The 288,358-nt window shown below is 46.7% G+C and overlaps 1 protein-coding gene, 1 non-coding gene and 1 pseudogene across 2 annotated transcripts; 2 read left to right on the forward strand and 1 right to left on the reverse strand.

Moving 5' to 3' along the window:
- Nucleotides 1–367: 367 nt before the first annotated feature.
- LOC147748237 (zygote arrest protein 1-like) lies at nt 368–55,906 on the forward strand (annotated as a pseudogene).
- A 21,826-nt stretch (nt 55,907–77,732) lies between these two features.
- On the reverse strand, nt 77,733–77,865 carry LOC147748238 (small nucleolar RNA SNORA9). Its single transcript, XR_015300180.1, has one exon. It is a non-coding gene; the product is annotated as a small nucleolar RNA SNORA9 (small nucleolar RNA).
- A 16,555-nt stretch (nt 77,866–94,420) lies between these two features.
- On the forward strand, nt 94,421–209,066 carry LOC147748239 (keratin, type II cytoskeletal 80-like). The gene is made up of 9 exons (XM_086959159.1): nt 94,421–94,929; nt 116,351–116,571; nt 177,571–177,631; nt 178,709–178,804; nt 193,868–194,032; nt 194,671–194,796; nt 195,795–196,015; nt 205,256–205,302; nt 205,415–209,066. The coding sequence occupies exons 1-9, from the start codon at nt 94,576–94,578 to the stop codon at nt 205,519–205,521; spliced, it is 1,398 nt and encodes a 465-aa protein (XP_086815285.1). The 5' UTR covers nt 94,421–94,575; the 3' UTR covers nt 205,522–209,066.
- Nucleotides 209,067–288,358: the final 79,292 nt, after the last annotated feature.

Here is a 288,358-nt window from a genome sequence, read left to right on the forward strand (position 1 = left end):
GTAGCCCTATCAATTAGGTGCATTGCTGAGCCACTAGAAACCTTAAGGCAAAATGTGTTTAGAGAGATAAATTTCATGAGACAAAGTTGCCTCCCGTGTAAAGTTAAAATAAGCACTGCACTACTTCAATTAAGGCGCGCAGGTTCAGCTAAGGGAGACATTTTGCAGACTTTAAATATAGATTTGGGCTAAAACAAGTTTGTATTATCCACTATAAGCTCTGCTATGCGCTTATGGCGAGTCTGGGGTCTGTCTCTGCAGGTGGGGTTGCCAAACTCCAATTCCATGTCTTAATTGAGCCGTTTGCAGACTTCACCTGCCGCCCTTATTTAATTAGGCCTCAGGGGCGGGCTCGGGGCCAGACACTATGGCTACGATATCGGACGAGGCAATGGACAGCTACATGTACTCGGCCTACACGCCGTACAACTACAGGTATCTGAACCCCAAAGGCAAGGGCGGCGGCTGGAGGCAGCGGGGTTACCTCACCTCCTACGCGGACACCGGAGAGTACTTCGACAACTACCAGCGCGCGCAGCTCAAGGCCATCCTGTCCCAGGTGAACCCCAACCTGACCCCGCGCCTGCGCAAGGCCAACACCCGCGATGTGGGGGTGCAGGTGAACCCCCGGCAGGACGCCTCGGTGCAGTGCTCGCTGGGGCCCCGTACCCTGTCCCGCCGGAGGCGGGGCGTGTGGTGACAGGCTCCGCAGGAGCCCGACGGGACCCCGGCCTCCTCGCCCCCCAAGACCGTACGCTTCCCCCGGACCGCCGCGGTGTACTCGCCCGTCGCTTCCCGCAGGCTCCCCACCTTCACGGAGGAAGAGGACGCGGAGGCCAAGGGCGGCGGAGAGGGGAAACCTGAGAGCGGGGAGAGCTCGGGGGCGCGGCCCGCAGAGGAGAAGGGTAGCCCCGCGGAGGGAGGCCGCGCAGACCGGCAGGAGGAGGCTAGCTTGGAGGAAGAGAAGAAGCCAGAACAGAAAGCCGAAGGGGACGCAGCAGCAGAGCCCGGGCAGCAGGAAACCACCGCCTCCCCCGACAAGGGCAGACTGCGTTTCCAGGTGAGGAGCAGGCAAGGGTCCATGGCTTTTTTGGGGGGTGAGGGGGGATTGTACGTCTCACTACCATATGGCCTACTACCCGCATGTAGTATACACTCCGTGACAGCCCTCGCCCCTTCCCTCTCACCCCGCCACCTTTGGGGGCACCCATTCGTTGCTGACTCCCCTCGCCAGTCCATCTCTCCCAATAACCGGCCGTTGCTTGTCTACCAGCTGCCGCTCAGTTTGAGGCCCATGCTGGAAAAACTTTCACAACGTTTTTTTTTTCTTTGGCGTTCTGATACTTGGTCTTTTTTTGTTGATTACTTTAGGGACTTGAGACTTAAAGTATCTCGCATAGACCTGGGAAATTTGAGACTTGTAGCCACGAGAGGAAATCCACTGGAATCGAATTGCGAGAACTGCAGGCAGTGCCAGATCTAAGAGTTTGAAAGCAGTGTGGGTATTTTTTTTATCTGGATTTAACCAATTAGTTGTCAAAACGGGGTGCTTATTCACGTAATACCAATGAATTCTTAGTGGGGGTCAGTTGTTCGCTTTGTTGCTGATTGTAAGCTGGGGTACCTGCAGAAATCCACTGCAAAGGTCAAGGTCATGTCTGAGGTTCTCTTAACAGCAGAACCATTCCCTCAACAAGCAGACAATGTAAAAGCAATTGTGAAATCGTTCTTGAGCTGGAAAAAAGGAGGTTATCAGTGAAAAGCACCCTCAGATTTCTGTCCTTTGTAACGCGTGCGCGAGGCACTGTCTCTGATGGCTGCAGACAAAGAGACTGCAATGTGTTTGGGCCGGTGAGGAGTGCCCTCTTCCTGCCCCCCACTCTCAATCATGCGAAACCTTGTGCCTGGGAGTGCGTCTTAAAGCTGAGAGCCTCGCCGGCTAGCTTTGCGTCTCGCTGGCAGGACGGAGAGTGGACGGCTACAGCTGCAATGTAATGTGTCGGAGCAGGGGAGAGCTACAGTTTGTTCTCTTCTGGAGTTCCTCGCCCAGGGTCCTAGCAGTTTTTACTCCTTACTGGAGGGCCCTCTGCGTGCAGTTTCACGGGAGTCCGCCCCAGCAATGCCTTCTTGGGTGCAAAGGGCAGCAAGGCCGGTAAAATTAAAAACATGCATTTTAGCAGCTGTGTAAGTCGCGCGCTGACAGCACTGTAAAGGCTGGTCAGCAGCACACGCAGAGTGGAGTGCACGGACACTGAGCCCCCCCCCCCCCCCGCCCCCTGGACTACAGGACGCCGGCCCCCACTCTCTCTTCCAGCACCGTGATAAGAAAAGAGGTCCTGAAGAGCTCTGTGCCCCCCGCGTCTGCACGCCCCCTCACCAGACCCGAGCGGTGCCCATCAGCCCCTGTACCCATCCTCCCCTGCTGGTGTTCGAGCCGGGCCCCAACCCCCGCCCCGAGGAAACTAACTGCTGACGGGGTCCCCCTCTCTCTTCAAACACCCCATCTCGTTCCACACGCCTTCTATCCTGAGGGGCTTCGGTCCCTCTCACCCGACAACTCTCACTCCCCACCCTCTAATGTCTCTCTTTGCCCTGCAGGTGTCTCCGGCCCTGAGGTAAGAGAGAGTTTGTTGGGGGGTCCGAGGGTGGGGCCATGGGTGGTGGTGGCATCTGTCCGTGATGTACACCGGGGCACTTGACTGGGGGTGGTTGCAGGGGATGTGCGCAGGGAGTGATGCGCAGGGTTGTGGATGCATGGGTGTGAGGAAGGATGCATGGGCTCTAACTTTGTCAAAGGCGAAACCGTTGCATTGTAAATGCTTGTTTAAAATCTGAAATCACTTAATTAAAGTTAAAAGCTAAAATAACACAGGGAACTATTGACAAGTTATAATAAACTAGCTTCTAAACGCTTTGAATACGTTTATATACAAAACGGCTCCACTCCAAGATGGCGCCTATTTTCCTTTGGGATTTCACTAAACACTTCACATCCGAAAGAGAGCGGAAATCTCGCCAATCTAAATTAATTAATTGGATACACCTTCAATTAGCAACAGTATTTAAAGAGTATGGTTTTTAGCCACTGCACATGCACCTTGGTGTACCATGTGAGGCGGACACGATCGAGGACCTCCACTGCGGGACCGAAATTACTGCATCCGGGTGAGTTGATACTAAAAAACCCCTTGATACTTGTTGCTAGCATGTGGGATTTTCTCACTCGGCCATAACGGCTTTATAATTATAATACTGATATGCCAAAATTATATATTTTTTTAAAACTTATAACCCTAACTTAGTTTGTGTTTAGCTGTACCCTCATTATATTTATTATATATGGGCTACTTTTTGTATAGCTCTAAATTCGGTAGGAGATTGCACATTTTAACACCTTCTCATAAATGACAAGCTTTCTATGGCACCAATACATCTGGGCATCTATGACTTACAAATAGGTTTTTCACTTATATTTGAAACTAATATCACTAGTGGTCCATCTATAATTGTGACTACTAGAGTGCCTATTTTTCATAATTTGGATGTTGTCAATTGATAATCCAGATAACATCTCCCCGGTTTCTGAGTTTGGATTCATATAAAATGTTCCATCCTTTAGAATCGATTTGCATCTTTCTGGAACATGGTGTTTATAAACTTAAATGTTATTTTCTTCACTGAGTAGGACAGTTAATCTTGGTTTAGCTGGTATACTTACCAATCATATCTGAGAACAAAATACATCTGAATCGATGATGTCCATGACCAATGTTTATAATATTAATTTGGCCGATATGGCTTTGCCCAATATAGTAATATGCATCAAATGTTATCCCTTCTAGGACACTGCTCCCTATCAAAGACCCTCTCTTGCCTAAATACTATGTTCAATACATGAGGAAGTGCATTAAACTAAGATTCTAAGTAAGTAAATCATAAGCTAGATGTGTAGGTGTAAACATCGAGAACAACGACCCACCAACACCAGCAACACACCGCCCGCAGAAGCTGGAACAAGATCACAGCAGACCAGCTCGCCACCTCCCTGAGCCAACACCCTCCTGCCAGCTCAGCGAACCCCAGCCAGGCCGCCGATAACATCACGAAGTGGATCAGCAACTGCGCAGACGAACTCGCCCCGCTGAGGACCCCGCCCAGCAGACCCGGCAGCAAGAAGGCCCCATGGTTCACCGACGAACTCAAGAGCTCCAAGAAGAACTGCCGAGCCCTCGAGAAAGTCTGGAAAAGGGACCCGACACCGGACAACAGGACCTCCTACAAACTGGCCACCCGGAAACACCACCAGCTGATCCGCGCCGCCAAGAGAACAGCATTCAAGGACCGGTTGGACAACAACGCACACAACAGCAAGGAACTCTTCAACATCGTGAAAGAGCTTTCCAACCCCAGCGCAGGAAACAACGACATCACCCCATCGCAAGACCTCTGCAACTCCCTCGCCTCATACTTCCACAACAAGATCACGGACATACACAGCAGTTTCAACAACCAACCAACGCACACCACGACCGACCTGCCACCCCCCCCCACCATCACCCTCCACGCCTGGACCCCGATCAGCACAGAAGACACCATCCGCACGATGAACTCCATCCACTCCGGATCACCAACCGACCCCTGCCCTCACCACGTCTTCAACAAGGCCGACGCTGTCATCGCACCCCACCTGCGAGACATCATCAACACATCCTTCGACACCGCCATCTTCCCCGAAAGCTGGAAACACGCCGAACTCAGCGCTCTTCTCAAGAAACCAACAGCAGACCCCACCGACCTCAAGAATTACCGCCCCATCTCGCTTCTCCCGTTTCCAGCCAAAGTCATCGAGAAGACCGTCAACAAGCAGATGGCCGCCTTCCTCGAGACGAACGGATCCCTCGACCCCTCACAGTCCGGCTTCCGAGCCAAACACAGCACCGAGACCGCCCTCAGCGCCGCCACCGATGACATCCGAGCCCTGATGGACAATGGAGAAACAGCGGCCCTCATCCTCCTAGACCTCTCCGCGGCATTCGACACGGTCTGCCACCGCACCCTAACACGGCGCCTCAGCAACATCGGTATCCAGGACAAGGCGCTGGAATGGATCATCTCCTTCCTCGACGGAAGAACACAGCGAGTCCGCCTACCACCGTACAAGTCAGAGGCCTCGGAAGTCATCTGCGGCGTCCCCCAAGGATCATCACTGAGCCCCACCCTCTTCAACGTCTACATGAGCCCCCTCGCGGCCATCGTACGCAAACACCACCTCAGCATCATCTCCTACGCCGACGACACCCAGCTGATCCTCTCCCTGACCAACGACCCCGCCGCCGCCAGAGCCAACCTGCACGAAGGGATGAAAGAGGTAGCCGAGTGGATGACGACCAGCCGCCTGAAACTGAACTCGGACAAGACGGAGGTCCTCATCCTGGGCTCTTCACCCTCCGCCTGGGACGACTCCTGGTGGCCTCCCGCCCTGGGCACCGCACCCAAACCGACAGACCATGCACGAAACCTGGGCTTCATCCTGGACTCCTCCCTCTCCATGACCAGGCAAGTCAACAGCGTCTCCTCGGCGTGCTTCAACATCCTACGCATGCTACGGAAGATCTTCTGGTGGATCCCCTCAGAGACCAGGAAGACCGTCACCCAGGCCCTCGTCACCAGCCGACTGGACTACGGCAACGCCCTCTACGCCGGGACCACCGCCAAGCTCCAGAAGAGACTCCAGCGGATCCAAAACGCCTCAGCCAGACTCATCCTCGACATCCCACGATCCAGCCACATCTCCGGACATCTGAGAGACCTTCACTGGCTCCCCATCAACAAGAGAATAACCTTCCGCCTCCTCACCCACGCACACAAAGCCCTACACGACCAAGGCCCGAGCTACCTCAACAGCCGAGTCAACTTCTACGCTCCCAAACGCCACCTCCGATCAGCCAACCACGCCCTCGCCGCCGTCCCCCGCATCCGAAGAGCGACTACAGGAGGAAGGTCCTTCTCCTACCTGGCCGCCAAGACCTGGAACTCCCTCCCGTCCGACCTGCGCCTGACCCAAGACCACCTCTCCTTCAGGAAGAAGCTGAAGACCTGGCTGTTCGAGCAGTAGCGGCACCCCCCCTCCCCAGCGCCTTGAGACCCTACGGGTATGTAGCGCGCTTTATAAGTGTCACTGATTGATTGATTGATTGATCTCTAATAAGTCTTAGCTTAACTTAATTGGCTGTATATATATTTTTTCTTCATCTTACAGAATTACCTGTTGTGAACATATGAATCATTGACACATTGAACACTTTGTATTAACTTTTCGAGGTATGTGTTTTATTTAACCGCTTTGATGGACTTATTATGTTGTAATAGTTGAAATTGTTTCTCCCCTCTCTCCGCTTTTCCTTTGGAATATCTGTGTTGGGTATGGGTCCAACACCTAGGTTACAATAAATGTAAATGAAATGGGATGTGATTGTAAAAAGCCTGTCCCATTAAGAAAGAAAACTCTTAACATTAGAAACCTACTGGATATTTCTGAAAAAGTCGATGTGTGTGTTTTGTTTTGATATTGTTATGGATGAATTGTAAATAGTCTTTTTATATGTACTTTTGTAGCCCTGAAGAAGTCCCTGGAAGGGACAAAACCCGTTGGCGGTTTCAAAAGTAGTGCTTTCAAAAGTTTTTAAAGAATGAAAAATAAAGAATAAACTAAAATCGAACATCAATCAATCAATCAATCAATCAATCATGGCATTTGTAAAGCGCGCTACTCACCCGGGAGGGTCTCAAGGCGCTGGGGGAGAGGGGTATGTTACTGCTCGAATAGACAGGTCTTGAGCTGCTTCCTGAAGGAGAGATGGTCTTGGGTTCGCCGAAGGTGGGTGGGGAGGGAGTTCCAAGTCTTGGCTGCCAGGTAGGAGAAGGATCTTCCTCCGGCGGTGGCTCTGCGGATGCGTGGTACGGTGGCAAGGGCGTGGCTGGTCGATCGTAGCTGGCGGGTGGGCATGTAGAAGGTCATGCGGTCGTTGAGGTACTTGGGGCCCAGGTCGTGGAGAGCCTTGTGTGCGTGGGTGAGGAGTCTGAACGTGATTCTCTTGCTGACGGGGAGCCAGTGCAGGTCTCTCAGGTGTCCGGTGATGTGGCTTTGTCGGGGATGTCCAGGATGAGTCGTGCGGAGGCGTTCTGGAAGCGTTGGAGTCTTTTTTGAAGTTTGGCTGTGGTTCCGGCATAGAGGGTGTTCCCGTAGTCCAGTCGGCTGGTGACAAGTGCCTGGGTAACGGTCTTCCTGGTTTCTGTGGGGATCCATCTGAAGATCTTGCGGAGCATGCGCAGGGTGTTGAAGCATGATGAGGAAACGGCATTGACTTGTCTAGTCATCAAGAGGGAGGAGTCCAGGATGAAGCCCAGGTTGCGTGCGTGGTTAGTTGGCTTGGGAGCGGTGCCCAGGGCAGGGGGCCACCAGGAGTCGTCCCAGGCGGAGGGTGATGATCCCAGGATGAGGACTTCCGTCTTGTCTGAGTTCAGTTTCAGGCGGCTGTTCTTCATCCAGTCGGCGACGTCTTTCATCCCTTCGTGTAGGCTGGCTCTGGCGGTGGCGGGGTCTTTAGTGAAGGAGAGGATCAGTTGGGTGTCGTCGGCGTAGGAGATGATGTTGAGGTTGTGTTGGCGTGCGATGGCTGTGAGGGGGCTCATGTAGACGTTGAAGAGGGTTGCGTTGAGTGAAGATCCTTGTGGTACGCCGCAGATGACTTCGGTGGCCTCGGATCTGAACGGGGGGGAGGTGGACTCTCTGGGTTCTTCCGGCGAGGAACGAGATGATCTACTCCAGTGCTTTCTCTTGGATTCCGATGTTGCTGAGGCGCTGCACTAGGGTGCGGTGGCAGACAGTGTCGAATGCTGCAGAGAGGTCCAGGAGGATGAGGGCCGCTGTTTCCCCGTTGTCGATCAGGGCTCTGATGTCGTCGGTGGCTGCGATCAGGGCGGTCTCGGTGCTGTGGTTGGCCCGAAACCCGGACTGCGAGGGGTCGAGGGATCCGTTCGTCTCGAGGAAGGCGGCGAGCTGACTGTTGACGGTCTTCTCGAGGACTTTGGCAGGAAAAGGAAGGAGTGAGATGGGACGGTAGTTCTTGAGGTCGGTGGGGTCCGCCGTTGGATTCTTCAGGAGGGCGGTAAGCTCGGCGTGCTTCCAGCTCTCTGGGAAGGTGGCGGTGTGGAAGGAGGTGTTGATGATGTCTCGGAGATGGGGTGCGATGATGGCGTCGGCTTTGTTGAAGACATGGTGTGGGCAGGGGTCGGTTGGTGATCCGGAGTGGATGGAGTTCATCGTGCGGGTGGTGTCTTCGGTGCTGATCGGGGTCCAGTTGCAGAGGGTGGTGGTGGCGGGCGTTGGTTCGGGGGTAGGGTGCGTGGTCTGTGCGTCGAAGCTGTTGTGTATGTCGGCGATCTTGCGGTGGAAGAACGAGGCGAGTGAGTTGCAGAGGTCTTGCGAGGGAGTGGTGTCGTTGTTTCCGGCGCTGGGGTTGGAGAACTCTTTGACGATGCTGAAGAGTTCCTTGCTGTCGTGGGTGTTGTTGTCCAGTCGTTCTTTGAGTGCCGTCTTCTTGGTGGCGCGGATCAGCTGATGGTGTTTGCATGTGGCGTGCTTGAGGGCGGTCCTGTTGTCTGTGGTCTGGTCGAGCCGCCAGGCTTTCTCAAGGGTGCGGCAGTTCTTCTTGGAGTCCTTGAGTTCGTCGGTAAACCAGGGGGTTTTCTTGCTGCCGGGTCTGCTGGGAGGGTTCTTTAGTGGTGCGAGGTCATCGGCTCAGGCGGTTAGCCACTTGGTGAGGTTGCTGGCTGCTTCGTTGGGGTCCGTTGTGCTGGTGGGAGTGTTCTGGCTGAGGGAGGCGGTGAGCTGCTCGGCGGTGATCTTGCTCCAGCTCCGGCGGGGAACCTGTTGTGGGTGGTGGTGAGTCGTAGTTCTTCTGAAGCTGAAGTGGACGCAGCTGTGGTCGGTCCAGTGGAGTCCGGTGGAGTGGCTGAAGGAGATGTGCTTGCTAGATGAGAAGACGGGGTCAATCGTGTGGCCGGCGTAGTGGGTGGGGGTGTTCACCAGTTGCTTGAGTCCGAGGATGGCGAGGTTGTCCAGCAGGGTGGTGGTGTTTCTGTCATTGTTGTTCTCCAGGTGGAAGTTGAGGTCCCCTAGGAGGATGTAGTCGACGGAGGGAAGGGCGTGCGGGCTGATGAAGTCTGCGATGTCTTCGCTGAATTGTGTGCGTGGTCCCGGGGGTCTGTAGATGAGGGTGCCTCGGAGGGTGGTCTTGGGGTCGGTGTGTATCTGGAAGTGGAGGTGTTCGGCGGTGGTGAAGGTTTCGTCGGAGTTGGTCGAGATGCGGATGGTGTTCTTGTGTACGATGGCGATGCCTCCTTCCGTCTGGTTGATGCGGTCCCTCCGGGTGATCTTGTATCCGTCCGGGATGGCTATGGCGATGTCGGGCGCTGAGGAGGCGTTCATCCAGGTTTCGGTGAGGAAGGCGACGTCGGGTGCAGTCTCGTCGAGCAGGTTCCAGAGTTCCACGGCGTGCCTGTGGACGGAGCGGGTGTTGAGCAGGATGCACTTGAGGTGGTTGTTGCGGGTGTCTGGATTGGCGGGGGTGGAGCAGGTCCGGAGGCAGGTGAATCGGCAGGCTTGGCAGGCAAAGGGTCCGTGGGTGCGTCTCGGGGTGGCTCGGTAGCAGGCGGAGTTCCGGCCAGCGTTGAGTGCGTTGAGGGTGGTGGGGTCGTAAGTCCGTTGTGTGGGCTGGCGTTCTCGGGGGCCAGGGGTCCTGGCGCAGGGCGCGGTCCAGGCGCGGACGGGCGCAGACGGGCTTGCCTTTGGCGCACAATCGGCGCGCCCGCTGCGCGTCAACGCTGCGCGTACGCGTGGGCATCATAAGTAAGGAGCCGGGTGGGCGGATCAGCTGGTTGGCGGGAGCGGGGCGGCGAATGGGCTGGCGGGGGCGGGGCCGCAGGGAGGCAGCGGCGGGAAGAGTCTGGTGCGGGCGGGCGGGTCAGCGGCAGCTAGGTCGCCTGAGACAGGAACCAGGAAGCGGCAGCAGTAGGCAAAAGCAGCAGAGGAGCGTGGGGGCGACCAGGCCTGAACACAGGCTCAGCGGTCGCTCCCAAACAGGTGGACGCGGTCCCCTTAAGTAAGGAGCCGGGTGGGCGGATCAGCTGGTTGGCGGGAGCGGGGCGGCGAATAGGCTGGCGGGGGGCGGGGCCGCAGGGAGGCAGCGGCGGGAAGAGGCTGGTGTGGGCGGGCGGCTCAGCGGCGGCTGGGTCGCCCGAGACAGGAACCAGGAAGCGGCAGCAGGAGGCATAAGCAGCAGAGGAGCGTGGGGGCGACCAGGCCTGAACACAGGCTCAGCGGTCGCTCCCGAACAGGTGGACACGGTCCCCTTAAGTAAGGAGCCGGGTGGGCGGATCAGCTGGTTGGCGGGAGCGGGGCGGCGAATGGGCTGGCGGGGGGCGGGGCCGCAGGGAGGCAGCAGCGGGAAGAGGCTGGTGCGGGCGGGCGGCTCAGCGGCGGCTGGGTCGCTCGAGACAGGAACCAGGAAGCGGCAGCAGGAGGAAAAAGCAGCAGAGGAGCGTGGGGGCGACCAGGCCTGAACACAGGCTCAGCGGTCGCTCCCGAACAGGTGGACGCGGTCCCCTTAAGTAAGGAGCCGGGTGGGCGGATCAGCTGGTTGGCGGGAGCGGGGCTGGTGGGGGGCGGGGCCGCAGGGAGGCAGCGGCGGGAAGAGGCTGGTGCGGGCGGGCGGCTCAGCGGCGGCTGGGTCGCCCGAGACAGGAACCAGGAAGCGGCAGCAGGAGGCAAAAGCAGCAGAGGAGCATGGGGGCGACCAGGCCTGAACACAGGCTCAGCGGTCGCTCCCGAACAGGTGGACGCGGTCCCCTTAAGTAAGAAGCCGGGTGGGCGGATCAGCTGGTTGGCGGGAGCGGGGCGGCGAATGGGCTGGCGGGGGGCGGGGCCGCAGGGAGGCAGCGGCGGGAAGAGGCTGGTGTGGGCGGGCGGCTCAGTGGCGGCTGGGTCGCCCGAGACAGGAACCAGGAAGCGGCAGCAGGAGGCAAAAGCAGCAGAGGAGCGTGGGGGCGACCAGGCCTGAACACAGGCTCAGCGGTCGCTCCCGAACAGGTGGACGCGGTCCCCTTAAGTAAGGAGCCGGGTGGGCGGATCAGCTGGTAGGCGGGAGCGGGGCGGCGAATGGGCTGGCGGGGGGCGGGGCCGCAGGGAGGCAGCAGCGGGAAGAGGCTGGTGCGGGCGGGCGGCTCAGCGGCGGCTGGGTCGCCCGAGACAGGAACTAGGAAGCGGCAGCAGGAGGCAAAAGCAGCAGAGGAGCATGGGGGCGACCAGGCCTGAACACAGGCTCAGCGGTCGCTCACGAACAGGTGGACGCGGTCCCCTTAAGTAAGGAGCCGGGTGGGCGGATCAACTGGTTGGCGGGAGCGGGGCGGCGAATGGGCTGGCGGGGGGCGGGCCCGCAGGGAGGCAGCGGCGTGAAAAGGCCGGTCTCGACTCGTCTATGGAACAAAATCCTTTGAATTGTTTCCTGAATCTGTTACAAGTTGTGTATAAAGTGTGTGGGCTATCATGTATTTGTTTAGTGGGGATGCTTGACGGCGTATCAAAGTACTCACCCAGACCGATCTGGATTAACATATCCTTCACAAACTGAAGCCAAGGGATCCTCAAAGCCATGTTCATGTTAATACTGTCTTTGATGATCTCCCTTGAAAATTGTAACTCTTCTGAGGCCCAGATTTTGGCCCACAGAAGCAAGGGGGCAGCGCCGATGGGATCTTCTATATATTCCATCCCCACTTCTCGATGAGAAAATGAGATGGCAGCACTGCTAGGAAACATCAACAGGCGTTTTATAAACGTGTTCTCCACCATTTGCAACTGGGAGCTTCTTTGGTAACCCCACACCCCTGTCCCATACAATGCAACCAACATGCATTTTGCCTTGTATAAGGTAACAAGCTCAGGCACTGGCTTCTGGCCTAACTTACAAACAACCCTAAAAAGCACCTCTACTACTCTGCTTGTTTGCTGTGCTCTAGCCGTGATCAGCGAATTCCATTTTATATCCTTACTAAACGTGTTACTCAGATATGTAAACTGTTCCACCTTTTCAATGGGCTTGCCTCTTACGTTAAGCCTTCTAGTTTTAGTCTTTTTTGGGCCGCAAATCATTATGTAAGATTTTGAGAAATTAATCATCAAGTTTAGTGCTGCCATGAAGTTTGTAAAGGCGTCCAGAGCAGATTGGAGGCTGTTAGCCATCAAGGCCATGAGTACAGTGTCGTTCACATACGAAAGTAACGGAACTGGCTGTCCTTTAATGCGTGGGAAATCAATTTTCTTACCTAATAAAAAGGCTTCCAGTCTGTTCGTATACATTAAAAAAAGAAAAGGGGCTAAAATGCACCCCTGCCACACTCCTTCTGTTGAGACAATGGGCCTTGTCTTTTCCCCCTGCGAACCAAATCTTATGGAAACAGATGTGTTGGTATGTAACCTTTTGAGGAGCAGGATTAGAGCGCTTTCAAAGCCCATGTCTGTCATTAGTGCCCATAATTTACCCCTGTTCACAGTATCAAATGCAGAGGACAAGTCCATAAAGGCAAGGTGGATAAAACCACTCTTTGTCCTTGTATACTTGCCCATGATCAAGGATAAATGTAGGCACTGCTCTGTAGTTCCAAGTCCCCTCCGGAACCCATACTGCATTTTTTAAATGATCCCCCTACTAGTCGTCCAGGTCTCCAGTCGGGCAAGGATTACCCTACCTAATACTTTGGCGGTGGAATCGATTAGGGAAATGGGCCTATAGCACGCAGGATCATTTCTGTTCCCTTTTTTGAACACGGGTACAAAGATGGCCTATTTCCAGGATACTGGAATTGGGCCAGTCAATACCGATTTAAAAACCTGAGTAAGCAGGGGGGCCCAAATATTTATGTTTAACTTAAAAAGGTCTACTGGCACTCCATCTGGACCTAGAGCTTTCCTACTTATCCCCTTCGCAAGTGCATCCTCCACCTCAGTCACCGTGAGTGAGACACTAAGCTCTACTGCCTGTGTCATGTCTGCCGGGAGATCCTCGTATACATCAACAACTCTCTGGCATTTGGATTAAAAATGGGCGCAAAGTGTGATTCCCAGGTATCACCTAGGATAATAGTCTCCATTTTTCCCACTTCTTCAGTGAATTGGGGATGGTTGATAATGGCCCAGAAACTTTTGCTATCTCTAAGAGCACTTGCTCTTTCCAAATCATCCCACGCTATGCGCCTCAACTCCTCTTTCCTTGCGCTGATGGTGGTTTATATAGACGTCTCACATGTTTTATTTGTTCTATATTTCAGGGGTTTGATTGTAAGGCAATTTTCAAGATTTTGTGGGCTCTAGAGCATTCGTCATTAAACCAACGTGCATCATGGTGCTGCTTAGGCCTAGCTGGACAGGTTAATCTTTCAGCTACATTAGCACAGAGCCGTTCGTAGCTCTGAACAATTATGGATGAGGAAGAATCCTGTTCCAAGCAAGCCATAATCAGGTCTAAATTAGAATGGACTGTTTCGTCCTCAAAGAGTTTTGGATTTATTTTTCCCCAGTTTACTCTTACGCCTTTATTACGATAGTAATCAATCAAGCGACTATCACCCCCTAAGGTTTTTGCTATTACTTTAAGCGAGACAATTAATGGGTTATGGTCACATGCTATTTCCAGAGCCACATGGAAATCGCTTACCAGAGAGGAGCATTCCATTGAAATAAGCATAAAATCAATCTAACCTTCCGTTCCCCGCCAACAAAAGTAGGGCACTGGACTGAAAAACTATTATTCAGGCGGACTAGGTTATTCTTGATGATGATAGTATTCAGCGCCTCTCCCAGCGGGGTGTGAATGAAATGCGCTAAGGGCTGGTCGTCAGTGTCCAAGAAACGACAAACTCTTTCGGTACTAAATTCACAAGATGTACAATTAAAATCTCCCACCCATAAAACACATAACGTTTGCCACTTCCCAGAAACATTAGCAATTTCCATTTGCAGGGCTTCTATAACATCACAATTCCTTGGGTCAAAAATGCTATAATACCAGTTTATAAGAAGGACTCTCATTTGCAGCATATTAGTGATCATAATCAAATGGAACCACTGAGAGGATCCTACACAAGAGACTTATAGAGAGAAGAATCTAACTGAGATTAGGGTTACCAACCCACCATTAGCCCTCCCCGACAATGATGCTGTAGCGGGCATCTCAAAGGCCTGGTAACCAACCATCTCAATACTTTCCTTGGCCCACGTCTCCTGTAAGCAGATGACATCAAAACCCCTGATATATTCCATCCAAATCTCGTCTTTTAATTTAGAATGAATACCTGCAATGATCCAGGAGATTAACATAACTGGGTGTATAGGGTGGCCCAGATCCATATCTGGTAGTAACGGTGAAGGAACCAGGAGACTAACCAAGTGTGTCTGGGACGACCCCTACCCTGGTCCCAGTTCCGTATCTGGTGGTAACACTGAAGGAACCAGGGGACTAACCACGTGTGTCTGGGACGACTCCTCTCTAAAGCACCTATTTTCAGGGGTTATATTTATGTCCACACTGCAAGGTGTAGGGTTATTCTTATTCACCTTTCCCACGAGGCCCACAAAATGTATGCTAATATTTTTAAGAGGCTTTGCTTTACCAGGTACCACTTTAACCCCAGCTCCCCCTTGCGTCAGCGTCAGCATATGGGTAGCGCTTTGACTCATTGTCCATCTGCCCTCCTGATTGCCGAGTTAGTCAATCAACCTCCGTTAGGTCTGAGAGAACCTCATACCTATTTGGATGGAAGGAGCAAGGGCACATAGGGGCGTCAATGATACACCTGGGCTGAGTGGGCTGTAGGCCAAGGGACATCATCTGACTAGGAGGGTAAAAGAAACCCAAGGGTCTACCCTTTATCTGATCGGTAGGCGAGTCTTTCAATTGGTTAGATGAGAGCTTGCCCTGCGAGGAAATTAATTTGATATCATTCAGATATGCATAATCTGGGGGTGATCAATATACAAACAGGCAGCCTCAGCAGGAATATGTCCTCATCAATAGATTTCCATCTCAGTTTTCAGACATTGCAGCTGGTGACAAATCGCTCTGTGTATCCTATGCTTGATCTTTTTCCAACCCCATTGAATGCCCCTATTATTTGCTTTTTTACAGAGATAGAGGTGATTCCATGGCCTCGGGAATTGCTGTATGCCTTCTGTCAAATTCCTCTCCTCTCAAATGTGCTTCAGAGGGTTTGGCGAGAAGAAGTGACAGTGATTCGCATGCCACCGTTCTCACTGAGGATATCATTGTTTCCATTGTTGACACTTCTAGCTCCAGAACCTCACCTCCCGCTACCTTTCAATGCTAGTCCAATTAAATTTCGAGATTTTACTTTCAGGCAGATCACCCAATTGCTGTTGACGACCTGGAAGTTGAGAGGGTTTGGTTGCAACAGTTAGGATGTTCGTGGGAGGTTGCCTGTGTTCTCAAACAGACAAGAAAGATTCAATTTTCAAAATATGCTCTAAATGTTAGAAACATTGTTGTGCGTCTTGTGCTAAAATTCCCTATGATCCAAATGATTTAAAGTTTTGGATTTCTTAAGGGGTGACTTTACTAAAGGGTTAGCTCCCCTGAGCTTATGTTCCCGGTGAGCAGTCATTACATCTTGTAGAAAATCCAGAAGGGATCTAGCTGTTATTTTTCCTTTAGCAACGTAACTTATCAAATGTTTTCAGTAAAAGAAACAGTGGTTCCTTTCCCAATTCCTTCCTAGGATTTGTCAGTGGTTCTTGTGGGCTTGCAGACGTACTCTTTGAGTCTTTACATCAAGTTAGCTTGGCTTTCTTCCAACGTGACATTATTAGTCACCATTACTTCGGTGAGGAGGATAGCGGAAAACAAAAAAACCATGAATTTTGATGCTGCCCTAGATTTACAAGATTATGCAGACCTGGGGGAAGCACCAAATCAATATGCCTCCTGAGGTGAGGCATAACAAGTGTACATTTATTTTTTTCTCCTCGTTATTTCCTCTATGTGTGCCGTAGCCTTCAGCACACATAGAAAGAGGAAATCACCTCTTCGGATAGTTTCTGTGTAGGAAGGTGTCCCTTCCTGCATAAAAAAATCTTTCCAACAACACAGGCACTTTAGCGCCAAAATGGCACCAGCGTAGGGAAAAAGGACAGGAATGCATCGTATTGCTTAAATGAATTGCTGTGCTGCCCTATGTCAAATCCCCGTAAATAAGGGCCTAAATATCTATCCAAACTTAGGCCCCCTTTAATGGGATTTTGGTGTAGTGCAGCGAAGCAAGGCACCCTGCTACGTTGCCCTACGCCAGAGTGAAAGTGCGGGAATACACCATATCTATGCAATACAGTGCGTTCCTGTACTTTCTTCAATCAATCAATCAATCAATCATAACACTTGTATAGCGCACTACTCACCCGGAAGGGTCTCAAGGTGCTTGGGGGAAGGGGTCCGCTACTGCTCGAACAGCCAGGTCTTGAGTTGTCTCCTGAAGGCGAGATGGTCCTGGGTCAGCCGAAGGTGGATGGGGAGGGTGTTCCATGTCTTGGCCGCCAGGTAGGAGAAGGATCTGCCTCCGGCGGTGGCTCTTTGGATGCGTGGTACGGCGGCGAGGGCGAGGCTAGTAGACCGTAGCTGGCGGGTGGGCGTGTAGAAGGTCAGGCGGTCGTTGAGGTACATGGGGCCCAGGTCGTGGAGAGACTTGTGTGCGTGGGTGAGGAGCCTGAACGTGATCCTCTTGTTGATGGGGAGCCAGTGCAGGTCCCTCAGGTGGCCGGAGATGTGGCTGCGTCGGGGGATGTCCAGTATGAGTCGGGCGGAGGCGTTCTGGATGCGTTGGAGTCTTTTCTGTAGCTTGGCTGTGGTTCCGGCGTAGAGGGTGTTTCCGTAGTCCAGTTGGCTGGTGATGAGGGTCTGGGTTACCGTCTTCCTGGTTTCGGTCGGGATCCATCGGAAGATCTTGCGAAGCATGCGTAGGGTGTGAAAGCATGATGAGGAGACGGCGTTGACTTGTCTGGTCATCGAGAAGGAGGAGTCCAGGATGAAGCCCAGGTTGCGTGCGTGGTCTGTTGGCTTGGGAGTGGTGCCCAGGGCTGGGGGCCACCAGGAGTCGTCCCAGGTGGAGGGCGATGGTCCCAGGATGAGGACTTCCGTCTTGTCTGAGTTCAGTTTCAGGCGGCTGTTCTTCATCCACTCGGCGACGTCTTTCATCCCTTCATGTAGGCTGGTTCTGGCGATGTCGGGGTCTCTGGTGAGGGAGAGGATCAGCTGGGTGTCATCGGCGTAGGAGATGATGTTGAGGTTGTGTTGGCGTGCGATGGCTGCAAGAGGTCTCATGTAGACGTTGAAGAGGGTGGGGCTGAGTGATGATCCTTGCGGTACGCCGCAGATGACTTCGGTGGCCTCGGATCGAAACGGGGGAGGCGGACTCTCTGTGTTCTTCTGACGAGGAACGAGATGATCCACTTCTGTGCCTTCTCTTGGATGCCGATGTTGCTGAGGCGTTGAATTAGGGTGCGGTGGCAGACAGTGTCGAACGCTGCAGAGAGGTCCAGCAGGATGAGTGCCGCTGTTTCCCCGTTGTCGAGCAGGGCGCGGATGTCGTCGGTGGCTGCGATGAGGGCGGTCTCGGTGCTGTGGTTGGCTCTGAAACTGGACTACGAGGGGTCGAGGGATCCGTTCGTCTCGAGGAAGGCGGCAAGCTGTCTGTTGACGATCTTCTCGATGACTTTGGCAGGAAAAGGGAGGAGCGAGATGGGGCGGAAGTTTTTGAGGTTGGTGGGGTCCGCTGTTGGTTTCTTCAGTAGGGCGCTGAGCTCGGCATGCTTCCAGCTCTCCGGGAAGGTGGCGGTGTTGAAGGAGGTGATGATGATGTTCCGGAGTTGGGGTGCGATGATGGAGTCGGCCTTGTTGAAGACGTGGTGGGGGCAGGGGTCATTTGGAGATCCAGAGTGGATGGTGTTCATCGTGCGGGCTGTGTCTTCGGTGGTCACCGTGGTCCAGGTGCGGAGGGTGGCGGTGGGGGGCGTTGGTTCGACGGTTGGGTGCATGGATGGTGCGCCGAAGCTGTTGTGGATGTCGGCGATCTTGCGGTGGAAGAACGAGGCGAGAGAATCGCAGAGATCTTGTGAGGGAGTGATGTCGTTGTTGCCAGTGCTGGGGTTGGAGAACTCCTTGACGATGCTGAAGAGTTCCTTGCTGTCATGGGCGTTGTTGTCCAGTCGTTCCTTCAGTGATTTCTTCTTGGTGGTGCGGATGAGCTTGTGGTGCTTGCGGGTGGCGTGTTTGAGGGCGGTCATGTTGTCAGTGGTCTGGTCGAGGAGCCAGGCTTTCTCGAGGGTGCGGCAGGTCTTCTTGGAGTCCTTGAGTTTGTCGGTGAACCAGGAGGCCTTCTTGCTTCTGGGTCTGCTGGGAGGGTTTTTCAGTGGTTCGAGGTCGTCGGCGCAGGTGGTCAGCCACTGCGTGAAGTTGCGGGCTACTTCGTTGGGGTCCATTGTGCTGGCGGGTGGGTTCTGGCTGAGGGAGGTGGTGAGCTGGTCGGCTGTGATTTTGCTCCCGCTCCTGTGAGGAACCTGTTGCGGGTGGTGGTGGGTTGTGGTTCTTCTGAAGCTGAAGTGGATGCAGCTGTGGTCGGTCCAGTGGAGTCTGGTGGAGTGGCTGAAGGTGATGTACTTGCTGGATGAGAAGACGGGTTCAAGTGTGTGGCCGGCGTAGTGGGTGGGGGTGTTGACCAGTTGCTTGAGTCCGGTTCGGTGCACAGGGCAGAGGGCGAGGACAGACTTCGGGACAGCAGAAGCAACAACAGCAACAGTTCCGGAGACCCTTCCAGAAGCGCCAGAAGGGTAGAGGGGGCCAGCAGTCCTCTACAGCGAACAAAGGCCCGGCTGGGTCTCGACCCTGAGCAGTTACTTCCCCTACATCTGCCGAGGTTTCTTCCTATGCTGGTGCCGCTTTGGACTGCTTAGTGTCAATGTAGGCACACTTACACCATTGTGCCAGGGTGCCTCCATTGCATGCAGGATTGTTTTTGTGCAGGAAAGAGACCTTCCTACACAAAAACGATCCTAAGAGGCGTTTTCTGTAGCACTCATGGAAAGATGAATAAACAAGGAAAAAGAACGATATTTCTCCTTGTAACACCTCATCTCGGGAGACGTAAGGATATGGCACTTTCCTAGATTGACATGATTTTTTTTATCCGGGGCTGCTTCAAAATCCATGGGTGTTGCTTGGGGAAACACTCTGCAATGCTCATGGAACACCTCCCAGGTGCTGCATTGCCTTACTCAAGCTTTATGAGGCCACTCCAAGCCCCTCAAAGTGGCTTTATAAATCTGATTGAGAGCCCTGCTTGATGCACTTTACTTGGTGGAAAGGTGATGCAGGGCTCTCACAAAAAAGCCATTCAGTTTGTTATGTTTCATATAGGTACCCCAATATAGGCTCAGGTCACCTAACCTTTCACCTATATTCTCCCCTACCATTACACTACATAATGTTTCTTGGGACTGACCTTTTACCTAGTTACGATACTGCTTACAAAAGTAGGGGTTTCCCTGAAAACTGGCCTTATCCATTATGCATGAGGATTCTTGGAAACCCAGCAGGACTACCATCCTGCATAATAACTATGTATAAGGGTCAATCCTTCCATCATCCTAAGTCCGACATGACACAGCGAGGTAAAACCCCTGAAGGTACCACTTTGGGTACATAAAACCATATCTTGCTGAGGTAGTCGGAGGATAAAAGGACTTCTATGCCGAGACACTGACGCGAGATGCTGAGGTTCCTGCTTGCAGACACTCCAGCTCGCAGTGGTCGGACATCCCTTTGCGGGTTGTCCATCTCAAGACCAAGACGGTGTCCCATAGTCTCTCACTTCAGGTACGGGGTTGACTTTATCCTAGAGGGATTCTTGGCTTTACACCCACATACATGCTAGGTACACTTAGGTACATCTAGTTAGGGTTGCATCGTAGGAGTATGCATTTATTACTGTCATGTATTTTATGTACTTGCCTGTATTAATTGTTTTAGCACAATGGTAGAAATCTACCATCCCTTTACTCTGTTAGTGCTTCTAATAATTTATATCTGTTTCTGTCAAATGGTGGTTTCAGTACACCTAATATACACTAGAATGACGCTGGTTCAATAAATGCTTATTGAAAAACGTCCCCACCATTTATTCTGTCTATCTCTCCGAGACAAAGTGAGCACGAGTGACTGAGAGAAAAATATTGCACTGTTGCCACGATCCTGAGGGATCATGGTTGTCATGTTCTATAGTTGCAAAGAACTATTCTGTCCTTGGTAAGAGGGGTTTCTAGTGGGACTGTGAGCTAGCTGGTACAACAGGCTAACATACCCGGTGAGAGTGTCTGGAATCAGTCCAGACACCAATACTACAGTGTATGCTGTATAAATGCGCAGATCCTATATAGGTTTATAGGAACTACACTACAAGTTCACACCCAAAGTTCACTCTTAGAAGTATATGTCCCTTGAATGTATTTGAGTGTGCAGGAAATTCAGCTACAAGCCAATAGTTTATATGGTTCGAGTCAAAGTTTCTGAATCTGTACATTTTCCAATTATTAATATACTGACTTTATTGAAAGTGTTGAGCTAAGCTATTTGCCAGCATAATTGTTTTTGTCTTAGCACATCTATGTAATGGTAAACAAACATACATAAATATACAAATGTGAGTAAAACTTTAAAATGAGCTATATAAACGTCTCTTCAATGTGCAAACATTTTTGTAACATCTAATGACAACACTCTTCTATCTCCCGGACAACACTCTTCTAACTGCCTGACAATATCCTAACTGGAAGATGTGCAGTTCTATGAACAGGTTATCTCAGATTTAGTACAGAAAGACAGTTGTAATCCAGGGTTAGAGAAGATTATCAAAAAATATTCATTGTGTTCTTTAAAACTCAGTGGCGTGCTAGCCATTTGTCCTGCGGCCACATTGAAGAACAGGGAGTAGGGTGGGGGGAGGGGGGACATGAGGACATGCTGAAACTTCCCTTGGAATGCATTCTGCCAATTGCTACCCATTGGCTTTGTGTTTTGTGAGACTCATTTGAATGCTTTCTATTTGATGACCTTATTCGTTTTAGTTTGTCCAGCATGTCTTTATGTGGAGCATAGCCTGGTCACCACCTCTGTGATTGGCTCCTTGCATTCCTCCCTGAGTGCTTACTTTCTGTGAACTCTTTTTTTTGTTTTTGGCAATGCATACCATGGAAGAAAGTTCCTGCCTCCTATCTTTCTGCCTGACTGATTCAGCTTATCTCTGCCACTAATCTTGCATGTCTGTGAGGAACAATGCTCAGTCTACAAGCTTGTTTATTTTGGGCATTGCTCCATACTAATAGCATAAATTAAACAATCCTTTTCGTCAAACCCATACCCATGCCATAGGAACGGGAAGTAGGGGGGTGGGGGATTCTGAAGCACCCCCAAAATAACCATGTTGAAGTTCAGAAGTGAATGAGCAATAATCAAGCCTTTAAATTTTGTTTTTAGATTGTCAAATTTACTGTGCACAGACAGAGGCAAAATGCGAGGCTCCGTCTTCCAAGGGAGATTAGTGTTTACTTTTCTTTCTCTGACTGCAAAGTGAGAGGATTTATGTGACAATGTTGCTGGGAAAGTCTGTAGGATGTTAATTTTTTGTTAGCACAAAACAAAATTTAAATGCAAGTAAATTAACTGCACAAATCTTTCAGAATATATCGGAATTAGGAAAGCACAAATGGAGCAAACTTTTTTAATCTAATTCCAAAGTGTGGTGCATGCAAATATTTTAATATGATCAAAACAAATCAATACACTATGTAATGTCGATTTCTACACACTCTTTGTGTGCTATTTAGTTTTACCAGTAAAACTGTATGTCTGTGCAAATATAAAGGTAACTTCAATGATCCCTCTCCACTCTATGCCAATGCATGCCACTCCACAACACTCTATGCCTCTCCACTCTATGACATTCCATTATATGACACTCCACTCTTCTCCCCTCTACAACACTCTACTCCTCTCCACTCCACTCCACTCTAGGAACACTCCACTCAATGACACTCTATTCCATTTTAAACCACTCCTCTCTATGACACTCCATGCCACTTCACTCGACTCTACTCCACTCTGGGCCACTCCACTGTAAACCACTACTCCATGCTATGTCACTCCACTCTAGGATACTCTATGCCACTCCACTCTACAATACTCTAGTCCACTCTATGCTGATTTACTCCACCATGCTTCTCTATAAGCAACTCTACGGCCCTCCACTTGACAATACTCCACTGCAATTCAGACTACACAACTCTAAGCCACTCCACTCTACACCACTTCACACAACTACACAGCACTCCTCTCCAAGCCACTGCACTCCACTCTACGACACTCTATGCCACTCCACTCTGTGGCATTTCACTATATGACACTCAACTCTTCTCCAATCTATGACACTCTATTCTACACTACTCCACTCCATGCAACTCTACAACACTCTAATACATTTTAAAACACTCTACTCTACGACACACCACACCACTTTACTCTACTCTTGGCCACTTCACTGTACAACACTACTCCAGTCTATGCCACTCTACGCCACTCCTCTCTACTTCACTCTAAGAAACTCCATGGCACTCTATGCCACTCCAATGTAAAACACCCTACTCCACTCTCCACCACTCTATAACATTCCAATCTATGACACGTCACTCTATGCCACTCGACTTTACGACTCTCTACTCCACTCTATACCACACCAGTTCATGACACTCAACTTCACTCTATGCCATTCCAGTCCACTCTTTGCTTGCCACTCTTTGATACATTACTCCAAGCTACGCCACTCCGCTCAATGCCACTCCACTATATGCCACTCCACGCTGCTCCACTTCACATTCTATTATACTCTAATCTACAACACTTTACTCCATTCTATGCCACTCTACTTTGCCACTCCAGTCTATGCCACTCCATTCAACACTCTACTTCACTCTATGCTATGCTACTTCACTCTATAACACTCCACGGCACTCTATGACACTCTGTTCTGACACTCTATGCTACTCCCCTATACACCACTCTACTCCACTCTACGTCAATCAACCCCACTCCACACCACTCCATGCCACGTTACTACCCTTTACGGCATTCCACTGCACCACACTATTCTATTCTACATCACTCCATTCTACCCCACTCTACTCCACTTTATGCCACTCCTCTCCACTTCATTCTATGATACTTCATGCCACTCATTCTATGACACACTACTCTACTGCACTCTACTCTGTAACACTTTACTTTGCTCTACACCACTCCACTCTCTGACACTCCACTCTACACCACTCCACTCTTCTCCTCTCTACTACGCCACTCTTATCTATGACACTCCACTCTATTACAATCTATTCCACTCTATGCCACTCCTTGCTACTTCATTCTACTCAACTCCATGACACTCTACTCCACTCCACTCAATGACACTCACTGCTACTCCACTCTACGCCACTCCACTTTACGATACTCTACTCTACCCTATGCCGCTCCACACCACTTTACTCCACTCTAAGCCACTTTACTCTACAACACTCCGCTCTAGGACACTCTACATCACTCCACTCTATGCCAATACATTCTACACCCCTCCACTCTACTCCGCAACACTACTCCACTCCACCATATAACACTCCACTCTACCACACCCCAAGCCACTCCACTCTATGCCAATCCATGCCACTTTACTCCATTCTATGCCGCTCCACTGTATGTCAATCCACTCTACGCCACTCTACTCTATGGCACTTCACTCTACGAAACTCTGTGCCACTCCACTATACGACATTCCACTCTGTAACACTCCTGCACTCTTCTCAACTCTATGACACTGTACTCTATACTATTCCACACCAGTCCACTCTTTGATTCTCAACTCAATGAGACTCTGCCCCCTTTTACACCATTTCATTCCGTGACAGCCGATGCTACTTAACTCCACTCTACTGTACGCCACTCCTCCATTCTATGCCACACCACCCTACTCCAATCCTCTCAACGTCACTCCATGTCCCCACTCTATGTCATTCTATACCACTCTTGGCCCCTCCACTCTAAAACACTCTACTCCACTTTGCACTACTCTATGCCACTCCACGTCACATCACTCTATGACACACAACTGTATGACACTTTGCTCCACTCTGTGCCACACCACAACCCTCCACTCCATTCTCTGCCACGCCATGCCACTATTCAACACATTACTCCACGCTGTGCCTCTCCACGCCACTCCATGCCACTCCACACTCTAAGATCCTCCACTCTATTCCACTCTATGCTCCTTCACTCTGCCACTCCACTCTACACCCATTCTATGACAATCACATCATTCTAAGCCACACCACTCCACTCTATACCATTGTACAACACTTTATTCCACTGTACACCACTCCACTCTATGCTACTCTGCTCTATGCCACTCCACTCTACGACACTCTAAGCCACTCTGTCACTTTACTACACTCCACTGTCCCACACTACTCCATTCTATGCCTCTCTACTCTACGGCATTCTACCCCACTCTATGCCACTCCATGCCACTTCACTCTACCACATTCAACTCCAGTCTCCACCACTCTACTACACTCCACAACACTCCACAACACTTCATTCCATTCCACTCAACTCTACGCCACTCTATTTCACTCTACTCCACCTGACGACACTCCACTCTACAAACCTCAATGCCTCTCTCGTCTTGCCACTAACTTTTAGCCAAGCTGAACAGCAGCCACTTTGGTGTGCAACATGGCTAAAACACATTGGCAAAGCCAATAGGTTTCACATAGGAGAGATCTATTAGCTTTGACAATGCTTGTTTGAAATGGGCCTCATCTTGCCTTCAACTGACCATGACTCTCTTTTCTCTGACACTCGAAGGATCATTGCAAGCAATGCAAATCACTAGAGTTTTTCACCACGAGGAACAGATCCAGCGTGAGCATTCAGGTGAGACCCCAAACAACTGCCCAGAGGAAGAGAGGGTGTTATTTAACTATGTGCTCGACCCACAAGTGTGTTTGTCTTGGATATCTCACAGATATATAGAAGCCAACACTGACTGATATGGCTAGTCCACCTGCAACCTGGCTGCTCATGTTGCCATGTGCTGTGTGTGTTAAAAAAGCTCAGTATAATCTTATCAATACCAATGTGTATTTGTCTTGAGCAACCTTGCATTGGCAAAGACAATCGTATTTGCTTTTGTATATTGATAACGCTATATTAAGCTTTACTACACCCCGTAGTACAGGCACTGACGTAGAGCAGCCAGGCAAGTTATCTCTAACAGTACAAATTTATCAAATAAGCACAGGCAGCAGAGCAAGCTTCTCCCGTGCGCAGAGAGTACGCACATCACGTGCAGCAGAAGTGCTGGCTTCCCTTGCATGCGCAGTGGTAGTCACAAGGGGGCAGATTTACAATAACTGGTGCATCCCTACATTTCAGCAGGGATGCACCAGTCATTGTGCGTCACGGCAGACACCTCTTGCTCCACCATGGATGCGCCGAATTTACAATGCGGCACACCATGGGGCAAGTTGAGACAGATGCGTGAAGCATCTGCTGCCGTAAAGGTGACGCATTGCTGGAGTATCGTCACAAGCGCGATGCAGCCCCAGCAAGGCTCGGGTGCCCCTATGCCTAACATGCTGCATCAAACCTTACGCCTGCTTCAAGCAGGTGCAGGGTTTTGACGCAGCATGGCTGTAAAAGTGACTGAGTGAAAACTTGTAGATTTCACTCAGCCACTTTTAGGAGGCGTTCCTTCGCCAGAACGCCCCCCCAGCGCCGGAACGCCCACATGTGGCGCAGGGCTTTACAATGTGATGCATCTCCCTAGATGCGACACGTTGTAAATACCCCCCAGCATGGCGCTGGATTTGCGCCACCGCTGCATCACAAAAGTGACGCACCGGTGGCGCAAATGCGGCGTACGGGTCTTGTAATTATGCCCCTTGATATCCGACGCACCCACACGCAGGGACACGCACTATGCATCTGTAGTAGGTCTCATCAGAAAACTGCAGTTAATCAATAACAAGATGTTGTTGCTGTAATCTGGAAATGTGGGTTTTTAGCAACGCAATGTGTGGGTACTGCATGACTGCAATTCACTAGACAGTAGGCTTGCATCAACCTCTGGCACTGCAGACTGCAGTTTTTATCATCAAACATCAGAACTGAGGCCTGTTTTATTCCCACGGCTGGGTTCTGACAGGTCCTTGGCCAGTGAGCATGCACTGTAGCAATACTACATCCTGCCTGGAACAGATTGTATCGTATTGTATTGTTTTGTAATTGCATTTAAATAGTGCTTACCACCCTTGAGAAGGCATCAAAGCGCTTTTTCGGCGAGTAGAACGCTACTCCAGAACCCCTAAAGGATTCATGTTGAATTAGTATAGTGAAATATGAAAGTAATTTGAGTGGTGGATAGGTTAGTCAGTTATTTGGATTCAGAAGGATAGCGGAGGGATAGAAGAGGGAAAAAGGTTTGCATTTATATAGCGCTTGCTATCTCTGATGGGGTGTTGAAACGCTTTTTTCAGCAAGTAGCATTCTACTCCGAAACCCATAAAGGATTACTGCTGAATTAGTATAGTGAAAATAGAAGTAATTTGAGTGGTGGATATTAGTCAGTTATTGGGATTGAGAAGGTTAGCAGAGGGATAGAAGAGGGAAAAAATGTTTGCATTTATATAGTGCTTGTAACCCCTAATGAGGTGTTGAAGCACTTACTTGGCGAGTAGCACGCTACTGGATGACACACTCGCAGAAATTAACGCAAAGCGGAAGTGACTATCGAGATGACAACATAACGAGGAGCATTGCAATGAATATTAACAAGCATACGGTAGGAAAGAAATGTAGTATCTCCTGGGATAAAGCCGGAAACAATATACGGCCAGAAAGTCAGGAGGAGGCATTTAAATGGTGACTGAATAGGACAGTGGCCCTACTGCCCTGCTGACATAAAGGGTTCTAGCAGCTGCTATATTGACTTCAGTTTTAAAGCAAGAAGACATGGCAGATAACGCGTGGTTCTATAGTCCGGCTAAATACTGAGCATGCCCTGCTCTAGACAACAAACATTAAGGCGTGAGAGCTGCCTCAGGATATTATGAGACACATTGAGAGCCACTCAATAGCAATGCAAATAGGATAGGGATCGAAAAAATGGTTGAATAAATAAATAGATGGGGTGCATCACTGAATAAACAAATGCATCAATCAATTGACATAGTTGCCAACTCACCCGTCTCTGGGAGTCTCCATGGAATGCCATGCCTCCCTTCCTGAACTCACCGGATACTGCTGGGTGAATGTTTGATATAGTCAGCATTCCCTCCATCATTTATTGCTACAGTGTTTTCCCTAGTGGCATGAAAATCCTCAGCGTGCTACTTTCATGCTTTTCTTTCATGTTCTGAAATGCACATTTTCACTGGGTAATGCCCCCTTTTTGGATTTCGGAAATCAAGCAAAGGGTCAAAGAATATTATAATCTGAATCATGTATTAGTTTATATGTAGCTTTGCCAGCTATTTCTCATAAATGTTTAAAAATGGCATTTGGTGTAGTTTGAGGCTCACTAGGTTGACGATGTGACTTTAAAATAATGATGATAAAGCCTTTCACTCTGAAGCTAAAACTTTCCCAGTGATAATCCGCATTTGTGCAATAACTACACTCCACGCTGTTATAGTAGCGTAAAAGGCCATATATTAGGACAAGGTTGCAAACATACTAATGAACTTTATTAACCTTAACAATAATTCAAACTATACATCCCAACATAACCAGTACAGTTTCATTCTCCCCGCACTATTCACAACTCACTATCTCATTTGCTTCACTCCTCCTCCTTTCCCTCGCTGACCTCATTCCATATACCCAATCTCTCCTTCACTTGCCCTCCAAACATCCTCCCTTGATGATCCATTTGTTGCTCATTGCATACCGCACAATACCATCAGTCACCTGTGCACCCTTCCCCCTTCTGAATGGTGAATCTGCCCGTATAGGACTCGCCATCCCGCTAAAGTAAAGCCTATGCCCTGCGACCTGCCCTAAACTGGCAATGCTGTAACCAAACCTTTTCCACCCATCCTCCTACCACATGTAGGGTGGGAGGGAGGACAAACTTCTTGTGAACCCCTCTCGGTGGTGCTTGGTGTCAGGAAGAGACCGGCAAATTTATAGCCCTACCTAAAACTCTCCCCTTCCCCTAACTTGGCCTATCCCCACCCTGTCCTTCAGGCCCCGCACAAAGCAACCCGGAGAGAGACTGGTCTTCTACCTTCACTTCCCCCGGGGGCTACATTATCCAGAAGTGCTGTGATTCTAGGGTAAAATATCTTCGTAAAGGTTACGGGGCAGAGATGGGGTTTTTTTCTACTGCATATTGTTATGAAACTTTTCCCTCATTCTTTTTCTCCTGACCCAAGTCACCCATCACAGAGGTTCTTTGGTGCCAATAGCAGCAGGAGGGTCATTTGCACCCATAGAAAAAAGGGAAGCTGGGGATGGGGAGGTACTGTACACAGCTTGTTGTACAGGTTGCTGCATTGGATGAGTTTTCACGTTTTACGTACACACCATACTGGTGAAGTTTGGCCCATATGAAAGAGTGACAGAGGTCACCTGGTAATGCATCATAAACATTTACAAGCATGACAATTCCAGAAAGCCCTAACAAATATATATACGGTTAATGTGAATTTATAATTAGGTAAATATGTCAGTGACAACATTAATGGTTTGAACTAAAAAAAAACAGAGAAATTCACTAGTTATAGTTAGCAGAGTTCATTATAATTTGCAGCGCATGGCAGGGGCACAAGTCATATATAACTCTTCTAATTATAACTGGTGAATTTCTATGTTTTTTTAGTTCAAAACGTTAATGTTGTCACTGACATAGTCACCTGACTATAACATCACTTTAACCTGTGTGTTTTTTTGGGTGAATTTCTAGATATTTTTTTGAAAAACATCTTTTTTACCGCACTTAACTATGATGTTACTTTAACCTTTGTTTTTTTATAATATAATCTCTACACTACAGCTACACAAAAGAGCACGAGGTAGTGTCTTCAGTGACCTTGTGTAATGTAATTTTGACAATGTGACTGTTCCTCTGGTGTTTCATACAGAAATCAGTGACAAAATGAATCCTCGTATAGAGAAAGAAACAAGACTACAGACAAAGAGTTGACTCTCCATCAAACAAACATAATTCCTCTTATTAATATGAAGTGAGTGGTTATTTGTGTGGTGGAAATTTCCTCATATTCCTCTGCATCAAGAACACGGCATCGAAAGCGGCTGAACGTGCGCTTGGATCACTTTGGTAAGTTGAGCTGTCCATCAGCCTGGATAATTGTGGGAACACCATTGCATACTACTAAGTTTGAAGGTGGGGGGGGGGGCAAACGGGTTGGGCTTGTTGGTGATTTTGCCCATTTTCATACTCAACAGTAACTAAAGAGGAGAATCGTAGACTCTGCTCTCAGACCAGGAGATTATAAGAAAGAACCCACTCGTCTTGGACAGTCACTACAGAAGAGATTAGGCTTCAATAAATCAAAGATTCATACACCTCCATCAAGGAGTACAGATTGTTTTTAAATGTGAAATTGTAGAGAAAACACACTTGCCTTGCCTTGGCCAGGAGCAAAAATTTAGGATGATTTGTCCTTTACCGAAGTGGAGTTTCAACTAGGGCACCTGCTGTGAGAAGTTGGCCTGATATGTGATCTCCACTATTCTAGTGGGCACCCTGTATCAGTCCAAACAACCCTTATGGTGATGGTTCTAAAGTCAACCTTATAGACCAGCTATCCTAGTGGTAGCATGGACAAAGCAGTCTTAGGCTAAACTCAAGAGGGCATGTGAAGCCAGCTGTTTTACCATATGTAACCCCTTTAATACCAAACGAAAGGACACCACACAGGTTATATATAAAATATATATGTATTTATTACTAACACAACCCCTCTGAACTCTTTATGAGGTCAGAGGCACAAGCACATAACAAGATACTCAATTATCTTACAATAAGTTGCACAATATACAGTAGAGCCCTAGGGGCAGATAAAACCATATACTAAAAAAGTGGTATAAGAACCACGTCATGGACAAAGGATAGGCCTATGGCCTAGGGAATCGCTGGGGCTACGCCGTACTACCAAAGGATAGGAAGAAGGAGGCCCACGGGAGGCGTGTGCAGCGTCTTAACACACACACGAGTTACCATAGAGTTATAATGGGAACAAAAGAAATGGAAACTAGTTCTTTTTGGACTCTTCCGGATGGACTAGGAGAAAGCTACTGAAAACTAGGACACTAGGATAGTAAATACCCACAGGAGCACCGGAGTATTCGCGTTACCTCACCCACAGGAAGCGTGTGCATAGGTGTCAAAGTGTGTCGGGTTTCGTCGCTGCATCCTATGGAGCCTTGGAGAAAGATGCTGCAGGCAACCAGGAGAGAAGTGTCCGGTTCGATACAAGGGCGGATCGAGGATGAAGAGTACCTGAAAGCAGAGGGGACAGAGTTTGGGTCAAATCTCGCTGTCGGTGGTGTTGGCTTCTGGATTGGAGTCAACAAGCCTTGGCAAAGGCAACCTACGCAGGAATGAAAGATGGCTTCTTGATCAGACCAGCAAGGTCTGATGGGCTTCTCCTTTTCAGGGAAGCAAGGGCTAGCCTGGAACAACCAGGCCAGCAATGTAAATTTGTAGGTTAGTTGTCACAGAGGCCACTAGCCAATGGGCAAGTGACCGGACAGACGCGTCAAGCACAAAAACACAAGCAGGCCCCACGCGGTACTTGTGGAGTGTGGAGGGCTGCGCGTCTGTGCCGAAGGTGCGCAGGGCTGGGGCTTCTCAATCCCCAATGCACAGCTTTGAGGGTGCCTCGGGAGTTGCACAGGTAGCAAAGTGCAGGTTTTCCAAGATGGCTGGTCCCACGTCTCTCGCCACCTCCATAGGTCTCAGCTTTGCTGTGGCTGTGGATCGGGCTCAGGGAAGTCTGGAAGTCTGGTTCTTGTCAGGCTCTGTGGTGGGACTCCGGCGGGAGCATCAACAAAGCAAACCGCAGATTGCTGGATGGTGCCTGTTTGCACATGGTGGTCATTCCTTGACCATAAGGGAGATTCTTCAGTCTTCTATCTTCAGTAGAATGTCGAAGGTCCAGAGTTTCGTTTCAAGTTTCAGTTCAGGATAAATCTAAAGTCTCTTGACTCAGCTCCTACCTATATACCAATCTGAGGGGCTGGATTACCTGCTAGGTCCCTCCTATGGGTGGGACCAGGGAAGGGGTGGTTACACCCCTTTCCCTTTGTCCAGTTTCGTGTCAGAGCTGGGGCTGGAGTGCCCCAGCAACTGATTTCAACCGGACTATGCATGGGACACCTTGTGTGCCTCAGGCAGTCTCTCATTTCATTCAGCCCTCCCTGCCCCAACACACTATGGCCTGTCTGGGGTGGTGCTAGCACCTCCCAGGACAGGAAACCTATTGTCCAAGCCTCCTTCGCTGGAAGGACTCCCAGCAGCAGGAGGTTAGACTTGTGTCTGTGGCAGCAGCATCCATTTTGTGATGCTGAGGCTCTGGTTAACTTTAACTGGGATTACTAGGAACAACATGTCTTCCCCCTCTAGAAGGGAGGAATGCTACCCCCGTCACCAGAACTGACAAGGGGGTAGTATTCCAAAGCATATGACACCTTACACGACATGTTTTGATAAAGCCAAACCAAAGTTAGCATTCAACCGCGAGGATGATAATGCAATTAAGAGTATATGGTATGGCTATATCATAGAACAGCTACAGGGACAAGGTTCTGAAATCTGCAGACAAGCTCAGCTCATGCTAGAGCCTCATCTCACATAAAACCAATCCCTCTGCCTCCAGGATTGTTAAGGCCTGCCATAGGAGTGACTTATAGGTATATATGTGTCTATATGTAAAGGTAGGTATAGGGATACTACACCTAAGCAAAGGGTGATTACACGACCTTGCCCCAGCTGAGTGATCAGCCAGTTGTGTCAATGTGAATGACCAGTCAGGGGTGGCATAATACATGCTGCAGCCCTGGTAGGCCTTGGGTTCACCTATGCCCTGGGTACCTAAGGTACACTATACAACTTTCGGACACATTCAAATGGGAAATTAGGCAACATACTAACTGCAACACATCCCACTGCATATACTTGCTTATATGCCCATGTAACTTACAGTATATAGGGATGACCACACGCCCTATCAAGACTCGGATCATAGAACATCGCAGCAACTTCCGCTGCAAAAAAACCCACACTAAAATGTGTAAACATTATGTGGAAACAAACCATGATGAGAATGCAATAAAGTGGATAGTTCTTGAATCCAGCCCCAACTGCCCCACGAAAGCACTCTTCAGGAAGGAACAGAGATGGGTGCACCGGTTGTCTTCTGACCAATATGGGCTCAACGAAGACATCCCCTGGCACTCTCTGTGAACCCCCATATTCATAGTGCCGATCCATGTATGATAGTGATCTGATACATTCCCCTACAATGCAAACTGGTTTTGAACTCACTGACGACCTTGGGACCTCTTCCATCATGGCCGCCACCGTCCCATAGGCTGTAGCACCGGTTTTCCACAACCCGTGCACCCAACCTTTGTAATGAGCCATTATAGAACTAGTAGGAGTTCAGGATGTTACCGAGGCGCATTTTTCACCTACAAAGTATAACTGATGCTACTTTCTTAACGGGGCAAATGCACTCAACAAAAGCTCCCCTCGGTATTTCGAACCCATTACAAGATTGGGTTTCAGGTTGTTACCGAGGCGCATTTTTCACCTACAAAGTATAGCTGATGCTACTTTCTTAACGGGGCAAATGCACTCAACTAAAGCTCCCCTCGGTATTTCGAACCCATTACAAGATGGCCGACACGCTCCGGGGACCTTACACCCTTTCGAGGTCAGTGGGCGGGTACCCATCGCGTCACGCTGCTCTCCCGGTGGTGGTTAAATGATCCACCCCGCCGAGCTCACACATCTACTCGAGCTCGGCGGGGAAGGGTAGGTCACTACACCCGGACGCAGCGGACGACAGGTGAGTGTGGTCAGCGCCTAGCTGGCAAAGGAACTTTTAACGCGCATTGCATACTTTGAGCCCTTTATGGCTGGAACGCATTTTTTTCAATTGCTGGATACCGCGTTCTTAATTACCCCTCCTTTAGCCACATCTTGGGCTCAGCGCTGCAGTTCAGCCCTGCCGAACACTCAGGGGGCCTCTAGGTCGTGATCTTTAGGTGAGTTGAGCATTCTCAACATGCTTTTTTGAATGGTTTGATTGATCACAGTGATAGCGTGCTGTTATGCTTAACAACTTACACAGTGGTGTCTACATTTTTACAAACCCTGCCTTACACCTGATATACTACAGACAGGTACTAAGATTCGTGCAGCTGCATTTTTTAACCTTGTATATTTACACTTCTTGTTTTTAACTCTCACCTTCACTAGTCACAACATGAATCACAGCCCTAATCATAGCGTGTGTTTCACAGTTGTGCTTCACAGTTGTACAGTGCACACTCAGTACACTTAGCATGCGGTGGATGAGAACACCACCACCCTGGCAATATATGTTTTTTCTGGCAAAACAATGACTGGCAATTTAACCTTTTCCTTATCCTCCCTCCAGACATAGACATAGGAGGACCCACTAAGGTAAATTTTAATAACATATGATACAAGCATGTTGTTATCCTCACTTCTTGGTCCTGAAGAATCGCGGTAAATGCACCATGAGCGAGAAACATGTTGACCACATGCACCACTAGCCCCTTCTAGGGTTACACAACGTAATTGGTTAACACCTAGAGGACTAGTTTCACCTTTTAAGCGTAGCTAGGGGACCCCCAGAATAAAAGTCAATTCAGGTACCCCTTTCTACATTTTAACCACCTCACTATAGGTATACACCGACCCGCCCACATACCCCCACTTCACCTACAGGCAGTTGGTAAAAAGATCTCCGCCAAAGAGCCCCTCTCTGAGGTGTGCCCGTCGGGGGTTGCACCGCCTCCCCGACGAGGAGCAACCGCCGATGATGAAGCATGACACTCCTCGGGGTGTGTGAGGCAAATAAATCCAACATAATGGATTCCCCAGGGTATTAATAACCTCCCCTCTCCCTCTTCCTGTCACGCCAGCAAGAACTTTCCCAACTCTACCTTCTCGAGGAACAGTACAGCAACCCCCATTTTTGGTGTAACTCTCTAGTACTTCGTACAGGACACTAAGCTGTTACTGGACCTTCCACCAATACTGTGTGGTAAATAGTGTCCTTTCTGTCTCCCCCTTTTTTGAAATCTACACTATACAGGGGCTCATAAGTTGACCCAATTCCCAATTGGTAATGTACCTAAAGTACATGGTATGAATTTAGAGAGAGCACAGCTGGGCTGTGGGTCTGATTAGCAGGCTCACAGCCACATTAAGTCGAAAACCAGTAAAGAAAAATGCAAAAAGTGGGGTAGGAAAGCAGACCCTACTCTCCTACACAAACCCCCCCCCCCCCCCCCCCCAAACGCAGGGACATTAGACTAACCTTGACCAGTTGAGACTTCATGTTCTAAGTGGAAATATCTGGAGAGACCATTTGCATTCAGTTGTTAAAGTACAGCGCTCACCGCCAACTCAGAAGCATATGTTTAGACAGTGAACTCTTTGGAGTAATCTGGACTCTTCAGAATAGGTGCAGAGCACATGGCCTTCTTCAGGTCATCAAATGCCTTTTGACAGCTTACTGTCCACTGAACTTTCCTTGCCATTTTCTTTGAGGTCCAGTCATTAAGTGGTGTAACAATGGACCCATAATTCTTAACAAACTTTCTGTAATAACCAGTCAGGCCCAAGAAAGCTCCGACCTGTGTCTGGGTGGTCGGAGGAGCCAGGTCCTTCTTGATCTGGATCTTACTCTCCAGTGGTTGAACCTGACCCCCACCTACAAGGTGGCCCAGGTACACAACCTTACTCTGCCCTATCTGGCACTTAGTGGTGTTGATAGTAAGGCCTGCCTTCTGCAGGGCCTCCAAAACTTTCTTTAGGTGGATCAGGTGATCCTCCCAGGTGGAGCTGAAGACAGCAATATCATCAAGGTAAGCTGCACAAAAGTCATCCAAACCAGAGAGAACTTGGTTCATCAACCTTTGGAAAGTGGCTGGTGCATTCTTCAAACCAAAGGGCATCAACACAAATTGGTAATGACCTCCTGGGGTTGAGTAAGCAGTTTTGGCTTTTGCATCATCAGCTAGCCTGAACTACCAGTAGCCTGCTGTCAGGTCAAATGTGCTCAAAAACTTGGAAGAAGCCAATCTTTCTATGAGCTCATCTGCCCTAGGAATTGGATGGGCATCTGTCCTAGTGACAGCATTGAGACCTCTATAGTCCACACAAAACCTCATCTCTCTCTTGCCATCTTGGGTGTGAGGTTTTGGCACAAGGACAACAGGACTGGCCCAATGGCTCGCTGAGCGCTCAATAACTCCCAGTTCCAACATTTTCTGTACCTCTGTCTTTATGCATTCTCTAACATGGTCAGGTTGCCTGCAGATTTTACTCTTCACAGGCAGACTGTCACCAGTGTCCACCTCATGGATGCACAAGTTTGTCTGACTAGGTGCCAAGGAAAACATATGTCTGAAGGACTGGAGAACTTGTCTGCAGTCCTGATGCTGCTGGCCAGTGAGGCTGCCAGCTAAGGCCACACCATCAACTGAACCATCATCAGGGTTCTGAGTCAGCAGGTCTGGGAGAGAGTCACTCTCTTCCTCCTGCCCCTCATCTGTAGCCATGAGCAAGCCCATGTCTGCCCTGTCAACATATGCTTTGTGTCTGTTGACATGGAGCACCCTGTGGGGGCTCCTGGGAGTTCCAAGGTCCACCAGGTAGGTAACCTCTCCCTTTTGCTCAACAATTGTGTGGGGTCCAGACCATTTGTCTTGGAGTGCTGCTGGGGCTACTGGCTCCAGCACCCACACCTTCTGTCCTGGCTGGTACACAGCCAGCACAGCCTTTTGGTCATGCCAAGCTGTTTGGAGTTCTTGGCTAGCCTCAAGATTTGTGGAAGCCTTCTTCATATACTCAGCCACCCTGGAGCGGAGACCAAGTACATAGTCCACTATGTCTTGTTTAGGCTTTTTGAGAGGTAACTCCCATCCTTCCTTCACCAGACATAGGTGTCCCCTTACAGGATGCCCAAACAAAAGTTCAAAAGGGCTGTAGCCAACCCCCTTTTATGGGACCTCTCTGTAAGCAAACAGAAGGCAGGGTAGAAGGATGTCCCATCTTCGCCTAAGCTTTTCAGGTAAACCCTTAATCATACCCTTTAAGGTCTTGTTAAATCTTTCAACAAGTCCATTGAACTGTATATGGTAGGATGTGGTGAATTTGTAATTTACACCACACTCCTTCCACATTGCAGTCAAGTACCCAGGCTTAAAGTTTGCACCTCTACATGAGACAACCTCCTTCGGAAAGCCCACTCTTGAGAAAACTCCCAGGGGGGGCCCTTGCCACAACAGGTGCTGTTGTGGTCCTTAGGGGAATAGCTTCTGGATACCTGGTGGCATGATCCACTACCACCAGTATAAATCTGTGACCAGAGGCTATTTGGGGATCCATTGGTCCAACAATGTCAATCCCTACTCTTTCAAAGGGTACCCCAACCACAGGTAGTGGTATGAGGGGGCCTTTGTTGTGCACCTGATTTGCCACTGGTTTGGCAGGTCACACAGGAGCGACAAAACTCCTTGGTATCTTCTGACATATGGGGCCAGTGAAAGTGAGGGACAAGCCTGTCCCAAATCTTGTTCTGACCCAAGTGTCCTGCTAAGGGAATATCATGGGCTAAGGTAAGAAGGAAACCCCTGAATGCCAGAGGTATGACCAACCTCCTGGAAGCACCAGGCTTGGGGTCTCTAGCATCTGAATAATGGAGTCCTTCATCCCAGTAAACTCTGTGGGTACCTGCAGCCTCAGAAGCAGCTTGCTGTCTGAGGGGTTCAAGAGAGGAACAGTCTAACTGTGCCTGCCTCAAGTCTGCCCTTGAAGGTCCCCCTGTCCCAAGAAACTTAACCTGGTCAGGTTCAAGTTCTTCTAGGACAGTTCCTTCAGGGGTCTCACAATCAGCTTCCTGTGAAGGCTGGTCTGTACTTGGAGGCAGGGGGGGAGGCACTGCCTTAACCCTACTGCTCTTTCTCTTGGGTGGCACTTGGTCCATAGTTTCAGGATACAAGGCCTATTCAGTTTGGCATTTTTTGGCCTGTGACCTGGTCATGAGCTGATATGCCTAACATCTCTGCATGAGTCCTATACTCCACTTCTGACCATACTGAGGATTCAAGATCATTGCCCAACAGACACTCAACAGGGAGGTCTGCACTTACCATAACTCGTTTGAGGCCAGCTACCCCTCCCCAGGAGAAGTTAACAACAGCCACACTATGGGTGGTAGTGACCTTGCTAGCATTGGTCACCAAGTAATTATCACCCAGTACAATCTGTCCAGGGTCCACAAAGTCATGTGTCACCATAGTGACACTGGCACTTGTCCCTGTAGGCTTGAACCACTTTATCATTGATCAAAGGCGTTTGTCTGTATTTGCCCAGAGTACTGGGACTCACAGTAGAGGACATAACCATGTCCCCATTACAGACAAGAACAGCCTGAGTTGGAATCCTGACTAGGCCAGAATCCATCTCAGTACCCAGGGTTAACCCTATTGTAGCCTTGGGTTGAGTACTACCACTGCCAGCTGAACTAGGGGTGCAGATGCCTTAGGGGCAACAGTGGTAGGGGCTGTTCCTTTCTTGGTGCACTCACTGAACCAGTGAGAGGCAGATTTACAATAATTACACCAAGGTTTCTTTGGACCTTCTTTCTTCTTCTTAGAGTTTTGGGACCCCCCTTCATTAGCTTTTTGGGGGCCTGTTGAAGACTTCTGGTCTTTTGGTTTCGGATCCCCACCTTTTTGGTCTGCCTTTTTCTAATCACCACCTTGGTTCTGGGGTTTCTGCTTAACCCTGGTTCTTACCCACCTGTCTGCCTTCTTTCCCAATTCTTGGGGAGAGGTCAGTTCTGATTCAACCAGGTGTTGGTGCAATAACTGGTTCTGACAATTGTTAAGTATTTGCTCTCTCATGATCAAACTATACAATCCTGTATGGTCCTTAACTTTACTTCCCAATAACCAGCATTCCAGAGCCTTAGTGGCACAATCAACAAAATCAGTCCAGTCCTGAGTCTGTGCCTTCTGGGTATCTCTGAATATCAACCTGTACTGTTCAGTGGTTAGGCCAAACCCATCAATCAGGGCACTCTTCAGGACAGTGTAATTGTTAGCATCATCATCACTAACAGTGAGGAGCTCGTCTCTTCCTTTTTCTGAAAAGGAGAGCCACAAGATTGCTGTCCACTGACTTTGGGGTACCTGCTGTACTTTGCAGGCCCTCTCCAAAGCAGTTATCCATTTGTGGATGTCATCCCCAACTTTGTAGGGGGGCACAATCTTACTCAGGTGTCTATTGTCATAGGACCTGTCTTTATCCTTAGGGATATTGTTGCCACCAGTGGAATCTAATCCACTTAACTTTTTCTCTCTTGCAAGAGCAAGTCTCTCTTTGGCTAGGGCAAGTTCTTCTCTCTCAATTCTGAGATTGACTTCTCTCATCCTGTGGACTTTCCCACAAACGATCTCGCTGTCGGCGGTGTCGGCTTCCGGATTGAAGTCAACAAGCCTTGGCAAAGTCAACCAATCCAGGAATCAAAGATGGCTTCTTGATCAGACCAGCAAGGTCTGATGCGCTTCTCCTTTTCAGGGAAGCAAGGGCCAGCCTGGAGCAACCAGGCCAGTGGTGTAAATTTGTAGGTTTGTCGTCACAGAGGCTACTAGCCAATGGACAAGTGACCGGACAGATGCGTCAAGCACAAAAACACTAGCAGGCCCCATGCGGCACTCGTAGAGTGTGAAGGGCTGTGCATCGGTGCCGAAGGTGCTCAGGGCTGGGGCTTTTCAATCCCCAATGCACAGCTTCAAGGGTGCCTCGGGAGCTGCACAGGTAGCAAAGTGCAGGTTTTCCAAGATGGCTGGTCCCACATCTCTTGTCGCCTCCACAGATCTCAGCTTTGCTGTGGCTGTGGATCGGGCTCAGGGAAATCTGGAAGTCTGGTTCTTGTCAGGCTCTGTGGTCGGGCTCCGTTGGGAGCGTCGACATCCTGCTCAACACCCGCTCAGTCCACAGACATTCCATCGAACTCTGGAACCTACTCGACACTACATCGCCGGACGTCGCCTTCCTTACAGAAACATGGATGAACGCCTCATCAGCCCCTGACATCGCCATAGCCATCCTGGACACCTACAAGATCATCCGAAAGGACCGCATCAGCCAAATAGGAGGAGGCATCGCCATCGTCCATAAGAACACCATCCGCATCACGACCAGCTCCGACGATAACCTCACTACCGCCGAACACCTTCACTTCCAGATTCACACCGACCCCAAAACCACACTCAGAGGCACCCTTATCTACAGACCCCCAGGACCCCGCTCACAATTCAGTGAAGACATAGCTGACTTCATCAGCCCACATGCCATCCCATCCGAGAACTACATGCTACTGGGAGACCTCAACTTCCACCTGGACAAGAAAAACGACAACAACACCACCACCCTTCTGGACAACACGGCCAATCTCGGACTCAAACAACTCGTTGACACCCCCACCCACTCCGCCGGACACACGCTCGACCCTATCTTCACCTCCAGCAAGCACATCTCCTTCGATCACACCACAGCTCTCCATTGGACGGACCACAGCTGCGTTCACTTCCACTACAAAAAGTCCACGCCCCATAACCCCCCACAACCTATTCCCCGAAGAAACTGGAACAAAATCACCACCGACCAGCTCTTCTCGTCGCTTCAACAAAACACTCCTGCCAATTCATCGGACCCAAACCAAGCAGCCACCAACCTCACACAATGGATCACCCACAGCGCAGACGAACTAGCACCCTTGAAAAACCATCTAATCAAGCAAGGGAACAAAAAAGCCCCCTGGTTCAACGATGACCTTAAGAAATCCAAGAAGTTCTGTTAGACACTCGAGAAAACCTGGAGAAAAAACCCTACCACTGACAACCTGGCCTCCTTCAAGAACGCCACCCGCAAACACCACCAACTCATCCGATCCACCAAGAAATCAGCATTTAAGGATCGACTTGACAACAATGCCCAAAACAGCAAGGAACTCTTCAACAACGTCAAAGAATTCCCTAACCCCTCCGCAGGCACTAACGACATCACCCCCTCCCAAGACCTCTGCGACTCTCTATCATCATTCTTCCACAACAAAATCGCCGAAATACATAACAGCTTTCAAAACCAGTCCGAAGACCAGCCCACTCCATCCACCCCCGAACCAAAACCCCCCTCTAACAACCTTCGCGCCTGGAACCCAATCACCACTGGAGACACCATCCGCCTGATGAATCCCATCCACTCAGGATCGCCAACCGACCCTTGTCCCCACCACATCTGCAACAAAGCAGACTCCATCATCGCACCCCATCTCCGAGACATCATTAACTGCTCCCTCAACTCCGCCACTTTCCCAGAAAACTGGAAACATGCCGAACTCAGCGCCCTTCTGAAGAAACCCACGGCTGACCCAACCGAACTTAAGAACTACCGCCCCATCTCGCTCCTCCCATTCCCCGCCAAAGTCATCGAGAAAGCCGTCAACAGTCAGCTCGCCGCCTTCCTCGAATCCAACAAATCCCTCGACTCCTCTCAATCAGGCTTCCGAGCCAAACACAGCACCGAAACCGCCCTCATCGCAGCAACAGATGACATCCGAACACTACTGGACAACAGAGAAACAGTTGCTTTCATCTTACTTGACCTCTCCGCAGCCTTCGACACAGTCTGTCATAGCACCCTCATACAACGCCTCAGCAACATCGGAGTACAAGGAAAGGCATTGGACTGGATCATATCGTTCCTCACCGGAAGAACCCAGAGAGTCTGCCTCCCCCCTTTCAAATCAGAGGCCACTGAAGTCATCTGCGGCGTACCACAAGGAACATCGCTCAGCCCCACCCTCTTCAACGTATACATGAGTCCCCTCGCATCCATCGTGCGCCAACACAACCTCAACATCATCTCCTACGCAGACAACACCCAGCTGATCCTCTCCCTCACAAAAGACCCAAACACCGCCAAAACCAACCTACACGAAGGAATGAAAGAAGTAGCCGAGTGGATGAAGAACAGCCGTTTAAAACTAAACTCGGACAAAACAGAAGTCCTCATCTTAGGAACATCCCCCTCTGCCTGGGACAACTCATGGTGGCCACCGGCCCTCGGAACCGCACCCATACCTACGGACCACGCACGTAACCTGGGCTTCATCCTAGACTCCTCCCTCTCGATGACCAGACAAGTCAACGCCGTCTCATCATCTTGCTTCAACATCCTACGAATGCTCAAAAAAATCTTCTGTTGGATCCCCACCGAAACAAGAAAGACAGTCACCCACGCACTAATTACAAGCGTATTGGATTACGGCAACACCCTTTACGCCGGAACCTCAGCCAAACTACAGAAAAAACTCCAACGCATCCAAAACGCCTCAGCCAGGCTCATTTTGGACATCCCTTGGCAAGCTCACATTTCCGACCACCTGAAAGACCTCCATTGGCTCCCTGTCAACAAGAGAATAACGTTCCGTCTCCTCACCCACGCACACAAAGCCCTCTACGACCTAGGACCCGAATGCCTCAACACGTGTCTATCCTTCTACACCCCCTCCCGCCAACTACGATCGTCCAATCAAGCCCTCGCCGCAATCCCGCGCATCCACAGATCCACCATGGGGGGAAGATCCTTCTCCTACTTAGCGGCTAAAACCTGGAATTCTCTCCCCACCCACTCCACCTCACTCAGAACCACCTCTCTTTCAGAAAGCAACTAAAAACCTGGATATTCGATAAGTAAATTCACCTCCCTCCCTCAAGCGCCTTGAGACCCTCTCGGTGAGTAGTGCACTATACACATTTTTGAACTTGAACTTGAACTTTAGGATAAATCTAAAGTCTCTTGACTCAGCTCCTACCTATATACCAATCTGAGGGGCTGGATTACCTGCTAAGTCCCTAATATGGGTGGGACCAGGGAAGGGGGGTTACACCCCTTTCTCTTTGTCCAGTTTCACACCAGAGCTGGGGCTAGAGTGCCCCGGCAACTGGTTTCAACCGGACTATGCATGGGACACCTTGTGTGCCCCAGGCAGTGTCTCATTTCATTCAGCCCTCCCTTTCCCAATACACTATGGCCAGTCTGGGGTGGTGTTAGCACCTCCCAAGATAGGAAACCAATTGTCCAAGCCTCCCTCGCTGGAAGGACTCCCAGCAGCAGGATGTCAGACTTGTGTCTGTGGCAGCAGCATCCCTTTTGTGATGATGAGGCTCTGGTTAATTTTAACCGGGTTTACTAGGAACAACATGTCTTCTCCCTCTAGAAGGGTGGAATGCTACCCCCGTCGCCAGAACTGGGGAGGGGGTAGTATTCCAAAGCATATGACACCTTACACGACATGTTTTGATAAAGCCAAAGCAAAGTTAGCATTCAACCGTGAGGTTGATAATGCACTTAAGAGTATATGGTATGGATATATCATAGAACAGCTAGAAGGACATGGTTCCGAAAGCTGCAGACAGGCTCAGCTCATGCTAGAGCCTCATCCCACATAAAACCAAGCACTCTGCCTCCAGGATTGTTAAGGCCTGCCATATGAGTGACTTATAGGTATATATGTGTCTATATGTAAAGGTAGGTATAGGGATACTACACCTAAGCAAGGGGTGTTTACCCGACCTTGCCCCAGCTGAGTGATCAGCCAGTTGTGTCAATGTGAATGGCCAGCCAGGGGTGGCATAATACATGCTGCAGCCCCTGGTAGGCCTTGGATGCACCTATGCCCTGGGTAACTAAGGTACACTATACAGGGGCTCTAAGGTGACCCAATTCCCAATTGGTAATGTACCTAAAGTACATGGTATGAATTTAGAGGGAGAACAGCTGGGCTGTGGGTCTGATTAGCAGGCCCACAGCCACATTAAGTCGAAAACCAGTAAATCAAAAAGCAAAAAGTGGGGTGACCATAGGAAAGCAGACCCTACTCTCCTACACAATTCCCCCTCCCCCCCAACGCAGGGACATTAGACTAACCTTGACCAGTTGAGTCTTCATGTTCTAAGTGGAATTATCTGGAGAGACCATCTGCATTACCATGGTCAGTCCCAGGTAAGCATGGGCGAATTTTGCGAATTCGCGATCCGCAAATTTGCGGATTTGAGAATTCACGATCCTCAAAATTCGCGAATTTGCAGATTTTTGGTTTTTGCGTGTTCGCTGGGTTTTTTGTGTGTTCGTAGGGTTTTTTGCGTGTTCGCGGGGATTTTTGCGTCTTCGCGAGCCGCTTGCATAGCGAAGTTACCCATGCAGTCATTTATGGGAGAGGGAGAGAGAGATAGATAGATAGATAGATAGATAGATAGATAGATAGATAGATAGAAAGATAGATAGATAGATAGAAAGAGAGAGAAAGAGAGGGAAAGAGAGATGGAGAGAGAGAACGAGAGAAAGAAAGAGAGGCCGGATCTCTGAAGGGCCAGATTCCTGAGTTGCCCCTACAGAACATACAGCTTTTTATTTTTAGCAAAATGCATATGTAAATTGTGCTGTAAAGGTCTCTTTTAGTTTAACCCCTCCTGACAACTCAAAATGTGTGTATTTGCCATCCTCTCCCTTCTTCCTGTTTTTATATCTGTAAGTGCTTCCTGATGAGGTTTAATTCCTTGGACAGGTGCCTCGTTGCCTACTTGTAACTATTCTCTGACCCTGCTTCAAGGGTCAGAGCAGGGTCAAATAGTATAGTTGCAAGAAGGCAACGAGGCGCCAGGAAGCAATTAGCAGCAGGTGTCCAAGTTGAAGTTAATTTGTTTGTAACCCTTTTGTAAAAGGTTACAAAGAAATTAGGTTCAACTTTTGCACCTGCTGCTGTAACCCTTGCTTGGCTGAAAATTCGTCCCCGCTGATTCGCGGATTTTACCACGATTTCGCGAGATTCTCCGATCGCGAAATCGCAGAAAATCCGCAAATTCGCCCGCAAAACGGATTTTACGCCCACCCTTAGTCCCAGGCCTATGTTCCACTATAAAGTCTATCCCCTGTAGGGAAATGGACCACCTGAGCAGTTTGGGATTTTCACCCTTCGTCTGATTTAGCCACAAGAGGGGCTTATGGTCTGTCTGAATCTTGAAGTGAGTGCCAAACAAGTATGGCCTCAGATTCTTCAGGGCACAAACCACAGCAAAGGCCTCCCTCTCAATGGCTGACCAACGGGTCAGCCTTCTGCCAATAAAAGGAATGGGCTGGTCTTGACCAACTACATTCAGTTGTGAAAGTACAGCTCCCACCCCCAAATCAGAAGCATCTGTTTGGACAATGAACTCTTTGGAGTAATCTGGACTCTTCAGAATAGGTGCAGAGCACATGGCCTCCTCAGGTCATCAAATGCCTTTTGACAGCTTACTGTCCACTGAACTTTCTTTGGCATTTTCTTTGAGGTCAAGTCATTAAGTGATGTCACAATGGACCCATAATTCTTAACAAACTTTCTATAATAACCAGACAGGACCAAGAAAGCTCTGACCTGTGTCTGGGTGGTTGGGGGAGCCCTGTCCTTGATGGCCTGACCTTACTCTCCAGTGGTTGAACCTGACCCCCACCTACAAGGAGGCCCAGGTACAAAACCTTACTCTGCCCTATCTGGCACTTAGTGGCCTTGATAGTGAGGCCTGCCTTCTACAGGGCCTCCAAAACGTTCTTCAGGTGGATCAGGTGATCCTCCCAGGTGGAGCTGAAGACAGCAATATCATCAAGATAAGCTGCACAAAAGTCATCCAAACCAGAGAGAACTTGGTTCACCAACCTTTGGAAAGTGGCAGGTGCATTCTTCAAACCAAAGGGCATCCCCACAAATTGGTAATGACCTCCTGGGGTTGAGAAAGCAGTTTTGGCTTTTGCATCATCAGCTAGCCTGATCTGCCAGTAGCCTGCTGTCAGGTCAAATGTGCTCAAAAACTTGGCAGAAGCCAATCTGTCTATGAGCTCATCTGCCCTGGGATTTGGATGGGCATCTGTCCTAGTGACAGCATTAAGATCTCTATAGTCCACACAAAACCTCATCTCTCTCTTACTATCTTGGGTGTGAGGTTTTAGCACAAGGACTACAGGACTGGCCCAAGGGCTCTCTGAGGGCTCAATAACTCCCAGTTCCAACATTTTCTGTATCTCAGTATTTATGCAGTCTCTGACATGGTCAGGTTGCCTGTAGATGTTACTCTTCACAGGCAGACTGTCACCAGTGTCAACCTCATGGGTGCACTAGTTTGTCTGACTAGGTGTCAAGGAAAACATATGTCTGAAGGACTGGAGACCTTGTCTACAGTCCTGTTGCTGCTGGCCAGTGAGGCTGCCAGCTAAGGCCACACCATCAACTGAACCATCATCAGGGTTCTGAGTCAGCGGGTCTGGGAGAAGGTCACTCTCTTCCTCCTGCCCCTCATCTGTAGCCATGAGCAAGCCCATGTCTGCCCTGTCAACATATGCTTTGAGTCTGTTGACATGGAGCACCGTGTGGGGGCTCCTGGGAGTTCCAAGGTCCACCTGGTAGGTAACCTCTCCCTTTTGCTCAACAATTGTGTGGGGTCCAGACCATTTGTCTTGGAGTGCTGCTGGGGCCACTGGCTCCAGCATCCACACCTTCTGTCCTGGCTGGTACACAGTCAGCACAGCCTTTTGGTCATGCCAAGCTTTTTGGAGTTCTTGGCTAGCCTCAAGGTTTTTGGAAGCCTTCTTCATATACTCAGCCATCCTGGAGCGGAGACCAAGTACATAGTCCACTATGTCTTGTTTAGGCTTTTCGAGAGGTAACTCCCATCCTTCCTTCACCAGACATAGGTGTCCCCTTACAGGATGCCCAAACAAAAGTTCAAAAGGGCTGTAGCCAACCCCCTTTTGTGGGACCTCTCTGTAAGCAAACAGAAGGCAGGGTAGAAGGATGTCCCATCTTCGCCTAAGCTTTTCAGGTAATCCCTTAATCATACCCTTTAATGTCTTGTTAAATCTTTCAACAAGTCCATTGCACTGTGGATGGTAGGGTGTAGTAAATGTGTAATTTACACCACACTCCTTCCACATTGCAGTCAAGTACCCAAGCTTAAAGTTTGCACCTCTATATGAGACAACCTCCTTCGGAAAGCCCACTCTTGAGAAAACTCCCAGGAGGGCCCTTGCCACAACAGGTGCTGTTGTGGTCCTTAGGGGAATAGCTTCTGGATACCTGGTGGCATGATCCACTACCACCAGTATGAATATGTGCCCAGAGGCTGTTTGGGGATCCATTGGTCCAACAATGTCAATCCCTACTCTTTCAAAGGGTACCCCCACCAACAGGTAGTGGTATGAGGGGGGCCTTTGTTGTGCCACCCGATTTGCCACTGGCTTGACAGGTCACACAAGAGCGACAAAACTCCTTGGTATCTTCTGACATATGGGGCCAGTAAAAGTGAGGGACAAGCCTGTCCCAAGTCTTGTTCTGACCTAAGTGTCCTGCTAAGGGAATATCATGGGCTAAGGTAAGAAGGAAACCCCTGAATGCCAGAGGTGTGACCAACCTCCTGGAAGCACCAGGCTTGGGGTCTCTAGCCTCTGAATAAAGGAGCCCTTCATCCCAGTAAACTCTGTGGGTACCTATAGCATTCCCAGAAGCCTCAGAAGCAGCTTGCTTTCTGAGGGGTTCAAGAGAGGAATAGTCTAACTGTGCCTGCCTCAAGCCTGCCCTTGAAGGTCCCCCTGTCCCAAGAAACTCAACCTGGTCAGGTTCAAGTTCGTCTAGGACAGTTCCTTCAGGGGTCTCACTATCAGCTTTCTGTGAAGGCTGGTCTGTACTTGGAGGCAGGGGGGAGACACTGCCTTAACCCTACTGCTCTTTCTCTTGGATGGCACTTGGTCCATAGTTTCAGGATCCAAGGCCTGTTCAGTTTGGCACTTTTTGGCCTGTCACCTGGTCACAGCAAGGACATGAGCTTATATGCCTAACATCTCTGCATGAGTCCTATACTCCACTTCTGACCATACTGAGAATTCAAGATCATTGCCCAACAGACATTCAACAGGGAGGTCTGCACTTACCACAACTCTTTTGAGGCCTGTTACCCCTCCCTAGGAGAAGTTAACAACTGCCACACTATGGGTAGTAGTGACATTGCTAGCATTGGTCACCAGGTAATTATCACCCAGTACAATCTGTCCAGGGTCCACAAAGTCAGGTGTCACCATAGTGACACTGGCACATGTGTCCCTGTAGGCTTGAGCCACTTTATCATTGATCAAAGGCGTTTGTCTGTATTTGCCCAGAGTACTGGGTCTCACAGTAGAGGACATAACCATGGACTCCTAATGCCTTCTGTGAATACCAAAAGTCTTAAAGTTAGGATTTCTCTCAGTTTAGGAGTAGTAAAGTTAGGACTCCTAGGTAAGTTTCAACTAGAAGATGTTCTATAAGAACAGCAGCAAACAGCGAACACTCCCTAGCTGACCAGAAGACAACTGACATAACCGAGAACGTTTGCTTTCAAAAACACACATGAAATCTGACATATGTCATATTCCATGTCTAGAGATTGCACGAGTCCAGCACGAGACATAGGATCATTACAACACATCTTCTTCCCTTCCATATAGCATAAACTACAAAAATAGAGATACAGCATAGCATAACATTGATAAAAGAACATCGTACAGAAATAAGAATAAAGTTGCAAGATTATCACGAAATTACAAAATGAAAGTATGCTATCTCATTTTTCTCTACAACAGTACAGTGAAAATGTTACATATAAAATAGAATGTAGAAAATTGTAGAATGACACATCAATACTAACAGAGAAAAGGCTACTGAACAAAATCCTACAAATACTCCAGAGGTCTGCGAACCATTGTACTCCTGCTCACCCTTGGGCTCACACACTCACTCAGAGAAGCATTTTCACTCACTCTCTGAGAATCACAAGAAACATTTCCACTCATTGTCTGAGAATTGCAGGCCTTCCTGTCTACTACAACATCAAGGTTCCGTATAAACATATAGCCTCTGCATCCTTCACTCTTTGCTACAGGACACTCACCTGCCTTCAGGTATAAAGCTACTCTGTGTCGATTCCGCCTCTCACCCTTTCTCTAAAAGAACATAGAACTGAAATACCTGCTTGACCCTGTACAGCCCTCTAATTTTAGACAAACCCCTCATTATTCTACCTACCGTGATCTTAACCCAATCGCCATTTTAAGGATATCATCGGAGCATCTCTCCCTCCTTCAACACCACAGCTCAGTCCATTTGACACTCACACCTACATCCACAAAGGTACCAATATGGTTCTCGGAACTCTCCGCCTCATAAGCTCAAAGTGTGATTTCCGGCTAATCCCTTGAACTATTGTGCGATAGGCCCACGTCATTTCATCTATCATTTTACTCACATCTTGTCTGTTTACACTCACCATTTGTATGACTCCTTTTACAAGCCTATTGGCCCTTTCAACTAAACCATTTCCTTGAGGGTTATACAGCGAGGCATGATGGTGGGCAATGCCACACCCTGACAAGAACTTCTCAAAAGAGATCAACTGAGTGATCTCAGTCCGTTATGAGCACAGATGGAAAACCTTCTTCTAAAAATATTTAGTTCAAACTGCGTACAGTAGCCTCTTGTCAATTGCTTTCAAGAATTTCAAACACAACCACTTGGTAAAACAAGCCTAAACTTTTGTAAATAACTTTTGTGAAGATTATGTTCAGTGTTTTTTATTGTGATGAAAATCCAAGAACAGAAGTGAAATATTAACATCTTTTTGTGACATTTGTAATAAAGCTTGAAACATTGAGAGAACATATTTAAACCAGTTGTTGTTGAATGGTTGCACAGATTGATGCTGTGGTGGCGCTGAGTGATGTTGTGTTGGCGACGAGTGATGTTGTGGCGTTCAGTGATGCTGTGGTAGCACATAGTAATGTTGTGGTGCCCCTGAGTGATGCAGTGGTGGTGCTGAGTGATGCTGTAGTGATGTGATAGATAGATAGATAGAGTGAGGATGATAGATAGATAGAGGGAGGGCGATAGATAGATAGAGGGAGGGCGACAGATAGATAGAGTGAGGGCGTTAGAGTGAGTGCGATAGACAGAGTGAGGTCGATAGATAGACAGATAGAGTGAGGGCGATAGATAGAAGGCGATAGAGAGTGAGGGCGATAGATAGATAGATAGATAGATAGATAGATAGATAGATAGATAGATAGATAGATAGATAGATAGATAGATAGATAGATAGATAGATAGATAGATAGATAGATAGAGTGAGGGCGATAGATAGACAGATAGAGTGAGGGAGATAGAGTGAGGCTGATAGATAGATAGAGTGAGGGCGATAGATAGATAGATAGATAGAGTGAGGGCGATAGATAGATTGAGAGCGATAGAGTAATTATGTGGTGTGTAATTATGTGGCATTGAGTGGTTATTGTAGTGTATGTTGCTTTGAGCGCAGTGCAATTATGTAGCATATAATTATGTGGCACTGAGTGGTATTGTGTGGAGTGTATGTTGTATTCAGTAGAGTGTAATTGTAAAGTGTAATTCAGTAGAGTGTAATTGTGTGGCGTGTAATTATGTGGTATTGTTTGGAGTGTATGTTGCATTGAGTGCAGTGTAATTATGTGGCATGTAATTATGTGGCACTGAGTGGTATTTGGAGTGTATGTTGCGTTGGGCGCAGTGTAATTATGTAGCATATAATTAAGTGACACTGAGTGGTATTGTGTGGAGTGTATGTTGTATTCAGTAGAGTGTAGTTGTGTAGCATGTAATTATGTGGCACTGAGTGCTATTGTTTGGAGTGTATGTTGCATTGTAATTATGTAGCATATCATTATGTGGCACTGAGTGGTATTGTGTGTAGTGTGTTTTGCATTCAGTAGAGGGTAATTATGTGGTGTTTAATTATGTGGAACTGAGTGGTATTTGGAGTGTATGTTGCGTAGAGCGCAGTGTAATTATGTAGCAGTGCCACATTATTACATGCCACACAATTACACTCTACTGAATACAACATACACTCCACACAATACCACTCAGTGCCAAATAATTATATGCTACACAATTACACTCTACTGAATACAACATACACTCCACACAATACCACTCAGTGCCAAATAATTATATGATACATAATTACACTGCGCTCGACGCAACATACACTCCAAATACCACTCAGTGCCACATAATTAAACACCGGGCAGTCCCGTTGTCTAGATGGTAATGTTCTGCACACTTTTACTGGAACCACATTGGTTCTCTTCAGGTATACTCATAAACAATAATAATCCATTCAATGAAATGATCCTTATTTCAAACTTTCGTGTTTATTTCATCTTTTTAGTTAATGTGAATCCTTTTGTTTCCAGGACATTTCATATTAACATCTCCCATTTACCCAATGCATTTCGGGTCTATGGTGACCCTTCCTCGGGGGTCTCTTTTAGCTCTGCCTGCCTTTCGTTTTGTGCTTGGAGTATCTATGAAATGGGAAATCTCGGCCTGTTTGAAGAATTTCTGTTGATGCTTCCAGCTCGTGCATGTGTACACCATTAAGGTTCTTGCTTGTTGAGTTTCATTGGTCTCTACCTGCGGTTCATGGAGAATGGTGCTGCTGCATCCACTTGTGACCGGGGTCACAAGTGGATGCAGCAGCACCATTCTCCATGAACCGCAGGTAGAGACCAGTGAAACTCAACAAGCAAGAACCTTAATGGTGTACACATGCACGAGCTGGAAGCATCAACAGAAATTCTTCAAACAGGCCGAGATTTCCCATTTCATAGATACTCCAAGCACAAAACGAAAGGCAGGCAGAGCTAAAAGAGACCCCCGAGGAAGGGTCACCATAGACCCGAAATGCATTGGGTAAATGGGAGATGTTAATATGAAATGTCCTGGAAACAAAAGGATTCACATTAACTAAAAAGATGAAATAAACACGAAAGTTTGAAATAAGGATCATTTCATTGAATGGATTATTATTGTTTATGAGTATACCTGAAGAGAACCAATGTGGTTCCAGTAAAAGTGTGCAGAACATTACCATCTAGACAACGGGACTGCCCGGTGTCTCCCAATTTTTCATATGTTATAAAGTGTTTTCAGACTAAAACACTGGGTTAATGTTGCACAACAACGAAAGGATTAAACAGAAAAGAATATTAAAAACTTGAGTGCTGGATGGACTCTATTAAAACATAATTAAACACCACATAATTACCCTCTACTGAATGCAAAACACACTACACACAATACCACTCAGTGCCACATAATGATATGCTACATAATTACAATGCAACATACACTCGAAACAATAGCACTCAGTGCCACATAATTACATGCCACACAATTACACTCTACTGAATACAACATACACTCAACACAATACCACTCAGTGCCAAATAATTATGTAGCATATAATTATTTGGCACTGAGTGGTATTGTGTGAAGTGTATGTTGTATTCAGTAGAGTGTAATTGTGTGGCATGTAATTATGTGGCACTGAGTGGTATTGTTTGGAGTGTATGTTGCATTGAGTAAAGTGTAATTATGTAGCAAATAATTATGTGGCACTAAGTGGTATTTTGTGGAGTGTGTGTTGCATTCAGTAGAGTGTAATTATGTGGTGTGTAATTATGTGCCACTGAGTGGTATTTGGAGTGTATGTTGCATTGAGTGCAGTGTAATTATGTGGCGTGTAATTATGTGGCACTGAGTGGTGTTTGGAGTGTATGTTGCATTGAGTGCAGTGTAATTATGTGGCGTGTAATTATGTGGCACTGAGTGGTATTTGGAGTGTATGTTGCGTTGAGTGCAGTGTAATTATGTGGCGTGTAATTATGTGGCACTGAGTGGTATTTGGAGTGCATGTTGAATTGATCGCAGTGTAAATATGTGGCATGTAATTATGTGGCACTGACTGGTATTTGGAGTGTATGTTGCATTGCGTGCAGTGTAATTATGTGGCGGGTAATTATGTGGCACTGAGTGGTATTTGGATTGTATGTTGCGTTGAGCGCAGTGTAATTATGTACCATATAATTATGTGGCACTGAGTCGTATTATGAGGAGTGTATGTTGTATACAGTATAGTGTAATTGTGTGGCGTGTAATTATGTGGCACTGAGTGGTATTTGGATTGTATGTTGTGTTGAGAGCAGTGTAATTATATGGCACTGAGTGGTATTATGAGGAGTGTATGTTGTATATAGTATAGTGTAATTGTGTGGCATGTAATTATGTGGCACTGAGTGGCATTGTTTGGAGTGTGTGTTGCATTGTAATTATGTAGCATATAATTATGTGGCATAGAGTGTTATTGTGCGGAGTGTGTGTTGCATTCAGTAGATTGTAATTATGTGGCACTGAGTGGTATTTGGAGAGTGGAAAAGAAAATAGCAGTTCTCCAGGAGAAGACAAAGCACAAGAAGAGGAAGAAAAGTCATAGAATGAGAAGCAAGATAATGAGATTGAAAATACAGTCAACCTATGATATCCAATGGCCTGATTCTAAGTCCACTGTAAGTTTCTGGTATGCTCCACAAGTCCTCTTCTGAAAACAGGAAGCAAAAAGATGTTTGTAGGCAAGACCCAAACGATGTCTGTAGGCGAAATATAAAAAGAGACAGAACATTTGCATAATCCTTACAGATCGACATGTGCATGCAGACCTCTCACGATTTCCAGTTTCATGTGCAGCCGATCCTGTTCAGGGTTTTGCTTTATATTCTTGAAATTGTCGTCCTGTTTATCTGTTTTACAGTCAGGACCACAAGACCCAGAATGCAAAGCAAAAAAACCTGGACTAGATGAGCTAATCACGAAAGGAACTGGCAAACTTGAGAACTTTGCTCATTGGGGAATTTCCCCGATTTTTAATCGGGCTTTGACAGACAGGCTGGTAAGAGAGAGTAAATGGTATGTCAGATAACTGACATGCAGCTGGCCTTGCTCAGTTCAGCAAGGCCTTACAGACTGCCAACTTTTGTGGGTCTTGCAGAAATCTATGAGCCCTTAAGCTCAACAGACAGTCTCTCCAAGTATCTGCTTGTTCAATGCAGCAAAAGTTTTGACTGTCATACTGTGAGGAAGCCAGAAATAAAGAAGAGCATGAGAGATGGGGTAGGTGCAGTGAGGGTATGAGGGAAAGGCGAGATAAAGTGAAAGGCAAAGTGAGAGGGAAAAAAGAAACGCAGAAAGAAAGATGGAAAAGAATATGTTCAGGGGAAGGAAAAGAATGAGGAAAGGTGGAAGAAACAAAGGAGGAAAAAAAAGACAAGGAAAAAATAAGAAAATGGTGCATGGAAAAAATAAGAAAGAACACAAGGAAAAGTACAAGAAAAAAATCAAGAAAATGGCAAGGAAACATGCAAGGAAGGAAAGTAGAACGAAAGAATGAGGAACGGTGAGCATTTCGCGGCTGCTTTGATGTTCTCAGTGGCCGCGCGGCTCACTGAGAACATCAAAGCGGCCACGAAATTGCTCTCAAAGCCTACAATGTTATGTAATGCACAACACCCAAACGTGCACTACTGCTAATGACAGTTGGAAAAGAGAATGCCATTGTTCAAATGTGCATTGCTGGTAACAAACAGTAGCTGTAATGTCACAAAATGAGCAGAGTATACAGACATGGCCACAGTTACAGCGGTTCAAGGACTTGCAGCCAAAGCGTCCACCCTGGGTACTAAGAGAAACTGACTAGGTGAGTGCAAAGGTTCCCTGTTGTCACAGCTGGCCAACACATCAGTGCCGAGGAAAAACTCAAGCAACTCCTGGTGGGTGACTAGGAACCAACTGGCTACAAAAGGCCCGAAAGAAGACATGGCAGAGGTACACATGACTGGATAAAAAGGTCAGAGACTAGCAGTTTCACAGCCTGTTTGACATTGCATCGTACGAAGATTTAAAATAAATATATATTTTTCAAAAAATGCACAGCATCACTGAATGAAAGGTATGAAAGGTTCCTGCAATGGAGCAATACATCACCAAACAAGCTCTCGGCATTGCTGTGGCGGGGGTGGGGGAGCGCATTCCTTTCAAGTCTGATGTGGGGTGGGGGTGGGGGAGATAAAAGGAAAGGCGTGAGAGCCAGCATATGGAGAGTGAGGGGGTGTGCAGGCTGCCTCTCCATGAAGTGACGGCGGAGCACGGCTATCTTAGAAGCCACCGAACTGCTAATAATACTGCTAATAATAGGTGTATGGGCACCATTTTAAAGTTAACATGAGGCCAAACTGATAACTAAACTATGTGACATGTCTCGTATCTACACTTTAGCCAGGTTAGCAATTACTGTGCATCACTAAAAACGCAGTACTCTTGTCCCTTTATTCTAAAGCAATGCATGCTGGTACTTGTAGTCTTGCTTCTCGGCAATGGATTGTAGTACATTCTACAAAAGCCACCGGAATTCACGTTATCCTTAATTACGTATTTAAATTCAGCAGGTGAAGATTTTAGTCTACAGCAAACTGGTTTATTGTTGCGATCTACTAAAGATGTATACATCCATGTTCATGGTGTAATTAATTAAGCCTGGTGAATACGTACACAGACTAGTCTGCCTTTAATTTTGCATAAACATAACTCACGCTATTGGATGAGATCTCTACTACATTGTCAATGTTCTTTGCATTAACTATGTAACACTCAAACACACTGCTACAAAGACATGTCGAAGTTTGCTGCTCACTTTCCGCCCACTCCTTAACCCACGGCAGCTACTTCAAACATTGCTTATATTCAGAATACGAAAGCATTTAAAAATAATGATATGGCGTAGTACATGTTCTTTTTACAGAAGGTGTGAACCATGCCAGGGAGGGCGATCACCGAAGCCTCTGATTTCCAATGATTCTAAGTCTGCCACGCTCCATCGGAGCACTGGTTCCACCGTGCATAGCTTAATGAGGGGAAAGAGGAGGATGTAAGCGTGAGCCTTTGAAGTCTGATGCGAGGCAAATGGTGGTTTGTGATGTGGCTGGTGGGGCGGGGGAGCGGGGGGCATTCCTTTGAAGTCTGATGCTGAGGCTCGGGGAGCAAATGGAAAGCGCGTGCACGGGCAAATGCACTGTCCAGAATCCGCATTGAAAAGCCCCTTGGTAAGCTTTCCTGGAGCAGCTCTCTATATCTCTCGCATAGCGATTGCTTACGCAATGCGCTAGGCGAGACCTAAACATTTATGACCACAACCGCAGATATGTTTCCTGTTTATAACTCATCCATAGGCCCAATACAATCTAAACGAATACTATGCAGTCTTCGCCAGGGTCTGCAATATACCCATGTTAGATTTGGATCCCACTTTCAATCTCTTCTCCCCTTATTTACAAATAGGGCACCTTTCAATCCACGTTATCACCTGATCATCAAGACCTGGCCACCAAAACTGAAACTTAAGACGAAGCTGGGTCAGACTCTGCCATAAATGACCCTCATTGGCAAGTACCACACGCTTATTTCTCTAACTTAAGGGTGTTAGGAACCTGTCACCTCTCATCAGTACGTTGTCACAGCACAATGACAACTCATCCCTGACATAACCAAGAATTTTCGCTTTCAAACACACATGGACTCTGACATACATCAGGTTCCATGTCTAGAGAGTGCACAAGTCCAGCATGAGACATATGAGTATTACAACAGTGTCCTGGGGCCACAATACTGTTGCAGTTTGATTGAATGACCAGCACTTATCTTCTTCAGGGTAGAAGGGATGAATGGTCAAGGCTCACTCCAGACGGTACTGTGGGGCATAGAACCTCAGAAACACTGTTACACATTAAATAACAATTATTTTATTTTTATATATTTTATTTCAATAGTTTTTTATAATGCAAACATGACCCTTGCTGGTATCAGATAGCTTTATTGAATTACAGCGTGCTGATTAGTAAAAGCAGTAATATCACATTCACTACAAATTCACTAACAGTCGAATAACATGGTTCAGTCATTAACAACAGCATAATGTCATAGTTCATCCAATGCAAATACCAGGCAGTGTTAAGAAGCAGGGGGTAAAGTCGGTATTGTGCGGAAGAGTGTATTAGGAAGTCAGAGATAATTAGTCATTAATCATTTTTAGCTTGAATGTCCATTCAGCACTTTGCGTTGAAAAAGAAAGTGACTTCATTACATGTGTGTATTATGTTCTGGCTGAACAATTAGGATATGTATAAAAAAACAGCAGTCGTGAAAAATAGAGAAGGACCCCTTGAAATGGACAAGGGAACTGAGGTACTTAAACCAACAGAAACAAAGATTCCCTTGACCCACTATTTATACAATGCTGGCATGCAATGATCCACCTTCCATCAACATAGACTGTACTATATTCGAATTAAAACCATACACTTTATTCTCAAAAGATTATTAAAAAAACATTCCATTATACACAAGTTAAAAATTATTACAAATGAAAAAGAATTTCTGTCTCAAGGATAAAATTCCACACAAGAAATGCATACAGTTCATATCATTCTCAAAATGATTTCCCACTATAAATTATACATTATAATTATGACCAGCATGATCAAGACAACACAACATGTAAGACACTCTTATTGTCGTATACAGGTGCACATCAAATCTCACTAATAGACACGTCTATCAATACGTTGCCTACATCCGTATTTAACTATTTGCGTGTCTGTTCATAGATTGGGCTTTGAATTGGCGTAAATTCAAAGCACAATCGATAAACAGACACACAAATAGTTAAATGAAGGGTTGGCCTGTTGTCCTGTCACTGGTGTGCAGCTGAAGGGGACAGGTCCAGATGACTGGAGCCCAGGGTCCTGGACTCTACGTTATGGACATTGGCTGGCTTCTGCAACAGTTTACGCTAGTGTCATTGGGTGGTAGTTTATGTGCAGGGGCCTGTATCTCAGGAACCTCCACATGTGGTTGAGCTTTTCATGTGGAGAGGGGCCCATAGGTCGGGGCACCCACAACAGACAACAAGAAGGGTGTCAGCCCTCTGGCTACTGGTGACTGTGGCTTCAATCTGAGATATCCTCAAGGCCGGGGCAGCTATGAAGCGGATTCCAATGGTTCAGGAGACCTCCTCTAGCCAATGACATGCAACCTCAGGCCACGGTTGAATCCAGATCCCTCCAGACCTCCAAGGATGGTCGAGGAGTACAGTGTCTCATGCTTACAGGCAGGGTTGGTGATGGAGCAGGCTCATCCTGCATGTTCCTTCAAAGTGAGGGAGCAGCTCTTCAACCCAGGTGTTGGCTTGGTGGTCCCTGGGCAGCCACAAGGGGCTCAGGTTGCCCTGTCCTGGCAGGCGCAGTCCAGCTGTTCGTTGCTTACCATAGGTCTTCCTTCTGTCCATACGTTCAGCAGTAAGGTGGCTGTGCAGACTTCCCCAAGGTGAGCACGCTCTCAAGTGAGACCGACAGCCACGAAGAGGCAGAAGAGGATCAGCATTTGTGTAATGCTGGTGACCAGGCCAAGCAACTTAGGGAAGAACCTATCAACGGCCAGATGCTGTTCCAGTTCTGGTGGCGCTTGCTTCCTGCTCTAGGACACCCCAGCCTCCCTGCACTGATGTCCTTGCTGAACCAGGTTTAAAATGGGTTATATGGATGTAGAATGGATATTTTGAGAAGCATTTCACAGCGGGTGTTGGTCACTGGAAGGAAGGAGGGAGGGGCAATTATAGAGTGCAGTAGCCACTTTCAGGAAAAGAAGGTGCGCTTTGTGCACCCTGATTATCAGAGCCTATCTCTAATGTCTCATAGTTGAACCCTCGATGGCCTCACATGATTATTGACCTTCCGGGGTGGGGTGGGAGGCGGGGGAGGGGCAGGGAGTTTGCAGGGCTTCACAAAGAAGAGCGGAGGACTTTTGTCCCAATTTAAGACTCTTTGCATTCCTATGTCAATCTCATGAACAAATACTGTGTTAGGCTCAGAGGCCCTTTAATCCCCGTGCCACTCCCCTGCGCCGAAAGCCCTGCTGAGGTGAGAGTGTGTATCCCAGTGCCAAGCATGCACATTCCATAACGTGGAAGGGCTACTAGGCCTTCGCCATGGTGCTGAGAATATACATATGTCCAGTCCTATAGGAGGAAGACCTCGTATCCCTGTGCCACCCTGCTAAACCCATACAGACAGGCGACCAGGTGCCACTTACCTGCGCCCAGACAGCCCCTATCCAATGACAGCGTGCTGATTCTTAACAGTACCACAGATAGAATATATTTTATTGCTGCATCACTGCACTAGAAGAGATGGCTGTTATTATTTTATTACTTCATTGCATTTTTACCAATATTGTATTTATTGGGGAGAGGATGATGCGTAATGGCTAGAGTGGCCGACTTTGAAGCTGGGAAACCAGGTTCGAGTCTGGGGAGAAGCTCAAATAGCTGTGATTCGGGGCAAGTCACTTAATCTCCCCATGACTAAAATAATGGACGTGTCTGTCTGAACGTAACTGGTGCTCATGTAAAGCGCTCTAATTATATATATATATAAATAAGCTGTACAACACTCCCAGTATTCCTGCGGCACACTTTACCCTTCACTAATAACTGGCACAAACGAAGGAATATGTAGTGGCACACAACTAGAGCTCCGGCTCTGGGCATCTCGGTGGCAGTCTTCGACGCACCTGGAGTGGGTGAAGCCTCCCCTGCCAGCACGGGATGCCAGAGTCGTGAGTCCGGGGTTGAGTCTGTGGCCTGGGGCTTTCAGCGACGCATTCCTTCCCAGCAGCAGCGCTCGTACGTGAGACGGATTTGTCAAAGGGGGCATTGTTCGTCGCAGGGTTATTGTCACTCGCCCTGCTCGGGATCGGGTTTTGCAGGCGAGGAGCTTTCGGTGGGAGCTTGACGTGAAGGCTGAAGGGCGCAGCTGCCTCTGAGGGCAGGGTGAAAGAAAGGATATGAAGGCGGGAAGCAGGCTATCAGATGTTAGGGAATGAAACCCGCTCACGAAAAGACACCGCGAGGACAGCAATGCCAGCTTCTCTGGGCAGCTAAAGGCCCCTTATGAGTGGCTCCAAGACACGAGGGCGGTTAGTGTTCCAAATATGCACCCTGCTGCGAAGACAGAGCAACGCGTGAACGTGTCTTACTGCACGTACTTATGCGCAGCACGTAGGTCACAGCATTTGGAAGCAGGTCTCACTTGAACTGCTGCGGTTACAGAGCTCGGACGATCCAGTAGCCTGGATAAAATACAATCGGTACAAAAGGGGTGGTGATGGACGGATCATCTGAATCAATCAAACACTCACACCCAGTCAAAAGATCTGGGTTTAATTCATCACCGTTCTTTAGCCCACTCTGCCACCCCAGTTCAGACATGGCTATATGCAAATCAGTCTGACCCTGTGCCTCATGGGAGCAGTCCAGCCCGAACTGCCAAGCCATGTCTTCCCTGGACCGGAAACAAGCTTCCGAGGACCGGTTTCTGGCATTCCAGCCGTCTTCAGCTCGGCTTGCTTGAATCCAGCACGTAGGTCACAGCATTTGGAAGCAGGTCTCACTTGAACTGCTGCGGTTACAGAGCTCGGACGATCCGGTAGCCTGGATAAAATACAATCGGTACAAAAGGGGTCATGATGGACGGATCATCTGAATCAATCAAATACTCACACCCAGTCAAAAGATCTGGGTTTAATCCATCACCGTTCTTTAGCCCACTCTGCCACCCCAGTTCAGACATGGCTATATGCACATCAGTCTGACCTTGTGCCTCATGGGAACAGTTCAGCCCGAACTGCCAAGCCAGGTCTTCACTGGACCGGAAACAAGCTTCCGAGGACCGGTTTCTGGCATTTCAGCCGTCTTCAGCCCGGCTTGCTTGAATCCAGTGGCAAAGTGAGCAAGGGAATGCTCAGACGTGAGTCCCATGCTCTCCACACCACTGGATTCAAGCAAGCCGGGCTGAAGACGGCTGGAATGCCAGAAACCGGTCCTCGGAAGCTTGTTTCCGGTCCAGGGAAGGCATGGCTTGGCAGTTCGAGCTGGACTGTTCCCATGAGGCACACGGTCAGCCTGATTTGCATATGGCCATGTCTGAACTGGGGTGGTGTGGAGTGCAAAAAAACGATGGATTTAGGCCCAGATCTCTGTACTGGGGTGAATGTATGACATTGTTCTGCATTCTGTCCATCAACTGTGGTTTTTGCATTTGTCACCCCGAGTGGGATGGTTATGCTCAGACGTGAGTCCCATGCTCTTCACACCACTGGATTCAAGCAAGCTGGGCTGAAGACGGCTGGAATGCCAGAAACCGGTCCTCGGAAGCTCGTTTCCGGTCCAGGGAAGGCATGGCTTGGCAGTTTGGGCTGGACTGTTCCCATGAGGCACAGGGTCAGACTGATTTGCATATGGCCATGTCTGAACTGGGGTGGTGTGGAGTGCAAAAAAACGATGGATTTTGGCCCAGATCTCTGTACTGGGGTGAATGTATGACATTGTTCTGCATTCTGTCCATCAACTGTGTTTTTTGCATTTGGATAAAATACAAGTCATTATGTTTTTCTCTCCAACAGTGGTAGTGCCCATTCGTTCTAGTGTCGGTTCATAACAAGGCTCAAGGCCTCTGGCACTAGAGCAGAACATTGCACCTACAACAACCCAAAAATATTGGTTCAGTTCTGAAACGATGAGACTGTGAAAGAACTTTAACGAATCTCTGTGAAGTTACATTAAAGGCAGTGAAGGGTGGAACTGCTGCAGAGCTGAGTTTATTTTTCTCACCCTGAGGGTGAGAGCAAAAATGGAGAGCCCGCTAGGGACCCGTCTCAGCACCTGCTTTATAGAACTGACGGTGCTGATCACCCGGTGAGGACCAGGCCCACTTAAAGCACGGGGTTTAGTTATTACCTCCACCTCGAGGACAGTGGACGCTCTGGAGGCACCTAGGAACTTGCATTGGCCTTGAACTCGAGGTGCCTCGAGGCTTACTTCTGAGGGGCGCATTGAGCGTGTATGGGGCTCTGTGCCTGCTGAGGTGTCAACCTGATTTGTCCGCGCTGTACACCTGTGGAGGCAGGTATCTCACTTCTGGGATGGTCACCAGCGCTCCCCATGAAGGGCTTGGATCACTGAGATGTGTGACAAATTCTAACGTAACGTTTGCAGAAGCCGAACCTTAAGGATTGACTAGAACAACAGACAGCTCAAGTCTCCCGTCATGGCTGTGAGCGGGCCTCCTTGGAAGCAGCCACCCTCATTGGCCTCACCTGCAAACGTTCTATTCAATTTTATACAAGCTTGAAGTTGGGACTCAATTTGTTTCTGTTAAACCATTTTGTATTGGTCTAGGGAAGCGTTTTCTAAACTGTTGTCTTGTGTAGACCCCCACTCAGTCATACGGGAAGCCGGGAACCCCTTCTAAGACTGATTTGGACATTACATACAAGTTCAGGAACAAAGATATATCAAGCTAACACATAAATTATAACATATTTAATTTTCAAACATAAACATATGGAAACAACTACATTTTAATTGGAAGGTTGGAGCGTTTCAAATGTAGCTTTATTTCTGAAAGACGAAGCAATATGTGGACGCTAGTATATCATGTTGTCCTTTTTTTGTTCCAAGTGCATGCTATATTTCTGCTGGCGTATACTAGTGCTTCAGTTGAGGCTAATTGCCCTCTGTGGTTCTAGCCCTCAGTTGTTCTTTTTGCTGAAATAGTGCTGCTCCCTGGAATCAAAGCTAGTGATACTACCTATATTATTATTAGCTTCGCATTTCAAATAACTTCACATTTACAGAGTGCTTTACAATGTTCAGTTTTGCTTCTTTATGGACCTATTGTATATGAATATGCTAAAAGTATTTATTTTTCGAAATGGTCGCAGACCTCATTATTCGACCCCTCCCCCAGCGCCTTGAGACCCTCACGGGTGAGTAGTGCGCTTCACAAATCCCTGATTGATTAATGTTGGGAACTTCAAGGGTTCACTGGTCTAGAGCGCTCTACCCTCATTCCTGTAATCTTATGATTTCACCTTTTGAATCTCGTACCACACCCACTTAATCATATATATGTACACCCTCCCATCTAAGAACAAAAAAAAAGCAGCACCTGCAAAGCCATAGGACGTGTTCTGTGCACGGCCTCGTGCATTCAGTCCCCTGTCCAGCACCCCTGACATCTTGAGGCAGCCACGGCCGCTGAAGGTAAGATCAGTGGGGCCGGCTGGGGGGGAATTTCGGGAGACGACCACAAGGAAAAATTAAATATTTATTTCATTTTCCCTTGTGGTCTTCTCTCGAAATCCCCCCAGCCGGCCCCACCGCCCCACTGATCGTACCTGCAGCGGCTGTTTTGAGGTTATGGCCTCTGACAATTCTCCTTACAGTGAGTAGTGCTAACAGAGTCACATGAGGAGTGTGGACAGGTGGTGGTGCCAGCTGCGGCCGGCAGTGGGAGTACCTGCAGGGCGGTGACGTGGGGAGGGGGAGGGGCAGGGTGGGGGGTAGTAATGTATGGAGTAAGGAGCTTCCCACGTAAGTAAACATTTAAATAAATAAAACGAATTTTGTTGAGTGCACTGCATCCCCAAATGCGATGTAGTGCGCGCAACGAAATTCGTTTTATTTATTTAAATGTTTACTTACCTGTAAAACTCCGTACTACATACATTACTACCCCCCACCCAGCCCCTCCCCCTCCCCACGTCACCGCCCTGCAGGTACCCCCACTGCCGGCCGTGGCTGGGCGGTGCCAAATTTTTGAAACAAATTTTATAGGTTATGTGAAATCTGAACGGGGCAGGGCTGCAATTTAGCAGCAAATGTTCCCAAAAGTGCACAGAAAACACTTAGGGCCAGATGTAGGTAAGTATATTTTACCGATTCATAAATATCGAATTTTACCGATTCGGTATTTATGAATCGGTAAAATAGAAGGGGGGAGATGTAGGTGAAATCGGTAATTGAATTACCGATTCTGTAACAATCGGTATTTATCGAATCGGTAAATACCGATTCGGTAATGCCCATTGATTCCTATGGGCATTGAAGCCCATAGGAATCAATGGGCATTACCGAATTGGTATTTACCGATTCGGTAAATACCGAATGTTGCAAGGGTGCAGTGGGTGTCACTTTGACACCCTCTAGCACCCCGAATTCAGGCACGTGTGACATGTGGCACACAGACATGCCCTAAGGGCATGTCTGTCTGTCACATGGCACAGGTGTGCATGCACACATGTGCATGCACACCTGGATTCGGTATTTTACCACCCAATTAGATTGGGTGGTAAAATACCGATTCTGTAAGACCAGTGGGACTCAGAAGAGTCCCACCTACATCTGCAAGTTACCGAATCGGTAAAAATTCCGATTCGGTATTTTACCGATTCGGTAAATTTACAGATTCGGTAAAATAGGGCCCCTACATCACAAATGACCATTTACCGGTCGGTAACGGCCGAAATCGGCCGTTACCGGTCGGTAAATGGCCACCTACATCTGGCCCTTAAACCTTTATGGTGGAAGAGTGCAGATCTCCTCTTCAGGAAATTTGAGTCTACTGAGCAGCCACTTCCTACTCTGCAGCCTCTCATGGGACATCAACCGTTTCATACCACGCTGGGCTGTACGCCTCTCTGTGCAGGTGTCAGCATGAGCGTCTGCAGGGGGTGGAGATGGGCAAGGGGGACGTTGCCCTCCCCCCTTGACTATGCCCATGCCCCATGACATTGTCAAAAAGGGTCAGAACTTGGATGATGTTAACATTATGATCCCCCCCCGTGTAAAAAATGTCTGTGGACGCCAATGGACACCAGATGGTAATAAAACAGGAGTGGCCTAACTTCTGGGCAATAACCTATGGTGTGAACATCATTTTCTCCCATGCTACTAATCCCTACACTTGTGACCCCTGAGCCAAACCTGCCTTCTGTTGATACACACAAAGGTGCACAGAAAAGCCAGCTCCTACCCAGCGCCCAAAATGTGCTTGTTCCCCGCCAAAATCCTCCCAAAGCCACTCTGGCATGAAAGGACTAGTCCTGTCCTAATTTCTAACTTGCTACCAACTCTATGGGTGCAGAAGTACGCATAAACACTAACCACCAAATACAAACACTGCATGCACAACAGCTTGGTGTTGCGCTCATAGCCTCACACTGGGTTACGAATGCTAGAGTATGGAACAATGACAAAGTGTTTTTATTACATTTAAAAGGTCACGCTGCAGTGTGAAGCATGCACAGCACAGGCTTGGAAGGCACATATGCTGTCTAGATTCAAAATACTCATTACCCAAGTTTCACTGCCGTTAGGCCTTGTAATGCTACAGGGATGCGTCACATTGTTGCCATTAAAATTGACCCATTTTGCCAATCTAGAAATCTGCAATACTTGGCCCGGAGCTTGACCATCACCATGGGAAACATACCAAACCCAAACATTTCTGAAAAGGATACTCCTGGGAGAGTCCAGCATGGTGTATCTTGTGTGGATCCTGCAATGGTTTAATACCCAGAATGCCAGACTTACTATGGGTCCTAAGCAACTAGGCCATATACCCCTTCAGCACTAGAGTCTTAAAGGTAGCATGAGTGGAGCAGTCCAAAGTTTCTTCGGTGGGGGGGGTTAGATATAGGGGGGTGAACACAGGCTCTCAACTCAAAGTACATTCAATAGCAGCAACACATCTTTGCTGGGTCAAATGCTTTCTTGTATGACAAAATTAGTATTGATATATAAACACAAACTGATATACGGCATACACAAACAAAATGTACAGCCTCCTGGGGTCAGGGCCCTAGTGTTCAATAGGTAGGTCCCTGAGTCCCACTTCCCTCTCACTAGCTGTAGTGCTTATTTCCAATTCAGTATACGCAACATTCAGGTTAGGCCAAAATAGTAATCTGAGTTTCAATAGTCTCACTCCGACTCTGATGAAAGTGGAAAGTGTTCCAGCGCCCGAGGCTCTATGTAGCAGAAAAAGGCACAACGGGTCGGCGACTTCACTCTGTACATGAGGTTCGGCCAAATCAACACCAGAGAAAACTTCCTGGCAGTCCCACCCGGCATAAGTGGTCGCCAATTTTCCTCCACATACAGTCTATGGCCCGAGCAGCACACCAGTAATCTTCACAGCAGCCCCTCCTGGTATACAGGATCGTCAACTTCACTCCACATATTGGCTACACCCAATCAGCACGGCAATTATGCTGACCATGACTATCTTTGAAGCAGCATGCTCTGTAATAAGGGGTCACTGACTTTAACCTTGACATGAGCGATGACCTGATGTGTGCAGCAGCCATCTCCTCACACCTCGGTATAGGGATCCACTCACCAGTATATCACACTTGACACTGCTCCCTCCAGCATTTTCCTCTTTCACACTGTGCACATTGGTCTTTGCATGCAGGCAGGCATTAGTGCTTCAGGCTCCAGGTGCAGGTGGCCTTAGATATCCATGGGTGATAACTCCTCACCCAGCTAGGATACTGGCAGCACTATCCTCCAACCCTGGTCACAGGCAGAAGTCTTGCTGAGCATCACTTCCTCGCACAGCTTAATTGGCTGCTTGACAGTTGATCATTGTTGGGGCCTTGAGCTCTCCCTTCTTATTGTCCATTTCCAGGCACCAAATGTGATTTAGGGTCTAAGTGTTTGACGTTTGTGTTGGTGGTCTGCTTCCTTTTAAAGTGAAAACTCCTATGCCGTGCTCTTCTTCCAGAAAGCAGTCTGACACTGCAGGAGCAACTCCAAATCTAATATCCCCACAGCACAGGCCATGGGAGTGACTAAAGTTTCACATCTAGTTGTCGGTCACTTTGTTATGTGCGTCAAAGATTACCCCAAGAACTTCAGATCTATTCTTTATAATTCTCCCATCGGCCCCTTCTCCTTCCTGAGATGTGCCCAGGCCCCTGTCCAGTGAAATCTCCCTGAATCAAAGATTACCTTTTGAAGTGTACTGAATAGCGTGGCTCTTCGGCCTCCAGTGTATGTTCCACCCAGCTCAAGGGAATAAAGCAATGCACATATCAGTCTGGGGGGATTACTCTACCCCCTCATGCTCCTCCAGTGACCCATGGATCTCCCAAACTGGATCTCAGAATCTTCCATGTATTGCACCATTCACAGGCACACATACAACCAGCACATGCATACAACACACACATGCTGTATACATCACACACACGTTGTAAAGCACTACACACTAAATTGATGTAGGCCACAGGTGAGTTAAGCGCATAGCAGTGGAACATTACATGAGTTTGTCTGTAGACCTCACCCCAGTGACACAGGCAAAAGGCCTGTTCACTTCTACTGATCTCTACGCGGAATGCTGCTACAGTTGCTCTTGTTCTGCTTAACTCCTGGCAAAGGCAGAAGCTTTTCACCACCATGAGGGTAGCACTTTAGGCGTACCTCCCAGTCTAATAAAACCTCAATCTGTGGTCTATATCATGGCATGCATGCATGATTCATGTTCACCCATGACAAGAAAAATCAGCTCCAGGGCCCAGACATCATTGCAGCTGAGGCACTCAGGTCAGGGGTACACTTTCATCACCAAGCGAGGCACTTTTCCGCCCCCAACAGCCAAAAAGACTTTTAGAGCTAGTATGTGGCGGGTACACAGCCCATTGCTTGGTTGGGATGCCATCTTTTCTTTTTGACAATTTCCCCACAATTTCTAGTGGGCTTATTGCCCCTCCCCAGAGGGCAGATTGTGGTTAAACCTCCCAATCTAGCCCCCGAGGGGCACACAAACTGTTAGGCCATTATGGGGCTGGTGCGAGGCCAGATACCTGTGTAGAGCATCCCCACACCTTCTTTTTTTAAAAACATAACAGCCCTGGGTCTAGTGGGCTTTCTACCGGAAGACAGAAAGACTGCTGGGGTCATTACGCTGAGGGGACATGATTCGATGCCTGTGCTGGCAACCTCCAGCCCTTCTATTTTATTACTAGTTTTCCCTGGTGTCTATTGGGCTTTCACAGTCCTGGGGTGATCCCAAACAGGGATCTGCGTTGGAGCAGTACCCCTAGAAAGTGAGCAATGTGCCCATTCCAGCAGCCCTTCTCCCACACAGACTGGCACCTGTGGGGCAGGGTTCTGCCTCTGAAAACTGATCACAGTGAAAGCACCGTGACATTAGCGTGCTGCATGTGGTGTGTATCACAAAAACAAAAATTCTAAAAGGGAAGGAACCCCCTCCTTTGTGTGCTGAATTTCTGTTTTTTTAAAAATAAAAGATTGTGTTTAGAAGTGCGCTAGACAAACCATTCATGTCTAGCACACGACAGAGGTGGTGCATTTGAGGAGAATGGTTCACCAAGCACACTGTATGAGTTAAAGTGGAGTAATGCATCGACTACTGGGGCCTGTGTTCAACCTCATGGTCACAGGTTCAAGTCCCAGTGAATCCACTCAGTCTTTCATCCACCTAAGGTCGATAAAACGAGTACCATTGAGTCGGATAACAATAAACATCTGTTATTCAGCATCAAGATACCCCATATAGGGTGAACGTGTGATTTACAAATACACATGTTAAGTGAAAGGCTGTAGAGAGGTACTTTGTGACATTGAATCTCACAGATTACTGTAATAGGAAAAGGTTTTAGTGTTGTTACACGTTCTGACAAACCTTGGGGATAGTATATTTTTCACTCTGGTAATCATTGTTAGACCCTTTTAGAAGGACCTGTATTTTGTTTTGCCTCCTATAATTTTGCATATATTTGTAATTTTATGACTTATGCCTGATGGTTTACTCTTGGGATATCCTATGCTCAGTACAGAGGCTTGAGTTGGTAATGGTCACAAGCCAATGATAATGGGTATGGTCTGTTACTGGTTCAATGCTAAAAGATACATCTGATGCCTCAGGTCTCATTTTTTTACTATGAAAATTTACTACAAAGGCAGTATGAACAATTTATTTATTGTGAAAAGCACTGCCTGCTTCTTATAGGCTCAATGTGCAGCTTTCACTCAAAAGGCCCATCATGTAGACCTCTGCAAATAGATTATCCACAAGAACTGCATTTTAAAGTCCTCCGTATAAAGATGAACAGCTGTACTAGTTACCTGCGCATCTCATGTACATATTCTTTGAGCTAAAAAATACAAGGGTTTCCCACCTCTGTTGGCCCGCTGTCCATGGCACAAACAAGGAAGATTAGTTAACTCTGTGGATAATTCTTATTTGGCTAAGTATGCAAAAGATAACACAAGCCCATATTCTTATTAAACGTTTCACAAGATCGTTTATACAATAATTCTTCAAACTATACAGATATAATCAACGTGTTTTATTGCTAAATACCTGGAGCTTCATCAAGACAGTTAAACAAAAAACAACAAACATAAATATAAACAAACTATTGTGTACCATGTTGATTGAAAACAATTAATATTTACAATTAAAAACCAAGACCTTATTTTATTGTAAATAACTAATCAAATTTCAAAAGCATGCTACATATGCTGAGCCAAAGCTATCTACTGGACCTTATGTATATCCCATCTGCCCTTGTCCGTATTGTGTATTGGTATGGACAACAGTCTAAACGTGAGTCCTTGAGTATCGAACACGGCGTTTGTTCCCTAGTCAATCAAACTAAAAGTTCAATCTGTACATTGCTTTTAGTCTGGAATGCCATCTATTGGTAAATCTATCTCCTCTTCCCCCCATGAAGAACATCATCACAGTCACTTCTTAGGTTGAAAACTTGCTTACCATTAAAGCGGTACAATGTATCTAGTTTTGTTCCATCATGTACAATTTGTATCATTAACAGCAGATTGAGCTGTGAACCCCAAAAAATGGCAATTCTATTTTTTCTAATGTTTTATTTATTTTGGTAGTACCACTTATACATTAGAAAAAAGAGAAGATCACATCTCAAGAATCATTTCAGAAAAGTAATATACATCAAATTTAAATATAGACTTGAAGTACAGTAGTGATGCACATTAAAACAAAGGTGTGGATTATTATCATTATGCTCCCTATAATAGTTCCCAGTGAACAAAGCATTCGTATACAGTGCAAAAAAACACAAAATATCAAAGTGCAAAAACCACTAACTTACTTCGAGGTGCCTGAGACAAATTAATCACGATATAGTACATCGAAACACCTGAGAAACCGATCATGATTGTACACTCCAACACTTACCCGAAGGTAAAACAATCACTAAAGATCAACCATGTAAAACGTAAAGTGCAATAGCCATCGACTTCCCCCTAGAATGCTGAGCCCAAGCAATATTGAGCATTACAATATAATAGGAAAAAGTCAAAAATACAAACCAAAGTGCTTGCACTTGTGGAAATCACTTAAATAAAGCAATATCTCAACCCGTCATTTATCAGGTAAAAGACACCATCGCTGTGTGAATCTGCTCGAGTGATTATTATGTTTAGCCTACTCTGTAGTTTCGGTGCAGTGCCGAGATTCCTGCTTCCCGTCAGTTTTTCTTCGTGAGGAGAGCAACTGCACAGCACCAGAGCCTTACCGGTGGAGAATAGAGGAGTGAAGCGCTGAGAAGAGCGCACAGACAGCGGACCAACGCCAGGTTTCCAGAACACCGCTTCCATCAGTCGCGCCGCCGCTCCGGGACTCCAGATCCCGGCAGCCTTTGCGGCGGCGCGTTCCCTGACGCGGAACATGCGCCAGGAGGGGCTACATAACCACCAAGCCCTCAGCGTCGCGGGACGCCCGGGGCTAAGCTCGGGCAAAGGGTGGGCCCTCTGTGGCCCTCAGAGGCCTGAGGAGGCTGGGCTGGGCCACCCCTCTAAAGTCATCTAAGGCACTGCGCACATTTTGACATATCCATCCTAGTCAAATCCATCGCCCGTTGGCACACCCCCTCAATCACTAGACTATGAGGAAGACTGTCAAGAAGCCCAAGATGCCCACACTAAGATCTAGCACAAAATCTAAAGTGGACCCTCCCCCACCATTACCAACTCTAACTGCAATCGATAAGATGTTCAAACAAACTATAGGGGCGGTATCCAATGCCATCGCAAACACGGAGAGAAGGATGTCTCTACCACCCGTGACTATCGTCCAAGACAGCCAGGAAGCTCTTATCAACCTAACCGCAGTTTCCGTAGACTCGGTAGATGACCCGGACACTAGCCTAGCCATCACCCCCTCCTCTTTTGCCGATCTCCCATGTGCCCAGGCACCCGCCGAAATCAGCAGGGAGCAAACGGACCCACAAACAAACAAAACCATCAGGAAACTAAACAATACGGAAAAAACTTTGCCCAAGGATGGCTCCAAATGTGGAGGCAAAAAAGGCCCAACCAAAACTAGAAATCACAATTTGGTGACGCCCATAAATCCATCTACGCCAGGAATACCCTGTTGGATTACCAACATGGTGACGGACCTTAAAACGGACCTCGAACATTCCATCACCGTGCTACTAAAACCTTTAATAGCCAAGATTGATAGACTAACATCGCTTGTAAACAACAAGGGAGTGGGCCTCAAAGGCCATCCAGCCCAAGAGGGTGCCCTAACAAAACAAAACGAGGCCATACCCAAAAGAACATCCAAAGATAATGCCAGCCTAGGACCTGACAAGGCTGTAAACAACCCCACCAGAGTTACACAAAAAAGCACTAAAGATACACAAAAGGTTGTCACCCCTTCGAACACGGGCAAAATTAACAAACAAACAATTACCGAAATTAACAAACCATCTCCTGGACCCCCTCAAACATCTCAAGGAAATAACGCTCAAACTCCCAAAGCGCCCTCTAAGACTAATTCGATCCCAACTGCAACGAAAGAAAATAAATCAGCAACTCGCTTCAGGACAATTAATCTCCCGCCTGAAGCCTTACCTTTTGTAGTTGTCTTAACAGGAGTACCACCTTTAAGAGAGGGCAAAAGGGAAACACAAGTAGAGTGTAAAAACAAATGTGCACAGTGGCTACAAATTCACAGACCACTACCCCCCAATATTCACGGGGAGATCCTCTCAGTACGAAGGGGGGAGTGGATCGGTAATGGCACGAAGACCATAGCAGGGGACATTATCACGGTAAACTTCAGAGACATTGCAGCAGTTAATTTTATCTGCAATGCCCCCCCTAGCTATACCCATTCACAAATCCACCCGGTACATTTATCCTACTTTTACCCATTTGCATCTCATAGACCTCCGCAGAGCAGGAGACCACCACCGATCAGAATGCCCCCAATGGACCCCCAATATAGACTACCCCAGTGGCAAAGGCCATATCATGTGATCCCAAATTACAATCCTTTCCCAATGCAGCATGCACACTGGAACAGGTTTAGCGTACTTGAAGAGGTTGACTGACAGGGACGGGAAGCACAACCCCCCAACCACACAAGGCCGAAAGAGATAAATCCACTCTTAACAGGAAGGAGCACGGGGCGGGAAATAGATTAGAACCCACGCCCAGCAAAGGAGGTAGCAATAATAGAAGTAGGGGAAAAGGCGACCCATTAAACGCCCCAAAACATAGGTCAACTAGCATACTGAGCAGATCAGCCATCCTTTGTCATTCACTACCCAACCCCGACACATTATACAAAGTGAAAAAACAGGTAGTGCTCCCATTAAGAGACCTAACAGGCACCTTAAAGGAAAACAATCCCGGAAACCTACAAGTCATATCCTGGAATATAGCAGGACTAGCGGCCAAATTTGAATCCCAAGAATGGCTCAGCTATATAAACAAATTCCAAATCATATGTCTGCAAGAAACATGGGTCACTGAACTAAACGACTATAGCCTTGAGGGCTACAAAAGTTTCTCTGTTCCGGCAAAAAAGGCATCTTCGGGGAGAGCTAGTGGGGGACTTGTAATATACGTCAACTTAGACATCCAGGTCACCTGGTCAAACACTAACTGGGTTTCACATAACCTCCAAGTACTAAGGTTTGACTCCACAAGACTAAACTTTTTTCTAGTCAACTGGTATAACGCCCCTGGCACGATAGAAAAGGGAACAGCCATAAACGAGCTTGATGCCTGCCTAGAATATTTGCATTCCCCAAATAAGACACCAAACCGCCAAAGTTTAATACTTACGGGGGATTTTAATTGCCATCTTTGTGATAAACTCAAACCTTTTAACAAAGACTGGTCGAGATGCACAATAACGAAAGGCCCACACTTCACTCACTCAAAAGAGGGATGGGACCTGGAGAGGCTAACGAAAAGGCATAACCTGACTCAAACACTAGACCTTGTTGTGCTGGGTGAAAAAGGAGAACTAACCCCAACATACAAAGGAAGAGGCTGCCACTCTTATATTGACTTTATTTTAGTCTCCCCGCTATTAAAAAGAAACATCAGTAAAACTATGATAGACACAAGCATCTTTAGTGACCATAATCCGGTTATCACCACAATAGAAGGCATCGATTTTAATCTGGTTCCAAAGAGAACTGACACCATAGAAAAAGCAGTGGACCAGGGAAGAAGAATTAAATGGGCCAGGATCGATGGGGATAGATTCTACAAAAGACTGATAGCAGAGGGCTCAGAAGCAATAAACATATGCCTTGACCCAAGCGTGGATGGAGCTTTGGTGGTTAGGGCATTTGAAGAAATTGCATCCCACGTAAACAATCTCTTAAAGTCTACTGGGGTTAACAAAGTGCCCTCAAATCCACGTTGGTTTGACCCATCCTGTACCAAGGCGTTAAAAAAACTGAAAGTCAGCCTCCATGCAAAACTAAGGGACAAGATCCTGATAGCACAGAATAGGGCTAAATACAAAAAAGCACTGAAGAAGCGTAAACTAAGCTTACAAAGTCAAGCCTGGGAGGATCTAAGGGACGCCGCTGAAAGGAAAGACTCTGCAAGTTTCTGGAAAGTTATTAACTCCCCATGTTTCCAGGATCAAGGGACACCAAAAATAACAAACATCATCTTGCCGGAACAATGGCAGAACCACTTTCAGAGTCTATACAACCACTCAAGCAATTTAACCCAGGGGGATGCACCAAGGAGCTTTCAGCCGGCTAAAATGGACTTCTCCCTGAAAGAAGTCGAAATGGGAATTACAGGGCTCAGTAAAAATAAAGCACCCGGCCCGGATGGAATTCCACCTGACTTATTTTTGAGTAAACCCGAGCTGTGGGCCCCGCTGCTCACCAGGGTCTTGAACGAGGCAGTGGTGGCAGGACTGCCTCGTTCCTGGTCAACAGCGACCATAGTCCCTATTTACAAAAAAGGGAATCGCGACGACCCTCAATGCTACCGACCCATATCGCTCATTGATGTGACCGCAAAAGTATTGGGGCGAGTTATTCTCCAGCGGTTACAAGACTGGGCCGAGGAGCACCAGGTCCTCTCGGAAATCCAATATGGTTTCAGGGAGGGCAGATCAACCACCGACCAATGCTTGAACTTATATCTCCTGACAGCTAAATATACCATCGCTGGGAAGGGTTCCATTTACATGGGGTTTATGGACCTTTCAGCGGCTTTCGACCGCGTAAACAGAAGTAAGCTTTGGTCCATGCTGTTGGATTTGGGAGTGGACCAACCGTTAGTCGACACCCTGCAAAACCTCCATTGGAACACAACTGCAAGTGTGAGGTACACACAAGAGGGAAAAAAGACCGATCCCTTTGCTTGCACCAGTGGGGTAAGGCAGGGATGTATCCTCGCGCCCTTCCTTTTTTCCATATACATCAATTTGCTGGAAAAAGATCTTCTCAAACTAAAGGTGGACTCTCCCCAAATTGGTCATCGTGCAGTGCCCGTATTACTATACGCCGACGACGCGGTATTGCTCGCTAGAACCCCTGTAGGACTACAAAAGCTGATCGACGGCTTTGTCAGGTTCATGGACAAACTGGACCTATCAACAAATTTGGAAAAATCTTACATTATGTCATCAGGGCAACCGACAAAAGGGAACTTCACTTATCATATTGGGTCACACAGGATAGACCAGGTCAAGACCTTTTCATACCTGGGGATTTTGTTCGACAACCATCTTAATTTCAAACCTCTGGTAGAGAAACATTCAATGAAACTGGCAGCATCAGTAGGAGCCATTATGGGGTATGGTCAAAGACTAGGAAGATGGTCCCCAGAGCAAATACTGAACCTGTATAGGTCAATTTGCTGTGCAAAGGTATCCTATGGGGCAGAAGTGTGGGGCTTCATGGATAACAAAGCACAGCAAATACAGACTGAAGAAAATAAATTCTTGAGAAGAATTCTGAAAGTGCCCCAGAGCGTACCGGCCTATATAATCCATGAAGAAGAGGGAGAACCCTTCATAGAAGACCGGATCAAAATTAAGCCTCTACTGGCATGGGTTAAAGTATGGACCAACCCTGAGGCGGCCCTCACAAGACAAATTATACAGGATTGCCTCAAACAAGATAAAGGTCATGCCATACCCTGGTTGAAGTACGTCAAGAACTCATTAGCAGAGATTGATTGTACAAGCTTTTTCACATTTCCAGACTCCCTAACCAGCGAGAGCAAAGCTCTGGTGAAAAAACTTTTTCCTGCACGGCTGCAGACATTAAGGGCTGAGAAAGAAAGACACAAATCCACTATCATATCTTACAGTGAACTCACGGCGAAGCAAGGAATGGAACCTTATTTAAGGGTCATGTACAATGCTCAGGATAGCTATGTCATGACCCGATTTAGGCTGAACATGCTCCACCATCTTTTTGCGGTTCCGGCTGGGTTCACTCTCACAGTGGCAGAGAAGGGTACCTGCGGCTGCGACCACAGGTCTCCGCAGGATACCCTTCACTTTGTTTTATTGTGCCCGCTTTATACTGCACCAAGACGTAAGTTCCTGGTGGGGATTTTGAAAGACTTAAAGTTTAAACAAGCAAAATTGGCCCTGAAGTTCCTACAGGAAGCAGAGGATGCTTACACACTTTTCTGCACTATAAATTTTATCCGGATGGCATTACGGCTGAGGAACACCAGAGAATCTTAACTCTAACACTACCCGACCCCTTTTGATAATTGATCGCTGTTCCCCTGGCTCAATGACTTATGGTGTGAGACAATTTTAACTTTTATAACTCTTTTTAAAAGGAAAATTACCTTTTTATAAAAAAACATTTTTTGTGTGTGTATATTGTGTATGTGCTTTTATGGTGTCTTTTTAAGAACCGAATAAAGATTATAAATTGAAATTGATACAGTGCAAAAAAACACAAAATATCAAAGTGCAAAAACCACTAACTTACTTCGAGGTGCCTGAGACAAATTAATCACGATATAGTACATCGAAACACCTGAGAAACCGATCATGATTGTACACTCCAACACTTACCAGAAGGTAAAACAATCACTAAAGATCAACCATGTAAAACGTAAAGTGCAATAGCCATCGACTTCCCTCTAGAATGCTGAGCCCAAGCAATATTGAGCATTACAATATAATAGGAAAAAGTCAAAAATACAAACCAAAGTGCTTGCACTTGTGGAAATCACTTAAATAAAGCAATATCTCAACCCGTCATTTATCAGGTAAAAGACACCATCGCTGTGTGAATCTGCTCGAGTGATTATTATGTTTAGCATATATAAATTCGAATAGCCTCAACCTAGCCATTTTAGCTTGCCTTTGATTATACAAAGGGCATCACGCAGATTTCCAAAGTTGTCAATACAACTATCATGCATTTGAGAAAGATAAAAATATAAATCTTTGTTCACTCTCCAATAGTGCCCCAATATTACCTGAAAGACCAAATAACATTATCAGTAGGTCTGGCACCACTCTTCCCCCAAGCTGCTAGATAATTAACTAAATATTTGGCCCCAAAACATTTGTAAAGCTGGTTAAGCATACAAAATGTGGAACCAATCTCCTTGTGCCAATGTGTTACATCGGAAACATTGATTAGCGACATTAAGAAATTATTTATGTAAAAGCTGATACATAGGGTACAACATCCATATAGCAAAAAATTCAATTATTTTGAAATTTGCTGCTTTAGAAAGTTAAATGGCCAAAAGAAGAAATATCTGGCCAAGATTTTGGGGAAATAACACACCCAGTTGCAAGACATATTTTACAGAAAAAATGGAATCATTTGTTCCTGTAGACTTTGATGCAGCACGTATTACAGAGTACCAAATCCTAACAGTAATATCGATAATTGATGAGTAAAATCCTCTAGGCTTGAATCATAGTACCTCATAATTCTTTAAATTTGTGCAAAGCTAAGCCACAATACAGACCTGGTCTCATTCCCTTGCAGAGCGAACCGGTCCTAGGTCTTACATGTTTTATTCATTTTAAAATCCACTAATATGTTAAATATCTGATTTCCATAGCTTGACTAAAGGGCCTGACAAATGCAGCCTCAAACCTCTACAGTCCTGTAATGAGAAGAAAGGTTGGCAATCCAGTATCCATTACTTTAAGCCAATTTAATTCTTTCTGACTATCATTTCTATTAAAGTTCTGTTTCTAGTTTTTTTAGGCATTTCAAAGTTTAAAAACAAATGAAAGTTGAAGCTCCAACTCTTTTAATATTGCTATTAAAAAACAATTATCGGAAGACAGTGGGTCAAAACACAAACCAGAAAAAGAATCTAAATAGGCGGCTTGATAGCATAAATGGAAGTCCAGTAATGCCAATCCCCCATGGTCTTTGCTTAATTGAATATTAATCAGATGAATACAAGGACACTGATTCTTCAATAAAAACATTATGATTACAATATCAGTCTCATTAAAGTAATACTAGTTTACCTTAATTAAGATATCAGCAAACAAAAATAAAAACAAGCATTTACAATGCAATGGTCTCGGCATTGTTAAAGTTAGAGCTATTGGCATTGCTCATGACATTTTTATTTATATTTTTGTTTTTAAAACATAAACAAATGGCATTGTCATTTACAATGTCAATAGCTTAATCTCTCGCAAATGCGAGACCCATTGCATTTGCACCCACACACAGAGCCACACATACAGAGCCACCCACACAGTCATTCACATAGAGCCACCCACACACAGAGCCACCCACACACACATACAGAGCCACCCACACAGAGCCACCCACACAGTAATTCACATAGAGCCACCCACACAGAGCCCCCCCCCCCACACACACACACAGAGCCCCCCCCCCCCCCCCCGCCCCCCACACACACACAGAGCCAGGTGACAGGAGAGTTTCTGTGTAGGAAAAGAGAACAAAGAATACAGATTGTTCTATTTACGCCAATGTCAAAAAATTACACCCCACCAGTCTAGTAGAAAAATGTCCAAGAAATCTATAACCTCCTTCTGATAGGACAGGAGGAGGCCTCAAACCATCTCGGAGTTAATCTTGCAAGGTCTCTAGGAATGCACCAAGCTGTGGAAGAGCCAGGCAAGCTGGAAGCCCGGCATATTTTGGCGAGGGTAAGAAGGGGTTGGCTTGGGTGAAAGAAGTTGGAGAACTCATTCAAAACCTTGTTACCTTTATTAGTTGTAGGCATTGATTTGACATCTTCAATATCTAGAAAACGTTATACTCTATACATAAACAAGCATACAAGATGAGGAATAGTAAATTGTGCTGCTGAGAAATGCAAAGCGTCCTTAAAAGGAACACTATGATCGACCATTAAAGCATCTCAATCTTGCAAGCTCTGTAGGAATGGAGAAAGCTATAAGGGAGTCCGGTGTAGCTGGAATCCTTCAGCATAGCATACAGGTTCAGGGAAAGTTATCAGAGACCATTAGCATGTTATGTGGTTTATCAAACTGCAGGGGTTGTGTTTCTGCAACAAGGGGCCCAGACAGTCATGGAATAGGAGATGAAAAGAAAAAGTATGCATTGGCTCCATAAGCACAACATCCTATATACATGAACATCAAGGAAACTGTCTAACATTTAGCACCATCTCCAATATCCTTTTGCAAGCTGCAGGAATGTCCCAGACTAGAGAGAAGGCCTGTGTATGTTGCACACATCTTGAGAAAGTTTTCAGACCATTCATTTACACATACCTGGTTGCATTGTAGGGACCCAGTTTCTATAGCCGGGGGACAGGTTTACTATGGGTACTAGGAGTTTAGAGCTGGATTTAAGTGACATTTATTTGTTAACATAATTGTTAAGAGGATCTTTGTGTACACGTTAGGGAGAGTATGTATTGGTAATAAGCAATTGAGGGGTGGATTGTGTCGGGTACTATCGCACACCCCACTGACACAAATATGACAAGAAGAGGGGGGGGCGACACTGTCCCAGTTATGAAGGCATATCGCACTATTTTACGTAGCGAGATTTGTCTTTTCAGCTCATTGTAAGATTATCGAACCATTGCCATAAACACCGGTGTCAGTCAGTCAGTCAGTCAAACAAAACTTTATTTGATTTGTTAAAACCTTAAAAGTACATTCCACATTCCGTGATAAGAGAAAGGACAACAGCAAAACATGGTAATCTTCAACAAGAAAAAGAGCAGCAGCATAACAAGATAATATTAAAACCACAATTACACCTCAAGATACTTAAAAATTAACTTCTCTTGTTCCTTTTAAAACGGAGTATTATAACATTTATTTGTTAAAATCGCTAAAATTTCCTATATATACCTTCTTCAAAATGCAGTTTTTACTACTATTATCCCTTAGTATCTCTACCTTTATTCAGGGATAAGGGCTACACTATACATGTTCTTCTGCGCATTTGAGGAACCACCTAACTTTGTTCATATATTTCCCCAACGCGCAGGCTATATCTAAAGTCTCAATTTCCACCAAAAGAGTGGCAGCTTGCATTCTGTGCGTAATCTTATATTTTTTAAAAATCGGACATAAAAACTCCTTTCGAAAGTCTAAAAATCTCGTACAATCTAATAAAATATGTAACATATCACAGGTGGTTCCTAAAGTGCAAGTGCATTTCCCATTACTTCCTATCATTAAATTTCGAACCCCGTTATTTGCATAGCATGGGTTTATGCCAATTCGCATTTTCAGGACTTCTCGCCTCAGACTATGGCTAGGTAACCGGTCCACGTAAGGGAAGTGCTGACTGCTCTCCCAAGCCACTTTCATGTGTGCTACCGAGGTCTTTTGAGCAAGGTATTCCCGGTCATAACTACGGGACATATTGACCCCCTGAGTCTTTAATTCTTTTTTCCCAAATATTATGGGGTCTTGCGGCAAACATACCTTCAAATCTAGCACCCCATAAGCCTTGCTTATTGAGGCTCTTACCTCTTTTGCCCAGGGGAGCTCACTATTGATAATTTCCTCCTTAGCCCATTGGGAGATTTTAGCAATTTCCCCTACTCCCAACCGCTGCCAGAAGCGTACAAGGCTCATACAAACTGTAATAGCCCAGGAGGTTATTCCCAGCTCCAGTCGTGCTGCCTGCACCATAGAGGATTTTGGCAGAGCGAATAAGCTTTTTAATATATTTCCCTCTTCACTATCCCAGGAGGTCTTACCACTGAGATAAATAACCTCGGCTCCATACAGAAATTGTGGGGGAACCATTGCTTGATAAGCTTTTAAGACCGGTCTATCTGACCTTTCACCATAGGTGTTATTAAAGCTTTTTAGGCCTTTGACCGACGCCAGTGCCCTTATTTTTAATGCTTGCAGGTGTGTATGCCATTTCAGGTTACCTGAGACCCACATTCCCAAATATCTATAGTTGGTCACCCTCTCAAGCAAGGTTGTGCCAAGATACCACGAGGACTTCACTTTCCTTCTCCCAAAACATACTATTTTGGTTTTATCCATATTTACCACTAGTTTTTTACTCGTACAGTAATCTTTAAACCTATTGAGTTTTCTCTGGAGGCCTATCTCCGTTTGATCCATTATTACTAGGTCATCGGCATAAAGGAGGCACGATATGTGCCTTCCTCCCAACTTCGGGTTCGCCCCTCTGACATCTCTTAATACTTGGGGTAGGTCAGCTAAAAACAGGGCGAACAGCAGGGGGGCTAGAACGCACCCCTGTCTTAAGCCGTTTCCAATAGGGATTCTCCTGGTCAGTCCTCCATCCGTGTCCAATATTATCTGTGCCCAATTTTCTGTATGTAATGCTTGGACAAGGGCCAGCAGGTCATCCTGTAATTCATACCCTATTAGTGTTGACGACAGCTGATCCCTGTCCACAAGATCAAAGGCTGCACGGAAGTCAACGAAACAGCAGAATAGATTACTCCTCTGATCAATTGACTTCCGTGCGATGGACCACAGAGCAAAGCAATGGTCAATCGTTGAGTGGCCTTCTTTGAACCCCCCCTGCTCTGGGGGTATTATCTGTTTGTCTTCCACCCACTCCTTTAGAATCCCTAGGATTACCTTAGAAAAGACCTTTTCGCCTATATCCAAGAGGTTTATTAAGCAGTCATTTTTAGGGGTGTTTACATCACCTTTTTTATGGATTGGCCTAACAATAGCCCCTTTCCAGTTTGCAGGGAATTCACCTGAATTTAGGATCCATAAAAACATATTTGAAAGGAACTCTGCCCACCATTCTATGTTTGTTTTTATTATGACAGCTGGCAGGTTGTCAGGGCCGGCTGCCCGTGTTAGGTTTAGTCTAGATATTATGGTTCTAATTTGATCTGGGAGAAAATGGGTTTTTAATTCTTCACTTATTCCTGGCCAGGCATTTACCATTATTCCCTCCTTATTCGGTGCCTTCAGGTAAGGTGCTCTTGCAAATTTCAACGGGAATTCCACCCCCTTAGAATGACAGGTACAGTGGCACCATTATCAACCCTTTAGGCTCCACCACGGAAATTGTTTCAGGGCTTAGGCCTGCCTTTTTCATCTACCACTTCCTGTCCTATCCACAGCAAATGTAAGCAACCTCCTATGTATGGCCCCTGCACACACACAGAAAGCACCATGAGAACCCAACGAGTCTTGGCAGAGCACAGCAAATACTGAGTGGATACGCCCCCTGCCCACCACCGCCCCCATGGAAAACCCAGATGTTTTCTCCTTGAAGGAGTCCGCGTGGCACGTGCTCGCCTAGACACGTAGAAGAGGTGCTTCTTTATAAATATGCATTAAATAAAATAAAATTAAATAAAGAGAAGCACGGCAACCCCCAAGCCGCCATCAGACTACATGGCCACGGAACCTCGTCGCCCAGCCCTTTACCTCACGATCCCCACACCTCCTGCTGGCTCCTCCATTTCTCTTCCGGGAACCTCCAGTTGCTTCTTTCCAACGATTGAAACGGCGACTCCCCGGGGGACGAGCGGGAGTCCAAAAGAGCGCGTCACAGTAATGGGCGCGTGTTCACTGTTGCAGGCAGCCCCGCCCATTACCGCACTTGCCATCCAATGTGAGACGCTTGTGGGGAGGTAGAGGCGGAGCGCCATCCCAAGTTGTCCTGTTAACTGGATATAACTGTGTAAAAGTTGTACACTCGTTAAAAGCCGGTCATAAACACGTTCTACTGGAATAGGCAGAGTACTTTTCGCCATGAGCCTCACAATAAAGGCTCCAATGAAAGCAGGTACGCACACATAGCTGCGCTTACGGGCTGATTTTTGACATTTTAGACTGATTTCGGGTTGCACCGCACCCCCCTTTTGTAATACAAGCCCCGGGGAGCATAGCTGCCAAGGTTTCAGATGGCCAAGTGTGACATTTTCATAAATTCAGTGAAATTATGAGTGACATTTCAACGACTAGGAGTGACACTCGCAAACAAAACCAGGCAATGAAGACAAGTAAATGTATAGGCATTTATATAGCGCACTACTTACCCGTAGGGTCCCAAGGTGCTTCGACCGCTGCGAAACCCTTCCTGGCTTCCCTGAGAGATGGTCCCTTAATGGGTATCTCCAGGGTGAGACCAGGCATCCCCGGCGGTCTGGTGGGGCCGTTAGTGAAGATGAGGCAAGCTAATGCCCAGAGTTGCCGAGTGTGATCGCTGATCAGAGTGGGCACCGAGGCGAGAGAATTATCGAGTCCGCTGACCCTGGTCCAGAAACCTGCCGCGCCGGGAATCGAACCCTGGTCCCGGGCAGTCCTCTGCTCTCGGGTCTGCCGCCTCTAACCAGTGAGCCACACTACTTCACCAAGTTTACCTAGACTGAATAAATGCTACAAATAACCAAGTGTTAACTGCATACAATCCCGGTGAGAGCTCATTTCCATACATTAATCTCTCCTGTTGCGTTAGTTTGTACTGTGCACAACATGAAAATAGCATTGTGTTTAGTTTGTCTGCCTCATGCCTGTACTCCACAATGCTACAAAGTGTGCTGTGTATGAGGCTGTGTGTGTGCCTTAACTCAGCTCAAGGCACGAATAGTGAAGTGGAGGTCGCAGTGTGCGTGTCTGGCTATCTTAGGTAAGTAATAAGGCACATAGTGTATATGTCTGGGCCTCCATGCTCCTCCCTAGCAACTAATCAAGTATCCTCACTCTACTCCATGGCTTCTCTGTCCCACATGCACCCGGGCCGAGTCTCCCGGGATTTGAGAGGCCTCATCCCGTCAGCTGCCTAATAAATAATCAACAACACTCAGCTGACTCGAGTCGCCAGAGCCACCACACACGGGCATTGGGCAAGCCTCAGGAGAGGGAGGCTGAGGCATGGTACACGTAGTATAGTTAGTTTGAAACAGATTAAAAGAGAGGTGTGTTGTCATTGCGCGTTATGATTTGGAGTTTAAAAAAGCCGCACTCTGTGTAGACATGTATCGTAGCTTTGTCAACACAGTAAATAAGCTGGTTTCGTTTGATACTCACCAAAATGGACATTGTTGGCAGGCAGAGGCTCTAAATTCTGGCAAGCACAACAAAAGGAACTTTAAATCAACATGCTACATCAATGAATTATTGTAAGCATCCAGGGCTTGCCTTGTAAACACACTTACTTTATGCAGCCAGGAGTGCTGCTGCATTTCCGTCGGCCGCCAGCGCCTCTGCTTGTCTGGTGACCGGCAGCCCGAAGCTTGCTCTGGCCTGCTCAGTGTGAGGTGAGCTGAGCTGCAGTCAGGGGTCTCGGACCGGCTTGCTCGGGTGGCGTCGCGGGGGCGGGCACTTGAGTCAGCCGCCGCCCAGACCACCCCGTGTTCCTATGAACGTTTAGGAGTACCCCATAGAAGACTCCTCACAGTACAATATCATTATCAGTTGTCATAAGAGATGTAACACCTAGTCCAGGCTGTCCAGTCGTTGCGGGCCGGGGGCCCGTCCAGTAACACACTGTCTGGCAGCCGCTGTAACCCGGGTCACTGACTCCTCCGAGAGAGCTGTGGCGCGGGGGGTGGGGGGGGGGGGGGAGAGAGCTGCGGCGGGGGGGAGGGGGGAGGTGAGAGCGTGACGGAGGAGGGCAGAGGGAAGGGGGGGAGGTGAGCGGAGCCGAGCAGCTCCTGAAAGCAGAAAGGAAGGGGCGATATTGACATGCTCTTCCTCACAGAGACCTGATTCAAAGATACCTCGCACTCTAATCTTGATCTCCTATTACCTTCAGGCTATTCTATACTTAGGAATGACAGAACTGACAGCACGGGGGAGGTTTTGCAGTCATCTTTAGAAACTCCCTTCAACTTAAGGCCTTTCCTATCAGCTCCTCCCACACCTTTGAAAATGCCTTTCTCTTGAGTTACAAGTGCACCACCGTTCACCCCTCAGATTCCATGTCATTTACCGCCCGCCTCGTAGTGGCCCTTCGTTTTAGGAGGAACTCACTGACTTCATCAGTGACCAATACTCGCGAAGTGACAATCAGACTTTCGTGGGTGACTTCAATCTCCACTGGGGCTTACCGTAAGACTTTTCCACAAACTCCCTGGCCACCTTCCTCTCTGCAAATGATCTCATCCAACACTGCACAGAATCAACTCACTCTAAGGGCTCAATCTTGGACCTTGTTATTTCTAAAGCAGGCTTGCTTTCTATCAGTACCCCCATTAATGTAGATTGGTCTGACCACCTCCTCATCCCATTCTCTATTCAACTATCACACTCTATAACTCTTGGCCAACCCAAGAGGGCTATCTCCTGGTTCCGTGATGCTAAAAATATTGATGTCGGTCCCCTCTGTGAATCAGCTTTGTTATCACTTCCAAGGCTAGACCCGAACCTAGATGTTGACGAACTCACCTCCCAATGCCTCACAGTTCTTGCAGCTGAAATCAATAACGTCTCTCCACTCAAAAGCAAAAGGTTAAGGCCCACCCCTTCAGCACCTTGGTTCAACAAATCCCTCTATGAAGAAAGGAAGCAGCTAAGATTCCTGGAGAAACAATGGAGGCAAGTGCCCTCCACCGATTAATTGTCCACGCTTCGCTCCGCAAGATCCAAGTACCAAGTACCACAAGCACATCTACCTTGGGAAAGCGGAGCACTTCAAAACCCTCCTGGACTCAGCCAAAAATAGACCCAAAAAACTATTCGATCTCATCAAGATTCCTGACTGCTCTCCCCCATCCTCCAAGTTGGAGGATTCTGCAAAGAGAGCAGCGGATTTCGCTATATTCTTCGATGAAAAAGTGAAATCACTTGTGGATCAGGCCGCTCATCCTACTCCTCCAGAGGTGTGCAAATCCTTAGCCATTTGGCAGAACTCTGACCCCATATCTGAAGATGCCCTTCTCAAGTGCATCCGCGAAACAAAGCCCTCCAACCATCATCCGGACCCCATCCCCAGTGCCATTGCCGTTAACTTTTATACCCTTTCCCTCTCCTACTGGACCACTGTGGTCAACCTCTCCCTCTATCAAGGCTCCCTTCCTGTCTCCTTCTAAACTGGGCAGGTCACCCCGCTGCTTAAAAACCAACTGCTGATGCATCTGAACTTAACAACTTCCGCCCCATCACTAACTTACCCTTTCTTGCGAAGATTACAGAAAGATGTGTAGCGAAACAACTCTCTCATCATATCAAGGACAATAATCTTGACAATTTCCAGTCTGGCTTCATTCAAAACTGCAGCACTGAAACAGCCCTACTGCAAGTGGTTGATGACGCTCTGAGGATCCTCGACTCGGGGGGGGGGGTCCTGTCTTCTAATTCTCCTTGACCTTTCTGCAGCCTTTGACACTGTCAATCACAACACCCTCCTCAACATTCTTCAACAGAGAATGGGCATGGAGGGCACTGTGCTTAAATGGTTTGCCTCCTTCCTCTCTGATAGATCCCAAATGATCAAAATAGCGAACAGTCTTTCATCTCCTGGGGCGGTTGGTCAGGGTGTTCCTCAAGGCTCTACACTTGCACCCACATTGTTCAATCTCTATTTAGAACCACTAGGAAATCTCCTAAGTAAATCCGGGACCCACTATCATCTCTATACAGACGACACTCAAATCTACCTCAAGGTTGTCTCCACTCACGATCTCTCTATCCTAAGCTCTAATCTCGACTCCATTCAAAACTGGATGTTTACTCATCAACTGATTCTGAATCCCTCCAAAACTGAATTCCTCCTCTTCTCCTCCTCAAGTTTCATTTATGGGGCCAAAAGAAGCAACCACATCACGCCGATGTTATCCACCCTCTGCTGGCTTCAGGCTAGAGCTATCTACAAGACCGCTTGTATCACCCACAAAGCCTTGCACTCCTCCTCTCCTAGCTACCTGGCGAATAAACTGAAACTTTCCGGAGGATCTAGACCATCACGTAATGCGGAAAATCTTCTGCTTGAACCTCCCACTTTCAAGAAGGAAAGAATGATGGCCCAATCCTTTTCAGGCAACACGGTGAGAATCTGGAACTCCCTTCTGCCGCAGCTCCGGACCACCGCCTCCTCCCAGGCCTTCAAAACGGACCTCAAAGTTCTCCTCCTCCAAAGACACCTCCAAAAGTAATCCACGTCCACTCTATTATCTGAAGGGAGACCTCCCTTTACTGAAAATTCTATTCTCCTTGACTATGGAAGTGCCTTCCCAGTGTGCTCTTGTGGTTGGAGTGTTTAACATTCACTGCTGTTTTATCCTTGTACTTGTGTTTGGTACTTTTTTGTAACTTGCAGAAACCACTTTTCCCTTGTAACACACAGTATGCTACTGCTCACATTTTGTTTGCCTTTGACACTTGCACAAGTGCCACCATTGCCTACGTTGCGTTTAATCTTGTGCCTGAGTGTCTAGCATATTTTGCAGTATTACACCTCTAATTGTACTTTGTTTTCTCTTGTAACCTGCACACTTGTCACTTTTTCCTCCTGTGCACTTTTTGCTACCTCATGTATTTTGTTTGCTCACAATTGTCACTTTTACCTCATGTAACTTAACGTCTGCTTTTGTAATCTGTTCACGTGTAATGTTCTCCTCATGTATCAGTTCTGTTCCTTTTGTGAAGCGCTCCGACGCCTTCGGGTAAGGTCCGCGCTATATAAAAACGCATAAATAAATAAAATAAAATAAAATAACCACGTTTCTCCGAGGCGAGGCGGAAATGCCTCGGAGAAACACGCGGTCATTTTGGGATTCGGGGGCGTGTTTTTGCAGTTGAGTGACAGATTATGTCACTGATTAAAAAATGCAAAAAAACACGCCCCCGAATCTGCTAAAGCCGGGGCTAGAACAGAGTGACGCCCCTCTCCTCCAATGGCTGACCAGCATTTACGAGGCCAGCCAATGGAGAAGAGGGGCGGGTTCAAGCACCACTGTAGAAGACATAAAATCTTCGGCTGAGCATAAAAAGTAGGCAAAGTGATGGACGGGCCTATAGGGTCCACCTTCAGCAAGAAGTTTGTTTGGAAAGAAAGAGACATATGGAGCCTGGGATGACAGGGCCTGCAGTTCACTGACCCTCTGGGCAGATGTAATTACCACCAGAAAGACTATCTTGAAAGTGAGAAACCTAAGAGGGCAGGTATAAAGTAGCTGAAAGAGAGATTACATTAAAAAAGTAACAACCAAGTTAAAATCCCATTGAGGCACAACAAAGTTATCTGGATGAAATAACTGTTGCAAACGTTTGGGGAACCTATTTATAATTGGAGACTTGAAGAGAGAAGGCTGATCTGGCAGCCGCAGGAAGGGGGAGATAGCTGATAAATAACCCTTCAATGTACATAATGCAGAGCCTTGCTGGGCCAGGGTAAGGATAAACAAAAGAACGTGGGAAAGGGGTGCAGATAAAGGCTTAACCTGCTTGGTTGTACGCCATGCCACAAACTTGCTCCAATGGCCGGCATTTACCGTCTTAGTGGAGGTTACAGAATTCGGGTGGAAGGCCGAAAGCTGCCAATTGTTGCTGCTCAATCTTCACGCATGAAAGTGAAGCGTTGACTGGTTCAGGTGGAGAACCCTCCCCTGCTTCTATGTGAGAAGATTCTTCAAAAGGGGCAGCCTGATCATTGGACCGATGGCCATGCTCAACAGCTCAGGAAACCAGACTCTCCGAGCCCAGTCAGGAGCCACACGGACGACTGGGCCCCGGTCGTTCCTGAAGTTCTTGAGAACTCTGGGTAGGAGTGGTATGAGCAAAAAGGCGTACAGGAGATTGGAGCTCCACTTGAGACATAAAGCGTCTCCAAGCAACAGCCACCTTGGAATCTACAGCACACAGAACTTCTGACATTGCGCGTTCTCAGCGGTGGTGAACAGATCTAACCACGGCTCTCGTCACTGCTGAAAGAGACCATACACCAGCTCTGAATGAAGATAACATTCGTGATCCGCTAGGCATCTTCAGCTGAGTTCATAAACTCCTACGTTCAGAGATCCAGCTAAGTGTTGAACTACTAGGGAAATGCTCTATCGTTTCAGTCATGCCCAGAGAAGTAGGGCCTCTTGTAACACAAGAAACGGTACAGAGTTCCCCGGGAAGAGTGGAAAAAGTAGAGTGTGTGTACTAGAAGAAGGGGGGAATCCCCTTGTTGGAACTAAAACCCTCACACACCCAGGTAACTAGGTGTCATGCTTCATCATATGGGTTTTGCTCATCGTCAGACTGGCGCTGCAATGTCTGATGGGCTCCCGAAACCGGGGCTCTTTATCGGAGATCTTTTGTTCCGGCCATATGGTGCATGCGTGTGAGAGGGCGGGGAAGTGTAGTCGTGGCGTGAAAAGGTAAATTAAAAAAGGTGGGTCAGTCCACAATGTAATTTATTCGGGTGGTTGACTCCCTTGATTAAAAAGGTGAGAGGGGAGATAAATGCCCTGAATTTATCTGAGCATATTAACTACTACCCTCTGGTCAGGTCGACATGTTTCTTGCCAAAGTGGCAATTCCTCAGGACCTCGGTAAACAGTACTACACAAAAGAAAGAAAAATTACAGTGTGGTATACAACCTTCTTTAGTAGGTTTTACCGGTACGCAGGCCGATTGGTCCTGCTGAAATATTGCGACCTGTAAGAATAAAGACATATCACAGGACAGCAGGGTGAGTGCATTATTCCATCGTAGGTGGTCCGCAAAAGTTTATTTCAAGTACACACACAAGAGTGAAGGGTTAAAATCAGTGAAAAAGGTTACAGGCATAGTGAAACGGTAATTGTATGCAACAACTACCTCACTTATGCAGAGTCATGCTCATTTGAGTTTAGAGGAAGCAAAAATTACTGCCAGGGGAAGAAAACCGGGCTGTTATGCTTACTCCAGAGAATTCCCTAAGGTGCCCCGCAGACTGCTCCCGTGGGACCGGCTGTCAAGGTATGGTACCTAGTAAGGAGGAGATGTCATGGGCGATGTATATTACCAGCGGGGTTCAGTGGTGGTTAATACAAGGGAAAATGGGATTAGTAAAGCCCAATATGGACAACACGTGAAGGCTGCCAGTCAGACTCGGACCCGGAGTGGGGGTTGCTTCGAGCGAACAAGTGCCCTGTAATGCAGTAAGGGTCAGCAGCAGTTGTCTGCCGCCCAAGGGGCGTGGGAGATCCAAGGACCACACGCCACTCACGCCACGCCTCCGCTGGAGAACCAACGGAAAACCGAGGCTGCGGCAGTGCGCGGTGACCCGACCCGCCGCGGACACCCAGGCAGCCGACTAACCCCACATACAATACTGTGCCTCGGAAGCAATTGGCTTCCTAAACAACTAACCTCGAGGGTTGTATCGAGCGAGAGCTGAGCAACTTATCCGGTGTTGCGGTACCAGCTCATAGGCGATCATGAGTCGAAGGGCAAAGTGAGAGGCTTACCACCGGCGGCGCACGGTCCTGGCCGTTGGAACCTACCCCCATGTACAGCGTCCGAACAGGGCGCAGAGCAGCTGGTGGCGAGAGCGGGGGAGGATCCCGGTATATAAAGCATCCCTGTTCCGCCGAGTCGGTGCTGCAGCGGAAGCCGCGTCCCCGTCACCAGCCGCGAATGCGCGGTTGCAGCAAAGTCTAGGTGGAGGATAGACCGCATAGAAGGTGAAGGACTAGGCGATACAGGCAGCGGCCATCTAAGCAAGGGCAGGGAACCCCGGACGATGGAAGTGAAAGGGGCACATGCAGTGTACAGGCTGGGTTATGAGCCGTGAATAGAGAGTGATAGGTTAAACACGGTCAGTCAAGGATGGGTACATGTGGCGCCTGACTGCCAGCCCTTGTTCAGGAAGGGAATGAGGGATGTAAATGACCAATGGGACATTAGATATAATAGAAGGTTCTAGCCTAGGAGTTGGCAGGTGCACCGAACCGTCAGGGAAAATACAGAAAAGTGGTACGATGCGCGGCTGGTGACGGGGACGCGGCTTCCGCTGCAGCACCGGAGGTAAGCCTCTCACTTTGCCCTTCGACTCATGATCGCCTATCAGCTGGTACCGCGACACCGGATAAGTTGCTCAGCTCTCGCTCAATACAACCCTCGAGGTTAGCTGTTTAGGAAGCCAATTGCTTCCGTGGCACAGTATTGTATGTGGGGTTAGTCGGCTGCCTGGGTGTCCGCGGCGGGTCGGGTCACCGCGCGCTGCCGCAGCCTCGGTTTTCCGTTGGTTCTCCAGCGGAGGCGTGGCGCGAGCGGCGTGTGGTCCTTGGATCTCCTGCGCCCCTTGGGCGGCAGACAACCGCTGCTGACCGTTACTGCATTACAGGGCACTTGTTCGCTCGAAGCAACCCCCACTCCGGGTCCGAGTCTGACTGGCAGCCTTCACGTGTTGTCCATATTGGGCTTTACCAATCCCATTTTCCCTTGTATTAACCACCACTGAGCCCCGCTGGTAATATACATCGCCCATGACATCTCCTCCTTACTAGGTACCATACCTTGACAGCCGGTCCCACGGGAGCAGTCTGCGGGGCACCTTAGGGAATTCTCTGGAGTAAGCATAACAGCCCGGTTTTCTTCACCTTGCAGTAATTTTTGCTTCCTCTGAACTCAAATGAGCATGACTCTGCATAAGTGAGGTAGTTGTTGGATACAATTACCGTTTCACTATGCCTGTAACCTTTTTCACCGATTTTAACCCTTCACTCTTGTGTGTGTACTTGAAATAAACTTTTGCGGACCACCTACGATGGAATAATGCACTCATCCTACTGTCCTGTGATATGTCTTTATTCTTACAGGTCGCAATACTTCAGCAGGACCAATCGGCCTGCGTACCGGTAAAACCTACTAAAGAAGGTTGTATACCACACTGTAATTTTTCTTTCTTTTGTGTAGTACTGTTTACCGAGGTCCTGAGGAATTGCCACTTTGGCAAGAAACATGTCGACCTGACCAGAGGGTAGTAGTTATTATGCTCGGATAAATTCAGGGCATTTATCTCCCCTCTCACCTTTTTAATCAAGGGAGTCAACCACGCGAATAAATTACATTGTGGACTGACCCACCTTTTTAATTCACCTTTTCACGCCACGACTACACTTCCCTGCCCTCTCACACGCATGCACCATATGGCCGGAACAAAAGATCTCCGATAAAGAGCCCCAGTTTCGGGAGCCTGTCAGACATTGCAGCGCCAGTCTGACGAGGAGCAGAACCCATATGATGAAGCACGACACCTAGTTACCTGGGTGTGTGAGGGTTTTAGTTCCAACAAGGGGATTCCCCCCTTCTTCTAGTACACGCACTCTACTTTTTCCACTCTTCCCGGGACACTCTGTACCCTTTCTTGTGTTACTAGTTGTTGGACTTGTACACTGGACCCCGTTAAATATTGTCCTTCTCTAGTCACTCCTTTGTTCAAATGTAGGGCCTCTTGACAAACGGTCCCCGAACCCACACTACCCTGTTTGTTGCAGTTACACATGGCTTTGGTCTTGTCCATGAACATCTGCACTGGCCTTCCCTTGATGGAGGGTAGAAAGGCTTTCAATGCCAGTCGGATCACTCGAAATTCCAAAAGGTTGATGTAGAGTGTGCAGCCCATATTCTTCCGGAGGCCTCTGATCTCCACCTCTCCCAGATGGCCGCCCCAGCCTACGAGTGATGCATCTACCACTACTATCAGATCTGGTTGGGGAAGGGAGAGGGGTCTGCTGCTGAACCAATCACGGTTTGTTAACCACCAATGCAAACTTTTGCAGTGCCCTCAGCGACCTAGACCATGTCAGAGATATTCCACTGATGCTGCGCCCAATGGAAAATTAGGTCCCACTGCAGAGCCTGCATATGCCATTGGGCATGTGTCTCACTCAGGATGCAGGAGGCCATGATGCCCAGCAGGCTCAGAGTCAGTCTAGCCGAAATCTAGGATAGAGGATGAACCATCGCTATCATAGCCTGAATATCTGGATTTTTCGATCGGGAGGATAAGCTCGAAACTTCACTGTGCCCAGAACAGCTTGAAAGACAGGATGCATCTAAAAAGGGGTTGGTGTGACATTGGCACGTCCATAGTAAGCCCCAGTGAGTGCAGGCATTCTGCCGTAGTCTAGAGGTGGGAAACGACCACCTGGGGTGAGTCTACATTCAACAGCCAATTGCGGATATAACGGAAGTCTGGCACCCCTGATCGATGCAGATAAGCTGAAACCACAGCCATCATCTTGGTGAACAGCCATGGGGCACTGGGAAGGATCTGCGCTGACTGGCATGGGAAGAAAAGAACAGACATCAGTACGCTGGGGTGGCACCTATATAGGCTGCGCGCAATTCACTTTCAGCAGGAGCAATGGTGACGATGTCACATACCGGCATGCAGGGGTACTGCTTACCAGTCTGATGCTTGGGGATAATTCTAAGGTAAGGAACCTGCAGCTAGAGGTCTCTGTCAGATTCTGCGGCACACTAGTTAACCCGAAATCACAGGGAACAATTTTATTGGAACATTTGGTTTAACAGTAAGATGAGCATGTGATTCACTGCATATTGATCTGTGGACATATGTACGCATTGCTGGATGGAGCACTGGATGTATATTTGGGTAGACACTACAGAGCTCTATAGGTTGCTTAGGTTGCTCTGTGACCCGGATGGCCCCATAGAGCCTTTAGGCAGAGAGAATGGGACACTGAGAATTAATCCAGATAAAGCTTCTGTTCATTTTGCCCTGCTCTGAAGGTCACATGTGCATTGATGTGTAGCCAGTAAGGTGAATTCTTGTTCGGTTGATGTTGCCTGAGAGCTCCTTTGTAGATTTCAGTTTGGCTGCAGTATTCTGGGCACTGAAAGGCGTATCGGCAGGTAGGTAAAGATTGAGGATGTTGGCTTTGTCCAGGTGAGGGAAGACACCATTGTTGCCACTATTACAAATGAGGAGGTAGTAACAGTTCAGATCAAGCATGGTTAACAGTGTGACATGTGACCTACTAGAATCGCCTGAGTACTCAGATTCACTAGCCGCAGCAGGATCAGTTGTAGTTTGTTTTTAACTTTGGCCTCGTCTGTGACTTACTGACTAAAAACATGTGATGGATGTGTGCCTGTAAATGGTCATGCATTGGGGGATGTGAGCGTTTATTTGGAATTTTCAGCAAGTTTGTATCAATCTGAAAGCGTGTGTGATTCTGTGTTGCTGTACCTGATTGTGTATGTTTATCTATACGTTCTGGGCAGATTTGTGTGTTTAATTATCTGTGAGTTTCAGCCCCTTCTCTGCAGTGGCGGCTGGCACGGATTGGGGGTGGCAGGGCGGGTGAGGGAGTGAAAATAAAATCGAGACTTACCTCTTCACAGCCACCATCCCTCCTCTGTTGCCGTTTCTCTTCCTGACAAGTCCCAGAAGCAGGAAGCACATAGTCTCCCCTAAGCCAATCACATCGCTGATGTCAGCAGCATCGTGATTGCTCTGAGCACCGTGGTTCGGCGCTCAGACAGGGACTAGCATCCTGTGCATGTTCTCCACCCAGGCTGTGCAATACAAGATGGCCGGCCAACCGGTCATGCACACTTAGAGAGTTCCCACCGCTCCTTCCCCTGCTGTTGACAGCCCAGCCCTATCCCACACCCACAACTGAGCCACTATGGAAAAATAAAATGAAAATAACATTGCGTTATCATTTTATTTTTCCTTTTTTGCACTGCTGGAAAGCCACCCCTGACTGCCTAAATGTGTCTGGGTGTTTATCTTTCTGTGACAGTGTGTGTGTGTCATCGCCTGAGTTCAGTGGCAGGGTCTACCTGTCTGTGGATTAGTGTGTATCTTTCAGTATGTTTATTTGAAGCTTGCTTCTGTGCGTTTTCTGTAAATGTGTGTATGTGATTATGTGTTACTTTGCTGGATTACATGTGAGCAGGGGGGTGGGGTGCCCTAAACATTTTTTTTTTTGTTAATCCGTGCCATGTCTGTGCGTTTCTCTTTAAGTGGCAGTGCGAGTAAGTCTGTATGCTTCCTTGTGCATTCCTCTGCCCGTCGGGCTCTGATAGTTTGCCTCCGCCTTTGTAGGAATCTGGTACAGTACCTGTATTGTTTAACCAGGTCTGCTTTTCTGCTTTCTGTCACTACAAGTGTTATCGTTCGGTGTATGCCTTTATACCCGTTTTATGTGTATGTATCTGTGCTGTTTTTCTCACAATTATCTGCTTCGAGATTTAATGTGTATATTTCTCTACTCAAACAAAGTGCTTGAGAAATTAGAAAAAGACAACAGGTCGGTCTGGAAAGTTTGCAATAACAGTCACACCCTTAAAGCAATTACTGGTGCCAGGGTGTTAGGGATGTTACGCTGAAACACTGCTGTGAGCGGGCGGATTGCAATCTGTACTCTCTCCCAAGGAAAACATTCATCTTCCCAGCAAGCTGCTTCGTCCTTCCCTGAAACTTTGCCCCAGATCCCGTACAGGTTGCTGCCATGGCGAGCGGTCTTCAGCCATTCTGGCTCCATCAGAGCAAAGGTACGTCCACCAGCGAAACTGTCGTCCAGAAGGTAAAGGTGCGCTCAGCCGTGAGTGACTCTTCCGGTGGGGGTGTCGTCGGAGACTACCATTCCATGTTCAACGGAGCCACAGATTGTAACAGCAACGACTACGCAGCTACGTCCTCTTTCACCCACGTGACGACCAATGGCGGCCATTCCGCGCAGTCGACCGACAGCGATTCTGATAGCGCCCCGCGAACGTCATCCAGGAAAAGGGTGACGTTCCAGGAGAACGGAGCCAATCTCAACACGACCCAGGACGACGAGTGTGCGTCATTCAAAGACAAGGTGAGAAGGAGACTGTTTAGTTGGCCAGGGGACATGCCCGTGTGGGCTCGGTGAGTCGGAGGTAGGGGAAAGGAGTGGTAGCAATGAGTTAGAGACGGAGAGTCGCTGGGGGAGAAAGGAGAGATGCTTCTTCGAACCCTATATGTAATATTAAGAAGAAACCATTGCCTGAGACGTTCACGGGCACAATCAGACAGACTTGTAGATTGTATAGGACCGATAATCTCCAATCTTTACTGTCAATCAGTGTAACCAAATGGCACTAAATTCAGCTTTCAGCTGACAAGGGTGATTAGGCTCTCAGGTACTGCACCACGTGACTGTCAGGTGACTTTCTTGGTCCCGCCTCTGCACTGTAGTGCAATAAAAAAATATTGTATGCCACGGGAGAGTCTTGTGAGCTCCTACTTTTATTCACTCACTGCCTTGTTCCTTGGCCTCACTTCCTTCCTGGCTCCTATTTGTACAGTCCTGCTCTCCAGGCTTCTTTTACTCTGCCCATCACTTTACTCTGCCCATCACTTCCAGTGTCCCTCTCCCTGTTTTGCTTCCTATTACCAAGTCTCTGTCCCTGCCCCACTAGTCATACATCTCTATGTCCAGCCCTCATTGTCTCTGGTTTCCTGATCCCCTTCCTACTCCCATCTCTGTCCCTGGCTCTCCGTGCTGCCCGTTCCGCACTCAGCATTTCCCAATAAAGATAAGATAGTATTTATAGAGCGCACTATACCCGTAGGTGTCAAGGCACTAAGCAGACGCAGAAAGGAGGAGGGAACACAGTCACCAGTTAAATGGGAAATTACCAGGTTTTCAGGAGTTTTCTAAAGATAGAGAGATAACTAGCATTGACAATGGCAGAGGCGAGAAGATTCCAAAGCTTGACAGCGGCCACCGGAAAAGCATGACCTCACCATCTGGATTTTCTAAATCTAGGTAGCGCAAGTTTAAGCTGAGTGTATGATCTCAAGGTCCTCCCGGGGATATATCGGTGGAACAAAGATTTAAGTTGGATAGGACCAGTGGCGGCTGGAGACATTTGAAAGTGGGGGGGGGCGTAACATTATTGTCGTACTGCATCGCTCGCAAAGTACCGCATGTAGAAAAGGCCTCACTGCGCAGGCACAGTTGCAATTGGCACATATGACCATTGGTTTGTGTGAGACACAGAGAGACCAAGGATTGGATGAGCAGGTATTCAAAAATGTTTATGACACACTGACAGTGTGAGAAACTCGCACTGCCTCCCTTCAGCCTCAACTCCAGGTCTCAGTTTTGGGTCGTTATAAACATCCTCCAGCAACCTGCTCTCATTCAGACACCTAGAGGCGACTCAGATCACAATTTCAAGAATAAAACGGTGCACGGAAAAAAAAGAAAACGACACAAACACAACATCCTGGAAAAAGCCATTATCTATACACACACACAATCAGTATATTTGCACTTGGGTATCCATATAATTTGCAATAATGAGAGATCTCATGACACAAATTTTTGCCATTGCACCGGCCAGTCAACTTGGATGAATACAGTACAAAAAATCAACATACATTTCAGAGACAATTACTTTTTTCATCTATTCATTCAATTATATAAAGTTGGCAGGTGTCTTGTTAACCCTGTTCTCTATTGAAGGCTTGATACAACTTAGGATATGCCAAATAAGCATTTCTCTGACAAAATAAAGTATGTACTATAGTCTCCGACTCATGTGAGCTTAAACATGCCCTCTGAAACACAAATTCAGAGTATGCTTTTTATTACAGTTTTCAAGTAAACAGTTTTACATAAATATACAAGTGAAAGGCAGGTGTGTGCGGTTGGGGTAATAGTTGCCATGCAAAGGTGTTATTTAGGATATCATCCTTATTCTCGCACATGAGACTGGCTGTTACCAAAACTGAGGGGGCAGTCACACGACCCAGAATGTGCACCCAGAAGGACACAGGAAACAACAGAACACAGGTGCGGAAATTCAGAGGTATTTCAGCTGACACGAGGGAAATACGCATGAAATGCCGGCAGGACAAAATCATTCAGGGGTGCACGGAACCTAGGTAGACCGCAAAATTCATTATGTACATTTATTTCAAGTGGCGTTTAAACCACACGGACACAACTCAGCGGATGGTTGTCCACTTACCTACTGTGAGTACAGGGCCGAGGCCTGAAGGGTAAACACGGGAAAACACTAGAGAAGAGTGCGACACTACAGCCCACACTCACAGACAAGCTGATTTAACACACCCAACAAGACCAACCTGCAAACCACTCAACTTCGGACAAACACCACAGGTGTTAGTGTCTGGCAAGCTGCGAATACACAGCCCGTCAAACTTCCCATGGAGGGCCGCCCTGCATACCACACAACGTAAGGCACACACATACGGAGTTGAGTCTAGCAACAAGGGTAGTGTACAGCAGCACACGCAGGCACATGCACCAATCGCGCCACACTATGTAGGAAACAAAGCTACACGTAAAACACATACTGACACGTGCCGGGAAATGGGCCTCTGGAAATCCGCAGCCATACACACAAAAGCATGCACAACTCACACTCGTCAGTAAGGGGGAGTGGATCTTTCGGGATACCTCGGTCAACGCACACAAAGTATGTTACTAGAGTCGAATTAAAGGCCAGCCCAGGGCTGCTTAAAAATCAAGAAAACCCAGAATATTACACACCCCACTGTTCACCGTCTCCCCACCCCATGTGCCAGAAGGACATACATTTTAGAACAAACAGGCCACAAATATATCAGATAAAAACAAATAAACTTACCGTCCGGAGACTCGTCCCGACTCCCGCCTTCCTCATTTTCAACTTCTTCAACGTCCTGCAGCACGTCACCAGGAAGGCGGCGCGGCAGGCAGCCTCCCTCCCCTCCACTCCACCGCTGCGTTTTTCATTGGTGCGCCCGGCTGCCCCAGGCTACGTAATTTTTTTCTCTGTATGCTGCTGCTGCAGCATACAGAGAAGATGGAGAGTGAGTGGGTGCGTTACTCGAGGGCAGGGGGGAGTGGCTTTGCCACTGTTGTTAATACTGTGTGTTTGGGCGGCCTCAGGCTGCCCAAACAGTCAGTATTAACAACAGTGGGCAAGCCACTCCCCCAAGCCACTCCCCCCTGCCCTCGAGTAAAGCACCCACTCACTCTTAACCAGGAAGTGTTCTGCTTTCTCGCCGTGCGAGAAGGCAGAAACAAATCTGGTAGTTATATAACTACCATTTGTTTCTGCCGTCTCGCACGGCGAGAAAGCAGGGGGGGCGGCGCCCAAAAGCCCCCATGGAGGAACCGCCACTGGATTGGGCCCTTGCAATGTACTGCTTTATAAACTGTAGTAAGGGTCTTGGATGAGATGCTTTCCTTTATCAGTAGCCAATGTGAAGACCGAATACCTTTTCAAGCAGATTGGTATTCATAGATGTTTAAGATCAGTCTTGCAGATACATTCTGAACCATTAAGGTAGAGGACATTACAATAATCTAGCCGGGAAGTAATCAGGGCGATAATAGTGGAACAATGCAGTTCCACTATTGCAGTAAAAGTCCCATAGTGACTACAATTATATTTTCTCTTTCTCCCTCTTACTCCCCAACCAGGAGGAGCAAAGATGCATAAGCAGGTTGACTATTCAAGGAATTATCACAGACTCTACCCTTCGGAAGCGTTCCCCTGGAAAGAACCTGAGGAGAGTCCACAGTGCAGGTCCATGAAGGGAAAAGTCCCCTTCTTCCAATTGGTTCCTTTCTAGGCTATCTTGATGGTAGATTCATTGACAGAGGTGTTTCAACATTGTTTGTCGTAGCTCATCCTGTGACAGACTCTATGTTCATGTTGGGTGCAGTAAAAGGTTTCTTAGGTTCAGTCAAGCTGGTTTGCACCTCAACTAGAGAAGGCCTCTGAGAGGTAATTGTGTGAGACAGCAGATGACCGTTCAGATAGTCCTGCTAGCAGAGGCGAGTAGATGTCAGTTGAGATAGTGACGACCTGGTACAAACAGTAATGCTAGCACTCAATATTAGCCTGTTCGTGAGATGTAGAGGGTTTCGGAGTGACAGTCATGCTAGCAATCTGCGGTACACCACAGCTAAAATGGGAAAGGCCTTTCACAGACAGTGATTATAACTGCAGACAGGAGACATCACCTGCGTCTTGCTGCTAATATTGACATCAGAAGATGCGTACACCTTCCAGTATGGCTTCTAAGACTCTCCTGTTGCCCTATTCTCCCTAAGTGTGTCGTTCCTTAGGGCACCCTGACCCTAAGCTTTCTTGTTAGACATCTGTAGATGTTTCAGGGATTGATCCTATGCTAAGACCTTCACGGAGGAAGGATTTTCCTACAGTAATTGGCACAGGTAAGAAGAGGAACAAAGGAAATGGAGCACTGCTGAGTGAACTTGGCAGTGGCGGCTCCTCCGATATGGTGGAGGAGTGTTGCCTCCCCTTACAGAAGCCTCAAAATGTGAAAAATCAAAAAGATAATAAAAAGTGTTTATTATCGTTTTATCTTTCCTTCCCTGCCGCATCTTGCTGGCGGTGTCATCGCGGGGGAGGGGGTGGCACTGCACTCAGCGCGCATGACGGTTTGGCCTGCTGTCTCAGGACGGCCAAACCGTCATGCGCACTGACATCTCCCCAACCCGAAGCTGCATTGCTGCATTACCGGGTGGAGAGAATACCAGGCGTAGGCTCCCAGTCCCCTTAGGAGTGGAAAAAAAGCCAACTCAGGCGAATCCCAGCACTTCTCGTATGAATGAGAGAAGCCCTGGGATTGACCGCAGGGAAGTCTGGTAGCCTCCGCAGAAAGAAAAAGTGCGGCGATTGGCGAGGGGAAGGTAAGTTCTTTTTTTCCTTTATTTTTGTTGTCCGCCCGCCCCCCACTTCACACCCGTCCCCCGCCCACCATTCTGCCGTAAGAGCAGTCGCTACTAAAACTTGGACAGCTGTGTAGTAAGTGTAAGGATTGCCAGGTGTGATGACATGGTATTACTATTATTTTGCCTTCAGTAGCAATCTTAGGGCAGCACTTCGGTTAATGCAAAATTACCACTTTTTTAACCTATTTTTTTCAGCTTGGTGAATATTACTGTTGGACCCGGCCTATTAGGCAGGTTCACCCCTAGACTTTTTGCGTTTTCCTAGCCTATTTATGGAACCTGGTGTTGGTGATTTTAGGCCTCTGCGCACTTTTTCACTGTGGTACAGTGTAAAGTGCTTGAGCTCTCTGTGGATGAATGGTGAGTGACCTGCCCTCCCATAGGAATGAATGGGGAATATGTATGCCCATGGTAGTTCCTGATGCGTGGGGAGTGCAGGGGCGAGTTTGGTATGAGAGAACTCGTGAGAATGAATGCCGCAAAATGATGTATGCGACATGGCTGTGTCTAGTCTAGAAGTCCTACTTTTGGAAGTTGGCATATTTGTGCAAGTTGGTGCTAGCGTGTGATTGGCTGGTGAGCCTGGCCCAGAGTGCATGGGCCTGCTTGTGGATTGACTGTCTGGTTTGAGGATGACAGGGGCTGGAGAGCCCAGGAGGTTGTCTGAAGTCAGCCCATGGATGAAAGGCAGCATCTGCTGCCAGGGAAGTGGGAGGAGATGGCACCTGATAGTGAAGGGCTGTTCCTGTGTAACTACAAAGCTGGCTCCACCTCCCGCTGGGCGACTGACACCTCTGTCCCTGATACTGAAGGGGACTTCCCTCTAAACCAGTCCAGCTGGTTCTCACACTGCCTGCTTCAAAGGACTTCAAAGGTTTTGCACTGTATAAAAAGGGGTTGTATCTCCTTCCAAAATGTTCTTGTTTTCAACTTGAATCTGCCAGGGGCTGCTGCTGCTTGAGCTAAGGGGAATCCCTGGCTCTGCCCAGCCCCTGGGCACCTGATGGACTTTCCTGGACTTCTGGGGGACCCCTCTGCCTTGCCTGGGCTGAGGGGGGGACTTTACTTTGCCCCCTTGGAATCTCTGGATCTTTAGCAGCATGGAGAAGCTGCATTTTCCTGCAGAAAGCGCTTGATTTACCTTCTAGCGCTTGGGAGCGCTGCTTTTCCTGTCCTAAGCACCTGGGAGTGCTTTCTGCTGTTATAGCGCGTGGGAGCGCTTTATTTTTGACTTTCTGGCAGAGCGCTGTGATTATCCCGTGTGGGAAGCGCTCCTGCCCTTTGTGTGGCCTCGAGTGCTTCGTGGGCACTTTATTTTATAATCACGGGCATTCTCCGGTTCAGGGGCCCTTTGCGAGTGCCTACCTCGCTTAACTAATTTATATTACTTTTGAGGGTGCCCAGCCCTCGATTTGCCCCCGTAATCACCGCCGCGGCCCGAGCTGCGCACAGGAAGTCAGGCAGCGTTTCGCCTGACCATAGGCGGGACTTCCGGGTTGCAGAGGAAGTCCCGCCCCATTGCCGCGCTGGGATTGGCTGCCGGCAGCGAGAGGAGAGAGGCGGCGATTGCGAAGCCCCGGTCCCGAGATGGGGGACCGGGTGAAGCAGCGAGGCGGGCGCCTGCCTGTGCTGGGCTCCCATGCGAAGGGAGAGCCCTGCAGGCGCCAGCGGTGATGTCCTAGAGCGCTCCGAGGTTTGGGCGCTCTTCCGCTGCACGGCCAGGATCCCCGGTGGACTGGAGAGGATCCCGGCGCCCGTCCTGCATCAGAAGCGGCCCGGTGAGTCTAGGCTGGGGCCGGGTGAGACGGGGGCAGTGCTGTTGCTGCTCCGGGAGGGAGCAGATGGAGTTTTGTGTGCCGGTGAGGCAGTGTTGGTGCTCGGGCGGCCCCGGTTGGCAGTGGGTCGCCCCAACGTTACGCCAGAGCCTTGAGGCTCCAACGAAGGGGGCATTGTTGATGTTGAGCCCTGAGAGAGGCTCTGGGGGACATTCGATGAAGTAAATGGAGAGTCAGGGCGGCCCCGTTTGGCAGTGGGTCGCCCCAACGCTGAGAGAGCCTGTGTGGCTCAGAGGGGCCATATATGTTTTTAAGAGCCTGTGTGGCTCCAACGTTTGACCAGTGTTGGCCAGAGCCTGTGTGGCTCCAACGTGCGCAGTGTTGGCTTCAGAGCCTGTGTGGCTTAGCTGGCGCCGTTTTGTTGATTCTTCAGGTGCCCAGCACTTTGTGGGCACCTGCCACGTTTAGGCCTTTCTGTGATGTACACAGTTGCCCAGCACTTTGTGGGCAACTGCCACGTTTAGGCTTTTGTACTTTGGACTGGCGCTGCATGGCAGCGCGCCCTGACTTTGGACCCAGGGCATCCTTGCCCCAACAAGGCCAGTTGGCCTAGGGACTGCCACAGGTAGTGGCTTATGTAGTGTTGGCGCAATGTGATTTCTATGTTTTTAAATAGTAATTGCCTACTGTGTGTTTTTGCGCTATTGATTTATTAGGCACCTCTGAATGTTTATGCATTATGTGTCTTCCTTTCCATGCGCTGCACCTCTGAATGTTTAGTCATCATGTGTCTTCTTGCGCTGCACCCCTGAATGTATTTTATTGCATCATGTGCCCTATTCTTAACACCTCTGAATGTGTTACTGCATCATGTGTCTTCCTTTCCATGCGCTGCACCTCTGAATGGTTAGTCATCATGTGTCTTCTTGCGCTGCACCCCTGAATGTAGTTTATTGCATCATGTGCTCTATTCTTACTCCTCTGAATGTAGGTTTATTACATCATGGGTAATGTATCCTTTCTTAGACCCCTAATGCTGTGTGATACTTAGGTGGTTCTTCTTTCTTAGTACAGGTGGTCCTAGTAAGGTCCTGGTCCCTGTTACCAGTGGTTACTGGTTGTTATCTTTGTGATTACCATTTTATGTTTTATTATTTCTTATTCTAGAAGTGATTTGATATTCTACATATTATCTAGGAGTTCTATATCTGACTATGACAGTGGCCCTTGTGGCCCTGTCTTGTGTACATAATCCCTGTGAATATTGCCCGTGCCAGTTGGCACAATGTATATGTGTGATTTTATCTGATGTGTTTTTACAATACAAAAGTTATTTTTATAATAACCTTGTGTGGAGTCTCTTTTGTGGTGTGCCTAGTATGTTGTTGCTGTTGTGCGCTGGCGCAAATGCTTTACACATTGCCTCCGAGTTTAGCCTTACTGCTTGTGCCAAGCTACCAAGGGGGTGAGCAGAGGTTATCTTGGCGTGTGACTTCCTTGCCCTGACTAGAATGGTGGTTTCTGCCTGGCTTTGGCGTCAGCCTTAGCCTACCAGAAATAGCCAGTTCTAACATTGTTGGTCAGCGGTGCGGATTTGGAACTTGTGTTTGCGCAGTGCCATAGCGACAACTGGCTACATTACAAAACTCTGCAATTGTTTTTTTCAGATAGTCACATGTTTGGGATTATTGTTTTTGATTTTTTTCCTCAAGAGTGTCATTTTCAAATGTGTTTCTGCGCTTTATGTTTAGTGGCAGATGAGAGAAAGTGACAGGGCGGGACGCCATTAGAGGGGGGAGGTTCCCATAGATTAGGAATCCCTTGCTGGGTCCCGTGTCCAATCCCAAATCCTGTCCCTGTGTGGGTAGATGGAAGAGAGGGAGTGTGAGGAGAAATGACTAGCTCAGGAGGGTGGTTGTTCCCTGAGTGTAGTGTGTGTGTCTGGATTCCCCAGTGTGGTAGGATCCAGTGGTGGCAGCTTTAATGTGTCCAGTGTGTTAATTCCCATTCCCCGCTCCCAGAGTTTGGTACCTGTGTCACGTGTGGTCAGGTTGAGTGATCAGGGGTGGTAGTAACTGCCTTACCAGTCCGAGGGGGGGGAGTGTGCGATTGAGTGATGTGCTGAACTGGAGGAGTTGGTGTGAGTTTTCTTTTTGTTAAAGAGCTTGCATGAGAGGTGTACCTCTGGTGGTGTGCAGGAGGTCCTGCAGAGGCACTGGACAAGAAGGTGGATGTCTGGCGGTGTGCTAGATGTCTTGCAGAGGCATTAGGGAGTGGTTCCAAAAGGAGTGGCTTGTGTATCTGATGATCCTGTAAAGGGGAAGAGGTTCATGTGTAACCCAGCTTGGTCCCAGTAGTATGGTAGGGGTGTAGGGGCTCACGCCCTGTCTCAGTGGAGGCGGAGTGAGTGTGGGACGGTGTGTCCCACGTTGGCCTGAAACCCTATCTCAGGGCCTGGAGGGTTCCTTAAGGGAGCGCCAGGTCAGGGGCCTAAGCTGTACATAGGTCATTTGAGGAGGATCTTCCTGTGTCTAGCGGACGGGGAGTGTCTGTAACCAGAACTCCGGCGGTCCTAGTGTTGGGCAGTACCGCTCCTAAGTGGAGGGTGCAGAAGTCCTGGCTCGCTGAGCATTTGACCGTCTAGAGTGCTTGACCATTTGTGGGGCCTCTGGAGGTCGTTCCCCGAGGAGGGGGGAAAGCCAGGTTGGGGTGTGGCCTGACCTGGAAGGAGTAATGGAGGATAATGTGTCGCTGATACGCCGCTGGCGTGTGCTCTGTCTAGCCTGAGACATACTGGAACTGGAAGGGGGTGCAGAGGGACGGTGTCCTTACTTCTGACCCCGGTGTAACCTGAGGGTTTAGATCTTAGGTTGGGAGATTAGGAAACTTCTAGGTCAAGAGGAATCTCTACCAAAGTGGATCAGCTGAAGAGACTGAGGGGGCTGCCCTTGCTGTGTGTTCTGGGGCTCACCTGCAGTTTGTTGTTTCCACCAAGGTAGAGGAAAGGGGGCTTTGCTGTGTGCTGTGTCCCCCCACCTGCTTGAAGAGGAACTGTGCTGTGTGCTTTGTACCTCAGAAGTGAAATAGTTTCCAGGTGGTAGACCAGTGATGGAGTGAGGTCCTGATCTGGTAGGAGAATTGTGTTCTGGTGAAGTGCTTTTCTGTGAGGGTGCGGAAACCCAGAAGTAGAGGTAGGGTGGGGCATTCTCTCCCGTGACCTCTGGTCAGCTTGAGGGTATGGTCCCTAGGTTGATGGATCAGTGGTAGTTGTAGCTACACTGAGAGAGAGAGTGGAGAATGGCTATTGTATGCCAGGGGTTACTACCCCCCACTCTGTGGATTAGTTAGGACCTGTGATTTGGATGGCCTATGGCCTGGTCTTGGCTGTGGATGACTAGTGTGTACCAGTGGGGTACCCTAGTTGAGTCAGAGAGTTATTATTTGGAGGAAACCATGTAGGTTCAGAGTGGCGAAAAACTGGACGGTGTCCCTGCTGTGCAAGGCCGTGTCCGTGGTTTTGTCGCCCAAAGCAGTGAAGCCCATCAGTGGTGTGATTGGTCTACCCTGCGTTTTGGCTGGAAGGGGGTTGTGTTGGACCCGGCCTATTAGGCAGGTTCACCCCTAGACTTTTTGCGTTTTCCTAGCCTATTTATGGAACCTGGTGTTGGTGATTTTAGGCCTCTGCGCACTTTTTCACTGTGGTACAGTGTAAAGTGCTTGAGCTCTCTGTGGATGAATGGTGAGTGACCTGCCCTCCCATAGGAATGAATGGGGAATATGTATGCCCATGGTAGTTCCTGATGCGTGGGGAGTGCAGGGGCGAGTTTGGTATGAGAGAACTCGTGAGAATGAATGCCGCAAAATGATGTATGCGACATGGCTGTGTCTAGTCTAGAAGTCCTACTTTTGGAAGTTGGCATATTTGTGCAAGTTGGTGCTAGCGTGTGATTGGCTGGTGAGCCTGGCCCAGAGTGCATGGGCCTGCTTGTGGATTGACTGTCTGGTTTGAGGATGACAGGGGCTGGAGAGCCCAGGAGGTTGTCTGAAGTCAGCCCATGGATGAAAGGCAGCATCTGCTGCCAGGGAAGTGGGAGGAGATGGCACCTGATAGTGAAGGGCTGTTCCTGTGTAACTACAAAGCTGGCTCCACCTCCCGCTGGGCGACTGACACCTCTGTCCCTGATACTGAAGGGGACTTCCCTCTAAACCAGTCCAGCTGGTTCTCACACTGCCTGCTTCAAAGGACTTCAAAGGTTTTGCACTGTATAAAAAGGGGTTGTATCTCCTTCCAAAATGTTCTTGTTTTCAACTTGAATCTGCCAGGGGCTGCTGCTGCTTGAGCTAAGGGGAATCCCTGGCTCTGCCCAGCCCCTGGGCACCTGATGGACTTTCCTGGACTTCTGGGGGACCCCTCTGCCTTGCCTGGGCTGAGGGGGGGACTTTACTTTGCCCCCTTGGAATCTCTGGATCTTTAGCAGCATGGAGAAGCTGCATTTTCCTGCAGAAAGCGCTTGATTTACCTTCTAGCGCTTGGGAGCGCTGCTTTTCCTGTCCTAAGCACCTGGGAGTGCTTTCTGCTGTTATAGCGCGTGGGAGCGCTTTATTTTTGACTTTCTGGCAGAGCGCTGTGATTATCCCGTGTGGGAAGCGCTCCTGCCCTTTGTGTGGCCTCGAGTGCTTCGTGGGCACTTTATTTTATAATCACGGGCATTCTCCGGTTCAGGGGCCCTTTGCGAGTGCCTACCTCGCTTAACTAATTTATATTACTTTTGAGGGTGCCCAGCCCTCGATTTGCCCCCGTAATCACCGCCGCGGCCCGAGCTGCGCACAGGAAGTCAGGCAGCGTTTCGCCTGACCATAGGCGGGACTTCCGGGTTGCAGAGGAAGTCCCGCCCCATTGCCGCGCTGGGATTGGCTGCCGGCAGCGAGAGGAGAGAGGCGGCGATTGCGAAGCCCCGGTCCCGAGATGGGGGACCGGGTGAAGCAGCGAGGCGGGCGCCTGCCTGTGCTGGGCTCCCATGCGAAGGGAGAGCCCTGCAGGCGCCAGCGGTGATGTCCTAGAGCGCTCCGAGGTTTGGGCGCTCTTCCGCTGCACGGCCAGGATCCCCGGTGGACTGGAGAGGATCCCGGCGCCCGTCCTGCATCAGAAGCGGCCCGGTGAGTCTAGGCTGGGGCCGGGTGAGACGGGGGCAGTGCTGTTGCTGCTCCGGGAGGGAGCAGATGGAGTTTTGTGTGCCGGTGAGGCAGTGTTGGTGCTCGGGCGGCCCCGGTTGGCAGTGGGTCGCCCCAACGTTACGCCAGAGCCTTGAGGCTCCAACGAAGGGGGCATTGTTGATGTTGAGCCCTGAGAGAGGCTCTGGGGGACATTCGATGAAGTAAATGGAGAGTCAGGGCGGCCCCGTTTGGCAGTGGGTCGCCCCAACGCTGAGAGAGCCTGTGTGGCTCAGAGGGGCCATATATGTTTTTAAGAGCCTGTGTGGCTCCAACGTTTGACCAGTGTTGGCCAGAGCCTGTGTGGCTCCAACGTGCGCAGTGTTGGCTTCAGAGCCTGTGTGGCTTAGCTGGCGCCGTTTTGTTGATTCTTCAGGTGCCCAGCACTTTGTGGGCACCTGCCACGTTTAGGCCTTTCTGTGATGTACACAGTTGCCCAGCACTTTGTGGGCAACTGCCACGTTTAGGCTTTTGTACTTTGGACTGGCGCTGCATGGCAGCGCGCCCTGACTTTGGACCCAGGGCATCCTTGCCCCAACAAGGCCAGTTGGCCTAGGGACTGCCACAGGTAGTGGCTTATGTAGTGTTGGCGCAATGTGATTTCTATGTTTTTAAATAGTAATTGCCTACTGTGTGTTTTTGCGCTATTGATTTATTAGGCACCTCTGAATGTTTATGCATTATGTGTCTTCCTTTCCATGCGCTGCACCTCTGAATGTTTAGTCATCATGTGTCTTCTTGCGCTGCACCCCTGAATGTATTTTATTGCATCATGTGCCCTATTCTTAACACCTCTGAATGTGTTACTGCATCATGTGTCTTCCTTTCCATGCGCTGCACCTCTGAATGGTTAGTCATCATGTGTCTTCTTGCGCTGCACCCCTGAATGTAGTTTATTGCATCATGTGCTCTATTCTTACTCCTCTGAATGTAGGTTTATTACATCATGGGTAATGTATCCTTTCTTAGACCCCTAATGCTGTGTGATACTTAGGTGGTTCTTCTTTCTTAGTACAGGTGGTCCTAGTAAGGTCCTGGTCCCTGTTACCAGTGGTTACTGGTTGTTATCTTTGTGATTACCATTTTATGTTTTATTATTTCTTATTCTAGAAGTGATTTGATATTCTACATATTATCTAGGAGTTCTATATCTGACTATGACAGTGGCCCTTGTGGCCCTGTCTTGTGTACATAATCCCTGTGAATATTGCCCGTGCCAGTTGGCACAATGTATATGTGTGATTTTATCTGATGTGTTTTTACAATACAAAAGTTATTTTTATAATAACCTTGTGTGGAGTCTCTTTTGTGGTGTGCCTAGTATGTTGTTGCTGTTGTGCGCTGGCGCAAATGCTTTACACATTGCCTCCGAGTTTAGCCTTACTGCTTGTGCCAAGCTACCAAGGGGGTGAGCAGAGGTTATCTTGGCGTGTGACTTCCTTGCCCTGACTAGAATGGTGGTTTCTGCCTGGCTTTGGCGTCAGCCTTAGCCTACCAGAAATAGCCAGTTCTAACAATTACCTTTTACCAAAATATGCCAGTAGTAAAGTTAGAATAGTAAATAAGCCTCCTTGACTTTTTTGGGGAAAGTTGCACTATCCCCAAATATTCTAGGACTGGAGTTACAATAGTAAATTTGACATCACAGTGTCCACCACACCCACTGCTGTCCTGACGATGCACCTCAAAAGCTATTAAAGCTGCTTCCATTTTGCAGATCCAGGAAGAATCCTGCATTTAACCTGTCAGACAGGAGGAGGTTCTAGGCCTCCCTCATCATCTTCATCCCTAAAGTTGAAAGAGTCTCTGAGTTAAATACAGAGATTTCACGTAACCTTGAAAAGGCTCCTGGTCTTATGAACATCTTAACCCCTTCCGCACTGATCGAATTTTCACGCTGGGCGGGGGTGTTACTCAGTGGGCGGGTTTCGGACGGCCCCCGGCCATTCGTCAGCACACGCCCACCGTGACGTCGTACGGCGGGGGGCCGTCTGAAACACACAGGGGTTAATATCTGGCTCCTCTTATCAAATAAATAGCTATCAATACATTTTCTTGCCCCTTAAGTATACTATCTATTTCAGGGGTCTGTGACATGATTAAATCTGGAACTCCGAGCTGTGATTCTGATGTCGGGGCCAATCCTGGGACTGGTGCCATAGGCATAGAGTGGGGTAAAGTTGGCTTTTTTGATTTTTCCACTACAGTTGGCGATAGTGCCAGGCTGAGAGTAAGAAAACGGTTGGTTGAAACCAAAGCCAGAACCACTGGCACTACTGCAAGGGTAGCAAGAGCAGCTGGCACCATAGGAGTGCTAATGCAGAAGAGTTTGACCCTCTTTCTTACCCCCCCCCCGTGACTGATCTTCTTAGAGTGCTTGAGGAATAAAAAAATTCGTTTCAATTCACAAATACAGTGCAACCCATTAAGTTATGCGGTTAAGCTCAGCCATTTAGTAGGATTAAGTATGGATTTATTGCAAATTCAAACCCAAAGTAAGAAAAAGAATTCTCAGAAACATAGTATAGCAGTACAAGATTATCAAATGAAAGCCAAATCTGTAAAAAAGTTTATCCTCAATAACAAGTAACAGATGAGGACTTAAGTAGCAATTGTGCAAGTAGTATAAGAAAAATAGTATGTTGGTGGGATCGAAAGTTTCAGTTCTCCTACCTATAATGCTTAACAGATTCTAATTTGCTCCAATGAACCTACTCCAAAGAGTATTAAATTAAACCCAGATTAGATCCAATAAAGTAGTAAGGTATCAGCAAGAGTATTGCATGGCATGAAGCTGTGCAATGATAATAGTGCATAGAAGTGTTTACCTCCCCTAGTCTGAAAAGAATCAGAACAAAACTAAAGAGCATTCCCTAATTATACCCCCAAGGACTCTTGTAGAACAGTATCAAAGGTCCAATTAGTGACCACCTTCAAATGATGCTCCTTGGCAGGAAAACTCATAATTCTTCTTCTTTGATCCACATATTCGAAGCAGCTTTGGATTCCATCCACAGACAGTAGTCCTCCCTTCTGCTCATTAGTTTTTATCACGCTTGACTCCCGTCACACTTTCCTATCTTTTTCACACAAGGTGCCTTTCTTCATTCATTAGATCATGCACCAGGCACCTGCAGAGGAAACAAAAACACTGCACCCAAAGAAAACATTCACGTTGAAAGTTAAATATTGCAAAACCCAAATGCTTATGGCCTTTGTTCAAGTTAGCAAAAGCTAAGATTCAGTGCACATTGTAACTGAGTGAATACAGGTACATAGGCAGTTACGTTATAAATGTAAAATGCAATTCTGATTGATGCATGTTCCATTATATAATAAATGCAAGATATCATCAAGCAAATACATGAATATATAAAGATTAATCAATATTATTAAAATACACATGTTAAATATACATGAGAACTGCAATTTGTTGTTATTGTAAAAGAATCTTTAACCCGGGGCCGCGTCGGCCATTGGCCGACGGCAGCACTGGGAAGGTAGTGCTGCCGTTGGCCAATGGCCGACGGCAGCAAGGAAAGGGTTAATGTACACACATATAAATGTTGAGGTTACATGGTAAATGCACTTTCCATATCGCTTTAAGTGCACTTCACTTGTCATACTACACCACATGAGTACATAAGGCCCTTAATATATGTATATGTGGCCTAATCAGTAATAATGAAAGTGGAGCCAAAATTACTCTGCTCCAGGAGCAGTAGCACTAATGTCCCAGCCTTCAAATATTGAAACTTGCCCATATTGTCTACGAACACTCTGAATTAGTTCAACTGAGACTCCAATACAAGAATAGCTGACCTGAGTTTTCAGATGTTCAAACATGGGAATTGATTCAGAAGACAATTCGGAGTAATCTCTGAACCATCTGGCATGTTTTCCTCAATGCTTTTGATGGCAAAAGGTGGAAGATAGTTAATGTTTTTTATGTTTCTTATGATAAAAAGGCATTTATTTTCTCAGGAGACCAGCTTTTTGATTGTGTCCTGGTTGATATTTGGACTTTGTTCCCAAGTACTTCAGGACAGGACTGAACGCCTCTGCTCCAGACACAACATTTATGGACCTTCCTCGTCATTTCCTTTGGCATCTTGCTTATCCACAGGTCGAGCCACACAATGCCACCTGATGTCAATGGATCGGCATTGCTACAATAAAATTTTGAATGCATTCTAATGCCTCGGTTGAAGGTACATATGACTAATCACCTAGAAGAAGTAAATTGATTTCTATGGCTCTGACACTCCTTGATAGATGGTCTCTACATGCATGGGGGAATAACCTCATGTTTGGCCTGTTTGCACAGAATTCCACAACTCCTCATAACGCATGAACTGAGGTATCCAAATGAAGAGGTTATTGATTTTCAGTGAGATTTTCTAAAGAAAAGTCCAATTTACTGTTGGACTATGACAGTTCCATTGATCATGCTACCCCAATATAAATTTTAAGCCTCCTCTAGCTGGTACAAAATGAACCAGCAAGCTAAAATCTGGGCCTGCAGAAGAGGAACTCCATCATCGCTTAGAACCGTACATTGGCTTTCAGTTCAGAGCAGACTCATCTTCAAGTGCCATGACCATCATCGTCAAGGAACTTCATGACCACACTCCTATATTTTGGATTGACAACACAGGTGGCCTATTTCAAGGTAGGTCACATAGTCTGCTTATCAGTTCAAACTGTGTGTGCCTAAACCAAGAATTGCCACCTTTCATGACCAAGTTTCTCAGTTGCGGCAGTCGAAGTTTGTAACAATCTCCCCCTTTTGCTATGTGCTCAAATAAGTTAAATCAGGGTTAGGAAATGCCTTTAACTACAGTTGTAGGTTTTATGTGCTGGTTACAGGTTTTCTCTGAAGTGTTATTAGGCATTAGAGACATACGCTAAATAAATAAATACATGATATTAACCAACACAATATAACATATCATCATAACATTACGTACTCCCGCTATTTCCCAAAAGGTAACACCATCTAAGAAGAGCACGCAGAGCTTCCTTACAACTGCTGCATTAGTTCTTCTGTTTCTGCCATTTCCTACAATGCACCGCAAATGCCCCATTGTTTCTGTTCTTACCACTTTCTTATTGGCTCCAGTCGAAATTAATGAACTACGATATAACTACCAGCAACAGGGGATCAATACTAGGGGTACAGCTGAAGCCCACAAAGACCCTGATTTCAACAAAATGGGGGTGAACATTCCAACCATTGTGCAAACCCATTTTTGCACAGTGGTCCAAATTATGAGTTGTGCAACCATATCACACTCTGTAATTACCAGCTGAAATAAAGCCCACAGCGCCTACATTTCAATAGGTCAAACCTACTAGATTTTGACAACGGAAAAAAGGTCCAGTAATTACCAGGACATGCAGATTTTGGTGCAGTAAATGCCAAAATCCACATGCTATGCCCCATTTATAGGATAAAACTTGTAACAATGGCTAGTTATCGAATCCAATAAATACTGAACCCCACTGTGTCAGAATGTATCGGGAGCAAAAAATACCTAAAACTGTTCCAGATCACTAGTAATTAGCGATGCAGCGCCTGATTCATAAAGTTAAACTTACCCTTTTCAATCAATCAATCAAGTAATTTGTAGAGCACGCTACTCACCCGTTAGGGTCTCAAGGCGCTGGGAGGGAGGGGAGTCGATACTGCTTGAACAGTCAGGTCTTAAGTTGTTTCCTGAAGGAGAGATGGTCCTGGGTCAGCCGTAGGGGGGTGGGGAGGGAGTTCCATGTCTTGGCCGCCAGGTAGGAGAAGGATCTTCCTCCGGTGGTGGCTCTGCGAATTCGTGGGACGGCGGCGAAAGCAAGGCTGGCCGATCGGAGCTGGCGGGTGGTTGTGTAGAATGTGAGGCGGCTGTTGAGGTATTTGGGGCCCATGTCGTGGAGAGCCTTGTGTGCGTGGGTGAGGAGTCTGAATGTGATCCTCTTGCTGACGGGGAGCCAGTTCAGGTCTTTCAGATGGGCAGAGATGTGGCTGTGACGGTGGATGTCCAGGATGAGTCGTGCAGAGGTGTTTTGTATGCGCTGGAGTATTTTCTGGAGTTTTCCAGTCGGCTGGTGACGAGGGCCTGGGTGACCGTCTTCCTGGTCTCGGTGGGGATCCACCGTAAGATCTTTCGGAGCATGCGCAGGGTGTTGAAACAGGATGATGAGACGGCATTTACTTGCTTGGTCATCGAGAGGGATGAGTCCAGGATGAAGCCCAGGTTGCGTGCATGGTCCGTAGACTTGGAGGCGGTGCCCAGCGCAGAGGGCAACCAGGAGTCGTCCCAGGCAGAGGGGGATGGTCCCAGGATGAGGACTTCCGTCTTGTCTGAGTTCAGTTTCAGATGGCTGAGCTTCATCCATTCCGCAACGTTTTTCATCCCTTCCTGGAGGCTGGCTCTGGCAGTGGCGGGTTTGTTGGTGAGGGAGAGGATCAGCTGGGTGTCCTCAGCGTAGGAGATGATGTTGAGGTTGTGTTGGCGTGCGATGGCTGCGAGAGGGCTCATGTAGACGTTGAAGAGGGTGTGGCTGAGCGAGGATCCTTGAGGAACGCCGCAGATGACTTCAGTGGCCGCGGATCGGAAGGGGTGAGGCAGACTCTCTGGGTTCTTCCGGTGAGGAACGAGATGATCCATTCCAAGGCCATTCCTTGGATTCTGGTGTTGCTGCGGCGCTGTATGAGGGTGCGGTGGCACACGGTGTCGAAAGCTGCTGAGAGGTCCAGGAGGATGAGGGCAGCTGTATCCCCGTTGTCGAGCAGGGACCTGATGTCGTCGGTAGCTGCGATGAGGGTGGTTTAGTTGTTGTGGTTTGCTCGGAAGCCGGACTGCGAGGGGTCGAGGGATCCGTTAGTCTGGAGGAAGGCGGAGAGTTGTTTGTTGACGGTCTTCTCGATGACTTTGGCAGGAAAAGGGAGGAGCGAGATGGGGCGGAAGTTCTTTAGCGCCGTGGGGTCCGCGGTGGGTTTCTTCAGGAGGGCGCTGAGCTCGGCATGTTTCCAGCTCTCCAGGAAGGTGGCGGATGCGAAGGAGCTGTTGATGATGTCCCAGAGTTGGGGTGCGATGATGGAGTCGCTTTGTTGAAGATGTGGTGTGGACCAGGGTCGGTTGGGGAGCCGGAGTGGATGGTGTTCATCATGCGGGTGGTGTCTTCGGTGCTGACCGGGGTCCAGGTGCAGAGGGTGGTGGTGGGGGGCGCTGGTTCAGTGGTAGGGTGCGTGGTCTGTTCGCCGAAGCTGTTGTGTATGTCGGCGATCTTCCGGTGAAAGAACGAGGCGAGTGAGTCGCAGAGGTCTTGCAAGGGTGTGATGTCATTGTTGCAGGCGCTGGGGTTGGAGAGCTCTTTAACGATGCTGAAGAGTTCCTTGCTGTTGTGAGTGTTGTTGTCCAGTCGTTCTTTGAATGTTGTCCTTTTGGTGGTGCGGATCAGCTGGTGGTGTTGACGGGTGGCGTACTTGAGGGCTGTCATGTTTTCTGCTGTCTGGTCGCAGCGCCAGGCTTTCTCGAGGGTGCGGCAGGTTTTCTTGGAGTTTTTGAGGTCGTTGGTGAACCACGAAGTTTTCTTGCTGCCGCGTCTGCTGGGAGGGTTCTTCAGAGGTGCAAGGTCATTGGCGCAGTTGGTGAGCCACTCTGTGAGGTTGCGGGTTGCTTCGTTGGGGTCCGTCGTGTTGGTGGGAGGGTTCTAGCTGAGGGAGGTGGTGAGCTGGTCGGCGTTGATCTTGCTCTAGCTTCTGCGGGAAACCTGTTGCGGGTGGTGGAGGGTTGTGGTTCTCCTGAAGTTGAAGTGGACGCAGCTGTGATCTGTCCAGTGTAGTCCGGTGGAGTGGCTGAAGGAGATGTGCTTGCTGGAGAAGATGGGGTCAAGAGTGTGGCCGCGTAGTGGGTGGGGGTGTTCACCAGTTGCTTGAGTCTGAGGTTGGCGAGGTTGTCCAGCAGGGCGGCGGTATTGCTGTCATTGTTGTTCTCCAGGTGGAAGTTGAGGTCCCTCAGGAGGATGTAGTCAGGGGAGGTGAGGGCGTGCAGGCTGACGAAGTCTGCAATGGCTTCGCTGAATTGTGTGCGTGGTCCCGGGGATCTGTAGATAAGAGTGCCTCTGAGGGTGGTCTTAGGGTCGGTGTGTATCTGGAAGTGAAGGTGCTCTGCAGCGGTGAGGGTGTCGTCGGAGTTGGTCGTGATGCGGATGGTGCTTCTGTGGACGATGGCTATGCCTCCTCCGGTTTGGTTGACGCGGTCCCTCCGGGTGATCTTGTAGCCATCTGCGATGGCTATGGTGATGTCAGGGACTGAGGAGGGGTTCATCCAGGTTTCTGTGAGGAAGGCGACGTCTGGTGATGTTGTGTTGAGGAGGTTCCATAGTTCGACGGCGTGCCTGTGGATGGAGCGGGTGTTGAGCAGGATGCACTTGAGGTGATCGTTGCTGGAGCTTGGCTTGGCGGGTGCGGTGCAGGTTCGGAGGCAGGTAAATTTGCAGGCTTGGCAGGTGAAGGGTCCGTGGGTGCGTTTCGTGGTGGCTCGGTGTCAGGCGGGGTTCTGGCCGGCATTGAGTGCGTGGAGGGTGGAGGCGTCGTGAGTCCGTCGGTTGGGCTGGCGTCGTCGGGGGTCAGGGGTCCTGGCGCTGGGCGCGGTCCAGGCGTGGACGGGCGCAGACGGGCTTGCCATTGGCGCGCCTTTGTCACGTCAGCGGCGAGCCCGCTGCGGGCGGCCGCTATGCGGCCGCTTCGCGGTCTCCATAAGAGGGAAACTGGGAGGGAGGAGCAGCTGGGTGGCGGGAGCGGGCGGTGAATGGGATTGGAGGGGGCGGGGCCGCAGGGAGGCAGCGGCAGGAAAGTGCGGGAGGAGCAGCTGGGGGAGAGAGCGAGCGCTGGATCAGCGTTGAGGCAGGCAGAGGGCAGCAGCAGGCAGCATGGGGGCGACCTAGCCTGAGTGCAGGGTCAGAGGTCGCTCTTGTGTATGTTTTTCGATTGTTTGCTATTCACAAAGGTTTTTTACTAGTAGTATCTTTACAACTACAGAGTCTCCACACATATAAAGATAAGACAGTCCTAGACTCCACAGTTGTTAAGACACTGTTAATAAAATACCTTTGTGAATAGCAGTCAGTCAAAAACTTACACATATGTGTAAGGTTACCTTTGTGAATCAGGCCCATAGTATTTTTGAATAAGGAGAGGATAGGTATTAGACAGACTAGTACTGGCTAGAAGATTCACATTCCATCAGCTTCTTTGTTTCTGTGTCAAATTACACCATGAAAGTCTAGTGTTGGTCTACTATGGTTGTATCCTTTCCCAGTCTTCAGGTTATGTGACCATGATGTATGAGATATACTTACACACAGTGTACCTAAGTAAAAACTATTTGCATTTTCAGTGGTTATCCTGAAAATCTAGTATGGCTCTTACCCTCAAGCACAAAAGTGGGGGATTCTTGCACCAGAAAGAAAGCAATCCACTTCCTGATGGATTATGATTAACATTCAAAATGTGGTTTAAAGCACACTTAAAAAAACTTCTGCAATTGCAGATCCGGTACCTCGAGGAGGAGAAGCGGATTCTACATGAGCGGTGGTCCATGCTGGAGATTACTGACGATTCCTCGGATTCCAGTCACACAAACCTGGATGCCCATTACAAGTCATATATCGATAGGCTGCTGAAGCAGTTGAACACCATCTACGAGGAGAATGGAGACAGCCAGTCCAAGCTGGTGGACATGGTGGGCTCCGTACATGACCTTAAAGACAAGTAAGAATTATGTGCTTCTAAACTTTGTGGGGACGTGCTGAATTGTGCATCATTTTCTACCCATGGGTAGATGTTCGGATTTTCCAGAACACCATCAGATTGGAAGATTTGGGCTATGTAATGAGTTCCAAGACTTCAACATTGTGCACAGAATAATCATTTAGCAAGAGAAGAGTGTTAAAAACTTGGTGATCTTAAAAGAAATATGGACAAACAGTAGTCATGGTGAGGGACAAAAAGATTTAAAAAAGGTAGAGTGTCCCTAGAATCATATGATGCCGTGAGAGTGGTCAAACGGACTTTAGTACCCACTGCACTTATTTGTAGGCACAACCACCAAATACATCTAAAGTGTTGTCTAGATAAAAACAGTTTAGGTAAATAGAAAACTCTTGAATGGGCAACAGCATGCAATTTTAACACTCACTAAGAGATTGTTTTATTTGGATTTGTGACAGACTAAACATAATAATACAACAAATAGATTTTAAAGTAAAATAGAACATGAATTTATTACACTTCACAGGTTAAACAAGCACTGGCGTTGCCAATAGGTTTCGCATTTGGAAAGTTGGAGCTATTGGTTTTGTAAATGACATTTTATATTTATAGATTGTTATTGACAATGCCAATAACGATATATAAATCTAAAATGTCATTTACAAAACCAATAGCTCCAACTTTCCTACTGCGAGACCTATTGGCAACGCCAGTGCTTGTTTACTGAAGAGGAGAGATGCGTGGGCAGAGAGGAGCCTGTGTGAACGTGCGGCGGAGATCAAAGAAAAACGCTAACACCCATATGGAGAGGAAGGGGGGTGGGTTGCCTGGTGAGTTGAATGCGTGTGGCAACCAAGGGAGAGCGCGGCGCACGCTGGAGAGGGAGGGGTGGGCTGCCTGGCGAGTTCAATGCGTGTGGCAACAGTGGTAGCAAATGGAAACCCTTCATACTGTTCAGCTCAATTAAAGAAGCACCCAAACCCCGAGTGTGCTGTTCCGCCTGGCACTGGAAACTAGAGAGATGCATATGTCGAGGCATAATGCTGAAAAAATCTGCCGAAGGTCACACCGAGTGCCAGCTCCTTCATTGGGAATTCAGGACAAAAATGCGAAAAGTGCGAAAAATACGAAGGCCCTGGTCCGAACTCTGCACGGCATGTCGGCCTTTCATCCAGACGAGGGTGATAAATGACGTCTCATTAAATTGGGTAATGGCAGGAACATCTTTGTTACAGCGGAAGAAACCACAGGCTCACCAGCTAGAGATCACGTAATGAACACAATTTCATCCTCATAGAGGATGAGATTAGAACTTGATGTCACAATATTGCTTCTGGTCTCGGATTTGCCAAAACACCCTAATCATTCGAGTGGAAATGATTAATAAAAATATAGTAACACGAACATAAGTTCTCAGAAGAACATCACAATTCCAGCGTGGCAACGGGTCTTCGTTATAGTTAGTTTGACAAAACAAAACGTAAAGTTTAAAAAATGCTTTTCTGGACATACATGCAGCTACGCGCTGCACTTCGTGATGTGCCTTACAGCACGAATTGCAGCGTGTAGCTGCATGTATGTTGAGAAAAGCATTTTTTTTTTAAACAGCAACATGAGGTAATCCCTGGGGGGGGGGAGCCCCGCACGGAGTAGGGCACCGCACGGAGTGCATCGTGTAGCTCCAGCTATGTAGATAGAAGCGTTTAAAAATAAAAACAAGCAGTGACGGGCGGAAGGTGGCGGTTGGACGTCACAGTAGAGGGAGAGACGAGCACAGCACGGAGTAAGGCATAGCACGAAGTGCAGAGCGTAGCAGCATGTATGTTGAGAAAATAATTTTTTTTTTAAAACAGCAACATGAAGTAATACCTTGGGGAGGGCCCCGCACAAAGTAGGCCACCACAGGGAGTGCAGCGTGTAGCTGCATGCATGTTGATAGAAGCATTGAACCAGGTGTGGTCTGTGGTGGTGCTACATAATGGGTGTATTCTTCTGGGACGCTATGCGTGCAGGCCAATCGGGTACTGGTTGTGGGTAACAACATATGGGTCTGGTGTGCGATTACACCACACTGAGTGTGCAGTCTGCGGCTAAGCGGCTAGTATGATCTTAAAAAGTAGTTTTGACCTTTGTGTGGGGTGTTCCCTAGTGGGTAGTTATTGGAAGTTCCCCATTCTGGGTGTGGTCTGCTGGGGGCGGGGGCGGCATACTTATATTGCTGTGCCAGGACAGATCCCTCAGTTGGTAAAATTTCCGCGAGCACTGTGCGCGGCAATCTTAGTGCGTGTTTTTGAAATGCCATGCTGTATATGGTGAAGGCATGAGTGCGGTACTGGGGATGCCGGAGACACTAGGCTGGCCTGCTCTAGGAAATGTCCGCTTGTGCTCTGAGGGGTGCGAGAGGTGGGGCCGTTCCACGGCATAATACCCTGCCCTGGCAGGAGCGACACAATCACTTAAAGCCGCACCACCTGAGACTGCCCGCGCATAAACAGAGGCGGCCAGTAGACCCACCTTCACGAAGAGCTCGATGTGTACGTCTTTGTCCTCCTCGCGCAGCCCATTATACAATAATGCGAAAAACTTCATCTCCACAGCGAAGTAGAGCTACGGAAAAGCCGAAAACAGGAAGTGAATTGCTTGATGTAATCTTCACGACTTAATGAGCCGGATGGGGGCGGGAGAGCCTGTTGGGGGGGCGGGAATGCGCGAGGGGAGGCAGGCGGATTAGGAGGGAAGCCTGATGGGGGCGGGGAGAGCCTGGGGCGGGAATGCAAGCGAGGGGAGGCAGGCAGATTAGGAGGGAAGCCGATGGGGGCGGGAGAGCCTGGTGGGGGGGGCGTGAATGCGCGAGGGGAGGCAGGCGGATTAGGAGGGAAGCCTGATGGGGGCGGGAGAGCCTGGTGGGGGGCGTGAATGCGAACGAGGGGAGGCAGGCGGATTAGGGAGATGCTCGTGCTTGTGTGGTCACGTGACCCGCTTTTGTGGTCACGTGACCTCACATGCACTGTGTAAAAACCGCAGTGGTTTCACTACTCGATCAAGCCCATGAATTTTCGCCTATTCCATTCGCAAGCGAATGGTAATAGGCGAAACCTAAAAATGTTTTCATACAATTATTAGGCAGTACGCACATCATAGTTAAAAAAAATTGCAATATATTACACAATACATTAAAAATTGTTCTTGAGAAAAAAGTTGACGCGGCGTTTCGGTTAAAAACCTTCTTCAGGACAGTTTCTCAAACAATATGTAAATATCTCACTCAGGTTATCGTTCTGAGGTCGGAATATTAAAAAGGGTGTCCTGTTTTGCGTCCAACTCAAGACTACAAATATCCCACTTGGTCAGTCTGGGTATAGTTGTAATTGATAATGTCTTGTTATCAGGTCTGTAAATTCCACACTGTGTCGGAGGGGCCACCGATTAGTTTTGGATTACTTTGCTTATGCTAGAGAAGGGACTTGGTAAATCGCTGTAGCCGTGTGCTAGATATGCTTCGTCACCTAGTTCTAGGTATGAGATGATCCTCACGATCTCTAGAATATCCGAATTCAAGGAAACGGCCTCCCTGCTCCTCCGACCGCAGCGCCCGGGGGTTCTTGTTTTGTTAAATGAAAATAGTCAGAGGCTTCAGAGGGATGCAAAATATAGTGAATGAGAAGATGAGATGGGAAGAGAGAAGGTACATTGAGGGGGAAGGTCTACGGTGACAGAAAAGCAGAGACATGATGAGAGAGAAGAAGGCACTGTGAGGGGTGTAGAAACATTTCCAGGCTGTTGTGAGTGATAAGGAGAAGTGGGGTGGCAGGAGGAGACAAGGTCAGCCAGAATAATGCACAGTGAGTTGTGATAGTGATCGAGTAGGAAACTGTGAGGGAGAAAGAGAAATAATTACAGAATAGCTGAGACACGGAGAGAGAGAAGGAGGCATTGTGAGGAACAATGTGTCACAATTAGATGGAAATGGGCAAGGAGAAGAATACAGCCTTGAGGTTGAGAGCATGCTATGGCAGTACAGGAAACAGAAAGAGGCACAGCGAGGGACAGGGAATCATGGTAAAGTAGAAGAAAAAATGCTGAATGAGAGGGAGACATAACGAGGAAGAAGGAAACATGATGAGTGAGGAGATTTGATGAGGGAGAGGTGTCATAATGAAGTAGAGCGAGCCTCAGCAAGGGAGGACACAAGCTGAGGGAGGAGTCACAGAGAGGAAATAGAATAATACCATGAGGTAGAAGGAGATAAGGCAGTGGAGATAAAGCAGGGTAACAGAGAGGAAAATTGATAAGGAGGGGGTAGTGAGCGATAGGAGATAGACGAGTGAGAAGTAGAGATGGCCACTGAGTAGGAAAAGGTGACGCATGGCGAGGGAGAAGGCACATTCTCGAGGAAGCTGTGATGGAAAATAAGAAATGGAAATGGTGAAGATATGGACACTGAGGAGAGGTGATGGGTGGCAGAGAGGCATGCAGAGGGAACCTGAAAGACAACAAGCAAGAAGTATTCACATTTTGCAAAGGTATCCTGGTATCGGACAAATGGGCATTGCAATGAAGAAGGACACAAGGCGAGAGAACAGTCATAGTGAGTAAGTGGACAAAGATAGAAATGGAGAACGAGACATGAAGAGCAAGAAAGAGATACTCAAATGGAGCACAGAGTGAGGGAGATGGTGGCACAGGAAAAGCTTAGAAAGAAAATGAGATACCAACTGAGAAGGAGACACAGCAAAGAGGAAGAAGAGATGACAGTGGAGGAGACACAGAAAGGGAGACCAAGCAAGGGAAAGTGAAACACATTCAGAGAGTTGAAGTTTGATGGATAGAAAGAAAATGAGAAGGTGACACAGCAAGGATGAATAAGTTATAGCAAGGGTGCACTAAAGAGGTATGGTAACTAAGATAGTAAGGAAGGAGACACATAAAAGAAGACTCACACATTGAAAACGAGCTAGCCAGCAAGCAAGGGGTAAAATGAAACACTGTCAGTGAGAGGTAGACAGAACAGTTACAGGAGAAGTACAGCTCTGTGCATGGAGATATATGTTATGGTTGAGGGAGACAATGAGTGGGAGAGAGAGAGTAACACTGCAAGAGCAATGGGAGACAAAGGGAGAAAAGAGAAGATCTGTTAAATTAGAGAGAGGCAAGGGGCGGAGCCAAGCCATGGACCAAGATGGTAGTGCAGCATTGAAGCTCTGTTCAGTGTCCCAGCTCCTATCCTGTTGTCTTCGAGGAGAAGCATCGAGTAACATAACATGTTTATTTGTAAAGCGCACGTTCACCCAGAGGTCTCTTGGCGCTGAATAACAGATGTTCATTGTTACCCAACTCAATGGTATTCATTTTATCGACCTCAAATGGATGAAAGGCTGAGTGGACCCGCCAGAATTTGAACCTGTGACCATGAGGTCGAACACAGGCCCCTGCAATGGACACATTAGTCCACTGAGCCACCAAACTCAGCTTTGTGAGGCGGATCACCTCCATTCCATGCAGCGGCAGTAGCGACTCCTCTGACCCGCAGAGTCGCCCGCAATGCGCAGAAATCCGCTCCGTTTCATGAGTAGGCGGAGCTTGCTGCGGCCTGCATTGCTGTCTGCCGGGTCCTCCGGTCCATGGCCTGTGGACCTGTGCTGGCGGAGTGCGAGTGATCCGAAGGTGGATGTCGGGCTGCGGTGAGCTCTTTGTGTGACCCCCCCCCATCTGCATGTCCTTCCCCATGCCGCCGTCACAGCGCACTCCCCCTTGCTGTACTGCCGATCTGGCGGCTGCGCACTGATCTGCTGACGCTCCTATAGGCCCCCGGGGTGACAGGGAACACCGGTGCGCCAGGGAGACAGCCGCTTGGCTGTGCGCGGGGGCTGCGGGAGTGGGATCGAAACCCCGGCGAGTCTGCTTGCATTCGGCCGCAGGACTGTTGTGGAGCTGTGCTGCCTGGAGTGTTGCAAGGTGGACTCGCCATTTCCATTGTAGCACTGCGCAACGGACACACCAACACACCTACGCCCACGGACAGCATTGGGCGCCGAGAGGTGAAAGCATGGGCTTATGAGTGTGCCCACCCTTAACTGCGACTGGTGCATCTGGGCATGATCTTGCAACGCAACAGCCCCTTCCTGTGCAGTTTGTGTGCTCTTCTCCAGGCCTCTTGCTTGACCTGTGCTATTCTGGCTATTACATCCCCCACAGCCCGCTCATTGAAGGGTGGGCCCCCACTCGGACTCTCAACTCCATCGCAGCAGGTTAAACGCTGGGGCCCTACCTCGCAGGTCACACACCACGGCTGATGCCAGTTTCAAGGTTTGCAGATGCCGCTCGCCTCCAGTTCTGAGGGCAGCAGGGCCTTAACGTCCTTACCATTGGCACAGTAATTGCGTGACCTCACTTCGACCAGGTCTTGTTCCTTTGGATGGTTGCGCGCTCTTTTACTGGCTGAGGGCTCACAGGCATGGGCAGAAAAGACCCTAAGCAGAGAGTGCTATCCTTTCCCGTCGTCACAGAAAAAGTACAGGACACTAGTGTTGACATGGCGGATAGTACCCAGGGCTCGGCTGCGGCGCTTGGGGCTGCTTCAACCCACCCCGATTTACTGGTGGAACTCGGGCCGGATTTAAATCAATAGACAGCAGATTTGACACGCTGGATAAGCACTTGGACTCCCTTGGGGCAAAAATAGACATTTACGGTCGGCGGTTAGACACAGCGTAAGGTCATATTTCAGATCTTGAAGATGGCGCTGCTCAAACGACGAAACGATTGGAACAAACGGAAAAGTCTTAAAAACATTGCCATTAAAAACGAAGATTTGGAAGTGTGTAGTCGCCACAATAACCTTCGCATAATTGGGGTCGCGGAGTTGACGAACACAGGCAGAATGGACACCTTTGTGGAATCGTTGCTTATTGACATTTTTGGAAAGGAGGAGTTCACCCCTGGTTTTGTTGTTGAACGGGTGCATCGATCCTGATCTCCCACCGCGCCCGATCATCGCCCACATAATGAACTTTCGGGACAGGGACACGCCACTGCGCTTGGCTAGAGAACGTGGCACAATCACATGGCAGGGATCGGCTGTATCATTTTCCCAGGATTTTACACTCATGGTCCAGGAGGCCTGCCACAAGTTTACAGGTGGTGTCAAAACAACACTACGGAATTTGGACCCTCAGATACGGCATGCTGTACCCGGCGCATCTGCGTCTGCGGGTTGATATCAACGGGAGACCCCCCTCATTTTCGAAAATCCCACGGAGGCTCAAGCCTTCTGTAAGTCCTACAAAGGCTCTGATGGTCAGCGACGTGATGTTGCTACTGACTGTTCCCCTCTCCATAGCGGATCTGTTGCCAGTGTCGAACTCTTCTCTAGTGAATGACGCTTGCTCCGCCTTGGCAGCAATCTCTGATCTCACGCCAAAGAAAATTGATAATATCCAACATCTGTATTAGTATGATAATTAAGACAGCAGTGCTATGTTTCTTTCATAATGATTATGTTATGATGGGTGCCATTCGAGCGTTGCTTTCCCACCTAGGTGCATAGCACATTGTTAAACTCTCAGATTCAAATGCATCAGTCATTGTCCCTGTTTTCCTAAATGGGGTGTTTTCAGGATGCATTAGGCTATTGTTTATTTGGGTATCTACCTTGCGTACTGGGGCGCGAGGTGGGGAAGGGGGCGGAGGGAGGAGAAATTTTCCAAATTGTTTGTTGTTCTTTCTTTACCAGCTCTACCCAAACCATGACTGTTGACACTCCTTGCATGCTTCATACTCATGGGTTCACCACACGAAACAAATGACTAATGTCCCTGACTGAGCTGCTCATTGGACCTTGTCCCTCATTACCTGGAACATTAGGGGGCTTAATAACCCCAAAAAAATGCAAACGTGATCCATTACTTGCAACGGCACAATGTGGACATTGCCTTCTTGCAGGAGACACATTTACCAAAGTCTGAATCCACACAGTTTGCGGCTGGCTGGGGTGCACACTGTTTTTTTTCCATTTACAGCACTTATGCCCGCGGCACGGCGATCCTAATCCATAAGAGACTACCATTTTCCCTATCTGACTGCCACACTGATCAAGACGGGCATTACGTTATTGTAGTGGGTAAACTGATGGGTCATATTGTTACTCTTGTATGTGTTTACGCCCCTAATGTTGACAGCCCTGAATTTTTCCAAGGGCTTGATGCCCATATTCTACGTATGAGTACCGGTAGTGCGATACTTGGTGGAGATTTTAATCTACTTTTAGATCGCACCATAGACTGCTCCTCTAGAGTGACAGAGCCCAAACCCCGGGCCCGTTAGGTATTGCTAGAAATGTGCGAGACATTTCACCTCTCTGACGTCTGGAAGGTCCGTAATCCGGCGAACCCGGGTTACACTCACTACTCATCTCAACACAACACTTGGACCAGACTAGATTTCTGGCTGCTCGCCTGGTTCCTGCACACATGGCAAAACACACTTGAGATTCTCCCCCGCACCTATTTGGACCATGCAACTTTGCATTCCCAGACCAGAGGGACATGAATGTCAATGGCGATTCCAGAGCAGGGCGTTGAATGATTACCTATTCGCCAACGAAATTAGGGAGGCAATTGAAGAATACTTTGATTTGAACACGGTCAGTGGACACGTGGGCGACTCTCTGGGAGGCCTTCAAGGCATACTTCAGGGAAGTGGCCATATCAAAGCATGCAGGTGTATTGAGGGACTTGAGAAATACTTTAGCCACCATAGAGAAGCAGCTGACCGCTTTAGAAATATCCATTTTAGATTCCCCAGAATCCGCTGATTGGGAAAGGCATTGATTGACGTTATTACTTGACTTCTGGGAAGAGGCGGAAAGGGAAACTCACTTCCTCAGCAAATATGCGGTGGCACGCAAATAGGGGGAGGGCGAGAGGCCGGGGCGTACGCTAGCTCAACTACTGCGACCTCCATATTCTAAGTCGTACGTCACAGCCATTGATACTGACTTCAGGCCTACTCTGACGGATACAGCTGATATTCAAGACATCTTCCTAGGGTATTATGAAGAACTTTATACCTCCGAGCTTGTGCATTCCCCATAGTCACAGGAAGAATACTTTGAAGAGATTGTGAGTGCATATATGGACAAATATATGCAGGACTTCCTGGCCGAGCCATTATTAAAGGATGATATAACAGATGCAATTGAAGCATTAAACTGTGCCTCCCCCCCTGGCCTTGATGGCCTTGATTTTTATAAATGATACAAAGATATCCTAGCCCCATAAGCTCCTGGAGGTCTACCTTGAATCCTTGGAGCGGAATCAGCTTCCACCGACCCTGAGGGAAGCGGTGATCATACTATTACCCAAGCCTGGCAAGGACCTCTCACACTGTGGATCATATCGACCGCTATCACTGTTAATAATAATAATAATAAAGGATTTTATAAAGCGCCTGGTGACGCCATCACGGCGTGTCCCCGCGCTGTGGAGAGAGTAGCAGGAGAAAGTGAGCGACCTAAAGGGTAAAGAGGTGGGTTTTTAAAAGTCTCCTAAATTTTAAATGTTAAATTTTGATTATAAAATTCTGGTGAAAACAATCTCTGTGCACCTTGCACTGTTGCTGGATAAAATAATTTCCCCGGTCCAGTCGAGATTTGTCCCCCATAGATCTACCTCCCTAATCTATGCACTCTCTTCGCGGTCCTCCGCCGAATCAACCCGGCTACTCCGGCAGCTGCAGTGCTATTAGGTGCAGAGAAAGCTTTTGATTCATTGGAATGGCCATTCATCTGGATGGTCATGAGCAGGTTAGGTCTGCCCCTTGGGTTTATCAACCTTATTGCATTAATATACTCAGCCCCCACTGCTCAACTGTGCCTACACAGAACACTCTCACGCTCCTTCACACTTTCTCGAGGCACAAGTCAGGGTTGCCCACTTGTCCCCACTGCTTTTCATACTGGTAATGGACCCCCTCATCAGGCCTTTTCAGGAGCGTCACCTCCATAGAGGGCTCCAATTTAATACTGGCCCATTATTGGGGTCACTATACTGAGACAACGTAATAATGTATGTCAGGGATCCTCAAACCAACTTGGCCCCCTTAATTAGAGAGATTGTTCGGTTTGGCAGTTTTTCCGGCCTTGGAATAAACTAGCATAAGTCTGTGATATTCCCTCTTACCACTGGCACAGTCAGATAGGAATGTGAATACCCACTTGCCTGGTGCTCCGACTCCGTCAAATACTTGGGATACATGTACACTTAAACACTACTGAGATTCTATTACTGAACTATGGCACAGCAATATACAATTTCCAACAACAAGTTGAGAGATGGCACCAGCTTCCACTCTCGGTTACTGGGCGCGTGGCACTAATTAAGATGATCGTACAGCCAAAATTCTTGTATTTATTTAATAACATACCTTCCCCTCTCACAAATCGCTTTTTTTAAACCACCGATAATCACCTTATTCGGTTGACTTGGGGTGGCAGGCGCCCTAGGGTTCGTTGGGAGGTCATGACCCTCCCATACCATAGGGGTGGATTGGGAGTGCCAAACCTTCAGTTACATTATTTGATCGCGCAGTGTGGTTATGCTCACTCTAGGTACCATCCTGACACCAGAAATCCCCTATTTGAGACCTGAAGCAGATCTAGTCCTCCCGGACTCCTTGATCACGGTGTTGCCACAGGGCTACTCACGTAATCCCCTAGACATCCAGACGGTGTCCACCACCAGTTGGGCCTGACAAAAATTGCTCAGGATGCTGGGATCTCCGAGTATGTATTCCTCGAGCCTACTGCTTCCGAATAACCGATGGAAACCGACAACTGGGGAAAGAAAAGTGCAACGCACGCTAACTAAATTTGACGAGAAAAAAATAAGAGATTTTTACATTGAGGGCCAGGCCTTCTCAGTCTCTGGCGGAGGCAGGTTTCAAGAAGCTTCATTTATGGATAGGTTTGTGCTTGCCCACCTTCGTGCAGCTTTAAAAGCAAGGGTTCCCGGCTTTCCAGTCGAACCTGACCCACTAGCCCCCCTTTCCATAGTACTAGACAGTAGCACAGGGGAACATCTGGTTTCTAAACTATGTAGGGCCTGCGTAGAGATAGTCTCAGTTTACGACACCAATCTACGGCTGCTTGGGAGGCGGACCTGGGTCACCCTATGACTGATGATCAGTGGGCTTCTTGCTGCTTGCAAACAAAAGAGGTGTCCTTGAACAGCAGGCACAAGCTTTTTCACTTCAAGTTCCTACCGCAAATTTACATCACACTCGAGACCTCACACAAAATAGACCCGGACAGGTCCCAAATGCAAGGCCCCAGATGCAGACTTTGCGCACCGTGCTTGGACCTGCCCTAAGATTGGCAGTTTCTGGACCGACATATTTCACACATTGGGGGACATGATTGGTTTGGACATTGATCCTACACTGGCCATGACCTTTTTGGGATATGTAAATAACATACACAAATCGGTCCAGAAGTTCACAGCACTGGGGCTGCTACTCGCAAAAAGGAAGGTTGCACTAAAATAGTGGTGGAAGGAGGTGCCGAAGTGCAAGGACTGACTACATAGCCTAACACTGCAACCTCAATTATGATTTATATGCTTCCACACTACCCAGTAAATCTCATCCACTGGATAGTTGGGTCCCTTTGAAACAATACACAGCCTGACGCAAGGTCAAATAGCTGGTTGGTTCCTGTGGGTATTGGCTAACCTCTGGGATGCTGATGTCCGAGAATATCACCTGAAAACACCAATTGAGTGAGCTCCTGTCGCCCGCAATGCAATTTTAATGATGGTACAGATATGGGCAATTGGGGATGTAGTTGGCCAGGTGAGGTCATTATATGAGAGAATCATTGTTAATCCAAAAAGTGCGAAGTCATGTGGAGCATCGTATAATGTCTTACAGGCGCAAATGTTGTATGAAGTGTAATGCTGCAAATGTTATTGAATTTGAGCTGGTAATAACATTGTGTTTAACTTTGAAACTGGAAAATAAAGTTTAAAAAAAACTTAGAGAGGGGCAACTGAGAAAGTGGCAAAAGTTGGAAATCGTTTAAATAGCTTATCTGCAGGCACAATAGGGCTTAAAAGATACTGTACAACTTATGCCACAACCAAAAATGGAGTCCAATCCAGGTGCATGCCCGACATGAACAAACCTAAGCACTGCTTCCTCTAGTGGAAAGAGATTATCAGAAAGGCTGAACACACAGAATTAGATACTGTTCACTGGATTGACGGCAATCCCACCCACCATCTATACAGGCTGAATGTGAGTGGTAGAGGGAGAATAAGTGTCATTTTCCCCTTGCTACGCTACAAAGTCTTGTAAGAGAAGCCAAAGCAGTTCTGGATCTTTGTTGACAAGGCCCACTTAGAATGGCGCCCAACACAAGTGTAGCCTCCACTGGGAAGGGATGCAGAAGAATTTATTAAAAAAGCAGAGGGAAGAGATAGAGGAGACAGCACGTGGGTCTTAGGAGAAAAGCATTCTGGAGGTCCTGCTGGAGGCAGCATATTTTTGACTAGTCCTCACAGTTTGGCCAGAAGATTTCGTGGAACTGGCCAGAGTAGAAGGCATTGGAAGGGTAGGCACAACAGACGAGAGAACAGCAGTAGGAGATCAACTTTCCCTAATAAAAACTTCCTCTGTCCTATGCAGAGCTTCAAGGAACCTGGGCCTTTTATGCAACATACCCATACACCTGGTGTGCTGGCCATGGCTAGTCACACACATTATGAAAATTGTTAAATTCACCCTACCATTGTGTATGAATAGATCATGTGCACCAGTAACACAGAGCAAACCAGAAACATCAAACAACACAGGGATACAGGGGCATCAGTCCAATCACCATAAGAGCACCTGGCATATTCTGAACATCTGGCATTCCACACTGCTGGTGCCAAAAGGGGCTCATGGGCACACATAGACAAAAGTGATCAGCAAAGACATTTGCCATAGCTTATAATTAGATTACACCACCCTTCAAAAGCTTCAAGTTGTTTATTGTCAACCAGCCTGGAATTTCCTCTCACACCACTTTAATCTGATACATTCCAAGTTTCAATTTGCCCATCATAAATGCAGTATTCCCTCTACTAAAATACAGATTGATATATGATAAACACAGTACTGTCTCAAGACCTCCCACTTGTCATGGGGCATCCTGAGATCCTTCTTTACACATCACCACAATTACTCTATCTGGATATATACCTCAAGCTTCTCTACATGGATCACTCTGTGTGGATATATACCTCAAGCTTCTCTACATATGCTACAGCGGATACAAAATGCAGCAACTAGATTGATGCTTGGACTTAAAATAGGGCCATACATCTTCTGAAGCACATTTTTCCATCTATAGACTTAATGTAGGATTAAATTGTGACATACTTCTATAGCGCCAATAGGCTTTTGAGTGTACGGTAGAATATCTGTGCGTATATCCTCATAAGGATAAATTCGATTATTTTCATACATGTCAAGAGGACCCTTGACTCTAGAGAAATATGTTGCTCATTTAGGGATAGATACTATAGTTTTTATGGTTCCCTGGATAAGTAATATAATATTTATCAATACCCTTATATCATTTACCGATATCCTGCCTTTGACTTCAAAATCCTCTGAAATGTAATTAAATTTTAATGATTTGTCAATGAGAGAACCTTTAAACCCTTATGGGTATCTTTTTTACTGTGGATCCCATAGTTCAAACATTGAATACCACACATTTTGTTTCTGATCAGTTGCCACACTTTATAAATCAAAGATGAAATACAATGCATTTTCGTATATCACTTTAAACAGTTTTTGCTCAATATTTCACTAGTCCTTTAGGCTGAATATTTTAAGTGTGACTCCCACTTTAAAATAGAAGCAAAAGTTCAAATATATGAATTTATTCATTGGTAAAATGCACTTCTATGCCCCCTGTAGTTCTATAGAGGTGGACCCGAATGTGCAAATAGTAAATAAAAAGATCCTTGAGACAGTCCTATAGAAGTTTTTTAAATAAAGCGAAGAGGCCAAAACGGGTCAGTCGAGAAGAGTGTCTGCTGTACCACGTAAAAACAACGAACTATGCGCAAATTTGACCAGTGAACAGGGTCACTTGTTTAAGATATAGAAGACTCATATATTTGAACTTATGCTTTTATTTTAACACGATAGTCACACTTGAAATATTGAGACTCAAGGTCTAGTAAACTATTGAGCAAATAATGTGCAAAGTGATAAGAAAATAGATTGTATTTAATCTTTGATTGATAAAGTGTGCAAACTGATACGAAAAAAATGTATGGTATTCATTGAATTGAAATTAAGTGTCAGACGATTTTGAAGTAAAACACGTGGTATCAATAGATAATACATTACTTATCCCTGGTTACCTCATAAAATATAATAATCTAGCCCTTAGAGTGTAATATTTTTCTACAGAGTTTAATTTTTTTCATACTCTCGAGGGCTATTGGGAGAACCCAACATTTAGTCATTATTAACAGGGCCCGTGACTTCATTCATCTAACCTGTGTAACTTTGTTTGCACTGCTACTTTACTCCAATTCCTTGTTTTTATCAGTTGCCCTCTCATTACTCAATACAGTATACCTCCTATTATTATGCTTTAATCATTCATGACATCAAACACTGTATTTCATTGGCATTCATTAAAAATATTGAATGCCTCTCATTCACTATATGTACGGCTCACTGTTTCTTGTTTATTGTACACAACACATTCATGTCCATGTGTGTCCTTGTATCCTGATTTCTAGCAGGATTATTTCAACGGAGAGCATTACATGCCACCAATATGTGCTGCTCTCTAAAGAACCTAACTCAAAAGTGTACAGTAGTGTTTTATAAATAAAAAAATACGAAAACCTTGAGTGACCTGAGACACAGTCAAGGAGCGGGTCACACTCCCATCCCATTTACCACCAGCATTACTACCCATAGCAGTAGTGGTGACAACAACCGGTGCCATGCGATGAAGCTCCCCCGAACGACTGAGGCAACAAGGCTCAGCTGTGATAATGGGACTACCACAGACAGAGATAGGGAACACGGGCACCATGAGCTAAATGCATAGGGTGACCAGACGTCCTGGGTTTGCCTGGACTGTCCCGGCGTCCCAACACTTTCTTTTAAAACACAAAAATGTTGCGGTTTTTATGGGAGGGTTGGGTGAACCTGCTAAATAATTAGTCTTGTGTAGGCTTACATTTCAACAGGCCCTCTTAGGACAGAAGTTAACTCGTTTAGACTCTCATGCTGTGCTGCCTCACCTCATTCAAGCAGCACAGCAATTTAATGAGGTGTGAATTCGGGCTGCAGAGCCCATGCCTTACTTCCATCCACACAACGACGGCAGTGACACCCCCTCAGCCACGGAAAAGGTAAGCTGTTTCGGGTCAGAGGACACGAAGTGCCACCTACTTGTTGGAGTGTAAGGGGACAGCCATTGTATCAAGTGCAGCCGGGTTGGAGGTGTGCGAAACACATGGTGTGCAAGCAACTCTCAGCAGATCAGCCTGTAACATAGTGTTTCACGTATTTTACTAACTATCAGACTGAAAGTATAATCATGTCAGCGGATGCGCTGATAGAAATAGAAGCAGCGGCGCCCGATATGTTTGATGACAACCGTGCTCGTGATTCATCGCGCAATAATCAGGCCACACTGTTGTTAAGCAAAAAAAGGCCATTTATTAGGACCAGGCTGCACAAACATAAACAACAAATACAACCATCAACAACAACTAAATCTCCCCCCCAACATCAACTCCATCTTGATACACTCCAGCTTCTCCTTCCATTCCACTCCATGCCACCTTCCGTTCTTCGTCCTTTCTTCCAATCTCTCTTCGCATCCTGGCACTACTCTCATGCCACCAGTCGCTCCCCATCATTCACTCCTCCCCCCCACGAGAGGTGGGTGCGCGCCCGCTAGTGACTCCCCCACCCCTCCCAAATACTGCCAACCCTGCAGCCCGTCCTAAACTGGCACGCTCTGCCAACCCTACCCCCGAGCCCTAATAACTGTAGGGTGGGTGGGTGGCCTCTGAAAAACTGTTCCCCACCCAGCAATGCCAGAATGCAGGAAGAGGAAGTTGCCTTCCTTTCCTGCATTCTTATACCCCCACCCCCAAACCCCACCCCTTCCTCCCCAGCCTGGCCCTTCACCGCGCGAACGACCCCAGGGGAAGACCAGACTGCGTCTTCGCTTCCCCTGGGGCCCTCCATCGCGCAATAATCAGGCCACACTGTTGTTAAGTGTAAAAGGCCATTTATTAGGACCAGACTGCACAAACATAAACAACAAATACAACCATCAACAACAACTAAATCTCCCCCCCAACATTAACTCCGTCTTCATACACTCCAGCCTCTCCTTCCATTCCACTCCATGCCACCTTCCGTTCTTCGTCCTTTCTTCCAATCTCTCTTCGCATCCTGGCACTACTCTCATGCCACCAGTCGCCCCCCATCATTCACTCCTCCCCCCCACGAGAGGTGGGTGCGCCCGCTAGTGACTCCCCCACCCCTTCCAAATACCGCCAACCAGGGAACCCCCTTTAGGGCGGTTACCTGCCCCCCCCCCGGTCAGAGTGCCACTGTGCATCTTTCGTCGCCTCCCCCTCATACATCCCTGCGGCACCTGATCGCCTCGTTCCACGGCTCGCTCACCACATCACGCACTTCCATCATTTAATAGGCATTCCCAAGCGTCGAAAGATGCACTCTGTCATCCCTAAAAAGCGACCTTTCCTCAAGTCGTAGTCCAGGGTGGTCCATCACCTTAATGTCTTTGTTCTCACAAAAAACCCTCTTTGCCCTGTTCAATTTCCTCCAAGCCTTCTCGACTGCCCCGTGCTTATTCGCCCCCCTCCAAACTCTCCTGGGGATAAATTCAGTCCAAGCAATGCAAGTCCCAGATAACTTCTGTTTCATCACCTCCAGGTCCCTATGCTTCAGCTGTAAGAGCGCCAAACCCGACAGCTGTATCAAGTCATTTTCCCCCAAGTGAATGATCAACAAATCCGGGCATCCTCTCTGCGGGACCATCTTTGCGAGCCAGGGCAATAGTGCCCCCCATCGCATCCCCCCTTTCCCCACCAGTGCACCTCATGTTGATGTCCTCTGAGTCCCAGGTTATGGCCGTACTCCTGCTGCTCTGCATATTTCGATGCCCAGTGCACAAAGGAATGCCCCACAATCCATGTGACCGTCTTGGCCCCCGGTCCGCCCACGCAACCTATGAAAGAAAAATAGTTTAATACACATCCTAGAATGCAGTCAACCTCGACATCCCAACACCCCATGTCTTAGCCCCAAAACCCTACTTCTTGACATACCGCTCACAGCACCGAGACTTCCATCTACCTATCCTCCGTATTCTATCCCACGACCAACCCAACCGCGCCGCTGCAGTCGCTGCCCCAATTTGAAAGGAATGAGTCCCAAAACCCGCCGGATCCAGACCCAACCTACCTACTGCCATGCGCAACACTGCCAACAGCTGCGCCGCCGTAACCTTGACCCCAGACTTATGACAAAATATTTCACCCCTTGTCACCCCTACTAGCTGCACGGACGTCCTCCACTCAGCCACCGGGCACACACCTCCCTATCCACTCTCACACAACCAGACCCACTTTTCCCTCCCCAACTGATCCGTCTTGGGCTGGCTCAACCAAATCCCCAGAGGCCCCATCTCCAAACCTCCTACCACTCCTGAACCTTGTACCCAACACCTCTGAAACCCTGAATGCCCCAAAAAACATCCACACCATACACAGCCGAAACAGCCGCACCTCAAAACTATTATAACAACACAATGGGTAACACTTCAACTAAACGGACCAACAATTCAAAGGTCACTGCTTCCCTCAATGTCCCGCCTCCCCTGTTTTCTCTACCCCAACCTCTGAGTATCCTACCAATGATCACATCCTTCGTGGGGTCAAAACCAAAAAACAAACTACCATAGAATGACAGCCCTGCCAACTTTCCTGAAATGGTCGCAGACGACAGTTCCCTGTCAATACAGTGTAACACAAACTGCAAAAACCCTTGCTCAATTACTGAACGAACTCCGTTTGCCGCAACCAACCTCCACCCCATAAAGAAAACAAACTCTTCCCATGCCAGTCTGTACGTTCCTCTCGTTGAGTCCGCCACCGAGTTTTCAACAAGTCCTAACACTCTCACTCCCCCAAGGCCCAGACGCCGGCCGGCAATCTGGTCTTGTGCTGGGCCGCTCCAGGCGCCAACCTCCTGAAACGCTGCCACTGCGAACGAGACAAAGCATCCGCAATGTCATTATTCGCTCCAGGGACATGCTTGGCTCGAAATATCACATTCAACCGCAGCCAGCGCAGCATAAACCCCCTCAACAGCCGCAATACTCTCAGATCTCTTGCCCTCTGTCGGTTGACCAACTCGACCACCGTCGTATTGTCCACATGAAACAACACAGATCTGTTCTGGAATTCCGCCCCCACACTTCCAGGGCCACCAACAGGGAAAAAAATTCCAAGAACGCAATGCTCCTTCCCTGCCTCAACCACTACGCCGGCCACTCCTCCGCACACCATCTGCCGTCCCAAAAGAGTTCAAAACCTGCTGCCTCCGCTGCATCTGAGTAGATCTGAATCTGCCAAACAGTCCGCTCCTTGACAAAATCCAGAGACACCCTATTGAAGTCAGAGAGGAACGTCAGCCATGTCCGCAAGTCAGCCCGCACCCCCATGGAGATCCGGACCCTGTGATGTGGTAACACGCCCCCGACGTGGCCATGCCGCGCCGCCTGCAAAAAGTCCACTCCGCTCACACTACCCAGCATGCAAAGTTCAAAAACCCCAACATCTGCTGAACGGCTCGCAGCACTATTCTCTTTTCTCCAATTGCCCACAACAGACATGCCTGAATTTCCTCCACCTTAGCCTGGGGGAGGCGGGCCCTCCACTGAACGGAGTCCAGCTCAATCCCTATGAACGTCAAGCAAGAGCTAGGCCCAGCTGTCTTTTCCGGGGCCAAGGGTACTCCAAAGTGCCGTGCCATGTCCTGGAAATGTGACAGGGCCCTGCCACAGTCCCCTGAATGCTCCCTCCCGATGAACAGGAAGTCATCCAAGTAGTGCGTCACGTTCCGGTGCCCGCTACTTTGAGTAAAAGCCCACTGCAAAAAGGTGCTAAAAGCTTCAAAAAGCGCGCAGGAAATGGCACACCCCATGGGCAAGACCTTGTCCACATAGATGGCCCCTGCAAAGTGCATGCCCAGTAGAGTGAAATCTGCTGGATAAATCGACAGCAGACGGAAGGCTGATTTGATATCGCATTTAGCCATTTCTGCTCCCTGCCGCTCACTCGCACCAGGCGAATTGCATCATCCACCGACGCATAGAGCACCCAGGAGTCTACCTCCGCAATGAAATCATTGACGGACTGACCTTCCGGCCAGGAAAGGTGATGTATCATACGAAACTCACCCTCTTCCTTCTTCGGCACTACTCCCAACGGGGGAAATAATCAGATGCTCTAGGGGCCACTCCACAAAGGGACCTGCCACTCTACCCTCCGACACTTCTTTCTGCAACTTGGCAGCCACCACTCCAGGCAATTCTTTCGCTGATTTTAGGTTGTCCGCCCATCTCCGCACCCTACGTCGTTGGTAGCCCACTCGAAAGCCCTCCGTGAAACCCCACTGTAATTTCAAAGCAGCCTCCCTGTCGGGGTAACATGCTAGCCACTGGGCCATCGCCTCCACCCTAACCGGAATAGGCGCCCTTCTGACCAGGCTGTCCCCTACCCTTCGCATTTGTGGTTCACCACTGCTCTGAAGGTGTGGCCAAGGTGAAGCACTGAGTGACCGCGTGCCGTCCACCGCAATTGAAGCACTCGTGTTTAAACTTACGAGGTTATCGCAAGCAATATCCCTTGTTGTAGCTTCAGCAGGCACCAGTCGTACTGGTGCCTGGTTTGGCCGCTGGAGCTGTGTGCCCTGCCGGGGTGACCACTCCTCCCGCCCCAGAATGGGCGGGCCATGACGGAAAGGACCGATAGGGAACTGGTAACCCACTAGCCGTGTGTGTGGAGGCCGACGAGTGTGTTGATGCCATCCACTGCATCCACAGCTCCTGATCAATTTCCCCCCAAGGTTTTTCAGGATTCACACTAACCTGGGCCCTAAACTCCTCATCGTAGCTCAGCCAAGCGAAACCCAGAAACTGTAACTGAGCCTTTCTGACAATGTCCATGTATTTTAACAGGGGAATAGCCCTATCCAGGTGCTTTTCACAGTAGATGCTTGCGTATATTAAAAATGCCGACGTCCAATTCTCCATATTGACGAGAACCCGGGGCCGCCTGGTCAATTCTCATTATTCCTCCTTCGAGCCCTCCTTTGCCTGAACTTCCCTGTGCAGTAACTTGAACACATCCACATATTCATGCTTCCAAATCCTACCCTTAATCTTTTCCGACAAGTGAGACCCCAAAGGCATGGCCAAGCCCATATAGGGCAGTTTCTTCTGATGCTTGTCCCCCCTTTCTCATCCTTGTCCTCCTTCCCATCCGTCCGGTCATTCGCCCCAGGCTTGTCCGTCTGCACCCCTGCCGTCACCACTGTTTTACCTGCTGCAGCCGCAAGCGCCTCCTGCTTTGGCCCTCTGGCCCCCACTCCCCCCACGTCCCTCACAGACCCCTCCCCCACTCCCACCGACCTGCAAGCCTCCCACGCAGCCCACCAAGCACCCTCACCTGTCATAGTTGCCTGCGTCACGTCCGCCGTCGCTCCGAGCTGCTGGGCTTTGCTGTAGACACCTTCGCTTTCCCCGTCTTCTTCCGAGGGGCCTGCAAGACACCAAGTACACTGTTGCCCTGTGCCTTCCCCCGTCCTTTCAGCGTCATCTCTCACTCCACCTTCCTCCAACTCATCGCTCTCCGCACCATAGTCCAAATCCAGCTCCCATTCATCCTCCACCGGCTTCCGCACCACTTCACGTACCGCTCTTTTCACACCTTTCTGCACTCGTACACCACTCCCCATTGCCCTTTCCACACACACCGCCGAGGCCTGATCCCGCGATGGAGGGAGATCCGCCGCAGACTCCCCTGCTGCTCCTAGGCGGCGTCTAGGAGCCGTCTTGCACCCCGCCGAACCTACAACCCCTCTGCTGTCCTCAGCCAGCTGGGAACCCCCTCTACCCCCCAGGTCACTCCAACCCGGGCGGGCTCTGGCATTGCTGGGCCTCGCTGCCATCCTGGCCGTCCCTAACTGCGCCTGCCTGACACCCCTACACCCCACCGGAGCCCCCGTGCCCTACCTGACCCCTCCGCTTCTTCCTGTTCTGCCCAAAACTCCTCCTCAGATGTAGGCGTAGGAGGGCCCTCCATCTCCTCCCCCCAGTCTGCACCATCCCTGATAGCCTCCAATTCTGCCCACCGGGCATCTGCCTCCTGAACTAGGCGCCGCTGCTCCCTAATCTTGGCCTCCAAATCCATGGCCTCCCATCTGCCCAGCAAAGGTGGGCAGTAGCCCCTGGGCCCTACCCCCTGCATGCTCCTCCAAGGTGTGACCCCCGCAGTACCCCCAGCTCCCCCAGGCCTGTCCTTCTCCAGATTCGTGATAGGGGTTACTGGGGTCCTGGCACGAACACACACCGAAAGGTCTAAGGGCCCCACCCCCTCTCCCAGGGCCCCACCCTCCACACAAGCGGCCTCCACGCCGTCACTCCCCACCTCCCGCTCTACCCCCACATGCACAGCCCCCCCGGACCGCCCCTCGCAGCATCAGCCCCTTTACTTCCCCAGCAGCCCCACCCAGCTGTCTCCTTCCCTGTCCCTGGGACGAAATCGCCAGTGCCGCCGCCTCGTCACTCGCGGGGGGGACCTGCGTACCCCCCCGGCGTCCACCTCACTAAGTTTCCTGCCAGCCATCAAACACGAAGGCTGGCTCTTGCGCTGGCCTCCGCGCGCCGCTCCTCTGATCCCGGAGCCCCGCCCTTTCACGGACGCGCCTCTGCTTGCCGGAGCCAACTCCTCCAGGCAGGCAATCCCCGCCGCACGCACCCCTGCTGAGGCCGCCCTCAGAGCCCTCTCCAGCCCAACCCAGGCCTCCTGCAAGACACCCGGCCGCAGCAGATCCTCCCGCCCGGCCCTCCCCAGCACAAGCAACGCCTCCCGCACCGCCTCGGCCAACACCCTCGACATGACGCCACTCACCAAACAACCCAACGCCGCCACGGACCACATCACCGACCAGTGGCACCACCGAAACACCGCACAGCCGAAGCCTGACACGACCACCACACCACGTGAGTACCGCCGCCAAACCGCTCCAGACCGCCCTTCTTATGTCATCTGAAAAACTGTTCCCCACCCAGCAATGCCAAAATGCAGGAAGAGGAAGTTGCCTTCCTTTCCTGCATTCTTATACCCCTACCCCCAAACCCCACCCCTTCCTCCCCAGCCTGGCCCATCCCTGCGCGAACGACCCCAGGGGAAGACTAGACTGCGTCTTCGCTTCCCCTGGGGCCCTCCAAACTTACTTGCCCACAATGCACCAGCAGGGACACAGAACTCCGGTTTCAAGGAGAAACTAAAAATCCTGGAGAAACTTAGCAAGGCTGAGCAAAACAAGTGGTGGGAAGCGAAATTGCTCCAGCGATACTTAGATGTGGGGAGAGTACCTCGCATGAATGGGCCGAGACCAACTTAGAATCCTCACGTAGACAAATTACAATACTGGTAAAGTATGCCGAATCAGACCGGGATAAACTGGTGAAAGAAATTGAACAAATAAATCAAGAGCTCTCAACTATGGGGCAAAATGATGAAGTATTAAAGCTGAAGGAGGAAATGATTAAGCGGATTAAAAAGGAGGAAGATAAAATAAGAATACGAAAGATATACAAATTTCATTGTGACCGCATGGATTACGAATGTGGGAGAATATTCACATTTGCCAAAAAATATGACAAACTAAAGGTTTCAAAATATGGAGAGACCCAGCAAATAACAAGGGGGAACCAAGCAGACCCAATGACACATCCAGATGGAGCTTCCAGCTCAGCCTTCAGCTCGGCCTCGAAGAGCGAGTTGGAAATGGACTCTCGCCTCCAAAGAATGAAACAAGTTCCAGCTAAAATTTCCTTGGAAGATGAAGTGGATTTTTTATGCAGGGAACGCAGGGACATCCTAGGCCGAGAAAACCAACAAACAAATTGCCAGAAACAGAACAGTCAAACGCAGACAAAGGAGGCAGGCAAAACGAAAAAGAGCAGCCAAAACAGTTTCGGAAAAAAATAACAGAAGCGCAATTGGATGCGCTAACTCAGACAGAATCAAATACCAATCAAACAATCATCAATCTCACAAATATAGTTCTGAACAAAGCTGAACTTCAACTGTTACAACTTGGGTTATATTATTGCCCGGAGAGTTCCTTTGGTTATGCGGCAACACGATGTGTTATATTCAAGAGCATCAGAAAACGGTGATGGATTAAACCCAGATCTTTTGTCTGGGAGTGAGTGTTTGATTGATTCAGATGCTCCGTCCATCACCACCTCCTTTTGTACCGCATCAGAAAACTGAAACTGAAGAAATATTTTCTCCAACAGAAACAAGAGTCTGATAAAGATGAAACAGGGGAAATACATGACCAAGTAACTAGCCCCATTGAAGCAAATCTAAACACCAATGATATGACAACACTGCACACTATGATTGAGCTTGCCCAGAAAAGCAATATAGGCAACCTCACAAATGGCAATGTGGACAACATACTGGTACAATAAAGACCTTTAACGCCATTCAAATCTCTTTCCATCTTTAACCCCATCACCATTAGAGACTCTATTGAAGTATTCAATGAACAAGTTACGTCCAGCCTCAAAAAACGTAACTACAAAACATGTGCCTCAACTAGACGCAAAACCAAAAAAAGAGACATCCAATACTATAACCTCATGACGAAGCTAAAAAACAACAACGATATCATTATCCACAATTTGGACACAGGGCAACTTAGTCCTTTGGAACAAAGTAGACTACATTGATGAAGCAACAAACCAACTTGTTTAAAAGGTTTTATATAGCACTAGCCAGACCCGAAGGTATCAGAGCGCTTTACAGCATATAGGGGAGAAAAAAACACATAAAAGAGGCAAAAGAAAGCATAAGTGTTCTAAAGTTCCCGTGTGCTGTGCGTACGAGGAGCACATTGAGGTAGTGCGGTTCCGAGGTAGTCTCGATGCGTGGGTAAAGTCCTGAGCTCAGTCTTCCTCCGGGAGTAGAGGAGAGTAGGGGGTTAGGGGACGGGGATGAGGTGGGGATTGTTGGAGCAATTGCCTGGTGGCAGCAGGATGCCGGCTTGTGCGTTTTGGGATTCAGTTTGGGAAGGCACGGTTGAGGTATAAGTCTTTTAAGAGTCTTTTGAATTTGATGAAGGAGGGAGTAGTCCTGATATCAACCGGGATGGAGTTCCAGATTTTGGGCGCGTTTCCTGCGAAGAAACGTGCCGCAGTTTTTTGCTTGGGTGCTTTCAGAGGGATTAGTAAGAGGGTGTTAGAACTTCTAAGGTTTCTTGACTGGCCGGCTTTCTTGAGCTTGGAGGCCAGGTTTTCCTGTTCCCTGTGTGCAAGGCTTTGTGAGTGAGGCAGGCAGTTCTAAAGCTTGCACACATTTCCACTGGGAGCCATTTTAGTTCTCTGAGTGTAGGAGATGGGTGGTCGTATTTTTTGACTCCGGTGACCATTCTGGCAGCAGCATTGAGAGTTGTTTTGAGTGGGGCTAAGCGGGAGAGAGCTGTACTGGAGAGAACTGCATTTCTATAATCCAGTCTAGATAACACCCGTGATTGGGTGGCTTGTTTGATGTCCATGGGCATCCAAGGTTTAATTTTGTAGAGGAGCTTCAGATTAAGGAAGGCACTCTTGTCGGAGGTCTTAATGTGGTTGGTCATGGTTAGTTTCTGGTCAAGGGTGATTCCTAGTGATTTTACTGAGTTACCAGGGTGAGATTGCAATTGAGAGCATCAATAGCTTTCAGCCACTCTACGATTTGCGGGTTTTCATCTTTGTTGGAGATGAGGAGGATTTCGTTTTTTTCTTGATTGAGTTTAAGGTGGTTTGTTGCAAGCCATTGTTGAACTTCTTTGATAGTGTTGTTGAGTCTTAGAATGTCGTTACAAGAGGAGGTTTCCAGGTAGATCTGGGTGTCGTCTGCATATAGGTGGAAGGGCATGTTGTTTTTTTTTAGAATGGTTGTGAGGGGTTCCATATATATGTTGAACAGCTATGGGGAGAGTACTGAACCTTGGGGAACACCTCTGCTGACGGGGAGTAGGTCAGACGTAAAGGATTTGATTTTTATCCTTTGGGAGCGACAATGAAAGAAGGAGGAAAACCATTGAAGGACTACCTCGTCTGCACCTACACAGTCTTTGAGAGCCTTGATGAGAAGATTGTGATCTACTGTGTCAAATGCTGCTGAGAGGTCTGGGAGAATGAGTAGGCAGCATTGGTGAGTGTCAAGGGATTTGAGGATGTCATCGACAATGTTAAGGATCACGGTTTCAGTGCTACAGCCTTTTCTGAAGCCTGATTGGTGTTGGTCTAGCAGGTTGATATTGTCCATGTGCTGATTCAGTTGACGGAGAACGCATTATCGAGGATTTTGGCTAGGAAGGGGAGATTGGAAACCGGTCTAAAGTTGTGCAGGTCGTTGGGGTCTTGGCCTGGCTTTTTGAGTAGTGGTGTGACTTGGCCGACTTTGAGACAATCTGGTATGATGCCGGTTTTTAAGGAACTGTTTATGATTTCACACCAAAGTGGTGCAAGGGAGAGTTTCAGCTTTTTGGTCATTTGAGAGGGTACAGGGTCGAGGATGTGTGATAAGGGCTTGCAGGAGGAGATTAGATTGAGAATCTCAGCTTCAGGTACGGGGTCGAAGGTTCTCCAGGCTTTCATGGGGCGCGAGCTAGAGGTTATTTCGAATGCTGGGGCTGAGTTTTTGGAGGCTGGATTGAGAATGGTGTCGAGTGATTGCTCGATCTTGTTGATTTTTTCGTTGAAGGAGGTTGCGAAGTTGTCGCATAGAACTTTGGAGGCCTGGACTGGGGTTGAAGGGGATTTGGAAGTTTGCTGCTTGATGATACTAAAGAGTTCTTTTGGCCTGTTTTTCGCATTGTCATGGGCGGTGCAGAAAAAGTTTTTTTTTTCATTATTGATATGTTGTTTATACTTTCTTCTTGCAGTTTTGAGTTTTCGCAAAGGCTAGGATTCTTTCTCCATAGACGTTCTGAGGCTCTAAGCTGCCTCCTTTCATCGTTAATGTTCTTGTTGAACCAGGATCTGGAGGGGATGTTCCTGGTTTTTTTCAGTTTCGGGGAGGGCAAGTTGCTCTAGGATAGAGGACATAGTTGTGTTGTAGTGGGATGTGAGTTCTTTTGTGGAGAGACCGTCCTGGGGGATGGAGAAGAGGGTGGTTATTTTTTCTTCTAGATCGGCCATGTTGATCTGACTTAGGTTTCTTGTCCATGGCGGGGGGGTCTTGGATGGGAGGTTGCCGCATGATCGGTTGGGAGATGCGGAATAGGATTAAGTGGTGGTCTGACCAGTCGACCGGTAGGATGTGGTCTATTGTGATTACACAACAAATAGAGGAACTCAAGGGGCTGTGATTACGTCATGTTGGGCGATGATAGCATCCAGGATTGCTCCTTTGTTGTGGGTTTCTTCTGAGCAGTGCTGGGTAAGGTCAATGCTATGTAGTAGCTCGTTCAAGTTTTGGATTGGTGCACTGTTTAAATCATTCCAGTGCAGGTTGAGGTCACCCAGAATTAGGTTGTTGCTATCTCGGAGAGGGCATTGTGCGACCAGGTCTGAGAAGTGTTCCGTGAACAAGAGGGTGTTGCCTGGAGGGTGATATAGGAGATGACAGTGTAGTGGATTATTGTTGCTGGTGTTAATGTTGGCGGTTAGGCATTCGAAGAAGTTGTAATTGAATGTGTCGATTTCGGTCACGGGCAGGTTGTTGTTGTGAATGATTGCTAGTCCCCCACCTTTCCGGTCTGTTCTATCTTTGTTGATGATAGAGAAGCCAGGGGGTACAAGCATATCCATGATTGGAGGAGAGGTGTCATTAAGCCAAGTCTCTGTGATGAAGTCTATTTTAATGTCATAGTTGAGGATGGATTCTGCTAGCTCTGTGGCATGTTTAATGGCTGACCTGCAGTTTATGAGCATGCAACTAAAATATGAGCATGCAACTAAAATACAAAGGATGTCATCATCAGAGTGAGTAACAAATGCTAAAAATCATGTACAATGATTTTAGGATAAAATTGGTAGCATGAAAAAATGGGTTTTACTGTCTTTGGACGAATACAAATTTTTAAAAAATGACAACCTGGTAACCTCTTTTTTTATACTTCATACCCACGGTACATTAAAATCCAACAAAACCGCCAGGGAGGCCGATAATTTCAGCCCAAAATAGTCCCCTGGAAAAAACATTGCAATACGGGGATTTATTTCTGCAGGACTTTGTGCAGCAGCTACCATCCTCTATAAGGGACACAGAGGACTTTTTGGCGAAAATACAAACAGTCAACTGGCAAGACAACTACCTGCTTATAACACTAGATCTTACATCCTTGTACACGTCTATCCAACATCGTGTTGATCTAAGAGCCTTACGGCACTACCTGGCAAAGAGAGCATTGGAATTTCAACTTCATAGTACAATGCTAATCAATATGGTTGAATTCATTCTAAAAAATTATTTCTTCATGTTCCAGAATGTGATATACCAACAGCAACGAGGGGTCGCCATGGGGGCCAGAGTCTCCCCCAGCTATGCCTGCCTACATATGGGCTGGTGGGAGGAGCTGGTCCTGCGCAACCAATTTCCAATGTATATAACCAACAACATAAAAACATGGTTGAGGTTCATTGATGACCTTTTTATCATTTGGCAGAGCACTAGAGAGGAGGCGGAAAAATTCATAGAGGAGTTGAATGTCAATAATTTAAACTTTAACTTCACGGCATCTATCAGTTCAGAAACTGTCAATTTTCTAGATGTACAAGTGTATGTGAAGGAGGGCCAGATACAATCCAAACTGCATAGGAAAACCACCGCTGGGAACTCTGTACTCCATGCCAGCAACACCCACCCTCAGCACCTAATACAAAGCATACCCTACGGGGAGATGCTGAGGCGCATATGCAGTGATACCGAGGATCTGAGGGAAGCCCAACTAGCTAGCAAGAATAGGTTTTTAGCTAGGGGATACTCCGCTCTGTGCATCAACAGGGCCATTGAAAGAAGTAACAAAGTGAATTGTGACACTCTATTGAACAAAGGGGCAAACATAACATCGTGGGAAGGGGAAAAGACTGACATGTTCAAGTTCATTCTGAGCTATACCAAACAGAGCAAAGCCATCAAAAAGATTATAGACAGAAATTGGCCTATAATATTAGGGGACCCTATAATAGGTCACCTACTGCCCAAGAAAGCAGCCATTACTCACAGCAGGGCTCCCTCTATGAGGGATACATTAGTACAGAACGACCCCCCTGGAGACTGCACCAACACTACCTGGTTAAGTCAGTGCAAAGGGTTCTACAAATGTAGGTCATGCAAAGCCTGTACACATGGGGTCAATACCACCAAATACAAAACACCTTTTGGAGAACAGGAACATCCAATCACGAAAGCCCTGACATGCAAAACAGACCATGTGGTTTATGTGCTGGAGTGCCCTTGGAATCTCAGATATGTCGGCAGTACTATACAGCAGGGACACAATAGGATGCTCAAGCACATTAGGGCGATTAAAAACCAAGACCCCCTGTATCCAGTCGCTCGCCATTTTGGCACGAAACATAAGGCAGACCCCCAATACCTCCGGTACTTTTTATTCGATAGTGTACCGATGCACAAAAGAGGAGGGAATAGGGTGAAGGCACTAAGACGACTGGAAACAAAATATATTTTAAATCTCGATTCCAAGTCCCCTGGGGGCCTTAAGATTACTGAAGACCTCTACACTTGCCTGTAGCCCAAGAAACTTTAAAAAACCCTGTATAAGCCAGCATAACAACGTGAGTGTTATACAGTGAGCCATACGTCAGTTAAGATTAAAACACTAGGTTTTTAAAGAAACCGCCGCCCAACCATTCTTTACCATTTTACACACGATCTTATGGTAATTTTAAGGTAATGTTTTTTTAGATAAATCGGCACTTAGCACTTTTTACAAAGCAAAAATTGCACATATCCCAGTTTACAAAGTTTACAAAATCGCAAGTTTACAATTGTAGTACTGTATTGATGATTTGTTATGTATTGATTAGAAGGGTGGCAACACCACCCCCTGGTATTCAAACCTGGACTAAAACATAATCAATTGGTAAAATGCATTAACCAGAAAATTATAGGCATGTGTTTTTAAGGTTTTAAAGGTATTTTTCTATTATATGATTTGTATCATCTATTCAGTATGTACATATGTATGATCCTTTACCTCAAATGTAACGGTACAGAAATTGCAATGATTAGGTATTTATTGCTAATAGACATGGATAACAAGTCAGTTGGTCACTTTATTGGTTATATCACTTTAAAAAACAAAAAATTGGCCTATAAATTCAAACATCCACCGTGTAGCGCGTCATGTGAACAAGATACCAGGGGATCGAAACGCATCATGCTGAAGGTGTTCGAAATCAGGCTGGAATAAAATCTTTTTTGCACCTCCCTGTGGTCCGGGCTCCTCTGTTTCCTGCGGTAACCTGTGATGTTCGAGAGACTGAATGGAGTATGCTGATATATATATATGTGTGTGTGTGTATATATATATATATATATATATATATATATATATATATATATATATATATATATATATATATATATATATATATTACTGCTCCAAGTTCGCCCCAGCTGGCGAAAGTGCACTCCGGGACCAGTGCCGGAATTCAAATCCCTTCAGCGCGCAGAGCCCATTCTGGGCGTGCATTGGTGGACCTCCGCATAACGGCACCCATCAGGGGAAAAGGTGCAGGACTTCATTATCCACAATCCTGTGAGAGACTGCTGAAAGAGGCTCTATAGAGCACAGCCTATCATAAGGCAGCATATTCACACATGAGGAACTGCGAACGCTGCCGTGACACAGAGGGAAACAGCCTTTGAAAAAGCTATACTAGCGAAACGCGTCAGGCTGCAGTTTGTGTGCAGAGGGGTTTATGGGGCATAACTGATCCCGGAGTGCACCTTCGCCAGCTGGGGCGAACTTGGAGCAGTAATATATATATATATATATATATATATATATATATATATATATATATATATATATATATTCACAATGCAAAAACTCCTGCTGCTTCCAGTGCGGCGGAGAAGGAGAGATGGACCACTGTATCCAGGCAAGATATTTTTATTTAACCCAGTTCTTCCAGCATACTTGATGACGCGTTTCGGGCTCGTAAGCCCTTGTTCACACACACACACACATATATATAGATGTGACCAAGCTCCGTCCGCGGAGCGAAACGCGTCAGGGAGGGCACTTGCTCTGACACTTTTGCAAAATAAATATGCACTGCTGGCACTTGGACTAGTGTGATGGCTTTTCTGATGATTTAACATCTGATATCCATTTGTTCTATGGAGAGGAGGTCTGCGCCTGCTTAAACCGCTGCAAGAAGCAGTTGGGATCCTTCTTTTCATCTATATATATATATATATATATATATATATATATATATATATATATATATATATATATACTAGCAGCCCGTCCCGACGTTGTCTGGGAGCAAAAGGCTGCTTTAGGGCCCCCGCCCGCCCCGGAGAAGAGTTGTCTGTGCAAGTCCTGGCCCTGTTCAACTGATTTGGCCCACTTGTGTTATTTTTTTAATTCGTATGTATTGTTTTCCGCATTTTATGTTGTCCGCAAGATGTGAGGAAAGTGTTGTGTCACCTGTTTAATGTTTTTTTTTCTTTCGAAGGCTCTTTCCCTGTGTTCGTTTTTGTATCCCTTCAAAGAAGTTTTCCTTTCGTTTTGTCAATTGTGTGGTGAAGTCCTGGCAGTACTCGAGTGATTATGGGCAGTTGTGTTATTTTCGTTATTGGTATGTCTTATTGTAAGCGTTTAATTTTGTCCGCAAGATGTGGGGAAAGTCTTGTGAATGCGCAGTCGATTGCGTTTCTCCGTTAAGAAATGTCGGCTTTTTTTGTTCGTGTTTACCCCCCTGTGACGTCGTTCGTCAATGGCCAATGGTTAAAGACTTTTTTTTTTGGTAAGCCGAAGTCGCGTGTGTGTTTTCTTTAGTGCGTTGTGATTGGTGTAGTATGCGATTAATCCTGCCCCCTGTGTGGCTTCATTTGACACTCCTCGTCGATGGAAGGCCCGCCCGGTTTTTAATGCGAAGGCGTCAATGTTGTCTGGGTAACTGCAACGAATGTGTGTATATTTCTTATAGCGCGCTGTTTTTGTATATTGGTGTTACTGCGCTGCATGTGTGAATTTAAATTAATTGAACGCGCATTTCCGCTCTATGTCAGCATATTGTGCGTTCTAAATTCAGTGAAAGCGCATTTCCGCTCTGTGTGCATATGTAAGTGTGTTGTGAAGTTGCTTTGCCTATGTTTGTTATTTGCACTTGGCACGGCCCTGTAAACGCCCACATTTGTTGTTTGAGACGCCCACGGTCACGACCACGCCCCCAAGGGACTACTTTACCACGTTTGGCGTTTTTGCTTTTTAATGTATATGGTGTACATATCTATAGCCTATGTCCTTCTGCCACATCTCCCCTTTCAAATGGTGTATTGGGTGTAGTAATTGGTGCATTACTTTTGTAGTTTACCTGGCTCAAAGGTTTGTGTTCTCTCTTTATAATAGTAGTATATATATATATATATATGTATATATATATATATATATATATATATATATATATATATATATATATATATATATATATCCTGCGACCTGGTAGGACAGTTAGTCCTATTTCTATGCCTGTGCACGTCCCGGTTGTTCGTTCTTAAATTCTGGTCACCTATAAGTGCAGTAGGTGATGGAGGCCCAATCAAGATCCTCTGCAATGCTGTGTGACACACCTCAAGAGCAGCAGGGTGGTGAGTCCAGGTGGTACCAGGAAGAAATGATGTATTATTAGTGCTCTAGGAAGGATAGAGAGCTGGGAGGTGTCCATGGGCGCCAAAAGTGCAGCTCATTACAAAGATGTGTGAGTGGCACACGGGCATCGAACAAGCCACCGCAAGCCTGGTGGTTTGAACTGATGGTGTACAGGGAAATTTTCACGCGCAAGACGGGGTGCCAAGAAGCGCCCTGACATGCAGTGTTTATGGAGCTGGTTGTGGTCCTGGCAGACACGTGGTATCCCCTGCCCAACTACACGGTATTCGATCATTTGTTCTTGCACCTTATTTCTCTTATATGCATTTATTGGAAGTGCTTAGAAAAAGGATAGGTAAGATGAGCCCGAGGACACGGAGGACAGAAGCAGACTCGAATGAGCATACACCAAAGGGGAGAGAGGTAAGATTTAGGTTACAGAAGCATACAAGGAAGGCTGGTACAAAAGAAACTCTTATACAATCGTGTAGATTGCTTCATGTTGTCCTTTGGTATGGAGCCCACAGAAGAGCCATATTACCACTTGAAGTGCTAACAGTTAGGGTATGTGCCCTTATGGCACTACGCCAAGCCTTCAGATTGCAATGTTCGTGCAGCTTGTTGAGCGCATGTTAAGATGGCCGCTTTTCAGATTCGTGCAGTCATCGAATTCTGCTCGTCATTAGTTCAATAGCACCCAGAGTGGTGATGAAGTTAATGTTGCACTGTATTGTCTTGTAGCACTTATATAGCACTTAAACAGTTAATACACCTCTGTAGGAGGCCAAAGCACATTTTCGAATACATAGCATGCTACCACATGGGGAAGTGTTGTATATGTTTTGATCCTATGTGGGGAGCGTTTTGGTGCTGTCGTCAGTGACCAGACAGGCGCTCTTATCTGTGTGTGTGTCACCTAGCAGTGTGATGGAGGAGATGTGAGAAAAAGGCAGCACGCAATTTATAATCATGATTAAGACTAAAACATATTGGCAGCTAAATAACACTAGCCTAGACAGAGAGGCTATGTGCCTTTACACAAAAAACATGGTTATCAGAGAAGGCGCTGTAATCCATATTGAAACATGCAGAAGGTACAGATCCTGTCAAATGAGTACAATTTGGTCAAACGGATAAGAATGTGAGTAGGTGATATAAGCAGAAGATACCCGTTTTTCATAGGAAGGGATACTGCTGTACAGATGCACTGCATGACAAAGGAACGATTTGGAAGAGGAGTCAAGCTTGGCAACCAGAGAAGAAACTACACAGTCTTTAAAAGGTCAACAGTTCACCTACTCCTACTAGGCCCAATGAGGCCGCATTTTTTTTAGAGATTCCTGGTCCAAGTCCCTCTCATGCTTTGAAAGGTTCCCAAAGCACAAGCACCAGACCGGGAGACCTGGCTAGGTAATGGCTAGGTAATGGCTCAGACCCTAGACAAATTGACTCCCTGCACAGGAGAAGGTGGGAGATAAAGTGCTTGGAAGGTTGCAGCCCTGGCCCACCTCGTCTTACCTTTCTGTTTTCTTCCCACTAGTTGAGCCCAGTATTTGTGTCTTCTTTCCAGCGGTTTCCCAGAATCCTCAGTGCGAGTGTAACTGCACTTAAGTATTTTTTGTGTCACATGTTCGATGGTTTGATATGGAACTTTGATCTGTGGTTCTCCTTGTGGTGGGTTTGTCATGTGTGTGGCAGTGTTTGCCCTTACACCCATTGGTTAGTGTGCAAATAGAGGTCAATGGGCAGTGGAGAGGAGGAGACACACAACAGCAACACAACAAACCACGCCAACTTAACACAGCCCCAAGCACGCGAGAAACCTTCCTTGAGCAAATAAAGCTCTTCAGTTGGCATTGCAGAAGTAAAGAGGCGTACCACAGGTCTTGTGGTGTTAAACGTTTTGTGGAGATAGGGCAGTATCAGTCACTTGTTAAGCCAGTACCCCTGAAAGGCATATAGAGGGATGATCGAAACAGTTCTGCCTACAAGTGTGTCAAAGCAAAGGACTACCTGGAAATCTCCTTAACCCCCCGTAGCCAGGGAAGCGGTGAGAGAGAGAGTGAAAAAGACTAAGAAGTGAGAGCATGCCAAGGAGAAAGAATAAAGCAGGCAAAAGAAGGAACATTAGATAACAACACATGTACAGTGAAATTGGAAGTCTAAGAAATAACGAAAAAATATAGCAGTCACCGATTCAGAAAGTCCATTTCTGTCATTGTGATCCCTTTCCACAAAATGTAATCGGGGTGACATATGTAATCGCGGTGACATGATCATTAGTGTATTTACTGACAGTACTTCTGCGACTTTCCATGTATATCACGTTTAACATCATTCGACAGAGGGAGAAGGCAGACAGAGGAAGGTGAAGTTGGTAAAGGGGGGTAAAGGAGGAACAGAGGGAGAAAAAAGAAGAGAGTGACAGGTGGGGCCAGGTTGGGAAAGGGAGGGCTTGGCAGAGTGAAAGGGAGTGCTTGGCAGAGTGAAAGGGAGGGGTTGAAGAGTGAGTGCTGGGGCAAGGCAGAGAGGCGGAGTGAGAGTGCACAGTGCTTCCATTCAGCGCCTCCTCCCGTCAGCCTCCACTAATGCAAACACCAGAAGCCTTAGGAAAACATGCCACCCAGAACCTGTTCTACCCTTTTTCATGTTCAGAAATGTTTCTGTTCTTGTTGCCAAGTGTGTTGACAGCGAGATGTGGCTCTGGGGAAGCACTCCAATGTCAGGGAATGGCCGGCCGTGCTCGCCTCACCCGGCCAAGGACCATCAGGGTTAGGTTATGCTCACCTTCTCGATACACCTTGCCAGGGACCCTTGCACTGCTGTTCCTTTCAGAGGACCCCTGCACGCTGCCTACCTCTGCACCCCTCACCCTGCCAGCAATGCCCAGTATCCTGCCTACCACTGCCCACATCAGATTTCCATGTTTCCCCTGTACAGCTCCTCCAGCTAGCGCCCACGAACTCTGCCTAGCCAAACATACGTCATGGCCTCATCCTGTCAGAAATCCAAAGGCCCCTTCACATCCGTGCTTCCTCCTTCCGAGGAACACTTCGTTCACTGGGTGCCTTCCCTCGCATCGTCTTGGCGGGAGCTCTGATCCCATTGGCTACCTCCTTCTAAGGGACACTCAGGGTCCGCAGTAAAGTGACACCCTCTACCTCAGTCTGTCAGTTATCCTCTGCACCTCTGCTTGTGTCAGGGTCCCCTTGGCTCTTACCCTACCTCTGCTCACCAAATACTTACCTCTGCTCCCCGACTATAGTCAGGGACTTCCCGGGCCCTGCCTGTCTCTGCTCACCTCGTCCAGGCATGCACCCCTTGAGCTCTCTGCTCATCTCATTCACTGGCCAGTGGCTTGGTTACCTCACCCCTGCTGAGTGCCTCGGCACTGGGGATCTCTTTTGGGCGGGTGGGGCGGAACTGAGCTAGAAACCTCTAGAAACGCACACAGCTTTACAGTGACACCAACGCTTTGACCAGTGATGGCCCGCTTGACTCGCGGATGGTGAGGCTGGCGCGGGAGGGCGGGGTTGCGCAAATCAAAAAGGAAAAAATATACACTTACCTTGCCGCCGGGTCCCGCGTCTCTGCTCCTTCTCTTTCTTCTCGTGGGACTCCCTCGAGGAACAGGAAGCCAGAAAGAACAGCCAGGCTCCCCTGATCAATCACAACCCTGCAATTCAGTGTTATGATTGGTAAGCACCTAGGCTCCCTTGACCAATCACAACGCTGCAATCCAGCGTTGTGATTGGTTTTAAGCATCCTGGTACGACTCTCATCCAGGGAATGGGGGCCTGGGCATGTTCTCCACCCAGGCTGTAATGCAGCCTGCACGGAGAATGGGGAAAGTGTGCATGACTGGTTTGGGCGGCACAAGACGGCCAACCAAACAGTCATTGCGCACTTGGGAGTGGGAAAACCACTCCTTCCCTGCCCTGCTCTGAGAGTAGAACAGCCCCGCCCACCCAACCGCCAGCAAAGGAAATATAAAATGATAGTAACTCAAAATTATTATCATGTTATATTTCCTTTTCTTTGCTGCTGCTCAAAAGTAGTGGGGCGACGCTCCTACGCCATAGCGGAGGAGCCGCCAGTCTTATGAATGTTGCCAGATGTGGCTCATGTATGACATAGGACTCAAGCTGCGCCTCACGAGGCCCAAGACGTCTGAAACCGGTCCAGAGATGCTTGTGTTCCTAATCAGGGGGACCTGGCCTGAATGTTCTTATTGAAGCAGGACCAAGGCTGATTTATAAATGGTTGTTGATACCGGTCTGCAGTAGCATGTGAGCAAAAACACACAATAGAGTGGAATGCTGCCCAGAGTCGTTATTAATGGCTGTAATTAAATCAAGCATTCCACCCACACATCGCCCTGAATGAGGTTTACTGGGAGATTGGTAGGGGATGATAAAACGTATCCGGGCTTCCTCTGTTCTGGGCACAGTGGAGCAGCAGGGGATGCTCGGAGCTGAGGAGAATAATGGTGCCACAGTATTTGTGTTTGGTTTCAGCTGAAATTAAAGACAAACTCACAACTTAGAGCCGAATGGTAAGGTATCGATGAACTGGAAATGCAGGTAGTGGCAAAAATAATCATAATTCAGATGACAAAACAGGTCAATATTAGGTCTGGAAGACACCCAGGAGAATGGAAAACTACATATAAGAATGGAGGGGAACCGACAGGGATTTATCTTTTTGGCGATAGGGGTAGAGAGCAGAATACAGGTTTGCAAAGGCCCTGTGGGTGAGAGGGATGAAGAGAATAGAAGATATGGTACGGGGCAGGACAGTCACTCTGGATACCTGGTGGCACTTAGGGCCACATTTATAAAAAATCAATTTTGCATTTCTTTAATTGCGAGTTTAGGTAATCACTTTTTAAGGAGTGCAAAATGGTATGTAAGAAAATAGCGATTACCTAATTGAGATTCCCAAAAATTTGATAAGTACAATTAGGTAACCAGTAATAGTACTCTATTCATCCCTATGGTCCTGAAAGCCCATGGGTGGGCCAATAAGTGCAACTGGTTTTGCATTACCAAATTTGTGATTACCTAATTGGAAATTGCAAATTAGGTAATACAATAACAAGGGTGCCCAGGGGCCTATGGCTCCCCTGAAGCACCACCAAAAATGTTTTGCACATGTAAAGCGCACACATACCCTAGGGGCATGTACATGGTACTTGGTAATAGCATTTCCTAAATGCACAGTTTGCATTTAGAAAATGCTTGGTACATGTGCTAAGGGAATCGCATATTGCTATTCTCTATTTGTATTTGCAATTTTATGCAATCAAAACGTTTACAATTACCAAAAATTGCAACTACAAAGCCTTTCATATATCTTGAATGGCTATTTTGCATTTGCATACAGCCGAAATTACCGATTTGCACCGTTTGCGAATGCAAAATAGTTCTAGTTCTCTAGCTACTCTCCATATAAATGAAAGGACTCCTCCCTCCTCTCTAACATTCTGTCTGCCTTCTATTCCACCTCAGTGCTTTGAGAAGCCCAATGCATGCGTAAGCACTATAAAACTATCGAGTACAACTGCAAAATGTAACCTCGACCTTCCCTCAGTTCCACTCAACCCCTGCCTTTTTAGGGCTCGGCCTACGTCACCACTTCGTCAGAAGTGGGCCGGAGCTCCGAGTCGTATTGTTAAAGGGGATCCTGGATCGTGCTGGAAAAATTCCTCAGTGCGCGAGCTTTTTTAGCAGTTTGTTTTACCATCTGCATGGTAATTGGTCCTTGCGGTGCCGTCTTTCTAGTAGCTTGCACGCAATAGGCCATAGCCTGTACATTTTCTCCACTTCCTGCATTTTCCGTGCGGACACGAGCCTGAGAAGGTCATTAGTCTTCAATTACCAGCTGTCATGGCTGGCGGTAATTGAAGACAGATGCTGGACAAGCAAGGCAGATGGTGGGCGCGCGTGCTCACGTTAGCCCCACAGAGTAAACACCATTCCTCGCACGAGCAGCACTACGCGTTCGCCTCTCTTGCTTTATATATTAGCTGTGTGTGTGTGCGCATGCTGGTTTCCTTTCCAGGTATTCACACTGCCCTGAGGTGCATGTGTTGGCAGTTTGAACAATGCCCTTAGCACAATTTTAGCTGAATTTGCACAATACCCGAGAAGACATCACTACTCTGCACTCACTACTCTGCACTTTGCACTCACTACTCTGCACTCACTACTCTGCACTCACACTCTGCACTCACACTCTGAACTCACTACTCTGCACTCACTACTCTGCACTCACTACTCTGTACTCTGCACTCACTACTCTGCACTCACTACTCTGCACTCACTAGTCTGCACACTCACTCACTACTCTGCACTCACTACTCTGCACTCTGCACTCACTACTCTGCACTCATTACTCTGCACTCATTACTCTGCCCTCACTACTCTGCACTCACTACTCTGCACTCACAACTCTGCACTCACAACTCTACAGAGTAGTGAGTGCAGAGTAGTGAGTGCAGAATGCAGAGTAGTGAGTGCAGAATGCAGAGTAGTGAGTGCAGAGTGTGAGTGCAGAGTGTGAGTGCAGAGTGTGAGTGCAGAGTGTGGGTGCAGAGTAGTGAGTGCAGAGTTGTGAGTGTAGAGTTGTGAGTGCAGAGTTGTGAGTGCAGAGTTGTGAGTGCAGAGTTGTGAGTGCAGAGTTGTGAGTGCAGAGTAGTGAGTGCAGAGTAGTGAGTGCAGAGTAGTGAGTGCAGAGTAGTGAGTGCAGAGTAGTGAGTGCAGAGTAGTGAGTGCAGGGTGAACATTTCCAATACAAACCACATAATTCCATTACACACCACTTGCATACACTCCATAACACATGGATAAAAGACATTGCCATTTATAATGCCATTAGCTCTAACTCAAATAAATCAGAGACCTATTGCATTTCCAATGCTTGTTTGTTATTGTTCTTCTCTCATCCCTCGGCATGCAGCGCTTTAAGCGGCCTTAAAGAAGTGCAAGGGCTATACAAGCATCCAGGTCAACATAACATCATCTGCTCTTCTTTCCTCCCTCATTCTAAATTCCTCGCCCCCATGTTGCATCTAAGTGCCTTCTATGTCCCTACCTACAAAGCTTTAAGTACCCTCTAATATATGCTCTTTCCTTTTCCACTGTCACTCCCACGGCCCGCTCTAGTCCTTTTCTGCTCACCCTTAAAGTTCTGAGTTTGCCAAAGGACAGCGTGACCAAGGTACAAGTAACCATCAAGAAAAGTCTTAATAGTGATGTAGTATCATCAAATGCAAATGTTGGGACTACAAGATTTATGCATTAGGACTTTCACTGATGCAAATCGTGAGGAAATGTGCACATGACTAACTGCAATGACCACAGTGATGTGTGAAAAGAGAAAATGGGCGTTTAAAAACAGACGAAGAGTGAAATATACTACTATAAGATCCACAAAGCAGTGAAAGCCCAGCATCTCAGGAAAGGCTGTTAAAAGAACATCACACACCGTGGAGAAAGTGATGCTGGCTTGTTGTCACTTGGCCAAACCATTCTTTTTTTAATGTAGGTGTTTATAACAAGTATGTAAAAGGCCCTTTCATCTCTTTCTATGTTTATTAGATAAATGAGGCAAAATAAACATTTGTTCTCGCACCGGGTGAGTGTTGTGTAAAAACCCGCCTAAAATGGAGCGCAGCATTCCAATGCTCTATCTCTGTTTGCAATCTACCTGGCAAAGCTGCGACCAAAGTTTACCTATTGTGTTTCAGCGGGAAAATAGGTGGTAAAACGTAGGCGTTGACTTGTTTGCATCTTTATAGAGGGATTGTAGTAGAACTGTGCCAAGATTTTGACAATCTTCTGCTGCTCAACCATTCATTAAATATTACAGCTAAACACCTGATTTAGATCTCGGCGGACTGTTTACTCCATCACAATGGTGACTGATTTTCCATTTGCCAAAATATAAATCCCATAGGATATAATAGGATTTATATTTTAGCAGACGGGATACCTGTCACCGTTGTGACGGAGCGGCCCATCCGCCGAGATCTAAATCCGGCCCCTAGTCCGAAATGTGGGCTCAAATTTTCATAAGGTGTTTGTCAATTTCCGGTTTTGGGACACCCTGATGTTTTTGTTGCAGTTTCTAGACGCTGATGTGGCTGCACCTCCACACCCATAACACTATCATTAATTGTAAAAGCTGGGTTTAATTTTACCTCATTGCTCATCGCCCCTGCCAGCAGCTGCACCAGGAGCGCCTCCTATAGGCGATCTAGTTCATCACTCCTCCTACTTGCAGATGACTGGGATCTTCTCTTTTGTTAAACTACAGAGGCATGTGCACCACAATCAGTAGCCCCCTTCTGACAACATTTTTCATGAACAGTTATCTCATGGGCCATATAGACACTAGTATGTTCCTTGTTCCCTTACTAGGACACCCCTTACAGCCTCTGCGTTCCAGTCATGTCTACCATTTCTGCAGTTTCTATGCCCCATAGAGTACCGCTCTCACCCTTTGCACAACTTATCCAGTCCCAGTAGGGCATACCCAAGTGTGACCTGGTTCTCCTTAGGTCGAGCCAGGCAGCGCATGCGCTGCTCCGCGAGGCATGCTGTATTCGAGTATGGAGTTGAATCTCTGCCCATATTTGTCATTGGTTTGTGTCATTGTCCTTCGTAAATGCTGACTTCTGATTCGTTAATAGACCTGTTAGTCCCTCCATAGTACGGTCTTGTCTTCATTGAGGACTGTACCTTTTACTTCGTTGTTACACGGTACGTCTTATTTAGTCTGTAGGCACTATTTTCTTTAATGAGTTTCTCCTACTGCAGGCACGACATGCTTTCCTGCAACATTCAGCACACTGTGTGCTCTTTCACTTTTCAAGCAGCCCGGGGCCATGGCGGCTGCTTCTGCAATAGGTCTAGCATTTACAAGAGTTTGAGTTATTGCCATTGTAAATGACAATGCCTTTTATTTATGTGTTTATTATCAAAACAGAAATAAAAGGCATTGTCATTTACAATGCCAATAGCTTAAACTCTCACTGATGCAAGACCTATTGTATTGCAAATGCTTGTTTTATGAGGCCTTAGAAATGATTTAACCCTCATCCCTTGCCATGAAAGCCTGATGGTCTGTGATTTTGTCACCCAGAGATCAGAAACTCAATCTTTGACCTTCCAGGATCTGGGCCCTTTCTGTTACTGGTTTCTTTCTCAGATCTTCATGCCTCACCCCTTTTCCTCTGCCCAGGCAGCAAAGAAGTTGTTAACTTTAAGGTGGTATACCTGTGGCTCACTTGCATTATCCTTCATTTAGAGGCTGCTGTCAGGGTGGCCGTGTGGGACTAAGGGGCTCATTAGGATCGTGGACGTATTTGAGTCCGTCCGCGACCCCAGAGTAGGAGGGAACGTCCGCATGGGCAGCGGCGTTCCCTCCTTGCAGATTAGGATGTGACCGCCAGGGTGGCGGTCACATCCTCTATCTTTAACATTGCGGCGGGTGCAGCTTCAAGCTGCACCCGCCGCAATGTTAACCGCATCGCTGCTGCGGTGATTTTTGCGCTGTGCGGCATTTTTAAAAATACCGCGTTACATGACGAGCTCAGCTCGTCATCAGCACACGCCACCCGTGGCTGATGACGAGCTGAGCTCGTCATCAGCAGCGAAGGGGTTAAAAATGCATACATTGCATTTGTATGCAGAAAGCGGCAGGCACCGCGTGGTGCCTGCCGATTTCTGCACACAAATGCAGGGGGGTACCATGGGTACCCCCCATGTGCACCCCCCACCCCCCTTCGCCCAGGGGGCCCGCAACGGGCCCCCGAAGTCAAATTCTGAATGATTTTCCACGGCGGAAAAGCCGCCGTGGAAAAGCATCTCTTTTACTCTATCCTAATATGGCTGGCGGTGTCTGATAGACACCGCCAGCCATGTTACAGCCATGTTACAGCCATGTTACAGTCATGTTACAGCCATGTTACAGCTTTTCCGCTGCGGTTGTAAGTCAACCGCGGCGGAAAAGCTGCGGACTGAAACCAGGACCCACCAGCCATCCTAATGTGGCGGTGGGTCTTTGGTGGGTCGCAGAGGATTTTCCGCATCCTCCTGGCCGGCGGAAAATCCTCCATCCTAAACAGCCCCAAAGTGTGGGAGCGCGGGAATGCCCTTTCTTAGTGGGCAGGGACGTTGAGTTGTTTTAGGTGACCCCATATTCAATAGATAATCTCAGTACATCCTCTGTTACCCCTGCTAATCATACATAGAAACATCATTGAGTGTGAACCAAACAACGGGGTGTCTTTCAGTATATTCTGTATCATGAAGGCCTTATGCAAGAGGCTCTGTGGAGACCGATAGTTGGAAACTCACCCCTATGATTGTATCAACCACAATCCGAGCGTGGCCTGCCTGCGTTGTCGCACTCAGGGACCTTCTTATGTGATTGCTAGTAGCTGTGACTATTTACGACTATACAAGATTTACCACACCCTCATGACGGAAATATAGATGTAGTTTGCGGTTTGTATTATGTTAGCAGCAGTGATAGCCCACTCTTGACTCAGGTATTGTTATTTGGTATATCACTGTGACATTTTCCACTGGACATCTGCGGTAAACCGCTTTTGTATGAAGCTGAGGTTTTAACCGCTTGTGGTTCTTCACTATTACTTCTGCACTGTTGATTACTGCCACACTTTACTTAATAAGGGATATATTCTCTCAAATCACTTTGAATTTTAAATCTCAGAGTGCTTCCCATACGAAATTATGTCATACTAGATTAAGTGATCCAGCTCAACCTTCTCTTTTATCCTACACTTAGTATTTATGTTCTTGTGCCTGAATGAATGAGAGGCGTAGCCAGCCCTGCAAAGATTCAAACCTATGAAGTACAGCTTAAGCACAAACGTCTTCAGAAGCATCATTAACTGGCTTTGCTATCTCATTGGCTTGTGAGAATAAGTGACAACTGTGTGAAAGTGCTTCCAAATCACCCATTTTAGGAGAGGCTAAATATTGGGCTTGATGGCGGGTTCATGGCAGTGTATTTGCACTCAGAACGATAGACTTTGATGCAAAAACTTAGGTTACATTTTCAGAGGATGCACACTTATCCCAAAGTTGTCTAAAAAAACTGTATCAGGGTGCCATTTTGAAACTCACTCACATCAATTTATCAGAACAGACACAATTTTGCAGAAGGGGATTTTTAATGGTGCTGGAGGTGGACTGGTTGGATAGTGCTTTAGGGGGAGTCTTCATAACATAAGAGAAATATTATGCATTTTTTAATACTCTTCTACAGTTCTGCGAAACTGTGTACATTTTATGAGCATTAAGATTTTTCTTAAATGTATTCAGTGTTTCTCCATGCTCTGTCCTTGGCCTCTCCTTTACTCTCCTCTCCATTACCTCTCATGAGGACCTTCCCTCTTAGTTTTTTTTTTGCCATCTTTATGCAGGTGTCACCCATATCTTTTTCTTGTTTCCTATTTTCGCACTCCTTGTAGGGCCCAGGATATCTAACTGTCTCAGTGTCATTAGCCACTGGATGGCCTAACGAGTCTTAATGCTGAAATACTCTAAACTAAGGTGCTGTATTTGCCCTCCTCATCCGCTCTTGCCTCTTTAACTGACTCATCCTCGATACCTTGATGTTTGCCTCCTCTTCTAGGAACCTTGGCGTTCTTTTTTGCCTATCAATGAACATGAAATCATTCACGTCCATGAATTCCATTGCTGCATAAAAAAACCAAGTAGTAAACATATTGAAGATCTGGCAATTTGTCCAGATTTAATACAGCTAAAATAGTCCTCAACTCTGTAGAGCTAGGCAGAATGGGCCACTCTAATAGCCTATTGGTGGGCCTCCCAATATCCTTTTGTCCACGTGACATGGTCTTAAAATTTGCCACTAGAACGTTATACAGTTTCCCTGGACACACCCAGTTCATTACATCACCCTCAAGCTGTCTCCTAAAATCAGAGGCCATATATAAGCTACTGGCTCTGGTATACCTAGCAGTTATTGATGCTGCTGCTCCTCACTATATCGCGGACATCCTATCCCGATACACTCTAGCCACAAATCTAAGATCCACAACCTTACTTTCCTAACCACATCCAAGCTGCCCAGTGGTTGCTCTAGTTTGGTCATTTTACTTTGTCTGCTGTGGAACTCTCTGGGTTAGATTTACAAGCCCCTTGCACCACTTTTGTGTTTCCCATATCAAAAATAAAGCAAAAGTGGCGCAAAGGCCTTGTAAATAAGCCCCTCTATCCGTAAGCATTTGTGAATATCGATATCACCAGGAGTTAAAAAAGGATTGAAACATCATCTCTTGCTAATAGAATAGTGAGAGTGAATATTCCAAACACATCCAAAATCTCCACAAATAAGTAAAAAAGATCTGCCTGTATGGTCTCATCAATGTAATTAAATGTGTGTTTGCGTTTGTTAATCCTGACCTGAATGGTTAATCTTGATTAAATATCATACACACTGCTCCAATTGCTTCATGTACTGACAGTTTTCTCATGTACAACGTTTTTTATGGCTGCTAAACAAATAAAAGAAATTATGGTCATCACATTTATAAATAACTTTTTTCCCTTTTAGGATATAAGAATCTTGCATAGTACTCCACTACATTTTTTTTGCATTTTTCTTCATAATGTTTTCTGAAAGATGCATGTAAAAGTGCAACAGACTTATTGTGAAATTAATTGGTTGTGTTGCCTAAAAAGTTCAATACTTGCTCCACCACAGGCAGAGATTGGTAAGGACTGCCACAGTGCCCGCCGATGCTAGTCTCAAATTGGTATCAATGTTTTAGCGAGCAGAAGCAAGTGAAGGCTGCTGGTGGGTCTCCAAGCTTGGTGAGTTTTCTGCCACAAGTCAGGGCAAGTGAAGACCGCTGTCACAGTTCATTCCCTGTAGCTTGTTCCAAGCTTGGCCACGAATCACCTGCCAGTGCGATAGAGCCCCCTCCTCCAAGCATGAAGCCTTCAAGTTACTCAATTTCACATGTTTTTAACATCCACCACCATGTGTAACTTCTGCTTAGCACCCACATCACACACAATCTCTGCTCAGCAGCCAACTCAAAAGCAAGTGAGAAGTGTGGCTCAATGGTTAGAAGAGGAAGACAATGAAGCAGAGGTCAGACCCGGGACCGGGGTTCAATTCCCGACGCGGCAGGGTCTTGAGCCCAAAATGTCCACGGACTCGATAATTCTCGCTTCGGTGCCTGCTCGAATCACGGGTTCACACTCTGCAACTCCGGGCAAGAGCTTGCTTAATCTCCACTACGGCCCCCCGCGGCGGGATGCCTGGCTTTCACCTTGGGGGTGCCCAGTACGGGTTATCTCACAGGGAAAAACCAGGACGGGTTCCCAAAGCAAGTGATAATGTGCTATATAAATATAAATTACAATTACAATCTCGGTTTAACCTATCACTCAGCCGCAGCTGGGTATCCACTGCAAACAAATGCTGCTCAATATCACTCTCCACATGCAAACTCTGACCATTCTTCCCAAATACAACCTATGAACTGCATCCACCAAAATCACAACAGGCTTAGGTGGACATGCTGCTTCAGCTCTGCTTCCAACTTGGCAGACTTCCAAATCTGGCTAGCTAAGTGTCCACTCCAACTGTGACTCCCATTCCTTATCCACTTTAAAAGTATCTGTGGTAAAAGAAGATGCAAGGTAGCCAGTAGTAAGGTGATACAGGATCCGCTTTTTTCATGTCTCATGTTACAGGTAAAGTAGGCATGACGGAAGCCCCACTGGCAGCAGCATCCTTGCTGCCCAGCCACACATTCAACTGACACTCTCCAACCAGCCACATGCCAGCATTCTAATTACATCACAGTAACTCAGGCTGAGCAGCAGAGGACATAACACGAAGGGGAAAATGCATGGCAAAGACGAAGGTACACACAAACCTCCACGGACGTTTCACCCCACATGCAATTTGTACTTACAACCAACCGCCACAAAACCTGTGACTGACAGTTCTCGATGGAATAGAATCTGTTTCACCTATGCAATTCTATATCAGTATGCTCCTGTACTCCATTGACAATCTAATATAGCCAGAAGAGTGGTCCTACTCCTGTCCTCCACAGACAGAGTATAATTTGCCCCACTTGTGTAGTTTGACTTGCCATCACACCATTCTTCTGATGGGGTGTCATCTATCCGTTTATGGAATATCATGTGTGTCTGTCCTGCCATTACATATGTCTACTAATGTAATTTCACCTGTCTATTCACAGAAAATATTATGTGCCTCTTGTTATCATACCTATCTACCAATTTTATGTCATAGTTCGTTCACGGAATGTCTTGCGCGTTTCTTCTGCCACCTCTCCTGTCTCTCGATATGATGTCAACTGTTCAGTGACAGAATGCCTTATACCTATGTCCTCCCAACAGATCTGTCTACTGGTGGTATGTCACCTGCACATCGACGCAACATCAATTTCTTCTTTGCAGCAGCCCAGTCACATCCTATCCTAGACACAGCGGCGGACTGAGCGGGCTGTAGAGGTATCTCAGCGGTGCTAGGACTTTGACAAATGTGTGAACATAAGGCAGCACCAAACCGCCTGATCTGCATGTTACAAACATTTTAAAAGCTGTTGAAAATCTACTGAGGACATAGTGAAGACAGGTGAGCGCATTAGGCCTCATGTCAGTGCATGGAGTGCGTGCACCCTATAGGAGCCGGACACTAAGCAGTAGATAAATAGCCCTGACGAAGGCCCCAGACCCACGTGGGCTCCTGGTGAGGGCTGAAACATGTTGGCACTTTACAAGAGGTACAACTGAACAATTATATTCAGAAAACCCCAACCGGTTCACGTTTTTTATTCATACCCCAGGTAGACTGCGACTACAACACATTGTTTGGGTATACCAGTAGGTATTTTTATCATCACTCATCTGGTTCCCTGCATGACCAGTACTTGCTTTATATAAGAAAACCCATTACATCAATGGTTGAGTCCGCCCGGACAGTACCATCTTATCCAGGTGTGGATAAAGGCCTATGATGAAGCATGTCACGATAAGTGAGTGAAGCGTCTACTCCAATATCTTTGGATACTCCATTTAACAAAGACAAAGCGGAGTGAGACCATCACATCCTGATAGAATCCGAGTTCTTTCCCCCTTTTCGTTATAAAAGGCCTAATTTCCCAATGGGAAATCATATGGCAGTGGTTGCTTATATGTCATAAGACAGTCACATCCTATACAAAGGGTGTGCATGAATGGAGAACTGTTTTCACTCCATTATGATTAGATTGTAGCAAATGGTTAATGGTGGGCATTTGACACACCTTCTTGCTGCTAAGTTCTTCAGATAAAAAACAGATTTGCTGAATGAAGTGTTCCTGCTAAGGACATGATACTGGAGATTTTGGGGTTCTGGGTGCTCAATTACTACAAGCCAGTGTCACTTGGCTGTTATTTACCTATAGATACCTAAAAAGAACTGGGGTAATAGATGTATTTTTACTGTCTGGTCTGGACCAATTCCTACTCTCCCTTTCCATAGACAAGAAAGTTGCTAAGAAATTATTATATGTATACTGTTAGCTGTTTACAGCATATGAAGAATCAGGTAAGATAGCTAGGATGCTTTATCACCTACAGGATGCCTGGGGTTATCTGTGAGTTCAGTTCACAACAGGGATGAAGTTCATTCTACATTATTGTGCCGTGTCTGCGAAACCTTGTTTATTTGAGGATGTCTAAGCTTTGATTTCTAGCAAGCATGCGAGTAGGCCTTTGTGTTTTTAAAGCTGTGTGGGGACTGTGTTCTTTCTGGGCATTTGTGACAATTGCACAAGTCGCTTTACCTTTGTATTCTGCGCAGTGTGCATTGTTATAGTGCATTTTTCTGTTCTAGGGAAAGAACAAGCGCAGTTCAATATGTTCCCATTAAAGGTGGTCAATGAGTTTCTCACAGATGATCTTGCCAAGTATCATGCCTTGTTTCGGCACCATAAGTTCTAAGTTTCTTTTCGACTTGGAAGCAGTAGGAATGAAAATTGAACCTGGTGAATCTGGGGCTATATTTCTGTCAGTGTGAAGGCTCAGAGCGGGTCCCTGCACCTATTTTTGCAGAAACCGCATAATCTGCAGCATGTTTTAATTAACTTCGAGCTGTACTGTCTAAAGCTTGAACGCAAACTCATAAATTTACTGAACTGCTATATGCACTAAAATCTGTGCAGTTTCACCAAAATCAGCTCATGTGAATCTGTGATTAGTGCTTTAGCACTGAACATTTTTATGATATGGCTCTAATCATTCTGATTGAAAGAATGCAGCTCCATAAGCATGCATTTTAAACCACCGTTGTAAACCTAATAACAGAAGGTTTGGGAGTAGTGTTTTATGAGAGGACAGTGCATCTGGAGACATGTATATGCACAGTGATCTTTATTTCCACAAACCTGATATCTGAGCTTTTAGAAAGATTAGCTGTGTCCAATTCTCAGTGAAGGAGGCTGGAATCATGGGGGTGCTCCTTGCCCTAGGCTGAGTCCCTACTGAGAGTTTAGCTGCAGACCTTGTGGCCACTAGGCACCAACATTCAGTGACTAGTGACTTGAAGCCATATGATGTGAGCCATGCATCCAAACTCTAGGAAAAGTAGGTCCTAGAGGTTCTTGCAGACATCGACAAGGGCATATCAAATAGCTTACTGCGGACCAAAAGTCATAGCAGCATCATCCATCACAGAGAACTTCTTAAAAGTAGGGGCTTCATTTATACTGTTGGGCACCAATTGTCCCCAATGCAAAAACAAAATCCACAAATCCAGTCTTTTCTGGTTTCTACTGAAAAACAAACATTCACTTTGGTTGTGTTTTATTTGTTCTAATCAGTTTTAACTCAAAACTGGGAGCACGTGATAGTCCATCAACAGACATGTGACCTCTCATCGATAGAGAGTTGTGGTGTTAGGCCACAAGCACATGATATTCTATTGATGAACAGGTGACATTGTATGGATAGAAAGGTCTAATTTTAAAAAAAGTAGCACAAGTGTTCCATTGATGGATAGGTGACATATAAAGGATAGAGCGGTGTGGCAGCAGGAGACAACCACATGATATTCCATGAATGGGAGGTGGCCCTGCACTGGTAAGCAGATGCTCTGACAGGTCTGAAGCACATGAAGGGAGAGGTGGTTTTGCATTGTTGAAATGTTTCATGGCAGGACGGAAGCCCAAGATATTGCGTTAATAAACAGGTGATCTAGCAATTGATAGACATGTTTGATGGCATACTATGAGCTCGACATTCTGCCAATGGACAGGGGACATTGAATTTAAAGCCAGGGTGATGGCAGGACAGAAGCACATGATATTCCCTTGATGGAGAGGGGTAGTTGCAGGGCACAAGCACAGGCTATCCATGAATGGACATCATGTGACATGTTAATGTTAATGTTAACAGCATTTGTAAAGCGCTGCTGCTACCCGAAGGTGTCCTGGCGCTGAAGTAAAGTCCTACTGGAGATTTGTGAAAATGTATGTATTACCAGCTAGTTGGTGAAGAGCCAGGTTTTTAATGCTTTCCTAAAGGCCATAAGATTGGTCATGCTTCTTAGAGGTAGTGGAAGCGTGTTCCACGCCTTTGCTGCATTAGCAGATAAACTTCTGCCCACCCAGTTGGCTTTTTTTACTTGTGGCGTTACCACAAGTTTGGCATCTGATGACAGAAGTGTTCTTTTTGGTGCGTACCAACGGAATTGTTGCCATAGAAAGTCCGGCCCTGATCCCTGCAGAGCCTTAAAAACCAGGCAAAGAGCCTTAAATTGGGTGCGCTTTCTGACTGGTAGCCATTGGAGTTTTTTTATGGATGTTGTGATTGATGCGTACTTGGGGGTTCCTGTAAGGAGCCTAGTTGCTGCATTCTGCAGCATCTGCAGTTTGTTCATGGATCCCTCATGCAACTTAAGATAAAGACCATTGTAGTCGTCTGGTCTGGACAATACTAATGCTAAGACTACTGTTTGTTGTGCATCTTTAGGAAGTAGGGACATTATTTTTCTACATGTTCTGAGAATGAACGAGGTGGTAGATGTCACTGAATTGACCTGGTCTATAACGCTTAGGGTATAGTCAATCCAAACTCCCAGGTTCTTCACCTTCCTGGTCGGGTGTTTCAGTGGGCCTATGGCGTTTGGCCCGCATTTTGAGGTCCAAAAGGAAGGGTTATTGCCAAAGAGCACCACCTACGTTTTTTTGGGAGTTTAGCTTTAGGCAGTTCCGTGCCATCAAGTCACTCACTGTATACATGCAGTCCTGTAGCCTGGATGCGGTATCGCCTAGCATTTCAGGTCGAATGGTGGCCACGATTTGGGTGTCATCTGAGTATGACGTGAGATTAAAACCAAAAGATTCAATAAGGGGGCAAGAGATGACACGTAAATGTTAAAAAGTGTGGAACTTAGTGAGGATTCCTGCGGAATTCCACAGGGAAGGGAAAAAGCTTCTGCCTCGAAATTGTCGAGTTTGACCGTTTTAGTTCTTTCTGAGAGAAAGGAATTAAGGAGTTTTTGTGCCTTTCAATTGACTCCTATCTCCTCCTAGCGGTCCACCAGCAGGGTGTGGTGGACCGTATCAAATGCCGCTGAGAGGTCTAGCATGATCAGGGCGGCTCTGCCGCCCTGATTGAGAATGGCCCTGATTTCTTCAGATGATTTGATGAGTGCCGTTTCCATACTATGCCCCTCTCTAAACACATATTGAGTGGGATCTAGTGTCTGGGATAGTTTTGGAAATTGGTTAAGTTGGGCATTCATGTTTCTCTCTATTATCTTCGCTGGGAGGGGCAGTCTAGAGATAGGCCTAAAATTGTTGGGTCATTGGCATCTAAGTTAGGTTTCTTAAGTAGTGGTAGAATGGATGCCTGTTTCCAATCTTTTTTGGAAGTATCCTTCCTTGTACATTAAATTAAAAATGGATGTGAGTTTGCCTGCCACTGTCATTGCTGCTAACTTTACATTTTCTATGGGGCAGGGATCGTATGGGGATCCTCACTTCACCCGAGTGATAATCTTATAGTTGTCTTCATCTGTAAGGGGATTAAAGTAGTTGAGTTTTATGTTATTTTTTAGAAACAGTTGTTAAAGTAGAGGGTGAGTTTGGTAAGTTTCTATTTGAGGTATTTGTAAAAGTTGAAAAGATGGTGTTAACTTTATCGAAAACGAATTTGGCTATGTTGTTACTTAGTTCTTTAATACGATAAAGAGGGTGTGTAAGGGAAATATTTATTAACCTAGCATTGCTATGATCCCTATGTACAATGAAAAAACAAGTAATAGCAATGGGTCGAGGACAACTTAAGCTATCTAAAAAACTGTGTATATATGTAGGATACAATCTATGAATCCAAGGTATTCATGGTGAAAAATTGAGTTCCCATCAGATACCCGTCCTGTACCGCCCTACATCATTTGGGATCCTTCACCCGTAGGAAGTGGAAACGTGTCCACTATGGATTAGGTAGATTGTAGCCTAATCGTGTAGAAGGATACAGGGATGTGTTGAAAGAAGGAGTGGTATCAGGGGGTAAAAATAACTAGCAGTGCAAATTGATGAAAGTGCTATGTGGAACAAATAAGTGAGTGAGTTAATATTGGGTTGCAGGAATGGAAAAATGAATTTTAATAGGATCCTACCCACACCCAAGGTTAAAAAACAGTGCAAAGGAGTATAACAAATAACTACTTAGATGTAATCGAGGTCGACATGTTTCTGCAGTGTGGTAGGGTCAAGGGATCCCTGTCTGCTTCTTCAGGACCTTAACAGAAAATGCTACTGCTGATAAGTGTATTATAGTGATTTAAAATCATATCACCTGAAAACGCCCGTCGAGATGATGGTCATGGAATCATTATGGACGGACAAACACACAAAGAAGAAATACACAGTTAATGACGATAGCCTGTGAAGAGAGACAGATATCTCGTGAAAAGTACATGATGCCAAATAATATTGGTCAATGGTTGCTTAATAGTCAGCCTGAGTTGGTGAAATCAACATTGATACAAGAAAGAATAACATTGTATTCACTCACCCACGGTATGGGGAATAAACTCTCCACCTCACCCGGCTACAGCTCAGGTACAAATGGAGCACCACTCTATTGAAAAGAAAAGCGAAAAAAACACTATAGAAAGAGGAAGAGCTAAAAAAGCTTAGGCTAGACACGCCCTGTCGTAGAAGGGTCATTTCTTGAGTAGCATTTTGTAACCTTCTTGAGCGCCTGCCTAACGCGGCTACAAATGTAGGGAAGGTAACTAATATCAAATGTTCTTTTAAAATGCTAACATAGAATGTCATAATGTTGCATTTACGTTATGATGGTATTTTAAAGTACATGCTCTGAGCAAGTCTGCGATGAGGGAAGTTTTGAGCCAAAAAACTCATGCGAAAAGCGGAACCCAGTCCGCTTGTGTATCGAGCGTCCAAACAGGGTGATGTCTATCTGGGAAAAGTGCTTGGGAAATCGCGTCGATACAGCCTGAAATTATTGCCGCCAAGTGAAAGCAAACTAAGTAAGCAAAGGGTTTAGTACCCACCCAATGTGCGCTATAAACTCACATGAGCCCACTAAGTCTGTCCCGTCCTCTCTCAATGCGCTTACCTGTCCGTCGGTACTCCTGACATCCGTCTAGGCTGTCATGTGGGAGGTACCTGGGCGGACAGGAAGCGGACCTTTAAACTTTCTTTCACGGGCTACGATAGAGATCACGTGACTACCTGTATTACGCGCTCTAATTCCACAGGGCTGCTGGGAATTGTAGTTTATCTATGTGGTAGATATCGCCACAAGGATGAAAATAAAAGAAACACTGGGTTGGTTTGTCAACCCTGAGTCTTTTGTTATTATTTTTATTTTTACCGATCATTTATGAACTGGCACATGCTATATTTAGTGATATTGTGAGAATCATTAATGACTCAGATTAAACAGAAAGCTGTTGTTTGGCTCATATGGATGTACGTATTTTGCGCTGCAATTACGTAAGGCTACAAGGAGTTATAGTCAGTCAGTGTACTTAGAACAAAAAAACCTTTTATAAATCTATGTCAATTGTGACAATTGTTTTTTTGAAAAAAGACTAGCACTGTAAAAAATGCAATGAAACTCTACATTAAACCACGGGACCAAGTATGATCGTAAGGAGCTTCGCAATTGTGTAGGCTTACACAATTGCGAAGCTCCTTACGATCATACTTGGTCCCGTGGTTTAATGTAGAGTTTCATTGCATTTTTTACAGTGCTAGTCTTTTTTCACAAAAACAATTGTCACAATTGACATAGATTTATAAAAGGTTTTTTTGTTCTAAGTACACTGACTGACTATAACTCCTAGTAGCCTTACGTAATTGCAGCGCAAAGTACGTACATCCATATGAGCCAAACAACAGCTTTCTGTTTAATCTGAGTCAATAATGATTCTCACAATATCACTAAATATAGCATGTGCCAGTTCATAAATGATCGGTAAAAATAAAAATAATAACAAAAGACTCAGGGTTGACAAACCAACCCAGTGTTTCTTTTATTTTCATCCTTGTGGCGATATCTACCGGGGAACATCACTTACAATGCATTTTTTACAACGCACTACCATTACATCGCAACCATTACAACGCATACCATTACAACGCATTGCGCTGGGGGGCGCTCTAGGATAGGGAATATATTTAATTTACTATCCAACACCTTCCCTGCTATCCACGGGGACTGGAGTTGGAATAGTAAATTAAATAATTCACTATCCAGCGCCTAAAAGCATTATGCGTTGTAATGGACTGCGTGGTAAAAACCACGTTGTAAAGGCATGCGATGTAAAAGCATGCATTGTAGAGACACCAATCCTATCTACCACATAGATAAACTACAATTCCAAGCAGCCCTGTGGAATTAGAGCGCGTAATACAGGTAGTCACGTGATCTCTATCGTAGCCCGTGAAAGAAAGTTTAAAGGTCCGCTTCCTGTCCGCCCAGGTACCTCCCACATGACAGCCTAGACGGATGTCAGGAGTACCGACGGACAGGTAAGCGCATTGAGAGAGGACGGGACAGACTTAGTGGGCTCATGTGAGTTTATAGCGCACATTGGGTGGGTACTAAACCCTTTGCTTACTTAGTTTGCTTTCACTTGGCGGCAATAATTTCAGGCTGTATCGACGCGATTTCCCAAGCACTTTTCCCAGCTAGACATCACCCGTTTGGACGCTCGATACACAAGCGGTCTGGGTTCCGCTTTTCGCATGAGTTTTTTGGCTCAAAACTTCCCTCATCGCAGACTTGCTCAGAGCATGTACTTTAAAATACCATCATAACGTAAATGCAACATTATGACTTTCTATGTTAGCATTTTAAAAGAACATTTGATATTAGTTACCTTCCCTACATTTGTAGCCGCGTTAGGCAGGCGCTCAAGAAGGTTACAAAATGCTACTCAAGAAATGACCCTTCTACGACAGGGCGTGTCTAGCCTAAGCTTTTTTAGCTCTTCCTCTTTCTATAGTGTTTTCTTCGCTTTTCTTTTCAATAGAGCGGTGCTCCATTTGTACCTGAGCTGTAGCCGGGTGAGGTGGAGAGTTTATTCCCCATACCGTGGGTGAGTGAATACAATGTTATTCTTTCTTGTATCAATGTTGATTTCACCAACTCAGGCTGACTATTAAGCAACCATTGACCAATATTATTTGGCATCATGTACTTTTCACGAGATATCTGTCTCTCTTCACAGGCTATCGTCATTAACTGTGTATTTCTTCTTTGTGTGTTTGTCCGTCCATAATGATTCCATGACCATCATCTCGACGGGCGTTTTCAGGTGATATGATTTTAAATCACTATAATACACTTATCAGCAGTAGCATTTTCTGTTAAGGTCCTGAAGAAGCAGACAGGGATCCCTTGACCCTACCACACTGCAGAAACATGTCGACCTCGATTACATCTAAGCAGTTATTTGTTATACTACTTTGCAGTGTTTTTTAACCTTGGGTGTGGGCAGGATCCTATTTAAATTCATTTTTCCATTCCTGCAACCCAATATTAACTCACTCACTTATTTGTTGCACATAGCACTTTCATCAATTTGCACTGCTAGTTTTTTTTACCCCCTGATACCACTCCTTCTTTCAACACATCCCTGTATCCTTCTACACGATTAGGCTACAATCTACCTGATCCATAGTGGACACGTTTCCACTTCCTTCGGGTGAAGGATCCCAAATGATGTAAGGCGGTACAGGACGGGTATCTGATGGGAACTCAATTTTTCACCATGAATACCTTGGATTCATAGATTGTATCCTACATATATACACAGTTTTTTAGATAGCTTAAGTTGTCCTTGACCCGTTACTTAGTTCTTGACTTGAAGGGATCGGTGGAGTGGTGAGATGTGCTAGGGATTTGACCGTTTTAAAAACATCACATTGGAAGACGGGTGTGATGGTAGGACAGAAGCGCATGATGTTCCATGAATGGATAGGTGACTGTATCAGTAAATAGGTGTGATTGTAGAATTGAAATACATGATCTTCCATAAATGAACAGGTTGATACTGCATCGGTACACAGGTGTGATGGCAGGAGAGAAACATGATATTCTATGAACTAACAGGCGACATTGCATAAGTAAAAAGTGTGATAGCAGGACATAGGCACATAATAGTCAATGAATGGAACAGTGACCTTCCATTGAGAGACAGGAGTTATGATAGAAAAGAAGCACATGACATTTTGTGAATGGACAAGTGACATTGCATCAGTAGATAGGTGTGATGGCAGGACACAAGGAAAATATTCCTTCATTGGGCACAGGATATTGCTTTGACAGAAAAGTGTAATAGCAGGACACAATCACGTGATATTCCATCGAAGGACATGTACCATCGCATTGGTAAACAGGTGTGGTGACAGGACACAGGCACATGATATTTCGTCAATTGACATGTAATCTCTCATGGATAGAAAGTTGTGAGGGCAGGAATGAAGCACGTGATACTTCATTGAAGTACACATGCCCTACCAAAGATTGAGGTGTGGGGGAAAGAGAGACAAGCGTGATTTTCTGTCAATGAACATGTGACATTGCATCAGTAGACAGGTGTGATGATAGGACATAAGCACATCACATGATATTCAGTGAATGGCAAGGTGAGAATACATTGGTAGTAAGGTGTGACGGTAGGAGCGAAGAAGATATCTCCATTCATGCACACCTTGACATAGGGTGGGGTTGGGCTGCTACAAAAAAGGATTGATTTTCCGTTGATGGGCAGGCGACATCGCCTCATAAGACAGGTGTGATGACAGGAGAGACGCACACAGTTTGCTGAATGAAGTGCCTTAGGTTATTTAAAAATGCAGGTCAGGGTGGATGTCACCTGTTCATTGATGGGAAAGCAAGTGCTGAGTCCTGCCATCATACCTGTTTATCAATTAGATGTTGTTTGTCTGTTCACAAAATATCATGCGCTTCTCTCCTGCCAACACACCTGTCTACCAGTGGGATGTCACCTGTCCATCAACGAAAATCAAATCCTTTTTTTGCAGCAGTCCAGTCCATCATATGTGTGTGAACCATTAACCAGTCATGCCCACTATTAATCTTGTAGCTGCTATAATCGGATCTTACTTGGGTGCAAACATCTCCATTCAAGCACACCTTTGACTTGGCGTGCGACTGGCCTACTGCAAAGAAGCATTTGAGTACTGGTGAATTCAACAAGCAGCCAGGTAAGGAAAATAAAGAAAAGTTACTTGAAAGAGCAAATTCAATGAAAGTGTATAACTAAGGGAGATAGAAACAGGAAAGAACGTAAGAATATTTGATAACAGGAATGAAATAAGGAAGGAAGGAAATGAATCCACATTTGTTTATAAGCACTAGAAAAACACATTCCCTCTAAATTTGTACGGAACTCACAATAATAAACACTGATAAATACTGATTTTTACAGTTTTTAAAAACATTGGAAAAGACTGAAAAATCCAACCAGAATTAGCACCAAATAGAAACTGAAAACGGGAAAGCCTAGCTTATGTCCTGTGTCCCCGTCCATTGGTGTAATATCACGCTCATGTTATGCCACACCTCTCTACCAATGTGATGTCACCTGTTCATACACGGAACCTCATGTGCTTCTCTCTGCCATCACACCTGTCTATTGATGCAATGCCACCTATTCATCGATGCAATACCATCTGCTTCAGTCCTGCCATTGCACCAGTCTGTCGGCGGGATTTTACCTGTCTGTTTATGGATTATCATGTGATTCTATTGTGCCATCACACCTGCCTGTTGATGTCTCCTGCCCATTTGCGGAATATTATGCTTGTGTCCTGCATTATACCTAAACACTGTTGCAATGTCACCTGTTCTTTCATTGAACATCATGTGTTTCTGTCTTCTATCACACCTCCTTATCAATGCCAAGTCATATGTCCAATCTATGGAGCATCATGTGCTTCGGTCCTGTTACAACTGTCTATTATTGGCATATCACTTGACAGTTGATGGAGCATCATGTGCCTCGGTCCTGTTACAACTGTCTATTAATGGCATGTCACCTGACAGTCGATGGAGCATCATGTGCTTCGGTCCTGTTACAACTGTCTATTAATGGCATGTCACTTGACAGTTGATGGAGCATCATGTGCCTCGGTCCTGTTACAACTGTCTATTAATGACATGTCACCTGACAGTCGATGGAGCATCATGTGCTTCGGTCCTGTTACAACTGTCTATTAATGGCATGTCACCTGACGGTCGATGGAGCGTCATGTGCTTCGGTCCTGTTACAACTGTCTATTAATGGCATGTCACTTGACAGTTGATGGAGCATCATGTGCCTCGGTCCTGTTACAACTGTCTATTAATGGCATGTCACATAACAGTCGATGGAGCATCATGTGCTTCGGTCCTGTTACAACTGTCTATTAATGGCATGTCACTTGACAGTCGATGGAGCGTCATGTGCCTCGGTCCTGTTACAACTGTCTATTAATGGCATGTCACCTGACAGTCGATGGAGCATCATGTGCTTCGGTCCTGTTACAACTGTCTATTAATGGCATGTCACCTGACAGTCGATGGAGCATCATGTGCTTCGGTCCTGTTACAACTGTCTATTAATGGCATGTCACCTGACAGTCGATGGAGCATCATGTGCTTCGGTCCTGTTACAACTGTCTATTAATGGCATGTCACCTGACAGTCGATGGAGCATCATGTGCTTCGGTCCTGTTACAACTGTCTATTAATGGCATGTCACCTGACAGTCGATGGAGCGTCATGTGCCTCGGTCCTGTTACAACTGTCTATTAATGGCATGTCACCTGACAGTCGATGGAGCATCATGTGCTTCGGTCCTGTTACAACTGTCTATTAATGACATGTCACCTGACAGTCGATGGAGCATCATGTGCTTCGGTCCTGTTACAACTGTCTATTAATGGCATGTCACCTGACAGTCGATGGAGCATCATGTGCTTCGGTCCTGTTACAACTGTCTATTTCTGGCATGTCACCTGAAAGTCGATGGAGCATCATGTGCTTCGGTCCTGTTACAACTGTCTATTAATGGCATGTCACCTGACGGTCGATGGAGCGTCATGTGCTTCGGTCCTGTTACAACTGTCTATTAATGGCATGTCACTTGACAGTTGATGGAGCATCATGTGCCTCGGTCCTGTTACAACTGTCTATTAATGGCATGTCACATGACAGTCGATGGAGCATCATGTGCTTCGGTCCTGTTACAACTGTCTATTAATGGCATGTCACTTGACAGTCGATGGAGCGTCATGTGCCTCGGTCCTGTTACAACTGTCTATTAATGGCATGTCACCTGACAGTCGATGGAGCATCATGTGCTTCGGTCCTGTTACAACTGTCTATTAATGGCATGTCACCTGACAGTCGATGGAGCATCATGTGCTTCGGTCCTGTTACAACTGTCTATTAATGGCATGTCACCTGACAGTCGATGGAGCATCATGTGCTTCGGTCCTGTTACAACTGTCTATTAATGGCATGTCACCTGACAGTCGATGGAGCATCATGTGCTTCGGTCCTGTTACAACTGTCTATTAATGGCATGTCACCTGACAGTCGATGGAGCATCATGTGCTTCGGTCCTGTTACAACTGTCTATTACTGGCATGTCACCTGAAAGTCGATGGAGCATCATGTGCTTCGGTCCTGTTACAACTGTCTATTAATGGCATGTCACCTGACAGTCGATGGAGCATCATGTGCTTCTGTCCTGTTACAACTGTCTATTAATGGCATGTCACCTGACAGTCGATGGAGCATCATGTGCTTCGGTCCTGTTACAACTGTCTATTAATGGCATGTCACCTGACAGTCGATGGAGCATCATGTGCTTCGGTCCTGTTACAACTGTCTATTAATGGCATGTCACCTGACAGTAGATGGAGCATCATGTGCTTCAGTCCTGTTACAATTGTCTATTAATGGCATGTCACCTGACAGTCGATGGAGCATCATGTGCTTCGGTCCTGCCATTAGTCTGCTATTTATGAGATGTCACCTGTCCATTAATGGAATATCCTGTGCTTCTGTCCTGCCATTAGTCTGCTATTTAGGAGATGTTACCTGTCCATTAATGGAATATCATGTGCTTCTCGCCTGCTGTCATGTTAGGCCTGGGTGAAATTTCAGTTCCGCAGGCATAATCTCTTTTTGTGCTTGTTTGTGAAAGTTCTGAAATTACGCTACTGTACCACATTGCAAATTATATGCAATTTGCGGCAAAAATGTGCACAACGCACATAGGAGGAACATGAATGACTACCAGAATACAAGCTGCTATATGTTTGTGGCGTTTATGTTTTTTGTGCTTTTTTTAAACATGAAATACGCCTTAGCACATATTTCGCACACACCTACATTATACCTGTCACTTAATTAAATATCACGTGCTTGTGTCCTGCAACCATGCCCATCTGTCGATGGGATATCACCTGCCAATCAACAGGATATCATGTGCTTGTCAGCTGTCACTTTGCCTTTCTGTCTATGGGGTGTTCACTCTCCGTGGATGGACTGTCGTATGTTCTAAAACTGGTCATTCATCTCTTCTGTCCTTAGTAAATGGCCTGATCAAGCATTGGTTAACATCGATATATGTCCAACAACTGCCATGCCTTCTATTCTATAGATTGTATGTATGTATGTATGTATGTATGTATGTATAGGCATTTATATAGCGCACTACTTACCCGGAGGGTCCCAAGGCGCTTCGACCGCTGCGAAACCCTTCCTGGCTTCCCTGAGAGATGGTCCCTTAATGGGTATCTCCAGGGTGAGACCAGGCATCCCCAGCGGTCTGGTGGGGCCGTTAGTGAAGATGAGGCAAGCTAATGCCCAGAGTTGCCGAGTGTGATCGCTGATCAGAGTGGGCACCGAGGCGAGAGAATTATCGAGTCCGCTGACCCTGGTCCAGAAACCTGCCGCGCCGGGAATCGAACCCTGGTCCCGGGCCGTCCTCTGCTCTCGGGTCTGCCGCCTCTAACCAGTGAGCCAGACTATCGTAGCACTGGCGTTTGGTATGTTACTTTGAATGAATGCTCTTTTTCTAACAGATGCATCTTTGTGCGCTAAAGTGAACATAATGGCCCAAGAACAAAGCAAAGCAGTAAAGGAAAGAACATATTAACCCCTAAGATGTCACTGACGCTCACTTTCTCACTTTCTCTCTCAGGTTCGAGGATGAAATCAGTACCCACACACAGCTTGAATATGACTTTGTGCAAGCAAAGAAGGTAAAGTGGGATCAATATCTGTCCTCTCCACCCCACCCCTATTGGCTTCGGCTTCACCCACCAGACTTATACCAATGCACCCAATGACTGAAGGCCACGATCCTCTGTCTCTTGCCACTGCTCTCTGGCTCTTTCTCTGTCACTTTCTCCCTTTCTGCCTCTTTCTATCACTCTCTGTCAACCTCTCTTCCTCTCTCTCTGTTTCGTTGTCTCACCCTCCTTCTCTATTTCTTTATTTCTCTCTTCCTTCTTCTCCCTACCGCTCAGTTTTTGTCTGTCTTTTTTCCCTCCCTGCCTATCTTTCCTTTGTCCCCCCCACCCCCGTCTCTCTTTATATCTTTCCCTGTCTCTCCTTCTGTCATCCGCTGTCTGTCACTCGGTCTGTCGCTGTTCCTTTATATCTGTTTCTTTCTTTCTCCATCTTACAGTCTGTGTCTGTCTCTTTCCTTCTCTCTGGATTTTTCTTTCTTGTTCTCCTAACTCGCACTGTTTCTCACTCGCTCACTCTTTTAGTCCCTCTACCTCTTTCTGTCTCGCAGTGTTTATTTCTCTCTCACTCTGCCCCTCTCTGCCTCTTCTCATTCCCATCATATCTCTCTTTCTCTCTGCTTCTATCTCTCTGTTTCTTTGGCTCTCTTTGCCTCTATCTCTTTCTGTCTCTCTCTCACTCTTTGCCTCACTGTGTCTCGCTCGCTTCCTCTCATTTTACGAGTTCATATTAGCGAGATCATGAAAACCAATCTTTAAAGTCGATATGCAAATAAAATATAGTTAGACGTTATTGCAGTTTGTACACAGAAGAGCCATTGCCAAGAAGGTGTGTCATGGAGCCCAACTTTATTGGTCTATTTTGATATTAATCCAATTACTTGCGATTGTACTAATGGTCATCTTTAGCTTTTGTTCCTGCTCATTAACTCACTCGCTCATTGCCAACTTCTAGGCCCTAGGTGTGAAAGCTCCTGGTCATATGTCTCAATAGGAGTAAGGCGCACAGAGAACAGTGTGATAAATGGTGCCCAGATCATGTTGTTGGCACAGACGCTTATGCTTTGATGTTCTGATCTCTCTTTACAGGATTTGGATACCTGCAGCCTGGAAAAGAGTGAACTGGAGGCAAGAAAGAAAGAGGCCCTGGAGACAATGGAACTGATGAGAGCCGTTTATAAGCATGTAAGCAATGCATACCTTAAACATCTCGGATGTAAACAACAATGCTCCTGCTCTAACCAACCAGTAGAGATCGCCAGCAATGAGTCTCACAAAAGGAGTTCCGAGGGTGAGCTCGGACAGTTGAGGTTCAGACCTAGCCACACTGTCCTAACATCAATCGATCCAATCCAGCAGTCTCAGACGCCAAAACGAGTCCCAGACAATGCAGTAACTGAACTAGTGTTCATGGCCATACCCTCAATCATAGTCTAAACCAATCAGATCTATCCACTCAAGCACTTAATCTATGGCCGTGTATACACTGGAACACTGCAACGCCAACCCCCTTACAAAACAAGGAGTACTGGCTGCAAGTTCCCAACGGGTGCCTAGAGGCTGTCACCGCTCTGATAAGCCTCAACCCAAGCCAACGTAGCCACTCACTACAGCCTCAAACAAAATCTCTTGGGTCCCAAAAGGCAGATATTCAAACCAACATACATTCCCTGATAGGAATTTAAAACACAGACCTTTTGCTACATAAGAAGAGTCCCAAACTAAGCACCCCATTCCCAAACCCAACACGTCCCTGATGGGAGTACTAAAGACTGTCAGTCTTCAACATTACTTTCAACTGAGCAGGTCCCCTATAAGGAAACATGCCTGTCACACTCTCAGGCAGCAGACTTGAGCCAAAACATCTCCGAAAGCACATGGGCCCACTCTTAAAGTACTTTGCAGATTCTAGACCACTGCAGATTCTTCTTATGTAGAGAACCTGTATACCTATCACAGAAACTGCAGTTAGATTAGCAGAAGTCCGGGGGGAGCTCAGTGAATGAGGAAGGAGGAGGAAAGTCACTATCTGGCGTGGGCAGGATGGTATTTGCGAGAATTATTTGCTTTTTTAAACATTTATAAAGATGTATTGAAATCTAAACAGCCCTAAAAAGAGTATCAAACAACAAGCCCTTCTCTATCAAAAAACCCAAACTAGCACATCCTAACAGAGACCAAGCCAAGGAAACCCCCACACTCTAAGATTCTACAATCATGATCCCACTAGACCTTAAAGTACTAGACACCGTCCAAGCAGATCCATTTCAACAGCATCAAAACAGGCCTCCACCCAGCAAGCATTCACACTGAGGACCTCCCCAAAATAGGCACTACATCATGCATTCATGTGCACCTTCTTCAACATGTGGCCTGTATCATGCATCCGCCCTGGAACTTTTCAAACATAGGTCTTGTACCATACATCCTCTCTGCAACATAAATCCCAAACCAAGCATCTCACTGCAACTTCTCAAGTCATGCTTCCACTCAGCAACTTCTCATACATAAGGTCTATAAGATGCATTTCATATGCATCTTATCCAACATACTTCCTGCACCATGCATCCTCTTTGCACTTTTTCCCACATTTATTCTGCAACATGCATTTCCTAATTAACTTACACAGCATATGTACTGTACAAAACATCCTTCCTGCAACATCTCCCTGCAATAGAATTGTACCATACCCCCTCCTCAGCAATTTCTTGAACATAGAGCCTATAACATGCATACCGTCTCCGTTTATTCCGACATACACCTTGGACCATGCACCCCCCCCCCCCAGCAACTTCTTCAACATAAGTCCTGTACCATCACTCCCTTACAACTTCTCCAAAATAGATTATGTCCCATGTGTTACTTCAGCAACTTCCCCTACATTTGTCCTGTATTTTGCATCTCCGCAGCAATGCTTCCAACAAAAGCCCTGCACCATGCATGACCTCACAAGTTCTTTAACATACGTCATGTACCAGCCATTCCCTCAGCAACTTCTCCAAAATAAGCCCTGTACCATACATCCTCTCATTTTCTTCTCCAACATAAATTGTGTACCATGCACCCCTTCAGCATCGTCTCTAATATGAGTTCCATAGCATGCATTATCGCAGCAGCTTCCCCAATAGGTCTTTTGCTATACAGCCAATCAGCAGCAGCTCAACCCTGGAATCTCCACTGAGGGAGACTTCACACATTTCTTCGAACCTATAAGGGCATGCGCCAAGCATCGGCTGGATAGAACCAAAGTGCCAAGCATTTTCCACCATCAGTACTCCTTGTCCAAATAACTTCCTAACAGCAGAACAAACGAAGAAAAAAAGTTCTATAACGAGCACCTAACTGCCAAGAGTCCTCAACCAAATACTTTGCTCAAAAATGTTGACCAACTATGGGGTAGATTTACTAACGTTTGCACAAACATTGACCAACTTTCTATTTACAACTTGTTTGCCAACGACATAATCGGCCTCATACATGCAAATGGCTTGCAATTATGATATTACAATGAGGAGGAGATAGCCGACCGTTTTAACAACTGTATGTTCCAAGTCAACATCTGGATGCAATCCAATTGTCTAAAACTCAACGGTGGCAAAACCGAAGTACTGCTGTTGGGAGCTAATCCTCCGGTCTGGTCCCCGAAATGGTGGCCGGCAGAGCTGGGTGAGTGCCCAACACCTGTATTAAAGTCAAAACCTTTGGGGGTGACCTTTGACTGTCGGCTGACCTTTGACAGCCAGATCAGCTGTCTTACCGCCCGTTTCTGGGCCATTCTAAAAATGATCAGAAAGATCCGTTCCTTTATCCCCCCTGAGGCTCTAAAAACATTGGTGACTGCCCTCACTATCTCTAGGCTAAATTATGGCAATGCCCTTTAAGTGGGGATCCAAACACAACATCTGAGAAAGCTCCAACGTCTGCAGAACGCAGCAGCAAGACTGATTTTGGACTTTAGCAAACATGAATCAATATCACAGCAACTAGGAGTTCTGCACTGGTTGTTGGTAAGCAAAAGAATAATTTTTAAGTCACTGTGTATTACGTTTAAGGCGCTCCAAGGAAGGGGCCCTTCTTACCTGACGTCATGCATAAAATACTATGTGCCCGTCCAGGAACCTTAGATCTGCGCAATTAAAACTGCTGCAAGTCCCAAATTTTAAGCATGCACGGTGGGGAGGAAGGAGCTTCCTGCTAAGATCTGCAAAATCGTGGAATCTTCTTCCACTAACAATTAAAAACAGCCCGAATCTCTAATCATTTAGGAAATCAGTAAAAACATGGTTATTCCTAGCAGACCTCTAATTTTACTTCTGCACACCCCTCTCTTGCAAGTCCCTTTGAGTCCTTCAACGCCAAGACGCCTCCAGGCATTCTCTGCGCTTTATAAATCCAAAAATCAAATCAAATTATAAAAGAGATTTCTCTTTGCACCAAGGCACAAAGGCTACAGAACTGTATCCTGCATGACTCTAGTGCCCATGGCATATTCTCTAGTCCATATGCATTTCTGCAGAGGACCGCCCTTGAGTAAATTCCTTGATATGTTCTTTTTTAGGTCCAGCATTCGAGACTGCTTGTATATACTTCCGCCTCAGGGGTACTCTGTACCCCTGAGGCGAAAAGCCGGGGGCTAGGAAGCACTGCTACGCTTTTTAATCGTTATTATTTCATTTATTTTGAGTTGTGCTGTTTTATTAAACTGACTTATTCTGTTTCCCTGAGGCTGCTGCGCTGTACTGTAGCGCTTTTAAAAAAAACCTTTGTCTCACTCACTCTTCCTCGGCAAACCTTGCATTATTTTAAATCAGACCTGCACTGTGTAGTGCTGACCCGAGGCTCCGCCGATTAGGTGCGGCGTCCAGTTCTTCCTCGCAACGCTGTGTTCTCCCTCCACGCCCACCTCGGAGGCGGGGCGGTGGGGGTGCGACTCAGGCAGCTGATCCGAGCGGCGTCCCTTTAAAAGCACCGAGTAAGTCGTGATTCGCCCCACTCTGTACCCCTGAGGCGGAAAGCCGGGGGCTAGGAAGCACTGCTACGCTTCTTAATCGATATTATTTCATTTATTTTGAGTTGTGTTGTTTTATTAAACTGACTTATTCTGTTCCCCTGAGGCAGAAGCCGGGGGTTAGGAAGCACTGCTGCGCTGTACTGTAGCGCTTTTAAAAAAAACCTTTGTCTCACTCACTCTTCCTCGGCAAACGTTGCATTTTTTAAATCAGACCTGCACTGTGTAGTGCTGACCCGAGGCTCCGCCGATTAGGTGCGGTGTCCAGTTCTTCCTCGCAACGCTGCGTTCTCCCTCCACGCCCACCTCGGAGGCGGGGCGGTGGGGGTGTGACTCAGGCAGCTGACGCGAGCGGCGTCCCTTTAATAGCGTGTGGTGATGCCTCCGCGTAGCGGATGCGCATGGCGGGCGCACCGAAGGCGCGCCAAAGGTAAGCCCGTCTGTGCCTGTCCATGCCACGGCCGGGCCCAGGGCTAGCCATGCTGGCCAATCCATACCCACTCCGATTCCAGCTAGAGAGGAGATTCTTTCGTTGAATAAGCATGCCACTTATTGTCATGAGTCCATAAATGTGGAAAATTGGCTGGGGCCGATCTGCTGTCATCATTGCATGACGTATCTTATCCCAGAGCAATATACCCCGGTTATTGGATGCCCTACCTCCTTTTGAGGAGGACTTATTAACGCTAGATCTATGAGCAAGAATGGGGCACATATCTATGACCTGATCTCTGAGAACGAGCTAGACTGGCTCTTCGTCACAGAGACGTGGCTGAAAGCTTGGTGTAATCCTGTTATTACATTAGCTTTACCTCAAGGCTATCTTATTGAAAGATTAGACAGGCAGGAACAGCATGGGGGAGGGCTTGCCATCATCCATGGAGACTCTGTGAAATGTACACTATTCGAATTCTCAGATATCAAGGGGGCAGAAAGCTTGGGTTTCTGTCTGCAGATACATGAGTCGGTTACTTTCACAGGAGCCCTAATCTATTGTCCACCTGGACAACAAAAGGACTTCCTTGAGAGTCTTGGGGAAGTACTTAGCAATCTCACCCTCAAATTTGCCAATTTCACACTGTTAGGCGATTTAAACCTCCACCTAGATTCTGTCGCAGATTCAAGTGCGACATGTTTTAAAGATCTCATGAATGTCCTAGGGCTTAACCTATTGACATTGAATCCCACCTATAAAGCTGGACATATCCTAGATTGTATTTGCACGAATTTTAAATCTCTGAAAGTAAAACCACCCTGTATCCAGACCTGGTGCGATCATATGTTTGTGCCTTTTGATCTTTTAGTTGAAGGAAAGGTGATTAGGACGGGCCACATTAAAGCAGGCGGCTGTACAAAATATGACTGGAAAAAAATAAGGGACAATCCCATCTCCAGCGGATTGCCCTGGAAAGTAAACCATTACTGACCGGCGACACGGAAACAGATAATAAAAGCTTTTGTAACTGGATTGCTGGAATTTGCGGGCCAGCAGAGACCAGCAAATCGGGCAAAAAGCGGAATAAAATGTCAGCGCCTTGGTTCTCGCTCTCTCTAAAGGAGAAACAAATGGAGGTCAGAATATTAGAAAGGAAATGGCGTCGTTTTTATGAAGCTGAGGAACTCACTAGCTATAAAGAAGCTAGGAGGCAGTATCACGCATTGATTAAAAATGCAAAAAAAGAGTACTTCCTAGAGGCTATTAGCTCTTCTGACAATCAACAAAAGGAGATCTTCAGAATAGTTAACAGCTTCATGAATCCCAGAATTCTCTTACAAGAAATCCCTCCCTCTCTTACTCTCTGTAATTCGATTGCCAAATACTTTGAGCAGAAAATATCAGACCTCAGTAAAGATTTTCCACAACCATTGATCTCCCCTCTGGTAGAGGTGAGTGAAGCTGGTACTGATATGGTTCATCTCAGCAAGTTCGCTCCAGTTAGCCTGGAAGAGTCTCGCCAGGCGATACTATCCAGTAAATCTGGCTCTCCTTTCGACCCCTGCCCCCCTATGATGCTGCACGCTCTAGTGGACACAGTGAATCCGATCATTAATGCTATCATTAACTCCTCCCTGTCCTCTGCAGTGATCCCATTGGATTGGAAAATGGCCGCAGTAAAACCGCTGCAAAAAAAACCTCTAGCAGACTCTACCACGCTCTCAAACCTTCGTCCCATCTCGCTGCTCCCGGTACTTTTTAAACTTACGGAAGCAGCAGTGAATAAACAACTGATGAGGTTCCTAGAGGAAAATGATATTCTGCACCCGAATCAATCCGGGTTTAGGGCCAAGCACTCCACGGAGTCCACTCTATTATACACCGTGGAGAGCTTGAGGACTGCCATGGATCAGGGGAAGAAGGCTGTACTGGTCCTACTTGATCTGTCGGCGGCCTTCGATACGGTGTCACACTCCGTATTGATTGACCGCCTAGTAGCATCAGGGATAGCAGGGACTGTGCTCGAATGGCTAAAGAATTTCCTCAGCCACAGGAGGCAAGTTATGGTGCTCGGAGAGTACCAATCGGAAGAGAAGGCGCTGACAACAGGGGTGCCGCAAGGCTCAAGCTTAAGCCCCGTACTGTTCAATCTGTACTTGACCCCCCTGATTGAGCTTATTACATCCTTCCACATCAGCACAATATCTTATGCTGATGATACTCAGCTCATCCTGGTACTAGATGGCGAAACGGTGAAGGCTGAGGAAAATCTTAGAGACTGCCTCGCCGCCACCTTTGACTGGATGAGAAATAATCATCTTAAGTGCAATTCGGGCAAAACCGAAATTCTACAGTTCGAACAGCAAAACTTCTTCTCCCCAAGACTAGGTCGCCACTAGATGCAGAGGCTCCCCCGAACACCAATGTTACAGCCCGTAACCTAGGGATTTGGTTTGACGAGGCACTATCATTAAAGCAACAAGCAGGGGCTGTGGCAGGGTCCTGTTTTAGTATAATCATGGGGCAAAGAAGATTCTTTGACCTCCTTCCATTGGCAGCCAGGAAGACGGTGGCGGTGGCACTTATTACATCTCGCCTGGACTACTGCAATAGCCTATATGCAGGATCAAATAGATCAGTCCTGCATCGGCTGCAGAAGATCCAGAATGCCACCGCCCATCTTGTCCTGAGATGGCCAAGGAAGTCATCTGCCTCAGCAGCACTCAGGACCCTGCACTGGCTACCTATCCACAAACGGGTGCTGTTTAAAATCCTAGTCATCACCTTTAGGGCATACTACCAGCAAGGACCCAAATACTTTCTAAATCGGTTTCAGAGATATGTGCCGTCTCGGAACCTTAGGTCATCAAACCTGAACTTGCTGTTGATTCCTAAATTCAGGCTATCCTCCAAGGGAGCAAAATCTCTTGGAGTACTGGGCTCTAGGGCCTGCAATAAGCTTCCGCTCCAATTTCGCCAAATCCCTCTGGAGAACCATTTCAGAAAGTCCCTGAAGACCTGAGTTTTTAATCTTTCAGACAAAGCATGTATAGCTCTGATATAAGTATAATGTTATAGGCAATAGCAGACTGATGCTTGACTAGTCTTCCGGCCTATTCCACTCTAGGTGACGGGTTTTCAGCGCCAAGATGCTCCTTGGAGTGAAAGCTGCGTTCTATAAGAATTAAATTACATTACATTACATTACATTACATATACTTATATGTGTATCTACTTTGTGGGCTCTGGAGATCATCCCTAGGACATGTCTGCTTCCGCTTAGGGACATTTTTTCTGTTCAACTGCCTGTATTTAACTGTTTTGAGAGAAAATGACCAGCAGAAGTCAGTAAAATACCAGAACTGCTTTCTGCTGAGGAACTTTTTTTAAATTTTTCTGGCAACCGCCTCTATTTAACTTTCTTGATAGAAAACAACCATCAGAGGTCAGTAAAATACCAGAATCTCTTTAGCATTCTCTAGATTCCAGTCCATAGAAATTGTCTTCCATGAGCACCCTTAGACAATAATATATTTTTTTAATCTTGTATTTTCAGTGATATGGCCTGCGAAAGCCCTCATTTTATGTTAAAAACGGAGCTTTGGACTATACCATTTCCCGCTGAAAGCCAATATTTCTCTCCATGTGTTCCCATACCTGCCATGTCATGCAGTTTAATGCTTACTTTTCCTCCATGTTAAAGAACAAGAGATGTTTCAGCACCCAGTCTAATGTGCTGCATAGCTAAATACATATAAGGTCCCAAAGATGAGACCGATTGCATTGCAAATGCTTGTTATTGTTACACTCATTACGCATATTGAAAAAAACATATGCGACCCATCCCTAATTTAGCCTCTTGTTTTTGCCAGTTTTCATCTGTTGTTAGTATCCCACATAATGTTAGTCAGTGCTACTTTGCATGACTTTAGTTGCATAAAACCCTGTAGGTGTTTGCCATGTTCTTGTCAGTATTGCCCACTTTACATACATTAACAGGGTTTTCATGGCATGCTTTGCGTTGCTCTTTTATAACTGCATTCATGGACCGTTTTAGTTCAAAAACCTTTTGTGTGCAAAAGGTGACTGCCACCATAATTTGTGTCACACAGCGACTTGCGATCACTTGCACAAAACTTTAGTAAATCTCTGGCCTAAATACCCTAAATCCAGTAATGTGCTGAATCAAGACCCCCATCCTAAATGCACCCCTAACATGCACCATCCATTAGTTTACTTACACCACCCAATAATTCTGAACCCAGCAAGTCCACCCGTAACATGCACCATCCATCAGTTTACTTGCACCACCCAGTATTCCTGAACCCAGCAGCACCGGTAACATGCATCATCCATCAGTTTACTTGCATCACCCAATAATCCTGAACCCAGCAGCACGGGTAACATGCACCATCCATCAGTTTACTTGCACCACCCAGTAATCATGAACCCAGCAGCACCGGTAACATGCACCATCCATGAGTCTACTTACACGACCCAGTAATCCTGAACCCAGCAGCACCGGTAACATGCACCATCCATCAGTTTACTTACACGACCCAGTAATCCTGAACCCAGCAGCACCGGTAACATGCACCATCCATCAGTTTACTTGCACCAACCCGTAATCCTGAACCCAGCAGCACCGGTAACATGCACCATCCATCAGTTTACTTGCACCACCCAGTAATCCTGAACCCAGCAGAACCGGTAAAATGCACCATCCATCATTTTACTTGCACCACCCCGTAATCCTGAACCCAGCAGCACCGGTAACATGCACCATCCATTAGTTTACTTGCACCACCCCGTAATCCTGAACTCAGCAGCACCGGTAACATGCACCATCCATCAGTTTACTTGCACCACCCCGTAATCCTGAACCCAGCAGCACCGGAAACATGCACCATCCATCAGTTTACTTGCACCACCCCATAATCCTGAACCCAGCAGCACCGGTAACATGCACCATCCATCAGTTTACTTGCACCACCCCGTAATCCTGAACCCAGCAGCACCGGTAACATGCACCATCCATCAGTTTACTTGCACCACCCCGTAATCCTGAACTCAGCAGCACCGGTAACATGCACCATCCATCAGTTTACTTGCACCACCCAATAATTCTGAACCCAGCAACCCCATAACATGCACCATCCATCAGTTTACTTACACCTTCAAATTGCTCCCAACCCACCGGTAACATGCACCATCCATCAGTTTACTTGCACTACCCCGTAATCCTGAACCCAGCAGCACCGGTAACATGCACCATCCATCAGTTTACTTGCACCACCCAATAATTCTGAACCCAACAACCCCATAACATGCACCATCCATCAGTTTACTTACACCTTCAAATTGCTCCCAACCCAGCAAGTCCACCCGTAACAAGCACCATTCATCAGTTTACTTGCACTACCCCATAATTCTGAACCCAGCAACCCACCCCTTACACGCGGGCTTTTACCACGTTGCACTCCTTCGGCGTCACTGAGCACTCCTCACTCTTACCTCTCTTTTACACTAACTGTGTCCCCGGATTGGCCTTTGCCGAGCAGACAACCCTCCCTATCTGCCTCGAGCAGTACAAGTGAGGCCTCCCTCGGAAACCGAGCAAACTTCCGTTGTTTGCCAAAGATTTAAAGTGTCCGAAGAATAATGGAGAACCTTCTCTCTGGAATGAAACCTTTCAGCGCCTTGAACCGGCCAAGAATGCCAGACAAGCACAGCCGACGCTCCGTTAATCAGTAAGAACAAAAAAACGTGTTGACTTAAATATTTTTGTATGAAGACATATGGTGTTATTAGAAGAAATACTAAAAGGGGGACACGGGGAGGAAAAGGCGGGAATCAGAGCTCGTGGAAGCTCCAAATAGAGAAGGAGGTGCAGAGGGAAATAAAACGAGGTGTAGGGTGTGGCAAAGAAAAGGGTAGCAGTACAGAGTAAAAGGCGAGAGAGAAATGGACTTCGGATAAAAGGGTATGAAAGATTTCGGTGGGAGCAGTAAAGTGCAAAACAGAGATTAACAGAGCGATAATGGTCATAGTAGTTGAAGGCAGGAGAATTTGGAGTTTATATCGCAAGTCTACTGCCTCTGAAGATGCTTGAGGGAAAAGATAGAAAAGATGAATATGTGGAGACTGAGGGAAGTAAGATGAGACAAACAAAATACCACAGGAAAGCAAAAAAGGGGGGGTGGGGCGTTGTTTGTGATTAAAGCCCCTCCACTGACCTGTCAGCGATCTGGAGATTGTGCTTTTTAGTTCCAACTATACCGATTCAGCTTTCCTTCCTTCCGAAGACGGCAAATTGAGTACTGATAAAAAGGGTTAAACATACATCTGCTCAGACTCGTCGTCCCTCCACTGAGTTGGGGGAGACTTTAATGATGTCATACCTATTGAAAGGAATAGGTCTGGATTTGCCTCATGCAATACTAAGAAAACACCCCTGGCCCACTTTGCCGCGATCATGGGGACTCACAGACCTGTGGTACCGCCACCACCCAACAATTGGGGACTTTTCCTACCATTTGGGTGTACATGGGGTGTTCTCCAGACTAGATTATGTCTTCACGCTGACCGGAGAGGTAGGAGCGGTCCGGCGTGTCAAATACCTTGCTAGAGGGCTGTCTGACCACTTTCTCCCCTGGGATAGAAACCCTGAGGTACTAGGGTGAGATGGAAAGTGAACGCATGAGAGGTGTGGGATAAGACTATAGCATGCGCACTTCGCATGGAAACTGAACTCTGCTTCACTGAAAATAAAGTCTCTCTGGGCTCAGTGGTGGTCCTATGGGATGCATTCAAAACAGTGTTGAGAGATAGAGCCCAGAGCATTATCGCTTTAAGAAAAAAAAGTGGTGGAAAAGGTGGAGGCCTTAGAATCCAATTTGAAGCAGGTGTAACTGACCAATGCAGCTTCCCCAGATCCCATTCGGCTGAGAAAGATAGAGGCTAGGGTAGATTAATATAAAGCACTGAAACATAATGAGGTGCGTAATCAAATACTGGTATCTCAACACCGCCTCTATGACACCAGGGACAAGACGGGGAAATCGTTAGCATGGCTGGGCTGCCGATAGATAGAGGCTAGATGGGTAGACAGCATAGAAAGGACAGAGGGTCACACCTACACAACAGATAGAGACACAGCAGGAGCATTCACTTATGAGACTTTATATAGTGTGCAGACCCAAGCAACGCAGTCTGAAATAAAAGAGTATCCATGTGCAGTGTCGGTACCGACCCTCAAAGCAGATGGTAGTGAAGCCCTCGAGGAGACAATTTCCCCTGCAGATATACAGGCAGCCATTCCTAAACTGAAACCTGGTAAAAACGCCACAACCCAATGGCATCCCAGCAGAATTTTTTAAGAGTAACGCGTTGGAACTCGCCCATCACCCCTTCTTAATTTGTACCTGAGCCTGGGAAGATGCAATACTTCCACTCGATCTACGTAAAGTCACAATAGTGGTGATACCTAAAGTAGCGAAGCCACACTCTAGATGTGGGTCATATCGCCCTATCTCATTGCTTAATATAGAGACTAAATTCCTCGCAACAGTACTGGCCACAAGATTTGCAGGTGCAATATACTCTTTCATCTACAGTGACCAATCAGGCTTCATGCCTGGGCAGTTGACTAGGTACAACCTTTGCAGGCTTCATAATTAGTTGACAGAGGCCCACACTCGAACAGATCCTCATGTTTTTATCTCTTTAGATGCAGACTCGACAAACCTTTGGCTTTGGCCCCCAGTTTTTGAAATGGGTAGCGCTCCTGTACAGTGCCCCTATGGCCGTTGAACGAGTGAATGGAGTTCTTACCCCGAACTTCCCCATTCGGGAGGTAAACCGGCAGGTTTGCCCTCTGTTGCCCCTACTGTTTATTCTGGTGATGGAGCCTCTGGCATGTCTGGTCCGAGCACATCCAACTATTAAAGGTTTCCACGTCCCTGGGTCCCCGATAGATAGGGAAAAAGATCTCTCTATAAACAGATTACATCCTTCTATATCTCATTCGCCCAGAAGATTAAATTCTTGCAACATTCCGAGCTTTTGACAGCTATGGGGCCCAATTGGGATGCATCATAAATTGGGACAAGTCAGAGGCGGTTGAACCCATCGGTTCTCCCTGGGAGGCTATGAATTGATGAGGAGGGATTTCAGTATCTGGGGATTTATGTGACCCTAGTCTTCAGGAAAAAAAGATTAGAGTGGAATCTTTTTTTAAAGTACAGACCACATTCTGGTGGATGAAGCTGCCCCTCACAATATTGGGAAGGGCAGCCATGTTCAAGATGGTCACTCTCCCAAAATACTCCTACATCCTTCAAGACACCTACTATAAAATCCCTGAGGGGATCTTTACTAAGATCGATGAAGAACTTGAGATATTACTGTGGGATGGCCAAAGGCCCAGGGTGGCCCTCAGGATGCTGCAGCGGAACTAATACAATGGAGGTCTCGCTCTCCTCGACATCCGAGCCTATTACTGGGCAACCCACATAATTGCTATCAATGATTGGAGGCAGGCTCCAGGGGACCATCCTACTTATGCACTTGAGTGGACTCGGTTTGGCAGGTGACCTTCCAGCACTACCTTTACCGGGAAAGGGAGTGAGCCACTTCTTTCCTTCGACTCAGGTGCCATTTGATGCCTGGGTTTGAACAAACAAATTCATTGGGTGGACTCGCAGAATCACTCGTGAAACACTGTTATGGGTGGGGAAACTCCGGGGCTTTACCTCCTTGGACCTTATTGGCATCTCCAAGGTATGGGATCCTATTGAGAACTGGGGATTTATCTCCTTTCAATCCCTCCAAAGGGACTTTTATCTCGATGACACACAATGCTTCCAATACTCTCAGCTCAAGCATTAATGGAGAGCAGAAGATATAGTGCTGGACCTTCCTGAATATGTGCCCCTAGAGGGCTGGCTCTTAATGGGGGAGGTGATGAAAAAAGCTGTTTCCTCAGTTTATAGGACAATTAAAATTAATGTACCAGACCATCTGAAGACGCTGAGAATCAAATGAATATCTGATTTGAAGGAAATGGATGAGCTAGAGTGCGAGGCAGCCCTAATGCACCCTAAGGAAGTTGCAATCTAATCTACATTGAAGCTCATTCAATTTAAAGTTCTGCATCAGGGTTATTTTGATCGTGCATGCTTGCATAAAATTGGGAAGGCGATGTCCCTGGAGTTTCAGAGGTCTACAGGTCAGATAGGAGACAACTCGCATATGCCATGGGCTTCCCAACCATATGTATGGACTCGGAGAAAGTGATACACAAGCTGGGTAGGGTGGTGGAGGCGCCACTCCCTGATGATTCCAAATATGTCCTCTTGGGTGTACCCAATGATGTGGATGTTCTCAGAGCAAAGCAACTCTTCTGTAACCTAGGTCTAGTGGTGGCGAAGATAGATGTGGCGAAACACTGGGGGACCTCTCGAACCTTCTATGTCTGAATGGAGGAACAGGATAGACCTGTACAAAATTGATGAGAAGGTCACCTACAGTACTAGCAGATGCCTACGTAAGTTTCGTAAAGTCTGGGGTGGGTGGATTGCATATCACAATCTTGAGGCTTTGGATGAAGAACTTGGGACTCCACCTACTTAAGCCTGATGATGGGTTTATTCATACTGATTGTAATGGCTTTTTGTTCGTTGAGTACTTACCTGCTCTCAGTATGCCATTGCTGGAAAATGTGATGATTGATGTCTGGACTGTGCTCACCTGTAATGTTTGCTGGTTGATATGGACACATGTTTGTGCCTACTTGTGTTGCTCTCTTAAAAAATCGAAGAAAAGTATTTTTACAAAAAAACATACATCTGCTATTTACAGAGCCAAGAAATGGCATAAGTGCAGTATGGAGCACTATACACAAAACAAAATATTATTATTGTTGTTTTTAGCATTATTATTATTATTATTATCAATGTTATTATTGTTGTTGGTATAGCACTGAAGGACTAACATACCCTTCAGACTAGAAAACAATACAAATGAGACATATCTGTGAAACAACACATACCAGGGAAGAGCTGACAGAGAAGATGAGTTTTACATCCACTATAGAATATCTCAACCCACATTCACGAGCTGAATGCAGTTGTTCAGCTCACTAGGAGTTGCAATTAGAAATGGTGCAGCCCAGAAAGTGTGATCTAAGAATCTTTGGCCACCGTAGGCTGGTAGAATTAGAGGCACTCCGGCAATGTTTATAGATGTGGCAGCATTGATCACTGTAGGGCCTTCGGGGCCATAACTGTTACTAGCTTGCATCTCATGCCAGTGGCCATGGGGGGACAGATGCAGATAGTGGTGCTTGGTAAGATAAAGCAAGAGGAAGATGAAAAGATAGAGAAGGGTTGTAAGGTAAGAATGAAAACAGCATAAGAATGGAGAGGAATAAAAAGAGAAGTGAGGGAGAAAGGGAAAAGAAAATGGGCGACCCTATGAAAAATAGAAGGGAGAGAACACTTTGGAGAGATATTAAAGAAGAGAAATATATAGAGGTGGGTTGCACAAAGAGTGCGAGCAGTGACCAGATTTGTAGCTACGACACAGCCCTTGTTCTCCTATTTGCGGGATTCTTGATGCAGTAATACCTCATGTGGGAAAGCAGGTGAAACTCAGAGTGAGGTAGAAAGGGGGAGAGATGGAAGATGTACTCAAATACTGATTTCTGCATCCTTGGACTTTCTCAAATGCCCGCCCTCTGTTGGACAACCCTCTCCCCATGAGAAGGTCTGGGCATCATATCTTCTACTTTTTTATGTTTAAGGAGCTTGAGGAGCTGATGAATGAAGTCGAAGACATCTCTGTGACCGTGGAGATGGACAGCGGGTGCCCCGTGAACCTGGAGCACATTGTGCAGGAAGTGAGAGACCAGTACGAGCTTCTGGCCATCAAGAGCAAAGAGGAAGCAGAGGCCTTCTCCAGGCGCAAGGTAAATTGTGACAAGAGAGGGATATGTAAACAGGGAGAGCTGTATATTACCGCAACAGAACGAAGCCGAAAGAAAGGATAAGGTAGTGCTTGTAGTATAACTGTCAAAATAAAAAAAAAAACAAAGAGACGAGCACCAGAGAAGAACATCATTCCAACCATTCAGATCTGTCCATTCTGAGTCCTTCACACTACAGAGACACAACCACAGAGGCCCGTAACAGCAGAGAATGAAGGAGAAGGAGTAACAAAATGGACGTCACAGAGAGTCAAAGAGGTAGGGAAAGTGACATCATGTACTCTTTAAGTCCCTGATGACATCATAGGATTGACCCCTTGCTCCACCCTTAGCCTCTCATCACATCACCATTTACCATGACCCTTGAGATCAGCGCTGGCATAGGCAAAGTCAGTTGTACAAAAGGACAAGTCAGAACTAGAAACTTCAGTATCTGCCTGGCTCTCATTGATATCCATGTGAAACAGTAATGGGCAAAAGAAATGCGAAAGGGTGGAGAAAGGCTGCATGTGAGCTGACACTTAGGCCAGTTGTCTTTACAAGAAGCTGTTTGTTCTCTTGGTGGTTGCCTTGTTTTTGATCCAAACGATGACTTTTGTTCTCTGGAATCTTCTGGGCAGCTGGAGGATCAGGCAACAAAAGCCCGGAAATGTGGGAGCGATTTACTGTGCGGCAGGAGCGCCATCGCAGATCTGAACGTCAATATCCAGAAGATGAGATCAGAGATCTTGACTCTTCAGAATCAGGTGAGCCCAGATGTTCATGAGAGGCTGTGGTGGGCATTCAAAGGTCAGACCCTCAAACCGTAGATCCGTGAATCCTAAGCAGGGATCAGCAAACTAGTTCCTAAGGGTCCTACAATCTAGACCTGAAAACAGGCATACGCCAGAATAAGAACTCACAAAACTCAAATTCTTTAAGTGTTTCACATCACTATAAAGTTCACTTCTGATTGTTCCCCTTTCTGATCTTATTTGTTGTGGTGATCATTTTGATCAACATTAAGATTGCTAGAGTGCCCACTTACAAAACTTTCTGGCAGCGGAAGGGCAACTCCAGCCCAGCTGTATTCTTTTATCGCTGCTGTTCCACATCCAGCATAGCAAATTATCACCCTAGCTATAAGATAATACCCGGAGGCTGCCTTGGAAAAAACTCCATGTCACAGGGTGGTGGGGGGTCATTTGTATTCAGGGGCCATTTTGTCTTTGAGGCAGGAGTTCTTGAATCCGTCCATATGCGGTGTGCTCATCCTCTACAAACTTGTTCTTATAGCTCCTTGTTTGGAGCGATGTTGAAATAAGCACTTCCTTTCTGAAGCCTTAACATAAACAATAAAAAGTCCCAGGTGAAATTAGTGGTGCAAGGGCAGAATAGCTGTAAAAAAGTATATTTGTTTAGAATTCCTCACTCAAGAAAGTCTTCCCTTGGCCAATAGCCAACTCTTTGCAACAACATTCTAAAAAGGGATAGTGCAGAAATCCAGAGGTTTACAAATAAAATTTCCAAATCCTCATAAAATCGATAACGTATTAATGCCACAAGAAGTATCTATGAACTCAGACAGAGGCCCGAAGCCAAAAGTAAACTAGGAAATTTCCAAGCAAATACATTGAAGATCAGACAGTTCCTACGCTTGAAAGGTTAAAATTATTTCCGACTGTGTCTAAAAGTCTTACATGTGAAAATGTAATGTACATTGAAAAGTGCTATTAAATAGTGTCTCGTTTTTACCTGTTGCTAGAGCATGCATCTGGAGAATTCTCTGTCCGAGGTTGGGGGTGACGGAGAGCGTGCAGTCAAAGATGCCAGCGCCAAGCAGTCTGAGGTCGAAGTGGCACTGCAGAAGGCCAGGGAGGACATGGCTCGCCAGCTGCTTGAGTTCAAGGAGCTGATGAACGTCAAGCTGTCACTGGACATGGAGATAGCCACCTATAAGAAACTTCTAGAAGGCGAGGAGAGCAGGTAAGCTGCAGAGACTTTGGATGTGCTGCAAGACATCCAGCATTTTGTGTCTAACAGGGGTGAGGGTGGATCATTTCTAATATCCTTCATTTGGAATGGGGAATTCTGGGATAATCAGGAGAACATGCTACTTCATTTCAAACAGAGAGGGACAAAGGTCCCCCCTAATGCTTCATCAGATTTTCACAAATATGCTGAACATCCCTTATTTCATCGTCCAATTTTCAGAAAGGATATTCTCTCCTAGTTAAAGCAATTTAGTCAACTTGCAAAGATTGACCAGACAAACACACTTATGCTCCTACCTCTTCTATAATAACATTTTCACGGGCATGAACTTATAGAACACCATTCATCTTTATGATTATGAGAAGATGTGTCATGATGAGGCAATGATTCCCTTGAAGGGGAATACAAAATTGCCCCTTTATCTCAAATGAATAAAAGTAGGCACAGTTTATAAACTCTCCATCATGATGCGATGTTTGATGGGAGTCCGAAGAGGGTTGGAAGTTCTGTCCTAATGCTGAGATCAACCGAATACTAGGTGAAGTATTGGTAGTTACATTTTCAAAGACAGGGGAATTATTGTTTGATCACAAGTCTTCTGATACATATATTAAGGTAATTGCTATGAGATTCATATTATAGAAGAGTTAGGGTACTTGAGTACCTGTCTGAATGATTATCCACCTCTTGGTGATGTAATCGATTCAACTTGATGAGACAGCACTCTGGCGGCTAAAGTAATAGAGGTATTAAAATACAGACTCTAATCATATTTGGTCAATAAATATGAAAATAATAGTCAGGACAGTCCTCTCTCTCTTCCTTGACACCAAAAGCTCCTTAGCAGGTGTAGCTGGAAGCCCTTTACTTTCAAATCATGCTGTGCAAAAGCACAATATAGCCTAACTCAAGGGGCCTACCTTCTAATTTTGACTTTAGTTCAAGCAAATAGAGACAAATCAAAACTAACCTGCAGCTCGCACTGGAAGGTGAATAGGATTTTAAATTTCCATGGTGTGGTTGAATTTAAAACCTGTGCGGCCCTTTAATTCAGAGCCAGGACAGCTTGCGCACAGCTCTCGGTTGGGAAGAGACACGCACTGCACAGCTTTCCATCAACCTAATCAATTTGATGGATTGGACAAGGACAGAAAATAGGCCTGGGCACCGAAATAAAAGTGTCCCGATTAGCGAATTAGAAAGCTATACAAATGGCCCTTGATTGCATATTGGGGCAGTTTTTAACTTGTAAAGACGCAGTGTAAGTGTTTTAGTAAGGTATAGGAGACTGCATATATTTGAACTTGCTGCAGGCAATATTTGTTTTAAATACAGGGAAAACAACAGTAAAAATCACAAAGCATCATAAAGGACCACAAACAGCCAAGAAAACGGCCCACACGTTGACCTGTAAACCCAGTCCATTGGGCTCTGCCTGATTGCCCTAGAAACCGGTCCGACCCTATCAATATTCTGATGTGCCTAATTCATACTCAGTGTTTGCACATTTATCAAAATGAGTATTATTAATGGAAATGTCTGTCATAAGTCTGGCTTGAATTGCCCATCAAGGCTCGCCGGTCTTATTCTTAGTGTTCTGAATGTCAGCCAAGAAGAGAACTGAGGCATGAGCCGATAATGTGATTTATCCAGTACATAACATCAGTTGCATGATCCTGGTTTATAGCTCAGATAATCCGTGGAAAGGAAACCGAAGCAGGGGTGTTGATTCAGGGGGGCGGGGAGGGGGGGGGGGTGGTGGTTGGGGTGTTGCACCCCTCTAATACATTTATTTTCTGGTAACTAGTTGGGCTCAGGTGCAGTCAGTCGGATTTGGTGAGGTATCTGTCGGATTTAACCAATTTTTACATGCAGACAGACAATAACGCCCACTTATTCTCTCCGTCTCAGTTCTGAAAATCTTAAAAAATATTGGTTATTTTACAAAATGTTATTTCTCTCACGTGGTACTCCACTAACTCTTAAGCCCTTCTCACGCGCCCTGCTTGTGTTATAAAGTATTTTAACATTATACTGTTAGGAAATCTGAAGCTCTGCCCCCCCCCCCTAGCACCCCCACTCCCCCCCAACCCGAATCTTACTGACCAAGTTGCGCACCTAGAGCTGAAGCCCAAGCAGGGCAGCTGCAGCCAGAGTCCAGTGAGTTAGAGAGTCCACGCTGAACGCAGACAGTCCATCCGTTTCATTGACATCACTCCCTGTCTCGGCCTCAAAGCACAGCATGACTGCCAGGGTATTACATCTTCACACATTTTTTAGTTTTTATTTATTTAATGCGATTTTATATAGCGCGAACTTTACCCGAAGGTGTCAGAGTGCTTTACATAAGAACCAGTTGCAAAACATAAGGACTAAGGATTACATGCGTTACATAAAAGATACAAACAGAAAAAAATTGCAAATGTACAAGATGTAAAGCCACACAAAGAAGAGACTAGTGATTAGAGTTGTCTCTAAATACATAGGGAAGGGATACAAATGGATATACTCTAAGAGTCACATAAGAATGGTAGAGAGTACAAAGGTCTACTGCACATACTAGTGATTAAAGTTATCTCTATATACATAGGGAAGGGATACAAATGGATATACTCTAAGAGGCACATAGGAATGGTAGATAGTACAAAGGTCTACTGCACATACTAGTGATTAAAGTTATCTCTATATACATAAGGAAGGGATACAAATGGATATACTCTTAAGAGTCACATAAGAATGGTAGAGAGTACAACGGTCTACTGCACATACTAGTGATTAGAGTTATCTCTATATACATAAGGAAGGGGTACGAATGGATATACTCTAAGAGGCACATAGGAATGGTAGATAGTACAAAGGTCTACTGCATATACTAGTGATTAGAGTTATCTCTATATACATAGGGAAGGGATACGAATAGATATACTCTAAGAGTCACATAAGAATGGTAGAGAGTACAAAGGTCTACTGCACATACTAGTGATTAGAGTTATCTCTATATACATAGGGAAGGGATACAAATGGATATACTCTAAGAGTCACATAAGAATGGTAGAGAGTACAAAGGTCTACTGCACATACTAGTGATTAGAGTTATCTCTATATACATAGGGAAGGGATACAAATGGATATACTCTAAGAGTCACATAAGAATGGTAGAGAGTACAAAGGTCTACTGCACATACTAGTGATTAGAGTTATCTCTATATACATAGGGAAGGGATACGAATGGATATACTCTAAGAGTCACATAGGAATGGTAGATAGTACAAAGGTCTACTGCATATACTAGTGATTAGAGTTATCTCTATATACATAGGGAAGGGATACGAATAGATATACTCTAAGAGTCACATAAGAATGGTAGAGAGTACAAAGGTCTACTGCACATACTAGTGATTAGAGTTATCTCTATATACATAGGGAAGGGATACAAATGGATATACTCTAAGAGTCACATAAGAATGGTAGAGAGTACAAAGGTCTACTGCACAAACTAGTGATTAGAGTTATCTCTATATACATAGGGAAGGGATACAAATGGATATACTCTAAGAGTCACATAAGAATGGTAGAGAGTACAAAGGTCTACTGCACATACTAGTGATTAGAGTTATCTCTATATACATAAGGAAGGGGTACGAATGGATATACTCCAAGAGGCACATAGGAATGGTAGATAGTACAAAGGTCTACTGCACATACTAGTGATTAAAGTTATCTCTATATACATAGCGAAGGGATACAAATGGATATACTCTAAGAGTCACATAAGAATGGTAGATAGTACAAAGGTCTACTGCACATACTAGTGATTAGAGTTATCTCTATATACATAGGGAAGGGATGCAAATGGATACACTCTAAGAGTCATATAAGAATGGTAGAGAGTACAAAGGTCTACTGCACATACTAGTGATTAGAGTTATCTCTATATACATAAGGAAGGGGTACGAATGGATACACTCCAAGAGGCACAGAGGAATGGTAGATAGTAAAAAGGTCTACTGCATATACTAGTGTTTAGAGTTATCTCTGTATACATAGGGAAGGGATACAAATGGATATACTCTAGGAGTCACATAGGAATGGTAGATAGTACAAAGGTCTACTGCATATACTAGTGATTAGAGTTATCTCTATATACATAGGGAAGGGATACAAATGGATATACTCTAAGAGTCACATAGGAATGGTAGATAGTACAAAGGTCTACTGCATATACTAGTGATTAGAGTTATCTCTATATACATAGGGAAGGGATACAAATGGATATACTCTAAGAGTCACATAAGAATGGTAGAGAGTACAAAGGTCTACTGCACATACTAGTGATTAGAGTTATCTCTATATACATAAGGAAGGGATACAAATGGATATACTCTAAGAGTCACATAGGAATGGTAGATAGTACAAAGGTCTACTGCATATACTAGTGATTAGAGTTATCTCTATATACATAAGGAAGGGGTACGAATGGATATACTCCAAGAGGCACAGAGGAATGGTAGATAGTACAAAGGTCTACTGCATATACTAGTGTTTAGAGTTATCTCTGTATACAAAGGGAAGGGATACAAATGGATATACTCTAGGAGTCACATAGGAATGGTAGATAGTACAAAGGTCTACTGCATATACTAGTGATTAGAGGTATCTCTATATACATAGATATACAAATAGATGTTCTCAGGTCAAAACCCCCAAAAACAGGAGAGCAGAGTTCCATTAAGGGGGGTTGTAGGGGGGACGCAGTCACAACACCAAGGGAGGGTGGGAGGGATACAAGGTTATGGAGAAAAGGCAAATCAGAAAAAGGAACAAACATTTAAGGATCGTCAAGGGGGACATGAGGGAAAAGGGTAAAGGACGAGGGAATGGACAAGATGGCAGGTCAGGGTCCAGAGAGAAGAGGTCGTGCACAGCAGCAAAATGGCGGCCAGGACAAAAGAAAAAAAAACGTAAAGAAGTCCATGAGAGAGACCCAGTGAGTATGGATTAGAGTGCCAGGAGAAGTCCGGGGGATACATAGTTCAGAAATCAAAGTCAGGAAGCGCCATCCCGAGTACAGGCTCATGGCCTGCATGTTGCAGTGGTAGCTCCAGGCCCTGGAGCTCCTGTTCTGGCTGCAGGGCGAGCTGTAGAGGGAGCCCTGGCTGGGCGAGTAGGTGAGGGACAAGGAGGTTGGGATGCCAGTCCATGGGTGCAGCGAGGTCATGTTATCCACGCTGAAGCCCTGGCCGTGGTGCTGCGGGTGCTGCTGCTGCTGGTGGGGGTCGGGCCCTCCAGGCTGAGGGAGCGGTCCGAGGGGCTGCTCCTTGACATGCTGCTGCTACTGCCCGGGTTCTCGATCTTGGGTACGGGGTGCAGCGCCGGGGAGGTGGCCTGCGGGGGCGACGGGGTGACATTCTCTATCTTGATGTCCTGGATGCGCAGCGGCTGCGGGGTGCCCGGCTCCGACTGCTGCTCCTTGGCCAGCAGCAGCCGCTCCTTGTCCTCCTTGCCGGCCGGCACCGGCTCCTTGGCAGCGACGTCCTTCTTCTTGAAGCACCGCCGGCAGGTCCAGAGCCCTCCCGTCTCTGCTCACAGGGAGGCTTCGGTCTGAGGATTCAACCCTGGGCTCTGTATGCAGCCTACAGGGAGCAGCAGCAGGCGCTCCGACCCTCGAGCTGTCTCAGCATCTCTGCTGGGATTTCTAAGACACATGACGCGGAGCACAGCTCACCGGCTGACTCAACGTGTTCTTGTGCCAAGGAGCAGTGCTCTTCGTTGCGGGTGATCCAGCAGGTACGGGTTCGTTGCCGCGCAGGGTCCGGTCACGCTGAATCAGCTGCATCGATAAGCGCAGTTAGAGGCGGGCGGCGCTGCCGATCAAAAAATGGCGGCCATCACTGGGAACTACGGCCATATCACAACAGTGGCAGAGGCGAAGGGGTAGGTGGACATCGGCTGTGAACGGCGAGGCGAGGCAAGAGGAAGCCCCACTAAATTTCTCGCAAAGCATCGCTAACGCAATAGCTAGCAAGACCTAAAAATGGACTGGCCGCCTCTTGGCCTCCTTCAGAGAGGACCGCATATTTAGGAAAGCCATCAAAATGTTTCAACATGTTCGGAACCGATAAAGATGAGACTGAAGGGCTATTCCAGATATGTTTAACTCCAGCACAAGGAGTATGTGGGTCGTGTCTTGTGAGGGGGAAATGATTCATTGTGGTGGGAGGGGCGTCACCCTCAATCCACCTGGCGCTGTTTTCTCCCTCCTGCTGCCGGCCTAAGCCCACTGCAGCTCTGTGAGTCACTCCGGCGCTCCTCTCACTTTCCCCTGCCCATCCCTCCTCGGGCCTTCCAAGGCCCGGCTGGTGAAGCCTGAGAAGGGAGGCGAGGTGACCGAGGCGAGGATGAACTTTCATCCTCACCACAGACAGCCTTAGATAAGACTCTCGGCTCATCTCCTGCCAGCCCGCTTACTCCCCAGCCTTGCACATTCCTGTGGTGAAAAAGGTGCAATATTACAGCATGGATGTGGGATCCGAGAGGCTTGGCCCCCCAACAGGGTTGGATTGGGATCAAAAACCGACGCTGGCAAACAAATAAAAGTGGCCTTCGTTTGCGTATTGACTTTCCGCAAAACACTGCTTCAGCAAAATGTTATGAAAAGAAAGGGGATGGGGGTGTGTTATATTAACTTCACTTAGATAAAAAAATATGCACAGATTAGTTCACACTGCTGAGCCACACATGAATGCAAGGGAGACCACTTCTGCTCAAGCCCCCCTGCCCCGCTCAATCACCATACATTAATGGGCGGGCCCAGCGAGAGAATGGGAGTGATACCTCCACCCATCTGCCTCTATAAAAGGCCACTCAGGCACCCACTGGGCTGCTGGCGGCATCCTAACAGCACCGACAGACCCCAGGCTGCCCAAAAAGGCAGCCCATAGCTGAAACTCGATTAGCGGCCCTTCGGCCGTTTCCCGAGTGCCCACGTTACCAATCCGACCCTGACCAGATACCACCAGTCGTACTCGGACAGACCTACATTTGGGATGGGGCTAGTGTATGCTTCCCTTCAGTCTCTGTCTTTAGTTAAATGTTCAGCCTACAGTCAGAGTTCAGTGTGTAAAGATACCTCTCGGTCTAAGGTGCCTGGATCCAATGGCCACGAGGCACCCCCGCTGTAAGGAGAATCCCCTCATTCAATTGCGCTTGTCTCTTGAAGCTGCAGAGACCCCTTTAGAGTGACACCAAACCTATTGTTCTATGAAACATGTCTCTAACACCATCAGGGAAACATCAAGACTAACGACACCCTTGTCACTCAGGGAGTAACAGCTTGTCCACTAACAGTGACAGCTCCAATCTTATGTGACATCTTTCAGTGTAAGGGTCTTGGGGATCATTAGAAGTCTGGCGGGCTGTATGCCCAGCGACAGACCCCCCAAACACCCTAATTGCATCCAGGCTGCCAAATTTAAATTTGCATTCTAGCTTGATGGACATATTTCACTTGAGGTGACTCATGCTCATGGCAAGAACCACTTGAGGAAAGAATACAATGGCGACAAGCCGTCATGTATTGCCAGTCCTACTGTTTCTACCCCAAAGCAGGTGCCCTTCTTTGGGACTAAGCTATGTTATGTATATTACCCGCTGGGACTTTCTGTCAATGAGCGGGGAACGTGTGTACTTTTTCTGCCCGTAACTGTCATGGTTGTCACGTCAGATCTGGATTGCACTGATGCCCGTGGGAATGGAGGCAGAAATAGCGTGCATCCTCCATTGTGATTCTTGGCATTGTTGGGTCTGCCCAACAAGCTTACCTGATGGTGGCAGCTCTGCCACAGGGAACATTTTCTGTACTCTATACAGTGCAGAAAGGCCAAAAGGGGGCCCATCACCCCCCTCGTTTCAATGACGCCTACACATCTGACTGCAACACCTCCAGCATGAAAAGTTTTCTCATTCGGTAAAATAAGCCCGTTGAGGTTACAGAAGTGCCTTCACTGTAACAAAATACTTGTCACTATATGATAGACACGAGGCGATTTTCACAAGGGAATGGCGAAGTGGGAGTCAAGCAAACATTGCTAACGCCAAGTTCCGTCATTCTGAAAAATGGAGGAATGCGCCGTATTCACAAGAATGTGCACACCCTGTGTTTCCCGTAGTGCTGGCACTAAATCTAGTTGTCTAGTGCCAACACAGACACCCATGCCCCATAGTGCAAGGGTGTCTGCTTTGGGGGGAATGATTGTTTATGTGCAGGAAGGTGTCCCTTCCTGCATATAAACAATCCAGAATGGTAAATTGTAGCCTCTATGTGTGTTGCACTGTAGAATTTGCAAATCATCATTTTTTTTAAATGATTGTTTATGTGCAGGAAGGAACACAATTCTGCACATGAGCAATTATTCATGGAGATTTTCTGTTTCTATGTGTGCTGCACAATGTAGCACACATAGAAACAGCAAAAACGAGGAGAAATTAAGCATTTCTCCTCTTTTTGCCATGTTAAGACTAGGTTTTCCCTGGTCTTATTTTTGGCACTGCCTCCTATTTACGCCACCCTTGTAAATAGGGGGCAGTGTCAAAATCAAGCACGCCCCTTTCATGCTAAGTGTAGCGTGAAAGGGGGCCTTATTTGCAAGGTGGCTTTAAGCCAGATTAAGTGACTTAACAATGCCTTGTAAATAAGACGAAGGGTTTATCGCCACAGGAATATCACAAAAAATTACGTTCCTGTGGGAATAGGGACTTGTAAATATGCCCCTTTGTGTTTACATATGCATGCCATCACACGGTCTCTTAGGCAGCAAAAAGCGTTTCTTATCCTAATGAATTCACGCTTCTTGGGACCAGGCTTGCATCGCCCTCCACCAGATGCATATCATACACCCCAGAGGTGAATTTCACACCAAAGATCTAATCCCCACAGACAGGCACTTAATGACATCAAAGACATATCGCAAGCCCTGGGAAGCGTCAATCACATCACACAATGTGCCCCTGACCCTTTGTGAGACATCTGTCATGCATCTATCTTAGCATAAGCATGTGTACCCCCATGTTAGCAAAATACCCCCAAAAGAAGAAATGAACCACATCCACACAAATGTGAGCGCAAAGAGAGTTCCGTAATGCACCACTGGATGACAATGGGGTAGAATATTTAAGATTAATGAAAGTGGCTCCAAGAGGTCCTCATATCGACTTGTTTCACTTTTCCTGCAGGATCCATATTTCGCCAGCAACGGTTGTCAGCATACAGTCTCACCCATGTAAGTATTTACTGATCCCACACCACTGAACAATAGATCAATTATGTGTTGCTCCATTTTCTACATTGGTTCTTTTTGGTGATGAGCAGTAACTCCTTTTCTCCTCCATCAGCTTTCACAGGTCGCTCATCGGAGTGGGCCGGGTCCACGGCACCTCAGACCAGGCACCAGAAGAAGAAGCGCTCCCAGAGTATGCTGATCAGGCCCCAGTACAAATGATGTTGGGGTCTTGAGACCTGAGGCTGCAAGAAGTCTGATATCCCACCTCTTTCTTTCCCCTGGTTTCTCGCTTCAAAGAGCTGCAGAAATGAGAGCGCGTGTGAACTACCATCTTGAGTAAAAGTCAACTGTAGGTTGGGACAGTGACGACTTGGATGTGAAGGGATGGGATCATGCAGGATGTTTAAACCACAGCCTTTAAAGACTAGATCATTTACGTTCCTTGACACCAATTATGTACTGTTCTTGGAGTGAGGGAGGTAGCCTTCAAGAATCAATTGTCCTTTATTAGACAAAGGAGGATGGTTGTGTTGCTATGTTTAAAAGCCCATGTAAAGAGATGCAGTATTATAGTTTAGTTTAGCTGTGCTGGGCTTGGCTGTACTTACAGAACACATTATGGCTCAGGTCAACTAAAGTTTACTGGGGCACTAACATGTTGCAAAGTGACATAAACAACAGCAGACCTTTGACATCTGTGCACCCAAGACCTGGAACAACATCCCTGTATTCATCAGGAACTCCCCAGTGCTGCTTCAATTTAGGAAAGAGGTGAATACTCACTTCTTTAAAGATCACCACATCACAGTGCATTCACTATCCAAAGCCCATCTACCGCTCCTATCAATCATCAACTTTATGCTGATCTATGACCATATACTGTGCTCTGCTGCCTTTTGGTAAGATTTGCACTATAGAAATACTCTATACATATATTGCATAAGAGACAGAAAGTCTGGGCTTATAAGTTATCCTCCACCGCTGGAGTTTGGACCTTTCAGATACCTCAGGTCACTCCAATTGTCCTATGTCTAACACAAAACATTCCTCAGCTTCACTTATCATTTAGCACGTATCAATTTTATGAGTCATTTTAATCCAACACTCCTTTGTCATGTAATAAAGTTAAAGAGCCTAACAAAGTGCTTTGATGGCTGATAGCCTTATTTAGAGATTGACGGACTTAATACTCCATCACTAAAATGGTGGATATCTTGCCCACTGTATTTGAAGTGCATTATACAGCAGCCAGAATGTTCATCATGTTTTGACGAAGTATCCTGTCCACCAAACTCTAAAAAATGCCCTTAGTGTTTCAAGGCTTCAGGAAGTATTATAGCAATACATTTACATAACCATCTATCTTTTTCTCTCTCCCTCTTTCTCTCTGTCTGTTTCCTTCCTACTCTCACTCTCTGCCTCCAGATATCCCCAATTCCCTCTAAAACACACCTCCACAGTCAGTTCTTACCTGTATGTTGGGTCTGACAAAGCACTTTGAGCACTCAGTGTTTAAAGGCTGCAAACAGTAGAATAGCGACAAACATACTTAACCATCTCATTTTCTCTGTCCCTGCGTCTCCCTCTATCCTATGCTCTCTCACTCGTACCATCTCATTATCCTTCTCCCTTCCAATAAACCCCCTTCCTACACTTCCTCAACCTGTTCTTGCCAGTATTTTGACATTCATTTATCACAGCTGGGTCTGGTGGCTTAGGGCACTAATGTGTTCGCTTTAGGGACTGTGTTTGACCTTATCGTCACAGGTTGAAATCCCTGCAGGTCCACTCATCCTTTCATCCTTCTGAGGTTGATAAAATGATGAGTTCCATTGAGTTGGGAAACAATAAGCATCTGTTATTCAGCACCAAGATACCCTTCTGGGTGAGAGTGCACTTTACAAATACATGTTATGTTTTTGATTAATTCCTCTGGTTTGATGGATGTGTTCGGGTGAAGAAAAAAACCACAAGCTTTTGCCATTGTGCTAAGATGTTCCTTTTGCTGAACAGAAAGTAACATTTGCCTAACAACTTCTTTTCGGTCTGACTAGAAAGAGCATTAGCCGCCTCAGTGAGTCTAATGATAAGGTACAAATGGTGGTATTCCGAGTTGGGCTGATATCCCTTCTCCACCCATCAGAGTAGCCAATACTATGTACATTGATAACTCAAGGGTGCCGAAATCTCAAGATGATACATCACATCTTGTAATCTTCATGGAATTGCTTACTCCTGTTACCAGTCGCAATGGTACCCATAACTCCTGTTTTAAGCCACATCTGGATAAGGAGGACACCTGTAATGAAGCCCTGTGTAGGGTACTAATAGAGATGGCTGTACACCAGAGGAAGTACTGCATGGTAGCATCCGACGTCACAGCACAGGCTTAGATTTAGCACTGTTTCCTGACGGCCTACACCAGCATCTTAAACAATTAGACCAGATTTACTAAATTCTCATATATTGCAGCACACCAGTCAGAAATGCAGCGCTTCCTTGTGTGGGAGGAGAAAGCAGGAGAGCACCATATATACAGAGATATGGCACTCTCCTTCCCTCTCCCTAGCGACAACACAGAATTTTACTTCCAAGCACCATGTACACACCTTTGCGTCATAGTGCAAGGGTGTTTGCGTAAGTCTAGCATAGGTTTTGTACTGTAAGGGTTCTCTTCCAGTACAAAATACTATGCCTAGACAACTTTTAAAACTTTTCCTACTTTGCATGTGTGCTCTAGAGTGCAGCACACATTCAAAGTCGGCAAAGAGAGGAGAAATGAAAAATGTCACTGTTTAATAGCTGCTTTCAAGTGGTGTTAAGTTTTCATGGAAAATCCTGTCTCAAATGTTTAGTAGGTAGGGTTTTGCTTCAAAAAGCATGGGTGGTTGCATGAGAACACCCATATGCCACCCCTGTAATGCCCCCTTGATGCTAAGTAACTATTACTTGCTGGCAACTATACAGCATGAAACAAGTTTTATGCTGGAAAGTAAATAACAAAAAGAATAATTTTTTGCTGGTTGTTTTCTCTTTTGTGACACAAATACAGTGCAAAATGTTTGTTAATCTGGCCTTTAGTGCATTGTTTGTGCCTCCATGTCTGTCTTGCCACACTTAGCACATAATACAAACACTACTGGTGCGAAAAAGCTGAAAATAGTGTTATCTTTAGTTAATAGGGATTCTGTTTCAGAGAAAAAATTTTTTTTCAGATCTGACTTTGACGTGCATGATTGTATTCCATGTGTGCTTTGGACACTTCAGGTAGATGGGTCAGATGTGGCAAAACCCAAGCACTGGACATGTTTGATCACCTTTTGCTGCACAAGGATAAGCTACAGTGAACATGTGTGGTTTTTGAGTGCATAAACTGTAATGTGCACTCAGCGTATGGCAAATGTTAGGTAGCATCCATAGGTGTTTAAAAAAGGCTGAAATTATAAACGTAATTGAAAACACTTGTAGTATTTTTTATAACTAGCGCACTCATACGAAAATATATGTGGTAACAGTTTTCAAAAGACATTTGTATTTAGAAATTAGATATAGGGAAATAACAATTGGATTTACATAACTCAATCTTGGCAGTTATAATATTTCTGTTATTTTATCTATAGACATTTATTTATAATCAAGCTTAGAAGTAGAATTGTAAAGCAGGCTTTAGGAAAAAATCTACTGAACGTGGAGCACCACCATTTGTTTATTCATTTTTCTGTGAAAATGTGAAAAAAAATACAAAAAATGCTATAAGTTTTTAAGTGTGGCTCTTTTTTAATCTGTAATTCTATTAAAGTGTACTGCTGCCATGAGGATTGAATTGGAAAAAGCACCCTCCAAGAAGTATCCAAATGATGTCTGATCCATGAATGCCACCTGACAGCAGTTCCCCATGAGGAGTCTCTGCCCTGTCTGCTTCATGAAGCAGGGTCCTCATTAGGTGTCTGCTCTGTGTATTCCTACATTCAATGTACGCCCCCAAACATCAGTGCTCCCACTGGACGACTGACCTGTGTAGGACTTTTAACAGTAATGCTTCCATTACGTGTCTGTTTTGCATGATTCCCGATGAAAGTGCTGAAGATTGGGGCTTCATTTATGAGGCCCCTTGTGCTGCTGGAATGTCACTTTTTGTGACTTTCCGTGGCGCAGGAGCTTGCTCCATATTTACGAGACAGCACTAACCCACTTTTTTTGGCTTAATGCTGCCTCATAAATATCGTTACCTTTAACGCACTTTTCTGCGTTAAAGGGGCGTGCAAAGTGTTGCTGGGAGCCTTCTTAGCAGCACCCATGGCTTTTTGACACTGTCCCAGATTTACGAGAAATCATAAGTCTGAGGCAGCGCCAAAAACTCATGCCTCTCTAGGGGAGGTGCACAATGAGGAGAAATATCTTTATTTCTCCTCGTTTTACCTTTTTCTATGTGTGCTGCATTCTGTAGCACACCTGGAATGAGGAACACGCCTCTTGTGATTGTTTTTGTGCAGGAAGGTTTTCTTCCTATACAAAAATAATCATTCCTGCAACGCAGGCGCCCTTGCACCATGGTGCAAAGGTGCCTGCGCTGGTGCAGGCAGCCCATTGTGTGCCGGCGCTGGGGAAAAGGTCAGGAATGCGCCGTATCTGATAAATACAACGCATTCCTGCCCTTTATTTTTGCCGTGGGGCAGTGCAGCAGGAAGGCCTGCAGCGCTGCCCTATGGCAAAACCTCATAAATGAGGCCCTGGATGTCTGCTATGGGGTGCTTCCTAGCAGCAGGGAGACTTCCAAGCCATTTGCTCCATGTATGTCTCCCAACAGCTCTGCTCTTCATTAGATGCCTGGTCCCTCTGTCCTCCAAACCCTGCGTTCCCATAGGATGTAAGGATCCTAGTATGGCCACAGAAGGCATGGTTCTGTTGGATGCCCGATCCCTGTATGCATCTTGAATCAACTTTCCTATTAAATGTGAGGCATTGCTGTCATGCTGCATGTGCCGTACTGACTTCCAAAAGCAGTTTTTCTACTGGATGTCTGATCCCCAGCTGCCTTTTAATGCTGTGTTCCCATTGGGTGCCAGATCCTGTATCTTCCATGAATCTTCTTTCCCATTTGATGCATCATCTACTTTTGCCTTCCTTTATCGGTCTTGGCATTGTAAATCTCACTTATGAATGATAACATAGTGCAGTGCTCCTGCTCCCCATCAGAACCTGGTCCCTTTAAACAAATGTGGAGTTAGTTGGTCTGTGAGACTCTTTGGCAGGTCTGCCTGCATGGGCGTGTGTGTGCCCCCTAGGACACAAGGAGCTATTTATATATGTCTAAGCTACTATGTAATTTAGGTATAGCACTAAAAATAACATTTAGCCATTTGTTTATGAATGTTCTCAATCACAAATGACAATTTTGGAGCACATCCTCACAAGGGGCCCGATTCACAGAACTAACTTTAGACAAAATTCTAAACTTACCACCATTTTGGTATTGACAGAAGGCACTTACTCATTTTGGTATTCACAGAAGGCACTTACTCATTTCGGTATTCACAGAAGTTAGGAGTCCTAACTTTAGGACTCCTAAATGCCTTCTGTGAAATACCGAAATCCTAACTTTAAGACTTTCGGTATTTCACAGAAGGCATTTAGGAGTTCTAAAGTTAGGACTCCTAACTTCTGTGAATACCGAAATGAGTAAGTGCCTTCTGTGAATACCAAAATGGTAGTAAGTTTAGGATTTTGTCTTAAGTTAGTTCTGTGACTCGGGCCCAAGGTTAGTAACACGTGTATGTGTGTGGATTGGCCATCCTCATGTAGCAGCAGAATCTTGGCATTTCTGAGTGGTTGATGACCTCCTGTTACAACGATGCGCGTCCTTCTCCTCCCTTCTCCTCCCTTCTGCCTTAAATTTCCCTTCTTAGTCTCACTAACATGACAATCAGGGATTTAAGTGGGCCGGGTCTCAAGGTGTCTGAGCACCGGCTGTTCTTTTTAGGGAGCCTCGAAACGGGTCTCTAACGGGCTCTGGTTGGAGCCCTGGCACAGGCGGTCTGTTTTTTTCCGGACTGCAGTGACAGCACTTTGCTGTCACTGCAGTCCGGAAAAAAGTGCCAGGGCGCAAAATAATCCTATAGAGACCTGTTTCGAGACAGCAAGCACATCGATGTGCGCTGCTCACACTGCTCACTTCTCACTAGTGGAGAAGTTACGGCATGACGACGTCATGCCAGGTGAGCGTTTGAGGGGAAGGGAAATCCTTAAAAGAGTCATTTTCTCTCTTGATTTCCCTTCTCTTTCTGAAACGCAAGAGCAGCAACATTGAGGTAGGGTCACCGGGGCTTTAATTGGAAGCTTTATCAATATTATATGTAACAAGCCATAGCTGCAGCTTATTTATCTTATACAACTAATAACCATTGACAAGGCCAATAGTCTTGGCTTGTTGTAGGTATAATGTAACTTGTTGTATCACATATCTGGAGGCAATGACAGAAACAGCAAAATACAAGTCGGGCGGCACACTATGCTAAACACAGATTTTTAGCCTAATTGTTTTAAGGCCACGCCCCTAACTACACTGACCACGCCCCTTTGAGAGACCCCCTAGTTTTTTCATCCCACTTATAGCCCTGATGACAATCGTGTTCAAATAAAATGCACCACCATGCTAATAAATGAAGATTTGGCCTCAATGTTTGACAAGGAAAGTGCGTCTTCAACAAACGTCTACAGGTGCAAGTGACAGACCCAAACAAGCTCTTCACTGCTCTTTGTCAAAATCTTATTACAAACCCTCTCAGCTCCCAAGGAAACATACTGACTTATAAAACTGACATGCGCACGCTTCGGTCGTAACTCACATTACCTTGGGCAGATTCCTCGGGCAGCTCAAACTTTCACTGCACTTTTTTTTATTCAAACAAATAACATTCTTTGTCACTAATATTCTAACCAGTCACAACATCGCAGTCTTTCAGGTAAGCAATCCAATCACATGTAAATCCATCTCGTGACAGCCATCCAATCATAACAAAGCGCAGTCTTTCTTTGGGAGAGATCACTTTTTGTTTTCTAGGGGAGCCATGCTTAACAGCTGAGGCCCCTCGCAAACACGAGTCGTAGTCAGCTTCCATTCCAAAGTCCAGTTTGTCCTGAAGGTGGTGTCCAGGTGCTTACCAGAAACAAACATGGCCGCCTTTTGAAAGAAAACATGCTGGTCTCGCGCACAATAACAGCATCTTTTAAAACGCACTCATACGTTTAAACCTTGACCCTGATGCACTACCAGAGACGGTCAAGTCTCACCGCTCATAGGAACAAACTGCCTACGTTCAATGAAGCAGCGAGACCAACAACCCAGGCATGTGATTTTAGTAAACCCTTAGCAACGAGGTGGGTCCCTTGAAGGTTCTGCAAACTGAATGTCTCATCTGTCCCTCACACATGAACGCAGCTTGGGTTGCTCAGTCGCCCCCTCCTTTGCCACTATGTCGTGCTGCATGAAGTCTCTTTCAATGGGATGTTATGGCACCCCAGATCCTTCACAAAGCTGCAGCCCACATCTAACTTTCAGCGCACTTGTTACTTTTTCTCTTCTCTCCTTATCTTGTTCTGGGCGGTTCCCATTAGCTGAACCCCGACTCTGGGGCACCCCCTTTCTGTCTGCACTCTCTGATCAATGAATCCCTTATTCTCTGACCCTGGTCTGATGTCACAGTTAATCCTCTCTTTGTGGCGCCCCCACAGTTTAACTCCCTATAGTTTTTGTATTGTTTATGCTTTATGCGCTTCTCACCTTGCCATGATGTCATCTTCCTTTGATTTTAGATTGTGTTTCAAACATGGTAACAGTTGCTGTGGCAACCGTGGCCTGCAGGCTGCTGTGGGCTGGGAAGGCAGCCATCCTTGCCGCATTCCTTCCTGGAAAGGTAATGCAGGCAGGTCGGGGACCCTTAGTATGAGCCTCTGCACCTGAGGGGAGGTGAGGTGGGTGTCTGCTGTGCACGCAGACAGGTCTTGTACTTGAGCCACTGACAAAAGGGACCCCTCTATGCACTATCTTGCTAATAAAACTCTTGATAAAGTAGGCGGGGTGTCTGGGTTTCCCAGCACTCACTCGTTGCAACCAAAGTCGTTTTTGCAGAGCTGCTGTTAACCCTTGAGTGGCAAGGTCTTCAACCTTTATTCTAAGCTATGGTAAATGTTCAGGAGAGAGGCCACATAAAATAGAGTAGTGCCCATGTACTGCAGTCAACTGAACCACAAATGCTCAAGTGCCCTCATTACCTCCTTGGTCCTGAGTCCAACCCTCACCGGCCGCCATCACAGGAGGAGTCTACAACCCACAGCTGAAAAAGGCAGTGTAATTATCCTGCAATCCAACATGAGGGTTGAAGCTCTAATCCGAAGTACACCTCTGACTTGGCAGGCTCTTTCTCTCAAACACACAGCGAAGAGGAAAATAACAATTAGGGCCTTGTGCAATGTTGAGGCAGACAGCAAAATATCACTGCGGCTTGCGCTGTCTGGCAGGGTTCACCACATGCTCCTCCCTACTCTTCTTCCCTGCCTTTTCTCTCCTTCCAGGCCTTTCTTGATTGCGTCACCAGGTCCCATCCACCATTTAATACCTTTTTTCCTTTTCTTTCTTGTGTTGTGCTTCCAAGAAAGTGGAAGTGGGTGTTAGTTCTAAGTGGGTTGAGTGCCATATTCAGAAATCTGGGTAAAACATGTAGGACATTAGTTTGGAACGGTTTGGTTCAGACAATACCTTTCATTCTTACAGGGTCAATAAAATGACCAATATTAAATGGGAGACAGCAGCATCTAATTTTAAGGACCAGCAACGGCCAGCACGGATTGGAGGTAGGGGGAAATTTGGATATTCAGCTCAGAGCTCTGGCAGTAGCTTTTCTGTTGCTGCAGGACGAAATCTAAAGCATTCCCGTATACTGAGTGTTGCTCCTCTGTTACCCCTGGGCGGACTCTCTCACATTTCCCTGGCTCCTGGAATCAGTGTCTTTAAATGGGTTGTTCCTATATCACTTCTGGGTGGACTCTGTCAAGCTTTTCCCTTGTCTGCCAGTCATCACTGCAGTCACATAGATTGACTCTCTGTCATTCCTCAGTTGGCTCCCTAGAATATTTACCCTCACAGCCTGGGTCCAATGCCTTTCTCCTCTGATGCTCAGCCACATCCAAAAAGAACATGCTCACTCTGCCTCATTCCACTGCAAGCATAAGTGCAGCTACATGGCTGTAGCAATATGAGAGCTGCATGCCAATACTTGTGGCAGAACTATTGGAGAAGGTCTGCATGATATATGGGCACTGCGAAAAGGATCTGATGAGACACTAGAAAAAGTTACTTAACTTCACTAACAACTAACAATATTTCTGGTGGCTATGTAATCTTCTTGCAGATTCCACACCTTATTACTATCGACATGTCGCAGAGAGGGTTGAGAAAGCTTTTCCCACAAGGCACAAGTTTTCAGTTCTGCCGGGTGACACCATGTTACCATGCCGTAACTTCACACGCCAAGGATGTGATGACATTGGGAGATATAATGTGCTGACCGGTGCACTGGTATTGTTTTCAGGAACTTTTCCCACACCTCACTGAGGTGTGCGGAGAGGAACCAAGAGACCATGAGAAACAGAGGCAAATGCAGCACATAGCAAGTTTGTATACCTAGGATCTTATATATAAATGAGAGCACTATATATTCAAAGGAGGAGAGAGGGCAGGAAGGAATCTGCATAAATGTTATCTATCCACCTGAAATGTTGTTATCGATGAAAACTTTTTCTTCTGAAGAATACAGACTCAAGCAGATTCTCCACCTCAAGAATGAGTCCTGAGAGGCAATAATAATTTGCAAAAGTATGCAATGATCAACATGTGGCTACATGGCAGATGTCACCCACTGGAACACCTATGCAGGCCCGGACTGGCCTTTGAGGGCACCGGGCAATTCCCCGGTGGGCCGCATGGTTGGGGGCCGGTTTTGGGCCCCTGGGGCCGTTTTTGTTACAGGGCCGTTATGCTGCAAAAACGGCCCTGTAACAAAAACGGCCGGGACGGTTCTGGTTCCCAGTCCGGCCCTGCACCTATGCTGCGAGTCATGAAAGCAGCCATGGCCCTGGTGGAGTGGGCATGAATAACATGGAGGGTCTTTGTTGGCTAAGGCATAGCAGAACTTGATACAGAGTATCATCAAATGTGAACTGGATATTTCGTCACCACCTTGCCCTTCTAATTTCTTTTGAAGGTCCCAAAAAGCTGAGTCTGTCCTGTCAAGAGTGGTCACTGTAATAAGATACTGAGCCGCTGGTGTCCAGGTTATGCAGTTGTTCCTACTCTCTGGTGGGATGAGGGAAGAAAGATAGAAGGGTAATAGACTGATGCATGTGGCAGACGCCATATTAGGATGGACAGGTATGGAGTCTGCTGTAATATGGTGGAAGGTGGCTGAACTCAGAGAGTTTGACATTCCCCAACCGTACAAAATGAAGCCATTTCGACCAAGAAGACAGCGTTCTGACAGAGAAGTTGAACTTTGCAATATGCATTGGCTTGAATGTGAATGCAATTTTAAAATTCAACACAAGATTCAAATCCCATTCAGAAACAATAAACATAGTGGGTGGACACAAGTAAAGTAAACCATTCAGAAAATGCATCATTAGTGTTCCTCAAAACAAAGATGGCTGATCAGGGAGACACTTGATGGTGGATAGGGCAGCCAAATAACCTTTTATAGTGGCCACTGGAAGGTCCTGTTGGGTATGAGAGTGCAAATCGTGGAACGTCAGAAAAGTGTCACTGAAAAGGTTTCTGGCCCTACACCTTGCAGATTGGAACAATCTTGTTCCAGTGTATAATGGATTTTGTAGCGGGTTTCCCGCAGCCAAAATGACATAGGCCACTTCAGGAAAATAGACAAAAGACGCTAGTTAGCACCGCTCAGCATCAAGGCTTACAGCTACCACATGTGGATATTGGAATGAAGGGCCAGACCATCCAGCTGCAAGAGCAGGTTCAACCTATGTGGGAGAGGAACAGGTGGCCAAATGCTGAGTTCCATCAGATTAGTTTACCAGATCCCCCTTACCTAATGTGGCGGTTAGGGTCAGCTGCACTAAATATTTTGTATCTTCCACAGGACATTTGACAGATGTAAGCACATAATAGATCGGAACCTGAGACCCACTTAACCTGAAGGCGTCACCCAGGGAATCATTCAGAAGCAAGTGTATAGTACAGAGTTGAGGACACTTTCTGCTCTGGGCAGTGTAGAACAGTTCTGCCTATGGATACCCAAATCGGGAAAAGGTCATCTCTGTCAGCTCTGGGTGTTGCTGCCACTCATCTGAGGAGAAGTGACTCAAAGCCTTTTTTATGTTGGACAGATCCATAAAATTAGGTGCTATTGGTAAAACTACTCTCAACACTATGCCAAAGATCCCACCTTGTCCTGTATGTTGATTTAATGGATAGCAATGTCATTACCTAACCGTCTCGGGCTGCCCTCCACCGGGCTGTCGTCCGCCCCCGCCGGGCTCCCAGCGCCTCTGGCCTGCTGGCCAAGTAGCAATCGGAGCCGGGCGCCCTGAAGCCGCTGCACATCCAGGACATAGACGGAGAATGGCGCCCCGTCACCCCCACAGGCCGCCTCCCCAGCGCTGCACCCCGTGCCCAAGATCGAGAGCCCGGACAGTAGCAGCAGCATGGCAAGCGGCAGCCCCTCAGGCCGCTCCCTCAGCCTGGAGGGCCCCGAACCCCACCAGCAGCAGTAGCACCCGCAGCACCACGGCCAGGGCTTCATTGTGGATAACACCATGACCTCGCTGCGGGGCTCCCCGCAAGGCGCGGGGAGCAATCTCCTCGCTGCACCCAGGACTGGCATCCCTCCCTCCTTGTCCCTCAACTACTCGCCTGGCCTGGGCTCCCTTTACAGCTCGCCCTGCAGCCAGAACAGCAGCTCCAGCGCCGGGAGCTACCACTGCAACATGTAGGCCATGAGCCTGTACTCGGGAGAGCGCTCCCTGACTTTGATTTCTGAACTATGTACCCCCCGGACTTCTCCTGTCACTCTAATCCATACTCACTGGGTCACCCTCATGGACTTCTTTACGTTTTTTCTATTGTCCTGGCCGCCATTTTGCTGCTGTTCACGGCCGTTTTTCTATGGACCCTGACCCGCCATCTTGTCCGTTCCCTCGTCCTTTCCCCTTTTCCCTTGTTTCCCCCTTGACGATCCTTAAATGTTTCTTCCTTTTTCTGATTTGCCTTTTCTCCATACCCTTGTATCCCTCCCACCCTCCCTTGGTGTTGTGACTGCGTCCCCCCTCCGACCCCACTTAATGGAACTCTGCTCTCCTGGGTTTTTGGGTCTTGACCTGAGAAAATCTACTATTTGTATATCTATGTATATAGAGATAACTCTAATCACTAGTATATGCAGTAGACCTTTGTACTATCTACCATTCCTATGTGACTCTTAGAGTATATCCATGCGTTTCCCTTCCCTATGTATATAGAGATAACTCTAATCACTAGTATATGCAGTAGACCTTTGTACTCTCTGCCATTCCTATGTGACTCTTGGAGTATTTCCATTTGTATCCCTTCCCTTTGTATATAGAGATAACTCTAATCACTAGTATATGCAAAGAACTTTGTACTATCTACCATTCTTGTGTGACTCTTAGAGTATATCCATGCGTATCCCTTCCCTATGTATATAGAGATAACTCTAATCACTAGTATATGCAGTAGAACTTTGTACTATCTACCATTCCTGTGTGACTCTTAGAGTATATCCATTCGTATCCCTTCCTTGAATGCTCCTCCTTGTGTGACTCTATAACTTGTACATTTGCAATTTTTTTCTGTTTGTATCTTTTCTGCAACGCACGTAATCCTGAGTCTTTATGTATCGCAACTGGTTCTTATGTAAAGCGCTCTGACACCTTCGGATAATGTTCGCCTTAAATAAAAAATAAAAAAAATAAAAAATCTGAATGGTGATCAACTTAGAAGAAGGGAAGTAGACCTTCATGGCAAGGTGACCACCCATATTTCCTGCACCTTTATGTACAAGCACAAAACACAAATGCTTTGAACTATCATATTACCCAGATGGGTGCCCTTGTCCAGTGAGAAGCATTTGTAACCCGATAGCCTTCACTTGTGGAGAACTGAATGGACAACTTACCAAAAGGTTAGCAGGGCATTTGTACAGATCTGGATGGACTGATCTAGAGATATGCACCCAGACTGAGCAGCTCCCTTATGCTGAAGCCCCTGTTTTCTCAGGCATCAGTCACAAAAGGGCTTACAAAAACTATCTGTCATGTGACAAGAACAGAATACTTGAGGTCATAAAGTCAAGCATGAATAAGACATGCAGAACTATCACTTGGGTGCCAGTCAGAAAAATGGAACTGATCTCTGGAAGATTTGGAGTACGCTGAAAAGGAGAAGAAACATTCAGGCGGGTCTTGTTCAGGACCTCCCATATGACCGCAGTCGTTCAGTAGGAGTGAAATGAGACTCCTGGGCATTGATAGTAAAGCTCAAGTCATGGAAAATAGTTTTCATGTGATGAATATGTTCCTTGACCAATGCAGGAGATTGCCTTCACCAGCAAGTTATCAAGTATGGAAATTGAAATACATGAACTTCTAGCCTTCACTTTGAAGCTGACAGAACTGCCAGCATTATCATAAAAATGCGAGGTGCAAAATTCAGTCCGAATGGTAGGGCTGTGAATAGACACTTCTGTGATCCCACTGTCAACCGTAGGTAAATTCTGTGGTCCGGAAGGATCGGGTGGTGAAAATTCAGGTGCAGCCAGACTTGGCTCATGCATCTTTAATTTGTCTTGCAAATAAATAAATAAACAACCAATAAACAACATGCCAATATAGAACCTCCATCATTCTTGAAGACCAAGAAGTAAAAGGAGTCCTTTGCCTGTTTCTTTCAGATGCACCCTTACCCACAACCTCAACTCACACAGACTCCTAGAGGTGACTCAGTTCACAGTACGTATTATACATGAATAATATGCTTCAAAAAAAGGAAACAAACATCGTGGAAAAAACAAACACCCTAATGCAATGTGAGATCAAGTAAAATGTGATATGTAAACAGGAACTACTTTAAGTGTTTTTGTCATTGTTCAGAAATCAATCAGTGTTTTTGCCTGTAAACTTAAACACAAAATTGGGACCTGTTTCAATATAATTTTTAAATTACTCAAAGTATTACTTCTGGTAGCCTCCCCTTGACCTCACAGCCCTACACCTTGCCTGGGAGTCCCAGGGGGCCCTCGCCTCTTGGACGTCACAGTGCTACACCATGGCTGCGAGGCCAAGGAGAGTCCATAGTATGACAGTTTCCTACTTCAGATGGCATCACTACTGCATAGCCGATAAATTAACAAGGAGAGCTGAGCCAACAGTCTAGCTTGGTTGGAAGAACATGTGCAGGAGCCAATCCATGAATCTGTTTGGTATGTAATTTGTGTAACAAAAATTATTTAAAAATATGACAGAATCTCTTCAAATCAGAAAAAAAGTGTATTTCTTTAGCACATGGAAGTGTTTAATTTTAATACACCAAAAAGGCATGCATTAAAAGTGATACTTTTTAAACATGAACTTAGAAACTTTCATGCCACCACCCTACCATTAGTGAAGTAAGAGGCACGTCAGTTGTCATATACACCCTATATTTGTGTTATAATTTGTTATTAGCATTTCATATTTAAAGACAATTTCATACATAAATATAACAATATCTCAATCCATCCATTTGGTCTAGATTCTTATTATACATGGAGCACCATTACAGCACCATTATAGTCTGTTAAATCAAACACAAGAGGTCTTTGTACAGCACACATCCTGAAAACACAAGTTTCTGCTCACAGTAATCTAAAGTGATTTTTTTTCTTAGAGTTTTATATAGTGCGAACTTGACCCGAATCGGATATCAGAGCACTTTACATAGCACCAGTTGCGTTACATGAGGACACATTCATTTTTGTTAGGCACTGGGAGATTAAGTAATTTGCCCAGAATCACAGGATGTTCAGCGTCATTGCCGAGACTCGAACTCAGTTCCCCAGATTTGAGGTCAATGGCCCTAGCCAATAGGCCAGATAATAAAGAGAAAGGAGGCCCAGTGAAATTAAATATTTGCCTAGGATCACAGACTTTGGCGAAGTCAAGGTCACCCCAAAGAGGAGAGAACACTAGCAAATGATAGGAATGAACAATGGGCTAAGCTTATGACTTGAGCAAAACATTCAGTAGTGTGTACTAGATGCACAACTTTTCCTAATAGGTATTACCTATCCATTTTTGTAGGTGCTACCATCTAATCCTGATGAAGATTTCTTTGAAATAATTTATAGGAGTCAACACATTGATGCTATGATGTGCAGGCTATAATTTATTTCTATTCGTCTACATTTTTGCTAAATCGCAGTTGTGTGCAAGCAAGGAAGCTTAGGCTTACAGCAGACTCCAAAACTATTGATTACCCAGGTTCCCAGGAATACAGGATTGCCCCATATTTTGCTCTAGCTAGCTTTGAATCTCAGAACTGACCACTTATCCTTCCATATTTCCTAATTTAATTAAATGATTACCACATAGCGGGATGATACCTATTATTTTAGCACTTAGAGGCTCTTCCGTTGGTGCATGTGCAACGTACGGGGGCCTCCTCCAGAGCTGTGGCGGAGTCACAGGGCGATCTGGAAGCAGATGGACAGTAGGGGTACCTCTGCGGCAGACGGATACAGTCTAGGGTGCCTGAGCCAAGAACCTGGAGCCGAGGGGGTTCCAGGAAACAGCGTCGGCGCCCCGTTAGTCCTTCGGGCGGTCGGGGGGCCTGAACCCACCGGGGGTGTGCCTCATCGCTCCGCCCTGACAGGGGGGGCGGGAGGAGAACGAAATAAAGTGATAATTTACTGCACCGTCAGAGCATCGACTCGCCGTGCAAGATGGCTCCTTAGGCATGAGGGTCAGCGAGGGGCTGCCGCATTGGATCGCCTGTAAGATGACCCACCTTATCAGCTACTTGTTGTACGAAATAAACCTGCACCACTGCTTTTCCACAAATATGTCTCATGAGTTTCCTTGGTATGTAAGTGTTAACGTGCGCAGTGGGGAGCGAGCGCTGGCGGTGTGGGCACTATGCCGCTGGCCGCGCGACACAGAGGGGAGCATGGGCGAGACAGCATCTTAGTACCACACGACGCGCGAGAGGAGCCTACAGCGCACCAACCCCCCCTTCCTCGCTAACGGCCAATGGGAGGGCGCTCCTAGGCGGGGGCGTTCCCGGGGGTTTTATAGCAGACCCAGCACGTTGCTCGGTCTTTCCTGCCGCGTCGGTGCCTTGGGCTGCTCTGCGCTGTTCCCACCCTAACCCTGACCCAGCGGCAGAGCGGAGGGCGAAAGTTGTGAACTTTTAATGGTCATGTTTTGTGTTGCAGGCGGAGTCACAGGGCGATCTGGAAGCAGATGGACAGTAGGGGTACCTCTGCGGCAGAAGGATACAGTCTAAATACCTCTGCCTGGCACAGTAAGGGTGCCTGAGCCAAGAACCTGGAGCCGAGGGGGTTCCAGGAAACAGCGTCGGCGCCCCGTTAGTCCTTCGGGCGGTCGGGGGGCCTGAACCGACCGGGGGGTGTGCCTCATCGCTCCGCCCTGACAGGGGGGGCGGGAGTAGAATGAAATAAAGTGATAATTTACTGCACCGTCAGAGCATCGACTCGCCGTGCAAGATGGCTCCTTAGGCATGCGGGTCAGCGAGGGGCTGCCGCATTGGATCGCCTGTAAGATGACCCACCTTATCAGCTACTTGTTGTACGAAATAAACCTGCACCACTGCTTTTCCACAAATATGTCTCATGAGTTTCCTTGGTATGTAAGTGTTAACGTGCGCAGTGGGGAGCGAGCGCTGGCGGTGTGGGCACTAATCATTTTTGATATGTGATGTTCCAAATGCGATGTAAGAGAATAGGTGGATGGGTGGAAGGCATGAAGAAAGGCAGAGTTCAGGAAAGGAGAACGTTCTAACCTTCTCCCCATATGTACAGCAAAAACGTGAGCTTAGAAGCCCTTTAAGGTCACATATCAGAGACCTGATGCGTCGCCATGATGCAAGCATATCAACACTTGAAAGGCAAGTTCTTGATGCCCATGTGTTAAGTTGTACCTTTAAATGCACTTTAAGGGTTGGAAACTGTACTCTTAGATGCAGCCATGACAGGGAGTTCAAATGCACCCCCCTATGCCTCACATTCATGATGCAGTGATTCGAGGCCATGGAGAGAAGGTTGTGTCCACCCTGGTGGCATTGTACTACTAGGGTGGGGAGAGGATACCAATAATAAAGCATGACACTATTATATGTCCATAAAGGATGACTTCCCCTAGAAAGGAGACAACAGTGGAGCTTTGTGATTGGTCGGGAATCCGCCCAACCAGTGGCTTTAGGGGATAGCATGTTCTCCATGTAGGCTGCAATGCAGCCTGCATGGAGAAGTGCAGAGTGCGCATGACTCGTTGGGGCGGCCCGAGAGGGCTGACCAAACAGTCTTTGCACACACAGGAGTGGGCAAATCACTCCTGCCCTGCCTGGGCAGCTCTGCCCAACCGCCAACCCACAATGCGCAAAGAAACATAAAATGGTAATAACCAAAAGTTATTAGCATATTATGTTTTGGCTTTCTGGCACTGCGAGAATGCAGTGGGGCGACGCTCCTCCGCCCTAGTGGAGGAGCTGCCCCTGGACATAGGTAAAGCTCTCCTGGCTTCACTGTAAGCACCAAATTACCAGTATGGTGGCTGTGCAATATCTGGCTTTCTACTAGTGCTTTGCACACAGGGCCTATAATACTGAGCTGCCATCCCTAACCTGGGCGTTGCAGCTATGCCAGTGCTGTGAGACCAAGTAGAGGGTGTAAACATACTTTGGCCTCACCTAATTGTGATTGTATACTAATAATTAGTAATATAACTTTTAAAGGTGTCAGGGGAGAATGACAGGGATCTTATAGCCATGGATCAGGGCAGAGGCCATTGAACCTTTGTAGCCTACATATCATTGCAATATGGTAGTTTCACATTCAACAATGTTATTATGGCATAAAAAATGCCAGAATGCTGACCACTGTCAGAGAAAATCTTAAATAATAATACTTTGTACAGCATTCTGCTGCCCTTTTCCTAGGTCTGGCCTCTGCTTTATGATCTTTCAAAGAAAAAGGTAAACGTATCAGAACTCCGATTAACCTCACTGGATCCCATTGCTTAATTTTACAGTGACTTGAGAAATACATTCAATAGAATTCAAGCTATTTAGTAAAGCTATTTTCAACTGTTTTGTTTGCTTTCATATATTTCTTGCTCAAGAATCTTCTCTCACATTGGGTATCTGAGAAGCCAACTACCTTTAAGTGCATCTTACATGCTCCAGCATGCCTCATTAGGGTCTGAAGAAATATGACCTCATCATACCCATCCTGATGGGACTCCACAAGCTCCAGTGCTTAATTTTAGCAGGTGGTTATAGGTGGGTCCCACCGACAATCATCAATGGGATTGGCACTTATTTTTTCTGAACAGCCTTTGATCTAGACTAGAGCAACACACAGAAAAACACAATAGGGAAAAGAAAGAGGAAGAGAGGGAAGGAAAAACAGTGACAATCGGAGAAAGCAGGGATGAAAAAGAACCTGCAAGAGTCAGACAGGGATTCTGATGATGGATTAAAGAGGCATAAGGGGGAATCAACACTAAAAAACCTTGTTATTTGGCACTCCTACCTTTGATAGTGTCAGCCACAGGCGTTTGAACAAAATATTGCGCCTGACACTTATTGTTTTACAAATTAAACACTCACACTGGCTCTCTGCACTCCTGCAGTCAACATTCCTTCAATATGTAAAAGAAGCAAATAAAGCAAAAGGCATTTTTCACTCACTTATTCTTAAAGGATCTGCATCAATATTCCCATATCCCTCTGGACAGCCTCCATCTAGCTCTATTTTACGTAAGGGCTGAATACGCTCATCTTTAAAGAACTTTACACCATGATGCACCTACACAGGCACAACTTTAGCACTGGTGGTGCCCTGTGCGACAACCTTTGGTGGCGCCCCACCCAGTTACCTCCTTCTCCACAAATTCCCTCGCTACCACCCTCCAACAGTGCACCTTGCTGCTCCATAGCCCCTCTCACTTGCATTTCATTTGTTTTATAGTGCTACTCACTCCAGTGTAGGGTGTCAGAGCACTTTACTTCACACAAACATTGTACAGAGACAATGAATCATACCTAAGTAAATCAGTCTATAGGACATGTTACATAACACAGTGAGGATTACAAAGTGTAGCAATTGCAAGCCATCCATGGTAACAGATAGTATTTTTAAGAGTGTTTAGTCTGGAGAAGCACATCCACTAGGTTTAAAAGGTGCCACAGTGTTTGGGTTGACTTTACCAATAAGAATGTACTTCTACCCAAAGTAATCGTTTTAGCAAAAATAGAATAATGAAAGACTGGGGAAATAAGCATATCTTTCTAACCTGTACCATGCAGTTCGCATGTAGATCTTTGATGACTGTTCATGGGTCACTGTGCAATATTAGGATTGTAACTTATGAACTGCAAGTAATAAAAAAGATTTCTGTTGCAAAAACAGTAACACACTGTGCTATGCACATGCAACACAGCTCTGTGATCTGCATGGCACGCAATCTTTGGAGCAGGCATATTAAGCCACAGTGCTACCATATGATGAAACAAAACTGCACTAGACAAAAGTGGTCTCTCCCCAGCAAAAACAGTAAACGCCAGAGGTATCTTGACAATTTTATTGTTGCCTGAAATCTCCTGGACACAGAAGGAACTCTGCAGCAGGTGCTTTTAAACGTGTAAAATATTTCTATAATTTCCAAATACAGATCCCCCCCAATCCCCACCTCCCCAGCGCCACTTGTGCCTGCACTGGTTGCATCACCCTAAAGTCAGAACTGCACTAACAGTCCACACACTAGCTACCCCTCCATATACATGTTGACTGTGTGTTTTCCTTTAACCCTGTTCCTGGCTCTACTGCCTTTCTGTTAGGTTTGCACTATATAAATACAACATGCATACATAATAACATAATACATACTAACCTGGAAAAATGTTTTTAAAATTGAAGTAAAGATACGAGTTTCAAAGAAGCTTGAGCCAAGCTTTTCTACCCAGTGAGGACATTATAAGTAGGCCTTCCAGTTTTCCGTTTTTACTGATTTTTACAGATAAATAAAGAGAGAAAACTGTGGGGCAGATTTACAAGCCCCTTGCACCTCATTTACGCCGCCGTTGCGTCACTTTTCTGAAGCAACGGCGGCGCAAATCCGGCACCGTGGTGAAGGGTACTTACAACGTGACGCATCTAGGAGAGGCGTCACTTTGTAAAGCCCTGCGCCACATGTAGGCGTTCCTGTGCAGGAGGGGCGTTCCGGCGCAGGAACGCCTCCCAAAAGTGGCTGAGTGAAATCTACAAGATTTCACTCATTCACTTTTGGGGCCATGCTGCATCAAAACCCTGCGCCTGCTTGAAGCAGGCGTAAGGATTGATGCAGCATTAACAAGGTAGGGTTCCCCGGAGCATTGCTGAAGCTGCGTCACACTTGCGACGCAACTCCAGCAATGTGCCACTTTTACGGCACAGATGCGTGACGCATCTGTGCCGTTTTTGCCCCATGGTGTGCCGCATTTACAATGCGGCGCATCCATGGTGGCGGAGCTGTGGCGCACAATAACTGGTTCATCCCTGCTGATATGCGGGGATGCGCCAGTTACTGTAAATATGCCCCTATTTATTTTCCTGAGTGTCAGGTCAGTAGAAATACAGATTGAGAGGTAGGGGAAATGAAAAAAGACCATAGATTTCCAATTAAGTGCAGATCTACAGTTAATTATGCTATTCTATAATGCAAGTGTTTTCAGATAACGCTATTGCACTGTATACTGCTGAAACCTTTTGGGCATTCAAATGCAAGTATACATTTATCAGTAAAATAAATGTGGAAAAATACCCATTGAAGCTTCATTTATACAGAAAAAACAAAATCAAAATGGATAAATACAGAATAAAATTTGCAAAAAATAAATAAGGATAAATACAGATGGAAATGTCAAAAAAATAAATACCATAAAACCGGGAGCCCTAATTATAATGTAGTACAATGTACTTCTGCTTAATAGAGCTTTAAAATGTGTGTACTTATTGTATAATGGCTGTTTTGTGTTTTTATTGTTTTATTGATTTCTGCATCAGAAATTTTGCTCATTGCAAAGTTGCTTACAGGATGCCAGAGGATTAAGGGTTAATTAATGGCACTTCCTGTGATGTCATGTGTAAATTAGAGGGGGCTCTCAGATTCTCATTCTGCCCAGGGCCTGAAAATTCCTACAACTGTCCCTGGCTGAGGAAGTTTGGAATAGCTATTACAACAGTGTGCAAGGAAGAGGTAGAGATTGTAATACCTCCTGGAATTAGTCAAAAAGCGCCCCTAGTGCTTTTTTTTCCTTTTCCATCTGTGTTGACACTTTTAGATTTTACATTGTAATATTGCCTTGCAGTTTCCCCCTTGCTGAATCCTGCATATGGTTCTGAAGTTAAGTTGCTCCCACACATACCCAAATATAACCAAAGTATAGCCATATTGGGCATCTTACAGAATACAGTGTGCACCAGTGGTGGGAAAGCAGTAATATGCTTGTTCAGAACTTCAAGTTTCAGCTACAGCTGAGGGGTAGGCTGGGACAGTAAACAGGCCACGGCAAACAAAATAAAGGCAGCACTCATTGGAAAATCAGATAGAAAAGAAAATGGCCCACCTTTGCAAATAGGGCAGTCTTGAATTAGTAATGACACGTTGTATAGAGGTTTAGTATACAAAAAAAGTGATGGGTGGAATACTTGAGTTAATCTCGCCCACTGGTAGTTACTCAGGCCACATCCCAATCCATTGTTACTATGCACACCGTGCCACCTCAGTTTGAACCCAGCTAATCACTCTGAAATCTGCTCCAATGGGAACAGTCCAGTCATAACTGCCAAGCCAGGTCTTCCCTTAACCAGAGCACAAGCAACCCAGGACCAGTTTTGTCCTTGTTATGGGCTCATCATCTGGTTATGGATTGGTTCCAGTGACACAGTGTGCACTAGACCCACGTCTGGGTAGATCAGGATGTCAGGTGAACAGATGATTTTATTACCTTGAAAGTAACCAGAGGCATAACGTAGGCTCTTGCAGCTCATGCTTGCATGGACTGCAGCCCCAACCCTTCAGGGATCCCCAAGCATTCATGGAGCCGCCATTTAGTCCAAGGACCTCAACACCCTGAACAGCTACAGGCCCATCTCTCTCCTGCCTTTTCCAGCTAGTGATTGAGAAAGCCATCAATACCCAACTTGCAGACCACCTACAACTCCATCATGTCCTTGGTAGCTCTCTATCAGGGTTTTGCACTAAACACAGCACAGAGACAGTCCTCATTGCGGCTACCGATTACATCAGAAGCATCCTCGACTGAGGAGAAACTGCTGCACTCATCCTCCTCAACCTCTCCACAGCTTTCGATATGGTCTCCCACATCACTCCTTAGAAAGCTTCAGAGCTTGGGTGTCTGGGACCGGCCCTCAAGTGAATATCCTCCTTCCTCTAAGACAGAACTTAACAAGTTAGACTTTCTCCTACACCTCAGAACCCAAGAAACTAATCTGCGGATTTCTTCAAGGATCATCGCTCAGCTCAACATTCTTGAACATCTACATGAAGCCCCTTGCGGATATGGTCAGAGCCCAGGGCATCAACATAGTATCCAATGCTGACCACACACAGATCATCCTCTCCCTTACTGACTCAACCAGCACTGCCAAAGCAAACTTCGCCAACAGCATAAGCAACGTCGCTGCTTGGATGAAAAACAACTTCCTCCAGCTCAACACAGACAAAACGAAATCCTAATCATCTGCAATAACCACTCACCCAGGAATGTCTGCTGTGTTGGTGGCCCTCCAAACTTGCCCCCCCCGCCCACCTCTGAGGACCATGCCAAGAACTTTGGGATCTTCCTGGACACCAACCACTCCATGATCAGACAGATCAATGCGTCTCTTCATCATACTTCCAGAGCCTGCAAATGCAAGATTTTCTAGTGGATCCCACTGAATACCAGACGAATGGTTGCCTAGGCTCTCATCACAACTTGATTACGAGAAATGCCCTCCGCATCGGAATCCCTGCACATGTCCTATGCCGACTCCAACAACCCAGAACACTGCCACCAGACTTCATCCTGAACATCCAGCAAAATAACCACACCTCAACAATCTCCACTGGCCAGGAAAGATGTAAGTTCAAGCTACTCACCCACGCTGAGAAAGGTCTCCACCACACTGGTCCAGCTTACCTCAACCACCTCCTCAACTTCTACCAACCCACTAGACACCTTTGATCTGCATCCCAGGCAAGAGCACATCCCCCTCACATCAAGAAGACCAGAAGCGGAGGACACTGCTTCTCATACCTCGCATCCAAGACCTGGAACTACTTCCCGAAATGCCTCAAAACCTCCCCCTCCCTCATGGACCTCTGAAGGACCCTCAAGACATGGCTCTTCCAGGCGAAACAGGCAAGAGCGCCTCCTCCCCCCTCAGGTCTGCCCTACTCAGCGCCTGGAAACCCTCACAGGTGATTAGCTGAGCTCTACACATTCACATATCATAAGTAAGCCAATAAATATCTGTGTAAATCTTAGGCGCCCCTCATCGCATTCTGCAGGTAGGCCCCGTCATTCTACTTACGCCACTGCAAGTAACTCATTTCTGCAGCTAACGCCCAACCCTCTGAACTAGCTTATGGCCACTGGAAACCGGAAACAGCATGTTTCACGTAGTTTTTTCTACAGTAGAAATGGGGATTTGGGGGGGGTGGCCGACCAGCGGGAGGCTACCCCCCCCCCCGGGGAAGTTTGGGGCACCAGGGGAGGGGGGGAGGAAGCTTGGCACCAGGGGCTCGCCGTAGCTGGCGTTTTTGGGCTGGTTGGACTGGTTGGGCGGTTTGGGCTCCTTTTGGGCTGGGATCGTATTTAAACGGCCATTTTGTGTCACTGCACACTGTTTGTGGTGCGGTGACACAGCAGCCAGGTCCTAGGCAATTTTGTGGTCGTGGTTTGGTTGTCTGTGTCAGTGCTACTCCCTCCCCCTCCCCCCCCCCCCCCCTCACCTACTGGTGTGCCCCAAATTCATCCCACATGGAGAAGCATACAGCGATGGGAAACTGACTGGCGACGTACGTACTGGTGAGACACTTCTGCGCAGCAGATACTATGCCCACATAGCTATCTTGCCAGACAACTCACAAACAATTCCTTGGTGAAGTGCTGGGGGCGGCGGGAGGGAGTCTCGCCCCCTTATCTCCCCAGTGCTATTCTTTCCGCCGGTGTGTTTGTTTACACGCACTTCTTCAGCATGGTCTCTCTCCGCCAGGGAAGGAGACGATAGTAATTGCAGGTTTGCAGCTCTCCTGCCGGCTTGCAGCCAATCAGGGGAGGACGAGTGTTGTTCCGCCACACTGCCCCGGGGTAGGGCTGGGGCGCGCTCTCTGCCTCCCTCCTGCACTGTATGCGCTCTCACCTTTCCCCAGTGTGGAGAAGGCGGCGGGTTACAGTACTCACAATGCTGCCTAGCCCATGGCGTATGCATATATGTCCACTCTGCTCGGTATAGCGCCTTCGTTATCACCGCTGGCTTATTGGGAGGTGCGGGGACATTTTTTCTAAAGTGGGAGCTGTTCAAATCTCGAGTGTACACTGTAAAATAAAAATCTGCACTGAGTGCCGTCAAATACTGTGAAAATTGTGTTTTGGGGAGCACCGGTCAGTCTCCCAAAGCCCCCCTCCGCCCTCACCCACCAACCCAGTTTCATTTCTGTTGCTTCAGGGCGCTTCAGGCCTGGAGGTTTCAACTCCTACTAGTTTCCAATGGCTTGAGGGGCTCAGTGCACCCAAGTTGTGAGTGGTGGTCTCTGGCTACTACCCTACAGGGGTTCACGAAAGGTCTGTTCCTTGTAGGTTTTTACTACCTGGGGGCCTCATCTATAAGGCCGTGCGCCACTTTTACGCCGCTGGTGCGTCACTTTGTGTGGCGTAAAAAATGCGCCTTGTTGTGCCATATTTACAAAGTGACGCATCTAGGTAGATGCGTCACTTTGTAAACCCCTGCGCCACATTATACCTGCACCAGGTATAATGTATGCAAGGGGGGCGTATTGACGCAAAGAAGGGTCCTAGAAGTGACGCAGTGAAATTTATGAGATTTCACTGCGTCACTTTTAGGACGCCGTTGCGTCAAAATCTTGCTCCTGCCTCACAGCAGGCGTAAGACTGACGCAGGCCCTTTCACATGCGGCTTGCCCCATGTGAAAGGACGCATTGCTGGAGTTGCGTCACTTTTGTGACACACTCCAGCAATGCGTCACTTTTGCGCTTACAGATACGTCAGAAATACTGACGTATCTGTAACTCCTTGCGACATGATGCCTCATACATTAAATATGACGCTTCGGGATTGTCGTAAGGAGTGCGCACTGAGAAGTTACGCATCGCTGCTTTCACGCAGCGATGCGCCATTTCTCATAAATGAGGCCCTAGGTGTTCTGGCTACGCCACTGCGCAAGCAGCTTGACCACCGACTGTCTCTGCCTTTTGTTGTGACGAAATCTCCTAACTTGTTTCCTAGGCCACTATGCTTTCCAAGTCAGCAGAAACCGGTTACACTACTTTATTTTGATAATAACTCATTTGCATGGGAGTTACATATCTGTCCTTGTCTCTGCTGACCCAAGTAAGCAGGCTCTAGGCTCCATTTTTATTAGCGATGAGCTTAACTCTCCAGTGGCGCGAGGCCTGCAATTCGAGAGGTGTGATGGGTGTATTGTTGGCCAAGATCAGCTGTCCCCAGACTGGTTAGGCTTGAATGGGGGCGATGATGAACAGGATATCGAACCCCGCTTCATGGCATCGATGACATCTCCTGTCTGCAGTCACCATTTTGTATGTTTACCAGCAACGACAAAAATATGTGCGTGTTGTGAGCACCTGGCTGTGAACAGCAGGGCAAAGACAGCTGTCTCGACGGGATGCGTGGGCAGGAGGATATTTCACTCCAGGCTTTATGCACTTATGTCGACATCGCCTCATTCGCTTCCAAAACTGAAAATATATACCACCGCACAGATAAACCAGACGCATACTTGCTATATAAACGCAATTACGATACAGTACTTAGGCTACACACTCAACCCCTCTCTCACGCACACGCAAAGTCGCAGACACACATTTACAAGGCCCTTGCGCCACTTTTGCGTCACTTTCCCCATGTTAAAAGTGACGCAAAAGTGGCGCAATGGGCTTGTAAATAAGCCCCACAGAGACCTGCAGCTCCATTGTAAGTTGTTTTGAATCGCAGGCAAAACTACATTTTGTTGTTGGGGCGCTCCCTTGCCTGTAGTATCTGATCAAAGCCTCTTTTGTGGCGGTTTGTTGCCAGTTGACGTCCTTTCGTGCGTGGCCATCTGTGAGGACCCTTCTGGAAGTTGCTTACAGAGGCCTAAAACTAAACGCGCATCTGTAAGAGCGGTGGCATGTATGTGGTGGTGTGTGATGAAAAGAAACTCCACGATGCGCCTCACCTTCAAAGGGATGTAGAAGTGGGTCACAGGAGATCTGCTTCACCTTAAGCATTTGGCTAGGGTGGCCCTTTCCCTACCATCAAATCACGTGGCATGTTTTCATGCAGACACAGGAAGCAGGAGCCTAGGAGCAACTACTACTTTGCCGCTCCATCAAGAAGTTGTGGGATGTGACAGCCGCGGTACGGAGGCGTCCTCAAGTGGTAATCTTTGAAACTGCAACGTAGTTATTGCCTCAGTCATTTTAAACAATTTCGTACAGGACAAAAGCATACAGGGACACGATATACATTATTTTAAAATAACTAAACGCCTCTCGTATCCTACAATGTATCCAAACACTGTAACCAAAGGCTTTATGTTGCTTATCTCCTTCCCAGCCACGAGAACACTACTAGTGCAACCTTGGCTGGCAGCAGCTGTGTCAATATATTTATTTATTTATGCGTTTTTATATAGCACGGACTACCCGAAGGTGTCAGAGCGCTTCACAATAGGAACAGAAAATTACAAGTGAATAAATTACAAAATGAGACGATAAGTTGCATGAAGTAAAAGTGACAATTGTGAGCAAACAAAATACATGAGGTAGCAAACAGTGCATTACAGGAGAAAAGAGTGACAAGTGTGCAGGTTACAAGGGAAAACAAAGTACATTCAGAGGTAATACACTGCAATATATGCTGGACACAGAGGCACAAGAACAAACGTTACGTAGGTAATGGTGGCACTTGTGCAAGTATCAGACAAGCACACCCATGTGTGCAGGCGCAGCTGCACTAACAGAGAGCTGCCAGTCACACGAATAGATCGTTGACACAAATGATAAACACAATTTGAAGTACTACTGTTTGTACATTCACACCACCTCTACACAGATGGATACAAAAGCAATGGGAACTGATGGAGTCGCACCTTTACTACACACACACACACATCTAAAAGCGCATAAACAATACATGCATTAACACGGACATACCCTCTTCATGCAAATACGTTTTTGTAGGTTACACAATTCAGAGAACTATTATTTTCCCAAAATTATACAACTAAAACAATAATCATTCAATTTCATTCATACAGCGAAGCTAGTATCTCATGCATGTTCTCTGACCCCTTTTATGCTGTTTTTCTTTCTTTTTCTTTCTGTTCTTGTTTTGCTTTTACTGGATGACACCTTTTTTTTGTTGGTGTATTTTGTAGCCGGCGACCACGCGCAGGGGATGGCGTGACTGTCCCCTTTGCCCTCTCCACCCTTGAACCCTCCGATTCATACATAACAGTCATTAACCCAACTTCTTTTAGGGCAACGAGTCCTGGCATCCAGGTTAAGGGGATGAGAAGTTATCTGTGACCTGAGGTGACTTCTCTGATTGGCCATTCTTTGGCCTGTGAGGGCCTGTGAGCCAGAAACACAGCCTCGCAAGCAATCCCTATATTGTAGCAAAGCATTGCATCCCTCAAGCATCCATATAACACTCCCCACTTCTTCCACCACCCCTCCTACCTACCCCTCTCCTGCCACCAGTCTACCATGACTGAGTCCTTTAGTTTCCCTCTCTTCTCCTTTCCTTGGAATTCAGGGGCATATTATCAAGGATTGCGTTAAAATTATCGCTGTTTAAGCCGCGGGAAACTGCTGCTAAAGCGGCGATAATGTGCTTGATAATATGCTCTTGTGAATTCCCATATTCCCATTCTATGGAAATTCACAAGGGCATATTATCAAGCCCATTATCGCCGCTTTAGCGGCAGTTTCCCGCCGCTAAAGCAACGATAATTTTAACGCCATCCTTGATAATATGCCCCTGAGTTCCCTAAGCGCAACCACTGTTGGGTGTTCTTGGAAGACTTGTCCTCCTTCGGGCACACCCTTGCTGCCCCTGGGTGGACCTCTACGTTTTTTGCTGGCTCTGATTTTAAATGGGAATCTGCAGGTTCCTTGGGCTGCACCCCTGGTGTTCCTGACCTCATGGCTTCCAGGGTTATTGTTGTTCTTTGCAGAGTTGTGCCTTCCTTCGGCCACCATTCTTGAGTCCAAAGGAAGAGCTGAAGTAAACCGCCCTGGTTTACACGAAGGGGGTATGGTTCTGCCCCTACAGGATATATAATAATAATAATTCATACTTGTAAAGCGCAAACATATCACCCCTCAAGGGTTTCAAGGCACTAGGGGCCATCAGGGCAATTGAGAGAGGTATTGCCCAGAATCACATGATGGTGAGCTGAGCGGCTGCCAGGACCGAGGATCGAACCAGGGTCTCCTTGCTCCCGAGTCAGCTGCTCTGGCTGTTGCACCACACCTCTCCCTAGTATAGGATTTTGTAATTGGATTCCAATGCAATGGAAAGATGCAACATACGCTGTGGCTCCTACTGTCTTGCAGAATATTTACTATGCCTTAGCTGCAAACAATGGGCCCCCATTCGAGCTTCTAAAGAGAGTGAGAACTTCAACACTTGGAGTATGAACTTTTACAATCACCCTGTGATCTGTCACCATGACTGCAGGCAGTGGCGTAACGCAAAATGATGTGGCCACCCAGCAGAATGTGAAAAGGGGCCCCTGAGTTTCGCATATCTCACAGATAATCATTGGCCTTGGGCTGATGGGGGCCCCTTGAAGAGCTAGGAGGCCCTTGAAGGGTACGGGCCCTCCTGCACCAAAGGGGCTGTAGGGGCCTATATTACGCCCCTGCTTCTGCGTTCTCTCCTGTACAACAATTGGATTTAGAGTCATGTTTTATAATGTCTAGTTTCTGTGTGAGTGCTATACAAAATGCTGATTTCATATTTTTGGTGTCACTGAAAATCAACAAACAGGCGACGTTAAAGGCCACTTGCGTCACTGAGTGTCATGTAGTTGGGGTCTCTGTTGCCGGGCCGCCCATCACCATCATTATCCTTATCACATCTCTGGCATGGTTGTCCCAGTAGATCAGAATTTTAGAAGAAATATCATCCCTGTTCCATGAGATGCTGCGCCTCCCTTCAGCATCTGTGCTGCGGAGCGGCAATATCCACTATAGACGTCCCTTTAATGCACCTACAAGATACGTTGTTTTTGAAAAAAAGGCTGAAAAATCGTGAGGAAATTTTCCTGAGGAGAGAAGCTCCAGATTCTCATCGATGCCTCAGAAAAATGGGAAATGACATCAGTGGTTGGTGGGGCACTTTATGACTCCAGGGAGTCACTTCCAGAGCCAAACTGGAGCCAGCTCCCTCCCCACCCAATCAGCATGGAGAGCTATTGAAAGGTGTCTGATTCAGTCAGATGCATGGGATATTCAAAAGGAGAGGAATCTGCAGGGAGAAGTATCCATCAAAATCCACCAGCTAGACATGGACATCCTAAGGATTTTGGGGGTGCTGGGACAAAAATATTTTGGGGGCCCCTGTTCGGAAAAGCTTTGAGTTTAGGATCCAGTTTCAACTCTTTCATGCCTTCTTTTCCCCTGCATGTCACTGACAGTGCATAGGCACACTGGGCCACATTGAAGATGTGTTTACATCTCATAATCAGGGACAGTGAAGTGTGTTTTCAGTATTGTAACAGCAGCAGTTCAGTAATATTACTGCAAATAATCTCTGTGACGCCCACCCGCACTCCCATTTCTCATATGTGAGGTCTTGTTTTGAGCTAAAAGAAACATTTTTTATGGCTGTTGCATGAAATAAAAACATAACATTTTTCTGCAAAATGTCTGTAATAGACTCTCACACACATTAGAACGCTAGTTGCAACAATCAGGTTAATAATTATTCAAGGTCATCAGAGCAAGACTCTCTGTAGAACATGGCTGGCTCTATCTGGGGCCCCTAAAAAGGCTGGGGCCCTGGGCCAGAGCCCATTTGCCCATGCCATAAAACATACCTGCAGCTAGAGTATTTAATTAGAGCAGGCAGTCAGATTTTCACTTCATAATTCTCTTAAACTCAAAAATGGCCAAAGTATGCGTTCAATTTACGATTCTAATGATAAGCAGCATCCAGCATAATTTGCGGTGCATCATTATACACCTGCCTCAAATAATTTTCACCATGAGCAGTTTTCATTTTCACCATGAGTAGGTTGGGGCTGTCATAATAATCCTGGCCTACTGAGCCCTATATAGTCTCACCTTTGGGGATTAGCAGGGTGCAAATTGGACAACACCTATGTCCTTTAACCATAATATTTAGACAATATCTCTTGAGGTTATGGCCGTGTTCGACATAAGACCATGATAATACACCGATGAAAAGCTTTAACCCCTTCAATGCTATTGACGGAACGGTTCCATCATGAGCGTCAGTTGGCCTGTGCTCTTGACAGAACCGTTCAGTCATGAGCCCGTTGGCTCATTAGAACGTTCAGCACAGCGCAGGAATCTGTGCCGCGCTGAAGGTGTTAAGAGAACTGCTCTTGAAGTTTTGAACAAGCCCTGCAATATTTCATGTAAAACAACTAAAAGCAACAGGTTGTCTATTACTGCTAGGCAGGAATAAACGCTTGCAGGGCTTGATGGAACTATTGTCAGCATAAGACTGTTGCTTCACTTTCCTTATGCGCTAAAGACTAGAGCCAGTTATCTCCAAACTACCACCAACTTCTTTCCTTTCGTATCATCTCTAGACCATTTTTGATTTCGGCCAAGAATTGGTTCAAAATTGACCCAGATCCATCATAAATGGCTTGCTTCCTAGAACGCATCCTAGCTTCATACATGGTTTGGCTTTCTAGAATGCATCCTACCTTTGATTAATGGTTGGGCTTCCTAGAGTTTATTGCAACATCACACATGGTGTGGCTTCCCAGAATATACAGTTAATTGTTCATGACTCACATTTCTTTTTGCCTACTTTGCTTTTTCCCATCGGCTAATTTCAGCCTCCATTTAAGGTTTCAAAGGTTTTATTGGCCTTTCCTTTAAATTTAACAACTAAGACAGAAAGTGAATCGTTACCCACAAATCTAAATCTTTCTGAATATAACATTGCCACCTCTTTAGTCAGGATGGTGAGAACATCTATCCTAGTACATTCAAGAGAGTTATTTTCCAGACTGTTTACAGAAGAAATATACCCAATACCCTTATTAGTATTAATAATCTAGAGTGATAAATAATAGAGAGCTGAGAATCATTAAACGGCTCCCCCATAGCATAAGCTAATTTCTTGAGCACTGCAGGAGTGAAAATACATTCACTTTTAATCTCTCGTTTTACTTTAACTTAAGGGAGAGTTTACATTGATGAATCTATAAACAATATTGCATCGGTCAAGAAAACTAGTCTTTTTTTCTCCGTTTAGTAATGAATTCCACACGTTGCGGTCCATTCAAACGTTGGCACTTTCTATTTCAAGAAACCTAAGAGCTCTTTGTTTGAACTAATTCTAATATATTTAGGGGGATATGTACAAGGAAGCGGCGGAGTGTGGCGTTAGCCACTCCTGAAATGCAAGGCTGCACCATATATACAAGAATGTGGTGCAGCCTTGCGTATCTCCATGCGATGGAGCTAGGTTTAGCAACTTTGCGCCAACGCAGGCACCCTGGCGCAGAGTGCAAGGGTGTCTGCATGCAGGGGAGGATTGTTTATGTGTAGGAAGGTGTCCCTTCCTGCACATAAACAATCCTAAAAATGCCATTTTGTCACTTTCATGTGTGCTGCTTCAAGACCAGGATTTACCTGGTCTTAATTTTGATGCTGCCTCCTATGTACGCCACCCTTGTACATAGGAGGCTGCGTCAAAATGAATGGGTGTTGCAGTGGAACAACCACCGCAACACCCACTGCCCACCCTTTCACGCTAACCGTAGCGTGAAAGGGGGCCTTATTTACAAGGCAGCATTAAGTCATGTTAAGTGGCTTAACGCTGCCTTGTATATAAGGCACAGCCCCTAGCGCCACCACAACGTCGATAAAAGTGATGTTGCGGTGGCGATAGGGGCTTGTACATATGCCCCTTAGCATCTCTAGCACCCAATTGGTCCGCATCCCTCCCTGACAGGATAAATCTGGTTGCATATTGGATGACATATGTCCGGCAGTTCAATATCTGCCCCTTTCGTATAGCTGATTAAATTTAAAGGCAATCTTTTATCCCATAATCACAATTGTCCAGATTGCTGTCCAAATGCATTGTCTTTTAGGTACATTTTCAAGGCCCCTAAAGTGGCACATTATAACTTTCCTAACAACTGCGGATACCCCACTTTGCTCTCCAATAGGCTGGAGTCCACATCAATGGCGGTTATGTGTTAGGCAGGAATATATAACCATCCTCACACCTCTGCATCTCAGCACAGTTATTACCAGGACATATGGATGGAGACCTCCTGCCAGGGTCCCACTTGTTAACAGTGCCAGAGAGCTGGTGATTCAATCAATCAATCAGTCGATCAAATAGGATTTGTAAAGTGCGCTTATCACCCATGAAGGTATCCAGGCACGGGGGAGGGGGTTATGCTGCTCAGATGATTCAGGTTTTTCGGCCCTTGCTCAATTCCTGTAGAGTGTGGGATCTTCGGAGATGGAGGGGGAGGCTATTCCAGGACTTGTCTGCCACGTGTGACATGGCGCTACTGCCGCTCATGTGAATGGGGGGCATGAGGGCCAAGCAGATGAATGCAGAGCGTAGTTTTTGGGTGGGTTGGTGGAAGTTTACCCTGTGGTTGGGGTGTGCTGGTCCGGTGTTGACTGACCACTTAGTCTACTTTTGTTTTCTGTCCTATGTGCAGCATTAGGGCTCGGTGGTTCATCCACAGACACAAAAGAAACCCCTTTGGAAAAATGTAAGCTTTACACAACATTCATACATCCATCGCCTCTCAACTGTGGGATAGCTATGGACACCTGGGAGGCAGTAAAAAAAGATGAAGAATAATCTAAAAGAATTCAAATCTAGAAAAATCTTCAGGAAAGTTTTAGTAAAAAGTCCCAATCAAAGAAAACATCTGAAAAACATCAACACATACATTATCCTGTATACAGGTTTAAATGTGTGGCATTTGAGCATTGGATGATGTATGTGTTGGCGTCATTATTTTTATTAGTGGGTCGTGTTGTGGACGGAGGAATGCTGTTTTCCAAAAAAAGATGTAGCGGTCTGCTTACTTGAATGACTGGGTTACATATATTTATTGTATTATTCGTGTTTGGCTGATGTTTTCTTTGATTGGGACTTTTTACTAAAACTTTCCAGAAGAAGGTGTTGGCCGACAATTAGCGCCCACCAAAACGCGTCAATGCTTTTAAGAGTAAACCGTGTAAAATCTGTGGTGACAATTGTTTCAAATTACATCATTTTCACAAATCAATTATAGCTGTTACAATTGATCCTTGTATGATTTACTGGCTTTCTTTTGTAATAGGAATCAGTTCTTCCTTTTATGTTCCCAATTTTTATGTATATTAATGTGTTTTATGTATAGATATATGTGTGTTTTTAATGGAGATCACACCGTGTTGTAGACTATATGGTCTAAAAAATATAGGGGCATATTACCAAGCAATAGAGATAATTATCGCTATTGCTTGGTTAGAGACAAAATTTACCGCTAAGCTGCGGCGATTTTTATAGCAAATAAACCTTGGTATTACCAAGGTTTATCGCAAATGCGATAAAAATCGGCCGCAATGCATGAATATCGCTGAAAAGTCAGCGATATTCATGCATTACCGAGCTAATGCTCTGAGCCATGTTATCCACCTCCCATTGGATAACATGGCTAAGAACTGCTCAGGGCAGGTGTTAGCTTTTGGAGATATTCGCGCTTAGCGCGAATATCTCCAAAAGTTGGTAATAGGAGATAGCGATGTTAGCGACTGTTTCCAGTCGCTAACATCTTGGTACGCCCACTTTGCATGTCATTAGTGATAAATATCACTGACATGCAAAGTGGGGCCCAAGATGGTCGCTATCTCCTACTAGCTGTCGCTAACTGGTATTAGCGACAGCTAGGTAATAGGGAGATAATTTTATCTTCGCTTTCTTGGCTTTTAAATCCAAAAAAGCGGAGATAAACCCCCTTGATAATATGCCCCATAATCTTTCTTTCAGTCAAGAACTGGAGGAGTTATTAGCTTGATATGTATTGTGATATGTACGGTGTATTTTAACTATGAATACATTTGTTTATTTTTCTAGATTTGAATTCTTTTAGCTTCTTCTTCTTCTTTTTTTGCTGCCTCCCTGGTGTCCATAGCTATCCAACGGTGGAGAGGCGATGGATGTATGAATGTTGTGTGAAGCTTGCATTTTTCCAAAGGGGTTTATTTTGTGACCTTGGACTTTGTGGTACCCCTCCCTTTGGATGGTGGATCCCTCTCTCTTATTCTGAGGTTCATCCACAGACACATGGAGAGGTGAATATTCCATAGCCGTGCAGACTGCAGCATTGCTGCACTCAGAGCCGCGCCCGGTGTGTCAGCACGGGCTAGTGTTAGCCTAACCAGCCTGCCATGATGAGTTATTCTTTTCTCACAGTGATTCATAATGTTTTACCATTTTGCACTTTAACAAATACACATATGCAAAGCAGCAGGACAGCAGTGGTAGGAGATTCAGCAAATCTGATGTGAGTCACCCTCAGAACTCTCATCTCCTCGCCCACAGCTGCCTCTTGCCCAGTGGCCTCTGGCTTCCCAGGACTGCTCCCATCATGATTCACGGTGGCTCCTAGAATAGGGTGTGATGATGTGTTATTAAGTCCTCAGTTTGAAGGGAACGAGGCATCAAGCTCATTTGTGATTATGAAGTGCTTCGTCGCCACCCCGTTAATAACCGTAGGTAATCTCCTAGTCAGCAGCCCAGATGTTTCGGCTGCACACACGCCTAATTCATCCCAGGGACATGGCTTGCTGCATGCACGTCAAGTCACTGAAATGCCAAGAGGAGCAGAAGTGGCAAATCGTATCCCTTGATATCTGAGGACATTCCAGGGATCGCCCATTAAATGGCATAATTTACCCCTAAACCACCTCTTGTTATATGCTAAGGGCTGAGATATGTGCAAACAGCAGGGACTAAAGAAATAAACATGGCCCTCTGAGCCCTGCCTACTCTCTGCATCTTCTGAGACCAGGGGTAGTCAGGGCACTTCCAGCGGTGCCAGTGGGCAAGCAAGCTTCAGCTGAGGCCTGACTCTCACAATGACAAACAGGCATACCAACTGAGGTCCAAGCCTTGCAATGACAGCCAGGGGTAGCAGCTGCGGTCAAAGCCTTGCAATGGCGGCCAGGGGTAGAAGCTGTGGTCAAAGCTTTGCAATGGCGGCCAGGGGTAGAAGCAGTGGTCAAAGCCTTGCAATAACAGCCAGGGATAGAAGCTGCGGTCAAATCCTTGCAATGACAGCCAGTGGTAGAAGCTGTGGTCAAAGCCTTGCAATGGTGGCCAGGGGTAGAAGCTGCGGTCAAATCCTTGCAATGACAGCCAGGGGTAGAAGCTGAGGTTAAAACCTTGCAATGGCGGCCAGGGATGGAAGATGCGATCAAAGCCTTGCAATGGCGGCCAGGGATAGAAGCTGCGGTCAAAGCCTTGCAATGGCAGCCAGGGGTAGAAGCTGCGGTCAAAGCCTTGCAATGACAGCCAGGGGTAGCAGCTGCGGTCAAAGCCTTGCAATGGCTGCCAGGGATAGAAGCTGCGGTCAAAGCCTTGCAATGGCGGCCAGGGATAGAAGCTGCGGTCAAAGCCTTGCAATGGCGGCCAGGGATAGAAGCTGCAGTCAAAGCCTTGCAATGGTGGCCAGGGGTAGCAGCTGCGGTCAAAGCCTTGCAATGGCTGCCAGGGATAGAAGCTGCGGTCAAATCCTTGCAATGACAGCCAGGGGTAGAAGCTGCGGTCAAAGCCTTGCAATGACAGCCAGGGGTAGAAGCTGCAGTCAAAGCCTTGCAATGGTGGCCAGGGGTAGAAGCTGCGGTCAAATCCTTGCAATGGCAGCCAGGGGTAGCAGCTGCGGTCAAAGCCTTGCAATGGCGGCCAGGGGTAGAAGCTGAGGTCAAAGCCTTGCAATGGCGGCCAGGGGTAGAAGCTGCGGTCAAAGCCTTGCAATGGCGGCCAGGGGTAGAAGCTGCGGTCAAAGCCTTGCAATGGCGGCCAGGGGCAGATGCTGAGGTCAAAGCCTTGCAATGGCTCCAGGGGTAGCAGCTGCGGTCAAAGCCTTGCAATGGCGGCCAGGGATAGAAGCTGCGGTCAAAGCCTTGCAATGACAGCCAGGGGTAGAAGCTGCAGTCAAAGCCTTGCAATGGTGGCCAGGGATAGAAGCTGCGGTCAAAGCCTTGCAATGGCAGCCAGGGGTAGAAGCTGCGGTCAAATCCTTGCAATGGCAGCCAGGGGTAGCAGCTGCGGTCAAAGCCTTGCAATGGCGGCCAGGGGTAGAAGCTGAGGTCAAAGCCTTGCAATGGCGGCCAGGGGTAGAAGCTGCGGTCAAAGCCTTGCAATGGCGGCCAGGGGTAGAAGCTGCGGTCAAAGCCTTGCAATGGCGGCCAGGGGCAGATGCTGAGGTCAAAGCCTTGCAATGGCTCCAGGGGTAGCAGCTGCGGTCAAAGCCTTGCAATGGCGGCCAGGGATAGAAGCTGCGGTCAAAGCCTTGCAATGGCGGCCAGGGATGGAAGCTGCGATCAAAGCCTTGCAATGGCGGCCAGGGGCAGAAGCTGCGGTCAAAGCCTTGCAATGGCGGCCAGGGATAGAAGCTGCGGTCAAAGCCTTGCAATGGCTCCAGGGATAGAAGCTGCGGTCAAAGCCTTGCAGTGGCGGCCAGGGATAGAAGCTGCGGTCAAAGCCTTGCAATGGCAGCCAGGGGTAGAAGCTGCGGTCAAAGCCTTGCAATGACAGCCAGGGGTAGCAGCTGCGGTCAAAGCCTTTCAATGACAGCCAGGGGTAGCAGCTGCGGTCAAAGCCTTGCAATGGCGGCCAGGTGTAGAAGCTGCGGTCAAAGCCTTGCAATCACAGCCAGGGGTAGCAGCTGCGGTCAAAGCCTTGCAATGACAGCCAGGGGTAGAAGCTGCGGTCAAAGCCTTGCAATGACAGTCAGGGGCAGATGCTGAGGTCAAAGCCTTGCAATGGCTCCAGGGATACAAGCTGAGGTCAAAGCCTTGCAATGGTGGCCAGATACAAGCGGCGGTCAAAGTCTTGCAATGACTGCCAGGGGTAGAAGCTGCGGTCAAAGCCTTGCAATGACAGCCAGTGGTAGAAGCTGCGGTCAAAGCCTTGCAATGACAGACAGGGGTAGCAGCTGCGTTCAAAGCCTTGCAATGGCTCCAGGGATACAAGCTGAGGTCAAAGCCTTGCAATGGTGGCCAGATACAAGCGGCGGTAAATATCTTGCAATGGCAGTCAGGGGTCGCAGCTGCGTCAAAGCCTTGCAATGACAGCCAGTGGTAGAAGCTGCGGTCAAAGCCTTGCAATGACAGCCAGGGGTAGCAGCTGCGGTCAAAGCCTTGCAATGACAGCCAGGGGTAGAAGGTGCGGTCAAAGCTTTGCATTGACAGCCAGGGGTAGAAGCTGCGGTCAAAGCCTTGCAATGGCAGCCAGGGGTAGAAGCTGCGGTCAAAGCTTTGCAATGACAGTCAGGGGCAGATGCTAAGGTCAAAGCCTTGCAATGGCGGCCAAGGATAAAAGCTGAGGTCAAAGCCTTGCAATGGCGGCCAGGGATAAAAGCTGAGGCCAAAGCCTTGCAATGACAACCAGGGGTAGAAGCTGCGGTCAAAGCCTTGCAATGACAGCCAGGAGTAGAAGTTGAGGATATAGCCTTGCAATGGCGGCTAGGGGTAGAAGCTGCGGTCAAAGCCTTGCAATGGCGGCCAGGGGTAGAAGCTGAGGTCAAAGCCTTGCAATGACAGCCAGGGGTAGAAGCTGAGGTTAAAGCCTTTCAATGGCGGCCAGGGGTAGAAGCTGCGGTCAAAGCCTTGCAATGGCGGCCAGGGGTAGAAGCTGAGGTCAAAGCCTTGCAATGGCGGCCAGGGGTAGATGCTGAGGTCAAAGCCTTGCAATGGCTCCAGGGATACAAGCTGAGGTCAAAGCCTTGCAATGGTGGCCAGACACAAGCGGTGGTAAAAGTCTTGCAATGACAGCCAGGGGTCGCAGCTGCGGTCAAAGCGTTGCAATGAAAGCCAGTGGTAGAAGCTGCGGTCAAAGCCTTGCAATGGCGGCCAGGGGTAGAAGCTGAGGTCAAAGCCTTGCAATGGCGGCCAGGGGTGGAAGCTGAGGTCAAAGCCTTGCAATGACAGCCAGGGGCAGATGCTGAGGTCAAAGCCTTGCAATGGCTCCAGGGATACAAGCTGAGGTCAAAGCCTTGCAATGGTGGCCAGATACAAGCGGCGGTAAAAGTCTTGCAATGACAGCCAGGGGTAGAAGCTGCGGTCAAAGCCTTGCAATGGCAGCCAGGGGTCGCAGCTGCAGTCAAAGCCTTGCAATGACAGCCAGTGGTAGAAGCTGCGGTCAAAGCCTTGCAATGACAGCCAGGGGGCCAGATACAAGCGGCGGTAAAAGTCTTGCAATGACAGCCAGGGGTCGCAGCTGCGGTCAAAGCCTTGCAATGACAGCCAGGGGTAGAAGCTGCGGTCAAAGCCTTGCAATGACAGCCCGGGGTAGCAGCTGCGGTCAAAGCCTTGCAATGACAGCCAGGGGTACAAGCTGCGGTCAAAGCCTTGCAATGACAGCCAGGGGTAGCAGCTGCGGTCAAAGCCTTGCAATGACAGCCAGGGGTAGAAGCTGCGGTCAAAGCCTTGCAATGACAGCCAGGGATAGAAGCTGAGGTTAAAGCCTTACAATGGCGGCCAGGGGTAGAAGCTGCGGTCAAAGCCTTGCAATGGCAGCCAGGGGTCGCAGCTGCGGTCAAAGCCTTGCAATGACAGCCAGTGGTAGAAGCTGTGGTCAAAGCCTTGCAATGACAGCCAGTGGTAGAAGCTGCGGTCAAAGCCTTGCAATGACAGCCAGGGGTAGCAGCTGCGGTCAAAGCCTTGCAATGACAGCCAGGGGTAGAAGCTGCGGTCAAAGCCTTGCAATGGCGGCCAGGGATAGAAGCTGAGGTTAAAGCCTTACAATGGCGGCCAGATACAAGCAGCGGTAAAAGTCTTGCAATGACAGCCAGGGGTAGAAGCTGCGGTCAAAGCCTTGCAATGACAGCCAGGGGTAGAAGCTGCGGTCAAAGCCTTGCAAAGGCTCCAGGGATACAAGCTGAGGTCAAAGCCTTGCAATGGTGGCCAGATACAAGCAGCGGTAAAAGTCTTGCAATGACAGCCAGGGGTAGAAGCTGCGGTCAAAGCCTTGCAATGACAGCCAGGGGTAGAAGCTGCGGTCAAAGCCTTGCAAAGGCTCCAGGGATACAAGCTGAGGTCAAAGCCTTGCAATGGTGGCCAGATACAAGCAGCGGTAAAAGTCTTGCAATGACAGCCAGTGGTAGAAGCTGCGTTCAAAGCCTTGCAATGACAGCCAGGGGCAGATGCTGAGGTCAAAGCCTTGCAATGGCGGCCAGGGGTAGAAGCTGAGGTTAAAGCCTTTCAATGGCGGCCAGGGGTAGAAGCTGAGGTCAAAGCCTTTCAATGGCGGCCAGGGATAGAAGCTGCGGTCAAAGCCTTGCAATGACAGCCAGGGGCAGATGCTGAGGTCAAAGCCTTTCAATGGCGGCCAGGGATAGAAGCTGCGGTCAAAGCCTTGCAATGACAGCCAGGAGTAGCAGCTTTAGTCTGTGCATTCGTTTGACATTCAGCCTCTGTTGAGGCCAGAAGGATGGCCGAAGACGAAGAACTATTATTATCTGGAGCCAAACTACTTGTACTCACTGCAGAATACAAGTGACATTTGTTGTGAGCCAGGAGAGGTGTGATCCAGCATCTCCCTATATACACTCAGAGCTGCACACAACAAGAAACACAACCCGAGGCACATAAAACGCTGCACAAAAACAACAGCAGTTCGAGCCACAGGAATAAGTGTATTCGTATTCTCAACAAAAGGCACGCTCACGATTTACCACATACAAAACAGGACTTAAGAACAAAGGCACACCTGCACAAAAAACAACACGCAGAGCTGTATGTAGCATCAATAGCCCTAGCCACACACCAACACACATATGCCACTACGTAAAGGGACAGGGAACACACCAAAACACACACACAGCTGCACCCTCAGAAAACACAAGCCAAAGTAAGAGCAAACTACATAGCAGGAGAGACTTAACACTAAACATACAGAAATAAGAAACAAAATACCCAGCTGGACCAAGGACGGGAATGTATTATGTAACCCTGTACACAGTCAAATGATGTAAAAATGTTGGCGTCATACAGTGCACAAATTCACATCTAAAGTTAAAGACACACATAAGCAACCAAAGTGCTTCAGGTAGCAATACCCGCAGGCCCTATTATTTCGGATATAGGGTCCCTCTTCAAATGCTTAAAATGACATTCGCCATCTGCTTTTGATTACTCCGTCCTAAGCCACCACTCGTTTCAATATCAGTCAATTGTAAAATACATCAATCTGTATTTGTCTTGCGTGTGCCCAAACGCTGCCATGTCTACATGACGCCACGAGGCCCGGAGACGGCTCCTGCCAGCAGACATGTATACATGACGTCATGAGGCCCAGAGACGGCTCCTGCCAGCAGACATGTATACATGACGTCATGAGGCCCGGAGACGGCTCCTGCCAGCAGACATGTATACATGACGTCATGAGGCCCAGAGACGGCTCCTGCCAGCAGACATGTATACATGACGTCATGGGGCCCAGAGACGGCTCCTGCCAGCAGACATGTATACATGACGTCATGAGGCCCAGAGACGGCTCCTGCCAGCAGACATGTATACATGACGTCATGAGGCCCAGAGACGGCTCCGGCCAGCAGACATGTATACATGACGTCATGAGGCCCGGAGACGTATACATGACGTCATGAGGCCCAGAGACGGCTCCTGCCAGCAGACATGTATACATGACGTCATGAGGCCCAGAAACGGCTCCTGCCCTTTGACGTGTCTACATGACGTCATGAGACCCAGAGACGGGTCCGGCCCTCAGACGTATCTACACGACGCCACGAGGCCAGAGACGGCTCCTACCCTCAGACGCATCTACACGACGCCAGAGACGGCTTCTGCCAGCAGACATGTATACATGACGCCACGAGGCCCAGAGACGGCTCCTGCCCTCGGACGTGTCTACATGACGTCATGAGGCCCAGAGACGGCTCCTGCCCTCGGACATGTCTACACGACGCCACCAGGCCAGAGACGGCTCCTGCCAGCAGACATGCCTGCCTGCACGCACACACGGTCACTGAGGTATGGCGGCTGCTACCTTCAGAACGTGTTTATCATTCTTAACCTGACCTTTGGCCTTGACACACTTAAAATGTTTGCTCTTTGACCTTCCTTTAACTAGAAGGTCCCTGGGGACTCGGAGAGGGAGTGCAGGGGACGGGCCCTGACAAGACAGGCTATAAAAAATGACAAATGACGGTCCAGGTGGAGATGAAGTCATAAATAACACTCACACCTCCATTCCACCTCCCCCCCTTCAGGGGCTCCCCTCCACTCCAGTCACGCCCTGCCCTCTCGACTCTGCCCCCCCTCCCCTCCAGCCCCCAAGCTTCAGGTATTAGTCCTTTACTCAGTAGACACAAAAGTGATGGGTGCAAATGCTTGAATTGATCTGGCAATATTCCATTCCATCATTTATTAGTTCACCTCTGGCAATACTGCCTCTGACCCACCGTGTGCAAATTAACAATGCTCTTTCTCCTGCGATCCATGGGGCATATTACCAAGCAATAGCGATAATTATCGCTATTGCTTATTGCTTGGTTAGCGTGAAAAAATTATCGCCGAGCTGCGGCGATTTTGATCGCAGATAAACCTTGGTATTACCAAGATTTATTGCAAATGCGATAAAAATTGGCCGCAATGCATGAATATCGCTGAAAAGTCCGCGATATTCATGCATTAGCGGGCTAATGCTCTTAGCCATGTTATCCACCTCCCATTGGATAACATGGCTAAGGACTGCTCAGGGCAGGTGTTAGCTTTTGGAGATATTCGCGCTTAGCGCGAATATCTCCAAAAGTTGGTAATAGGAGATAGCGATGTTAGCAACTGTTTCCAGTCGCTAACATCTTGGCACGCCCACTTTGCATGTCATTAGTGATAAATAACACTGACATGCAAAGTGGGGCCCAAGATGGTCGCTATCTCCTACTAGCTGTCGCTAACTGGTGTTAGCGACAGCTAGGTAATAGGGAGATAATTTTATCTCCGCTTTCTTGGTTTTTAAAGACAAAAAAGTGGAGATAAACCCCTTTGATAATATACTTATTTCTTACAGAAGTGAACTCTAGGACCTCCCTGCCCCCTCCCGTTTTGTGAGGTCATCACTGCATCTATGTGCACACAGGACTTGATTCATAAAGCTAAACATAGGCTTTTATGTAAGTTTACAATGTGTGTGTTAAGACTTGAGTCACGCCGACACAAGGATAATGTCATGTCTAAGATAATTTTACGATGAATATTCTAACATTGGGTGTTGGAACGCCAATACAAGGCCATGTCAAGCGAAGACAGAGGTTACACCGGAACCAACGTCATGCCAGGATAATGGCTCTGACGTAATAAGCGAGCAAACCTCGACTGAAACGCTGGCAGATTAAACAAGCCAACATGAATGAGCTTGATTAGAGAAAGGAAGTATGTACTGAAAACAGACATAGGGGGTGTAGAGGAAGAAATAACACCACACTCCTGACAGAGGGGTGAAGACTTGGGGAGCTCTAATTGAGGAACATGCCAACAGGTTTGTATTTCCTTAGTTTAATTTTTGTTTCTTGTCTTGTTACTCTTGTTTAACTCGGCAAGAGCACTGGGCTACATTTTCTTGGGGCCTCGACACGCACCTGGCTAATTCCATCTTACCTGATGGACATAAGAAGGCCACCCACCTTTATTTTGAGCCGGTGTTTTGTGGAAAGATGCCGGGCGGCGGTGTTCCCATAGCCTATTGCTGCCACCCTCATCACCTCTGTATGCCAGGTGTTTGTGGAAAATTGACAAAACTGGATGCTTCAAAACAGCACACTTGAATAACATATACTGGATGTTTTGCCCCCTCCCTCTATTATTTCCAGACGTTTTCAGGGCGATTGCTAGTGAACTGCATGCCCTCACTCTGTCACCCCTAAGTCACCCACTCACAGCACCACCAACATTGGGCTGGATGTACAAGGCCCCATTGCAACTGCATGGCCAACCACTCATCGAATCACATGCAACCTCCTTAAAGCTTTTTTAAAATCTACAAATGCCCTTTTGCAAGAAGTCTTTTCCACTCGCAAATTGGCTTTTGTGACCTTTCCAGATTGCAAGCAAATGGGGCTTGGAAGGGGCACCCCTTTTTATTTACAAGTTGCAAAGGCATGTATCAATGGCTGGTGGTCGCAACTGCAATCACAAACCAATAGTCAGTTATGAACCCCTGAGGTGGGATAGTGAGTGATTTGTAAAGGGGGTGAGTAACAGTCACGGCCCGTGCAGGTAAGAGCGACTGGAGTAGTATTTCAACTGACGACGAGGAAAAATTAAAGAAAGAATTATTTTTCCCTAGTCTTCTGTCGAAATTGAAGGTCTCCATCCCTACATTCGCAGTCAATGACAGGGGGTCTCAGTCGGTGAACTGCCTAATTAATATTCATGAGTATCGTGTGGTACATGCTTTCAAATGGACAAATTGAAATGCGACCTATTAGTACATAGTTCAAAGGGCAAAATTGTTCCTCGTCAACAAGCCAGCCAGTGTGCAATTTGCAGCTCCCTTGGTTTGCGAATGAGGGTGGTGCATCTGGCCTGGTGTTAATGGACAACAGCGTGTTCTTGGACAAATCACGTGACCTCTCCGTGCTTCGTGCACTGTATCTTTTAAAAGGGCCGTTTCTACCATTAGGCAAGACTAGGCAGCCGCCTAGGGTGGCAAAAGAGGGAGGGTGGCAAAAAACATGAGTTTGGGAATCCCTTTGAAAGGCCTTTGACCTCGAAAGTGCATTTAGTAGCGCCTTCTATAATTCGAGGTAACGTAACATCACGTTTAGCGTCATGGGCAGGGGCCGTCACACCGTGCGCGCCGCTATAAATATGCGACTTCCGATTTTGCTCTTGACCTGATCGGAGTCGGACCTCTGTGCTCGCACCTTGTGCACGCCTCAGCCAGACTCATACTGGACATCCCCCATCAAGCTCACATTTCCAGTCACCTGAAAGACCTCCACTGACTTCCCGTCAACAAGAGAATAACATTCCGCCTCCTCACCCACGCACACAAGGCCCTCTACGACCTAGGACCCGAATGCCTCAACACTCGACTGTCCTTCTACACACCCACCCGCCAACTACGATCTTCCAATCTAGCCCTCGCCGCAATTCTGCGCATCCATAGATCCACCATGGGAGGAAGATCTTTCTCCTACTTAGCGGCCAAAACCTGGAATTCTCTTCCCACTCACCTCCGCCTCACACAGAACCACCTTTCCTTCAGAAAGCAACTAAAAATGTGGCTATTCAAAAAGTAATGCACACCCCTCCCTCAAGCGCCTTGAGACCCTCTGGGTGAGTAATGCGCTATACAAATTCCTGAACTTGAACTTGTGCTGACCCTAAGGTGCCTTCCCGCTTCTAGGAGCATCCGATCTTCTGAGAGGTAACCTTCCTGCCTCACTGCCCCAGACTTTAAGCACCTACACCTCAGTTAAAACTTCCACAGTCCTGTCCACCCTGCTCCCCTGTTATGGCAGAGCCCTCTTCAACATGTTCACCAGTCAGCAGGGCAGAGCTTCCATAATGCGAGGTAAGACTTTAAGGCGCTACCTAAAGGCTCTGGCAATTTACAAAGCAAAACGCCTGGAAAAGGCCTTTTTATCACCGTATGGGGAGCAGGCAAAATGCTATTTTGCTTGTCATACAAATCCAGCCTGTGCACCAGTCGATCCTGTCAGTCCTCGAGCGATCAGTCACTCTTTCTCTATGAACCTCCCTTTGAGCATTCCGTTTGTACCAACAACCCAATGCAGGGCTTTACTTACAGACACCTCTTGTCCTACCAAATAAAGCCCGTCCCTCAACCTTTGGTCTCCGCGACCTCATCCTTAAGCGACTCATTTTTCGCTTCTCCTCTCTCAGCCTGGTCACTCTCCATCACTCCCTCTAGTGTTTCCTCCCTACTCCTGACCATCATCACCTCCCCCCTGGACCGCCCCCCTACAGTAGGTTAATCATCCACACCTCTGTGATCCTTGGGGTCACAGGGCCAGCCATGGACTGGTTCCCATCCTACCTCTCTATTGAACCCTCCCTCTAATCTGTCACTCATCTCTCTCCACTCTTTCTGCTTCACATAAATTCACATGTTCTCACTTTTCACTCACCCCTTTAAGACTCCTGGCACTGAATGTCTTGGTGGGTGGCTCATGCTGAGCAGTAGTGGGGCTCCCTGTCAGGGTCTAATCACCCCTCTGCTCGGAGGGAAGGTGGTGAGAGGGGTCCGCAAATTAATGAGGAGAGGCAATGCAGAGTGTGGTTGAGAGTCAGAGCAGAAGCTGAGCCATCCATCAGCCTGTCCAGTTTCAGTGTTTATTTTGTTGTGAATTTCAGTGGTGTTTTATCAGTGTTTTCCAATATTTTGAAATCTATGCTTATCTGTGTTTGTTGAGGTGCCAAAACCCTAAAATAGACAACAACTATGTTTTCTCCAAAAACATGCTCTTTTTGCAGTGATTGTTATAAAGCTCATATTTAATTCAAAGGAGAAGTAATGCGAGGTATGTAGAGCCAAGACTATTTTATAGCATAGACAGCTGGTGGCTTCTTACATTTTTCGGTAATAATGTTGTTACAATTTTCTAATGCAAAGGGGAGAGAGTGATGGTAGTAAAAGGGAGGGGGTCGGCATTTTTCAATTCTTGCCTAGGGCGGCAAAAGACCTAGAAACGGAACGGTTCGGCTGAGAGGGCGGAGGAGGCGTGAGGTGTGTGTACTATATGTTATGTTATGTTATGTTACTATTTGTTTTGTAGAGCGCTCAGCTGCTCCAAAGAGCGTCCCGGCTATATAGGACCCTAGCAAGTAGTTACTTATTGGGCAAGCCTCAGTATGAAAGACACTAGCAGATGGATGGGGTGTCCAGATGGAGCTATGGTTGGAATGGGGTAGGCATGCTGGGACAGGGCGAGCAGGGCACACATCAGGCTTTCGAAGGTGAGAGTCACAATCAGTGAGCATTATCTTATCTCCAGATCACATTCCTGGCTGAACTCCTTCCAGCTATTTTCAAGGTGGGTGCAGACAAGTTCAGTCCTCTGCTTCTCTCTAGTGGCTATAGTCTGTAACCGCTACAAGTCAATTTACATCCTTATTTTTCTCGCAACTTAAAGGTTTTACTTTGTGACCTGGGCCAGACTGGGAATTCAAAGCAGTCCTGGCAAATTTTGTCAGGCCAGCCCCGGTATGGTGCATAGCGAGTGACCCTGTCTACTACAAAAGGAGTTTGGGGAGGGGGTGGCAAGGAAATTTGGGGAAAATAGCAAAAAGGCTGCATTTTACCACATATTTTTCATTACATATTGAATTGTATTCGTTTTTTAAGCATAGTAAATTATAACATTACAGTGTACCAGGATATGACAGTCTTTTTGGTGCTCTTCAATGATTATCACCCTCCAACAGTGCCTCTCAATAGCACATTTCTCACATGCATTTCATGTGTTTTATAGCACCCCTCCTTCCACTGTAGGATGCTGAAGTACTCTACATCACATACATAGAGAGATAATAAATTAATATATGTGTAAAACAGTGTAGACTACAAGGTGTAGGATTCACATGTAATCGATACTGGTAGGCATTTTTTAGGAGCGCTTTGTCTGGAGAAGCACAAACTCACGATTCAGAACGTAACACATTAGTTATGGTTGGCTTTACTAATAAGAATTTATTTCGCCCCAAAAAAACTCTTTTAGCAACTTAAGGATAAAGAAAGAATGAGGAAAGGCATAACGTTCTAAATTGTGCCATGCAGCTTGCATGCAGCTCTTCGATGGCAGTTCATAGCTCACTGCCCTAGATTGTGATTATAACATTTGAACTCACAGTAACAAAAGAAACTCTGTGAAAAAAGCAGTTACCCAATGAGCTATGCACTTAAAATACTGTTCTATGATTTGCATGGTATATGTTCTTTGAAGCAGGCATATTAACCCTCTGTGCTAACTTAGATGAGTCAAACCTGCCACTAGACAAAACACTTATCTCTTTCCAGCAGGTACATTAATCACTTTAACACTTATATTCTTGTCTGAAAAATGCTGTACTTGCAAGGTCCTCTGTATCGTGTGCTTTTAAAAACTGCTGCATTGCTACAAAACAGGCCCTCAGGAACAAAACCAGCCCCCACCTTTCCAGCCTCCTGAGGAAACGCCCGATGCCCGGTGTGGATAATCCGGCCTTGTTTGAGAGCACTAAACTCAAAGTGAAGAAACCTCTTGAGGGATTTCCCATTTATAATGAATGTTTTCGACTTTTTCGACATGTCTCCTGTATCCTTCAGACATGGTGTTGGGAGAACAAAAGTGCTTTGGGAACATGGGCGGATTGGGGTGGGGTGTATAAAAGGGAGAGACTGTTGCTGCTGTTGTAGCACTTATGAGGTTCCCTCCTTGAGTATTAGGTCACTTTTTAAAGGTCATATCCTAAGAAAAGCCTCCTGCTCTATATAGCTCACTTCTGAAGCATTGATATTGTGTCCAGTTTTGGAAACCAGGCATACAGTATTTTGGTCTGTTCTAGAACCCACATCTGAAGTATTTAAGTACTCATTTAAAGTATTGTTGTTAGTTCCAGTTGCATCATCTGGAGTAGTCTATTCTTTTTTACAGACTTATCTAGATCTGAGGTTGTCTACGGCCCTCGTCTGATGATTTATGCCCATAGCGCGAGGCCACAGCTGGTGTACTGTGGTCAATTGTTCAGGTCTCATGTTAGTAATGAGGTCAGTCCTGGAGATGATGTCTAGATCATGGAATCAGTAGTGTAGTCAGCGGCGGCTCATCTGCTATGGCGGCGCGTCCCCCCCACTCCCCTGCCAGCAGCCCTAAAAATGAAAAATAAAACAATAAATGCTTGTTTATTATAATTGAATTTTGGTTGTCGGAGCCAAGGCTTGGGGGCGTGGCCGGAGATGTCAGGATGGACAAGGAGAGTTCTGCACTGTAATCAGTGGACATGACGGTATGGCCGGCTGTCTCAGGATGGCCAAACCATCATGCGCACTTAAGCGCTCTCCAACCTCAACAGCGTTGCTGGGTTGGAGAGAGTAGGCACAGGCTGCCAGGCTACCTGAGAGCGCAAATCCACAGTGCTCAGACCAATACTGATTCTGCTTTCATGCAGAATCAGGATTGACCGCAGGGGGTTCTGGGAGCCTGTGCCTGCAGTGCACAGACCTAGATCGGAGCGCAGGAGCCAGATTGGAGCTTAAATGCAGGTAAGTAATTATTTCTCTTTTTTTATCTGTCCCCCCTCACTCACGTCACTTTGCCCAGATAATGGCCGCTACTGAGAGCAGTCTTGCCTCGCTATCACGGCAGGTACAACCTCGGCAGACCCTAACCAGTAAAAGTATAACTAACAAACATAACCAGTTTAACACAGACTGGAGCGATCAACCGTTTAGTCAAATACTGGACATAGAAAGCTCAGTCAGATACAGTGCAAGAGTTCCTTGCATACAGAACAGGTACAGCACAGGAAGCATCAATACGACATCATTGCATTAAAAACAACCACAGGAAGCAGCTAGGCAAGCTTTGATGACACACAGAGCAGACACAGCATGGACAGTAGTAGTGTACACTTTCCTTAAACAAACAATGAGAGTATCAAACGCAGCGGAAATGCAGTCTGTCTTCACATTAAAAACGTGCAGCAAAGGCTGCAGCAATGCACTCTCCAGACTCTGGTGCACAAATGCATGCACAAAAAGACCTACAATCAAGTACAGGAAGGCAGCAGAAATCCAGGCTTTCTTTTACACATACTGCAATGCCCCTGTATCCACATACACAATGAAAGGGGAACATAGAACGGGTGCATCATGGAAAGAAAGCAGCAGGGCAAGTTTCATATATATATATATATCTAAGAATATACACAGGGTCCTCATTGTTGCTGGAATGAGAAGTTGTACATGACGTATGCGGACACATGCACCTGTTTGTCTGTTTGTTTATAGTGTTAGATATAATTACCCTGTGATAATGTACGATTTATCTCATAGATCTCTGCACTGCCTGGAGGCACAGGTTGTTCGTGTGTCTGGATTTTTTCCATGCATAGATCTCAACACTGTGGTTTCTCATGGCATGCACGAATGCACTTACACAACAATGCATACAACTATTATTTGAGATTTGGATTTGTACAGTAAAATGATTTTGTGACTTCTTTTTTCGGTAACATATAATGGCATTTTCGTGCACTATATTGGTGGTTTGTTATTTGATGCACTTGATAGAGGACCCTAGCCGATCCACGGCTTAATTTTCTACTCTGTTTATGCCTTGAACAGTATGATTTTTGTGTATACCCACTTTCTGTATGGACCTGCCCATCTATGGGCTATACTGCTAAACCTATGTAACACCTTCAGGCTGCGCACATTAACATTCAAAGATGGCGCCTACAGCAACCATAGTGGGGTTGTCCTCTGTCGCTTTCTATTATTGGAATTAGAAATTGAAAATGTGTTATTTAAATCCACCTAGCAATGCAAAACGTTGTTACCACACTGACGAAGGCAGCACGCCGAAACGCGTTTGTGGAGGGTGCCTGCAAGGAATAATAAATCTGCACTTTTCAAAGAGTAACCCCCGAGTGCTGTCATCTTTCTCGTACCAGAGGAGGAATTGGAGCGTGATATATATATATATACACATACATACATACATGTATATATATATATATATATATATATATATATATATATATATATATATATATATATATATATATATACTGCTAGAAACGAACACCAGGATAATTTCGGCAAGTTGTTTTTATTTCCTCACTCCTCTCTCTCGCTCTCTCTCTCTCTCGCTCTCTCTCTCTCTCTCTCTCTCTCTCTCTCTATATATATATATATATATATATATATATATATATATATATATATATATATGTTGCAAGAGCTCGTCTTGGCCTCCACGAAACCAAACAGCCACACCAGCAAAGGACGAGGTAGACCCGGATAAGTGCTTCTTTTTTTATTCAATTATAGTGCAACCACATCAGCCACGACGCGTTTCGGCAGATCCCTGCCTTGATCACATGACAACAGTGTCGTGGGATGCACCACCTTTTAAAGTGCAAGTGCATGAATGGACATAGAAAAAATACTATTTACAAATTGCATTCATCATTTTCATGGTGTCACACGTAAAATACATGAAATAATTGTAAAATACATTTACTAAAGGCATGTAATTCAATCTTAAAAAGATATTTCAGTAAAATACAATAAATTATTAATGCCTGTTTTCTAAATATCCATTCACTGAACAATATAGTGCATCACCGTGAATCGAAATGAAGAGAAATTTAAACTAAAAACATTTGTATAAACGTGATAGCAAAAAAAACCTCTTTTTTCCAATGGACAAAAGAAAGATACCCCTATGTGAAAAACAATTTTTTGTGTAAAATTAACACACATATGTACCTTGCCAAAAAACAATTTGAGAACATTCCATGTTTTTCATATGGATAAATACAGGGAAAAGATTATTCTAAAAGGATCTATATACACATCTCTGTCTCTTAAAGGGGCCCTCCGATATACATGCAATCAATTATGTCTGTCAAGCTGAGTGATTCCCACAATTGAGCAACCTCTACAAAAATTGATAAATTAATGCTCTTGTTCAATCCACTCACAGTATAGTTAAAATTGCATAAATAGTTAAAAAACCCCTTTGAAGTATCAAAAATATATTTATAAATAAGTTGTTTGTCTCTTTTACTGTATAAAATCCATATGTACAATACAAAAACAGGTTCTTAAGGTATATACATCTTGAAGGAAATGGAAAACATTGACTTTTCATTGTGTTGTACTCAATTGATGAAAGCTATAAAGGCTTCATGATGTAAAGTGCAGGCAGTGAACAATAACTTCCTGAGGGAATAGAAGATTCATTCTAGGAATGTATATAAATCTTCAGTCATGTTAAGACCTTTAGGCTGCTTGGTATCTAAAGACAAGATGTGATGTGTCTCCAGCCTTCGCAGCATGCCCTCCCTGTCCCCTCCTCTTCTCTGCACGGGGACTGCGTCTATGATGTAATATCTGAGATCTTTTAGATTTCCACCATGGACTTCATGGAAATGTCTCGCCACGGGATAATTAGGGTCGTTGTTGGTGATCGCCCTGATATGTTGTAGGATCCTCTTGTGGCTAGGGAGCTTGGTGCTGCCTACATACTTTAAATTGCAGGTGCACTCTAGTATATATACCACAAACTCACTCTTACATGTGAGGTGAAACCTGATGTTTTGTGGTTTGGGGCTAAAGGCTGTTAAATAGGAAGTTTTGTTCACTCCAAATGAACAAGCTTTGCAGCTGGAGCACTTGTAGAAGCCTTTACGTGCTAGAGACAAACCTGTATTATCCCTATATTCTGGACTGCTTTTCACCAGCACATCCCCCATCGAAGTTGCTTTTCTGTATGTGATTGAGGGGTATTCAGGAAGGGAATCTCCTATAACTGGATCCTCTTTTATAAGATGCCAGTTACGTTGGATGATTTTACGTAGTTCCCTATGCTGACGATTGTAGCCAATAATTAATCTGGGTGCCTCTTCAGATATTGTGCTGCTACTGGTGTTTTTTGATGTGGGGATTTCAGCGTTGTGTAGGAGTTCCTCTCTAGATTTTAATCTAGATTTGGCCATTGCCGCATCAATTGTTTTGGCACTGTACCCTCTGTCTAAAAACCTACACTTACTCTCCTGTTGGTGTCTCCTGAGTTCCCCCTCGTCACTGCAAATTCTACGTAACCGCAGCATCTCCCCATAGGGGATGCTGTGAATGAGATGGCTGGGATGTGCACTACTGGCGTGTAACAGGGTATTTCCTGCGGTTTGCTTTCTGTATAAAGTGGTCTTGATTTTGCCTTCATCTATTTTGACTAAAACATCCAGAAAGGAAACTTGACAGTCACTTATGTCAGACGTGAAACATAAATTGATATCATTAGCATTGATGCTGTCTACGAAAGTCTGTGCCTCTTCTTTGCTGCCTTTCCACACAATGATCAAGTCATCAATGTACCGTAGGTAGGATACCATGTGGTTCTTACAGATATCCCGGTATTGCTCCCTGAGGACCAGCTCCTCCCACCAGCCCATAAACAAGCAGGCATAACTGGGGGAGAAGCTGGCCCCCATGGCTACCCCCTGGACCTGACGGTACATTGATTTATTGAAGAGAAAGAAGTTATGTTCTAAACAAAACAAGAGCATGTCAATCAACATTTTGTTATGCATCGTGAACTCAATGGATCTTTTAGACAGGAAGTATTGGACCGCCTTTATCCCATCCCTGTTACGAATACAAGTATATAACGAGGAAACATCCAGGGTTATTAGATGGTAACCCATTTCCCATTTGACCTTGGCTATTTTGGATAGAAAATCCCCCGTGTCCTTCACATATGACTCCAATTTTAGGACATGTTCTTGTAAAAAGAAGTCTATATAATGTGATAAATTTTCCAGGGGTCCGTCACAAGCCGCTATAATTGGTCTTCCTGGGGGTGTTTCCCTATTCTTGTGTATTTTAGCTATGAAGTAGATCACTGGCGTACGGGGATGCTCTTTCTTTGGGAATTTAAACTCCTCCATGTTTAAAAGTCCTAAGCTTTTCCATGCCAGTAGTTTGCTACTCAGTTCATCTTGCATCTGTTTATACTTGATTGGTGAGCTGTGGTGGTAACATTGGACATCGCTGAGCTGTTTATTTGCTTCAGTCAGGTATTGTGAAAGGGGCCATAACACGATGTTTCCTCCCTTGTCCGAATTTCTTATTACCACTTTGTTCTCATTCTTTAATTTGTCCATTAGATTGTCATATTGGATTTGTTGTTTTGTTCTTCTTCTCTTGGTCATTTGGATTTTAGTGTGTAGTTTTTTGATTTGTGCAACCACAGTATCGTTGAAAACATCAATGGAGTCTTTAGTTGTAATCGGTACAAACTTGGATTTCCTTTTAAACGGTGTTTCCGGTTTTTTGTTTGCCAGACTCCTTGTTTGTTGGGAACTGAGGACGGGAAAATCCTGTGAACTTTCCACATTCTGTGACTCCATGTTGATTTGGGAACTTTGTCTTGTGTTGATTATGTCTTGGACAGATGTTAGCAGCTCATAATCTTGTGCCCTCAGATTTATGGGGTCCGCCTGTGGATCCTCTTGTATGGGCTTATTTTTTGATTTGTTTGTAGATTGAGTTTTATGAAACTTTCGAAGTTTTAGTTTTCGTATGAATTGGAACACATCAGCCCTGGTTTTAGTGTAATGAAAGTTGCTTTCAGGGCACATATATATATATATACTGCTAGAAACGAACACCAGGATAATTTCGGCAAGTTGTTTTTATTTCCTCACTCCTCTCTCTCGCTCTCTCTCTCTCTCGCTCTCTCTCTCTCTCTCTCTCTCATATATATATATATATATATATATATATATATATATATATATATATATATATATATATTTATATATATATATGTATTATATATATATATCTAGATCTATCTATCTATCTATAGCTATATTTATGTGCGTGTGTGTGTGTATGTGTACAGAATGGCTGGCCCCTATAAAAGCTTCACTCCCATGCACAAGAAAATGCACTACACGTGTGGCGCAAGGTTCCGCAATACAGAGAAAAAGCACTGCATGGACATGATTGCTGTGAGAGTCCATTACAAATAGCGAAATGATATGGAAAAGGCGCACATCTCACATACAAACACATACAGAGCACCTACAACATAGACAACAGCAGCAATGAGCTGCATTGTCGGCCTCTATGGTTGCAAAGACGGGTGCAGTGTCCATTCTCTGCAGTGCTCACCTCCGGACAGGAAGAAAGATGCCCACTTTCCAAACCATACTCTGCTGATTCCAGTTCTGAGCATGCACGTGGGAACCCTACCTCACTGTCTTACTTTTTAGTGCTTGGATTTACTAGAAAATTTGGTGAAGCACTACATGCTGTCTTTTACCAACTTTCAAGTGCTGACACACAAGTAAATATGGCTTAACGACTGGAAAGGGAAGTCAAGAGTCCAATCAGATGAGGTAAATAACCTTGACTTCTATTTTTCAATGGCAACCTTTCTTCTGTGTTGAGGTCCATTGAAGGAAAGTCTGTTAAAGTTCAATTTTCAGGAGTTTCCGCAAACCTCTTTTAGTTCGGTTCAACTGTTCATGTTTTCAGTTCTTGCACTCCGTGATCTGCTTCTATGTTTCATTCTCTTGAATATTTATTGATTCATCTTATAGGCAGCTCAGCAAATCCTCTGGGTGGGATGTAATATGTCTGTTTCTAGAGCTATGCAAGTCCTTTCCCCAATATATGTTATGCACACTGCAGAAGACCCTACATTTAATTCTGAAATTACTTGTAGTCAGTGGAGTGCTTTAAGAGTATTGATGTATTCCCAATAATACAGGATAAAGCCACTCTGATTCCATGGCTCTGAAGTCTTTGGCTAGGCAATAACTTTGTTGGGAGACCAGCACACATGATTTTGCAGTAATGGTGGTGTACTAGGGCAAGGGCTCGCCTCCTCGTCTCGATTCTTTGGTCAGTGTTTCAGGTAGGCAGTTTTACTGAGAAGACCTCTAAGTCACTGGGTGTGTGGACTACTTAACTCATCCAATTTTAACTTTCAGGCTGTGGTTGGTGATGATTGGCCCCTTTGCAGTGCATCTCTGGAGATTTCTGCCCAGTGTCTGCCTGTGTTCACATTTCAGAAGTATTGTGTGGTTCATTGTGTTGTACCTTAGTCATAAAAAAAAACCTTTGGGGAAGCACAAATACATAGATCCACACTCACAACTGGAATCTGATGTCACCAACATGAAGACAATGAACATAGGAACAAAGAAGTCAAGTAATAAATTCGGATCTAAATTAGAAATAAAGATTTATTTAGTACATATACATATATATATACGTTGCAATACACAATGTTTACTTTTAAAAAACTTTTTGAAAACTTACCTTCAAAGTTACAGTATAAATCTTAGATTAATACTGTAACTTTTAATGTACATTTTTTAAAGTAACCATTGTATATTGCAAGGTATATATATATATGTACTAAATAAATCTGCATTTTTAATTTAGATCCGAATGTAATATTTGATGTCTTTGTTCCTATGTTCATTGTCTTCATATTGGTAACATAAGGTTCCTGTTCTGAGTGTGGATCTATGCATGTGTACTTACCCAAAGGGTTTTTTATGACTAAGGCCTATTCTGGTACCCTTCTCCTTTGGTGTTTGGGTCCCTCTCTCCTTTCTTGAAATAATTGTGCTGTATGCCATAGGCTCAGGAAGCAGCGCAACTGACGGGGTTCGGCACTGTGTCCAAGTATCTTTCCAACGCGGATCGCGTAATTCACCGACCGCAGCATCGGACAGCTTCCTATTAAGCGCGGATCGAATAACTTATCGACCGCAGCACAAACCCAACAGGACGGGGCCGCCACACGGGACGAGCCTCGACCTCCTAAACCGATACCCATTCGTGACTATGACCGGATATATCGCCCATCAAGCTCTCCCAAGCGCACCAACGTGCAATCCAGGAGAATTCCTGATCTGAGGAACAACGCTCATCTACGCTCAACACTGGAAATTCCTCCTCTGCCTAGAAACCTCACTCCTGGTCGCAGAGGCGTATATAATTTTGTAGTACCAGGCAATAAAAATATTAAGTCCTGATGATGATCCCATTATAATTTGAGCCCGGGATCGAAACGCCGTCGACCTTGTTCAGTAGACATACAGTTAATTTGTGAATACTCCAGTATGTATGTACTACTCTGGGAATTACTGTCAATTTTGATGTAAAGCAGTACCCAGTTTTGCTCACCTCTTCTTGCCTGAAGTAAACTGTTCTTTCTTCTATATCCTTTCCTTTAATTTTCTCCTATTTCTAAGTACGGCACAGGCTTGTGCTTTACTTCACACGAAAATGTTTGTTGTGAAATTGCATTTCAAACTCTAAATACTTGTTATACTATACAAATAAATTCCTTACCCAGCTGGGTACAGGAAAAGAATATATAGTTTCCTATTGTGTTCTATATAACATTGAATTGAAATAATGTTCTAGGCTTAGGACCTTTGTTTCTAGAAAATAGTATGCCATGGGCAGGGCAAATGTATTACAGCGATTGTTTCAGTGCTTAATTTGTAAAAACAATGAGTGCCCGGGCCCTCATCAGGAGGCTACTGCAGGTTGCGTTACCCATTTGCCCTGCCAGTACTATCAACGACCGTTCCAACACAACTTTTAACAATCACATTCCAATAAGTGTGACAATGCAGACTCTTCCAGGCCCAAAAGCTATAAGAACAGCTTGATAAAAGGTATTAGTTGTTTGTAATGGATTTTGAATTAATAAACAACTCCATCTCTAAATCAAGCAAACATCACCACCATGTGGCAGACAGCCGTAAGTGCTGGTATTGACACTTAAGTACTGGTGCTGAGCACTAGAAAACACTGGCCTAAATTAAGCACTGATTATCCTCATCTATGGAAAGAAGCTCATCCCTTATATTGGCTCATGCAATTTTGGTGCCCCTTGCAGATGGGAATACAGATTGGTGGTCAAGGCGAAGGTGGTTAAATTCCAAGTTATTCTTCAAGTTGTCTTGTACTTCCCTCTGTAGCTGGGATCCCAGTCTCTGTTTCGTATTCTGCTGCACCCGCCTGCGGATACACAGCCAATCTCTGCTCTGAAGTGTCCATGTCTAGGTACTTACAGACACTTGAATGCCTTACTTTGCTATCTCCAGCCATAAGTAGGTTTGGGAGCTAGTCTCCCTGATGCTAACCATGACTGGCTTACCATGAGGTATATAGAAGAGGTTTGAGCCTCATTTATGTCTGCAAAGACAACCTTTAGTTATTTAAAGGGCTCAGTAGAGTTTACCTGTCGTTACGTAAAGCATGCTCACGGTGCGCTGCCGTGTTCACTTCTAGATAGGCAGATGGGGCTAACACTCCAAGCGTCCAGGAGAGTCCAACACACTAGATCCTACACAGAGAGCTCAGTGGCCTGACCCTGGCCAGGCGCATGCAGGGGAGCTTAGTCTCCATGGCCTGCAGGGTCCAGTTTGAGGCATGTAGAGGGGAGCTCAGACCCCGCACCCTGCTTTACATAATAACAAAATAATAACAATAAAGACATTTGTAAAGCGCATGGTTACGCCATCTCGGCGTGTCCCCACGCTAAATGAGAGGGAGGAGCAGTGACCTAAAGCAAACCGGCCATTACATTACATGCTGCTGGAGAATAGATGGGTTTTAAGCAGATTTCTGAACTTGATCTCAGAGCTTTCCAGCCTGAGTTTTAGGGGGAGTCTATTCCAATTCAGGGCCCAACTCCAGGAATGGAGAGTGTACTCAGTCTCCATGGCCTGCAACGGCAACGCCTCATTACATGATGGTGCCAGGGGCGGCCTTAGGCATGTGCAAGCTGTGCACCTGCAGAGGGCCACCAAACCCCAGGGGCCACCATGCCAATATATATCCTTAATATAATAATCCTTTGAGGATGGATACATATTTGCATGGTGGCCCCTGGCAGGGATTTGGCGGCCTCCGGCTCTGCTCCACTTCCAAACACCCTGACCACCCCCCTTTTTACTGGCCTCCGCACTCCGCCCCGCTCGGACCCCCTTTTCCGGGGCCCCCTACCTACGCTCCCTGCCCTGGGCCGCCATGAGCCTAGAGCCGCCCCTGATGGTGCTCTCAGCCGCCATGCCCTGGAGCGCAGAAGGGATATCAGTCCTCTGAACCTGGTCATCGGTGTGTTCACCTTGAGGTTTGTGGAGGAGAGTGGTCTTCTTACCTCTCAGAGAAACTGAAATTCACAACTCAACACGTAGACGGAAGATCAGACCAGGCACTGCCCAAGTCGGCAGAGCTCTGTCATCTGCAGGGGCGCTGGCACCAGGGTGCGGGAGTAGCTGCTGCGCCTCAGGAAAAATCCTGCAGGAGATCAAAACCTACTATGATCCATAAAGAGGCCTTGATGTTATTTGTTATCATATAACACTTGTAGCATTTCTGTGCATTCAGATGCAGAGGTCAAATGTCAGGCAATGTCTTCTGACGAAATGGTTCTTACTCTAAATTTTTTAACACAGAGAATGGTGTTTAGTTTGACCTTCTTTCACTGTAAAGTGAGTGAATTCTGCAACCAACTGACAAACCTCCTGGGGATCAGAGAGGGTTAAACGCGAAGGCTGCAGTGTGTCAAATGTGTTCTAAGACACAACAAAAACTGATATGCATGTCAATGAACTTTACAAACATTTCGAAATATATCTGCTGCATGCAAAGAGCAAATTACCTCTGAAGATACACCAACTTAAACATTGCGAAAATATATGGTTGCAAACAAGGCATATTATATTTGATCTAATTCTGGAGTGTGGTGGAAACAAATATTTAATAGGGTCAAAACAAAGCAAGACCCGTTTGCAATAAATATGCTCAGGAGCCACATTTCCACAGGCCGGTGGGAGAGGCACTGGAAGGACCTTGGCAGAGTAGGGGAGCATAGGTTGGTGAAGAGACAGATTTGACAACCTCGGGGGTCAACAAGGAGGCTTCGCGGCCCCCACCTTGAAATGCAATAGTTGTGCAGACACGCAAGCAAGCCGGTTCTCGACTCAGCCCTCCATTCCATAATTATTACTCGTGGAAATCCTTCTCGCCAGCTTTCACCACAACAAGAGGAATCTGCCAGCTTCGTGAAAAGCGAGAGCTGCGCCCCGGGCTGCAGGGCGAGGCAGGGCGAGGCTGCTGGCCGGGGCGGTGCCCAGGTGGGGAGATGGCAGTGGGCGCGGCCTGAGGAGCGGGGCACACCCAGCGGGTGCTGCTGCAGTGGCGCGCGGTGTTTTTTACCATATATGGCCGCGTGTGGGTGCCGGCCGCAGGCAGGGCGCTGGGAGGTGTCCCTACCTGAGCGAGGCGCGCCGCGCCTCGACTTGCAGGCGCATTCCACCCTCCCTGCGCAGGGAGTGCCCCCGCTTCAAAGGGGGAGGCGGTAATCTCTCGCTCTTCGTTTACGAGACATTCCTGTCGGGCCAGGAGGATCGCCGCGGCGATGGCTCGAGAGATAGGCGGGGTGATTGATAGCTCGGGCCCGGGGCGAGCATGTAGAGGCCTCCTTTGGGGGGCACTATCTACCTGTCCCACCCCCATGACCCTCCTTGCTCCAGGGGAGTCCGGATCTTTCCATGGGTAATGTTCGCGCTATAGAAAATCGCATTAAATAAATAAATAAAACACGTATGCAATAAATGGCAACATACATGACAACATTCTAAAACAGAAAAGTGCTATTATCTCCTTGCCTTCTGTTGCAGCAGAGGCAATTTTGGACGTGCGACAGGCATAAGAATGCATTTTTTTTCTTTAAAAAATCGTGAGTCTCGCTCCTGAAGCGGGTCTAGTGGTATGTAGGTGGCAATTGCGACGTATGGGAGTTAATATACACCAGTAGGTGCCTGGCGGACCCAACCAGGCGCTGCCTGGCCACGGGCACAGGGGTCGGCTGTTGTGTGCTTGTGTGCAGGGTGAAAAATGTGAGAGTGAGCGTCCACTTCAATAGGTGTTCGAAAGGGAGGGCGGTGAGGATGTTAAAGCCACTGAAGCTTTAGAAAAAGCTACATGTACAGGTATGTTACCCAGAATCACAGGATGTAGACGCGACCCCGAGGCTCGAACCTTGTCTCTCCAACTCTGCTCCTGTACTGCACACTGTTGGTATAGAACTGATCACCAAAGTGTCGTGCCCTGCCTGTCACAATATGTTCTTGCACATGGCTGTGTTGGGTCCTCCTCTGTCACACTGTACCCCACAGCAGCTTTGGTCTGCCTCTCATGCAATATCTGTGCTCTGCAGTGTTGGCCTGCTCTCCCACTATACCCCACTGCACAGCAGCTTTGGTCTGCCTCTCACACGATCTCTGTGCACTGCAGCTTTGGCCTGCTCTCAGGAGCGGCTCTAGGCTCATGGCGGCCCTGGGCAGGGAGCGTAGGTAGGGGGCCCCGGAAGAGGGGATCCGGGCGGGGAGGAGCGTGGAGGCCAGCGAAGAGGGGGGGGGGGGTCAGGGTGTTTGGAAATGGAACAGAGCCGGAGGCCGCCAAATCCCAGGCAGGGGCCGCCACGCAAATATGTATCCATCCTCCGAGGATTATTATATTAAGGATACATATTGGCGTGGTGGCCCCTGGGGTTTGGTGGCCCTGTGCAGGTGCACAGCTTGCACATGCCTAAGGCCGCCCCTGCTGCTCTCTCACTATACCCCACTGCAGAGCAGCGTTGTCCTGCCCCTCACACGATCTCTGTGCACTGCAGGTTTGGCATGTTCTCCCACTATACCCCACTGCTCAGCAGCTTTGACCTGCCTCTCATGATATCTGTGCTCTGCAGTGTTGGCATGCTCTCCCACTATACCCCACTGCACAGCAGCTTTAGCCTGCCTCTCATGATCTCTGTGCACTGCAGTGCTGGACTGCTCTCCCACTATACCCCACTGCACAGCAGTTTCGATCTGCCTCACACTGTACTCTGTGCACAGCAGTTTTGTCTTGCTGCTTAACTTGCCCCGGTAAACAATACCTTTGACCTACCTCTAACCCTGTACCTCTTTTGTGAGACCCGTCCTCACTGCAGTTTTTAACTGCTTCTCACACTGTACCCCCACCACACTGTGGCGTGGGCCTGTTTCTCATACTGTACACTTCTTCACATCAGTTTTGGCCTGCTCTCACAATGTGCACCCCCCACACTGCAGTGCAGGTCTTCCCCTCGCACTGTACTCCGATGCACAGCAGAGCGGGCCTGCCTTGCCCCACTCATGGAGGCCTAGAATAGTAAGTTGGGTGGAGAACCTTTACATGTCTATTAGCGCACCCCAGACTCATCTTTAGTGCTTAATTTGTAAAATAATAAGTGCCAGCCCCACAGGTTTGCTCAAAGGCTGGTGGCCTGCACTATCGAATGTCAAGGGTGCTGAACACCAAGGATGAACAGTGTTGATTTCACTTCATGCCTCTTTAATGCACCACCCGACACTCCCTGTCCCTTTGTCTCTATCTTGCAGGCTCTTTTTCATCTGTGCTTTCTTTCCTTGCCACTGTTTTTCCATCTTTCTCTTCCTCCTTCTTTCCCCCTTTTGTGTTTTTATCGGCTTCACACGTGAACAGCCTATGGAAGATAGACAGGTCTCAGCGCTGAAGCCAGAGCTAGTGATAAAACGAAGAGGAAAGAAGGGAAAAGTGTATAATGAGAGACACCCATCATCCTCCACCCACAGGGGATCACAATATTGTAGAGGACACAGGCAAAAACACCAGGTGCTCATCAAGGAAGCCAGAAGAAAGGAGGTTTGAAAAGGAGCACAGGTTCAGGGGCTGGACTGGGAACCCAAAGCAGCCCTGTCAATTTGGTCAGACCGGCCCCCAGTCTGGCGGGCGGGGGTGCAAGCGTGAAGCACTGGTGTCTAACAAATAACGGCCCCAGCACTGTTGCTTTTGTCACTGGGCGTTACAAAACCGTCCCCCAGTAACAAAACCGGCCCCCACCACTCCAAACCGCCCTTACCTTTCCAGCCTCCTGGGCAAATGCCCAATGCCTGCTATGGCCAGTCTGGCCCTGCACTGGTTGATACAATAGATGCATCATCCATCACTAATAGTCCCTCACGTCTACAGTAAGGTACAAGAGGGTTTAGGGGGCAAACACTGTTCCTCAAGGCTTGCTACGGGGAGCATAGCAGGGAACCATAAAGGAGTAGCTGAAGTCTGGGTGAAGGCAGGAGGGCATCGAGCAGAGGGTGGTGGGTATGGATCAGTGGATCTTGGTAGCGAGCAAAGGATGAGCATTGGCAGTGTTTATGATAGGAGTCTTTTCAAGGTTCTTTATTCAACATTCAATCCCACAGGACATTGTTGATGTTAGTGAGAAATCCAGACCATAAGGAGGTCATTACTGCAGCCAGTGACAAAGCAGATACTGGAAACATATCACAATGGGACAGCTGCCCCCGTGAATGACCTCATGCGCCACCAGACACCTCTCGCTCCTATTTTAGATGTCTCTTTTCTAAGATGGTTCCTAAACATTTGGAATGCTTCAGCTGGCACAATCCAGGCAGGGTCCACAATAGAAGATTGAAAGAGCCCTCTTCTCTGTCTTTCCCTCGAGCTTCCTGCATCACTGACCCGGGTATTAGAGTAGAGATTTCTTTGCATGCTTAGGGGCACAGTCTGTGTGCAATAGGGTATACAGGGAGGGTGCCTCATGGAAGTTCACAATTACATTACTGCCAGTTGCGTGCCTTCTAGGCACACCCATCTTACAAGTCACCTCCAGCATACCTCCATGTGAACGTGCCACGTAGTCACGGCCAGACTGAGAATCAAAACCGGCCCTGGCAAAGTGCTCTGCCGGCCCCCTGGGGGTGCGACCGAGTTCTTTGTCGGGTGTTCTTTGCCCTGTAACAAAACCGGCCCCCACCCTTGCGGCGCACCGGGGAATTGCCCGGTGCCCGCAACGGCCAGTCCGGGACTGCACGTAGTGCACAGCGACATCTGTACCGAACACCAGGCACCATGCTGCAGGAAATCTTGGGCCAAATGGAGAGGTCGTGCTTGTTTAGACCCCTATCCTGGTGGCCTGGGAGCCCTTCACCTCCATAAGACACAATGGCAAAGTTTTGGCATGCAAGGTAGATACGGCCAGGTCTTAAAACTTACCTTGAGCATGCCCAAAAGGTTCAGGGTGAAATTTGCATAGCAACGCCTGACACCATAGCACAGGACGTCCTATAACAGATAGAAAGGAGACATTCAGGACTCTTCAGCCACAGGGCCAAGATGGAAGCCTACGACTAACAGCAGATAGTTGTGTTTAAATCCTCCCCCCCCCCCCCACCCACCAAAAAAAAGCATGTCCAAGTATACTAGTGAACACTTCTTGGGGTGCATAGGCCAATTACCTGCACATGGGCATGGTTCTATAAATTTCCGTTCACTACGGCTGAATTGCGGAGTCTGTTCTAGGTGCATGCTGAAAAATAGTCTGATGAGCACAGTAGCAGACATGAGCATACGTCGCCACATGGGGAAAACTGGGGCAGTGCATTCCACGTTGGTGCCTGCAAAAGGTTGGCATAGCTGAGTCAGACATGTCACGCCACTAGCCTTTCAGATTCAAGCGCATATCTGGAAATGTCCCAGACCCCAGTTTCCTGGCAAGTCCTCAGGGTTGTAACACAAATGCCCCTGTGGAGCTGACGGGCCCCACCCTACAGGGGACTCCGCAAGCCAACGAACCCTAAGAATATTTCTGAGATATGGAGTGTTGATGTTCCCCTACGACATTTTTGTTGGTTTTTTTTTTTTGGGGGGGGGGGGGGGGGGGTGTAAGGCTTCATCTTGCGTTAAACCCCAGACTCCATCTCTCTTTTAATGTGTATTATTTGGGCCCATTCCCCACTTTGTGGACAAACGCTCTTAAAAATGTAACTTTTGCTCTATTTTATCATGTTCCTTTTCTGTGCTCTCATCTTGTGTAGAAGCAAAAACAGTGTCTGCTCGCTACCTGTGAAAAAAAAGAGAAAAAAAAGCCCCGGGGGCCAGAAACGCTGCAATATTCCATTAACACCGAACTAGTTCTTACTGGTTCCTACCCACCTCCCAGAGGCGACTCGGCTTTAACGTGACAGAGAAAAATGACACACCCAAGCCCTCCCCAGCTGCAACTTATCCCAAAGCTTACACACCTCAGCACAGCATATCCTCACGGCGGGGGAGCCCTCCCTCCCCAGGTACAGCACTCTCCAAAGACAACACACGCCTTTGAAATAGCTGGGCCTCGCAACATGGCGTCCGAAGCTTCAGTGCACAGCGGCACATTCCAAACCCATCCCCGCCGTTAACATGCGTCGAATCCAAACATCAAGCCGCGGTGTGAGCCAGGGCTGGCGTGCACACAAACACACCGCAGGTACATACAGTACTATGCAGCACTGGCCTACACCAGGCCGGATTTTATCAAATTTACACCGGTGCGGTGCAATTTTTGCACTTCCCGACCAGTGCTACATTATTTTTTATTGACCGACGAGTTAAAAAATGCAATTTTGGTGGTACGAATGACGTTTTTGCACTGGTCAGTTGATGCACAATTGCAATACACTTCGTGTGGTCACGGTCAAATATTCACAGTCTTATCAATCAGTGACGTAGCAATAGTGTGTCCTGTTCCCTATGTAAGCAAGATAATTGGGCCCTCGTCCACTGGTGTTATACTAAACAGCCATTGGTGGATGTGCCCAGGAAAACACAGTCATACATGCCAATATTTTTCAAGCCAAAAATGGCTTTATTTGAGCTGTCTCCCGCCTGAAAGTGCATTTTATACAATAGAAGTCAATGTGGAATTTTCATTCTCCCGATTTTTTATTTGAAATCTAACACGTCCCTGCCCTAAAATGTTGGCATGTATGCAGTGCCGTGCACCTATGCCCATCGTCCTTCCCAGCAGGGCTCCTCTTAGCCCGTTGACCCTTGCACCCCAGCAGGTTTGCACAGCAGGGTCCCTCCAATGGTATCCAGATCGAGTGGGTGGGGGTCACGTTTCCCTACCTATCCACTGAAATGGGCGTGAAAGTTGGTAGGTTTTACGTTTAGCTAAAGGTGGGGTGTGTTATGGTTCCCATTGAAGGCTGGATGAGAGACTGATTCCCTGGGGATTAGGTGATGGTTTTCCAGTGGCCTGACTCGTAGGAAGCAAGTAACACGAATTTGGAAGGGCACAGAGTGTGCAGTGGGCCCCCCCGCAAAGTACATGGATGAGCCCCTCTCCGGCAAGGGTATTGTGCTGAGGGGGGCTCCCTGGGGCTCACCCCACCACCCCCTGCACCGCGGGGGCCTTTGTTACATCAAAGAGTGAAGAGGTGGATGGAGCATAGATGCCAACCAATCAGTAGATTTGTAGAGCGCTATATGTCACCTGTGAGGGTATCCAGGCGTTGTTGAGGTGCACAGTAGTACCAAGTGATTGCACTAAACTAGAAGTTCGTACCCCCCGATGCGGCAGTAGCCTTGCTACACTTGGTGTCAGGTGCCATGAAGACTGCAACAGGAAGAGAAAGTGAAGAGGGGCGTAAGAGCAGTGGCGGCTCGCAGAGGGCGTGCTGCGGGGCGGTGGGGAGGAGGGACAGGGTGGGGGGGAGTAAACTCGGACATATGACGGAACAGAGGATAGTAATCATTACTTTCCTCTGTTCCATCGTATGTCTGAGTTTACTACCCCCCCACCCTTCCCCGCCCCGCTGCAAGCCCCATGCGAGCCACCACTGCAACAGCTATGTGCAGGCATGTAGGTTGGTCAGTATGATTGGGGGTTGGGGTGATCTTCAAATTTCCTAACATCAATGGGACATCTTGATAAAACACATGATATGAGAGAAAGATATATGAGAGAGAGACATTATATAGGAGAGGATGCGGCCTAATGGCTAGAGCTACGGACCTTGGAGCTGGGAAACCAGGTTCGAGCCTCAACGTCAGCTCAGCATCCTGTGGTTCTGGGCAAATTGCCCCAGGCCTACCAAGGAATGAATGTGCCCTTGTGCAATGTAACTGGTGCTCATGTAAAGCGCTCCAGTACCATCGGGTCGAGGTTGCGCTATATAAATCTGCAACAAAACAGAACATGAGGGGGGGGGGCTTAATGGGCAGTGGAAAAAGAGCGGGGTGTTAGGGGTACAACAACACTTCACATTAACCTATTAGAAGCATGTGTACCCAACTATTTACTACAGGATACATTTTTTAAGGGGGTGTAATACCCCAAACACCCCTACCAGATCTACCCCCCTGGCCATGTGTCCTGAGAGAAGCGATAACCTAGGTCTTGTAGAAGACCATCCTTGGATACTGCACAATAAATGCCCTGGGGGAGCCAATGGCAGCGTCCTCCGGCCTGTTCTAGGCCTCGGCCAGGGCACCTCAGTTGGGTCTCACAGGCCGCACACCCCTAAGCCTGCCAATGCCTCGCCCGGATTCAGAACAAGGGTACAGAGTGTTGTGCCAGTGCTGAGAGAAGGTTGTGCCCCGAGCAAGGATTACGTTTCTGAGCACATTGCCCCGGTGTAAGCCGTGCCCTGCTGGGGGATGCTTTAAGGGCAGGGCACATGCCACACCATGACAGCCGAGTGCCGGTGAAGGCTGGGTCCAGAGTGCGTGGCCTGGTGAGGTGCCAGGTGTGGCTGTAACCCAGGACTGCCTGAACCAGTTTCGGTCGCTTTACAGTCCCCCACCCCATTCCTTACGCTCTTGGGATTGTTCACCAACAGGACTGACAGCATCCCAGGTGCGGAGTGACAGGTCCCACGACAGGGGACCCTGGCCCAGAGCCAGGGCCCTCAAGCAAAGAATGATGAAAATGCTGGGGAATGTTCACACACGGTAGAGCTGTGTGCCAGGGGTCTTGTGCAGAGCATACAACCAAATGCACTCACGGACCATGCACGCAGAGGGAGTTCCCTGTGCATAACTCCGACGCACAAAAGAATAGCAAGAGGCAACCGGCACCCCAAAACTCCAAAATAAATAAATACATTGTCTTCTGGGCGCAAAACACACAAGGCGGTGTCTCTCACATCGCCAGACTGCAAAGACAGATACTGCACCCAGCAATACGACACCCTCGCCTGCTTTGCATTGTATACTCCGCAAATTAGAGCGTCATGCGGCCATGATGCATGGGCCAATGGGCAAAGCCAAGTAGGCCCGCCAGTGGCATTGACCTCCACGTGGTGGTTAATTGAAGTCTGCTCAGATACCTCTGATAAACCCACACGGTGCCATCCCTGCTCCCCAGTCTTAGCATGTCTCTTTCGGACATTGGCTATTCTGCTCCTAGGCAGCTGGGTTGGCTACGAACCCCCAAATAAATAGCACAGCCTTAACACCCAGCCAAATAGACATTGTGAAGCCAGGGACTGCATGCATTGCTTGTTAATTTTACATATATGGACTGTAATTACCACATTAGAGGGCACTATTACAGAGTTATTGCAGTATATTATATCACTGCATGCTTTTGGAGATAGGTTGGTCTGTCTAATATTACAGCATGGTCCTAGATAAAATGAATAGATTGGTATCATTGTACCCATAGTACTTCTTGCTGATAGATTATGTGTATTGTTCTGCATTGGTGCTTGTGTTTATAGATTAGCCCAGTTATACTATACTGCTGCATGCTGTTGTAGATTGGCTGCCTTGCATTAGGCTAGGGCTTGCAGCTAGTTTGACTGCGTGCACGATATTTCTGCATGTTCGATTAACAGTATGGTTTTGTATAAGTGCGTGATGTTTGGCTGACCGCACTGTACAGAATTGCTACACACTGTTGTAGATTGGCTGTGTTGTGCCATATGACTGCCAGCTGTTACAGACTGACCGCATCCTACTATGCGTGGGCATGTTGTAGATTGGCTGAATTGTACCATACAACTAGATGCTATCAGGTTTACTGCATGTGACATAGTAACGTTTGCTGTTAGTTTGACAGCATTGAATTGTGTTAGTGATGTTGTTGTAGAATGGCTTCTGAGCACCATTTTACAACATGCTATCGCTGTTTGGTTGAATTGTATTGTTTTAGTGTGGGCTGTCAGATTTACTTCAACCTACTGGTTCAGGGCATGCTGTTATAGATTGACCCCATTGCACCCTGTCTGTGCATGCTGTTATGGAGCACTACATTGCACTGCAGTCGGGCATGCTCGTGTAGTTTGGATTACTGTATATTACTACACTGGCTTCATGGTACTGAATTAGGGCGTGCTATTGTAGCATATTACTGTATGGAACTAGACTGGCTGCATTGTAGCACGACACATGGCCATGCTCTTGTATATTGGCTGCATTGTAGCATATTACTGTATGCCACTAGACTGGCTGCATTGAATTTATAGATTTCCTGCATTGTATCATACTACTGTATGCTGCTCGACAGACCTCATTGTACTGCATTCGGGCATGCTCTAGTAGTTTGACTGCATGTAGCATATTACTGTATGCTACTAGACTGACTACATTGTACTGCATTAGGGCACGCTCTAGTAGTTTGGATACATTGTAGCATATTACTGTATGCCACTAGACTGGCTGCATTGTACTGCATTAGGGCGCGTTCTTGCAGTTTGGCTGCATTGTAGCATATCACTGTATGCCACTAGACTGACTGCATTGTACTGCATTAGGGCACACTCTTGTAGATTGGCTGCATTGTATCATACTGCTGTATGCTACTAGACTGACTACATTGTACTGCATTAGGGCATGCTCTAGTATTTTGGATCCATTGTAGCATATTACTGTATGCCACTAGACTGGCTGCATTGTACTGCAATAGGGCACATTCTTGCAGTTTGGCTGCATTGTAGCATATTACTGTATGCCACTAGTCTGGCTGCATTGTACTCCATTAGGGCGCGTTCTTGCAGTTTGGCTGCATTGTAGCATATTACTGTATGCCACTAGACTGGCTGCATTGCACTGCATTAGGGCATGCTCTTGCAGTTTGGCTGCATTGTAGAATATTACTTTATGCTACTACACTGGCAGCATTGTACTGCATTACTGTAGGCTTGTGTAGATTAGCTGCATTGTAGCATATTATTGTATGCTACTAGACTGACTGCATTGTACTGTATTAGTGCATGCAGTAGTGCCCTGACTGAACTTTTCTGCAAAAACGGTTAAGTTCATAGATCAAATGTGTTGTACTTCATTAGTACAGGTTGTTATAGACTGGCTGCATAGTTCTAGATTATTGTATACGATTCCAAATTAAGTTAATTGTACTTCTTTAATGCACATATGTATAGACTGATTGTTGTGTACTATATTTCTGTATGCTGTTAGCCGAGCCGCTGGCGACTTTTAAAAATGGTTGGGCAGGTGAACCAGGTAAAAGGTCAATAATATTGTAAAAGACGGACATGGTTAAATGTGTATTGCTGAGGTGATCACCTCTGCAACACAAATCTAATTTATCAGCATATTGATATATGAGGTATCTGCAAAAAGAATAACACTGCACTCCCTTAGAAACCCACTCATTTTCACGAGGTGGAACTGACGTCTGACTTGTGGCGGGGGGCTAGGAGTTTAGAGGAGCCCCGTGGTAGTCTTCTCTCATTGACGTTATAACTCGTCTTCAAGACTGTGTATAGCTCTGGCGCGTGGTGGGAGAGGAAAAGCCATGCGCGCGCACATCGCCTGTCTGTGTGGGCACATAGTTTGTCTCCCTTCACTCACCAAAGCCACAACAATAGAGCCTTTCCAAGTGAAGCAGCGCATGCGCTGCGTTTGCTAGGTGAGACCTGAAAACGGCCAATCGGACATGCTCAGTTCGTTTTCACAGTCTCCTTCAATACTCTCTAGAATTGCTCTGTAGCCCCCACCCCTACACTAAAGGAACCAAATCTTAAGACATTTTTTGTCTGCCTGGCTTGAAGGACTCACAGCAGGGGGTCAACACCCCAACGCTCATATGGATGAGCCGCCCCTGGCTATTACACTGACTGCACTATTTTAACACTTGCTGTTATACTCACTGCATTCTTCTGAAAGCGTGTTTGCTTCAGTAGATTGACTGCATTTCTACCCTGATATTACATGCTGTTGCTGTTTGACTGCATTTTACTTTGTTAATGTAACAGATTAGCAGTACCATATTAATGATACAGATTGATTGGAGAGTGTTTAATTAGTTACAAATTGCTTGTCTTCAGTGCTTCATTTATGAAAGAATGTGTGTCGGTGCCCGAAGCTTTGAACATAAGCCAGCGGTCGGAGCAATTAAACATCTGTGGGTCGAATGCCATGGCTGGTCGTCTAATGCCTGTGTCATCCACTGCCACACACTCCCTGCTCTTTTATCTCACTCTTGCAGGTTCCTTATTTCTGACTTTGTGATGTTTTTTCTGTCTTTCTCTTCCTCCATATTTCCAATTTGTGTGTGTTTCTCTGCCTTGCTCTCTGTAAATAGCTGATGCGGACCAATAAGTGCCAGACCCCAATAATAAGTGGTGGTGTCCTTCGCTGGCAACCACTGACTCAAAGTAAGCACTGCTTGTCTTACAATGTATAGGTAGGCATTTGTGTTACTTTGGTATTCCCTGTGATACCACATGTATGCCTTTTCATGTCATTGAGTTTCAAAGCAGTTCACAGCTGCACAAACACTCACTCTCTGACTTAACTATCCTGTTCCCCCATACCTCTTTCAAGCATCCTAAAGGTGGCATATGTTTGATACAAGCATCCAAAGGTATGTTGTTCCCCTCTTCTTGTTCCCACGTGCTCTTCTTCTCTCTTTCCTGTCAGCTTTAATTTTGGGCGGTTCCAGCACCGCTCATAGGTGTGGACTAATTTCTAACTAATCACCCACCACGGCCTGAATTAATCATAAATGAATGCCTAACACGTGCAATGGAGACAGAAAGACTGAAAGACATAGGTTTGCCTGCCTTTGGGTGAGTGCTGCTCCCATCTCCCTAAACACCCCCTGATTTCCTAAATATGGATTGAGATAGCGTAAGGTTATGTGTGAGAGAACTGCCATTTGTCTATGCTGAACTCTCACTTTGATCCTGGTCACTCCCTTCCAACATGACTGAGACATGTCTGGCACTTTATGGGACAGTCAACTCTGAGAGTGCCATCACTCTTCTGCAGAAATGTGCAGTGCATGCCCGTTCTCAGGTGTACTGCCCTCAAAAACACAAATTAGACATTTTGTACAAGCACCGACAACCTTCCCTACACAGGTCTGGACAATATGTCAGGCTTTTCCCACAGATCCTGTTGGTTGCAGGCACAATGCAACACAAAGTATCTCACTTGGTAGGGATCAGTAGCCAACCAGAGAGATTTCAATCAATAAATCAGGATTTATAAACCACGGCTAATCACCTGATAGGGTATACAGGTGCTTGCAGGCCCAGGAGGCATATTCGATCAGCCAGGTCTTGAGGGCCATTCGGAATTCCAGAAGTGAGGTGATGGTCCAGAGGTGCGTGGGGAGGCTGTTCCAGGTCTTTGCTGCGATGTGGGAGAAAGAGCGTCCTCCACTTCTGATTCCGTAGATGCGGGGAGTATGGGCAAGTAAAAGGGAGGCGGAGATTAGTCTTCTCGAGGGTTGGTGGAAGTTCAGGCTGTAGTTAATTTAGCCAGGTACTTTTTGAGTAGAGTCTTCTGTGTGTGGGTCAGCAGCTTGAATTAGCATCTTTTCTGTACGGAGAGCCAGTGTAGTTTCCTGAGGTGGAGTGTGATGTGGGTCCATCGGGGCATGCCAAGGATGAGTCTGGCTGTGACATTCTGCATGTTCTGATGTCTCTGTAGAGGTGGGCGACGATTCCTATGTTGAAGGCATTGCTGTAGTCTAGTTGGTTGGTGATGAGGACTTGATTTATGGTTCGTCTCGTTTGTAGGGGTAGCCACTTGAAGAACTTACGTAGCATGCACAGAGTAAGGAAGCAGATGGAGGAGACGGTGTTGATCTACGATTTCATGCTGAGCTTGTTGTCAAGGGTCATTCTGAGGTTTCAGGCTGGGTCTGAGGGAGTGGGTGTGGGCCACCAGGAGTCGTTAATTTGTTGCTGCTGTTGCCAAAGAACAGTACTTCTGTCTTGTATGTGTTCGGCTGCAGGCAGTTGTTCTTCATCCAGTCGGCGGCGATTGTCATGCATTTCAGGAAGTTGGTTCTGATGGTGGTGGGGTCGTCGGTGATTAAGTAATAAATAGACAGACATCTTTGATATACTGGGTGTCAGATCCCGTTCAGTAGACCATGGGGCAAGCAGGGGCTGCTGCACCATATTAGTGAAGGGCGGCGGTTTGCCTATGATGTCCAAGCTCCTATCCTACTATCTATGGCTTTGCAAACTGGACTAAGTACAATGCCTTCAACACTTGTTAATGGTGATGAGCAGTCACATGCCTCTCAGGGACACTCAGTGGAATGTGATTGTTCAGCCCAGTGATTATCTTTGTTAAATGAGACATATTTAAGACACTTAAAACTTTATACAACATGCTACACAAAAAGTATAAGGTACTCAGAGTCTCTTGTGTGGGACAACTGCCTTCTGCAAGGTTTTCACCCTGGCCCCTTCTACTTCCCTAAGTCTAGGGTAGTCAGGTGAAGGATTCAGCATGTGTGCAATGCTCTCCCCCTTTGGTTTGGTAGACTGTAGTTTGGACTCCATCTCTCAGTGTCTCATCCGCAGTTCGGGTCCATGGCAGGCAGCACTCTAGCCTCCCACTCTTCAGTTCTGTTCTACCTGCTGTGGTAGCCACAAGAGGCGGCTCTACACCTTCCAAGCAGATACGGACCATGCAGCACCGTCCAGAACAGACATGAGGCTGTATTCAGGTAGTAGCCTTCTTACAGGCATAAAGCATAGATGGTAGATGAGCATGATGGTCACTTTCTCTCCTCCTGGACTGAATGAGTCATTGATTCAGCAGTCTGGTCATGCCTGGGTACAGGCAGTGATGTGGTCTGCTTCTGGTTGCAGGCCCAGAGTCGCTTAGTTTGGTAGCTTGGCCTGAATGAGTGCACTACTAGTCAGCGCATCTGAAGCCACAGAGTTGCTCAGCCAACACTTTGGCAAGTGCCCTGAGGCAGCTGCTTCACTTCTTGCAGACTTGTCTGCATAGGAACACATTGGGTAAGTGCCACATCTTACATAGATCTCTTTCTCAATGCCACTGACCACTCAAGCACTCTTTGAGGTAAGTACCATGGCTGTGACACCTGGGTTGGTAGGGTGATCTCTGCTTCGATGTTAGTAATTGGCTCCCAGCATGTAGCACGCCGTTTATGCTGCCACAAGCCACTACCCAATGGACCCACAGTACTGGGTTCAACTGCTCTTCCCACGCTAGTAGTCAATGCCTACTGTGGGGTAGGTGCTCTCCTACTCACTTTTTCCAGAAAAGATACTCCAGTCATTCCAGGAAAAGGAACAGATCTTCTTTCAGGTCAGACTCCGCGATTAACGTCTGAGAAGCTGGCTATCAGGTACGTACCTGGCATGGTTGTGCAGCAGTCCTCTGGATAATCTGGGGAGAGAACTTGAAACTGAAACACACGGGTCAACAGCTCCAAGTGGGTCTACAGCTTTAACTGCACTTTCAGATCTGGTTTGGGTCACTTGATCTTTCACAAGTCCTTATTAGGCTTTCGTACTCAACTGTGTCTATAGTGATACTTGTCACAGCAGGTTTATCTCTGTGTTGGGGTACCCATAACAGAGACACAAAGAGATATGAGCATTCTACACTTGGCTATCACAGATACACCTGACAGTGATCGAGAAGAGAGACAAAAAGCTGACCCCATTCTTAAGGATCCTTTACACTCTGATGACAGGAACTGCAGCCCCACCCTTCCTCTTACATTTCACCAAATGGCATTATTTAGGGAGATTAATCAACGCCTAGATAATAATTTATAGGAAGGTGCACCAGAAGGAAGTCAAGCTCAAATATGTATTCACAATATATCCTTTAATTTATTTCGTCAAAGCAAAGAAGTTAAAATCCAGCCAGCGTGTCTTGTTCCAGTTGCTTCTGGAACTTCATCAGGGCTCCGAATAAAGTCTGGTGAATATTTTCTCAAGTAATATGACATGACCATCCATCGACACATTATGGAATGAAAGTCCTCCACATTAAGTCATGAGTTGATTTGGTAACTTTCAATTAGTACAGAGGAAGTTCATAGTACTACACCATATTTGATACGATAATACGTATCCGATGTGCCCATAAGTCCAACCGGACCACATTGGATTTCATATGACTTGAGAAAATATTCCCCCAGGCTTAACTTGAAGCCCTAATTAAGTTTCAGGAGCGATTGGAATGAAACGCGTTGGCTGGATTTGAACTTTTGTGCATTAAAGAAATAAAATAAAAGAAATAATGTGAATACATATTGGAACTTGACTTCTTTTTGGTGCACCTTCCTATATGTTACAATTTTTGATCTGTTGGACAGTGGCAGGTGCTGGAAAATTGGTGCACAGAACATTATACATGTTATAACTTGTGATTGAGATGCAGTCTTCTGAGTCCGCCCTTGTTTCTAAGAGGAACTTGTCTCCTCTTTCCCCACTTCAGTGTCTAGGTCCACACCCTTCAGTCACAGGAATGTCAGTGCTACACTTTCATTGTCTGGGAAAGTAATTTCATCCCATCATGTGCACATGAAAAGGCCAGCGGGTTCTCAAATAGAACCTATATCCTCCTTTACTCTGGTACACTCAGACATGTACAATGTGTGCAAGACGCAAACCACACACATGAATACACATATGCACAAGGATCTCAGTTCAGTTGCAGCAACAGACCTTTGCATAAGTTGGCCAGTAGGCCACCACTCCAGTGACACAGATAAAAAGATCAATTCACACTGGGATAACTAAAAACACAGGAGCTTATTTAAAAGAGGCCTGCGCCGCCGGTGTGTCACTTTTTGTGATGCTTCAGTGGCGCAGGCCTCTCAATTATATCTATGAGATAATATAGATATGGAGCAAGGCAGTGCAAAGCGCTTTGTTGCCTTACTCTACGTCAAGGAGGCATTCCATAGGCATTGCGGTGGGTGTTCCCATGCAACACCCATGGATTTTGACACAGCCCCAGAAATATCCCAAATCATGTAAACATGGGATATGGGGCAGCACCAAAACCTTATGCCTACGCAGAGCAGGCATAATGAGGAGAAATGTCTTAATTTCTCCATGTTTTTACTCTTTCCATGTGTGCTGCATTCTGCAGCATATGTAGAACGAGGAAAATGCCTTCATGGATTACTTTTGTGCAGGAAGTTACCCCTTTCTACCAAACCCAATCCTAATAACATCGCAGACACCCATGCACCATGGTGCAAGGGTGTCTGCGTTGGCACTAGGCACCAAATTGTGCAGCAGCGCTGGCTGAAAGGACAGGAATGCAATGTATCTCATAAATATGGTGCACTCCTGCCCTTTCAAATTGGTGTAGGGAAGCGCAGCAAAATAACTTGCGGCGCCGCCCTACGCCACGTGCTTGTAAAAGAGGCCCACAGTATGCTGCCACTACTGTACTATAGCTTGAACTGGAGACCGGGACAGTACTCAGCTTTTATTATTGAGAGGGCACTAGATGCACTCTCAAGTTGCAAAACCAGACCCACATCAAGCGATAGGCCTCAGACTTCACTCACTTACTAGATTAGCATGAGGCTGTGGTCGCAAATCCAAAAACCTGGATATCAGATAATCACATATGGGCACTCCAGGCAGTGGACGTGTGACTGTACACCATGCAGGCAACATTTCCATCCCAACATAGTTAAATGCTTATAACTGCTGAATTAGGAATGATGGTGAAAACCAGATATGCCTAGCAGTGGGTATCAGAATGAGGGAAGAAAAGATAGACTTTGCGGGCTTACTAAACATAGTTAATCAGAAATGCGCCTGAACTCACCGTTTGCACACCTTAAGCTCACCACCCTTTGTGCACACTTATATAGATGGCATACTCATGTGGCAAAAACTTCTTTTTAAATTGTATTTTCTTTTGTCTCAGTAAAGGACAAAAATAAATAATCCTCAGGATTTAAAGGGGATACAAAACAAAGCAGAGGACCAAACATTGTTTGCAGCTATGCTACTTTTGTTTTGTATATGACGGAAGCTTGTCATGCCGTTGAAGCTTGAAATCATTGACAGGAGCTTGCACTGATCTCCCTCATGCTGCACTACGATGAAATCAGCCATTAATTCTGTATGTGATGTTCCTGTGTGAAAATATTTCTAAAGCCTGCTTTATCTAAAATAGACACTTTCACTGTAGCTGCATTGCTGCATTTTTTAGAGAAGACGGTGTGCGTTCTGTAACTACAATAGAAGCATGCACAGCAGCTCCCTGTACTTTATTTCTGAGAGAAGCTTTTAGATGCCACTTTCTGTACAACATCCATGATAGGGTGACCCTGGTTGTATTACACACGTATCTAAACAGGAGAGTAAAAATACCTTTTCAGCCCATCACAATGAAGTGCGTAGGGGAGTGATTGGGAAGCCACCCACTTTAGTATTTTATCAACAACTGGAGGTCAGTAGAGGCTTCCAAAGTTACCTGTCAGTAGTTACTAGACCATCTCATCAATTTTGTTTTGATTAGTTTGAGATTAGGTATACTACACCATCTAGTTGCTTTTCCCTCCACAAAAATGTGCCCGCAGACTCTTTTTTCATCTTTTGAAAGCAGTGGGTTGCGGACACGCTGAATGAGGAGACTGATTTTGCTATAGGTTGCAGCAGTGATATCGAAGGAAAAGTCACTTTCAATAGAAAATGGAATCCAATGTGAAAAGATAAGAATATATCTGATTGCACTTTCTATATATGAAAAACAGGAATCACTGAAAGTTTCTGCATTTAAAATACCATTGAGAAAGGATTCACCTCACAGGAAACATCACCTTAAGGCATTAGAAAAAACTAGAAGGAATAATAATATTTGAGCAACCCGGATTGACGAAAAATCTGCACCATTAATTGAATCGTGAAAGATGATAGCTGCTACATATATTACAGGTTAAAAATCCCCTGGCCTATGGTTTACGTGGAATGTTTGTATCTGCATAGGTCCTGAGAAAGGTGGTGGATAACCCACCGAAACGCGCGTCGACCTTGCGTGGAGCCAAATTTAACAACTTATGGTTCAAAGTTAGGCAGAGAACCTTCTGCCTTGCAAATCAAGATTTGTTCAGATACTACATATGTATGGAGAGCGTGAAAGGTTATGAATTGGAATGAATGATATTGAGTGAGTGGGATTGGGTCAGTATTGATATGTTTTTATAGCCAAGGGGTCATTTACTATGAGATTATAACTGCACGTTTTTAAATATGAATTTTGTTCAAAATAATATATGTATCACTGATATAATGGATACAAATATTTTATAAGAAAGCAATTGAAAATGAAAAAGAACTAATGAGGAAATAAAAATATACAAAAGAAATGTTATAAACTAGTTTTGTTGTTGTTGTCTTTGAATAAAAGTATAACATATAAACAATGTTGGTGAACAAAAATTAGATAGGTCATGAGGGAATTTTTTCTAGTATTGTATTTATCCTTTCTCCTCTTTTCCCTGACCTCAAAGTAATGCTAGAGGGGTCCCCTCCTTCATGTTCCCGCAGACTCTATGTCCTTGTGATGAGATATCTAAATAAAGCACCATCCATTTTTTACTATTTTGTAAGTTCTATTCATTTTTAAGACAATCTTATCTGAAACCTATATTCTTAAAATGTAATGTGAGAATAACCCACACTGCTATGAATTTATTGGTAATGCTTAATGACCCGGGGATTTGTTTCTATGTTGCTTCTTATATCCTAAAATCAATTGCTGCTAGGAAGTTACTTGTTAATTAACTGGATTGTTTTATGTACTGGATACTGATACTAACAAATTGCTGCTAGAAGATGTACTTTGCACTTTTATTTTTTGAACCATTATATGTATTGAATGTTTTTTATATGTGTGTTTTAAAATCATGTTTTTCTGCTTTTATGGTTGTTGCACAAACCAAATAAAGCCTTTTGAAAATGAAATGATAGAAGCTTGCGCTGTTGCTGCATGAGTTTTATGTACAAACGAAGCTTGGCCTTCTGTTGACTGAGCTGATCTGTGACAGAAGCTTGGGGTATATTACCAAGCAATAGCGATAATTATCGCTATTGCTTGGTTAGCGTGAAAAATTTACCGCTGAGCTGCGGCGATTTTTTCCGCAAATAAACCTTGGTATTACCAAGGTTTATCTCAAATGCGATAAAAATCGCCGCAATGCATGAATATCGCTGAAAAGTCAGCGATATTCATGCATTACTGAGCTAATGCTCTTAGCCATGTTATCCACCTCCCATTGGATAACATGGCTAAGAACTGCTCAGGGCAGGTGTTAGCTTTTGGAGATATTCGCGCTTAGCGCGAATATCTGCAAAAGTTGGTAATAGGAGATAGCGATGTTAGCGACTGTTTTCAGTCGCTAACATCTTGGCACGCCCACTTTGCATGTCATTAGTGATAAATATCACAGACATGCATAGTGGAACACAAGATGGTCGCTATCTCCTACTAGCTGTCGCTAACTGGTGTTAGTGACAGCTAGGTAATAGGGAGATAATTTTATCTCCGCTTTCTTGGCTTTTAAAGCCAAAAAAGCGGAGATAAACCCCCTTGATAATATGCCCCCTTGTGTTGCTGCTCTCTGGGCTGCATCTTTACCTGTGAAGCATGCTTCGCGGGTCCCTGTATTCTAAAAAATACTTGTTTTGGCGCCCCCACTTCTTTTATCTAAAAAAGATATTTGTGATAACACTCTGAGCTGTATCAATGAGAGACCATCATGCTATGATCTGAGCTTTATCCATCAGAGATGATTGCAAGGCAGCTCTTGTGCTATATGAGAGAAGCTGTCACTGCTGCTGCCTGTGCTGTATCCATGAGATTAGGGCCTCACACTCTGTGATTTAGAAGAGAAACTTGCACTGCTCCAGCCACAGCTTTTGCTTTAACTATGATAAAAGAGTATATTCTGTGACATCTGTGCTCCACATACAATAGAAGCTTGCAATGCTGCTGCCTGTGTGCAATATAAAAGAGAAGCCTGCATTGCTGCAGACTGGGCTCTACCCATAAGAGAAGCTTGTGCTCTCCATGCTCTATATTTGACAGAAGAAAGCAGTTAGGTAGCCAATGCTGCTGCCTGTGTTCAGTATATAAGTGAAGCCTGCATTGCTGCAGACTGGGCTCCACCTGTCAGAGAAGCTTGTGCTCTCCATGCTCTATATTTCACAGAAGTAAGCAGTTAAATAGCCAATGCTGCGTCTGTGTGAGAAGCTTGCCTTCTGCTACCCTCATTGTATATATGAAAAAAACCTGTACTTCCACTGTGGAGCTGTAGCAATGAGAGAAGCTTCACTGCAGGCCGCTTAGAGTTATCTATTACAGTAGATTATTCTGCTGCAGCACAACCCCAGGAGCATAGCTTAGTCAGTGAGATTCGGGGTGGGGAAGCCTTGCACTCTTTAGTCCTGTGATGTACCCAGGGCCGGACTGGCCGTAGCGGGCACCGGGCAATCCCCTGGTGCGCCGCACTGGTGGGTGCCGGTTTTGGGCCCCTGGGGCCGTTTTTGTTACAGGGCCGTTTTTGTAGCATAGCTGCAAAATCGGGCCTGTACCAAAATCGGCCAAAAACCGGTCCCGGCAAAGAGCTCGGTGGCACCTCCAACTCGCCCGGTGGGGAGGGGGGGGGCCGGCCGAGCACTTTGCCAGGGCCGGTTGTGGTCCCCAGTCCGGCCCTGGTTGCACCCTTGAAAGAAGCTTGCACTGCTACTGCCTGTACAGTCAGGATCGGAAACCTCCTCATACTCTGTGTGTGATACCAGCTGATTGTACTGTTGTAGCCCGTGCTGTAACAGTCGGAGAAGCTTTTCCTACCGCTGCATGCATGAGGAAACCCATGCTGCCGCTCCCTGGGCTGTGGCTGAGAGAAGCTGATGCTGCCTGCAGCTCAATGGGACATATGAATGAAGCTTGCACTGCTACTGCCTGTACAGTCAGGATCAGAAACCTCCTCATCCCATGCTGCCGCTCCCTGGGCTGTGGCTGAGTGAAGCTGATGCTGCCTGCAGCTCAATGGGACATATGAATGAAGCTTGCACTGCTCTCAAAGTGTTCCATCTATGCACTGCAGCTCCCACTGCTCTGTCTGCTCTGTCTACGACAGGCTCTTGCCAGCTATAATTCAGCAAGTGGGAAACACTGCTGCTTTTGCTACTGGGGGCCGATATTGCAGCAACACAGCAAAACCTGCCCCCAGTAACAAAAAAACAACCTGCACTGCTGTAAAACCTGCCCCCACCCTTCCAGCCTCCAGGGAAAGCGCCCCATGCCTGCTGCGGCAAGTCTAGCCTATTCCAGGGGAGGATGCCCTGCCGCCATCTGATCTGTTGTGTCTCTGCGAGAGACTTATGCTGGGTACAGGGCATAACTGCATTAGTGACAGAAGTGGGCGAGCCACTTGAGGCTAGAGCCAGGCTTGAGCCAGAGGCCTGGTTCTGGCTCAGCTTGAGGTCCTATTAGAACCTCGAGCCCTTAAAGTGGCTTCTGCCTGACACCCACGCTTTACCATTATGCGGCCAGAATGAAAATCAAAGCATAAACCTTTGGCATAGGCATCCAGTGGGTGAATTGCATAATGTAAAACTAGAAAACCTGGGACCATTCCTGGCTTTCCTGCTTGACCAAATTGTGTGACCCTAGGAAAATATTTTATTTCACAGAGCCTCCTTTTTTCCATTATCAGATCTGAGAACAACTTCCAATCGGAAATATTCATGTGAAACGCTTCTGCCTATCATATTTTTTTCACATATTTACTGCATGATTTAGATATGGCAACTATTTTCAGGGCTCGGCTCGTGCAGGCTCTAAGCCCTAGCCGGACCCTTCCTTGGCTCGACTCCTTTTGATTTATTTATTTATTTTATGCGTTTTTATTCAGCGCGGACTTTACCCAAAGGTGTCAGAGCGCTTCACTTGAATGTGTTGTATCGCCGACCTCTAATTAGTGACTTGACTGGGGCTAGTGACGCATTCACGTCGGGAACAGACTGGAGAGCGTGGCGTTACGCACGGGAGTTGATGCTGAGGCGAGGTGTGCCGTTTTGCAGGGTCAGCGGCGCGGAGCCTGAGATCGGAGAAGGGCGTCGGTGAGGGATCCGGGCCCTGAGATTCCGCCGGGGGACTGGGCGTGGCGCGCGCGGCACGGAGATCTTTGTCTGGGCCCAGCTGCTAACTTGCCACAACTCAGTACCTGCGCCCGGGGCCTTCGCCTTGTTGTGGCTTGAGAGGCCCCCGCCCGGTCCCAGCTCCAATTTCTGTCTATGAGGTTATTATCTCTCATCTTAGTCACCGGAGGGGTGGGCGTGGGTGCAGACCTGCTGCAGGTCACACGGCTTACCGTGTACCAAGACAGAGAGCGGCACAGATTCTGCACACTGCCACAGTAACGCGTGCAAGCCCACACGCACAAACACACTCCATGCAACCATTCACACACATGTTACGTGCGTAGACTTTCTGCGCTCATATAACCCTGAACATTTTATTTGAAGGGGGTCAAGAAGGCACAGCCCAAAGGACATAGTGACATCCTGGGCAGCCATGCGTAACAGAAAGATAGATGTAGGCGTACAGCGACCTTGCATCTGCAAGAAAGCATACGGAACTGTGTGATAGGAAACATATATTCTATATTTATATACATGTTGTGTGCAGGTAAAAAAATATACTCTGCACATGTAGGGGCATACTTACAGGGAAAGTGGTGAAGCGTGTCGTCAAGCCTAGAAGGCTAAGGACACGCTCTGTCACTTTAGAACCGCAGGGCTGCACCATATTTACAAGAATACAGTGCAGTTTTGCATTTCCCCCTGCACTGGCGTTAAATTTAGCTGCCTAGCGCCAACGCAGGCTCCCTTGCACTAGTGCAAGGGTGCCTGTGTTGAGGGGAGTGATTGTTTATGTGCAGGAAGGTGTCTCTTCCGAGACATAAACAATCTTTAAATGCCCTTTTGTAACTTCTATGTGTACAGAAAGTTGAAAAACGATTTTTTTAAAGTGATTGTTTATGTGCAGAAATGTACACCTTCCTGCACATAAACAATCAAAGGCATGTTGCTGTTTCTATGTGTGCTGCACAACGCAGCACACATGGAAACAGCAAAAACAAGGAGAAAATAAACATTTCTCCACTTTGCTTCAGGGTAAGACTA

The sequence above is a fragment of the Lissotriton vulgaris genome, chromosome 1_1, assembly GCF_964263255.1.
Source record: "Lissotriton vulgaris chromosome 1_1, aLisVul1.2, whole genome shotgun sequence".
In the NCBI taxonomy this organism is placed as follows: Eukaryota; Metazoa; Chordata; class Amphibia; order Caudata; family Salamandridae; genus Lissotriton; species Lissotriton vulgaris.

Coding starts and splice junctions, on each gene's coding strand:
- LOC147748239 (XM_086959159.1), top strand. CDS start 94,576: ATGGCGAGCGGTCTTCAGCCATTCTGGCTCCATCAGAGCAAAGGTACG. Junction 178,805..193,867: donor TGAGAGCCGTTTATAAGCAT/GTAAGCAATGCA, acceptor TTTATGTTTAAG/GAGCTTGAGGAGCTGATGAA. Junction 194,797..195,794: donor TCTTGACTCTTCAGAATCAG/GTGAGCCCAGAT, acceptor ACCTGTTGCTAG/AGCATGCATCTGGAGAATTC.